This window comes from Metopolophium dirhodum, chromosome 9 (genome assembly GCF_019925205.1).
Source record: "Metopolophium dirhodum isolate CAU chromosome 9, ASM1992520v1, whole genome shotgun sequence".
Taxonomy (NCBI): Eukaryota; Metazoa; Arthropoda; class Insecta; order Hemiptera; family Aphididae; genus Metopolophium; species Metopolophium dirhodum.
Genome location: NC_083568.1, coordinates 20,527,990 through 20,816,347, shown reverse-complemented (window position 1 = coordinate 20,816,347; position 288,358 = coordinate 20,527,990). Strand labels below are relative to the sequence as shown.

Sequence of the window (288,358 nt, the reverse complement as noted above, 5' to 3'; positions counted from 1 at the left end):
TCTGAACTTTCGTATGACCAACTTAGTGTGGTGTCTGGTTTTAGTGTTTGTGGATTATTAACTTTATGGGGCTTTGGTGTTAATGAAAACCATTTTCCATTTTTTTGGAAAGCGGGTGGCAGATATTCATTGCAATCAATCTGTGTTCCGTAAGTTTGAAGTATGTGTGATTTTGGGGTCATGAATTGTGTTCTATTGTTATACAGTACTGGTAATTCGTTGAAGCATGAGGTTTGTATAGATATCTCTACATTAACAGGCTTACATTTTTGGAGATATATGATTTCCCCGTTTTTTATAGCAATATATCCGGGTCCTTCTCCTATGGTGTATGCGAATTCGGAAAGGCTATATGAAGCGAGGGTGAGTTTCTGTAAGAGGAGCTGTCTTTCAAAATTACATTGTTTTTTTATGAGGTCTTCGTAAAGCTTGGTCATTGTTCTTTTTATCGTGTATTCTAGGTATACAAATTTTGTGTTGATATAAGATAGTAGGTCAGTATTAAAAGGTTGAATTTGTTTGGGAGTGAAACTGTTTGCGTAAATTGGGTGGGATATAATTAGTAATTGATTGTTTTCAGTCTGAATGACCGGGATATTGCACGCGAATGTCATAGATACTTTTTTTAGCGCAAAAGCTATGTAGGTTGTCTCTACAACGTATGTTTCAATCTTATAATTGTTATGGGTTTCGGCTGTGACAATAGAGGCTGGTCCGTCATATAATACGTCGTATTCTGATATACTACAGTCTTGTCTTTCGTTTGTCCATATTATTTCCCCCTTGTATTGGTCAAGCCCATAAGAATCTGATAACTTTAATCTAGACCCTGTCGGTAAAATTAGAATATTTTCTTTGGTGTTTGCCATGGCTGTGCCCTCAGATAGATGAATGTTATATTTAGCCTGTACTATTACATTGTTCCATGTACCCCTGGCATTTGTAAATGTTGTTCCTATACAGTTGCCATTTTTGTCTAAAGATCCACCACTTGTGTGTGATGTAATGAAAGTTTCATTTATATGTAGGCCTGATATTATACCTCCCAACGGGGTTTGATATATTAGTTTGTGGTGTACTTCTTCGCATCGAGCGTGTCCTAATTCAATTATTTCGGAATAAAATCCCCCTTCTACCATTTGTGCGTCTTCGAATGTGGAGCATCTTGTTATTAAGTAATCTATGGAAATGAGACATGATTTGTATTGTTGTGAATGTATTTCAATTTTCTGCAATAATTTTATTTTAGGTATTGATTGTATCTCTGTGGGTTTTGGATTTTCGCAAAAGTCTACGTTTATGCTATTAAATGCACTTATGTTGACTTGTGGACCTCCGCAGTCGTAAGCTATGAATGTTTGTGTGGGATTAAATTTTAGGATAAGAATAAATGTGAATATTAATTTTGTATTAACTGACTGCATCTTTGTGAAATTGTTGTGTGCGTTTATTATTATTTATTTTTTTTTTTTTTAGGGTAATATTTAATTATATATTTGTTTATTAATTATTTATGTATGTTTTAGTTATGGGTGATTTGGTGTTTTGGTTTGGTCTCTGAAACAATATATTGTTAGTGTGTGTTTGTAATATTTAGGTACCTGTATAATAAAACATAATATGAAACAATATATGATAAATAAATTATATTAAAATATATAGTGTATTACATATTATAGAAAAAAAATTTTTTTTTTTTTGAGTAATAGTGGGTTTACCTATTATGGCTGGGATATTTTTATATGTATGGTTTTATTTACTGAATTTGTAATTTAAGTTATGTGATACATAATAATAATAAATAATGTGCATACAAATGTAATAATGCACTAGTCTTAAATTTAAATTAATAGTGTATTTTCCATTATTTTTGTGTAAGTATTAATATTCAATTCATATTGTTAGAAATTATTGTGGTGCGTGTTATATAAATAATTTGGTTTGGTTGATATATTTTTTATATGTTATATTGACATCTCTTACCTTTTTATGCATTTTATGATATTTAATAGGTTGTTTGTGTTTATTTTATTGTTGTAATAATTTAAAAGAAAGAGAGAGGAAATAAAAACAAAAGTATATGTATATATTTATATTTTGACGGGCTGAGCCCATTGTGTTTTAAGTTAATTATATTGGTATTTAAAGAGTTAAAATCGAGAATGCCTTAATTTAGTCCCTTCTGTAGTATGGTTTTAACCTCCGTACATGTATAGTGTCGACGGTTTCTTTGTTGTTTAATGTCATTTTTATTTTATAATTTAAATCGTTAATTTTGTCTATTATTTTGAATGGTCCTCTGTACATGGGTCCTAGTTTGGGAGACTTTCCCACTTCGAGGAATGGAAAACTAATCATAACTAAGTCATTAATGTTATAGTTTATTGCTGTATGTGTTTTATCATGGTATTTTTTTTGAATTATTTGAGCTTTATGAATTTGCTGTGGTATCTTGTTTCTTATTTTGTTTAGTTCTATTAGTGATTGTTTTAAATAATATGGTACGTTTTCGGGAATGATTTTGTTATCTATGGGAAATATTGGTTCAAAACCGTGCATTAGGTAAAACGGGCTAAACTTGGTGGTAGTTTGGGGTGTGGCATTGTATGCTAGTGTTATGTATGGCAGGAAATATGACCATTTTGTTTGATCATTATTTGTTAAGTAGTTTTTTAAAGAGCCTGTTAGTACACCATTAATTTTTTCAACTAGCCCCTGTGTCTGCGGTGAATAACTCGTTGACAAAGTTTGTTTTATTCCTAAATTTGAACATATATCAGTGATTAATTTATTTCTGAAATGAGTGCCTCGGTCGGACGAAAAGTTTCTAAAACAGCCCCAATGTGATACTATTTCTATTAAAAATTTGGCAGTTGCTTCGGCCGTGGCCGATTCAACTGCCTTGGTAAATATGTATTTTGTGGTGTTGCATGCGGCTACTAGAACATATCGTTTTTTGTTGCTTGATACTAGGGGGCCTAAGTAATCAAATGTTATCCTATCTAATGGTCTCCCTGTCGTTATTGGTATTGGATGTAATAAGCCTATTGGTTTACCGCTCATTTTTTTATTGATTTGACATTCATCACAAGATTTAATAAAATTAGTGGTGTCTTTGTGTAACGAAGGCCAATAATATTTGTTTTGAATTTTATGAATAGTGCGTGATATGCCTGTGTGTCCACCTGTCGGTGAATCGTGATAGGATTTTAATATTTCATGAATCAATGTTTTTGGTATTACAAGAATTGGGTTATAACTTTTCGGTGGTGTGTATCTTTTATAATACAATATTTCATTTTGTAATGTAAATTGTCTAGATTTTCTTCTTATGTTGGTGGGTACCTCCATATTTGATAGTGCTTTTATTATGTCATTACAAAATTGGTCATTTTTTTGTTGTGTTTTAATATCGTGTAAGCTAGTCAATGCATCGTTGTCGTCATTAATGATATTCATAATTTGAATATTGTTAATTGCATTTCTTGATAGCGAGTCAGCGACTTTGTTTTCTTTACCTTTTATGTATTTAATATCGAAATCGAAGTCCAATAATTTTAATGTTAGCCTAGCTATCCTAGCGGAAGGTATTTTTAGGTTGTTATAATATTGTAAGCTTATGTTGTCACAAAATACAGTAAATTTACGTCCCCACAAGTATTCTCGAAAATATTGGACACCAAAACATAAACCAAGTAACTCGAGGGTTGTGGAGGAATAAGTCTTTTCTGAATCTAATAACTTTCTAGATGCATATCCTACAGGGCGTAATGTGTTTATGTCATCGGATTGTTCAATACATGCTCCTAATCCTAATATAGACGCGTCTATTGTTAAATATACGTGTTTATCATCGTTAAAATGTAATAAGAGGGGCTTCGAAGTTAAGCATTTTTTTAGTTTATTGAACGTTTCTTCGTGTTCGTCAAGCCAGATTATTTTATTTTTACCAACTTTTATTAATTCGGTGAGTGGGTGTGCAATTTTAGCAAATTCTTTAATATGTTTCCTATAGTATGAGCACATGCCGATAAATGATCTGACGTCTTTTATTGTTTTTGGTCTATTAAATTCAGTGATTGCTATTGTATTTCTGTTTAACGGTCGAATACCAATTGTTGATATTTCATGTCCTAATAATTCGATTTTATCGTAGAAAAAATTACATTTTTTTGTTTTCAATGAAAAATTAGTTTTGTCAATGATTTCAAATGCTACGCGTAGGTTGATTATCGCCTGATCAAAATTACTGCCATAGGATACTAAATCATCAATGTAAATTATAATAGATTTGTATAAAATATGTGAAAATGATTTATTTAATTCTCTCTGGAATATAGCACTACTATTTTTGAAGCCTTGCGGAAGTCTCGTAAATGTTAATAATCCTAATACAGAAGTGAATGCAAGTTTGAACTGGTCTTTTTCTTCAACAGAAATTTGAAAATAACCACTATTTAAATCTAAGGAACTGAAATATTTTGATCCTTCTAAAGCTCTGAATAAATCTGCGGTCCGAGGTAGTGGATATTGATCGCATTCTACTCTATCATTAAGTTCTTTGTAGGATACTACTAAACGATATGAGCCTATCTCTTTCTTCTTTACAAGGAAGGCTGGGGCGGCAAATTTTGAAACTACTGGTTTTACGATGTTTGCTTTTAAAAGTTTGTCAATTTGGCTTACTAGTTCTTGACGCTGTTGTGGTGATACTCTATGGGGTGCATTAAACTTTGGTTCTTTATACATCGGCTTCATTTTGATCTCGCAAGGTTTAATATTAGCGGCTTTTATATTGGAGGTATCTGTAGTAAAAACGTGATTATATTCAGTTAATAGTTGAATAACTTGGTTGTGTTGTGTTATACTTAATTTCGGAGAAATAGAAAAGGGTGTGCCCTCAGAATCTGTTAAAAAATGTTTTGTATTTGAGTTTATATAGTTTACATTTTCGACTTTAGGGATGTTAGTTTCTTCGACTTTTCTGTTGTTAACCCTTTCAATGGATTCGCATACCGGTGATTTGTGTGTGTGTGTGTTAAAGGGTTCTGTTATTTCTTTATTTATTTTTGTATAATTATGAGTTGGAACTATTTGTATTTTATTTATATTATTCATTGCATTTTTACTATCGTTTCTTATTTGTTTATATTTTATATTGCTTTTTAGTGAAATGAGTGTCGGCATTTCTTGTATGTGAATTATATTTTTAGGAATTTTGTTGGATTTTGTTGTTGTCAAAGTGCCTGGTATCCAATGAGTATTTTTACTAACGTTATATAGCATTATGGGTGACCTATTGCCGTAACCATATATTATACCCGTATTATTGTCGTCATTATATATGTAAGTATCATGGTCGTAATAATGTGCTATCGCGGCTAATTCCTCGTCTGACCACCAATAATTTGGTAATTCGTTTAGACCTAATAATTGTAATATCTCTAATATTGAAGTTATTTTATTGATTTTATGGTCATTTAAAGCATTGCAGACGGCGTATATCCCACAGTTCCCATCACTGAGTACGTTTTCCCCTGGTTTGAAATTAGAAAATATATTATAGGCTTGATCGTTGTACTTGGGTTGTGTGACGTTTATTTTTGTTTTGTTTTTATTGTTACTATTGTCGAGAAAATTATGAATATTATTTATTATATCAGAATGTTCTTTTGATTTCCAATTTTGTGATATGCTTTTCTCATTTTTATGGTATATATGTATTTCGATGTTAGTGTTTTGAAACTCTGAATATAGTAATTGTTTTACAACGGACCAATTTAGTTTGTCTAGCCCCGATGCTAGTGTGGGCATTGCAATTTTTGAAATATTTAGCTTTGTGGCTTCAATTTTTAGGTTGTGAATTGAAGATTTTAGGTCTTCATATTTAGGCTTGTGATAGTGTAATACTTTTGTTATTAAATGAAATATAGTTTTATGATTGCTGTTTATAGGTATGGTGTTTCCCACATTTATCTTTTGTAACGCAAGTTGTGGTCTGGTGTCACCGTATACTTTGCATATTAAATTTGCTATACCCTTATTCATTTTGAGGTCTGTAGATATACAGTGTGCTATAGCGAAGTTATCTGGGCAATTAAATATGCTACCTTTTACTTCAATAATATTATCGGTATTATTTATACAGTTTATCGCGCTTATGTAGTTAATTTTTAGCTGAATGTTTAAATTATTATTTAGAATAATATTATTGTCTTTAAAATCGATTAAGGCATTGTTTTTTATTAAAAAATTATTTCCTAGTATTATTGCGCTAGACAGATTTTTGACAACGTAGGTTTCTACATCGAAGTTGCATTTGTTAATTTTGATTTTGATTTTTGTTAAACCTGCCACGCATAGTGGTTTATTATCTGGTCCTGATAGGTGTATAGTGCTTGGCGTTATTGTATATTCTAAGGGTAATAATTCTTGTCGAATACAACATATGTTTGCCCCCGTGTCAACTGTTATTGGTAAAGTGATATTATTGAATTCAGCTTCGATGTAAAGGGCATCGGGTGAACAATTAATTTTATTTATTTGTTGATACGAGGATGCTGTAATTGAAGGTGAACAATTATCAGCCATGTTTAACCTTGCATTTAGTTTTTTGACTTGTTAATGTATAGATTACAATTGTTAGCGGTATGCCCGAATTTATTACAAATTTGACACATTGATGGGCGTGGTTTATTTCTAAAAAAACATTTATCTTCTGAGTGATTAGTTTTGGAGCAGATTGAGCATTGTTTTTTTTGAATGTTAAAATCATTATAATTATATGGTGAATAGTTTATTTGTGACGTATTGTTTATCGGATTTGATGGGTGATATGATTGGTTATATGGTGTTGGATTCGTGTTCCAATATGGTGTATTGTTATATAATGTATTATATGTTTGAGGTTCTTGTGTACGCCATTGTTGATTGTTAAGTTTGTTTTGATTTTGTTTATTGTTGAGTGTGTGTGAATTGTTTTGCTCTAAGTTATTTTGGTGTTGTTTATTTTGTTCGTTGTTTATAAGTTGGCCACACATCGTTTTTAAGTTATTTAATTCTTCACGTAATTTATCTATTTCATTATCTTTTGTAGTTTTATTTGTGTTAATTTGTTGGAGTTTAGATTTTATTATTTCTGTTTCGAAATCAAGTGAGGTTTTAGGAGTGTCACCTGTTATCATAAATTCGACCATTTCATATTTCCGCACGTTACTTTTTAATTCTGTTAAATTTTCATTTCCCATTATTCCTATGTATCGTGCTATGGAGGGTTTTAAGCCTTTCATTATATTGCGGACCATTTCCTCTTGTGACATTTTACTATCAATGCGCCTACATAATGATTCAGCATCGTTAATGTAAGATACCGTGTGTTCGTCTGGGAGCTGTTTACGTTTTTCTAACATTAGTCGGAGCATATCGGTCTGTGCTATTGGTTCGAATTCTAGCCTAAATTTTTTTTCTAGATCAGCCCATTTTAGGTCTTCACCACTATCTATTATGTTATCATAAAAAGTAAGGGCAGAACCTTCCAAAAATACAGGGATATATTGAGTTTTTTCGGCTTCAGTCCAACCATTTATGATGGCAGCTCTTTCATATTTTTTTATAAAAGTGTCAATATTTTCAGAAATCGAACCTGTGAAATTGCTTGGTTTGAAATATGGTTTTTTATTGTCAGGCATGTTGTGTTTTATTATATTATCGTTAGATTTGTCAATTGGTTCCGAGATAAATGTTATATTAGTTATTTGTGTATCGAAATCGTCTGAAATGGCTTCCCCCTTTAAGTATTTTTGTAGTCTAGCTTTTAGTTCTGGAACCAAACCAGTTGTTATTAGGTGTCTTCTAGATAATTCAATAATTAATTTTTCTTTATTACATTTATTTATCCAACTTGTTGAGATAGCGGTAAAATCGATATCTGGGAATTTAAAATTATCCTGGTGGGTTTGGTCGGATTTTTGCATATGTGAGATTTATTATTAAATATATTAGAAGAATAATATAAAAATACAAAAATTTTATTTATGGAGAGTTTTTTCCTAGACTAGAAAAGCCAATTGGATTTTATTTAATATACTGATATAAAAATGTGATCAATAGTTATTTGTATTAGTGTTGATTGATTATGATTTGTTTTCTTATGATGAATTATATCTGTATATATATACTAAATAATTATGTTATTTTTGTTAATTTCTTTTAAGGTTAAATTAATAAAATCTCGTAGTAAGTGTTTGTATGATAATGCATGTATAATATATAATTATAATGTTTTTGATTTGATAAAGTAATTGTGAATTGTTATACAACTATATATTCGAGCTAGGTATACTTTTTTATTTCGTGATTAAATTAGTTAATTAGATTATTCATAAAAGAATTAATTTTTTTAGTTGATTTTGTGAATAATATATCAGTCTATTAAATAATTAATAAAAAAAAAAAAAGGAAATTTAGTTTGTTGTTTTTTTTTTTTTTTTTATTGTAATAAAATAACGACACCTAATGTATATTGTGTATAGTATTATATGTAAAATAAAAAAAAAATAACATATATTTATTCTTTTTAAATATATATTTTTTATTGAATTTTAATTTTAAGTTATTAAATAATTGAATTTTGTTTTATCTAAAATAAATGAGTCTTACTTTTTATAAATAAATTAAAATAGGTATTTACTCTAAAAATTGAATAAAATAAATTATTATTATTATACTATATTATATTATAAATAAAATATTACTTTAAATTTAACATAATAATCTTATGAATATATTTATTTATTTTTTTTTTTGGTAGATTATATTATTATGTTTTATTATTAAATAAATAAATTTTTTTAAGCTTAAAACTTTTTATTTTAATTTTAATTATTATTGTTTTACTAGATTTTATTTATTTATTTATTAAATTTTTTTTTTTTTAATATATTTTTTGTAGGTATTGGTAATTTATTATTTTTTTTTTATTACTTCTTAAAATGAATAGTAAAAATATTGTAATCTTATATAGCTGATATAATGTTGCAAAATGTATTTGATCAATTCTCAGTTTATTTATCTGAATAAACTGAACTTGTGTTGGGCGCCACTTTGTAATAACGTAAAATTAGATAAAATATAAATAAATTATGGATATAAATATAAATACGACTCCTGCCGATAGTTATATTAAAATAGTAAAAGTTAGAATTGTAAAATTACGCTATTACCTTCCTCCAGGTGTTCGGAGGGCTCTCGAGATCGTGTATTCGAGAATTATATCAAATACACCGTACAATATGATTTTATGAAAAAAAGCACATAGAACGTACTGACTGCAATCTACATAAAATATTATATCATATGCCTTACCTGATTCGCAGTTGTTCGTAGACAATATTGTAAGAGTTTTAGGTTTTAGATAAAATAAAGTACTACTTCAAATACACAAATTGAATTAACGAACGCACTGATTATTGCTTGCATAAGAAGTCCAGTTGTCGCTCGTTGAAATCGGTTTCTTTGGTACTTGAGAGGTTGTTACTTGGTGGCTGGTGCTCATGCACTGGTTTAAGGGACGAACGCGAGGATGCTGACCAGAGAGTGGAGGGTGGCTTTGTCACTAACTTATTGTGGGCCTGGGAACTAGATTATTCTTTGGCGTCAGCATAAAATAAGGTCACACACATCCTACGTAATATTGTTATGAGTGCGTGTCGAATTATTAGTTGTCGTTGTCAATGGTTTTATTTGATGCGACCGATTTCTACAAGCGACAGTCTGGCCGTTGTTTATTATTCTGTAAAATTTTAGTTTATTATAAGGGTGTGTGAGCATATCATTACATATTCATAGGTGTTTTTACAATAAAACCACTCAGTAACCCATATCCTTGGAACGCGGAAAGTATGTTTTATAAGAAAACCACAGAAAATTACGATCGTCAAGTGCTGAGCCCGTAAGAAGTAGCAGCGTTCGATACTAGGTGTTCATACCACCACACCGCGTGCGATAACGGCAGTACCGCACCATGGTCAAAACAAGTTTTTATCGCAGCCGAGCGCCCGTCATAGTTTATAAATAACCAGATAAGAAAATGATTATTATTTAATTTGGTTCGATTTTATATTTTATATTCGTATCCGAATTCTATACAAATAAAATCTATACTTTTGTTCTTCAAGTAATACGGTTAATTGAAGCGGTTTACAGCAAAATAACCAATTATAAAAAAAGTAACGGAGAATTTTTTTAACAATCGTAATATATCTGACTTTTGATATCGTATTCCAATCGTCCAATATCGCATAGCAAATTAACGATTTATTTTAACTTTTTATCAATTAATTATTCAACTGATTAATAAAAATATAAAAATCGAACTTCTTGCGATTGTTATAAATGTTCTTTTCTACAACTTTCATAATAGGTATTTTTACTGTAAATCGCTTCAATAGGCCGTATTACTTGAATTACGAAACCATGTTTTTATGCCATATTTTGTTCGCTAGGGCGCCCTACTTATTCGTATCCGAATTTTATAAAAATAAAAACTATACTATTTTTCTTCAAGTCATACGGCATTGAAGCGGTTTACAGCAAAATAACCTATTATAAAAGTCATTCGTTTTTTAATTACAACAAAATAAGAAAATCGTTACATGACAAATCGAGTGAATATCAAATGTTGTAAAAATATGAATTTCAAACGCTCATAAAAATTTAATTTGAATTTCTTGTAGTCATTTTTTTTTTTTTGGATAAAGGTAGAAAATCTTATGAGGAATCTTGTAATACATTTTCAAATCTTAGATTTAAAAAGCAAATTTTTTATGAATTTCTAACTCAAAATTATTTGCAAATTTTCGTCATTTTTACGTATTTTGTCAATATTTGAACTTAAAATGCTTAAAAAAAAAAATTGTCAGTGGATTTTAAATTTATTTCATCTGCCTTTGAAACAATAACCTAGGAGCCTTCTATTACATTTAGAAGCTTTTTTAACCAACAAATAAAATGTTATTAATATTTATAGAAAAAAAAACTAAAAAAAATTGAAAACTGACTATTTCCGTGAACAGTAATCAAAAAGAGGAAAAATATTTTCAAAATTTTATGGTGTATAGAAAATGAAAATATCATCATTCAGTGAAATTTTCATGTATCCACAGTAATTAGTTTTAGAATAACAACAAAATAACAAAATCACTACATAAGAAATCGAGTGAATATCCATAGTGTTAAAATGTGTTTCCATCACCTTTTCCCAGATTTATCACAGTTTACATCACCCTTTTTCCCAGTTCATCACCTTTACCAGTTTCAATCACCTTCTTCAAGTTTCCATCACCTATTTTCCATTTCTTCACCTATTTCCAGTTTCCATCACCTTTTTCCAGGTCATCACCTTTTTTTGAAATTTTCAATCACCTTTTTTCCAGTTCATCACCTTTTCCAGTTCATCACCTTTTTTCCATCACCCTTTTTTCCAGGTCATCACCTTTTTTTGTAATTTGCAATCACCTTTTTCCAGTTCATTAACTTTTCCAGTTTCCGTCACCTTTTTTGTAATTTTCCATCACCTTTTCCAGTTCATCACCTTTTTTCCATCGCCCTTTTTTCCAGTTCATCAACTTTTCCAGTTTCCATCACCTATTTTCCAGTTCATCACCTTTACCAGTTTCAATCACTTTTTTTCAAGTTTCCATCACCTATTTTCCAGTTTCCATCACCTATTTTCCAGTTCTTCACCTTTTTTTATAATTTGCAATCACCTTTTTTCCAGTTCATCAACTTTTCCAGTTTCCGTCACCTTTTTTTGTAATTTTCAATCACCTTTTTTCCAGTTTCCATCACTATTTTTTCCAGTTCATCACCTTTTCCAGTTTCAATCACCTTTTTCCAGTTTCCATCCCCTATTTTCCAGTTCATCACTTTTTCCAGTTTCTATCACCTTTTTCCAGATTTATCACGGTTTCCATCACCTTTTTACCAGTTCATCACCTTTTCCAGTTTCCGTCACCTTTTTTTGTAATTTTCAATCACATTTTTTCCAGTTTCCATCACCTTTTTCCAGGTCATCACCTTTTTTTGAAATTATCAATCACCTTTTTTCCAGTTTATCACCTTTTCCAGTTTCTATCACCTATTTTCCAGTTCATCACCTTTTCCAGTTTCAATCACCTTTTTCCAGTTTCCATCCCCTATTTTCCAGTTCATCATTTTTTCCAGTTTCTATCACCTTTTTCCAGATTTATCACGGTTTCCATCACCTTTTTACCAGTTCATCACCTTTTCCAGTTTCCGTCACCTTTTTTGTAATTTTCAATCACATTTTTTCCAGTTTCCATCACCTTTTTTCCAGGTCATCACCTTTTTTTGAAATTATCAATCACCTTTTTTCCAGTTTATCACCTTTTCCAGTTGCTATCACCTATTTTCCAGTTCATCACCTTTTCCAGTTTCCATCACTATTTTTTCCAGTTCATCACCTTTTCCAGTTTCAATCACCTTTTTCCAGTTTCCATCCCCTATTTTCCAGTTCATCATTTTTTCCAGTTTCTATCACCTTTTTCCAGATTTATCACGGTTTCCATCACCTTTTTACCAGTTCATCACCTTTTCCAGTTTCCGTCACCTTATTTTGTAATTTTAAATCACCTTTTTCAGTTCATCACCTTTTCCAGTTTCCATCATCTATTTTCCAGTTCATCACCTTTAGGTAGCTACACGACGTTTTGACGCTATCGAGCGTAAACTGTCCGCGAATCCAGTATTAAAATCGTTGTATGTTAATTTTATGTCCGAATATATCGCATTAGGACACATGTCTGTGGTGACTTCTCCGGGGCGATATATAATCCCCCACTATGACGTTTACCGTCCAGAAGTCGATCCGAATAAAATTCTAGTAGTATTCGACGCGTCTGCGCGATGTTTTCGTGGACCGTCGTTAAATGAGTGTTTGTGGTCCAGCCCAAAATTACAACAGGATAATGACATATTGTGGATGTCCTAACTCGTTTCTGCGCTCACAAATATACGTTTACGACGGACAACTGTAAAATGTACCGACAAATTTTAATTTTGCCGGAATATAGAAAATTCCAACATGAGTTGTGACGCGTGTCGCCGCATGATGAATTACGTGAATATGAATTGCACACCGTAACGTATGGTGTGAATTGTTTCTCGTATCTCGCCTTATGCGTTCTGCAGACTATCGCGTCGACCGATTGTGACGGTTTAGATTCTGTACGTAACGCGCTCGAGTACCAGACGTATGTCGACGACATTTGTGACGGTGCTAACACGATTTCCGAAGTGTTAAAACTCCAGTCTGATTTGGTTTCGGTTTTGAGTAAGTCAGGATTAGAGTTAAAAAAATGGGTCTCGAACACGCCGGCCGTGTTGCAAGCTATTCCGGACGCCGATCGCGTGTGCGCGCCGATGCCGTTTGGTGATGAAGACGGATACGGCACTAAGGTGTTGGGTCTGGCATGGCATCCCGACCATGGTTATTTTTGTTGCGCGTTAAATCTCGAACCGTCGCCCGTCTTCACAAAGCGCGGTATTTTATCGCTTGTTGCTCGAATTTTCGACCATTTAGGTCTTTTTGGTCCCGTAGTGTTTCTGGCGAAATCTATCATGCAGCGGACGTCGCGACCGCGACACGGTGTCGCCTGGGACGACCCGCTGCCGGACGATATTCACGCGGACTGGACCGCATTTGTTTCCGAGTTGCCGTCGTTATTAGATGTCCGCGTAGCGCGACATATTAACGGCCGCCAAGGCGCTCCCTGTTATTTATTAGGATTTTGCGATGCGTCCCAGGTCGGGTATGCAGCTGTTGTATACGTTCGGATGATAAATGTCGAGGTGTATACGCGATGAGATACGGTTTTCACGGAATGAGCCATCAGGTTAGGTTCCAGAACTCTCTTTTTTATCCTACTTACGTGATATCATAAATAAATGCCAAGTAAATTTAATTAAAGTACTTACACTTATTTTGTTCCAATAATTTATTTACTTGACGAGAAATTATTTTGAGTAGAAATGTCCATTATAATATTTTACATTATAGTGAACTTCTAATGTCTTTTGTTTATTTTATTCATATTATTTCGTGTGTTGTGTCATATAAAGTACCTATATAATTCCTCGCCAAGTAAATAAATAATTGAAACAAAATAAGTGTACTTTAATTCAATTTACTTAGCATTTATTTATTTAAACTATGTTAAGCTTTACCGTAATAGTTTGATGTGGTTAAAATAATACCCTTTTAACATGTTCACTCGGACTCACGATTTAATCATTACAACCTATGTAGTATAAACTAAATTAAAGTAATATGAATCATTTAGATTCATAGAAGGTTATTGTTAACATATGTTTTTGGATTAACAATTTTAGAGAGTTATTTTGAACTCCTTGGCCACTGATTTCAACTATCAGTCTGTTGACACTGTAATATCGGTGATTATACCTCCTAAATTGCTATGTGTATACACATTCGTTTTGTGGAAGATGGTATGTTTGATTTAGGTATTTTGGTTTTGATTTGATTTTAAATAGATACATTTTGTTGATTTGATTTGGACGTATTAACGTCCAACAATAGGTAGTGGCGTTATCTGTCAAACAAAATATAATTTAAAAGTACAACAGTGGCAATATATATTTTTGTTTATTATAGGGTTGCTACTAGCTACTTGCAAAAAATAAAACAGTTATATGATTGAACATAATTTTACACCAGTATTTTATATTTGATCAAAACCATCAAAATGACTGTTTTAAAAATGTTTAAAGTCATAATAACGTAGTTATTTATTTTTAAAAAGAAAATTATTACCTAAGTTTACGTATTAGGTGGTTAGGCAATAGACGGTATTACCCAGTAAATGTGCAATGTTATGATTAATGTGTTAAAAATCAAAGTTAAACATAAATTATTTTTTTTTTAAGTTTTGAACATCATTACACCGGGTATTAACTTACTACACAAAGTTTGATTCGTATGAGTGATGGAATTTTGTACGGGCAACGAAATGCATCTTCTATATCATATATATTATAAATGTATAATATACACTTACATACGTACCTCGAGGGGTCTATAGCTTACCTGATAATATACTGCTCACATATCACAAGTAAGTCTCACGGGCAATGTTGAGCCTGGTTGTGTTGCCTAAAATATAACAAAATCGAACGCGCACTGGCTCACTGACTGGTCAACGTAGAGCCTAAAAATGATAGCTATTGAGGCTTGCAATTTCACGGTACCACCAAGTAAGTTTTTATTTTAAAGTGGTGCATGCTCAAGTATTTTGAGATTCAATATGATCGATAAAAAAATTTAAGTTTTGAACGCCATTACGCTGAATATTAAATAACCCATTGAACAAAGTTTGAATCATATAGAGTTGGCATTTTTAACGGGCAACGAAGTGCACGGGATCAACTAGTTACCAGCTATTATATAAATATATGTTGTTTTTAATTTTCAGATAATAATTTATCACAAACTCAAAGTATTTTTTCAACTCTTCAAAAAATGGATTTTGACAGTAAGTACTTCCTTTAGTTTTTATATAGTAATTCACAACTTTGTTTTTAAAATGATTAGTTTTGAGAAGGATTTTTCACAGGTGAAACTTGTTACCGGTATGGCGGTATAGTAACAAATAACTTTAAGGCTATGAAGACATTAGGAAAAATATTCTGTGTATCACTACTAGTCAACCTTCTTCACATATCACATTTATTGTTCTTATTTGTTCAATACATTTGTAGGATTTTAGGACTGATTTGCAGTTGGCTACCGTATGAGAAGTCGATATTTTCACAGAAAAAACAAGTAAGTACTAAGTAGTAACCACAGTTGAAGCTGTCTTATCAGTTATCAATAAAATACCTAGTTATGTATAATAATGTATTAATATACGATACCTGATAAATACGACACAATATTGTAATATTTACTATTTTGAGATATACCTAAGTACTATTGACGGGAGATCTCATGGGAGCGTAAAACCTTGCAGCATGTGAGGCACCTGCCTCCCCTGCTTCCACCGTGCAGCGCACGCTTATGTACAATGAAGGTACATAGCCAATAATTTAGAAAACAAATTAACCATCATCATAAATTTATAACGTATTGATTTACATTTCTTTTAAAAAAACAAATATAAAATATATTAGGTATAAATTATAATATGTACAAATAAATAAATTTACATATTATTAGATATAAACAATGTTAAAAAATTTTCGTATACAATCGAAAAATAAACATTAACGTTACTATCAGCTGTACAGTTACCATACTTCACTGACAAATCGTAAATTTTTTTTTATAGATTTTCATATTTATTATTTTAAAATTAGGTAACTGAGTTAATACAAAATGGAGAGTTCATCTAGCTGTATTAGCCGACTTTGCCATGGAAAATGTTTTACAATATTTTTTAAAATTGTATTTTATTTGACAGTTTTCACCTTTGGTATATTAATATATCATTAAGCAATATTCCGTGAGCAGGAGTTACAGCTTGCTCTGTAATGTGTTCTTTAAATTGAAAAAAAAAACCGTTCAGTAGTTTCCGAGATTATCCCGGACATCAAAAATGCACTTAGTTTTATATTTAAAAAGATATTTGTTCGGTATTAATTTCGATGTTATCACATAATATTCACTGAATAATATTTCTATCTAAATATCATTATATGTTTTTGCGCACTGTAGGTACCATAGCCCATAATATTGTATTTGAATACCTTCATTATTTCCGTCCGAAATTCATCGATACTCGTTGCAACGATAATCAGTAAGATTGTTAGTTTATTAAAAAGTATGTTATTTAACGATATATTAATTTATATTTTCTCATTAGCTGTGCCAATTTTGTGAACGATCGGATTATATAATGACCAAAAGGCAAATATCATTGAATATTTTTATTTCAATAGCAATGTAGGATTTTTTTATATCGCTAGATGATATATGGTTATTTTTGTTGAGTTTAAAAAAAAAAATTCAACAATTAATAATTATATATTTTATCGTAAAATTAATATGATCAAACTAATGAGTGTTAGAAAAGTCTTTCTATGCTATAAATTATAATTTAAGATGTTGTCCTAGTTTCTATGCTTTATACTTTAAAAGCTAAACGCTCGTTGATGGAAAAATAGGTAGGTACTTTTACTAGGTTACCTTTTAGTATTGGTATCCAAAACTCACCAAGTTTGTAATAATGAAAAAACATTATAACGATTGAGTGTTTGATTCTATTTGAAGAACTCCGTGATTTCTTGCAAAGTTTTGTTTTCGGTTTCTGGTAGAAAAAAAAAAAAATATATACAACCAAATAAACCAACAATACCAACTATAGTAAATAAATTATAAAATTCCACTAATATTGACAATTCCGGGTAATATTTTGTCATGAAAAAAGTAATGATAAAACAGACACCCGTGCAAACACTGCATAAAATATTTCTACTCCTGAAATCAAAACAAAAAATTATTTTCATGATTGATTACAATAAACTATTTAAGACGAAAACTATTAGATATAATAATTAATAATTAACTTAAAATGTATTTACCATTTTGAATAAAAACTTTTATCATTTTGAGTAGGTATTATACAAAATGATTATCAAATAAAATACATGGGGTATTTCTTTTAATAATACATTATTAATGATTTATTTTTGGAGGTTACAGTTGGTTCGGTTGGAACGTAGGTTTCTTATATGAGGCAAGAATTAGTAGTGTAACGGATGACTCCTACGCATCATATCAAATAATAAAGCTTAGATAGTTAACAGACAGATATAATAAATTGAAAGGGATAAGAAATAATGTTATATATGTATATGTATATCAATAGTGATATATAAATTGCCAAATACCCAAATACACGACTAAGATGACGAAGGGGGTCAACTGTAAATAGCGTTATTGTAAACCGACAATCACGTTAATTCATGAGTAATATTTGAAAGGACCACATCATATTATATGCGAATCATCAATCATATATAAAACAATGGGAATTGGGTATATATATACAACGTACATAAATATAGATATATTTATGTACACGACGCATAAATAGAAACAGGTAAGTAGTATCTAATAAATGATTGACAACCATGGACACAGTGATAGGACTCTTTGCACAACTAAGCGTGCAGGATATAGATAGCACTCTGTGAGCAATACGGATAAGTCGATAGGCAAGGGGGACCACAAGCATCTTCACGACACTCAGCACCAGAATTATAATATTTGGACTTATAATAATTTTCACCAGAGTACATCTTAAATAAACGTCTTTTACAACTCAACCAGTTTTATTATTTCAATCAAAAAGAAGAAATCCTTTCTCCACGGTCTTGCTACCTGCAACCCGGTAAACCACACAATCAACCCGATTATCAGTTTACCACACTGGCGCAGTCTAGTACGGCTCTTCAGACGAGTTAGAGGCGAGTCGAGCAGTCAAGGCGGCGGAATTCAACTTCAGAGGTTCAGTTGCGGCGCAGCGGCTCGATTCAAGTCTACCGACTCCAGGGAGGCAGCTTTCAAGTCACTGTCAAGGATTGATCACCCTTGTCGACTCCGAAGATAACGAGCATTCAGACAGGCAAGCAGACCAAGTAACATACGAAGAATGAATCAAGCTTTACGTGCAGGAGTAATGCGAGTTGAGATATTATACATATATAACATTATTTCTTATCCCTTTCAATTTATTATATCTGTCTGTTAACTATCTAAGCTTTATTATTTGATATGATGCGTAGGAGTCATCCGTTACACTACTAATTCTTGCCTCATATAAGAAACCTACGTTCCAACCGAACCAACTGTAACCTCTACACAAACCCAATGACCCATGTGGATAAGAGCAAAAAAAACATGTTAACTCAAAAACTAAATTTTGATTTAGATACATTTAAATGTTCGAAAAAATCATCTGCTTAACACATTTCAGTAAAAAAAACTCCTTAAATGGTCCCTATAAAAAAACTAAATATAAAGGTATTTGAAAATATAGTATTTTACTTAGAACCTTGAAAAATCAGAATTTGAATACTCATAGTGAATCACTTAGTATATTTCAATAATTGTCAATAAATTCAATACAAGTGAAAAAAAAATTGATTATTTGAATAGTTCATTAATGATCTAAAAATTTAGATTTTAAGAATTAAAATATTTGATTGACCCATTTATAGTAACAATAACAGTTTTTATAAACTACTTAGTAATTTTCAATTATTTTTCAAAATATTAAAAATGTATGAAAACAATTTGAACAATCTCTTACATTTTGTTTTGCTGAACTGTGTTTATATGCATGTATCACAATAAAATACATAAGTTTATTTTTTAATATAATTTTAACTTACTTTGCAGGAAATATTTCGGTGACAAGAGTCCATGAAACTGGCGTTATTCCAACTGATGAAATTAAAATAGTAATAAGAAAAAGTACCAGTACTGTCCAAGATTTTAATGGTTCTGCATTTTTCCAATAAACACCGATTAGTCCGATAGCTATATAGCAAACGGAGCAAATCGATAACGTAAACAAAGTGAGAAATCGTTTGCCTAGTGAACGTATTAGAAAAACTGCCATTAAACTTCCTACTATAGAAAGAGCCATCGAGAAGGACTGAAAATAAAATTAAATGCATTAAAAAAACGGTACAAAATATTTAAATAACGTTTTCGAGTAAAAGTGTGATGTAGGCATCTAAAAAACCAAAACCTACTCGGCTAAATAACTTACTATTGTCCATTCGACGTTCACGGGTGCGCCAAATTCTTTAAGTATTGATACTAAATATGGTAATAATGGTAAACCAGACAATAAATTCATGAACAAAAAATATATCGTCATCAAACGAAAAGCTCTTATGACTTCAGGCTCGAAAAGATGTTTCCAAGCATTTGTATTTTCTTTTTGATCTATAAAATTGTGACGACATGTTGAGCTTGCTGTACAATAAAATAGAACAAAATAAATCGCGTAACGGAAAATTAGTGATATTACTCGGTTCGTCATTGTTCGAGGGCGAGTTGTATCTGACCATTTCTTGAAATTCATTTTCACATTTTTCGTACGAAACTTTTCCTCTCAACCGGCTGAGGTTTCGGTGTGCTTTTGAATGTTTTCCCTTGGCCAATAACCACATCGGAGAATCTGGTGTCTAAAACATATCATGATTTTTGGTTGATTATTATTGAGCCGTCGACAATACCGATTTCATACCTGATTACCGTTAATAATATTGCAATGGTCATAATTGGAAACACCGTGGTCAATAGCACTGTCTGTCTCCATTGCATGGTAATACTGTACACCATAGTCAAAATTATGGATCCACCATAGTAAAATACGTTTAGTGCCGAAGTCAAAGCGCCTCTAAGTTTTGGTTCGCATACTTCACCGGCGTACGCGAGACTCGGGGCGTTGGAAAACCCTAAAGTTAACGCCATCAGGATTGAGCTGGCGTACAGTATTTTTACGTTTTCGGCGAAGTACAATATGACCTGTGCTATTATGCTCGGTATGTTTGTCAGTATCATACACTTCTTGTGGCCAAATCGGTCCAGTAAAAGCAAAGATAGAATATTTCCCACGGGTGTGAACAAATATAACAGACTGGCTGAAATGTCATTAAATATTTTATGACTCAACAATGCATATAAAACTTAAACAGGTGATGGCTGAATAGGTACTTGTACAATTTTAATTATATTTAAACAAGGCAATTAAAAATATTTGAATAAAAAAATTTTTAAATATATTTCCAAATATTTATTTTGATGCGATTATAAAAATTGTTGTTAGAATTGAATTGTTGTACACTAATACAATTACAAAACCACATGACAGCTACATAATGAATGGCCAATTTCATGGGAACAAACTGGAGTATGTTGACTGATTATAATAACAACTATTATCACTATATAACACCAGTTATACCATTACAATTGTATTTCAAATACTGTTATAATTACTTACTGACTCATGAAAGTTCAAAGGGGTTAAATAATAAAAAAAATTAATGAAGATAAAGCTAAAAAAAATACTCATAGAATTTTGGTATACAATTTTATACTTTGATTTTTTTTTATTATTAATATATTATATATTTTATAGATACTATCTCACTAAATATGTGGCTTGAATGTATTTAAATTATTTTTTATAAACTGACCACAATTGTATTTTATTTAAAACAAAGTAGCCAGTAGTTATACCGTCCATACAGCTGAGTTGTTTTGTTGAATAGCTATTAGAGTGTTGATATTGATATACTTACCGAACCAAGATGCTTCTTCGCTTGTTATACTCAAAGATTCGTTTACGTCTTTGGATGCGTTATTCTCTAAGGCCCCAATAACTACGGTGGATATCATGACTTGTGCACCGAGTTGGAGTTGCAAGAACCATACTCCTGATATTGCCCAACACTGTTTAGAAATGTATATATTGATTCGTTGTATAAATTACCGCACTTAAATAAACACATGATATTATATTATTCATATTATATCATTATATTGACTATAATTCATTTTAAATCATTCATCATTGTAATTGGTGCGATATTTGGATTTATCTATTGGTTTATAATAAATAACTTACCTGAGCTAAAGTCGATTTTATGCCATATTGATAATGGTTATTTTCATTCATATTGATGGATTGTATCGTTTTATGTCTTCTATAAATTAAAAATAATAAATACTAAAATCAATATTCTAGTTTAATTTAAATATGCCATAATGAGCTAATATTTTGAATGCTTACTTAATAGACTATACAAAAGACTACGGTGTTCAATTTAACGTACTTTGTTAATTCCTTCTCAATTAACGATTTTAAATAAATATATAAAACTAGATTTTGTAAAAATAGCAATTTATAAGTAACAACAGAATTATTCGAATTTCTTATTTTTGGAATAGAAAATGTCCATTCACATGTTGTATAATTTGTTGATTGTTAAAACAAAAATGTATTTATCTATAGATATTTAAAATGTATCTAGTATTTCAGTGTGTCGATATTATTTTTCCGATTTCGTTTTAATTTTTTTTTTAATCTTACATACGAGACACAATTACATATCGATGTCTTATTTTGAATAAATTCACTAACTTATAACAAAGTTTTATATTATATATAAAATAATATTGGTTTGCTAGAAATATATTATATAAATTATCGTTTTTATAAGAAAATTCACAATTCATGAGTTTATTAATTTTGAAATAGTGTGGTTTGCTGTTTGAATAATAAAAAAATATTATACAATTACTAAAAAAAATAATACCTATCTAAAAAAAAAATTGTTTTGTTAATTTAAAAATATAAAATATCACACGTCAGTGTTAAAAATACAAGAAATATTAGATTTTTGCATTATATATTAAGTTTGACTGCAGTTATTTATATATGTTATATTTTTTAACTTCGTTGAAATGTATTGCAATTATTTTTAATATTTTGCTTATGTCTGCGAATAGTTAACAATAATAAAACAATTTTGTTTCTCGTCCGCATGTCTTGTTGAAATTAATATATTCAATTTAATTATTAATTATTTCTAAATAATAAGAATAGGTAATAATATAGAAAATACCAATGAAAAAACAATATTTTCTAAAAAACTCACCAAATTTTAACTAAGATGTTTAATTGAATCAGTTTATGCGATTATCACTCAACGTACACTGAATTAAACACGTCTATAATAATATCGTTTATTGCACGTACCTAATTAATATTGCGGCCATCTAAGTGCTTCATACTATCTTTTATCGTAATCTTTTAAGCAACACGTTGGTAAATAATGTTTAGTATACAAACTCCTCCGTCACAATCAAATTCATTTTTGCCGCCAATCTACTTAACCAAATATTATATCTTTACTGTTTATATGTTCATAACTGTCGCAATCGTTGACCATTTATCCATATTTATGTAATCTACATATTATATTATAAAAATAAATAAAACAATATTATGTAAAACTATCCCCATGGCCACTATAGTCTAGGTTAAATATGTTTATAAAAATTTAAAAAAAATTATAGGTACTATTATACCTACTTTCAATTATATATTTTCATTAAATTAAAAAAAAATGAACAAACATAAAATACGTTATATTGGTTATAATATGGCATTACACCGGTGTACCTCAGTTTTAGATGTTAAAAACACACTCAAAAGTCTCAAGAAATGTATTGATATAACTTTTATTGCAATCGGTTATAAATATATTATTTTTGGTTTTACAATGAAGTTGTATGTTTAGTTTCTTTCTGTGAACACTTTTTCGGGTAGATGCCTGCATAATAGGTGCGTAGTACTATTTATCGAATTTGTTATTACTTTGAGGAAGTCGTTTTTGATTTTATCCATTGTTTTTTCAAACATTGAAAAAGACTAAAAAGAACTATTAAAGAATTTAAAAATCGACAAACATGATTAAAGTAGTCGATATTGTATGAATGTGATAGTTTAATCGAAACGTTAATTGTAACACTTTCTACTTAATACGTCTTATACATCAATTTTTATCATACATTTCATAAATATATATATATATATATACGATCATTACAACAATAAAATCTTGTAGTTATAGAATTATGATGAATAAATGTTAATTTTTTGCGATTAAATTGTTTAATACTTTTTTTATAGACCTAGTTAGGAGAGCTACAATAATTGAAGTAGTAAAAGCAATAATAAGCAATAAAATATTAATTATCTTATAAGTTATTAACTCCTTATACAATAGGAATATTATATTTATATTATTTTTTTTATATTTATATTATATTTCAACGAGCGACAACTGGACTCTTTAATATGCGAGCAATAACCAGTGCGTTCTTTAATTCAATTTGTGTATTTGAAGTATTACTGTGTTTTATCTAAAACCTAAAACTCCTACAATATTATCTACAAACAACTGCGAATCAGGTAAGGCATATAATATAATATTTTATGTTGATTGCAGTTAATACATTCTATGTGCTTTTTTTCCATAAAATTATATTGTACGGTGTATTTGATCTAATTCTCGAATACACGATCTCGAGAGCCCTCCGAACACCTGGAGGAAGGTAATAGCGTAATTTTTATTATTTTAATATAACTATCGACAGGAGTCGCCGTATATTTATCTTATTACTACGTTATTACAATATTAATTATCTTATAAGTTATTAACTACTTATACAATAGTAATATATGATATACATACATATAAATTCACTATTTACATATAGGTATTAAACAAAATTTTACATTATCAGTCAGCACAGGGATAGCATTGTTCTAATTTTCTATATAGACTATGATTTTTAATTTAAATTTGTTTTTAAAATAGCAATTAATAAAAAAAATACAATGGGGCCTTTTGTCAGAGAAATATTCAATAGGAACAACTAATACGTATAAAAATGAAATTACGATGTCATTTTTTTAATCTATAATAATGGACAGTAATTATTATTATTACTACAATCTTATTTGCACACTATATACCATTCAACTGTTTTTTAGATGCAACTTAAATACTTATATTATATTCAAATAATATTATTAGGTACTTTATTATTAGGTGTGCATATATATTTAATACTATAGCTGATCCCGATATCCCGTGCACTTCGTTGCCCGTTAAATGTACTAACTCTATATGACTCAAACTTTATTAAATTCGTTATTTAATATTCGGTGTATGGTGTTCAAAATTAATATTAACTTTTCCGTTGCCCAGAATAAAAATTCTGATTCGCAGCAGTATATTATCAGGTAGGCAATGTACCTGCGGTAGATTGCGGACACCTTGCTGTTTGCACGTAAGTGTATGATTTAACTCTAAAGTATAAAAGTTATACCAAATTTGTCATGTTCTACCCATGATGGATTAATATAATCAATTAATACAAAATCCTAACCTAACCATACTAAAATCAGATTAATACAAAAAACCAAATTTAATCATTTTTAAATTAGCCTATCTTCTTCCCAGATATCTAATCTACACATACAATTATATATATATTTATAAATATTGACAAAAACTAATAATACAAAACAACAAACATGCCCATAACCAATAGCAAGCAGTATACAATACACTATTATTATTTTAATCTGCAACTAAATTTTTTATTATTTAGTTTCTTTTTTTCTGGACAGATGACGCCACTATTGTTGCTTTTTGATGATATTTCCTACTTTTCCGGTTAAGTTTCCTAAAATTTTATTACATAAGAACCTTCCTCCTGACAAATACGAACATAACAAAAAAAGAATTAGCAAAATTGGTCCAGCCGTTCACGCGTGATGCGATCACCAAAGGAATATACGTTGTTGTTTTTGGCCATGTCGCCAGGTGTGCACTTAAGAGGCCATAACTCTGGAACCACTTATTGTACAGCGTAGAAACTTCACAGAAACTATCTACATATCCATATTAATATTCCCTGAAAATTTTATCAAAATCGGTTTGGTGGATCTTGAGTTATAAAATGTATTCAACATGTACACTTTTTTTTATATATATATAGATACGCAAATAGCCAAATACGTGGTGTAGCTCAAAGTTTAGGTCATTCTTCTTGGTAAAAACTAAGTAGGTATACGATGATTTAAATCGGGAATTACATCGTGCACCTACATTACTGTATTGTGACTTAAATTAAACGATTTATTTAATTTGCATTTATAATTTTGTAGTAGCTGGTTGTTGTTATATAATCAAAGTTGATTAATTTATCATAAAACAATCATTATTTCAAAAAGTATTAATGTTTTTGAAAATATTTTCTTACATAGTCTCAAGTTGTCAATAAAACAACGTTTTTATTAAAAAATCATATTTTTAAATATTTTTTATTCTTATATATTTTTTAAGTTTTTTACTTTTTTGAATGAAAACTTAGTTTTAATTTCATATTCCAAAAGTTATAAGGATAAAAAATATTTAAAAATATAACGTTTTAATAAAAACGTTGTTTTTTTAACAACTTGAGACTATGTAAGAAAATATTTTCAAAAACATTAATACTTTTTGAAATAATGAGTGTTTCGTGATAAAAGAATCACCTTGTATTATAATATAATGTATTGCGGTGTACCTACAAACAACAACACTCTAAATACTATGCTATCGATATACATACATAATGATAAAATGTATAATACCAAATAAAAAAAAACACTAATGCATTATTTTTGAAAAGTATTAACATAGGATTATTATATAATCGTGATCGGAGTATTAAACTACAAAAACAGTACTAACTATGAGATATAATATTATGTTTATACAGTCATGTATAGTCGTATAGATAAACACAAAGCTTAACACTAATGAACATTGACCGATAAAACATATTTTTTTAGTTGTTAATCCTTTTAAAATAACTATAATACCATAACAAAACATTTAACGTTATAATTTGAGAGGTGGTTGCAAGTATAGATACTTTTTCCGCAACCTAAGGAATTTAATAAGTAATATTTTTATATTAATGTCCGGAATTTAGTTTTGCGCTGTGGGTCTCCGTACCATTTGATTATAATAATATTAATATAATTATGAGCAACTAATAATGTGTGCAGTGTCTTGCGATATCGGCAATCCCCTATTAATAGAAAAATGTGTTCGTATGTCTACATTTTAAAACTAAATTCTCGCATTGATGAATAATTATTAATTATATAATTTTTCGTTCAATTAACATTGCACATTCGTGTAGGTACTATAAAACCCTTTTAAATAAATTGTAAATTTGTTTTAATATTATTTTGGGGCTTACATTGACTTTATAATATTCAAATAAATACTGTTTGACACGGTCAATTTGCTAATTGAATACATAAGATGTATACATTTTTATTCCCAAAACCGCGATGTATAAAATACGCAAGCCTTGCTAACAATCAAAATGCCGTCACCGTATTACCACTCTTAGGTCGGGGAATACTAATACATTTATATTATTTAACTTTATAAAATATAAGTGTTACTCTGTTACACATACAACAAACTAACGTTCTTATGACCCATGAAATTCAACAATTATTATTATTTTTATTAATATTTTACGTATATGTACACTATTCTCTATACCAAATGCTTTGCCTCCACCAGTGACGTGTTTTTGAACTATTTTTACTTAAGGAGCGAAAATTTGAACTTACTAAATTTATGTTCTCATAAACACAATGTACTTTGTTCAGTGCCTTATTTAATATTCGGTGTATGATGTTCTAGATTAGATTCATCTTAACTTTTCTGTTGGCCGGAATAAAAATTCTTATTCACAGCAGTATATTATCAGGTAGGCAATCTACCGGCGGTAGTTAGCGGACCCCGTGCTGTTTGTACGTAAGTGTATGATTTAACTCTAAAGTATCAAAGTTATATCAAGTTTGTTGTTTTTACTTAATCCCTCCTACGGTGGATTAACCACCGATACGTCATATAATATCAAAACATGGCGTACAAAAAAATTAAATGCATTGAATGAATACCACTGATTTCACGTCAACCATAAATTATTATTAAAATAGCTTTAAAACCCATGGCAACCATTTATAAACAAACATTTCTACCGTAAATCTCTAAATCACCGTTTGAGCCCATCCCCTGGTTGGACCTAGGGGGATGATTTGAGAATCTAAACCATGCTAGGCGTCACCCAAACGCATACAAAAAATTCATTCAAATCGGTCCGGCCGTTCTCGAGTTTTAGCGAGACTAACGACCAGCAATTAATTTATATATATATAGATTATGTTGTAAGTAAACGGATATCATCTGTTACAATAATATTATCAAATATTATATAACATAACACACAATTTTATTCAAGTAAATTTACAGATACAATAAACATTTTACATAATATACAATTTACATTTTAAATAATATACATTTATCACTGGCAAACCATTGACATCGCTGTTTTCCGACGGTTTCAGTATATTTGACTGGATATCGTCGACAGCCGGTACCATCAAGTCGGGCGTGGATTTCCAAGCGATTTCTGTAAGTGCTTCGGTCGCGGAATTTGTCAATAAGTCCATATTAGGTAAAGTAAGTTATAGATCTCTTGTTTACTGGAAAACCATTGACATCGCTGTTTTCCGACGGTTTCAGTATAATATTTGACTGGATATCTTCGACAACCGGTACCATCAAGTCGGGCGTGGATTTCCAGCCGACTTCTATAGGTGCTTCGGCCGCGGAATTTGTCAATAAGTCCATATTAGATAAAATCATAGATCTCTTGTCCACTGGCAAACAATTGACATCGCTGTTATCGTCGACAGCCTTTTGCATCGTTTCAGTCTTGGACAGCAACTTCATATCTGACGACTTCTTGTCTTGATCGGCAATACTTAACATATTGATATTTGATGATGTACGTGGAATAAATCCAGCGCGGCGGTAGTGGCGCGAAGCTAAGTAAAAAAAAATAGCGGAGTAGCCACTAACGTATAATAACAGGACACCGAGTTTTAAGTGACTTTTAACATTGAAAAATCGTCCTAATTTATGTCAATTCTTTGCCAAGCTCTACAGGGCAAACGGCTGAATATATAAAGGTAGTATGAGGTATCAATCGATCAGAAATATTGTGCAGGTGGGAATAGAGGAATTCGCTAGCAGATTGGTTAGATAGCTTGTAAGTTATAAGCAAAAATGTTCAAGTACTTTTAAGACCATTTTGCGTACAGAACAGTGGTGATGGGGATAAGTGGTGGGTCGAGGAACGAAAATATCGTATATATCCCCCGACCCGCCGCTTATCCATTCCCACTACTCTCATCGCGGCGGCGGCAGCGACGATGTACTAAGACAACACACGAACGATATTATTACTCTATGGTGACAACTGACAATATTGCAAAAACAAACCATTTCGTGACTTGTACTCGATTGTTCGCGACGTGTTTATACTTTTATTATTATTTCCTTCTATATTACTATTAGGAGGCCAGCGGTTATTAAAGATTATTATTATTAAATTATTATTATTATTATTATTATAGAATACCAGATAATTAACACATCAACATTAAAAATAGTTGATATCACACCAAAAACACTTCGTTATAACTCCGTGTAAAAAAAAAGCTAAGTTAAAAAAAAAAAATGTAGCAATGATTAAATCTTTAAAAGACGTGATATAATATGGAAATTAAGTAAAATGCCATTTTATAATATTACAAATATAGGTACCTATGATGACAAATAAGATCAATTGTAATGTTAAATACTTAGTCAACATATTGTTGATACATTATTAATTACTGTAAATACTGTAGTGGTTACTTAATTGTATTTATTTAAGTATACTTCTACGTCCTGCCAAAAAGTTAAACATAATATGTTAACTAAGTATTTAACATTACAATTGATCTTATTTGTCATCATAGGTATTTGTAATATTATAAAATGGCATTTTACTTAATTTCCATATTATATCACGTCTTTTAACAATTTAATCATTACTACGTTTTAGATTCTGAGCGAAGCGATGAATGTATTGATTTTACAATGATGTGTGTTTTTTTTTTATTTTTTTTTTTTATTTTTGTGTCTGTCATCACCTTTTAGGACAGTAAAAGTGCTTGGATTTTCTTCAATAGTAACTTTTCTGATAGGAAAGTGAATCTAGTTGGTACTTTGGGGGGTCAAAAGTAAAAATTTCCCAGTAGTTTTCACAAGCGACGTGAAAAACAAAAGAAAAATTAAGGAAAAACGGGAATTTTTACGCAAAATCTGTTTTTTTGGTTTTTGGTTTTTGGTGTAACTCTAAAACAAATGACCGTAGGGACATGCAATTTTGACTGAATGTTTATATTAGCATTTCCTATACACCATAAAATGTTGAAAATATTTTGACTCTTTTTGAGCTGTTTACGGACATTGTCAGTTTTCAATTTTTTTAGTTTTTTTTTCTATAAATATCAATAAATTTTTATTTGTTGGGTAAAAAAGCGTGAAAATTTAATATAAGGTTCCTGATATATCGTTCTAATAGCAGTTGAAAAATATTAAAAATACATAGGCACAATTTTTTTTTATAAGCATTAAAGTTCAAATTTTGACAACATTTATCAAATTTATAATTTATTAATTATTTTGTGGTTAAAAATTTATAAAATGTTTAACTTTTATGGCTAAGGATTGAAAATTTAAAACAAGGCTCCACGTAAATAGGTTATATATAAATTACTTTATTCACAATAATATCATCAAATATACTTGGTAAAATCATAGGCTGACTGACCGTTTTCGCTCAGAATTGTTTTTCTTATACAATGATATTATATCATTGAATTCAAATTTAACACCATCCATTACTGTGACCCACTTGTAACCTACTGTACAGCAGAGCGACATCCACTTATCCACCTTTTTTTTTTTTAACTTAGCTTTTTTTTTCACGGAGTTATAACGAAGTGTTTTTGGTGTGATATATTATACGAAAATTCGATTTTAACTTTTATACCGTAGGTATTACCAATTATTCGTGATTTTCGTAACAAATGAATAAGTGATTAGTGTGACACAGACACGAATTAGAGATATTCCAAACACTTAATATGCACTTGGCAACAAGATGTTTGTTATTTTTGTAAATCTGAAGGTATCTAAATTTTTTAATATATGTTATACGGTACAACAATTATTTATTAAATTCTTATTTTTTAGCTATACCGCTCAAAGTATAAACCTAAAAGTTATTTTGTTATTTAGGTGGGGGGGGGGGGGGGTAAGGTATGGATGAGTTGGATTGGAATTGGTTGAATATGGATTTCCGCCTATGCGACCTGCTTATTTCGCGAAAGTAATTATTACATTCTATGTCATACGATTTTCGAGTAGGTAGGTATTATCGGGGAGTAGCGTCGTCGAGACGGGCTCGTGGACAATTTCGTAAACATGTTTTCCTCCCGAAGGCCGGTGGTGGTTTGTACGGGAATATAGGACTCTGATCGAAGCTCGGATTAATATCTCTAGATGAGGGGGGTTGGACCAGGTAACCGAACTTGGTTGTGGGCAATCAAAGAATACAGTCCTGCGATCCTCTTTGCGTTTGAAAGTTATAGTATTGGCCACGCATAGCTTTAAAATCACTCACTGTAGTTAAGAAAAAACAATACTATCATAATTTATATCGCCATTGGTTAATTTTATACATACTCGTATATTATCAAAAATATTATTCTCACATAATTTAAACCAAATTCTAAAAATGTATACGCATTTATGTGTCTGCTGGCTTAATTAATGTTGACTAAAATATAGTCGTATAATGATATCAAATAACAACGATAAGTACAAATATCACTATTGACTGAGACGTGTAGCTGGATGAGGGGAGGGGAGGGGTGTTTTCCATCCACCCATAGTTGTATTTAAATATTATGTTAAATTGAAACACCTCTTTTTAAAAATCCCCGTTACGTGCCTGATTATTGTCGCAATATTGATCTCGCCGTCGATAATACCCATCGTCGCATCTTCCGAGGAAAAAAATACAGTAAGTATTGATCTTCTAAAAACGGACATTTTAATCGAAAATTTGATTCCCCCGTAATCTTGGCCTGCTAGTAAGTTTGTTTTCATATTATTTTCATACTTTATCATATTATAAATTTAATTTTTAGTATTATAATAAATACTGATTACCATGGACAATCTGCTAATTGGCTGACGTAGATTCATATTATATTTTTATTTCCAAAAGCGGAATGTATAAAATACGCGAGCTTATATATTATATACAACGATTTGATTTGATGTTTATCATGACGTATATCGGCGATACACTTTTATATAACAATACAAAAATACATAATTAAACCCAAATAAGGTGAGCAAGTGGGTGTCGCTCTGCTGTACAGTAGGTTACAAGTGGGTCACTGTAATGGATGATGTTAAATTTGAATCCAATGATATAGTATCGTTATATACGAAAAACGATTTTAAGCGGAGACGGTCAGTCAGCCTATGATATATAACTAATAATATATTTAATGATATTATTTTGAATAAAGTAATTTATTTTCCTATTTACGTGGTACCTTGTTCAAATTTTCAATTCTTAGCTATAAAAGTTGAACATTTTATTTTCATTTGGTTGGCCAACTTTTATTATAATTAAAAAAAAAAAAAATATTACTCATTTGTGCGTCTCCCGAGCAATTCATGGTTCTGAAAAATTTGTTGACTGGAAGCAAGTTGCCATCTTCATCTTCAACTTCAACTCTGATTCCGTAATTGCGAACTGGGTTCCCGTGCCAAAACTCTACTGCGTTATGAATATTCCATTCTGTCCATTCCTCTCTGTAATATGGCACCACGCGGCTGTCCAATAGCTTACATTTTACTGTTAAGTTATGAATTTCGTTAGTTTAAAAGTAAATAAAAAAAAAACTCATTCAAATTCTTTACTTTCCCTCTCAATTGATTTGGTGTACAATTGTACATGTAAATTGATCACGAATCTGTCTCTTGTCCATTTTTATCGGTACTACACCGGCTGTAGACAAATTAGTCTTGGACTTGTTCGTAGATTCTACAAACAATGTCGATTCACTTGTTTGAGGATCATCAAACTATCGAACAATAAATTTAAAAAATCATACACTACGTTTTAAAATAATAATAATAATACAATTTATATGTACATACATCATTCGTTTGCGAATAATCAGACACGAGTTGTTTGTACAGCCTGAGTCTAGCCATATTTACGTTTACTTTGATACCCTTAGACGACTTGGGTAAACTAATGTTAAACATTAAGTTCATGGAATTCGTTTTGTTAGTGTGCTTAGATAAGATGTCACCTGAGCGTAATTAAAATCACAAAATAATAAATATAATATCAGTTATCTCACGCGTTATACTGTGATGGTTTGTGGTAGTTTTGGTACTAAATTATAAATTGCACATATACATTTGACTTACAAGTAGGATAAAAGCTTTGCGATTTTTCTGTCAACGTGTCGGAGGGACAAAACGGTAAGTTATTCATGTTTTTGTAAAATATTCTTATGGCATCTCTTGGTTGAATAGGTATTACTGGACTCGGGTCCGTTTTTATCACTAGGCTCGGTGGGAGGTAATTCCTACCCAAAAAGTTTAACAACTTTTTCTGAATGGTTTGAATTCTGAGAGTTCTGTTTCTACAATAACAATGCAAAACACGTATTAAACAGTGTTTGGATTTGTGCTATCAATAAAATAACAGCAACATTAACAACATCAACGAAAATGATAGCATACAGATATCTAATGACCATAATAACAATAATGGTACAATAAATAGGTACAGTTCATCACAATAAACACAAAATATAAGGTTTGAGGAAAAATATATAATCAGAAACACACCCACACTTACGAAGCCGACGAATCAACATACCTGACCTCGGGATCTTCAGACTCGGGGCTGCGAATAAACAAATATCATTGGAGTATATTAGTACGTTAAATCGTGTGCGCGCGTAATCGTCAAACATTGCCTGTGAGGTGTACACTGCAGTACTTGTACATTGTAAACAACATTTTGTAATTTAGAAAGCGTCGGGGTCCCATTAAAAAATAAAAATAAAATTCTCTAAGACGGTTTTTCATTGAACAACTTCAATCCATCGATTTACAATAATTGTATGTGTAATAGACTTAGTACACAAAATATTATAATAATATACTTTAAGAGTTTCAAGTACCCACGAATAATGTTATAAAATTATATTCGTATGGGAATTTGTAATTTTTTTATACATTTATTTTAGTTATCTTTAAAATGTTTGATTCAAATGTAATCGTACAGAATATTATAAGATTACTGGTGAAATCGTTAATTTTTATAAACAGTTATTATTGAATTGCCTTCCATAATATGTTCTGTATGTTTAAATAAGTTTAATAATGATAATAATGTATACAACATTATTGTGTAAAGGACTAGATTTAATTTTGAGCATATTTATAAAACAAAGATACCTAATACATAGGGTTAACGTTTTAAATTTCTATACAAATAAAAATAAAAATTTCTGTTTTACACATAATATTAATTCTATAATTCATATTTCTATAAAGCTTAACAGTTACAGTTTTCTATTTAAAGTGCACGTTAAAAATTATTCATTTAATTTTATTTTTAGGAGCTGAAAATATGATATTCTGGTAGCTTTTTTTCGAATTTAAATCAAAATAATTACATGTTCTTGGTAAAATTATACTATTTCAAAAGAATTATTGTTATGTTTGTTAGCCTGAGATTGATATGAGTACATAACCATGAATCAGTTTTGTTGACTGTCCAACGTATATTCATGTATATATTATATTATGTGCATTTCCATTTTAAACATTTTTTTTTTATTACTTCTATCGAATTAAGATCATGTTTTTTTCACAAGATTGTCTGTCCACGCTCGGAGTGGTGTCGCTCTAAATTTAGTGTGTCTGAAGTACACATATATTACGGGCCCAAAACGCAAAACGCAAAACGAAAACTAAATCGTGTAAATTCCACGCCTCGACAGTTTTTTGAAACCGATGCATGTAAATGGTTTTTTTTATTTGTGAACAAATTTATCAATAGTCTGCAAAAAAACGAAAACTAGTCTAAAAAATCAATGTATTTAAAATGATGATAACCCAAAAAATTAAGTGAGCGGTTTTTAATTTTTGCAAACTAATTTGCTTAAAAAAATTGTCCGTGAAAATCGAAAATAAGTTCACAGAATTACCCAGAAAATCTGTAAAATTTTTTTTTTTTTTTTATTGTGACAAATGCCTCGGCAACTATGGGCTATTGGCTACAAAAAAATATTACATAGTATTTATATTAATAATAGATAAGTTACATTAAATAAGGTAGGTACATTATACTTATAATATATATTAAATTTCTTTATGAAGTTCGCTGTATCCCTTAGGAATTTGAGAACGTTGGTTGTATCGATGTTGAGATTTTCAGCGAGATGGTGAGTTAGATTGAATTTTTGACGTTGTAATTCGTACTTTCTGCAGTCGATGAGGATGTGTTTAACTGTCATGGGATCGTTGCAAGTCGGGCACATGGGTGGGTCTTCTTTCTTCATTAGGAAGGCGTGGGTTAATCTAAATCTGCAAAATTATGTATATAAGAAAATTAAAAAAAATTAAAAAGTACATACAGGCAAATTACATACAATGCACCTGACGTAAAATAACACAATATTTTAAACAAACGTAGCCAATCACCGTATATGAAGTTTGATTCTGTCAAAATTATAGTTACAGAACACCCGACACCGATAATACTTTAATAAATATAATAAATTACTATAATAATAAAACTGAACGACACAAACGTGTGTACACACATGGAATATGGATCGTGACAATATTCATAAATCATAATGTTCTGTTCAGAGAATACGAAACGGTCGGAAAACCACGGATAAGGTGTTTTTACGAAATCAAATTGACTGAACTATACCTATCTATATAGGTCCGGGGCCTGGCGTGAGACTACCAAAATATGGAAATTTGAAGTCAACTTATAAAAAAATACAATATTATGGATCGTTGATTACTGACTAAAAAATATTTAAACCAGGTACGTGAACCTTAAAAAAAACCTCAAGTCTCCAAAGCCCCGGCTCAATGCACTCCCTTGCACCAACGCTGCATAGAACACTATACGGCTTGTGGCTAACTTCTAACTATATTAAAATATATACGGTATGTAGGAAATATAAATCTTGACTTAACCGTGCTGCAATAACCATGTAGGTAACTGCATTAATAACGATATTAACGTATGATCAAATATTAAATAGGTACCTCGGATTGTGTACCACGTACGCTAACCACGCGTATTAAAACTGCCCCCCGTGCAACCTGTCTTATATAATTTATATATACGTAATTATACCAAAATAGATGCGTTATAATATTACTTTTATCTGTGCGACATTTCGTCGCTGTAATTTTCCGACATCACTGTGGCTCGTTCAAACGTGGTGGCTGGTGACAACGAGTCCTGTGGATCGTCTGCCGACGGCATGTCCCCCATCATCATGTCCCGATCATTGTCGGAGGCAGTTTCTGTTTTGGTTCCAGTCAGTCCAGTTTCAATGGCCTGTAGGTTTTGTTCGGACTTTTTAAGCAGCTGATTTTTTAGAATACAGACGAGCGCTGAATTCGGATCTGTGAGTTGGCGTATCGGGACCATCAAGACCGAGGGATCGGGTGACAATTCCGTGGACTCTTCTATTTCCGGTTCCCCGGAGTCGTTGACGGGCCAGGACTGCACGGCGACTGTAACCGCCCATAGTAAGACAATGGCTACCAGTAACCGTGGCTTCAGCATCATCATGATGACGGATATGAAGATCGTCTTCGACGTGCTATACGACGGCGGTGCAGGTTATAATATTAATATGTCTTCGGACGGTAAAAAATATTATATTGAAATATCACTAAAATTTTCTACTCCAACAGCAATGTGCACATCATGTGTGGGTGAAATGGTGAAATAGAAGAAGAAATAGGGATGGTGTGAGAGACAGGGGGAGGGAGATCGAGAGAGTGAATGATAGAGAATGGTGTTCCGTGAAAGATCGTCAATTTATTGCTTACGAAAAATTCGTGCTGCGGAGTCTCGAGGGCGCTTAGTGCTCGGGGTGAACGAAGCTAAGTATCGAAGACGTGATAGAAACGTAACTAAAAAATGCGAAAAAAAAACACAAACACGAGTGTTTTGTCGTAGTGGTTATTGTGCCGCTGTCCGTGTGACCGTGTAGTTTTGGCGATTACGTGCGTTGTTCTGGCACTTAATTTCGTTCTAGTGTTTCACGTCGTCGTCTTTGTCATCGTCGTCGTCGGTAGAATACGGGTGAGTGTATTGCATGGATTGTGTACTACGCGAGCCCGTGATTGGTGTAATGGCGTGTGTATGTAAAAACCATGTGTTTAGTATATATTATATAAATATTGTTTATACATAGCGCCGCCGTCCCTGCCACCGTCACACCTCCACCCATGGATTCTGTGACGCGCGTCTGTACGTATGCATTATTTATGTTTATAAATGGTTGCATTTTGTCAGATGACTTAAAAGCATTCATCAAATTGTCACATTTATGGCCTTAAATAAAGAAATTATATATATAAAGAAATATGAGAATTGGATGTATTTTTGTAACGTATATACTCAAAAAGCACTGGGCCGATTCTGTGGAAATTTTAAATTGTTCTTAGAGATATCAGACAAGTTTAGACAGTAGTTTAAACTACATTCGTAAATTACCTAAATATACTAAGAGCTATTATAATATCTGAGCTGAGGTACACTAAAACCAAGATACGCCCACCTATATTGCGCATTTGCGTTATAAATATGTTATATAAAATCCAAATACCACTCACTTACTCACTCACTCATCACTATATCTAAAAAAGGTGGGTAAGTGGATGTCGCTCTGCTGTACAGTAGGTTACAAGTGGATCACTCTAATGAATGGTGTTAAATTTGAATTCAATGATCTAATATCATTGTATGAGAAAAACGATTCTGAGCGAAAACGGTCAGTCAGCCTATGATATTACCAAGTATATTTGATGATATTATTGTGAATAAAGTAATTTATATATAACCTATTTACGTGGAGCCTTGTTTTCAATTCTCAATCCTTAGCCATAAAAGTTAAACATTTTATACATTTTTAACTACAAAATAATTAATAAATATTTTATTTTTTGATAAATGTTGTCAACATTTGAACTTTAAATGCTTATATACAAAATTGTGCCTATGTATTTTTAATATTTTTCAACTGCTATTAGAAAGATATATCAGGAGCCTTATATTACATTTTCACGCTGTTTTACCCAACAAATAACATTTTATTGATATTTATAGAAAAAAAAACTAAAAAATTGAAAACTGACAATGTCCGTAAACAGTTCAAAAAGAGTCAAAATATTTTCAACATTTTATGGTGTATAGAAAATGCTAATATAAACATTCAGTGAAATTTTCAAGTATCTACAGTCATTCGTTTTTAATTACAATAAAATAAGATAATTGTTACATGAGAAATCAAGTGAATATCAAATGTTGTAAAAATATAAATTTCAGACGTTCATAAAAATTTAATTTAAGTTTCTTGTAGATATTTTTTTTTTTGATAAAGGTAGACAAACTTATGAGTAATCTTATATTACATTTTCAAATCTTAGATTTAAAAAGAAAAATTTTTATGAATTCTGAACTCAAAATAATTTGCTATTTTTCGTGATTTTTCCGTATTTTGTCAAAATTTGAACTTTAAATGCTTATAAATAAAAACTGTGACTAAGAATTTTTAATTTTTTTATCTGCCTTTGAAACAATAACCTAATAGCCATCTATTAAATTTTCAAGCTTTTTTACCCAACAAATAAAATTTTATTGATATTAAAAGAAAAAAAAAACTAAAAAAAATGGAAACCGAAAATGTCCGTAAACAGCTTTAAATAAGTCAAAATATTTGGAAAATGTTATGGTGTATAGAAAATGCTAATATTCAGTCAAAATGTCATGTACCTACGGTTATTTGTTTTAGAGTTGCACCAAAAACCAAGATCGATTTTCTCAAAAACAGATTTTGCGTAAAAATTCTTGTTTTTCCTTAATTTTTCTTTTGTTTTTCGTGTCGCTTTTGAAAACTACTGGGAACCCCCCGAAGTACCAACTAGATTCACTTTTCTATCAGAAAAGTTACTGTTGAAGAAAATCCAAGCACTTTTACTGTCCAAAAAGGTGATGACAGACACACACAAAAAAAAAAAACACACATCATTGTAAAATCAATACATTCATCGCTTCGCTCAGAATCTAAAATCAAATCATTGGTACGGGAAACACTAGGCAGGGCAGCTAGTATTATAATATATATATATTCATGTCATCGGTTTTGATAAAAAAAAATATATAAATCTGAAATTGTTATTAACATTGCGTATATTTATACTTAAATAATATTATCAATAAAGTAATATATGCTATAATAATGTATTTAACAATATAAAATAGTCGTGCTTAACAAAATATAATGAGACTTACGTCGATACAATTTTCATAACAATAATAAAATATAGTATATACGAGTTAGTTAAATATATGCATACTATTATGTAGGTATTATAATATAAAACATCACATGAACTGATATAAAAAAAATGTACGTACAAAAATTACAATGATAAATAATTATTTTTAGTCTTTTAATCCTTCGTCGGGCATTAGTAAACCTGGAAAATACAAAATAGCGTTTTTGGTATTTATTTTGTTAGTTATTGCCTCTACACCACCGTCATATGATTGAAAATAATTATCGCCCCCCCCCCCCCCCCAAATGTACCTATATTAGGTATTTACTTTTATTTGAAAGTTTTGCTATAATTTTTAAACAGAAGTGGATGGTGTTGGGGAGAAATATTTTATACGGCATATAGTGTATTATTGGAGGGGGGCCGGGGGAGAGTAAAACAAACGAACATCATTTTTTATTCGTTTAGCTCAAATGGCATACCGTTTATATAGGTACCTAATATTATATAATTATACTTACTAGCAATTGCTGCCGTTAAAAAACAAGTGACCGTGCCGCCAAGAAATGCCCTAAAGACATTTTTGGTTATTGCCGATCGCTGTGTCGGGCACAAAGTCGTCAGCGTGGCAATCATCGAGCCAATCGATCCGGGATTGGCGAAACTGCATAAGGCGAAAGTGGCGACGATCTCCGACTTGCGCTGAAAATCAAACATGCGTGAAAACTAATCGATTAACGCAGTTGACGTAGTCATGGTTAGGGGACTGAGAGGGCATTCCTTCCGAAATTTCAGGAAAATTAAAAACAATGTTTTCAGTGTTCCGTGAACGCGTATTACACATGACGTAACCAATACAACAAATAATATTATAAGCCCTACAAAGCAAATTCGTGGCTACGATTAATACTTTATTTTTCCCGATTGTTTTGAAAAGTACTTACGAGGGATTTTGAACTTTTTACCTCCCTCAGTACCAAGTACAACCGATTCGCTACCAGAAACGCCTCTCAATGATGATTTTTAAAGGCTCCAAAAGTAAAATAGATATAATAAAGACCAATGTACAGCTATACCTACGAATGTAATTAAAAATGAAAAAAGGATTTCATCGATGTGGTCGTAACTCGTAAGCCACGTCGATTAGTCGAAAATCAAACAAATTATTAAAATATTAAATAAAAATTAATATCATATACGGCAGCGCTATCTAGTGACAAATAGGATTTGCCACGCAAAAAATTTTTACGATTCTGTTCGGAATGTAGCACGTACTAGAGGGTTCTGCCATTACCGTTTCCGAACCCGTTCACTGAAACCATCAAGGCTACCTAGCTTAGTTCAAAATTCAACACGACCTGACAAACAACAGCGAACCCGTACCAAAAGGCCCGGCCTGTGACCACGATGTAGATAATAATAATATGTAAGTATTATCTACATGGTGCCTGTGATTAAAAAAAATCTCTGTTGGCTTCAGCATAAAAAATCGAAACATTAATCCGAAAAAACGAACATATTGTCGTATCGAAATTAAATACATATAATGTATGTACCCGCCAAAACGCGAAAAAAAAGGCACCTTATTTTTGGTATTGCAATTATTAACAAATTGGTTGTTGGAGTGGCGACAGGTGGGTCATGGGTGGGTGCGAGTATAGGTGGTAACTGATAATCAAAAATGTAAATATCAGATAATTTGTGCATGGAAACATTTTTAAACATTATCTCGTTATTGTATTAGGTAAGTAACTAATTATTATTCTTTATCATTTAAATATATTATAATGCCATAATGGTAATTGCTGCAGTCTAAGTTATTCACTTGATCAATAGATACTCACTTGAACTTAACATATAACTTATCTCAATTTTTTAAAACTGGTTGAAATAATAAGATAAAAAATTCACAAAATGTATTTGACTTGTTTTTGATTTTTTTTCTAACTGTTATTATCATACAGATTATCAATTGAAAAACCAGATTTCACATTATTTTGTATTTCCTTAGACAGGAGCTTAGTACCCGATTAATTTATTCGGGTTTCGGGTGTTCAAACACCAGCATAAAAAATTTAAGCTGTCTGTTAATAACCGTTATAATTTGGGTTAATATTGGTTAATATTGGTGCAAAGCTCAGCTTATAGGGTGATATGAGACTTAAGACGTTCAACTGCAGTACATGCTTATTATTTTAGTTTGGGTGAAAATCGAATTTATATTATGTACTTACCTATAATGATCAATGATAGTTATAACATTTTAAAAACTAGAAAAATTCAATGGCTTGGTCGTTTTTTGTTTATATTATAGTCTACACTTAAACCAGAGTAATCACCAATAATAATAACCTATACACAATATATATGGTGTGTTCCAAGTGTTCCAACTGCATGTCCAGGACTCAAGTTTAAGGGATTATAATTTATTTATCTACAAAAATATATAGGTAAACTGGTGTTTGCCATATTTTGGTAGAACATTGGTAAACAAATAAAATAATATACATTTATACTGTTATAGCCTGTAATAAGATAATAGAAATATATTATTTAACAACACAACAATGAAGGTTCTAGTGTTAAAATAATTATGTCAATTGATTTTTTAAGTCTTTAAAAATACGGAGGCATGGTAACTATATAGACACACTATAGCTTTCCACCCACCAATTTTAACAGTCTGACAACACTAGTAGTTGCAGTGTTTTAATTTATTGGTGCCAAAATGTTTGCGGACATTTTAAAATCAGTACCAAGCCACAAAATACTCGAAATAGCTGTAGTATAATATACCTGTTGTAGGCTGTAGAAGATATAAATAGACGATGAGATTTAAAATGTAAACGACTCTGAATGATATTTTTAGACTGAATAAAAAATGCATTATGAAATTTGTATAGATAGGTATAGAAATAATTACCAACTTCCGTGATTTGTTATTATATCATGATTTAACGATCAGGACTATTATAGTTTGTATCCTGTAGCAATTGTGGCTGTAATTTCAAATTTGTACAAACCAAAACATTTTGAGATGTACAAATTATTATTTCTAATTTCTTATAAATACATTATACCTAATATAATATAACTGCCAGGTCACTCAAAAATGTCCCATGGACATCTTATACACAGAAAAGAACCTGTAATGTGCCAAACCTGCGGAGAACCTCTTCAAAGCCCTTAGCCCAATCAAGACAACACCAACAAAATCATCACATTTCTAAAACTTATTGATATGTACAACTTAATCTAAGGAAACTATTGTATTATTTACACCAAACTAGTTTTTTTTTTTTGCAAGCTAGCGTTTTAGAAAAATTTGATGCGAATGTCCATCCAGCACCCCTTCCCCTAATTACGTGCCCGGGAAGAGCGTATGATGATTACAATGATGTATGTAAAATAGTAAAATACAATGAATGACACTCACGTTAAGCTTGCCTTCTTTGATTAGATCGCCCATTTGTTTGTACGCCACAAATTCGTTGATCGTCATTTTCAGGCCGATCAATTTGCCAACCGCTTCGCACTCGCTAGGATCGACTCCCAACAGCCAAGTAACGGGTATCAGCATTTTGCCCAGTACGTACTGCGGACGGATAATCGATCGATTAATAATATAAATCGCAATTTATTCGTTAAGAAAATAATAAAGGCAATAATATAGTTGTAATTTTTTTTTTTGCGAACCTCGAATGATAGGTCTTCTAGCCCGACCAAATTTCCCAACCACGATATTATCGCGTTGATGAACGCCACGAACGACACGAACGCCACTATGTTGGCGACAATCGCTCCAATTATTTTCAATCCAAACTGGGCCCCTTTACAAGCCGCGTCCATTACGTTACCCTCGTCGTTAGTCCTATAACATTGTACAACATTATTAACATGGTGATAATAATAACATAATAAACATATACTATTATAATGATATGATATTAATATATAAGTATGCGGCCCATAGGCTTAGAATGATAGGGGGGTGGAGGGCTTTAGCCCACCATCCCATGTAGGTACACTTTTTTTAGTTACATATTTAGAATATAGTTTGTTGAGTACCAGAAACTTAATAGGCCATATAACCCCCCTATATAAACTCATCACGCCTATGATGCGGCCGCAGTAGCGGATTTAACGGTCGTTTAGCCGGTAAATGCCGACGGTGCACCTCTCCTAGTATAGTATAGTAACCTAAGTAGTATATAGTTCATTTTTTTTAAATTTTTACTACAAAAAAGTAAACCTTAAAATTAGCCTCCTAGAATTTGTATAGCCCCCTAAACACTAATGATTTCACTACTATATTTTAAAAGCATCATAAGAGTATCAAGTATAAACCTGACTTACTACCTGCCCCCCCCCCCTAAATTTCAAACACTATTTACGCCTGTGAATCAAGTGATGTAAATTTGCAGAGAATGCGTTCCTTTACTTGTGGGTGGATTTTAGTTATGTCTCTCCAATAAAATATATGATTCACCTTCATCGCCACACGTAAAACGTACACTTACTTTTTAGTACATATCTGATCCACGCTGTTCATTGATTTTTCAGTTTCTGGAAAAATCAGTTTGGAGAAACTTAGCGCAGTTGGAGCTGACATGACCGATGCGGTAATTAGGTAGGCCGGATCAATGCCAAACGACGTGTACGCCGCGAAAACAGTTCCTAATTATTAAAGAATACAATCAATGTCAATGTATATTATTAGCAAACATATCGTATACTCATCATTGACCCACCACCGAGCCGTATACAGTTTTTTATCACCCCGTCACAAAGTAACTTTACGTCAACAGTCTTTAAGCTAAAATTCGAATATTAACGTTATCGACTTATTTTAAGATATTGTTAATAAGTGATTTTAATGAGTATTTCAAACAATATATTTTAATACCGACACTCAATTCTTACAACAAAAACATATCGTTAAAACAAATAAAACTGTTGAATTTAAGGATCTTTAGGAAAACGTTTAATTTTTTTGTATTTATTTACGCTTAATTATGAAGTATTCACTATGCTACTAATAATTATAAAAAATATATTATAATTATTATTTGCTTTTATTTGAACGTTATGTAACGGTATATAAAATACATTATAATAGGTACAACGGTGGGTGGCGGGGTGATACATTTTATACTTCACGGTGGCGATGCGATAACAAACAAGTACCAAACACACTTTGATAAGACGTTAAAACTTGAATAAATATTAAAAAGTTAAAACTATTGATCAAAGCTGTTATTTCATAATGTTATGATTTCTACTTTTTTTTGTAGGTAGATACAATAATTTGTATTACACCAATATTTATAATTATGTTCAGATTAATCATACCTGCTACTGTTGAAAATCCTCCCATCATAACGGCATGGATTTCTGATTCTGTTAGATCAGGTAAATACGGTTTAATGATAATAGGCGCTTCCGACTATATAATAAAAGAAAAGTATAGTTTGTTATATTACAATATTGATGTACCTACAATAATGTTCACATCGATTATGGCTTGACGGTATAATATTATTATGTACATCGATAGGTATGTACCCAAAATATTTCATTTCCAATATTATTATCGACATTTGATTGAAATAATGCCAATATTTGTTCTCGTATAAAAATAGTTATCGTGTATAGTATGCTTATTACAATATATTAATATAATATTAATAAATATAAATATAATATTTGAAACGAAAGGATTTTTATTTAATTCAGTATTATTCGAGTTGTCTTGAGAATTAAATAAATAAAAAAATAAAATGTATTGTAAAATACAATCTTAAACAGCACGTGGGAAAAAATTATCCTTAGCATTTTTAAGCGTCCGTATATAAATTTACCAAATTTTGTTTAATATCCGTTACTTTAGGAATTAAATATAAATAGTTCTTATACGATAACGGATAAGCGATGACGATTTTTCCCAACTAAATTTGAAAGACGCTGTATATTAATTGACACGTGAAAAACAAAGGTGATATTATTTACATTATTCGTAAAATTATTTGTATAGATATTACTATTTAATAGATAAATAGGTAAACATCAAAGGAAATTTAATGCACGTGATCCATTTTATTGTCGAACAAAATAATCTGACAAGTTATGAAGTGTCCATAAAGGACGTCACATAAAAAGTAAAATCCATGTGTAATGTAATGATTTGCGTAGTTAAGTTGTAAAAATGTTTAGTGTAATATATAAATAATCTTTTTTTTTAAGTTAATAAAACAAATAACAATAGTTCACATTTTACTATTTTAGAAAATGTAGTATTATACTATTTATTTAGCTATTAATCCATTGGTATTGATTTAATTTAAATGTGTCATTCATTAATAGTTTTTTATCTTACAAACACAACATGACGATAACATTTAAATGATCATTACTATTTTTATTCAAACAATTTATAATATATTAAAAAAGAAAATCAAAGTAGATAATGGATGATACGAATTTTAAATTTAATTAGATAAAATGCATTATTCTATTATACGCTTATATTAAATCTTACTATAAAAAATAAATATTTTTTTCTATGAAGCGTTGTCATTACTTAAACCTACATATTATTTTGTATTTTACATCTTTAGTATAAATAGTAGAGGCACAACCTATTATTTTGAGTCCCCTCCTCCTCCCATTAATTGTGTTATTATTTTATATTATCCATTTAAATACTATAACATACGTTTTAAAGATTATTTATTAACAGACTTTGTAAAATAAAAAGTTAGAATTTTTTGTTTATTAAATAGGTACCATGATGCGTATTATTTATAGTTTATATTAACCAACTAACTGGTTTTTTAAATTATAAAATATAATATGTAAATATTCTTCTCGAATTTCTAAATAGATAAACACATATTATACGACTCTTTTATCAGAATCAGCTTAATAAACTACACAGAGTTGTTAATATATAAATATTTTTTTAGATTCTGAACGGAGCGACGCATGTATTTTATTTTAAAAACAAAATATTGATATCCTTTCTTCAGATTTCTGTACAATATTTTAATTTTTAAAACGTATAGGCTTTAATATATTAAAAATAATTTATGTATAGAGCCATACGTTTACAGTTTCTCGTATCGGAGAAATTCACTTACCATGCCTAAGAACACGCTGGCACAGGTGTTGACTGATTCGGCTGCTGTCGTTCCCAGTAATTTTTGCAAGCACCATCCTAATTTTATGACTATTGTCTGTATGATCCCATAGTAAAATAGTATTTCAATAACAAAACACATAAAGAATAACACCGAAAGCACCTGTAAAAAATTTAAAATGTCATGTCATTATATAGTTATTACTATTATAATCGTGTCAACAGAGTCGTATACAAGGGAGGGGGGAGGGGCTTTTTATTACCTTAATAAAAATTTTGAGAGGGTGGGGGGATTTTCCTATTTTCCCCTCCCATTTTTTCTCCTATTTAGATATGTCGTTTTTTTTTTTTGATCCCCCCCCCCCCCTTTCAGAAATCATCGTGTCAAATAACCACAGTCTTACATGTCGAGTAAAATAGGTATATTATAGTTAAAATGCCAAACTCGTTGAACAATAATAGGTACATAATATAATGAAAATAACAAGTACTGGAGATTGTCATGTGAAAATAATGTCTCAAAAATCAGGACTAAAAACGCATGACCGGTCAAATTACCTTTGGAAAAATATCGCCGAAAATATATTTCCGGTAAAAATATATCCAGTATACATTATAATATTGCTCCTACAAAATATCTATTGAATAAGAATAATAATATATTATATCACAGTTGTCATTAGACAATATTTTAAAAATATTAGGAATTTAAATAATTGTTTACTTCAATACTTCATTAGATTATGAACGGTTAGTTGCAACTTAAATGGTTTTATTTATTTATTGATTTTATAACTTAATTATTTCCTACTCCTGAGAGAAATATTTTTCAGGAGAAATTTTGTCCTAGAACCAAAAAAAGACCACTGCATTATTTAAAAAAAAAATTTTAGTCGAAATTATTATCAACATATTATTATCTGTACATTTTATAGAGGTATATAGGTACGTAAAACATTATCATCATCTGTTCACAAAGTACAAAATGAGTTTATAGAAACTAAATCTTATATTAAAATTCATAGAGCACAAACAATTAACTAACTCTTGAAGGCGCGTCGACTCGTCAACGATATGTACAGATGAATGAGGTTATAGTACTCCAATAATTAATTTAAGCACAAAATATTGGAAAGTTAATGGTGATACCTACTTACCAACCACATGTCCACATTTAATTCACAGTATATAAATAAATCAAATGGTATGTAAAGAATAATGGTTGATCTTTGAAATTTAATTTCCACTTTCAACCAAAATTTAATTTCCACTCGGCTATAAATGCAAGTACATGCAAAATAATATCCTAAGCTTCAAGGACGAAAATAAGTATTATCATAAAGAAACTCGTTTAGAAACGAAAACTGAGTATGTATATAAGTACTATAATACTGTGTTCCACTAAAATAATTTTGCATGGTATTATTGAAACAATATTTGTTAAAATATTTATATTTTATTATAATTAATTCAGTGGTAGGCAGATATAATATGATTTGATTTTTTACAAAATTGAAAATATTTCCTTTTGAAATACCACGTAGGTATATACCTAACTATTTTACTACCATGACGAGACTTAAAAATGTTTAACAGATTAAGGAAAATGACTAAAATTAAAATATTGTCATTTTATATTCATGTTTCTGTATAGCCAAAATATTATAATGGTATAGTATATGCATAAGAATATCATACACACTAAGAAAAATACGAGATGTAATAATTTTATATGAAGGCGACGTGGCCTTCGATCATAAATAAATAAATAATATAAAATATATTAATATGATTAATGATTTTCATGGTGGCATTTTACACGATTGATCAATTATAATATTGTAACAACTATCATGAACGGTCGAAAATATTATATTACCATAAATATAATACTAAACGGCTTAATGGCAACATAATACGTCGTATAATATATCAACAATACTAACCTTAAACGCGAATACACCATAATTGTCGATTAGCTCATTGCCGTACGTCACCTTAGCTCCAACGTACGCAAAAGAGAAAAACTTTTCGGCCAACTCTCCGACTGCCTGGACTATTGACCGGCCGACCTGCCATCGGATGGTCAACATTCCTATGGTTATCTGCGTGGCTAGACCGGACGCGACCGTGGTCCAATTCACGTGACCGCGGTGCTTGGAAAATATGAACCCGACAAGAACGAACACGCCAAGTCCGGCCAACGGCACCAGCCTGTGCCGGTTATTTTGTGTGTCGAAGAAAATGAATAAAACAAACGACCCCAAGAAAGTGCACAGCACTCCGATTCTATATGGGGAAGAAATATGATATACAACACGTTAATTAGTTCATATTATTTGTAATAGGTAGGTAACTATGATAAGTTATCAATATATGACTACTAATGAGAACGAGAAAATACAACAAATCGTCGGGAAGTAATGGTTACTCAATGGCTACTCAATGGTTACCCCCCCCTGAAGGAATGGTTACTCAAAAAACAAAAATGTCGGGAATGCAATTAGTTCTATAAGGGTTTGGGAAATCATTATATTATATTATATATTATGTTGTTTACACGTTGAGTGCCATGAAACCCAAAATTGGGTCTCCCCAAACTTTGTCCTCGCCGTCACGGGTTTTTTTTTCATAGAGTTACTAAAATACAGTTTTAACAATTTGAACAAATATTGATTTAAAAAAAAAACGAATTATCATATTTGCAAACTTGTAACACCTACTGAAAGTGGCAACACTGTAGATTTTAAATCGGACGAGAAAATACTGATTTATTGACACCCAGAAAGGGGTTTCGGCTGAAAATTATTTTAGTGAGAACAAAAAATGGAGAACCAACTTTTGGTAATTTGTTGAGACTCAGGATTGGGTCTCACGGTGGTTAGCCATATTTCGTGAAAAACACCGTGTCGCTCTATGTGTTAATTATTATGATATAGGTGTTATAAAATATAATATAGTTTGTATTTTTATACAATCCGTTTGTCGGTACCGAGTCATAATTATCCGTGTTTAAAACGCACATGGCGTTGATTAAATTCAAAAACTTTTAATAAAAACCGAATTATTCTGATGCTGCTGGGAACTTGCCTTGCTTCGATATGCAGAATGTGGCCTACTACTGTTGAATATTATCAGCCTCAGTATACAGAACTATAGACGAACTATAGACTATACTTTAATTCGATGGATATTATGGTGCATATCAGTTCGAGACTATTTGACTATTAGACGGACCACATGACAAGTTAGTAAAATATTATAACTATCTACGGAGTATTTTAATTCAGCAATAAAAATACAATTATCAATCATTATTCATTTTAGTAAAAGTTTTTAAAACGTAAATACTTAGGTAACATAACAAATATTATATAAGTGTGACATTATATAAATACACACTCATAATAATATAACTAAATAGTTACTTAATATACCTACGTATGGAAAAAAAAGTAATTTCCATAATGTATTCAATTATATGTCATTTATAGGTTAACCAGTGCGATTCACTTTAATTATGAATAAGTAATTAGATATTTACTATAAATGTGGTTTTTAATCATTCAATTTTCTTCGAGTAATTTTTCTATTCCTGAATATGAATATGTATATTATTTTAAAATCAACAATAATGTAAGTGTCATCTTACTTTAACTCTATATAGATAGTGCGTTTAGGGAAACGATTGACGATGAGTTCTAAAAAATATTATCAAGACTAGATATTCAATGAATAGACAAAACTATTTAAAACCTTTAGCATACCACTAATTTTTTTAAACAGTTTAAGCAGAAAATTATAAAAAAAAAGCAATTAAACCATTATATATAATTCAGTTGGACTCTACAATAATAATGTCAATTATATGATGAAAAAAAATGAACTAAAATGTTTATCTTTATCAGTTCGGTTAAACATTAAACGCTTGGGTCCATTAAAAAAATGCATATTATAATACGAGCTGGTTTCCGTATACGTTTTTTAACTGTGGTGATATACCGCGTGTATATTGCAGTTCTATTTTTTAAGTCACGTTAAAAACTGTATTTACATTTATATCTACGTCTATGTGAAGTTTACACAACGATATTGAACAATTTTCGTCGCTTATTTGTATAATTTTCACGTGCACATTAGTTACTATTTTCAAACAGCCAAGTTTACCGCACAGCAATAAATTCGACCGTGGCCGATTCGACAATAAATTGAGTAATTGTATACTATGTACATTGTACATACAGCCATACAGGTACAGTGTGTCTAAAGTCAAAGACAACACTTGATACTTTTGTACAATGACCTTGTTTTTGAATTAGGTTGTTTAACGATGTCCCGGGTCACTGCAGTAATAGAACGGGTTACCTACTCATTTAGGAAAAATACTTATTTTTTTGGTAAGTTGCAATCGACGTCTTTGGTTTAATTATTTTAGGTTGTATTAATTATGTTTAGTTATATTAAATATTTCATAACATAAATATTAAAAAAATATCAACTAACTATATTAGGACAATTCGCTATAGACAAACACTCAATTGAAATCTGCGGGAATATATATACGCTTCGAAATAGGTATAATTGATGACAACAGTAATTAACATAATAAACACATTACATCGATAAACCGTAAAAAATTATAATAAAAACTATATAATAATAATTAAGTATTTATAGTATTACTTGAAATGCTCGAGTGGCAATACTTTCACGAGTTTCCGGGCAGGTATCAATGTGAACATGCATTTTACTGGCAGCACACCATAATAACAGGTGGCCAAGACGATCAGTAGGCCCAGTCCGTTTTTCCAACCGATGTCTTTTACGTCTGCAATACGCGAATATGACGAAAATTATAAAACTGTATCATTATTGTAATAAAATTATACTCATGTATATAATGTAACATTTTTAGCATGCTCACCCCCATTTCTCTCCTTATAACAGTACATTTCAACAAATTCTGATCTTAAGAAATGTATCTAAAGACCATATTTTCAAAAATCTGATATTTTTTGTACCACGTAATGAGTGTCCTGTAATGAGTATTCGCGCGATACAAACTACTATTTTTCAACCCCTCTTTTTACTGCAAATTATTCAGTGATTTTCTTGAAAATGTTGATGTATCTAAGTCAAAATTCTAATGGATAGTTTCTGAGTTATTAAAATGTTTATACCTACTAAGGATAATAATACTTCCTGGGTAAAAAAAATACTTGCTGAATAATTAAAAGTGAAAAAAAGGAGTTTGAAAAACAGAAGTTTGTACTGTCACGGGATCATCCTTAAGTGGTAAATAAATCTCAAGTATTCAAAAAAATGGCATAAGTGTATTTAAAAATTTAAAAAATCAAAATTTGAATTATTGCATAATTTAAGCATAAAAATAGGGTGAGCATACTTAAAAAATCACCCCGTATATGCAGCGGCGCCGAAATCTAAAAAAAATATAATTTCAAATACACATATATTTGACGTATAGAGAGAACTATCAAACAAATATCAAGCAGATTCACATACGACATAGTAGGCCACAACTACCACCAATCCTATTACTTCAGCTTTTGTCTTAACAACACCTATTCATGGGGATCGGCGCCACTGATAATGTTATGTGATTACTGATTAGGCTTGGGAACTCACTGCTTAAATACCAATGGTGTATGGCAGCTAATATATAAGCTAAGACCACAGCGTGGCACAGACATTTCACCGCTAATTGTTTGTTGTTGCTGATCAACAACCGTGGGAAACGCCAATTCGTGGTTTTTTCAAATCCTTCTATGCACGTCTTCGGATGACTACCCTATAATATAATAATAACATGTAAATATTATATATGAATTATAAAAATTACAGCTCGAGTACCTAAATAATTTTTTTGTATAATATCAATATTAAACATGGTGAATATTGGAAAAAAATCGATATTATTTACTGTGCCACGTGGACGACAAAAATGAAACAAAATTCTAATAGTATTGTCAAAAACGTTTGTATAAATACAATGATTAAAGGACCTTACGATTCCTTCGACATACCTACCTATAATATTATCGTGTTCTGTAATAATAATTAATAAACGCGTTTTTATTGCTGTTCATTCGGAAATTCAACCAATCCATATGGTACCTAATATCAATTATAATAATATATTCAAAGCACGATAGGTACCTATACACAAATTATAATATTATAATATCATGTCAACATCGATACCACACAGTCGACGAAGTTTACTCGTCGGCTTGTGTATATTTGTGACATTCGTCAAAATGATAAAAAATAAATGAAACAATAATAATATTATGGATTAGCATAATATTTTTTCTCGTGTGCAATATTTCTTGTATTTTTATCTTCTAATTAAAGTCGTACTTAAACTGTTTATTGTATAATGTGTAGTAAATCAATAGGTTACATATAATTTTATTAGTCGGCAAACACGAGCATATAGACGTGGATTGAGGAATTACGAAGACACGTTACGTATATGACTACACGTATTGTTAGAGGTTGTTTTTATGTTGTTCCAATCACGAATGACAAAATTAACACCATACAGTACGAATATGATCACCTATAGGTATGTAATCTACGTGCAGATTTTTTTTCTAGAATCTAATTTAGAATTACAAATAAATTGTTTCACACATACGTGAGTTTCGAAAGAGATGGTGGTACAGTCTTGGTTGTTTTCGTCTACATTTGTTTTATTATCTGTATTCGTCGCCATTTCCATGATAAAACTGCAGAACAGGTGGTACTATAACAGCAAAAACAAAAAACGAATATTATTCGTATACAGTTGTTGTACCTAAGTAAATATTAATTATATTATATTATTATGTAAATAACAGCATATCGAAAAATGTAATAAGAATGGTGTTCACATCATTAATGTTTCAACAGTGATCACACTGTGTCGGTATCAGTGTACATTTTAAACATATAGAGTTATATTCAAATTCTGCGTTAAAAAAGTTGGTGGGGATTTCATAAAATGTAATCCCCGCCGAATTGTACACCAGTTTTGTGACGTGAAATTTTGATTGACCATATGTAACTCCAATGTTATTCATACTGACTACCGAGTAATGTGTATATATACAATATAGGAACACGCGTGTTCTACCGATTTTAGCTAACACAATACATTTTGAAAAGTTCTGTGATTGTGCGTGATTTAATCAATTCTATATAACTCGTCTAACAATTATTATACACATATATAAAACTAACGGGCGCTGAATAAGTATATCATAGTTTTTAAGCAATCAATTGTCTGTAATTTAAAATCATTAATCGGTGAAATAAAGTCTTCGAAATGATTTATTCTCATTGTAAGATGCTAAAATGTTTCTTTTTTAATTTTCAATAATTATGATAACTAGATATTTTTTTTCTAACAAATTTTTTTTAACCGATTTTTTCCAACGCTTTGTTAACATTATAGAAACGAATAAAATGTAAAAATTACCTGATTCCCACTAGATATAAATATAAATTAATGTACTTAATAATATAATTATATATATATATTATACTAATTAATGATTACTTTATTAACACACATTTATGATTCATAAATTTTCTTCAATCTGGAAAATATCGAGTAGCGTGCTACATTTTTTTAATATTATTACTACAGTAAAAATAATAATTTTAGTTTAATAATTAAAATATGAACTTGTTTCAATAAACATAAACACAGTTTTAATATAATATAATATTTTCATAATCATAGTATAATACCGTATTAGCATTTAGCAGTATAATTGTGTCATCCGTTTAATATAATTCTCCTTAATTATGTAAATTACGTTTACTATATACCATTTATGCAATATTTTAATAAGCTGAAATAATTAGAATAACTGAATTAAGTGCATAATCTGCACCAATGATTCAATAGAAATAAAATTGATTAATGACATTAATAATGTATTATACTTACAATTTATTAATACAGTTTAACTTAATAAACTTCGCATCGATGCATCAGTATTGTGTGAAAGTCGTAGGAAAACAATTACATCGCGAACGAATTGTAATTTTCAATTATCTAAAGTCAATGAATCAAAAAAATACAGTTTACACGTTGAACTGTAATAAATAAATATTATTATTATTATAGTTTACATTTGGTTCGTATTTTGTCTATATACAAATTAACAACATCATGTGAAAATGTCGAAGAACCACATACGGTTTTTTTATACTAAGTATGATACTCCCGTCTCCCATAATAGACACCTACCGCTATCAGAAAGTATGTTCTCTGCTACTTGCAAGGATTGTACAATAGTTACGAAATTTAATTTTATTAGTCTTATCCTATTGATCGCCTCTCCACGTGACTGCGTTCTATCTATCTTAACATTTCATCATATAATCATAATGAAAGTAATTTACACTAACTGTATGACTGGGACTGACGCTATCATATGGTGTGTACCTATATCAATTTACAATTGACAACCCGAAGAGTTACCTTAGAATTGATTTTCTAAATATATATTATAAATACCTTACATATGTATTATAAATATTTTTTTTGTGTTAAGGCTTCGACAACTGAGTTAATTAGTCTGTTATTGTGTGGGATGTTACGGTTGGTTTGAACATGTGTGACAAGGATTTGTCACTAAAACCTCGGTGGTCACCCATCCGGGAACTAGTGACACCGGCTGGTGCGAACACTCAGCACACGTTTGTGACTGAAGTTAAACACCTTACCACACAGGACAACATATATTTATTATTTCTATTTTCTGTAATTTTACTCGTAAATATAATACTTTCACACCAGTTGACAGTAATCGGTAATTAATTTTACATTCTTCAGCTAGCACATAGCTGTATAATATGAATAATTTAAAACAAATACCTAATAATATTTCAATTTTGATGTTACCGTGAACGAAGTATCCATCTATTTTCTATAATAAATACTACATTTCTATGTATCAGCAATCAATTATACAATCATAAGAGAGAGTTTTTATTTCTAAAAGGTATGTCATACTGATATGTAAGTGCTCCTATTGAATAAACGAAGGTATTAGACGATTTACTAAACTACAAGTCAACAGTACGATACACGAATGACAAAATTCTGGATTAAAAAGAAAAGTTAAATCAACACTGCGAATAAACTAAGAATTGGACGCACTAGAATAAAGAGTGATTTTTTGATGGCAAAATAAGATTCACTAATATATACTATGTGGAACCTGGGCAGTGGAGTAAAACTTACTGTCTGACGGAATGTCACATATGTACCTAAACAGAACAAATTGGACAGTTAATGTAAAATACTTATTTTGGTTTTTATTAAATAACTAAAAAGAAAATGTTCAATCTGTAATAAAAAAACAAAAAAAAGCAACAGTGTAAATCTGTGTGTGGGAATTACAATATGGTTGTACGACGTGATAGAAGTGATTGACATTAATTCAGCTTGAAATGTAAAATATCTATAGTACTCTGGATGCAGCTCAGGAACCGGATCCCCAAAAAACTGAAACATTTAAATATTCTCAAAAAAAAAATCAAAAGTTAACTGTAAGACATATTAATCTATAGAAGACAATTTAAAAAAATTATGATATAATAGGAAATAAAAACAATTTCGGTCACTTATAAGGCTCAGAAAATTAGATCGTTTATTCTTCAGACCGCCAACATTCATCTGGTGAATAAAGTTGAAGTAATAATAGTTGTATTTTTTTTTTTTATATACAATTATTAATAATATGATATTTTATGCTCCTATACCCTTAAATATTATCAAATGTATCTCTATCTCGGTTATGGTAGAACAGTTTAATAAAGGAACACGTATACATGTGGTAATATGTATGAATAATGAATACAGCGATTAACGAACACATGAGTGTTTATATTTTCTTTTTTTTTTATTGATGGGATAGGTATCTAATACGAAATATTTGAATCGAAAAGATTACCAAGAATGTAACAGATACCAATGTTTGTTTTTTCACAACAAATTATTAATACGATTAATGATATGTAAAAGCATAGTATTAACTTGAAAACTAATTTGAGATTATAAGCTATAAATATATAATACAATTATTGCTCAATACAAGGAAAATAAATCTAATTTAGTGTTTAATTATTAATTAGGCATTGAATATATTTCGCAGCTGTTGTACAACGTAAGGTACAGCCAAATGTAATAAAATATTTTAGAGCATAATAATTGTATAGTGTAGTATTGCCAGACACAAGTTAAATGAAATTTAATATCATAATATGCCAATATGCGTAGCATGTAGGTATATACATTACAATAAAATATGATAGGTATTAGACAAAGAAATGAGAACATATATTTTGAAATGTTCTTAGTATATGTAATACGCTATCATAGAAATTTGTTTGAATATGATTGGGGATATTATATAGGTGTCATTGTGTCAATGTGTCATACATACACTCATACCTACTGGAAAGTGATAATAGAAAAAGATTATAAAATTATCGTGATGATATCGCGAAAACATGACGTTGATTTCCTATAAAATTGTAATGTTTGTTTTCAAAAATATTTGAATTAAACGTGACTATAGTGAGTTTTTAGAAAATTTTAAAATATATTCACAATATTATACTGTTATGTTTTTTGTCAATACAATTGTATTACAATTTGATTACAGTATTCTGTCCAATATATATTATTATGAACATAGTACTCACTGTAATAACTATATTCATATTTCAAATATAAATATGTTAATTATTAATATTTGTAAAATGGCCGATAATATCGTTATACATATTTACTAAACAGACAAAAGTTACAAAAAATTCAAATCATAAAACATAATATTATGGTAATTTAAACCTATAGTTATCGAACAAATAGCTAGTACCTACGTATCTATCACATAAAATTATCATAAAAATAAACGAGTATACCAATTACCAAACATTGAAATAATTAAAACCGAAAGAAAAGGGCCCTAATTCCTAGCACAATAGTTATGCACTTGCGCTAAATACTGATTACATTATTATTATTATTATTATAGTATAATAAACGGTTTTCACAAGTATTGTAATTCGTAGTCGTGTAGAAGCGTTGAAACTACTATCGATAATATTTCCAACGATTCTTAGTAAAAGTATGAAGAAAATTTCCTATAATTTGTATAATATTATAATACTATTGTGCTATAGTGACATACTATTAAAACGAAATAATATTGTGTTGTATACCTATACTATTACACGAGACAACCTTGGAGAGTAAAAAACACAAACAAACAGACGAAGTACGCTTGTACGTACATCACATGGTTCATTTTATATAATATCACATGTCAATTATTACAAGTATTATACTTTATATACCACCTATAAATTGTGTGTCTAATATAAGAGGTAAATCGTAGAGTACAAATAAAAAGCTGTGTAAGTACCTACTTTGCACGTGTGGGAAACGATCGTTTCGATCAACTCTGCGAAAATAGGAGTAAGTAATAATTAGTCTCACATATGCAGTGGTGGACTGAACTTAAATTTGAAATCACAAATTTTCATAATTAAGTAGGTACTGACCACCCCACCCCCTCCCAATTTTTACTTGTACCAAAGTTATGATGTGAATAAAATGTGGCCGAAGAGCCAAGAGGTCGGGCCTCAGCATGAAATTCTACGCCACAGTCAAGGGGTGGCACCAGGTGCGTAAAAATTGAGCCCTGCTTCAGTCCGCTGGTCGCATGGGATGACTGTAGATGATAATAATATTATTAAACTTTCGATCGGGTGACAATATAATATATTATATATCCATATAGGTCAAACTATACACATTGTCAAATAAATTATACTATTTTGTCGCACTTACGGCGATCGTTAAAAACAATAACATAATGTTATAATGAAATATAATATGGTATAGGCATGCTGCGTTGGTCAGTCATAATATTATTTAATTTTGCTTTGCTTTTGGATTCTTAATGGTTTTATAAAACGATGTATTTAACAATATTTGCTTTCCTCCGAAAACGCCTTACAGGTACGCCACTGGTGCGTAGGTATCTGCGTTATAATACGACCACTAAAAATTGAAAAACGACCACTGGACGGAGAATGGTGTGAAAACTGCTTGTGACGTACACAGAACCACGAGGGGCCGGAAAAACCCGAAAACCGGCCAACGTGAGGCTATTGCAAAGATAATACCTATTTATTATACTAAGTATGTTATAATAGCTGACAGGTAAATATAATAATATTATTATGATTGTATGTAACCTATCTATAAGAAATTAAATACTATGCGTGTTGCGTGCGCACGAGGAACGTTATAGAAATAATATTTTATCTGCGTACCTATACTCATGTAAACGCGGTAATTATTTTTATATACCCACAATAATTATAATCACGTGGTTTCATCGGTATTTTATATTTTTTTTAATAGCAAATTTTCTTTGTAAGGCTCGTCGTTTTCATCGTAGGTACTACTATTATACATCATAATAACATTATAAACACTGAATTACTGCACATTTACACGGCAACTGCGGGCAAGTGAGTATAGTTAATAGTAACTACTCGAATTTATACTCCAAATGAGAAATATCAACACAAAACATAGGTGTATGCATATAATATTATAATATAAGTACCATAGAATCATACCATTATTTTGTATTTAAAATTTTTTAATTATTTGTACACAGGGTTATTATCTATTAATGCGTGGAATACAAAATTTCAGTCAATTTTTGTACTTGTGAAGAATTGTTTTGTTAGTTTGAAGTCAGTTACCTATGTAGCTACGTAAAACTACGTTTTTACAACAAAAAAACTTATTTTTGAACCAATAGTCTCGAATTAATAACAATATTGGTAACTACGAAAAAAATTAATTTTGTGACAAAAGTCTATTGAAATAAATCTTGTAAATAATAGAACTTTTATTACTTTAAAGTTTTATTGCTATTTAATCATGCTTTAAAGTTTAGTTTTTTAAAAGTCACAAAAAAATTCACAGTGTATTATGGATGAAACAGTTTGTTTTTACTTTTACCTATAATGTAAATAGGTACATAAAAATATCATATTACGTGAGTAATTGTATCTAAAATGCATGTTTATCCTATGTATAAGATAACATTATCAACTTATCTAATGCACAAATTTAGTAGTTATTGCTTTTACTTAGTCGAAAACTCGAAAACAATATTGATGTAACACGTTCAATTAAATAATGGTATAATAATGGTTTATTCGGCAATAAAAACTTAAAAAAACTATATGCCAAAAAATGATATTACCTATGTATGGATGTATTTAATAATTACCAAATGAATATTTCTTCTCCTAAAACTTAGGTGAGCATTTCCACTTTTTATTGACTATAAATAATTTTAATTAAAAATATGTACGTATCTCGAGTTATTTTTCATTTTGTCGTGTTCCGCGTAAGACCAGTTTTTAAAATTTTTATTTATATATAGATTAAAACAAAAAATTGAATACCTATCTACCTAATATCTAATGTTAAAATAACTCTGTGAAACTTTGACATTTCCACATGATAGTGTTGTTAATAATTTTGATGATATGATTGTGAATATCTTAAAGTGTTACCTTAGTTATTATCGGATATACGTGCAGGTCATCGGTTATTATGATAGTAAAATAGCTGCTGCAGTTAACGCCGAACAAAAACAGTTAAAAAAAAATTTAAACGAACTTTATAATATTTAAAACTGTCGCTTCGATTAACCGGTCGTCGACACACACGGACTCATGATATATATCTGTGTGACTAGGTACTCGCGCTGTGTAACAGTCGGTACTTAAGTGAGCATATTGTGCACTGTTCTTCGAACATTGCACTCAAGGACTAACGCATCTACATACATTACTATGTAGCTACTTGTTAACTGTGAAAGTGTATTGCATACACGGCGATTACGACCAATAAAACTGCGCTATTCGTTTACAGTAATAATAATTATATTGAAATATATAAAAAAAAAAATTTTAAAAACATATACACACATAATATTATGCGATATATCTATATCTATTATCTATATATATATAAATAAAACAAAGTACAGCGATTATTTACAATACGTCAAAGGGTACATTGTTGTTAGGAAGCATTATTATAATATTATATATAATATGTCTTAATACGTGGTCACGTCGTTACGAAAACTACCTAATATTATAATATATTCTAAATAAGAAAAAAATAAAAAAAACTTAAATATTAATAAATTAATAAATTAATAGTAAATATATTAGGTATGTTGTCGATAGAGGTATGCCGCGAATTATTATATATATACTATCCGGATGTCATATAGACATCGCGGCGCACTAGATGAGATGAACAATAATAATATTATTATAATGCGCACTAACAATCATAATAACTCGTAATTTGTGGTACCTATATCCGTGCACACTCAGGTGAATAATATTATTATAAACACATAATTCGTAAAAAAGAAGAAAAAAAACAGAAAAATACGCACGCCCAAAACGGTCGTACGAAATAATAAATTAATATTTTAACAAAATGTAATAAATTACTAAAACTCGAATAAAATAATATGTAGGAAATAGGTATACCGTCCTAACGAATAGTGTGTACGATCGAGGCACGAATTAACAACAATTCCGACCACGGTGCGGGTACTGTAAATAATATATTGTAATTATTATATTGTATTTTTGAGAAAAAAAAATTGATAGGTGATTTTTTTATTTCACCGATGATTGCGCGGCGTTTGCATTTAAAATGGATTAAATAGGTAGGGTGTTGATGTAGAACGGCTACAGTCTAACACACATCTGATATTTTAGATTGATCGTCGCTAATTATAAAAACTATAGGAACATTTTACATAGTGTTAGTACAATAAACATTAAATTAATTAATAGTAATAATAATAATAATAATAATATAAATTAAAGTTATATACTAAATCTATCATCGACGCACTATACGTTTACATACGTTATTATATAATATTCTATCCCTCCACCTAAACAGTATAATAATTTAATATGTAACATGAAAAAAAACTACAATTGGGTTTGAAGTGTACACATGTCAATTGAAAAGAAATCTGAGCGTGTGTGTATATGTATGTCTCTTCGGACCTAAGTCGAAACACACACGGCTCGAAGACGTGTTACTTATACTTGTGAAGTTGTGATCTCCCGGCGGTTTTATCAATGTTTTGTTATATTAATTAAATTGTTTGCACACGTTGAAAAAGTGGCATCGCATGTAGCATATTATATTACTGTGTTTAATGTTTATAATTTATATTATATTATATTATATTATACATGTATACAGGGTGAATTTTTCAATCGTAAACCGGGCAATGTGTTATCTGGCTATTGCAGAGTAGTATACGGATTTGTTAATTTACTTTTAAACAAACAAATAGTAATAAAGTAAAATAATTATGCCTATAATAAAACACAAGATTAAATTAACAAAATAAAATAGTGAAAATCGTGAAAATCGCTTAAATTATACGCATATGGGAGAAGATTTAAGTTAGAGTTAAATAATTTTTTTTGTTCGTGTGGATAAAGTTTATCCAAGCAATCCACCCATTTATTTGTGACAACGAGCCAAAATAAGATGTTTTAGAACCACCCTGTGCACATGTATAATTATATTCAAATATATTGTATTAAGATTTGACGTGTCCGCGTTTGTTCGTCACACGACACCGCCCCCCGTTAGTCCGGGGTCTCGGTGGTCGTCGACTTGTGCTGCACGTTCCACTGGATTATGCTTTGCGGAATGATCTGGTCGCGGAGCTCGTGTCCGTCCTTGGACAGGCCTCCGGGTACGGTGTCGTTGTTCCGGTGCTGGCTACCGTGCCGAATCCGGTGCTGAAACTCGGCGACCATGTATTCCTGCCCTTGCGACAAGTTGAACGACGAACCAGCGCCTCTGCCGCCCACCTGTTCGAGCGTGCTCTTTGCGTACTGGTAAAGCATGGCGTTGTTCGCCTCCGAGTCTGGTACCTCGACCGTGGTAACGTCCATTATCGGATACATGTGCATGTTGAAGCTGAGCGCGAGCACGTCGTCCACGTTGGTGTTACTGTTGTTGCCCGTGGTGGTCGGGTTGCGGACCAGTACGCCGTAACTGTTTTGCACCGCCTCCATCAGAAACCCGGGCATCGGCTTTGGGGTCACTGTAACATTTCGGAACACAGTCATATTATTAGATGCATTATATAGATAAGACGCGCATAGTGTGCACGCGAGTATCGAATAACATTACGGCTGTGAACCGTGTTGAACAACACAATGGTTCGCTTTCTTAGTCAAATTTTGCTGTTCCTTTGAATATATAATTTTTATATAACTTAAATAAACAACCTAAAAATCAATATGATAGAAATGGTGTTTCTTTTTTTGTAAAAATTTAGAGATATTCAAACTATAACTACACCCAAGGTACTCCTCGGGATAATAAACGTATAATATTATTTTATTTCAAATAACAAAAGTTGACTAAGAAAATTAGTTTGGTCCTTGGAAATACATATTATGTAATATATATATATATATAAACACCAATATTTTTTTTGTATCAGAACGTAAAATATAAAACCAATATTATTAACTATCTATTTTTTTAGTTTGCTAATTATTTAATAAAATAAATAAATATTACTCATTTGTGCGTCTCCCGAACAATTCATGGGTCTAAAAAATTGGGCGACTGGAAGCAAGTTTCCATCTTCGTCTTCAACTTCAATACTGATTCCGTAATTCCGAACTGGGTTCCTGTGCCAAGCTTTTGCTGCACTACGAATGTTCCATTCTGTCCATTTCTCGCTGAAATATGGCACCATACGGCTGTCCAATAACTTCCTTTTTACTGCTAAGTAATGAATTTCGTTAGTTAAAAGTAAATTAAAAAATACACTCATTCATATGCATTACCTCTCTTCCTCTTAAGTGATCTAGTGTTCAAGTAAATCGATACGCGAATCTGTCTCTCGTCCATTATTATCGGTACTACACTAGCTGTAGTCAAATTGGATTGCTTCATAGTTTCTACAAATAATGCTGGCTGACATGATTGAGAATCATCGGTCTATTGATTAATACATTAAACAAATTAATAATTATACACCATATTTTTAAATAATAATAATCAAATTTATCTGTACATACCTCATTACTCGATTGCGAATAACAAGATACAAATTGTTTGTAAAGCCTGAGTCTAGCCGTATTTATGTTTACTGTGATACCTTTAGACGACTTGGGTAAACTAATATTAAACATTAAATTCATCGATTCTTTTGTGTTCCAGACATCTTCATTTGTGTGCTTAGGCAAGTCACCTGTGCGTAATTAAAATCACAAAACATTATATCACACGTTATACTGTGATTATTTATGGTACTAAATTACAAATTGTACAGACAAATTTAACTTACAAGTAGAATAAAAGCTTTGCGTTTTTTCTGTAAATGTGTCGGATGGATAAGACGAAATCGGACCCGTTTTTGTCACTGGAATCGACGGGAGTATTGGTTTCCTCCCCGTTAAGTTTATCATCTGACGTTGAATGTCTTTAATTCTTTGTTGTCTGGCTCTACAACAACCAAGCAAAACACGAATTAAACAGTGTTTGGTTATGTGCAATCGATAAAACAACAACAACAACAACAACAACAACAACAACAACAACCACAATAACATCAACGAAACAATAGCATACAGCTAACTTATTAGGTATTAATAACAATAATAACAGTAATGGTACACTAGCTACGGTTGACAACAGTTAACACAAAACTTAAGGTTAGATGAGAAATACAATCACAAACACACGCACACTTACGACGTCGATGATTCAACATACTGGACCTCGGGATCTTCAGACTCGGGGCTGTGAATAAACAAATTTCATTGGTGGATGAGCAATTAAATTAAAAATAAATGCAAGTGCTGTGTGGACGCGGGATGAAGTATATACTTTTTGATTATATTATAATAATATCCAACCCAAAATATTTTCACCGTGTTTTTACGATACGACGCGAAAAATTATTAATGGCCCCGAGTAGATATAAATCGGATAATATGAAATATAAATGGTTACGTTTTAAGCTCCGTCTGGGAAACCAAGGCCGGAGACCATGTAGACAGTTCCCATTAAACGAGATCGTCGCGCAATTACCGGCTACAAGAGAACAAGTCAGATTTATTGTAAATGCACCTCTTTACTTGCGTGTACTTTAGATTTTAGATTTTTTTATTTTTATTTTTATTTTTTGTCTCGATTTATTAACCAGGTCACAAACGAAACCAAAAACGAAAAATAAAAACCGAAACCAACTAAACCTGTAATCGTTTAAAAAACGCCCGAGCAGACGCATTAAAATCTGTCTGGAAATGCAGTCGTCAAGTGCATTTCCCCCTAAATTTCGGTTTAAAATAAATAAAAACATAATGGTCCAGACGAATAAATTAAGGAGCCGAGACGAAAAAAAAATTAAACCGTACACACGCGTAATCGTCAAACATTACCTGTACCTACGGTGTACTACACTGCAGCACGTGTACCCAACATAATTTTGTAATTTAAAGAGCGTCAGGGTCTCATTAAAAAATAAAATAAAAATAAATTTTGCTTAAGACGGATTTTTATTTAACAACTTCAATCCATCAGTCTACATTTATATGTAACAGTTTTTTTTTTTCGTGTAAAGTGGAACATTTTTTACCTCGCACCTACTGTTTATGAATTTAAATTATCTGTATTCTTATAATAATTTGTGTAGAGTATATTCTACATGACACATATATTATAGATATATAAGTACTATAATAATACCTTTTCTTCCCTTCTATATAATAATTACTATACAGTTTTTTTTTGTTTTGGATAACTAGGAAATTTGAATATTTTCTGACATCTTATGATTTTGAAATCGGTATATTAGATATTCCATTAGATTGTGTTGCAACGGAAGTCGATTTTGGGTATCAACCAGACATACAATTATTTATGAATAATGCACAAACTTAAAAACAACAACATTGCTGATCCGGATGTTTTAGAATTTAGGTAGAATTAATTTACAAGTTTCCATTTAAATTACAATTACGTAATCCATTTTATTTTGGTTGATATTTATAACATTTGTGTATGAGAGTAACACCTATTTGTTGATATTTCATCTTTCAGAAAACTAGAATTGTTGTACCTATAAGATTAACAATAAAGATTAAAAAGGTATTTCTTAAAACAAAATTGCATAAATCTTTTATTAAGAATTATTATATAGCTATATAAAAAAAATGAATAATTTTGGTATTATAAAACATTTTTAAAAGTACCTACTAAATATAAGAATTAGTTATTATAATTCTCTTCTCTATTATATAAGAATATTATATGTTTTTATGGAAACTAATAAACTATATATGTAATTATAAGTTAATTCGTGAGTAATTAACTAATAAATTACATGATATGATTTTGAAGCACAATTTATTGTTTCATATAGTAAAATAACAAGACAAGTACGTTCTGAACATATATTGGTACAATATATTATTGTGTTATATATATTATTTCATTTTATCAATCGTACAATTATTGTATTATTTGATAAATTGTATTGTAATAAATTAATAAGTAACTTATATTAATAGATGTTCTTATGTTTATAAAATTAAATATTTTAAATTGTCACATATTTTAAAATTAAATTATACTGATATTATGACATTTGTTTATAAAATCAAATTTTATTAACAATCTTTAACCACATTTTTATTGTAATTATCTTTAAAATGTTTTGTTTCAAACGTAATTGTATAGAATAAATATAATTAGTGGTCAACTTGTTTATATTTTTAGTAACGAATATTATTGAATTGGCTGCTATTATATGTTTTTTGTGTTTAATAATGATAATAATACATATTATAACATTATTATCTACCAACATATATTTGTGACTAGATTAATTTTTGAGCATATATATAAAATAAATATTAATGTAAAATAGACATGGAATAATTAACTGCTTAAGTTTCTATACATAAACTTTTTACATTTTGAAATTTGGAATTCTATTTTACACATAATATTTCTACATTTGATATTTTTACAATATTTACCAGTTACAGTTTTCTATCTATAGTGCATATTATTAAATTATATTATTTCAATTTTATTTTTACGAATTAAGTAAAATTACGTTAATTTAAAAGAAAATTAATATAATTTTTATTTGCCTTGGAGTAATATAAGTACACACAATCGTGAATCATTTTTGTTGACTGTCCAACGTTTATTTACGTATAATATATTATATTATGCGCATTTCCCTCACATTTTTTTTCTCCTATCGAACTACTAAACTCTTGTTTTTTCACAAGATTGTCTGGTCACGCCCAGAGAGGTTTTGCTCTAAATTTAGTATGTCAGATGTACACATGGGCCCACGTATGATACAACTCGGCGTGTTGGTGGCGAACCGAATACTAAATCGTGTGAATTCCACGGTTCGTTAAAGTTTTTTAAACGGTCGCAAGCACAATGTTTTAAACGAACGTAACCCGTCACCGTAGATGAAGTTTGATTCCGTCGAGATGACAGGCGAAATGAAACTCTTTCCAACCTAGGGTGATGCCGGTGACGGTACATTGGTAATACGCCAATAAACGTATTAACTATAATAATAAAATGTAAGCACATAAACACGCACGCGTACACAAGTGGGATATGGGTCGTGAAAATAGTCATAATATTCTATTCATAGAATACGAAATGTAGTATAGGCCGGACGATCATGAATAAGACGTTTCGCGGAATTAAATTTCTAATAAAACAGGTCCAGGGGCCGGTGTGCGACCACCAAGATATAGGAGGCCTCTTATAAAATAATTCAATACTATCGATCGTCGATACGTTCTGCCCAAAAAAAAACCTTGAGTGCCCCGGTACATTGCCCACCCCCGCTTAATCCAGCACTACGGGTAACTATAATACTAGGTGTATACCATATAAATCTTGTCGTAACTGGCACGCTGCAATAACCATATAACCACAGCAACGTCGGTATCAAAGTGCAAACCCAACATAATATTATAGTAAGTACCTATACGGTGCGAAACTTCCATATAACGAACTTATTCATTTAAAGACGTTTTCTGTTTAATGAAATAATTTTGGGAACCAAACCAAATTCGGTTTAATTGTGTTTAACGAATTTCTCTATACCTAATACAAATTATTTTCCTGTGAGACATCGTAACATTGTCTACCACGTGCGGTAACCACAGGTGTGAAAACTGCCCCTTGTGTAACCGGATTTATATATATATATATATATATATACGTAATCAAACCAAAAAAGATGTGTTATAATATTACCTTTCTCTGTCCGTCATCACTGTGGCTCGATCAAACATGGTAGTTGGTGACGACGAGTCCTGTGGATCGTCTGCCGACGGCATGTCCCCCATCATCATGTCCTGATCATTGTCGGAGGCGGTTTCTGTTTTGGTTCCAGTCAGTCCAGTTTCAATGGCCTGTAGGTTTTGTTCGGACATTTTAAGCAGCTGATTTTTTAGAATACGGGCGAGCGCTGAATTCGGATCTGTGAGCTGGCGTATCGGGACCATCACGACCGAGGGATCGGGTGACAATTCCGCGGACTCTTCCATTTCCGGTTCCCCGGAGTCGGTGGCGGGCCGGGACTGCACGGCGACTGTAACGGCCCACAGTAAGACAATGGCTACCAGTAACCGTGGCTTGAGCGTCATCATGATGACGGATATGACGATCGTCTTCGACGTGCTATACGACGGCGGTTATAATATATTATAATAATATTATGTCGTCGGACGATAACAAATATTATATCGAAATATCGCTATAAAATATACTACTCCAACAGCAGTGTGGATGAGATGGCGAGATGGAGGAAGAATTAGTTAGAGTGAGTGGTGTTTGAGGGCACCGTCAATTTGTTGATTGCGAACAATTCGTGCGGCGGAGTCTCGAGTGCGCCTATAGGGCTCGGGGTGGCTCAACGCACGCCGGTAAACGAAAACGCGATAGAACCGTAACAAAAAAAAATGCGAAAAAAAACACAAACACGAATGTTTTATCGTAGTGGCTATTGTGTCGCAGTCCGTGTGGCTTAGGCGATTGCACGCGTTGTTCTGGCACTTGACGTCGATCTGGCGCTTCGCGTCGTCGTTGTCGTTCGAAGACGCGTGAGTGTTGCTGCTGGGTTGTGTACCCCGTGAGCGCGAGAGCATTGGCGTGCGTGTGTAAAAATCGTGTGTTTAGTGTTTACATTTATACACCGCGCCGCCGCCCCCGCCGCCGTCGCACCACCACCCTTGGACCCGGCGGCGCGCGTCTGTACGTCGCGTATGTACCTACGTGCAGCGCCGCGCTTCCTTCTTCTTTTTTACGTCTCCTGTTTCTTCTTCTCCTCTTTTTCTTCTTGTTTTTTTTTCCTTCTCCTCCTCTTATTCGTCTTCCTTTTCTTCCATACCACTTCCATATATAATACCGATATTGCGTCTTTCTCTTTCCTCCTATATGCCGATATGCCGCCACCTATATTTTACAAATGCTATTATTATTATTATTATCCTAACCATCAATGATTCATGATGGTCATTGTTATACATTTTAACATTGTTTAGTCTAGGTAGACTCTATTTCAATCATTCGCCGAAGCGTGCGAGGAACTTTTGGTACAATAATGTCCATTTATATAGAACAGGTATTTTTTTGACAATATTTCATCTGTATTGTTTACAAGACAGAGTAGCTCGTTTATTTTGCAGGTAATATATTATTATACGGCATGGTAAGGAACTAACTCATTATTAAAGCAAAAAATGGGGTGTGTATGCTTGGTGAATCATTCTGTATAATATTATATATGAAATATCTATTGGCATTTATGTTGGTCGAACATTAGTAAAATACAATATAATATTTTGTCTGTATTTTAATATTAATTTATTAAATTGAAATCATGTAAATTATCATTTAAGATCAACTTTCAAATAAAAGTAAACGACCCCCGAAAAGTTTTTTTTTAAATATTGCATTAATTGAAATTATAACAACCTTTAAGAACCAAAAAAACCTACTTAAAAATATCAGTTTCGTGTTAGCCCTACACACGCTAAGATATCTTGTTCAAACTCCAAACTCCAGATATTATACAAATCGTGTACACCGAAAGTCAACGGTCACAATAGGCTGCAGGTGCTACACCGCCAACTGCAGTGCACAATATTATAGGACGTACCTACACGTTAAATAAAATATAAAAATGTAATAATATGTACAGGTACAATTAGGTAAGTGCGACGATAGTCGGTATTATATTTTCATAATAATATAATATAATATTGTCTTATCGTATTCTCGCGCCGCCAATGGACTTAATTAGTGTGGATGTTTTTCGATACTTAACCGAAAGCGGGGACAATACGACTCCGTGTCTCCAGTGTATTATCGCACCGACCGCGTCCCACTCACCCACCCGTCCAATGATGCGGTAGTAGACCACATGCCGCCACTGTCGTGCTCTAATCGAGTCAGCGGTTTCGAGATGGTGGCGAAAAAAATTTCCCCCGATTATTCGACCAGACACCAGGATACCGGACGACGAGACACCAGACACGCGAGGAGGACGATAATGTATTGTAATAATATTGTTATTATTATTATTATTATTATTATTGGCGAGACATAATTTATATTATTATAATGTATAATGTGTATCGCGTATTGTCACGCGAAAACAACAATATACGCACGTCGGCAAAAGGATGTAGAGCGGGTGTAGAGTTTCGTCTTCTTCAATTCGGTTTCAATGAAATACCGGTCACGGCGCGTTAAATAATAACACGTATACCATGTATAGGTAGTCTACAACTACAACTGGAGTTTAAACCATATTATTATTACTATTATTATTGTTAAATGTGCGCACTCCGTCTGAAATTCATCATACAGAAATAACGATATTTTTAGTATTCGTGGACATTCTTGAAGTTGTTATATTATATTTTGTATTTCGTTTTACTGCTCGCTGCCTCGGTGGATATCGTAAAATATATAATATTATAAAACCATACAATATATTTCACAACCATCGATAAATTTAACATTACATACGAGTTATGGCTACTAACTGCACATAAAAACACTTAAGTTGCTAATCCGACGGTCAATAATATAGCTATAACTTATAAGCCTATAACTATTGAATTTATGTAAATAATACAATAATTAAAGTAACATAAAAAAAATTAAAGGTACCTATAAATGTTATAATAAATTCGATTTAGTTCTAATATAATTTAAATAAATAATTGATAAATAATCAATTGCCTATTATAGGTATGTAGAAAAGTCACACTAGTTTATTACATTTACACACTCTTGCATAGTTGAACAAAATATTATAAACATCCAATTATCGACATACGCACGTATATACCCTAAAAATAAAACAATTACATACTATCACTATAATTACTATCACTATTATGATTGAAATTTAAAGCAATATTTTAATTTTGAATTGTGATTAAAATAATGTTTTAGATATAAAAACAAATTAGACTATCAGTAAAATACCATCGAATTACAATAAATATTCAAATTACATCTATAATCTTTAATATTGCAATAAATATTAAAAATATATGAAGAAAATCAATTTCTTATTATTCAAGTTCTTCCATAGTTGAATTTGAATAGTAACTAGATTTTATTATTTTATTTTTAATATTTATGGATCTGATAAATATAATATTCTCAATACGCTGATATGTCAAAAAATCGTATTAGTTATAAATATCTAAACGTTTATTTTATGTACAAGTAACAAATTAAATAAATGTAGGTAATAACATTAAAGAAAAATTAATAAATTATAATATGAATATATTATATTAAATAATTATTAGATTTCATGCTAAACTTGCTACAATTTATGAACTATGATATATAGATAAATTATTTTTTAATCCAATTGATGTGCTAATATATGTTATATTTTTAATAATTATTATATTGATTAATTAAATATGCATTAAAATGTATATTTTAAATGTTTTGAGTTTTAATTTGTAATTGTTACTTACCTAGATAATTTTAATATAACACAAAAATATTGTATTCGTAGATAGACGATTATAAAATCACTTTTTATGCTTTCGAGAAATCACCCACAACAAAAATTACAGAAAATAATATTAAGAAAACATAATATTGATTTGTCTAAATATTGTCTCTAAATAATTTAATATTTATATCTATAAGTCGAATATTAACTTAAATAATAATAAAATATAAAACCGATATGTCAAGCCCACAAAAATGTTATGCACTATAATTTTTGCAATAGGTGATTTTACTCTAAGATTACTCAAAAGTCATAGACAAAAAAAATGTTTTTCCATGAACGCGTTTTATCTATGTTGTGCGTGGGTTTGAGAGATAAAACTGCGCTGACATCATCTTAAGCAGGTATGTAGTTTATATTTATAATGGGATTTAGACATTTTTTTACTACTATATGACTAAATGAGTGATGATAGTATACCTACTACAGATTATAATATCAATAAATTTTTATTTGTTGGGTAAAAAAGCGTGAAAATTTAATATAAGACTCCTGATATATCGTTCTAATAGCAGTTGAAAAATATTAAAAATACATAGGCACAATTTTTTTTATATCAATTTAAAGTTCAAATTTTGACAACATTTAACAAATTTATAATTTATTAATTATTTTGTAGTTAAAAATGTATAAAATGTTTAACTTTTATGGCTAAGGATTGAAAATTTAAAACAAGGCTCCACGTAAATAGGCTATATATAAATTACTTTATTCACAATAATATCATCAACTATACTTGATAATATCATAGGCTAACTGACCGTTATCGCTCAGAATCGTTTTTCTTATACATTGATATTATATCATTGAATTCAAATTTAATACCATCAATTACAGTGACTCACTTGTAACCTACTGTACAGCAGAGCGACATCCACTAACCCACCTTTTTTTAAATTTATTTTTTACTTTTTTTTGTGTCTGCGTAAACGATAAGTAATCGAAATTATGCTTCGATTTTCAACTTCAGTACTTTTTAAGGTGGGAAAGTGAATCTAGTTGGTGCATTGGGAAGTTCGAAATTTGAAATTCCCAGTAGTTTTCAAAAACGCCCGGAACACAAATTAAAAAATTATAAAAAACGGGAATTTTAGACAAGTTTTACGCAAAATCGGTTTTTGACAAAATCTATTTTGTTTTTGGTGTAACTCTAAAACAAATGACCACAGGGCACAGATACATGCAATTTTCACCGAATGTTTATATTAGCATTTTCTATACACCATAAAATATTTATTTTGAGCTATTTATAGGCATATGACAATTTTGATTTTTATAAGTTTTTTTTATATAAATGTCGATAAAAAAGATTTCGATTGATCAAGAAAATTGAAAATGTTATACAAGGTTTCTCATAAGTTGTTGTTAGTGTAAGTTAAAAAAAAAAGTTGTGCGCAAATCCATAATTTTTTATGACTTTATGAGTAGTTAGAATTCTGAAGGTAGAATTTTGACATGATTCGTAAAAACCACACAAATTTGAAAATTATTTTGATTTAGAAACTCATAATTATTTTTAATTATATATCTAACATTTAAGAATGTAAGTTTGATGAGTAAGATAAGTTTGTGTACTTTTATCAAAACAAAATAATGCATACTGGAAACTGGAAAGTCAAATTAAATTTTTAAGAGCTTTGAAGTTTGATATTCATTCGATTTCTCATGGAACGAGTTTCTTATTTGTTGTAATTCAAAAACAAAAAACCGTAGGTACTTAAAATTTACACCATAAATAGTTATTTTATAATTTTCTATTTTTGATAACATTTTCAAAATACTTTGACTCGTTTTGAGCTGTTTGCAGACATTTAAAATAATTTTTTTGTTCTATAAATGTCAATAACATTTTATTCATTGGGTCAAAAAGCTTGAAAATGTAGTACATAATGGCACCTCATACATTGTGGCAATAATAACAGTTTAAAAATTTTAAAAATACAGGCCCGATTTGTTTTATAAACATTTTAGGTTCAAATGTTGACAACGTTTGCAAATTATTTCGTAATTAAAAATGTATAAAATATTAAATTTTTTAAAATTACAATAACAAGTTTTGATCACATGTAAATAAATGAAGTGAATAACATACGATGGGAAACCATTTTAGTAATTATTCCCCCCAACCGCTTAAAATAATACATATGGCCCATATGTATAGATCTCTAATCTCTAATTCTTTATTATAGGTCAGGACATCAGATCTAATCTAGACGTCACCGATGGTTATCAAGAATTGAGTGGAAGGATAATCAATCATCGGATTTTGATGATATGGGTTAAATTTGAAAAAAAATTAAATGTATAATATGATTTGGTTACTAGAGTTAGAATTGGTATGTCTAAGTCATTGTGGTGGTTATTATTCGTATATGTAAACCAAAGAACAGAGACGATTTGATGAAGGCCTGCGTCTTTTAGGTTGGAAGGTTTTGCAGGTTAAACTAAAATTAAATTAAATCTTTGGAGGACGGAGTGGCCGTCGCCGGTTCGAACCTCGGTCTCGGGCGGCATTTTTCTTCGGGCAGTTACGGTGTCTGGAGAGCAGAGGCAGATCACCTACGGATGACCACTTGAAAATTCTGCCAAACTAAAACGCACGTGTTTACAAAACCTACAGTACCCTCCCCCGCAGTTAAAAACCACCCAATGGCCTAAGATGTTGCGGGTTAATTAATGAAAAAAAAAATTAAAGCTTAGTTTCTTGAATTTTCTCACTTCTCGGTAATAAAGGATCCTATATAGTGTTATATTTGTGTTTCGAATAAACAATTATTTTTAGGTATAAGTTATAAGTATACATCGATTCAGGTAAAAAGGTGCTGCTTCGAACTACATCTGCAAGACAAACATATTATGTTTTTAAAATCATTTTATCTATCGGTTATTTTTTAGACTGCGGTTAATTTCCATATTAAATATATTTTATTTTCATATTCAACGTTTACGTAACGCGTTATAAAAAATGTAAAGAACTTTTACATCAGCCTACACGACGACGTGCAGGCGTGAATTCCAGAACAATTACATATACACACGCCGGTGGAAATAAATAAATAATTTTAACATAACAATTCGACTGAGCATTTGACCGGACACGACGTGTACCGTCGTCTTCGTCGTCGGTTTCGCATATTTTGACGTGTGCATCGATTTGGCGTCGGAAATAACTCTCGCGCACCGAAAAACACTCACGGGACAATGACGTCATCGCGGGAGATTTGAATGAATTCAGTGTCGACTTTGTGTGGCGAACACGACCGTGTCGTGTACTATAATATACTATAATGGCACAATATTATTATAGATACACTCGTTTTTATGCTAATGAACCCGCGCTCGGGTTTTTATGAATGAAATTTTTTTTACCGTAGGTATACAACTATTCAGTATCCGATAAGATAAAAAATATATTATACGGTCGTCGGTCGGCCGGTTAGGGAATATTATCATTATGAACGAGTGTGGAAATTTTGAATAGTTCAGGAGCGGTCCGTGAATAATAACTATTTATTATATAGTAATATAACAGCGTATTGCCGGTGTGCACGGGCGTTTGTACACTAGACCCGATTATGGGTATAGGTGATTTCATGTGTCATTACAATAATATCGAACATTATGTAGTGCGTATAATGTAATATTATTATGGTTACCGCGATAACGCGTGGCGTGAATTTAATTTGAATAAATATAATATTTATTATTTTCGTCTATACTCGCCGCTGCGATTACTCGACCCGCGCGACGCACGACGTAGGCACCGACCTATTCCGTAAGACCTGGGCATATTATTGAACGTAAATGCATAATAATAAATGTATATCTATAGGTATGACATAAAATAATAGTGCGATATCGCGTATACCATTGAGGAGGAGTGCGCGGGAATAGTAGAAAACGACGGGAAGGGAAAAAAAAACGAAAACCGATTGTGATCGGACGGAAATCCACACGCATTACGCGCGACATGATATTATATATTATATTATTATTATTATTATTGTAATATTATTATAGTTACGTGAACTATGGCTCGCTGCCGACGCCGCCGCGTTGTTTTATTTTTGAAGCCGGAAACGACGTCTATGACGATATTCGCGCGCGCGTTACGTCTATTATTTAAAAATGCCGGAGCACATTATAATAATATTATTTGTATTTTTTCTCGTTTCGACCTAGTCTCGGGCGCGGGACCAACCTTGAGTGTTTCCGCCGTCAATGAGCGTGTGCGTCTACCTACCTACCTACCCACCTACCCATATAATACTCGTAACGTACGCACATATCATATACAACGTGTCACGCGAAGAAGTGACCGGCCGGCGTCATATTATCAATTATGATAATATGGTAAACCTCAAGTTGTGTAAAAAAAACCCCTTTGAAGGGTAGGAGGTATTCCTTTTTAATTTTTTTAGTTATGGGCAGTTCGACTTTTTTTTAAACAGACCGCCGAACCTACCGAGCACATTTGCTGATGTATCTTCAAAGCTATTTTACTTTTCTATCTTTCTATCTTTATTAAATAAAAAAAAGTAGAATTATGAAGAACAATCAATAAAAATAAAACAGTGGTAAATACTGCGTTATTTGGAGTTATAAACGATTTCCTCTTAAAAATGCTAACTTTCGTCAACTTTTTTTTTACATTTTTAATAAATATAATTTGTACATTTTCGGTTAGTTGCACAATAATATAGTTAGACCTCCTCCCCCCTTTTAAAGGGGTTTTTTTCCCGTAACTTCAGGTATAATAGTATCATATTATGACGCCGGCCGGTCACTTCTTCACGGGGCACAATATTGTGTGTATTCATTATCGTATGTTATAGCGGTGGTATGCGCGGCACGCCGCCGCCGACTACACACATATAGGTAGGTAATAGGTACCTACGCGATGTGTGTTATAAAATAAAATACAATGAAGATGCGAAGTGTGCGAATATAATAATTTATTGTATTTTTTTTTTCTTCTGCTTTCTGTGAATGGAGGGCGGAAAAACGTGAAAAAAAAAAACGATAACGATAGAATATAATATTATAAATGAAAGGGATCACAACAACAACGTTTACTAAACGGGCGTCGTGTGACAGCCGACCGGGACAGCGCCGCCGCCGGCGGGTTTGCGCCGCGCGCATTAGGTATTATTGTATTATATTTTTATACGCGTTATTAAATTATTATTATATTATACACCGCGGGGAGGTGCCGGACGAGATGAAAACGTATTTCTCCGAAGGTGGTCGCCGCCACCGCCACCACCCTCGCCCCGCGATGCCACCGCGCAGCCACGACCGCCGACACGATGTCTTGTTATTAATTATTATTTCGGCGCATCTGATGTTGCTCCGGCGGCGGTGCAGTGGCGTCTGCAGCCTGCAGGTACACGCAGGTTTCCGAGAATTTTCGAATTCTCGGTAACGGCACCGCGAATATACGCATACCGCACACGGCCGTTTTATTCATTGTGGGCACACGTTTTCACACAATGTGCGGGCGCCAAAATTAAAAAAGGTTTTTTGGGTAAAAATGGAAACCTACTACATAAATATTGTACCGATGACGAATTATTGTTATCTCCGTCTCGTCTGTATGTCTCTCACTCTTTCTCCGTCCCTCCCTCACTAAATCTCTCTCACACACTCTCGCTCTCTGTCTGTCTGTCTGTCTGTCTGTCTGGCGGGCGCTATTATAACGACAATACTACGCGGCGGCGGCGGCGGCGGCGTGCCGGTCTGCACAATAATAATAATAATAATAATATTATTATAACCGTTTGGAATTTTCGGGGTGTTCGCGAATAACACGTCTGTCGTCGGTCGGTCGGCGTATCTCAACCGCGGCGCAGACCGATCGGATTTATATTCGTACGCACACACAAATACATTTGATGATAAATGTGTTATAATGTGCATGTTCGCTGCGCTCGTGCGCGTGCGCGTGTACAACAATACGAGTATTCTACAAGCATATAATAATACGTATATAATAATAAATAATAATATATATATATATATTATGTGTGTAAACGGAGTAAACGGCACACGTGGTGTGATGTGCGTATCCGACGTGTAAACGCGGTACGAAAATAAAAAGGCGAAAAATACCATTTAATCGTCTAGACGGCGGAGGATCGCGCATATACATGTTATTATTATTATAATGGGATGCGTGTTGAGATGCAGCGCGCGTGACAATGGATCGTCCTTCTCTCCGACGCTCATCATCGATGCAGCCTCTCCCTCTGGACGCGCCGACCAGGGGGACATCCGTACGACGTGTCCGCGCGCGCGTTTCGATTTATTTTTCCGCGAAAAAACCATAATAAATAACAAATAACAATAATATGATATTATTATCCCCCACGGTGGTCGCTGTCCGGTTTCGGCATCCGCAGACCTTCCCACGGAACACGAGCGGCACCGTTCAAAAATATCTTTTTGAGACATCATTTTTTCCGCCTCTTTACAGCCCCTCGTAGCCTAACGTCCGTGCGATGCTTTGGTTTTTTCTTCTTTTTTCGTTCCGCCGCCACGACTCCCTGAAACGTTATTTTTACCCGACCGATTTCGTGTTATACAGGGACGACGTTTTCTTTTCCTCTATAGGCCCCCCGCCCGCGCGGACCGCCACCCGATTGGTTTCCGGCCGTTTCTCAGATAAAATACGCGTCGAAAATAAAGAAGACGCGCGGCAGATTTCGAGATAAAGCTGTCGTCAATCGCCGACGCCGAGCTCATGGAACGATTGAAAAAACATCCTACTCACGGTGAAAAATATAAATTGACACGGCGTGACGTACACACACACACACCTAGACCTATACGAGATGTTATATGGAATATAACAACAACGATGATGACTGATTATAATATTTATGTTTATATAGTAGAATTCCGTAAAGCACCATATTACTACGACTAGCTGCGCCGTCCGAAGAGTCGTATTAAATATTTCTATTTTCTACATTAGTACTTGATATAACATTATATCATTATGATATCCATGATATTATACTTTAAATCGGGTTCCCATGACTGGTTTACTTGACAGTTATTGTTGTTTGCCACTTGTGAATATACTTGTTACGTCGACACGTCGTAAGAATAGCGTACTTGTGTTCGATTATTCGTCACTTGACCGTTTGCTGGAAACTTTTCACCGACGAGGAAACGCACGAATATAAATTGGTGTACGTCCTGTCAATGGCACGATATGTATAGGAACACTTAAAATATATTAATATAACTTGTTGAAAACTGAAAATTAAGCTACTTGTCAAATGTTTGTAAGCATCTTTCAATATTAAATTTATATCGTACCTATACTATAGTGCGTGTATTACGTACACTATAGTTGTAGATTAATGAACCTAACTTTTCATCTGACATTGGATTTATTTAATAACCTCGGTATTATAATATCCTAAATCAATAATATTGTGAATGATTATATAATATTATTATACTTATTCATTATTTATTAAATTTTATCTAACCTATATATAATTTAATTGACATTACTACTACGGAGGTAACAGAATAAATTTACCTTTAAGTTTATACGATGATAATAACATTATTTAGATATTACCTATATGGTATCAAAATACTTTCATTTTTTACTCTGTTAGACACTGTTATATTTAAAGCAAATAAATTGTTTTCAAACACCTGAATATTTAATTTATAATGAACTGGAATAATCTATTTAAATATCCCAAAAGAACAAATTTATAGACTATAGGCACACGATCAAATACATCGAATAAGGTTACATTCATTTGACTTCCTGTTTTTGCTAAAAAAATATTATTTAAATAGTTCACAAAGAATAGTTATATTTAGGTGGTCGAAGTATGATATTTCCACGATTTCGACGAATTTTAAATAATACTTACCGTAAATAGGTGAAAAATAATAATGCATACAAAGTATTTCTAAATATTTGGTATACGGTTAAAAATATATAAACTTAACTCAATAATAGGTTATAGTAGATAATTCAAAATATAAATAATGCTTAAATTTAATTATTCAAACTAGCAAACAACGAAATTAATTGTCAGACATTTGTCATATCTAGAGAATATTTTTTATCAATCTCATTCCATATTTTTGGTAAACAGACAATTGATCCAGTCATAGTTTTATACACGGATAAGGTATTTATTTACGGACAGTATTTTTTAAAAACCATCGGAGAAAACAATAAAAAAAAAAATTAAGAAAAATTTGGAATTTATACGCAAAACGATATGGTTTTTTAGTGTAACTTAAAAACGAATAACCGTAGGTACCTACACATTAAAATTTTTCACTAAATGTTAATATTAGCTCCTGTACTTACATAATAACACTTTTAAAATATTTTGACTATTTTTGAACTATTGATATATAGACACTTGAAATTATCGTTTTTTTTAATTGTTGATAAAAAGTTTCTCATAAGTTGTTCATATACCACTTAAAAAATATTACAGATACAATATATGCACAATTGACAAAATTCGTCAAAATCACGTTTAAATGTGCAGATCGTTTTATAGTTATCAAGTTAGGAAAACCTACTCTGCGAGTGTGCCAAGTTCCCAGTTTCTAAACGCATTAATTTAAAACAACCAAATAAACTATAATTCCATATTAGACAATTCAAAAATAATTTATTATTGTTGTAAGCTAATAACCTTAATTATCGATGATGTAAAAAAAAAATTTTTTTTTTGATTGCTTTTAATACATTTTGGTACTAATTTTTTCATATTAGCTACGATTGGTATGAATTTAAATTAAATGCCCATATTTTGATATTTTTTAATAATGGTTAGTACGAATTTATTTTGAATATATCCGTGGTTATAACATCTTAATACAAACAATCGAAACTAAGTACTAACTTATGAATGGACAGACGGAAAACATCCGGGATATAAAGTGTTCTAAATGTATGTTTAGAAATCTAAAATGTATAAAATTCTAATTTTTTATAGTTGAGGATAGAAATTTAAAAACAAGGTTTCTCATAACTAGTCCATGCTATAACCAAAAAATCATATTATAGTATTATCCTTACAGGTTTTTTTTTAGCTTAAGTTCGGACGATATTAGATATTTAAACTAAGAATGACAATTTTAGTTATTATGTTGTTGTAATTTAAAAATACGTTTCGAAGGTTCTTAAAACTTTTTAAGTTTATTATTATATTTTAATATTGTATACATACAATATGGCAGTCACAAATTAAATGTTTTCGTCAAAAACTAATTTAACCTACTGTATAGTTAGTGTATTACTAAATACTATTTCTAAAATAAATTAATTTAATAGCTAATTGCTATATTGTTATGAATATATCATATATTTATATATTATATACCTACTTTTGTTATACTTATATTATTATTGCAATTATTATCTTATATAATATTATTTATGTGTGTTATTTGTATTAATTATTGAAATTGTATATTATATCGTGTTTTAAACTATCGTATAGGGCTCAGCTCGTTAATAAATAAATAAATAAATATAGGTAATACTAAAACTAGGTAAAATAAAATAAAAATGTTTTTCGTATGATTTATCATTGAATTAAAATTTAACACATCCATTACAGTGACGCACTCGACGACATCTACTCTTCAGCAGGGCGGTACACACTCTTATCCACCTTTTTTTGTTATTATTATTTTTATTATTTTCAATTAAGTCAATATAAACTAAAAATGGAGTAATGCTATAAAATATGATAAAATAGAATAGCTAGACTTTAAAATGATTAATTGATCCGAAATATAGTGAAATAAGTAAAACTAAATGATTGACCCTATCAATCGTATGTAAATAATAATATAATATTATGGATTCCTATACTATAATTATAAGTGGGTACTACTTATTATGTTGTAGGTTCGTGATCATTAGTGATTGTGAATTTGAGCATTTAATGTTTTTCGTTGTTTCCTCTGCGTATATTCCCTTTTCTTGTGAAATAATATTATTATGTCGATATTTTTATTCGTAAACGATAATTATTTGGTAAATTACTTGTTTATATAGGTTATAGCTGCGTTACAAAGGACTAAACATGGAAAATATACATCGGTACGAAACATCATATATTTATTGCATTGCCATTGCGGAGTTTATATATCTTGATCTTCGCTGTTAATTTTTTATGAATTTAAAGAAAGATCATGGACACGAATATCGATTCATTGGAAATTGAACAAAACAATTAATATGAAATGATTACCAAGCCGTCTGAGATATATTTATGTTAAGAATAAATATTTTATTTTCTAATTATTATGTCATCAGCTTCAGTTACAAGGCTAATTACAAGACTTGTAATTGCTGTTTATCACAATTTAAAGATTACGATTTTCATTTCAGGTAGATAACAGATAATACACATTTAAAAAAGTTACAGAAAAATAATATTGTTTACCTAATAAATTACTGTGTACTTTGACGTATCTATGGAGCGACACGTATTACGAAATTTAAATACAAATTATACGCAGGTTGTATAATACGCACATCAAATATAAACGAAGTTATTGGAATCCGATATACGTACATTTATTTACGAGTATGTAGTGTGCACTAGAGTATATATAAATATAATACAGATTATAGAGTACCTACAGCTGACTACAAAATATACAGTCACCTGGTGGGTTTAACAACGGATTTATTTCAATTTACCGTGTTAAAAAAATATATATTTATAATACAATAGGTATCATTATAAATAAATAATAAAATATCCTTAGAAACAAAAACTGATAGACAGTCTCAAAATTGTTTTTCATCTTATACAATGATTCATCATTAAATAAAAATTAAATTAAATCATTACAGCAGTGATCTACTTGAGTGACGAAGTATACACTCGATACCTATCTATACACCGGAGTATTTATCTGGCATTTTTTTTTTAATGTCGAGCAGTACAATTTAGTTTTAACTTCATTTGTTTGGCACTTAATTTCATTTGTTTTTTTTTTATATCATATAAAAAATTGTTTTTAACATTGTAATCTTGTGAAATTTTTATTTATTTCTGTAATTAACACAAAATTACAATACCATTTACGCACAACAACACCAAACTGTTACTGCGTGTAGTGTGTAGTAAGTACTAGGTTATGGTAAGGTACAAATGTATAATATTAGTTTTTACAATAGAGAAGTAGTAAGTAAAAAACATTTAATGGGTTCTGTTATCTTAATTGCTTTTGATTAATCTTATTAATATCGTATGGTATGGCATGCAAGCGTTACAAACTAGACACAGATATAATATATATGTATATCTGATGATTAATCTGAAAAACCCTGTCCAACATTTTACGTAATAACAGACATAATTGGAATATTGAAGTTTAGCTCACATACTAATACCAAGTCAGATATTGACTACAATATTATAATAATAGTGCATTTTGAATAATTTAAATTTAAAATTTTTTTAAAAAGTAGAAATTACTTACAGCAATAGATATTTGATATTGTAATATATGTATTAATTAGTATGATTGTAATTTTTGTATACTTATTAAGAGAATAGTTGAAGAAATTAAGAAGAACGAAGATTTAAAATATACCAAAGTCCTACAATCAATATACGCCGGGGAACCAAAATAATATGTTCTATGCCCAATAATTATTACTCGTGGGGGGGGGGGACCAATTAACATGTTGTCCTATAATCTTGCTTTGGGCTCATTTTTTAGACAACACTTTCTGCAGTATTCTACGCGCGCCGTAATACCTTAAATTGTATTTTTACTATAACATTGTATTTTTCCAGCAGTTCCAGCAGTTCCATCATAATATTATACATTATTAATAATATGGTTCGAAAAATTTCAAATCGTGTATAATATTATATTAGTATCTACGGGATGTAAACATAATATTATGTACTATATAATATTGGTACCTTGGTATTATTATTGTATGAGATTAAATCACGCGGGTGCGCACGTTGCAGCTATTAAATTAATTCCGTCTTACGGACAACTTACAGCGCGTTGTGCGTACAATATTATAATGTTTACGCTGACGATATCAATTTTCTATGAATAAGTTTAGTTTCTAGTCTAGATCTTTTGAGCGACGTTATGCGAATTTTTTTTTTTCAATACAGACAATGCGGCATTGTTGGTCTAATATGCTTCTTTGTTATTTTGCTTTTGCATCATAAGTGGGGCCGTATCAAAGATGATTAAACAATAAATATCATAATATAACATTATTGAGATAAATGCGTAGTAATCAGTGTACATTTTGGCATGCACAAACAGACGGCATTCACGGCGCCATGGCAGATGACGAATGTTTGCGTGCACCGAAGATCGGACGAAAACCTTGCCCACGCTGCGCCATAGGTATAATAGTTGTAGTTAGTACCTACCTATACTAATGTCGATGACGATAACGGCGGTGTACTATGTAGACGACAAGACGTGTACCGGATGGTATACCTGAAAAAAAAAGGGGTTGAAAATATCGAGCAATAAATAACAAAACGATATTATTTTTGTCCAACAACCACCGTGTGTTGTACCGTATGCGTATCGAGATCGATTAATTAAATTCATAATACAATATTATTATGTTATCGGTTTAACGATAATGTCACTCGAATTCTATATTATTTAAGTAATGAACTTAATTGGTATGAATAGAGTCAATAGAACCGAAAAAGTGTTAATTGTCATTTCGAGATCGAACAGTGCGGCGTGTCCTGTATATGCGGATGAAGGGAACTATTGTTGTAAAATATTATTATACATTCGACACGTAGACACAAAAGTTTGGCGCGGATCATTTCGCTTAGGTGGCGTCGGGGTCGGTCTTAAAAATATATATTTTACACCGTGGTCGGTTCTGAGAAATCGGAACGGACGTTCCACATCGTGGGAATGAAGATGATGACGGTGACGACGACCCTCATCATCAGCTATTATTATTATTATAATTATTATTGTCGTCGTCGTCGTATGTCGATCATTGTGCCGACTTCGATTGTCCACCCCCTGCGGGGTACTACGCTTCATACGGATACCCACGAACCGTCGGATGGCGCAATAACCAATAACGATTACAGTGCATTTTTCCAACGGTTCTGCGTAGTTCCGATAGCTCATTATTGTCGTGTCTTGTTGACATAATATCGTTCGGTCGGTGGCGTAGTGGCCTGCACGCCGAGAGGGGTTCGGGTTCTGTTGCCCACCATTCACCACGATGGTCGTGTTTTTGTTATTTTTCTTCAATAAAATATAGGTACATAAGCCTAAAATATTAGTATTATAATATTATAGTATAATCACATTGGTCTATACGCGAAAGGTGTCATCATAAAAAATATCGCAATACCTAAACATTGTTTGAGGACGATGTTGGCATCTGCATCAGACGAAATTCCTATGGCCCAAGGATATATTTTATTATTTTCTACCGAATAATATTCACATAATATGACGTATTAATTAAACCTAACCTCATTTGTTTGATTTTGAATATTTTAATCACGATTAAATAATATACATTTTTCTTAATATAGGTACCTACTTGGATTTATTACATAATATCATATAAAGGACATGAAATAATATGTTAGTTTTAGATTTTTAAACATAATAGTCTAGAACACCTTATATCCGAGTTGTGTCCATCCGTTAGTTGTCAGTTCATAGTAACGATTAATTGTATAAAGAATGTATAAGTGTATAACCATAGATCTTTTCAAAGTAAATTCGTACTAGCCATTATTAAAAAATATCAAAATATTGGTATTCAGTTTATATTCGTACCTAGTAGCTAATATTAAAAAATAGATACCAAATAAGTACCAAAATGAATAAAAGGTTATAAAATAATTATTTTTTTTTTATAGGTATAACTTCAACAACCAAGGTTATTAGCTATATATTATAATAGATATGTAAATTTATACTAGCCAATATTAAAAAATAGGCACTAAAATATAAAAGTTACCAAATAATTATTTATAAATTCTATATATTATCGAACTATAGGTTATTGCATAATAATAAGAATAATAACAATAACCGGGAATTCAGCACGTTCGCAAGAGTGAGCATTACTAACTTGTTTACTTTTTAGTTTTTATAGGTAAGTGGCACACAATCAATTCAATTTGAAGTATATTTAATTAATATTTTATTGTGAGGTTTTTTACACATTTATTTCCAGTTCAAGTAAATTATAAAAAAATACATTAACAAATACACTATAGACGACACTGCAGTTTAGTAAAACTATTTTATGATATTCTATATAGATATAAAGCTTTTTGTATTTTGATACATGATATATTGTTATGTATATTACCAATCTGTACTTGAGCCTAGTAGGCGTTACTTTAAAATAAATAAATAATAATGCACTAATTTGAACTTAAAATTACAGAGCCGGTACCTACCAATAATATTAATTATCGATGCAATTGTGTATATTTTTATTTTTATCCATTACCAATCTACCCAGAAACAATTTGTAGTAAAATTTTAATAATGCGAACATCTGAAGAAGTGTATAACCTTTTAAGAAATGTGCTTTTATTACTTATAAGTCAAGTTAAAGTTTTTTATACATATAATTATTTTACTTGCACGAAGTAATTACTAAATACCGCATAATATATATTTTAGATGCAGCCCGTCGGACGGTGTGATTTTTTTTTATTACGTCACGCGTATTATACTTATATTTAAATACGTAAGTTATAATTGTACCGCATCATTTTTTGGACCACCAAAATATTATTCTCTTTTGAAGTAGGTATACCTACTATACATTTTGTAGTCAATAACAAATATAACTTTTTAAAGAAATTTCTCTGGTGGTGTATACATTTCTTTTTTCTGAATGAGAATCACCATTTTTACTGTAAATTGTTACTTATATAAAGTTATTATTATAATTTTGACGCGTATATATCACAATTAGGGGCTGAAAAAAGATTTGATGTGGCTCGGTGGTTGGCCGTAGTCACTAATGTAGGCTGCGGTCAAAGCGTTTCCAGCTATATAAAAGTTATTAAATATTTTACAAGAAAAAAAAAATAACAATATTATACGTGAGTTGTCGTTTGAAGTTATGCACTTGCGTCTTAGACTCACTTAAACAACTTCGTGTCGTTATACCTATTATATAATATATTTACATATATACATGTGTTACCTATATACCTAACTATATTATTAGTTCATATATGCACTAACCACCACTGGTTCGTCGATTTTCAGTGAACTGTTTGGGAGCAATATCAGTGCAAATGTGTAGTGTGGTAGAAAAAAGCTATAACAAGATGCATACTATATTAGTATTATTTATAAACTTGAAATAACGAAATAACATGTTATTTAGGTGCCTTTTATATTATAGTTTAAAACAAAATAAATTTAAAAAAAAAGTATTATTTAGTTTAGGTTACCATATAGGTAGTTTATAACTGCATCAACTTCAGCCCAGTTACCTAACTCGTAAACAACCCCGCACATGACTCTCAGTGTACATGAATAGATTTTGTATAATAATAATAAAATTAATTACAGAAAATACAAAAAATATATTATAAGGTCAGTGGATTTCTGGGTCCCTGTATATTCTTCACACCCACCTTTCTATTGCAGGCCACCCATTCGTCATGCCACTGATAATATATATATACAACATGCATATTATATACTTGGACTCATTGTGCGTATTTATATTTTATAATTGTATAGTATTTTGTGCATTCATATACATATACATATTTTTATTTTTAAAACCGGGTCACTATAATATTATTTAATATGCATCGTATTTAAACTTGTATGCATTTATTTGTACGTTTCAGTGAATATATCGTCAAGAATTTTCAATCTTGGACTATAATATGACGTAAATTGATAAACTGCAGTCGCTCGTCCAAGTATTTGCGTTATTTTAATTTTAATTAGTCCAAAAGTGTTGTGCCAAATTGTCACGTAAATTATACATAATACTTATTTTAAACGAATTTAGTTGTTTTCTGTTTATAGGACCACGCGTGTAGCGGATATGCGTCATCAGATGTTACAGATATTTCCATTTCAATGAAAATGCATTTGTATGCACTTTGAAAGTTTGGGTACCTACTTTAAATTTAAATAAACTTTTCACTATCAATAATCTATTGATTTTATTTCTTACAAGTTAAAATTAATAATGCATACATTATATACTTACTGAAAAATAGTTTCTGTTATGTTGCAATTATTATAATAGAATATAATATGGTGTAAATATATGTTTCCTAATTAATGTCAACACGTTTTTTTTAATCATTTAAAAATGTATTATTAGGTAAATAATATGTACAGTGTATTATGTATATATTGTAGATACTATTATTGTACTTTTACAGTTTTACCTATGGTCTAAAATGTTGTTAAATCTAAATTATTAATAAATGTGCTTATACGTTAGCTATGAAATTACAATTTGCTTGTAATCAAGAAGAATCAATAAGTGGACATGAATACACTGACAAGTTATGGGTTTGGAAGTTCCGGATCTAGGAAATTTGACACCCAGGGCTAATAAAAATGCAGCACCCTTACGTAGGTGGTGGTACGGGGTGTGTCGATGTCAACACAAAACAAAATGTTTAAATACAAATCAAAAAGTATATTTTTGTTGAAACCATTGTTTTCATATACACCGTGTGTACCTACGTGAAAATTGGGTACCTACACTCAAAAGCTCACTTACCAACCTTACTCAGTACTCTATAAATATTTTAGAATTCTATTAGCGGGAGATGGATGATCCAATAGTCTAGTTTCATGTTCCGCAACAGAATTAAAAAATATGTTTGGAGGACACACATGGTTTAGTACAGAATATGTGAATACTAAACTTGAACTAATTATATGCACATATTAGGTACTCGAAAGTATTTGAAAGAATTGTTATAAAAATATAAAATATATAAATATTATTTATAATTTTTCCCAACAAGATTTTTTGGAATATAATATTATGTAAAAAATCTGACAATACAATGACCACGAATGAATTAATATAGGTACATTGTCAAGTTTTCATGAATATTATTTCCTCGATAATAATTATAATAGGATAAACCAAATGTATTTCTGTGCTAATAGTAATGAGTTTTCGGTAAGTGTTTATGTTTTTTACTTAAAGCTCAATGTTTGCTCAATTACTACCTGAACATTTCAAAAATTAGTAATGACCTTTTTATAATATCAACTCAAGAGTTCAGTACAAAATGTTTTAAATATCCCAACTTTGAATAAATTTATTAAATTTAAATAAAAATGTATAATTTAATTTGACTGGTGTTAAAATTGATTACCATTGGTTTCTGTATTTAAAAATAAATTGAGGTGTTTTAATTCAAAACAAATCTTTTACATTTTTCTAATTTTTCAGGACAGCTCTTTTTTTTGTTTCCCTAATTTTTAATATTATGTGATTTACCATTGCAAATAGGTAAAACAATGATAAATCAATTTCTGATATCGAACATTTTCTTCTTAAAATGTCTACATGTAATCTTCTGCACTGTATTTTTAAGTTGAAAAAAAGTGATTTTGGACAAAATGTTCCTTTTCTAGGAATACGCCACTTTATGAATAAATCAATTTATATCCATCATAATCCTTGAATTTTCCTGACAAAAATCAAGTGCCAACGTTGACACCGGCCATGGGCGCTCAGTTACTGAGTTACTCGTGTCACCTACGAGTTGACATCTGAATTCGACGTGTTAAATAACGAATGACCGTGTAATGGCTAATAGGTACCTATTATAATTTTTTGGAAGTACGTACAATTTATACATATTTTATGTCAATGACTTTTTATTTTTCATAAACTTAAGAGCGCCTTAACGCCCTTATACCAACAACGTTCGGGGCAAGGATACCCACTTTGCCCCTCCCCTCTAGATTCGGCACTGTGGTTTAGAATTTGCCGTTCAATTATGATGGGTATAATAAATTGGTTGTTTTCGTATTTATGGCTTTAATATAGTGTGCGTAATAATATTGATTGAATATTTTTCCAGTGTACATTTTTTAATTTAAGTTTAATTAACATAACTTGATTAAAAAATATGTAGGTACATGTCGAAAGTATTTTTTTTCAAGCCATTAGTACAAACTACAATTACAATAATTAGACGGCGCGTGGGAATAAAAGCGTAAATACTCTTAAGTTCTAAGCCACTACCATTGATTATAGATACTACTGATACTAGTATTAATAATAAAATAGTAATGCCACTACTTTTCAGGAAACGAAAAAACCTTCTCATAGATAGCGCAACAATCAAAAAAGGCCAAAATTGAATTATTCCCGTTTACCCATGCACCGTCCAATTAAATTTATTATGTAGGTACCTGGTACCTATTGGCTTTTTCTATTCGCTTGAAAAAAAACCAAACAAAAAAGTGAAGGTAAAATGAATAATAATGTATGCAATTGACGTTTTTTGTTTTCATAGGTAAAATTTTAAAAACTTTTTTTTTTTGTTTACATTTATTTATAGTATTACATATATGAGATTTCGTCTCGAGATTTAAGACCATATTTATCTATAGGTAGTATATATCTACCCATCAGCGTATATATACCGACGAGGCAATTGGGGAGTGTGTCCCGGAGATTTGTTGTTTTTTCAAAAATATATAATATAGAACGAGGACTTTTTTTTAATCTCCAAATCGTTAAAATAGTTACAGACTGCAAAAAAATCGAATCTTATTGTTATGTCGTTATTACAATAGTAAAAACACCACTCATAGAATGCTGCTGTGCAAGCGGTTAATGTTATGCTAGGAGCGATCTAAAACAATGATTTTTGACTCCAGCGCGTAATGTAAATTCGTGTGCGTCTGATGCAGCACCGGGTGCCCTCGCGCGTACATAAATTTTTAAATGAACTCTGCGGGCAGACACTATTATATAATAATGGTTTTAGATAAGCACTAGACAAAACGACATCGACATAATATGCATTATATTAAACCGGAACAACAAATCACTGTGTTCTGTGTGTATCAACAATATTGTATAATAATCCAACGTTGCATTGGCGTACGACGCGTTGCGTCAGTGACGGCCGCATAATCGGCATAGTCTAGAGTCTAGACAATGCGATTTAGAGCACCGGCCGATGGGCGACGGATAGACTATTGTTACTCTAATTGGAAAATAGTATACGATATACATATATACATATTATATGTCATGTGTAATTTTTTTTTTTATTTTTTCGTCCAGATGCATACGAATAATAAGTCTACCGGATGAAATGCGAGACGACGACGCAGACGCAGCGGACAATCGTATCGATCGATATATTATATTGAATACGTCGTAGAAAAAAATATAATAATATTAATATTTAAAAAAACAATATCACCGAGCTAGACGACCAAGTGGAAAAAAATAAATAAAAACACGAATATTATTATGCTACGAAATAGGCGCTGAGATATTTTGCCCATTGACATCTAGACAACCTTGTCTGTTTACTTTCCATGACACTATTAATATTTCAGTACAATAGTTTTTCTAGTCAGTACGGAACGCAGCAAATCTAATATATACATAATATGCATTCCACCACCGCCGTCTGTATATTTTTTTATTTCTGATTGTCAGCAAGATCAAAACAATAAACAAATGATTATGAGAACTTTAAATATTATACGCATTCAAATGCATGCACTATACCTACCTACCTACCTACCTACCTATCTACCTATCTACCTATAATGATTGTCGTGGCATTATTTTTCACCCGAGCTCTCGAGATCCACAAAGCGTCGTCGTCGTAGACTCGTACTAGAAGAATAATTATTATTGATTACCACCGGTCTTATGAAATTGTTCCATCTGCGTCAGGATCGAGATATGAATCGAAACTTGCGAAACTTCTGCTTCACGTGTGCATTTTAAATTATTTGTCTATAAATTATTCAAAAAGTATAATATATTATAATATTATCATCTATAATACAATACCGCGAATGTAGATAAGTGTGGCACGTTTGTTTTACAAGCAAACCGTCTATATGATATTTTTCTTTGTGATACATTTTAATTATAATTTATTATATGGAATATAGTCATATTAACGGTATTATGTAGGACGTACATGTACACAATAATGTTCACAGTTATACGAAACAGCTTATTAACTAATATGAATGTTTAAGATAGATAGGTATACTTATTGGTTTTGCAATGTTGAATTTAAAATGAAAATAAAAAATATTCTATCTCGTGATGATTTTTGTAATACTCTCAAAAAATTGAATATCATTAACGCACCACTTCCTGTAGGTGCCGAAGTGATCGAAACTAGCCCCTAGACGGGTACCTCACCTCCGTGGCACAGCAGCTATCTTGTATCATAATTTATGCTTGCAAAGAATATTATTATTATTGGGTAGGTACACATATTGATTAAATATTTTTTATAATATCTATACGAGGAGGTACCTATATAACAAATGTTTTGTTGGTACAAAACTGAAATATAAAACGAATCTCTTACCAATTAATTTGAAAATATAAATTGCGTTCAAATTGAGTGACATCCCGAGAGATTATACTATATTTTATGGTGATAACTTGTCCAACAAGATATTATAGCGCCTTCAGAGAAATAATAATCGTACCTAATATTATTAACTTTACTATACTATGGATATACTTCAGTTTATTTCTTGAAATTCGTTTAATATTTATAATCTTGAACTGACTTCAACTAAAAGTGTTTTCGTATGAAGTTTTGTTACTTTCCAATTAATATTTTATATCCACCACGAGACCGTGCATGACAGCTGTACATGATTAAGAGGAAAACAAGTATATAAGTGTACGTTTATGAGTGAGTATATATTGTTATTTTTGTAAACATCAAAGGGCTATAAATATTTCTTTCGACTAATACGCCCAAAGTATAAGACTCAGAGAAGTAGTAAATATTATTTTATTTAGCGTTATTTTTAATGAAACGATAAGATCAATTTTATTTTTACTCTAAATAAGGTTTTTTTATAAATAGCATTATACCAAAAAAAAAAATAATACTATTTTATGAGTAGTATATAGGTGGTCGTTATTATATTCTGTAACAACAACGTGAGTGGTGAGCAAAAAGAATAGGTCATTTTTTAATACAAATAAATATGCCGAGGCAGCGAGATCAAAAATTGGATAAATGGTGAGACAAATCATTATATGGTTACGAAATGCATATTGCATTTTATAACCTTATCGGAGATATAACTGCATTACACAGTGTGCGAGTATACTTTGCCTTGCACAATACGTCTTAAATAATCAAAGTGTTAAGGACATAAATACGTTTGTTTTTAAAAGTATTGAACAAAAAATAGAAATAAATGTAAATAATATATTATAAGTCTGGATATTTATGAATACGTTCATAGAATATAAATTTATGCGTACATGGACGTGTGTCTATACTGTATAGTACTTATTAACACAAACACAATATTATATGTCATAAACATTATACAGGGTGATTAACCAACTATGCTCACCCTATTGTCTTTCAATGGTGTAGTTGTTCAAAATCTGATTTTTTGGAATTTTTAAATATACTTAAAGACCATATTATTTTAAAATTATTGAGATTATTTGGTAGGTACCTACTACCTAAGCAGTGTTCTGTTCTTCAATTGACAGCGCCGTTAGACTGAATATTATATTTGGCTGATAATTTTTCTAAAAATGTTGACGTATCAAAATAAATATTCGTATGAGAAGTTTTTGAGTTATTTAACTTTATGTACTAAGGATAATAGATCCAAGATAATGGGATTAGAAGATATTGGGGGCTATATGGTGATTTAAAAATTTTAATAATTAATAATAATCTATCAGTATATTTTATAATTTGTAAAAAATAGTACAAGTATAATACATACTATATATCCAATATATTACATATACATATTAAACATGTTTAAGTATTATTATTAGCATTAGCATAAGATGTAAACATATTAATAACTGAGAAAATGCTTCTTCAAATTTTAAATAAGGTACAAAAACATTTTCAAAAAAATTATCTCCAAAATAATTTAGAGTAAAAAAGGGGGTTCTTGTTTAGAAAAACAGACTTTGTATCGCCATTGGACACTTCTAAGGTCGGTAGTACATAAAAATCAAAAGTATTTGAAACAAGGGTATTTAAGTGTATTTAAAAATTCCAAAAATCAGAATTTGAAAAAGTTGGTTATTAAAAGTAAAAATGGGGCGGCATGCTTGATGAATCAATTACGTGAAACATTTACGTGTCAATTAAAATATCACTGTCACTCTTCACATACGGGTACATTATGATCTGTTTTGAGCTTATATAAGTCACTCAGATTATTTAAAGTACAGATAATTACTAAATGTTAGGTCATCATAAATTACCTAATTTATTAATCATTCATAACTTACTATAACGTCATGACATATTGAGATAATAAACGTTCTCGATTAAAATTAAACGAGATACGAGAACCTACCTACCTACTTATAATTGTATATGCATACCTATTATAATTAAGTAAAAGAAAAACACAACCTAATTAGGCTTATGAAGTATGCACTCACAAATAATTATGACAATAAGTATACAATTACGCAAAAGTCAATAGGTAATAGTTTATATTCCCAAAACAAAAATTAATCTATAATAGATTATTACTTTAGTAGACTATAGATCATTGTGCGTGCTTTTAAACCTTGAAGTTTTTTACATAAAAAATATAATATGAATAATAATTTGATAACACTTAATACGGAATTTTTAATACGGAAAACAATCCAAAGATAATGAAATTATGTTTTTAATTTCTGGTAGGTATACACAATTTTATCTTATTATAATTTATACTTTGGGTACCTATAGAATAATTAAAATTCCATTTATATTTACGAATATTTTTTATTTTTAATATACAGAGTGTAACAGGCAGCCTGATAGAAATGATGCTACTTAAACGTATGGCAAAAATGGTAAAAATGATATGGTTAATAAATAATTTAAGAAATAAACACATGTCAAGAAATTCCCAAGAATAATATTTATCAAATTTATAATTTAATAATTATTTTGTAATTAAAAATTTATAAAATGTTCAACTTTTATAGCTAAAGATTGAAAATTGAAAACAAGGCTTCACGTAAATAGGTTATAATATATAAATTACTTTGTTCACAATAATATCATCAAATATACTTAGTAATATCATACATTTTCGCTCAGAATCGTTTTTCTTTTTAACACCATCCACTACAGTAACCCACTTGTAACCTACTGTACAGCAGAGCGACATCCACTTATCCACCTTTTTTATTTTCAGTATTAAAAAATAAAATTAATGTGAAAGTGGCTATAAATTATATATTAAAATACAAATCTTTTAAAACATCTGTTAGAACAAAAGTTATTTCATCTGTCAGGTCTTCCAGTTACACACTCTGTATACAATCTGTAATGCTTTATTTAAAATAAAAATAGGAACAGGTAGGTACATAAACATGACATGAGTTACATGAGAAAATAAGTACCTAACCCAGCGGTTACGTTTAATAATATATTGACGAATATAAAGTACAAAAAATATGCAAATATACATTAGGTACACTTGCAAAGTATACTATATATAGTTTCAGGTTCATGATTACTTTTTCACAGTGCACGAGATGTGCCGAAGGCACAATTAAAAAAAAAAATCTGGATTCAGCTACTTACAACAATCGTTTGATTGGTATCGATTGTAACAGAAATAAAATACACGTCTTGCTAAATTACAATATATATATATTTATATATAAGACGTTAATAATATGAAATATTAACTTAATTATTAACTATAGTATCAGCATTTTTGATTAAAATTCATTTAAAACACATACAGGCAAAATTTAAGAGACTTTTGAATCACAGACGTTGTGAAACAAGATGACCACAGTCGATCACCATTTTTTTTATCGGATCATACCGAATAAAATTGAAAATATTTCCCGACAACATTTTAATATTCATTTTTCGTTTTTTTTTCGTGAAAAACGCTGAGGTTGATTAAAATCGAGACAGACTTAAAATTTGCATCCGGTGTCCCAGATGTCCTTGGTCGATTAGTGTGATCGGGTTTCTTGAACCAAAAATCTAAAATTCATTATAATAAAAAACAATTCCCTCTGATCAAAGTTAGACTAATTATTCATGTTTATAGATATTCATTTTTAAAACTTTTTAATGGTTATCTGCATATTTATAAATTATAATGTACATGAATAATTACATTTATATTATATGGTACAGTTTATTCTTCCAATACCGACAAATTTTTATACATTATAATAGTTAAATTGTTATAATGAAATTTAATGACTTTTATATTAAAAACAATAAAAAAATATGCATTTAAACCTGTTTTATAATTAACATAATATCATAGCAGTTGAGGGCTAAACGTTTCGATTAAGACGGCGCTAATATAATATACATTAATAAACACTAAGCCCCCACTAGTAGGGAGGTGGAAATGAAAAACTTGAACCACAATTGTCTCCAAGTAAAGGTAACGCAGTATTATAGTACGGAATACCTACCTTTAACTGTTATAAGCTGAAGTCCAAAATTAAAATCATGGGCGATTTTCGTACTAAATTCAAAAATATCGTAAGGTGGTGAAGTTGTCTTCGCAGCTCCTAAGACTGTGTAGAACTACTATTTTTATCAACATAAACAATATATTAAATTTTAATTAAAACTGAAATTATTTTAAACTTTATTATACAATAGATAATGTTACCTATAACGATACATCACGTGGCCGTTTAAAACAAGTCATTATAGCCGATAGTTCTTATAAGCAAAAAGTAATAAAAAAAAAAAACTGTTGAATTACACGATAATATATTTTCTATATTATATCTACATGTATGTATTTACAATTATATCACATCATCAAATTATAGGTACTTACATATTTTTAAAGATACAAAAAAATATAATGCGTTGTTGTTTCGATTATTACCCATGTCATATTAGAATTTTACAAATTTGTCTGTACGTCATTATTACAGTATCGTGTCGTAATAACCATGTCATTTAAATAGCCTATTAATGTAAGTCAATTTCGCTGGGACGTTCGACGTCAAGTCGTTACTACCAATATGTCATTATAAACGATGTCGTTATAGGTGATATCTACGGTCAGGTTTTCTACAAAAAAATCTTATTTACCTGCACCATTTTGATACACACAGATCAATTGTTGGTAACTTTTAATAGATATAAAATAAATTGTTGAACATGACAAAGACTTCGGTAATCATAGATTCGTTTTTTTTTTTTTGGCTGATTTAGAACATTGCTAAATGTCTGCCATAATTGATGGTGTATCATCGTTCATCGATTATTACCACGTTTATCACGGCCCGAGGAGGCTTTATAGATGACCAGGTTAAACACTGTAAATGTAGACTAAATTTGAGACTAACTATAATTTGTTATATTACAAAAATGTTTAGAAAAAATAATGTAAATTATTTACTCAGGTAAAACCCTAACCGAACTAAGACCCTACGTACGCCGGTACATAGTACATTTCATATACCTACTTAATATTAGATAAAGCGTAGAACATTGTTTTTGAAAGAGTAAATTATATTTAATGACATTTTGTTTTCTTTTAATCCAATTAATCAAAATATTGTACTAAATATGTTAGGTTCTGAGTGGAGCAAGGAAACTACTATACGTTGTTCAATATAACCGAGTTTCGTTACCATGTTTACATCGGGCAGCAATAATAGCATTATGTCATACAGAATTTGTCTGGTTACAATAGGTAGTAGTAATTGAAAAAAAAATTAAGGACTATTACAGTGATTTAGGTACCTATGTCATATTATAATAAACCATACTTATTATTTAATATATTTTATATACGTATAAACTATAAGTGTATAGTATGTAACCATTGTAACCTAAAGATAGTCGTAGTAAAAATTACCATATTTTAAACAAATCTTGATCAATTTTGAGTAAATCTAGGTTAAAAAATGCAATGAATATTATTATTTTTGTTTATAATATTTAAAATAATTATGTACCATATCTATAATACAGTTGATGCTAACTGACCATCGTAAATTTGTATGCATCAAGATGTACACCCACCTAGTGGATAGGAAGAACATTGGATATAAGAAAACCTCATGAATTGCTGGAGATTAATGAAGTAGAATGTACATTAGTGGAAAATTTTAACGCAATCGGTAACCTGCACACCGAATCACGGCCATCTGTAATTTACCAATTGTAAGTATACTTATTTCAGTGCCATTTTAATAATTTTAAGAATTAATAATTTTAGTCTTGTATTATATTATAATTTATTATTAATTTTTTTTTTTTTATATAGCAATATTATAGTATTGAATTATAAACAAAACAATTTAAACAACTTATTTGATGCAACTCAGTTTTGAGTATTTAATAAGGATACCTGTCTTAGATGGACATTTTTTATTCGCAGTGTTTTGTTTACGACGGGTTTCCTGTATAGTTTCCTGTACAAACATATAGGTACAACGTAATATATTCTTGGGATATTCTCGGGTAAGAGAAATCACAATTGAATATATAAGTTCAGATTATAGGTAGATAATAATATGTGTAGGTACATCATCTGTACAGTATTCAGTTAACTTTGAATAATACCACTAAATTTCCATAAAAAAAAATGTCGCTCCGCAGTACTATAGCATACAGTAAAAGACAGTAACAGACTATTTGTATGCATTGTGTATAAATGTAAATATAAATGATTGTATATTATCATATACAATCATCATGAGTGTAATAATGTATAGTAATATAAAATATTAAAATAAATATAAATATATAATATCATTATAACACTTATACAATGTTATCAAGTACAGAGTGATTCACTACAAACATGTTCCACCCCAGTTTTCCTTTAAATTTAGTTAGGTAGGTAGTATTTGACCAATATACCAGCCTACAAAAATCCTGCAGTGGTTTCAGTTGGTATTCTATCATAATATATCAAAATTGAATAAATATAATATACCATATTATAAGTCTTATATACTTTTTACTTTATTATTTTAACTGACCAAGTTACTTTAAACGATATCAAACTTGGTACAGCCAAACAATTATTACATATAATAATTTTCCACTATTAACTATAGTTAAAGGCCATCAATCTTTGTAATCAATATCATTGTATATATTATATTTATGTATGATACAATTTTTGTTTGTAATTCAAAAAATTTATAAATAATATTATTATAATATAATATGACTTTCCTTATATAAGATGATCATACAGCAATGTAAATGATCTAAAACAGTGTTTCTCAACCTTTATACTGTGGCGACACCCTTTTTGAATTTTAATTTCTTAGCGACCCCCTGCATATATTTCTTTTATATACACGCATAGAGTATAGATTTTTATTAATAATCAATAGTAAAAGTACTGTACATTGTTCACAATATAAAATACATATAATATTATAATTATTTTTAATTAAAAAAACGTATTAAACGTTGAATTTTAATTCATACGCGACCCTAAATAATAAGTTGACGACCCCAAGATTGAGAAACACTGATCTAAAACACAAAGGTACATAATATTATGCACCTTCATTTATGAACCATTGAAGTTCAAAATTTGACAAAATTGGATATTTTAACGAAAAATTACTATATTTTTCGAACGATTTAACTTATAGTTATTTTGTTATACCTATGTAATTCAATAAAAATTAATTGAAGCAACTAGCTGGAACTTGTAACTTTTCACCACTACTACGTATATCATTATTTTATATTATAGTCAATGAAGCTTTCAAAATATATAGACTAACTTTAAACAATGTTTATACCTTTCTGCTATATGATGTTATACGTCGGTATTGGCTTATAAGTTAATAAAAATAATATATGAAATATTATTATAAAAATTTAATAATTTGCTTAACATATCTATTATAGAATCGTATTACTAATATGAAAATAAATTATATTATTTCCTTAGAAATAGACGTCATCGACATAATTTTTCTGATCAGAATCGATTTTCATATTTAATATGGTTTAATATTAAATTCAAAACATCAATAAATTCAACAAATACCATAAACCAGAGTGAGTTCACCGTATTTTTTTAATGACTGTGTATAATATTTTCATTCATAGATACAATTTAGGATAACCTATATCTTACCTATATATTTATTATAATAAATTCTAAATCGATTTATTATTTTTACATTTACCCACGGGTGGGTGACGTATTATTTAACTACATATAATTTATTGTAATTTAATGTTCAGTACCTTTTATAGGAAGTGAATATAGGACACAGATGCATTCATACTCATAACTAATATAATATCTATGTTCAAATATCACAACTTCCCGTCTCTATCTATTTTATTTATGAAGTCCATATTTAAGAACAAATGACCTACCTAACAACGAATACGACTATACGACTACGACTTACTGCTAGACATGATTTATTTTGAACATAACCGTACGATCTGTAAAAATTAAACGAAGAATAAAATTACGAAAATATATTTTAACGGCGTCACAATTTGCCCAAGTAATATATTTTATCATTAGTGTGCGAACTTCTTTGCCATAAGAAATTTTTTCGTTTTTTTTAACCCACATGTTCACAATCATTAAAATTACGAAAACTGCAGTTATTGAGACTCGTATAACTATTAGTAAATTATAATATTGTCAATAATTGTCTTCTATAAATTCTACGACCGGAAAATGTATAATACAAGGTATATCATAAATTAAATTTTTATTACTTCGCTTCACGTAGAGATACGTAGCAAAATAACAGTAGGAGTACCATAAATATTATATAATATAGACTCACAATAATCATTAATTTTTGCCTTTACGCACAATTACGATTAATTATAGAATAATTGGCTTGTCGTAAACGGGCCGTTGAAACGCGAACAGAAATTCGACCGCGAAATCGAACATAATATAATGTTTGCACTTTAAGGGAAATTCAAATTGGGAAAATGTAAGACAAAAAACGGAAATAAATTTTAAGAATGTAATTAAGTGGTTAAATACCAAAAAACTGTCTTTGAATTTTAACAAAACTATGTTTATGGTCTTTTCAATACAAAATATTTTACCACCTTTCGAAGAATTTTCTTTTCATGAATGTTTAAATGCATCAACTTGTAACTGCCCAAAAATCAATATTGTGAATAGAATAAAATATTTAGGATTAATATTCGACTGTAACCTCAAATGGAACTTACATATAAATAGCTTGTTAGTAAAATTGCGATATTTAATGTTTAAATTTCATAAATTAAAATATTTAATTTCCTCGCATACTATGAGGATAGTTTATCTTTCTTTATACCAATCTATATTACAATATGGCATGGTAATTTGGGGTGGTGCATCTAAAAATGTTCTACAACCATTAAGGGTACAACAAAACAGTATAGTTCGTATATGTTTGAGAAAGGAGGATCTCATTGGGTCTTCCTTTTCAAACTATAAAGAGTTTAATGTGCTTCCGATCGAATTACTGTACAAAAAAACTGCTATAATGTTTGTTTATAAAAAATCTAGTTTTTTCTTTATCAATCAGAATAACAAGCCAATAGGGGAAGATAGATTATTTAATATTAAAATGTTATTCACAAATACAAGTTTTGGTCAAAAATTTATTAATTATCTGGGTCCTGTTATATTTAACTCTCTGTCGATTGATACAAAAAAAAATATTTTTAACGATTCAATTAACATTAAAAAATATGTAAACGATGTTATATTTAGTCAACTAAGTCTTTGTTTATCTTAAGTACAGTATTTATATAGAGTATTTTTGTTTGTTTATATTACAATATTTGTTATTATTTTTTTTTTTTTTTAAATTATTTTTTTTTGTTATGTATTTTGAATTAAATTACTAGAAAATGATGTTTATTGTTACTCCCTGCACCACCACAAGCTTAGCTTAAAGGTGTAGGTAATTTTTTTTTTTTTATTATTTCTAAATACTTCGTATAATTTGTGTTTTTCAAATAATAAAAAAAAAATCTTTCAATTCAAAAAAAAATTCAAGGGGTTTTTATTTTACTAGGTTTAAAATTAAAATCGACTCTAATTTTCAATACTATAAATGTTTTTCTTTTGTTGTTGTCAATGACTTGTAACCGCAATAACTGCGTTAAATTCACAATTACGAGTGGTTTAAACATTAAAGCATATGCACTAAAATATACCTTATATTTTATTATATCTTGGTTCATAGTTTGAAATCATAAAAACAAATTGTGATGCAATATTTATTTATATTTTATTTATATTTTATTTTGAATGACCGAAATAATATTTAATCGCACAGTACCATTTTAAATTAAATATTGACCCTAAATTGCCTACACGGAGCGCCGTCTTAAATAATTAAATCTTTCATGGCACATGACGTGTGTTAAATTGGATAATTAAATTGAAAAAAAAACTGTAACATAGAATAACATTTTTGAAAACCATTTATACATAGGATTCAGGTAGTGAATATAAAATGTAGTAATCTTCTATATAAATAAAAATGAATGTCACTTTTTTCCGCACTCGTAATCTTGATAACTACCCTTCAGATTTACTTGAAATTCAACATATATACTCAGCCGGATCTGGGAAAGGTCAGTATCTATTCTCATTAGATGCAAGATATATATATTTTAATATTTTTTTTATATTATTCTTAATATCTTATAATCTTAATATCTCCCATAAAATAGATGATATAATTGGTTGATTAAATTTAATATTTATTTATTTATCAACAAAACGGGCTGAGCCCAATAATTATACATAATATGATAATACTAATTAAATTTTAACTATGATAACAATAATAAAATAGTGACAATTACTAATTTACTTAATTAAAAACATGAACAACATAATAAAAGATACAACAAATACTATAGAAATGATGGATCCACTATTTGCCATACGCATCATTCTAAAGATTGGCTGGTTCTCAGAATAGTTGGTGTTGCATTTTGGAATTAAAAATGGATACATTTTACGGACAGAAGAGCAGGGAAGTTTAAAGTTAATCATGGAAAGTAAGACAGGAGTATGAATACAGCCATCAATTAGTAGGCGGAAAAATTTCAGGTTAGCAACTTTTCTTCTATAAACTAATGATGATAAACCAAGTTTATTTAAAATTGGGTTATAATCATGAGGTGGATGGTCGATACTTAAAATAAATGCTGCATATTTTAGGAATTTATGTTGTACTCTTTCAATTTGATCCGTACCACAATAAGTGGAAGGATCCCATACAATAGCACCATATTCCAAAATATTAATCTGATGATAGTATATAATATGCAGAATAATAATAAATATACGGAAATACGTATTAACTGTTGGAACGGTCTTTCTTACGGAAGAATGAAAAATTATTCGTAATGATCGCAAGAAATTGATATTGATAAGTGGTTTACTATGTGACACAGACACGAATTGTAGATTTTTCAAACACTCGTGTGCATGGCAACGAGATTTTCGTTGTTTTTTCAAATCTGAAAGTATCTAGATTTTTTAACATAGTATATGGGTACGATAATTATTTATTAAAATGTTATGAGTTATACTGATCAAGAATACAAAACTAAAAGTTAATTTATAGTTTAAATAAAATGTATGAAAATTAATTTATCTTGAAATGTATAGTAAATATTATAGCTGTTAAAACCTATAGCTATTGGATTTTCGTTAAAATTAAATTATAATAGGTATATTAATTTATTATTCACTTCTATATTATTATTGAACAAATAGATCTGAGGCGGAGCTCATACGACTATGTTTATATTGTTGTTCAAATCAAAGGATGTAAAATAAATATTTTTTATAGGTTACTAACCATTTTCGATTTCTACTGCCCTATTAATTATTATACTAATAATTAAATAATGTAATAGTTATAATTATTGATGATTTGACACATACCAAGTAGCTACCTTTTATTTATCAATTCCCAGTGTATAATGACTAGTGACTACTAAATACTAATATTCAATAGTGTTTAAATGTGTTTTTAAGTAAATATTGGTGTTTATTAAATAATGTACTTAAAATGATTCAGCATTCAAAATTGGTGTAAATTTTAATAAATATAGTTTAGCACGATTATTAGTGCAATCAAAATCACATACCTAAGTGAAAAATCATGTTCTGTCCATTAATAACTATAGATACCTAGGTATATTATCATACAATATACATTGTAATAACAAGTAAAAACACTTAATTTGACACATTTATTGTTTAATGAATAATGTTATAATATTACATCATACCTGTATATATGTATTGAAAATTTAAATAGGTCATATTATTATCCGCGTATGATAAGATTGAACATTAAATATGAAAAATATTTTATCTCTTGGAATATTGGTTTCCCATTCACTATTAATTATCGTGTTAATAAGAATTATTGAAAACTATTTAACATTTTAATTATTAAACGCTCATGATGTAACTACTTGTACATCCGTTTAAACTAAATACGTATATTTGATACACATTTATTCATATTCTGTTTTTGTTTTAACATAAAATATAAAATGTTTGCCTATATAAGGTATTTTATCATTATGACTGTTTCAATTACATTGCAATTAATTTAAGTTTAAACTATACTATGGATTAATTATTAAATTATTTTTCATCATTAAGGGATAATCACCTCATAAACGCATTTATAAAAAAATTGGTGTCGCTCTGCTGTACAGCAGGTTACAAGTGGGTCACTGCAAGGCTGGCGTTACACATTATGGGGCCCCATTCAAAATAATATAAAATAATATTTTGTTGAATTATACCTACCTACCAGTCCATAAATCATAATATTATAATATATTTATGAAATGTTTTAAAACTGAGATTGAGCCGTAATTGTGGATAATATATTATGTTTTATGTTTAAAATGCATCACCTGAACATTTTCAAAGGGATAATAATATTTGTAAATTTCCTATCTATAGAGACATAGAGTGACTGACCGTAACTTTTGGAAAAAGTTTACTCTAACTCAAAAAAGCGTCCATAGAAAAAAAAAATACTAATACACATCATTGTAAAACCAATAAATCTGATCCTCCGCTACACTCAGAATCTAAAAATGAATAAAGAGATTTAAGAGCGGCTTTGTAAAAGACCCCTATGATTATTAGTGCTATAGTAGATTATTAACTTACTTTATTAAAATGGACTGAAACTTAATCATCATGCGCAAGCTTATGATTTCATATTAGTTTAGCTTTAGACTGTTAAGACTTTAAGTAAATAATTCAGTACCTAATTACGATTGAAATTGTTTATCCTCTTCAATGTATCGTAAATATTAAATATTGTTAAATATGTTTGAGATATTTTAAAGTTTTTAAGAAATATAAAATAACATTTTAAATAAAGGTTAGATTACACATATAACCATGCGGATGTCACAGAACTAATATTATTCCTATATTAATAATTAATTAATATAGTTATGTATGTAATATATATTATTATAGATAATCTATAATAGATTTATCAAATAATATCAGAAAACGAGATAAGATAATATATAAACATTAAAATAATATTTTGGACTACGGTAGGTATTATTTACACTATTAAATAATACAAAATTGTTCTCAAAACTAAAAAAATATTAAAAAAGGCGAACAAGTGGTAGCCACTTTGCTGAACAGTAGTTGTCGAGCATGTCGTTGTAATCAATGTGTTATATTTGAATTCAATTTTAAATAATTGTACTTTTACAAAAAACGATTCTGAGTGGAGACGTTGTGTCAGCCTAGCATACTTGTATAAATAATCAAATTGAATAACAGTTAAAACAATATTATAAATAAACATGGAAAATATCTCATGGATATAAAAAGTGTGACTTTTTGGTGAACTTTTTCTTTTGTTTAAGGTAAAAAAAGTTATTGGAAACCTTCTATTAAAATGTCTAATCTTATTTATGAAAAATAAATTGTATGAATTTCTAACTGAAAAATAATTTAAAAAATTTAAAAAAATTTCTTATGTATTTAAATATCTCAAAAAGATGTTAACATGTATGGAGAATGGTTATTTTAACATTTGGTGAAAATTTCAAGTGCCTAGGGTTATTCGTTTTTGAATAACAACAAAAAATCAAAAAATAATAGATGAAACTTCGTTAAAAATTTTAAATTCAAACGCTCATAAACAATTAATGTTACCATAAGTGGTTCTTACAGAAATTAAAATTTTTAAAATATTGAAAATAGAATGCAACACATTTTTTTGTGAGCTAGTGTTTGAAGTTCAAATGTAGACAACATTTTTGGAAAAATCCACGATTACATGCTATGCACATACATTTGTGTTTATGCGTACCTACACAAAATATAATAACACCATTCTACGCGACCTACCTATAATTCATAGGAAACGTTCTATGAATTTCGAGTAAAGTTAACTAAACAAATATTTTAATTAATATTAGTTATATATTTTCTTCTAATTTACGAAAGTAGACATGTCTTTATTTTATTAAAAATGGAATTGCGACGAGTTAAAATTAAATTAAATCAAATATATTTATTTGTATACCTGATACCAGAATAAATTATAGACATTTATAGTAATATCAATATTATTATTATTATTTTTAAATTCGCAATAGGTACTCGAAAAGTCGAAACGGTAACACGTTATATTATAGGAATTATTTTTCAAAAGTATTCAAAATTATTTTGTAATATTTTATTATTATTAATAACGAAATATTACGTAACGCGTTACAAACAAAGTAAAGTTTTTATAGCAACGCGTTACTTTCGTTACATTTCTACCCAATATATTGTTTATTAATATAATAATCATTAATATGGCTTGCGCCATGCAGTCCTAAAACTGTTAATGCAAAATACATTATACAAACAAAATCGTATGGCCCTAAATTGCCTACACAATACGCCGTTCGATAAGTACCTATAACAAGTACCTAACAACTACCATATACATAAATAATATTTTGATGGTGCGCAGGTAAAGTGGAGTAAGACGTAAGTCAAATCCTATAAGAAAAATCAAAATAATTTCTATTACATATTATGTACAACTATACCATCCCGCTAAATTTGTTTCGAACAGAATAATGATTTTTTTTTTATCCAAACCGTTTGAAGTATACATTTTTATTTCAAATAATTTACACAAGATATTCGTCAAACACACCATGGATTTAATATTTGCACTCGTCCACACCCACACGTCATGTACACAATTTAAGCCACGATAAAACCACTCTAGTTTGGAGTGTATATAATGCCGGTTACACTATAATAATATACTAAGTAAGCACTCGGGTATTATCGTTTCATTTTGCATACACATGTATATAGTATACAACATACATAATACCTATAATATAGTATATATAATACTATATACGTTACGAATTTACATATGCGTCGGAATACCTATATGGCATTTAACTATTTAAGTGTCACGCCGTTATTATATCGCAAATGTGTGTATATAGGTATACGTCATATATTCTGTACATGTTTACACTTTGTACTTTTGTGGTGTATATTATATGAAAAAAATTTCAGTTTATTCTGTTGTTGGGCACGTGGTAAACAATTGCGATAAAACGTATACAGCATACTATTTGTACGTATATTATGATATTATATGATTGCATAAAATCGGATTCACGTGCGAAGGCTGTTGCTGAAACGTGTAGTGAAGCACTGTACGCCGTATTTAAGTTGATCCCTGTGTACACAAAAAACTGTATAAATCCGTATCACACTTCATTGATTTCTATATTTATAACATACATATATATATATATATACATTATAACTGCTATTTTACATCTCTGTCCTTTTACTTACTGTTTTTACTAAAAAAGTATTTTAAATTTATAAGTTATCCAATCACATTTTATTTTTATTTTTATCAAGTGGACAACAATTTGAAAAAAAGTTAGAGTACCTACATTTTGAAATTTGCGATTTTCGTAATTCGCCGTAACTGTCAGAACTACACATGTCTTGTTAGTATACGATTTGAAAAAAATACAAAATATGCAAGAACATTTATGTGAGAAATATGACTTATCGTTGAAATATTTAAAAATGTTTAATATAAAATGTAGGTTTGTCGATTTGTTAAAAATTGTATGACACATACTGAACTGTAATCGACTTTTCAAAATTCAGACTTCATAAAAATATTTATTTAAATAAAAATCCGTTTCTTATACTAATAGGTAGGTATGTTTTACTTGGTTAATATGTTTTTATAATATGCGTAGACATCATTTACGACTCATAGAATAACAACATGGCGTTGAACAAATAAAATAACTATATTCACAAGTCACAACAACAATTAAAATACCAAATGGTTGTTGGTTTTCTGTTTTAAATTCAAGCGATTCGTCATGTTAAAATAATTTAATAAACATATAACTAATTTATACATATCCAGCTAGTTTACCGACTAGTAAAATCATACCTGATATTAGTATAGATTTTACGAACCTACGCATTAGGAAAATCAGTAACGATTGACGAGTGAATCAAAAATATAAACAAAACGATATTATAATTAATTTCAAACATTACGGTGTAAACGTATGTACACTGTACACCTATAATACTACCTATTTTACAGTTTATTTATTTTAATTTTATTGTTTGAGCAATATATTGTAGGTATCGCGTGTTGAACATATTAAGTCATAATATAAACGCGTTTTGTATAATAATCATAATAAACAGTATGCTTGATAGTTGATGCTTATAAGGCGAAGTCGTGAAGGTAACCCGCGTAGTTTAATGCCTCGACTGTTGGTTATCATTTGTCTTGTTGACCAACAATATTATTATTATTATACTCTCATGTCGTCTCATCGAATGCACGATATTGCGAATCGTACGTTACGTGTTTGTATAATACCTAATGAATAATACATATTAATGTAATGCGTATCTATATTATTATAAAATTTATTTTGATATACCTAGGTATTCCGACCAATGGACGAGAAGAAAAAAATGAATCGTCGTGGTGGGGGAAACTATACCCCACGGCCTTAGATTATACTTCAATATACACGTCCTACAACAGGTCAACGACTAACGATCGTTAAATACCTACCTAATAGTATATCAATTATCAATATAAATCATAATATCAACAACGATGGGCGGTGGCGCGCGAGCTTCTTTTCCGCGTTCTCACGAAAACAGAGAAATTGCATTCGCGGATGCCGTAACGTTGATTAAATATACGTATATTTAATCATTGGCCGTTACAAAAAGTAAATAAGCAAATAAAAAAATTGCATGGTCATGTGTAATTCTACACATAAGTACATAACATAATAACATAAATCATAATATTATTATACATTAAATAAAAATACCCAATGCATCGAAGCGCCCGTTGTGCATTGTGCAACACGTTTTGAGATAGCGTCGCGCGTTGCCGTTATCACGCGATGCTGTCGCGGTCGCAGTGCAATGGGTGAATTGGTCGGATGGAGGTTACCGAGCGCACAGGTCGTAACCGTTACCACGGCGGTTGTCGATGGTGCGCGGTATAGACCGCGGCCGACCATTCAGGGTACCTATGGCTGGCCTACCGCTGCTAACGCAAACGGCTCTTATCATTTATTACTTTTTTCTTTTCAAAAATTTAATAATATTATTATTGTGCACTATATAGCAGGTACTATTACCATTATTATTATTCGTTATTATTTATTGAGATTTATGTAAATCTTCACTCAGTCAGCCCCGTGTAACGACGACTACGAATCGACTTCGTCAAAGTACGTACTAAATGAGCAACTTTACATCGCTTCGTCTTGTCGAACCAATGCGTTGATTAAATAACGTATTAAATAACTGACGAACCGGGTTTTCAGAGTAGGTTGTGACCATGTTCAGGCGTTGTTGATGTGCTTAGTTTGGATGCTGCTACGATATTGTCTCTGCCATAATTGTTTGTCCGGTGGCTGTCCGTCGACTGAGATTCACGCGATAGGTTTTGTTTGAATCAGAGACAGCGACCGTCATGGACTGGAAGGAAGTCATACGCCAACAACTGGAGAGCAGAAACTCCAGGGAGACAGCCAGCTTTCAAAATCTAATCACTTTCTGTGAGTATACCCAATTCTGACTTGATTCCATTACAATTATTACTTATAATTTGGTTATGTTTTTTTAAATTTTCAGATAACAAAATTTATGACAGTTCACTACTGTTGCGAGCACAAAACATTCAGCTAGAATCCCAAATCATACGCGGTAATACTGGTAGTGATTATGTGTACTCTGAAAAAATATCGGCTTTAGAACAAAAATTGCTTCTGCAACAAGAAGAATTGACCGAATTACATCGTAGACGTGGGGAAAATGCTCAAATGATTATAGATTTAAATGCAAAATTACAATTGACCGAGCAAACTCTTACCAGTAAAAACAACAGGTCTGTGATTGTGTACAAATTATTCAATACTTGAATATTAACTGATTGTTGAATTATTTGTCTGTTATTATTTCTTAAATTAATAAATTCTTAGAATAATATGATGACGCTATAGTAGTAATAAAACTATATTTACACAATCTTGTTAACTGAATCATAGTAATTTTGTTACTAATGTAACATAAAAAAAGTTGGTTAATATTATATTCTATTTTATTATGTCTAGTTTTTTTTTATATACTAATATAGCAGTAATGTAAACAATAATATTTGCTATTATGTATGCAAAAAAAAAAAATTATTTTATAAGTTACAACATTTTTTTTTAGAACATATTAAAATGTATGTTATTTTAATTTAAGTGCCATAAAATACCTATACTTTTTACACTTTGGTATAAAGTACATTATACTTTAACCTTAACAATGAGCAACTCAATAATTTTTTATAAATGCAAAAACAAGTTAGGTAGTTAAATGTATTTAAAAATTAATTCCATAATCAAATATTAGTTTAAAGTGCTTATTATTGTGGTATAATAACTAATTGTTATTATTAGTGGATGGATATACTGTATGACTGTTAATAATTTATTGTAAGAAGCATTTTTCTAATTATATAATTTTTTTATTTAAGTATAAACAATATGATATAAATGTTCTCATTATGTATAATCATTTAAGTACTTATAATTGAATTCCATATTTTATTTTTGTTAATATAATTCTTCATTTGTCTGTAAATAGGTACTTAGTTCAAAAAAATATTTTTTTTTGTTTATTTGACTATTTCATTTTAAATAAAAGCACACTTATACTGAAAACTCAATTTGAGTCATAATTGATAAGTAGTATATTAAGTCATTTTTAAATAAATTAAGCATTTTTAAAAATATTTTAAGTCTAGTTTTGCAAATTCTTGTACAACTTAACATTTGTCTACTCTATGTACTACTTGATATGATCTTATATTTTAAATAATAATGTATATTTATAAAATAAGTTAGAATTCAGATCTCTAGTAATTTATAAACTGAAACAAGTAGAGATATTTATTCTTCAAAATTGTATACGTAGTATATTATAATATACAGTTGTATTGATAATTTGTGAATGTTTTTATGTTTAGTTGGTATTTTTTTTAAGGTTCTATTAAATTGTGTACTTTACATCTTAGCTAAAATTATACCTTTTAAAATATTTTGATATTTTTTGTTAATATTATAATACTTATTATATTACTTAAGTAATATTATATTTTATTTTTAACTTTTTCAAAAATATTTCTATTAAGGATATAGTCAACTAATATTTTGTTAAATATGCAGTATGTTTAATAGAGTAGCTGAGTTAAATCAAAATATAATGTGATAAATTATTTTTTTGAAATTAATTTTCCATCAGAAATTCTTTTAATATGTGCTGTTAAGCAACCAAGTTAAATATCAGGAAATTGAAATAATGTTTTGATGAATAATATACAAATAATTTATATTGCCTTAAATATGCAAATTATATTTTTATTTCTACTTTTATTTTATGTAGCTTATTAAGCATGCTGTAAGGATTAGAATAAAACACTAATATAAGAACCATACTTAATTATTTTAAAATAATTGTAAGGTAAATAATTAAATAATATTATAGTTTTAATTAAAATTGTAAATTTTAATTAGTGATTAAAAATACATAGTTATAAACTAAGATGATAGGTATTTATAAATATTTTATGAATTCAATTCTCAACATCATGTTCGTCCATAATTTATTTTTGATGTATCAAATTTTAACAATGTGTTTTTATTGAATGTAGTAATATTTTAATTTTAAAATATCATTCTACTTCATCAATTATAACTCATTTAAAAATTAATGACCCACCTTCAGTACGCTGGTTCAAACTTGGACGCCCGCACGATCTTCTAAATTAATAAGAATTTATCATTATTTTCATACACGATTAATGTATTATATCTTCTAGATCACTGTTAATGTTACTGTAGTCATTTTGTAATTATTATTATAGAGATAGTCTCTATTTATTTTCTTTATATACATTTATATTTATTGTTTCTAACGTTAAAATTGTTATTTTATGTATTTAACAATAAGTTCAGATGGTTAAGTCAGGAAAACTTAAATAATAAAAATAAAAAACAAAAAATAAGAATTTGTTTTAATATTTACGTATTTTTGCTAAGTTTTGAACAATATAGTCTAAATGATTAATACTTTTATGAATAGCATACGATATTATGTGTATGAGTAATAACTATTAATTACAATTATTATGGCACAATTATTGTTACTATAAGTGTATACTAGAAAAATATTTTTATGAAAAAAATGGGTTGCTTTATTGTACTCTTTATTGTTTTATAATTTAAACTATTAAACAATTTTATGACATTTTATGATTGCAGTTTGAATGAAAATGTTAAGTTAGTTGCTAGTTTACGAGCCGAAATATCTCTATATCAGAAAAATAACTCGGAGCTAAAACAGTTAAATCAAGTTCTCAAAGATGAGCACCAAGCACTACAGTTGGCTTTTACTAAACTTGAAGAAAAATTACGGACTTTACAAGTAACCGTTTTGTTATTATTTATTATATTATAGTTATTAATACATTTTTTTATGCTATACCTAGTAATTATTATTTAAACTCAAAGGCAAACTACTAAAATCCTTTAACATTTTTTTTGTTATTATTTATTATATTATAGTTATTAATACATTTTTTTATGCTATACCTAGTAATTATTATTTAAACTCAAAAGCAAACTACTAAAATCCTTTAACATTTTTTTTTTATTTATATAGAGCTTACAAATGTTGGCAATATTATAATAAGCACATTTGAGTTTTATATTCATAAATCGTAGGTCATAATTGATAAGAGTTATATTTTTTTGCTAATACTACCTGAACCTAATTTAAACAAATTTATTAAAAACCATTAGATACCTACTTTTACAAACATAAATTCATTATCAAAATAAATAATACTATAATATAGTTTAAATTAGGCACCTAATTAAATTTTTTCAAATGAGATTTATATAATTCAAATTCATTGAGAATGCATGTAGAAAGCACAACAGTTTATAATACTTAATACTTCTTATCTAATTATAAGAATGAATTGTGATCCAGGAGCTGAAGGCATCTGTTTCTTTCTAACATATAATATAAAATAATGAACAAATAAGGCTGTTGAGAAATATTGGAACTTCTTTATAACTGCTATTCCCTAGTCACCCTCCCAAAACTCTACCTATGAATAAAAAAATAACCACAGTAACAATTTACATTTTTGTTCAATAATGTGTTAATAATTAGTTATATGAGCAAGTTCTATTTATATATTAGAAATTTCATAGTTGTAAAATATTTAAATGGTAGTTCAAATGATTATTATAGTTGCATGTTTTAGTATTAGCAGGGAATATGTACAAGAACACATGTATCTATGTTGTAGTTTCTATGTTCTCTCTGTATAATAATACGTACAACTCTTAAAAAACTATTTGATCATAAATTAGGAAATATGACATAAAGTGTTACATTTTTATGTGAAAATAGACTTTATTGCAGTTACTCAATTGCAGTTATATTACAACATAATACTTGGTATTTTTTATTCAAAATTTGTATTTGATTTCAACTTAAGAAAACAAGCATAAAGATGACCCTGACAAAATGTGTTAGATCGTCATACTACGTCATTTCAAATGAATAAATCTAAATATTATCCAAAATAAATGTGTTAAGGAAATCATTCAGCCTATTTTTAACTTAAAATAAACAAACATACATTTGATTCACAAATACTGCGTGTTGAATGACATAATAAAGTACCTACGGCAAATTAAAATGTTTAAATATCATATCTATGATTAACAACTACCTACCTATATGGTTTCAATATATAATATTATTTCTTCTAAATTCAAAATATTATTTTAGAATACAGTATTTTTTATAAAACTGTTCGTTAATAATTTTATCGATTATTATTATATATTACAATATTTGTATATTATAACCCGTCAATGATTATGTCTTATCGTTAATCATTCTCGCGTGTCATCTTCAAATTAATGTATAATTTTTATAATAGATCACATTTTCATATTATCGTAATATAGGTACCTATATTTTTGTATACATATACAGGGCTAGGCATTATAAATTATAGTAATGCAATGTATAATATGCACGCATTAATTCAGTTGATATATAGAATAGATACATAAAACTACGCGGTAGGTAGGTATTTTATGTAATGAGTAATAGTTTTAGTCTATGGCATCGGGAACTATATTACTTAAAGACGTACATTATCACATCGCTTACTGTATTTTTTCATTTTTTGTTTTTTTTCTGTTCAAAACGATGTTTTAAATAAAACAATTTTAAAAATACAGCTGAAAACTAAAAATACAGTTTACAAAAGAAAAACACAATTTTACATGGATTTTACACTATTTTAAACAATTAACAAAACGTTTCAAACTAATGTTTAAAACAAGGCTTTTAAAACATTGCGTTTTAAATATAACGACCCTGCAGTGTATTTACAATGCATATTATATATTATATATTATGGTTAATTGTAATTTGTATGAACACGAAGGAATAACTCAGTAGTAACACTTGTGTTGTGATTTTTTTTTTTAAATATTTTTTATGCTAAGAGTTTAGATCAGTTTCTCTTTTGCCTTCTTGAAGGATTTCTTGGTATATTTTCGTAGTCAATGGCTAAGATAGTAAGATCAGTGGATTTGTAAGATGGACACAAAAAATTAAGACAACTTTACTGTCGGTTTTGATTGATTATGTTTTACTTAATGATTTGATAATGAGATGTTTCCAATGTTGATTTTATCATTATGTTATCTATTAAATATTGATATGTATTAATGTGTAGTAAGTCATCAAATTAATCTATTGTTATGTTGTTACACATTTTAAATTGTTTTTTTTTTAAATAATAATAACACACAAAATATTTGAGGAATGAATGCATACAAATTCTATTTTTCCATATAGATCAATGAGTGAAAACGTTTTTGATTCTATCTTATCCTTCACATTTTACATACTCGCTATTTTATTGTTGTCTATAAGGTAACAATTTTTTTTATGATAAATTTTATATCATAATTTAATTTTAATTTTTATGTTCATCTTTATTTTCTCTCATTGAGTCATTCACGTAATTTGAAATTTAATTTCAAATATATTTCATAATAGTATAATACCATGTTTTTCAATTGATTGTTTATCTGTTTTTTCGTTTATAATAACAACCTATTTCACTTGAGAATATAATTATAATTGATATTAACTATTTTTTAATTTATGAAGTTGACTTGCTTTGTACCTACTACCTGGTATTAATGATTAATGCTCAAAACAATGGGGTTTTGTTGTGTTATATTAAAGTATTTTCACAATATTAATTTAAAGTTATATTTATACATTCTTTACAAAATACGATCCTTTACTATGTTATTTTATAAATTAATTTATTCTTAAACACGATGATAGTACTTTTATAATATTGTACCTAGTCATCGACTGTTGAGATAATATTAATTTAAAGGTATGCACGTTCGTATTATTAATTTAAACTCGCATAAAAAAAAACATTGGGTTGTAAATTGTACCAGTGGCCGTTGGAATACTTAAGAATGATTTTGAGTTTATAAATAGATTATATTTTCTTTAAACATACAATATTCTGTGAAAATTATATTAAAATGTACCTGCACCCTTATAAATGGTTAAACATACAAATATACAACACAAGTATCTTAATAACAAAATATGGTTGTTCAAACAATATCTATAAGAGGACATCACACCCGCAAGTGTTGTCTTCTTCTTACACACGTACGACATAGACAAAACGCGTTTACGCAGTCTTAGTAAAACTCGCTCAATTTTGGTTTTAAAGTAAAAATACCAATTATAAACCTTGTCACAATTCAAATTTTAATAGGTATTTTTTTACTTTAAAACCAAAATTGAGTAAGTTCTACTAAGACTGCGTAAACGCGTTTGTCTATGTCGTACGTGTGTAAGAAGGAGACAACACATACGGGTGTGACGTCCTCTTAACTCTTTTGCCTTAAACATTATATGTTATTAGATAATATTATCGTAGTTTATCGATTTATTATTTAAAGCATATGGTATTACCTTATTCTCCTAATACTGTGCATTGCTCATAAAGCTAATTTTTATTGTACTATTCCTTATAGATTATCGAGTTTCAGAGTTTGATTACAAAATGTCAGAATATATTAAATTTAATTATTTCACTATGTACATAGTTGGGAACCGGAGTTAATGTACATAGTTATTCTATTATATACATACCATATTATAGTATGATATACTACACGTATAATAATTAGTTTATGATATGAACTTGCATATTTAGTAAATATATTAACTCTAGTTAATATAATTATTATATTTTATAAAAATCAAACATGTATTATAATTGTTCCACTTACTCACCATTTTGTTAAAGGTAAACTTCTATAATTATTATTTAGGTACTTATATATGATTTAATTAAATATAATATACGTACCTACGTGACAATATTATCTCATTACTCATAATTAATTTAGTAATTACTAATTATAGTAATTATACATATTATGATTATAATGTCACCGCTACCATTTAATTTAGATTTATATCAATTGAATTAAAATATATTTCCAACTAAATTTTTTATTTAATTAATTAATATGCATGTACAATGTATACATTTTATTAAGTAATAAGTAGTTTTAAAATAATATTTAAATAAGATATCCGAGTTCTTACAAAAAAAATATACAAAATACTCAACTATTTAACAGAAAATGCAATGTATAGGCACCTATCTAAATATTGTTATACTTTTATAACTTTTTTGTTATGATTTAAATAAATATATAATTTATATTGCAGTATACAATTCAAAATAATTGACCATTTAATTTTTAACTTTATGGTTAAGATAGTAAAATTGAATTTTTTTAAAATTTAAATCTTACATTATTTACGACCCAAGAATAGGCATATTAAATAAGTACATATACAATGAATATATATATATGTATCTATACTACTGTTAATGCATTAAAATTATAAATATAAATGGAAATAATATAGTTTACGCATAATATGGTTGAATGAAATTAATTTATGTGAAATATTGTTTTATAATATCTGTTAGTGTTTTTTAAATAATGTTATTGTAAAACTATAAAAAAAATTCTGTTTTATCCATGATGTTGGGTTTATATAAAAATACCTATCTACCTATATTTATTTGGTTGAAGTGTAACTCCTGTTCATTCCTTGCCCCATTGTTATGAACGATTATTTTTTTCAATAATTTTAAAATTGTGAATATACCGGCGGGACGGATACATAATACAACAACTTGTTCTCATTATTATATTATATTATTATTTGGATCTTCAGATATTACCTGTATCGCCGTATTGGCTATTTTAATCAAGCAATATTTGTTTTGTAATATTATGGTTAGGTAAGTGTGTTTATAGTTGTTGTTAATGAATAGTTCAATGCTTCAATGCTTCCCCTAACTCGTGAGTCCGAAGAATATTTCTACCACATCAATTTCACTTATTGTAAAAATTAAAATTAAATAAATAAAAATAAAAAAAAATAAAAAATATACTCTGTAATGCCAATTAAAGACCTAAACCGTGGCGCTTTGAGACGGGTCTATTTATAATATTGCATGAGAATATGCCCCCACTGGCGTGCCAGTCAGTTGACACACGCGCTGCACAATCACAAAATGTTCGCTAAGCTAACGCGTCGTCGATTTTCATTACAGGATGAAAACAGAGAACTCGTGGTCAGGTTAATGACTTATAAATCTAAGGACGCCGAGAAGTTGAATGAGGAAAACGACCATCTAGTCAGGTAACAATTAGCACGCGGTGCATTTAATGTTTGCACCGGGTACCTAAATTAATTAATTGGATGCAGATGCATTATTATGTTTGTGTGCACAATGATAAAACTGCATTAACGTGCATGCCGTAGTATGTCTATTGATACAATAGTCTATTACTCTATTACAATAAATTATGCTTTCATATTTTTAGAATTCGGACTGCAGCATGCCAAAATATTAACTTGTAATTAATTTGATTGAAGGAAGGACACATCCTTTTAATATTAGAACATGTTATTAAATAGGTACTCAGCGAAAATAATATACGTATAATGTATTAAGACACGGTTGTAATTTTTTTAATTATTCTAATTCGATGTACCTTATAAAAAAAAAAAAAAAACGTTTAATTGTCTTTAAATAGATTACGACAAAGTGTTATTTATATAAATTACAAGGTTCTTTCAAAATCAATTGTGCTTTTTTTTCTTCTGAAAATGTTAAAGTTTGATTGTAATATTTTCATAGAATACAAAAATATGTATTGAGTGTTTTTAACTGAAACCATCAAAAGATAAACTTTTTCTGTAAGACGTTATAAATGGTAATTATAAAGGTAGGTAATTTAATAGGTATTAAAATAAGAGTATATGTTTTCATATGTTTACCTTTAGTTCATTAAATTAGACTTAGATTAGATTAATATATGATTAGTAAATGATACATATTAATGCTAATATTATGTTTTTTAAAATTTGCTAAATATAAAGGTATAATACAAAGGTTTCATTATATTATGTTTTATCAGTTTTATATTATAGTGTATAGTTTTAAATTATTTAACTTTAATTTAAGTTGTGTTTTTGATTCCAAGCAATGTGTGGTACTAATATTTTTTACGATGGGTTTTTTTGTGCTTTATAAAATAATAATTTAATAGATTCGAATGGCTTACATGTTTATTTATTTAAGCAGGTAAATAGATTTAAAATACATTTTCAACTTTTTTGTAGTAACTATGTGAAACTAGTTAAACAAAAACAAATTTATATGCTTGTTTTAATTAAAAAAAAAAATCGAAACATTTTGGATTAAGTTTTTTATTTAAGTATAAAATATTAGGTCATATCAATGCATATATATATTAATTCCTAAAATATCTATTACATTTAAGTATAGTTTAATTTATGAAATTAATAATTTTGGTTTGATGGTTGTTAATAACTAATAATGTATTCCATAGGTGTCTACAAAAATTCCTTTTGACTAGGTAAACATTTTAGATTTGATGAATGTATTGGTTTTCCAATGATGTGTGTTTTCGTTGTGTCTATCATCACTTTTTGGAGCAGAAAGTTGCTTTAATTCTAATTATGAAGTTTTGGTAGAAAATTAGATGAGATTGGTACTTTGTTTGGGAGGTGTCAAAATTTCAAATATTAAAAGTACAAAATAATCGGGAAAAATTTAAATAATCACGGAAATCAGGAATATTTACGACAAATCAAATTTCGAAATAATCAATTTTTTAATAAATAACTATAGAGACTTTATATTTTCAACCATTGTAAACTTATAAACTATTTGATAATTTAAATATTTACATAAGCATTTTCAATACACAATATGTTTTTTCGCTTTGTGTGCGATTATTAGGTATAGACATTTCGAATTTTCAATGTCTGTACACTGTAAAAAAATGTGTAAAAAATTGTTATGGATATTTTAAGTTATTATTTTGCGGAAATTAGATATTTAAACGTATATATTACCGTTGTAATACATTAAATATTGATCGACGAGACTTCAAACTTTTCGCCAATACATATTACATATACTATTATTTTCTATTCACAATCAAATGTTGAAAGTAAGTAGACCGATTTTCACCTATTTTTACTATTCCCACAATCCTACAACTACTAATCGACCATTCAATTAATATTTATTGTACTTAATATAAATTAACTATAAAATATATTTAAAAATAAAGGTTGACATACATGTCTTTGCTAAGAATCATTTTTCAATTGCAATGTTTGTACTAAAAATTAAGTACTTATATTTAACATATATTCCAGTGATGTACTCAATGACAAATGACACTTGAAAACTACTATACAGCAGAGCTACTTTTACGGTTTTTAAATTAAATTTTTATAGTAGATGAACAATTTTAGAGTACTTAATATATTTATTATAGACATTAGAAAATCGTTTTTGTCTTTAATATGAATTATCATTGCTTTAAAATATTAATATTATTTTTATTTTTATTTTTCATAGTAAATTAAGTGAGTTGTTATTAGTAACAAACATCGAGTCCATAACCTGTTAGTAATTTGGTTTATACCTACCTGAATACAAATATCACAATCTAATTTTATATATTTTGTATTAGTTGTTTGGAAGTGTGTTAGGTATTATCTTATAATAATATTTGTCGACCTTTCATAGCACCTTTTGTAGTACCTAAAGGTTATTTAATTTTTATTGATTTAATATTGTACCATTTATTATATTATAATTAATACTCAATAATCATTATTGTTTTACAAAAGTTTAAATATATCTATTGTTATTTTATTTTATAGAGCACGAAATGCCATTATGCAAAATGAACTTAAAGAAGCAGCAAACGATATGCGTGGTGTAACTGCAGAATGTTTGACAACTGCTGTAAGCAATAGTATTGGACCGATTATGGCATCTCCATGTGCCATGCCCAGCAAAGCTACCATTCGATTTGTAAGTATTTCAAAATTTGTAATCTCACATTATTGTACGATTTGAATTTTAAATAGAATGCTTATTGAATACTTATGTATTTTAATACGCCAAATTAAATTTTTTGTTTTATAATGATTTTTGAATCAGTACTCGTGAATACTAAATCCATAACTAATAATAATATGTTTTTAATTACCTGCAATAGTTATAAGTATAATTTTGTGTACTTACATTAGTTTATTTCATTTGTTATTTTAATGATTTTTGTTTTTTTTTTTAAATGAACTGGTTTTTATTAATAAAGTGTGTGCTTAAAATTTTGTTTAGGACGCTCATGATGGCGTTGTAAGTGCTGTAAAATGGAGTCCAGTGGATCGAATGGTAGCAACTGGAGGAGAAGACCGTAAAGTGAAACTGTGGGATGTGTCTAAAGGTATATAATAAATAGTTAAATATTTTGTTATACATTTTAAAATCTTATAACTAATCAATTTTTTTGAACTGTGTATTTAGGTGTTGCTGAGTGCAAAGGGATGTTGATCGGTAGTAATGCAGGTGTTATGTCAGTTGAGTTTGACAGCACAGGTGGACAAATAGTGGCAGCATCTAATGATTTGGCATCGCGTGTTTGGACAGTAAATGATCAACGACTTAGGGTGAGTAAATATGATTAAGTACATTATTTAGTTAACAAGAGATCACCAAAAAATAAAATAAAACAGCATAATAATGTTTGTTCAATTTTTTTAAATTTAATTTTACATTATTTTTAATTACCATACAAATATTACTTAAAACTACTATCAATAAATATTATAATTATAATTAATAATTAGAAGACTATATTAGACTATATTATATAATATTTATATATAAATATATATATTATTTTAATAATGTTTTAAGTAAAAAAATAATCTTAATTTATAAATGAGTAGTTACATCTCAAAAGTACTACTTATGTGTAGTACTTAATATTAGTACTCATCTCTGACTTAATATTCCCTTTTCTTGGTTAATTATCACTATGGTTATTGGTTAATTTATTCATATATGGTAAAAATATGAAAGATGAATTATAAATATAAGCTATTGAATACATTTTATGCCACAAGATAGGGAAAGTTGTCATAATTTAGCTTTGAGAAACGTAGACAAGACTCCAACAATTTTGAGTTTTATATAAATTTTGTTTGAATGATTTCAAACTTACATATGTTCATCGTAGGAAAAATCGTCTACGTTTCAGCCCAATAAATACTTACATATTAATTAATTCTAAAATAAATTAAATTTGTTGGCTAAACTGTATTATTGATTTTTAAGTAAAATCTTCGAATAATATATAAATGTATAGAATTGCGAACTTATAGTATTCTGAATACTATAATGATAAACGGTTGTAGTATATTGTTTTATAATCATTCAATTGGATAATTAGAATTGGAAATGTTGCTAGAAAAAATTCAAATAATTCTATTTATTATTATTTGTTTATAATAAAAATTGTAATTATTAGTAGGTACCTACCTAATTAAAATATTGAGATAATTTGAATTCATTAATTAGGTAGATTAAAACCTATTTTTTTTTATTAAAATTCAATTTTTGTTAGGTATATTATTTCAATATTTTTTTTGAAACATTCCTAACTTTAATTTCAAAAAAAATTGTATTGGATAATCGTTAAGAATTATGATATTTATATATATTATTTTACATTCATAAAATAATTTCTAGTAATAAGACTTTAATTCATTACCTATATATCTCTTACAAATGATCGAAAAATTAACTTTAATTTTTTTTTTTTTTTGATTACAATTATAATCAGATAAAAACGTTTAAACTTAAAGTCGAACAGCCTAGCCTATTATATAAATTAACGGTCTTTTAAATAATAAAGATTTCTTTTTATTTATCCGACCGTTAAGGCTATTTGAGCGCGATGTCACTTTTAAAAGATTGTTTATCAATATGATTAACAAATTCGTAATTTGTATAATTGTATCTAGCTAATTTAGGTTAAAAAATCTGTCATGGCAATCTATCTCATTGTGGATCATTTAAAGTCGATCACTTAGTATCGTTTTGCGTACCCCGTATCGTACAGCTTGCACATGCTGTCCGTCCGTCCCACCGGTATGCTCATACTCACGGACAGTCCATCCTGTTGATGGTACTTGTCGACGTGTCTCTTTTTGTTCCAAACATACGCCCACGCTATTAGCACGGCAACTTGGACGGCCAGAAACACTAGGCACGATATTATAACACCGAACAAATTAACGCATAAACTATCGATGTTGTAGTCGTGGTGCTTTATGCTGAAAGCCGTCGTGTCTGTGGGATTCATTTCCGGCGATGCCTGTTGTGCGCCGAATCCGAATTTGTCGGTGATTTGAATGCTCTGCACGAGTAGCATGTCGTCTCTAGCGTCTGATGTACTCTTGGTCGACCTTCGCCGCCTCCTCTTGCCGAACGAGTGTACGGATCTGAGTTCTCCCGAAGCGTCTTCTTGGTCACACTGAACGGGTTCGCAGGTGGGCATACAAGGAGTGACCAGGGCTCTGAATTGGACCACTTCGGATGACGGGAATTTAAACGCATCGAAGTATGATAAGAGAATCTGAAAAAAATTAAATCGATTAAGCGACTGTTTTGTAAACTCGATTTGACGTAGAAGCCCCCACTTCATCATATTATTATGTATATTACATATTATTTAAACATCAAATATTATTTATTAAATGTGGACCGAAAGTCTTACCTTTCCACTTCCTGAGTCCGATGATTTATAAAGTGGGCCCATGATAAAGTGGTCGGTCGGACATCCATCAGCGTCAATCAGCACAATTTCACTGGAATCCACACCATCCATAGCTACCAGTTCTCTGACGAATATTTCGTACGGGCTATTCGAGTCCAATATTTCGAATCGAAGTGCCAGCGGATCTCCCACTTCGGCCGAAGGCTTAACATCAGCTCCTTGTCGGTCTGTAATCTTCATAGCGACGTTCGGTGAGTCCACAATAACTTCCTCCGTCATGGCTGGTTTCAAATCGCCCTGTATACCCAGATCTACCTCGTTTGAAACTGTTTTGTTGGTCAAGTCGTATTGGCACGTGATGGCCACACCAAGATCGGAACTGGTGATTATGGTGTCGTGGTGTTGGATAATTACGTCATTCATGTATCTACCTAGGCCTTGTTGTTTTACGTTACATTCTACGTCGTCGTAAGCCATTTCGAGTTCGAAGTCCAAACTTCCGCGTACATCTTGAACACAAGAGTTTGGATTTCCTTTCGCATATATCTTGCCATTGAATAATTTGCTGGTCTTAATCCTAGCTACCATGTCTCCTGAACGGCACTCAATGCTTATATTGTAACAAGAGTTGAGCTCATAAGTGGAAGCTTCTGGAACTTCTAAGTAGGGGTCCTGAAAAATTTTAAATTGCATTATTGTATTAGATTACGAACAAATTAGTATTCTTTACGCCCGCAGATTTAAAATGACGTGTACATAATATATAATACATAATACATAATATAATATATAATGTAAAATGTCGTTGACCTGCATGCGGGTGGACGAGTTTTTTCAAATATTTTAAACGATTTAAAAAGTACTGTTAACTTATCTCGTTGTTGCTATAGAACTTCAAACAATTGACTTAAATATTGTTTAAGTAAAAGGTGTGTTTTAATTAAATTAAGTATACCTACTATATGTACTCTATAAAAAAAATCGAAGTGAAAACAATTGTGTTTAAAATGACGGGAAGTTAAATACGTATAATTATGTTTACCAAGATAAATTATGATTAAGATAAAATATTATTATATTTCTGATATTATAATTAACGTAACCTAACAAATAATAATGTCGCATGCGTTAACTGCATCCTCTATTTTCTGGAAACCATTAACTGTCTGGACATATCATACCTAATCAAAATATTAGAATGTTCTATCAAAAACCGCGAAATTGGAGTCAGTTGGCTGTGACTTTTTTGTAATTCCGATGTTATGGGCTAAATCCGTTTTGAATGAAAGTACTTATTTCCACTGCTCATAATCCATATACAACGTTCAAGGTTAATATAATATAGAGAAATCGTTGAAAAATGAAAATACTGTGATTCATCATCCGTCGGCTTGGTACTTAACGGCGGACACCTTTAGAAAAGGATAATATTTTAGAATTCTTTTCGGAAAATAGTAATATCAAAAATAAACGTTCGTGTCATAATTTTCATCGGCATACCGATTCTAATCAACCGAAAACTGGGTCGACATGTATAGAAGTCCCCCACAACACCGACATCCCGGGGATAACGTACCGTGGCGTTAGTTTGTTATTATTACAATTATTATTAGTATTATTGTGTGTACGATGTATTTGTGTGTGGAAGGATTCCGTTTTTGGCACCACTCGAATGTGGGTTACAACAACTGAACGTGTTTGGGAAAGGATACGGCACACAGTAACACGCACACAAATAATAATAAAAAAAAAAATATATTTATGTGTTTTCTCATTATTGAAGTTCACTCAACAATCGAATCTTATTTTTCATTTTCATAGAGTACCTATTTTGTACACGGATGTAAGAATAATTTTTCTGCGATATTACTTCTTTCGTATACGGAAAATCAGACGTTTAAGAAATACGATACATTCGATATCCAGACAGAGGTCGTTAGAGTATAACAGCTCGAGAATCAAGATACAGTACAACAACATCATATTCTATGTATTTAAATATTTTATTATTAAATATGGATTCGACAGAAGTAACTTTTATGAAAAATGTCCTTTGCAACGATCGGGATCTGGCGTTAATATTATTACCTATATGATAGTAATAATCGTGTGGCCAACGGAAATTATTTGCGTTATGAAGCGCAAAATTATGCCTTAATAGTACAACGCATTAACCATAAACATGATTTAGGTATATAATATTGTATTTTATATCATTCATAATAATCGTCGATCGTCACCTGTATGTCTGCCAACGTGGCCCTGGAATGATGGCTGAGACGGCACACGAGCTCGCCGGTATCGCCGTAATCGTACGAGTGACACCTGTACGGTGAGTTGAGGCACAGTTCCCGACAGTCTTCCAGAGAACCCACGTCCTGGTACACGGAATCGACGGTCTTCAGTATTCGGCCTGGGAACTTTTTGAACTCGCACAGCTTGACCGGCTCGTCCACGCAGTTGTTTTCCAAGTAGTCAATGCCAGCAGCTGGTTCGAACGCCCCCTGGCCGGCCACCGTGAGCCTGTCCATGTCAGACATATCGCATTCCGCCGTACCGTTGTTGTAGTTTGCCGATCTATAGTACATAATAATGTTCATGACTAAATATTTTATCAAATTTGATGATATATTAATATATAATGTATGAATCAGTGTCTGTGTGTGTGTATATAGAGTGGGGAGAATTTTCGCTCATTGAAGCAATTGATTTCACTCTTATGTGACAAAAAAGTTACAACTATAGGACAAACTTCGATTTTATTTTAAAAGCTATGATATTATAATGAGAAATAACACTACCGTATTGGGTAACTTAGGCACCTATAATCTAAATAATATTACTGTCGAATTTACTATACTGCAGGTTTAGTAAGTACAGTTCGTTACCTATTATTATTATTTTATTTTGATAGGTACAAAAACAATATTTATACACTGTATACTCGATACAAAAAACAGGAACACTGAATAATGAGTTATTTGAAAAAAAATCACGACCCCGCTCCTTAGTATAAATCATAATAAGAAACATCGAATAAAAAAAAAAAAACATCATTGGTTTTCTCATTTAGGTGAGGACTATGCCCACGTTATGGTAAACATAGCTTGTCAGTCAGACTCTGGAAACTAAACGTGATTTTCGCTTCAAATATCAACAGCTGTCAGGCCCGTTTTCGTATTGACGTTAAAATTTATATATATTATATGTTTCAAATGTAGATATAATATTATATATTTTAATTTATAATACATAAATGAATGATCAGTGGCCTGCAGTGCTACCGTCCCCTGTATCTAACCGGCTGGTGATTAGTGGAAAACACGATTGCATACACGATACAAATTATACACTGCGGTGCGGCACCTGTCGTTTCGGCTGACGTTTATACTAACAATTTCGACTTAATTAAGAGTGGTATGATGTATAGTGTATACCTAATATTATGGCTATGACATTAACGCTGCGTATATATACCTATACCGCGTTTCAAATTATCCCATAAGAGCAACGGACATTTCGTTTAGCCATTGATCGTTTATTTTTTCTGTTACGTCTTTTTTTATATGTGTCATAAATATATTTTATTGAGCCATCGCAATCTATTGCAGCGTGTGTATGTCAGTGGTTCGTTATCTGACGGTGGCAACGGTCCATTTTTTGTTTGTTGCAACTACTTGGACGGTTGCCAAACTAGGAGTGTGCCTATATTAAAACGTAGTGGCGTATGCTTATCATTCGTATACTATAATGTAATAACGATATGTTTCTAATTATGTGATGACTTTGCAGAATACAATTATATACGTATGTATAATGTATATATTATAATATGTATATTCACACGTATTATTATATAATTAATATTTCGAATATAGATATTTTATCATTCAGTATGATTTGATTCCGTAAATAGAATTGCAGGCGTATTAAAACATTATGCGATTGGTTTAGCCGTCCGTAAACCAGTTGACCTGTGTCCGTCGAAATGATGGTTCGTGTATACTGGTAGGAGCCATAGGGACTTATTAAATTAAACGCGCACACTTTTGGATGGATTTAAAAAATAAAAAATGTATTACTTTTTTTCGTCAATCGGGCTAGTCTTAGTTTTGTTTTTACATATTTTATAAATCTGCATTTTAAATTTTAAAACGACGGAAATTATTTTTTGTGACAGCTACCTAATTGGTCTGGGATATGACGAATAAAATGTACAATGCATAATTCACGAAGTCTTGGGACATTGAGCAAGGACACTATAAATGTCAAAAATATTTCTGAGAAATAGTTTAAAAAAGGAGTAGGTAGGTAATAGTAAATAAATTATTAAGTATAATGAAAATCATCTTTAGTAGTGAATCACATGCCATGTATACACAAGTAATTGGCTTCCACATAATAACGTCGTTGGTTGTAACGGTTAAATAATAACCCTATATACGTTTTTGTTACGCGGAACTCCTATAAAAATATCATTGAAGAGTCTGCCATTCATTGAAGTATTCCGACACCTCGGCGGCCACGGAGTGATCGTAACAACGAATTTACGGTGAAAATTTGTGTTGTCGTTAATTTACAGGCGAATCGTACACCTACACCTATCTACGGTTTACCTATGTACACACGGATGCAGTGATGTTAAACGTAAACGACGAACATTCCGGTCGAATCGGAACTGCGCTGGACTTTTGTGTCGTGTATATCTAACTTATGCGCGTATTATATACGTCATCTTTAAATAATAATAAAGATAGAAGAAGACATTCCGAAAATTCCGGTTTACAGTAAAATCGAATTTTCGCAAAACACTAAAAATGTCAGAGGATATTACAATAATATAATAATATTATTATACTGCAGCACGATATTAAAATGTGCGCCAGTAGGGCAGCAGAGGCAGCTGGCTGCAGCAGTAGGTGAACAAGCTCCGACGACCACGCCGATGACGACTAACCGGTTTCTGGTAACCTTCGTCGTGTCGCCCCGAGAGAACCGTCGACGCGAACCGCTCCGTTCCGTGCAAATCTGCCGTTGTGCGTTTCGCCCGCAGTCCCGGCGCTTAGTAGGCCGATAAACTCATTAATATAATAAATATTATACACCGAACACGACGACGACAAATCGGTTGTAGCGAAACACCATCACACACGCGGAAAATGACGCAATACACGTGTAATATAATATAATATTATTATGAGAATAGGAATCGAATACTCAGAAACGTATTATAATAATATAAAACGATGCGATGTGATATTATTATTTATTTGAATTTTCTATTGGATTTGTCATGCGGACGTCCCGGCGAGTCAATGACACGTTTTAATTTCCATTATCCGCACGGACTGTTGCTGGATGGGACGCGGTTCTTTCCCTCCCGATGATCCGATTCAGATACGTAGGTTTATATATATCTACTATTATTATTATCATAAATAATATCATGAGAATACCACACGCTACATAGGTAAATCGTAAATGTATAAAATATGTACGCGCGACATCAACTACGATAATAATAATAATAATAATAATAATAATAATCCGTCTTCATTTTCATACGTTATTCGGTCAGAGACACGTTTTTTTTTATTCACACTTACAACATTATACACCTATATGTTCGTATAACAATATGTCCGTGAATATTATATACATATATTACAGTGATCGTCGTCGTACTCGTACATATAATAGTCGAAACGTATAGGTGTATTGGAATGTTTCCAACGCGCATTATTCCCGTTTTACACGTTTTCGTTACATTTTTTTTTTTATTCCCAGTGGATTGCAAATTCAGCACGGTGATAATAATAATTAAATAAAATCGTGCACTTTGGAAATCGACCGGGTTAATGTGACACGATCGATGAGTGGATTGGGGGATGGGTGGTGGTACACACGACACACTTGCGCATATTATATCGATCTGATGGAATGTCAATTATTACCTTTTCGGATAAACGTCGTGTACGCGTTCATATATGTGTAGGTGGGTGAACGGACTGTTATAATATGGTCATATACGCTGTGTATAAATTATTATACAATACAGTTATTATAATAGTTATGATAATGTTATTAGTTTTTCGTGTAAAATGTATAAGTACATACGTACACGTTGTTTGTTTTTTTTATCTCACATACACTTACGGAATTGTTATTATAGGACCGTTAAAATAATAATATAAATATTTTAAAATTTGTAACACGTGACTAATCCTATCACTTTTATATTTTTACGTGCAAAACGATTCGATTCAAAACTATTGTTGAATGTGTGTGGAGATGTGCTCGTGAAAAAAAAACGATATTCGTTGGCCCGTGATTTTGGTGTAAGCTCTATAATTTATTTACCTCCTCTATCATTGATTTGGATACCGTTAAAGAATCATTTGCGTGCGAGGCGCTTAAGTGTTGTTTTCAATGTTCATTGTTTGTCGATCGTGATCGCGGGAAAAAATCTGATCCCGTCCGTGTATTAAGCGAACCGAGTTAACGGTCACCTATTGACGAACTCTTTAAAGCTCAATTCATATAAAAACGTGTTTTTCGTACGACGATAAAGCTAATTGCGGAGATTCTATAGTTATATTGTGCGTAGTAGTGCCGTGGTTGTCTTTAATTTTTCTTTTAATTCGTTTTTATTAATTAATTCCCCTTTAATTTTAAGCCATTTGTAAAACCTTCAGTAGCAGATTACTTTTCTCATAAATTTTTTGATAAATTAATTTTTTTTTTTAGTCTTACAATTATATTTTTAAGAAAATAATATTTAAAAATATTTTCTTCTGATTAAGAACACCATTTTTGGTGCTCCAATCATATTTAATATGTAAGATTGTTTTCGAGGTTTACCACGTGTTCCATGTATTATTAAACTGATATTATAGCAAAGTATACAAGGCCACAGTAGTTTATTAGAGCATAATATTATATCTGATTGTACTTACCGACAAGAAAATTCTCTTTCGCCTAGACACAGCTCCAAGCAGTCCTGCCTCGACGTTGCGGCTAGCTTTTTCTTGCCAAACCCTTTGAGCTTGTAACCCTGCACCCGGTCGAAACACCAGGCTCGTTCACATGGCTTTATACCCAAACATGTCTTTTGTGCGTATATTGTAAACACCGGAAACTGTGACTTGCTTAACGCTCCTATAAAAAAAAAGTATAAATGAGTAAATAAGAAAATCGTGCGCGTTAAATATAATAATATGGGTACTGTGTATATATAGTTTGTCGCCGTGCGTATCTGAACGCGCATCTCCGGGGATCATAAACGTGACGCGTATTTTAATGTAAAATATCGGTTGTTTGGAAAATCCTGCGTGGTATCTACCCATTATTACAATATTATGTGTATAATAATATAGTTACGAGGAACGGTGTATTGAATAATTGTATTGTGGTTTGCGGATTAGCGGAGAAAACTCCACAGAGCACTTACAGGGCTTAGATTTATTCTATATGCGGTACTATACAATTATATATTTAACATAATATAATATGCTGCGGTATCGTTTTTACGGTGTCTCATAATTTTAGCGTTTATTTGTCTCTAATTGATTTAAATAATACAATGAGTATTATGATCGCGCGGCGTTTTAGATAGGCTATTCAGGTACACCACTGTCCCGGGTCAATTTTTTTCGATAGGTATATAATTATTATAAATTATGATATTTGTTCGTGAAATTCTATTATAGAATTAATTATGATACTTGCGAAAATCCTGATTCACCCTGAAGCTATGACCTAAGCCTGGACCCGAAACTTAATTTGTACCCAGGTTAGTCTAGGTTACCATAGCTAAAACTTGGATTAATTTTTGTATTAAGCGTAAATAATAATATGAGATGTCACTACACACGATCCCTCACTCGTTTGTCGATGAAAACAATTGAACCGTTCGTCGTTTTCGTTGATCTGTGGGATGGGCGGGGAGGCACCGTTTATCGCGTGGTTAATCGTCTGCGCCCGAGGCACACCGCGGCGGCGTTTAGGTAATAATCAATGATTGGGCTAAGGACACGTACAATTGATAAAGAAAATCCGCGCCTGAATACACTGAGGCGTGTATAAATATATGTATATATATATTATATAATAATAATAATAACAACAAAATATCGTGATAATAATAATAATAATCGCTTCGGTTTAAACCGTGTCCGAACATGACCGTCGGCCGATTATCGCGTTATCCCGTTTTTCGCGCATCTCGCGGTCGTCGACATCCGACAAAAATAACGAAATATTATCGACGAAGTGAAAAAAAACCCCTTGGCGGCCAACGTCATAAATTGTTTGTTCCGCGAAAATGCATAAACGGCCGAATACACCGCTCCGCCCACTGTTGCAGTTACTCTTTGGTCGCGCATTTATCATCATCTAATTCGCTAAAAATCCAATCTGTTTACATTTTTCGTTGCCCAACTATTGCTTTTTGTACGCGAATACCTATTATATATAATGCGCTTAATGTACTTTTACAGCTATTATATATTATACTCCGAATTTACAAAAATATTACTATTAATATTAATAACTAAGTTAATTATTAACACGGTCTTACAAATTTCGCGTGAACAAAATGGTGAAAATTATTTATACATTTATTAGAAAACGGGACAAGTCCAATCCAAATTTTGAATAGTAATAATCTTAAAACCTTTTTTATCACACACAATTTTGAAGACCCTGTAAATCATTTCTCTAGGAGGTTGCTGTATCGTAATGTAGCTGTCTGGTCAAATTCGAATTCGAACGTTCATGTGAAATTCACAATAACTGAACTGTTCGTGATGTCAAGAATAATGTATAGAATAAACGCGCTTTGTTTACCCGCAGGTTTGGTATCTACTATATAAAATATTTGTATGTTTTTGTATAAGTATTTTAATATAGTTAGGTATTCGTCGTACCGCGATCATGAATGCGATTTGTACGATGGAAATTGAGTCGTTTTCCGTGACGCTCGATATCGGAGAAACGCGTGTACCACTCGTAACGCCAATTTGGTTTATTTAAATCACGACCGGCGATCGTCTCGCCACGCCACTTCGTCGTTGTGAGTTCGCGTTGGAGAACCGTTTAACGGCTGGGCGAGGACGCGGAAATATTATATAAAATATGTATTATACGTCTAACCGCCCATATAGTGTATAGGTAAGTATTCGTATAATATATGACCCGACAGTCGATAACCAGGTTATAGTCGTATACCTATATTATATATTATATATACAGCTTTCTGATGTTTACAGAGACTGGGCGTTTAGCGAGTGTGCAATATTAGAATTGATTATTAGAACCGATAGAGGTCGACCTCCGCTGAGAAAACGCGCATAATATAATAGGCATATGCATTTGTATATTTTGTATATAAAGCTCGAGGGGTTAAGACGACTTTGGCGCATCACGACGACACGGCACTATCTACCCATGTACAGTATGTATAATATGTACATATATATGTGGCGCGCGTTCGTGCTACCGACCTATAACCGGATAGAAGCAGCGTCGACACTCCCACGATATCTACGCCCGCGCACCTTTTATCCTCCCTCCTACCCACCCCATGGTCATGCCAACTCACAAGATATCATCCCAGACACGCACCGTGCAGTATTCGCGCGTATTCCATGTATATATATATATATGCATCATGTGTGTGATATCGTGTTGTTATTATTATATGCGTGTAATTATCGTCTACGCGCATATATATTATTATTAGCCTAATGTAATAATATAATATTATACAGGCCGATTCTCTTAACACGGAACACCCATCGTTCCGGTAAAACTTTTCGAGTGTGTTCTCTACATGGGCTCGTAACACTCGCTATATTATAATATACTAAAATACTAGGTTTCTCCCTTGCGGCCTTACAGAACAATTTAATTTTTGTAATCGTGACGATTTTTTAGGGTTTTTTTTTCAACGACGACGGACCCGTTATTTTAATTTCGTATGTTGGAGCTTTATTTTTCTTACCTATATTATAAATAAGGAATATTGAACTAAAATTGTATTTTTCTTAAGTTATGACTTGACATATAGCTGTATTCAAATTGTTATAGTTTCATATATTATTATACTAACTTTATAGGTATAGATACAATATCTAAAACTGTAAATGTTCAACGTACCTACTTATTAATTATTTATATCAATTATATTTATGTAAACATCGATATATTCTGAATCGGGATATAAAATGAAACATTTATTAATCGTCGATAAAAATTATTATATTATTAATATTATCTGCACACAAAACGATGTATCACATTATATATTATTATATGTTTCCCTAAACCGTCCATCATGTGAATATTATCTTACCTGGATATGCGTCGGCGTTCGATGAGAACATCACACACAGACCAGTCTCGTAGTTGACCGATTCACATGTGTCGTTCGCGTGGCATGCCTCCAGGCAGTCGGTCAACATCAGCGTTCCGGGTATGCTGTCCAGCAAGTCATCGGGCGCCGTGAACACGTACCCCGTAACCAACTCGAACCCCGTCATGTCGGCCTCGCAGTCTTGCAAAGAAGTGGCTGACGCCATCGTCAGCATCATGAAACACGCGTACAGCGCGCTCATGCTAGCCTTGTCTGAAATGAAAAGGAAAAAAAAAATTTTAGAAAAAGATGATTTTGTAAAAACTAAAATCGGCAGCAACGGAGTTACCCATTAAACCACGATAACCGCCAGCGGCCCACACACGTCGGTATATTAAAAACCCATCCTGGTATAATAATAATAGTATACCTATCTATCACGCGCCGTGTATGCGGGTGGAGAGAAAAAATTTCTCGAACGCAAATTGGTGCCGCACGAAAAAATGATACACGAGCGCAAGCTTAAGCCGTGTCTACTTATATATTATTATAAAATATGATAATAATATAATATATTATAATATGCATTTCGTTTTTTCTGCGCGTGTGACCAGAGCGAGAGCATTTATGACATGTTTGCATATTTACTATGCAGCTGCACGCCGCACTGCACCTGTTCGATCTACGTATTATTATAATAATATATATAAATAAATATGGATTTTAGAGAAAGACCGAAAATTGCTGAGTGATGTATGAATGTTATAACCAGTAAAACTAAAACCCCTGCGACCCTTATATCGTCGTCTCGTTAATCTTGTTTACACACTGCTGTAGTGGAATGGCAAAATAATATTATAACAAAATGTCAGAAAACAACGGTGTTATATCCATAATAATGTTACTGTTTCTGTCATTTCAATATTAAATTGAATTCACTGGGATCCCCGTAATAGGGTCTTTAAAAATATTTTACCTTTAAATTTGATTATAAGTCAAATTATTCTACTTGATAATTATAACAAATTTGTAAATTATTCGTTAGTTATAGGTGGAGACAACTGCACATAGGGTCCTCTTAAGAGGTTACGGACAGGATACGGACAGACGATTTTAACTCCATTTTTAGACAAAAAAATATAATATTAGTAATCAGCATTTCATACCTATTATAATATATAGAATTTTAACAGACAAATTAACCATATAAAAGACAAAGACTTTTAAAAAGCTGCAATGTTTGTGATGTGACTTTGCTCTTTACTCTCATCCATGAAGATGTCCCTGACCGCACTGGCTATATGGTTGGAACCTGCAGCTTATTATTTTTAGCGGGTATGTATGGTATACCTAATAATTTATATCAAGTCCTATGATTATTTTGTCGATTTGCAGCAGTACATATTATAGTGGTACTGCAGCAGTGGGCGTTTTGGCTCTAGGAAATCGCTTTCCGCGATCGTTGCTGATCGCCGTGAACTCATTTTCGTCGCGTGTCCACCTTGGCGTGTCGCTTCTTGCGCGAAAATCGCCGTTTTAGCGTGATGTATATACTTGGTCATCGCGCTATCGTCGGTAACCGTCGACGTAACTCGTGCGGATCGACTTATCTCTCTCTCTCACTCCGTCGTCTTAGTACACACATACTAATAATAATAATAATAATAAGACGGGTATTCGTGGTATACGGACACGCGGGTTTAGGTTGTACATACCATGCTCATTATGATATTATATACCTGCAGCCGTCGTCCGAAGAAACGGTCGATTAACACGTGTGCGCCTCTGTCGCTTACGCCCTTCGACCGTGCACCGGTGCATAACTCTATATCGTAAGGTAATCGTTGCGGTTGGACCATATGACACATATTTTGTACACACATATTATATACGAATATAATAAATAAATATATGCGAATAACGGGGATTTCGTACAATAATAACAATAATGTACTGAGAATGCCTCGTTGTGTTCAACGGCCCGTTTTAATATACTCGCGTCAACGTTAATACAAACACCCAACACACTGGCTGAACGACGAATATGATATTATCTGCACACAAAACGATGTATTACATTATATATTATTATATGGTTCCGTCCACGAAAAACTGCAATTATATTACTGCAGTTACCTGCGGGAATTGACTTCCGCCGATCGACTGTCTTAATAATAATAATTATTAGGACTCCTGCACTAAAAACGCATGAATAAGTATGCATTTATAATAAAACAAAAAAAAATTTCTAATTTAAATTTTTATGAAATAATATGAGCTAATAACTCCAAAAATCTACTATATGCCAAAAATACCAAATCACCCAAAATATGATAGATATATGCACTATTCAACTTTATATTTTTATTACTATTATTATATGAAATAGTTTTGTACCTCACTTAGTACTTTTTCCAATTTATATCAAAAAATTCATGCAAATGCATGAACTTATCGTCCTGAATTCATAATAATACCCTGTGTGTGTGTGTGTGTGTGTGTGTGTGTGTGTGTGTGTGTGTGTGTGGATATGAAATCCGGCGTATTCGTTTTACCGTTAATAAAACACGAAGAAAAAAATATTGTAATAACACGAAATAAATAGCGTACGACTTCTTAACGTCCAATACATCAGCTGCAGTTGCCGTATAATCGAAGAGAGGTTTTTAATGATTTTTTTTGTTGTTTCGCGTTACCGGAGTTTAAAAAAAACGCGTTATTTAATTTTACCGACGGCGTCCTCGTATATATAACTTTTTATTACATACATCATCATTATTATTATTATACTATCGTATAATAATAATATAATATATTATATTATTATAGTATAAAGATTACGTGGAGACGTGAAGTAAATATGGTGAAAAAATTATTAAAAATAACCGAATTCTATTGTAATTTAAAATTTTCTGCAGGTATAATAGAAAAATCGCGCGCAGTAAAAATATTACTGACTATACCTACCTACTTTTTCTGTTTTAATTTATATTTAATATCATTAGGTAATTGCATATCGGAGATCTATAAGTAAAAATATATACACTCGCGACTCGCGTCATAAATACATTTCTTAGGTTTACAGTAGGTATTTAAATGTTAGTAAATGTTAAAAAAAAAAAAAAAAACATAATTATCTAGGAACACAAATAAATTATAATTTTAGCGATATCTGCAGTATAATAATCTATGGTTTGGCACCTTTGACGATACGTCAAGATCCTTTCAATAAAAACGATTCAGCTCTTAAAGATATAATGGTTATCAGTTATTTTTGATGACATGAGCATAAGCAACTGCTGTTAATCGTGTATTTCGATTTCAAGTATTCAAATTATATGCAATACGTTCCTAATCAGCATTCCCCATATTATTTCTATTTTTTTAACTGTGTGGTGATTTTTTTCTCAAACGTTATATACATATTATATACATATTACATACCTAATAATTTTGTACTGATTTTTTTTTTTTAATTCGGACTTTTATCCGAGAGTACAATATTATATTAGCACGGTACAACGGTGCTTTTGTGTGACATATATTATGCTCATTACGTTCGTTGAAAAACAACTGCTGGTTAATACGCATGTGGTATGGGGGAAGGGAGGATGTTTAGAAACGCGGTAAAAAGATGATAAAAAAAAATTAAACTAATTTAAACTAAATTTAACCGTTTATATGAATTCGTAGACATTAGTGTATAATTTGTAATAGTTTATGGTTTAATATATTATTATGTTAGTAAATGCGTTTTAGTTCGGTTCGAGATATTGTAATATTACAGTTGTTCGCGGTCCACCAAGTACCGGGTCTACCGGGGTAATCCGGCGAGATTGATTACATTTTTGTATTTTTGGTACATGATGTATTATTATTTATTATATTGCACTAGAGTCTAGAATGTTACGGTACTGCAGATAATCGCTCGTCTTGATAAGTATACGTATATATATACTATTCTAGAATACACATTAATGGACAGTCGACGCATATTTAAAGAATGTTTTTACGAAATTTATTTTAATTTTTATCTTTCTTCCCATTTTATAGAGTTGTTCTACTAACACGGACACCGAATTATACATCTTCCACCGATCGATTTGCTAAATTTTTTCGATGACTTTTCCGGACAGTTTCATATAATAATGCAAGAAATTCTATTCGAATATCGAACCGTTTGACGTGGGATCGTGTTAACGTTATGGTAGGACTAAAACTAAATAATCCGTTTGTTATACGATTCGGGGGGACGGAGTGGCCGAGCGGACTAAGGCGTCGCAGCCGACCCGAGTTCGATACCTCGGCCGCAGGCGGCATTTTTCTTCGGGCAAGTTACGGTGTCCGGAGAACAAGTGGCGCCATCCCCCCACCCGGACCATGGCAGAAACCTACGGGTGCCCCATTTGAAATTCTGCCAAAACACAACACACACGTGTACCAACCTACCCAATTTAAAAACCTACAGTGCCCTCCCCACACCCAATGGCCTGTTGCCGTGGGTTACCCAATTAAAAAAAAAAAAAAAATAATAAAATAAAATTCGTTTTTTATTATAATTTACAATTTTATATTCTATTATATGAATGCATACGACAGTTTAATATTGGGCGATCTAGAGTTTTTAATCACAAAACGAACTGAATGCACTGCAACAGCCACGGATACTCGTTTTTAGCAAGATCTGTATAAGTACTTAGTTTTTCCGCGCCGATTTTTATTCGCCCACCGGACTCACCATAAATATTAAATTATTAGTAATTTCCACTTCGGGAGTGCACGTCTACATATATATATATTATTTATACCATAAACGATCTATCTATAACGAGAACGCGGCATAATATTATGTTATAAAGTAATATATTTATACCGCGTAACGGCGAGTTTGCGCCGGAGGCGTACGCCACGTCTGCAACAGTGTATTTATAATATTATTATCGTGCGTGTGTACCTACACGAAACCAGTTTTTCGTTGGATTTTTTCTATTCCGAATTTGTTTTTTATTTCATACATACTATATACCTATATAATATTATATTCCGATTTTAATGAGACGCGCACTTCTCGCGGACGGCGGCGACCCGGTCGTGTCCAACACGGCCCACTATAAAATATACACCATAGGTGGATACCATGCGACCGCTGCGGGTTGGCGGAAACGGATGCGATTCGGGAGTCAGCGGCGGCGGTGGTGGTGTGCCGTACGGCCGTTCCTGACCTACATTGTGCTGCAGTATACGGACCCGCTGCATAGGACGATTGTTAATCGAATGATGTGTTTCTGTGCCTGAAGTAAAGCGTAATAATTGAAAAAAAAATAATAATAATAAAAACGTGAAGCAATCCGTTGCTCTTCTCGTCGCAGCGCAAATAATAATGGACGGGATAAAAAAAATATATTTATAAAAACCGTCCGCCTTCGACACGTATATTGTGTCCCGGCCGATATATATATATATATATATTATATATTATATGTAATAACAAAAATGCAATTAAATAAATCGTCGTCGTGGTCATTCTCTGTCTTCGCGCGCGATGTGTTTTCGTGCGCACCCTTCGCCGTTGTATTATTATTATTGTTGTTGACTTTTTATATAATATAATGTATTTTCTATACGTTTTTTTCGGAATTTTATTTAAGATCTCAGATGGTCGGCCCGCTTTCCTATAATTATATATTCTAGGAGGATGCCATTGTTGCGGACCGAGACGTTCGTGCATTATATTATATTATATCTCCGCGACCGCGATCGCTGCAACAATATAATATATTATAATAATAATGAGATGATCTCGCTTCGGTCGAGGAGACGGGCGCGAATTGTGTCCAGGGAAACGGCGTTTTTCGTTTTTTTACTGTGAAGACGCACGACGTCGCTGTTGTGTTATGACAAAAGTATGTATATTGTATGTAATATGATAATATGATATATATATTATGTTTATACGTTTCCATATCGTTATTGACGCGTCCGAATATCGTACAATTATTGTTGAATTTCATCGAAACGTTTCGTCGTGTCGATATTGGTCATCTATTTTGTCCTTGCAAGATGATGTCGTAGGTATATGTAAACACTGTATTGCTAAGTAGGTTTTCTGCGTATTAATTTTTTTCTTCCTGTATTCGTAATACACTGCTCGTGAAATTTTTAATAGGTACACGTGTATTTCCGTTGTACGAGAGGCGCGGAGCGTACAAGACATTGCAGGAATCAGATACGTACCCACTCTTGTAGTATCATCAATCTTCAGTAGGTACATTGAGTACACAAATTGTTGCGGATCGTTGATAGTGTTTAATGTTCATCGACAATTTGTTTGCATCAATTATAGACATAGACGACACGAATAAACCTATGGTAATGACTAATGGATTTGGCGGACACCCGACTTGCTCGTCCGTTATTATTTGGCAAAAAGTCGTTTTGATAAAATATTCTATTATAATATTGTATTATATTCACATCGACGGTGATAATTATTTTATGACGGTTCTCCCGTGACCGTGCGCTCGGCGTTCGTGGGAAACGCGCATTACTCGGATTACACCTAATAATAACTGTGAAATAGTTATAATAATAATTAATAACAAACGGCTAGCCGTCGACCGGTTAATTCACCCGAAAGCGACAGAATTTTGAAGTTGAACTGTGGCATGCGCGGATATTTATTCTATTCGTTTATGCGTGTGCACAACATTATAACTTACAGATTCAATGATCATTATGAAGAAAAAAATCATATACTGACGAAAACAATACGATGGCCGCCAATAATAATAAAAATAATAATAGTGTGTTTTCTGACCGGAAATATTTCGTTTTTCCACAACCCAATCAAAACGGCATTCCATTAAAGAAGGGAGATTTCTCTGGTGCACTAGTACGTGTTCGATTCGTTCCGAGAAGAGAAACAAAAACGGTGCGGAAACAAAAACGGGCGCGCGAAAAATAAATAAGAAATGCTTCTTTTTACATTATTACCGGGCAACAAAAGAAAAATTGGCGCGCGATGAACACAATGAGTCGTCGCCATCGTAAGTGTAAAAAAAACAAAACGTACATACTCTTGAACTTCTGCAACACGCACGTCGTGTGCTGCACAGGTATAGATAAGCATAATAAAATAATATTAAAAGAATAAACTATAATATTAATATGTAGATGCGTTGTGCATCTGACGACAGTTTATTATAATAACGTGTGTCGCTGGAAAATGTCGACACGTGTGCCGAAAAAAACTTTTTCTACTGCCTGCCTGTTGAAATTAATTTTCTAAGCTTCCGATTTCCTAATGTCACATCGTCCTATAATACCTTATATGTCACGTCATCGGAAATTATTAGACGTAATATGATATTTGATGCTGCGTCCCTGTAATTCATATGCAGCGGATGCTGCAGTTTTGTTGTCGGATCGAAAAAATCTATATAGAAAATGTCAATAATTTATGGTAATACAATAAATTATGATCTCGAGCTGATTTCGTCGTATAACTGCTCAGTGATTATTATTTAGAGTATAATGTACTATTTATACCCGTCATAATCTCCATTATCTTAACGCTCGGTTAACTACAACTATTGTCGCCGTGTAGTGTTGAATGTTGAATGTACATTATTGTACAGGGTAAAAATGATCTATCGGATTTTTTTAAACAATTTTTTGTTTTATTATATTTAAAGTTTTTAGTTTTAGAGTGGTAAATGACGCATAAAATAAAATAATAATATTTGATATGTATAGTTTATGGTACTTATAAAATATAGTAAAACTTCCATTATAACGTACTTCCATTTAACGAAATATTTTTGAGAACCAAACTAAATGTATTCAATTCTTTTTAACAAATTTTCTATAATACGATTTTTTTTATGGACGTTGCACTGTATTTTCTATAAAATGATATCTATATTGGTTGCACGAATAACATCTATAATCGATAGTAAATTTCGTTCCATAATTGCTCCAGTATTTAAGCTGTAATTGATTCCGTGGTTGATGATAACATACATTATATAACGATACATATCTCAAAAATAAGTATTCAATGAATAATTTTGAATAATTCTGTATACATTACTCAGATACCCCTGTCGTCCGCCAATGGGCCTATAAATTATAACAATTTATACCCGTTTCTTGTTTAACACGCATTGGCGAAAATTGATTGAGACTTAGATCCCCAAAAATATCCCCTAAATCAAGTCATCTTCAAATACTTATCTAAGTAATAATATTTTTCATGCAATTTTGAAATAATACTCAATAACAATATTTAAAATTATGTTTTAGTGGTTCAGTATTTCTGATAGGTGAAATAGCAACACAGGTGATAGGCATTACCTATTGTTTTTTTTGTAGAAAATGTGGCTAGGTAATATTTTACCATATGTGTTTGTCTGCTATTATCTTTGCTTTTAAATAGATTTATAGATCTACAATTGAATGTAAATTAAACACTTTATCTTAAAATTTTTTTTTATATTTGTATTGTGACGACTATAATAGTTGGTGTGAGGGGATTTATTAAGACCTAAAGAGTTTGGGGTATTGGCGCCTATGAATTAACATGGTGTGTTTAGGTACCTACCATAACAACAATCATAAATATTACATATTACATATTATTATAATATCGACCTAGAATATCTGTATTTTCGCATTAAATCTTAAAATATGGTTCGTCCGCTGTGACTGTTCTTGTACATTCGGTGTATAAAATCGCGCGATCGCGACCGGAAAACACGGATCGCGGCGGACATGACGTCGCACAAAATATGGGTCATTATTGCTTTATTATTACCTTTTTGTTATTATTATTATGTATATTTTCGACGTCTGTGAAGGAGGCTCGCAGCGGCAATGTCAGCGGGCGCGTCGTGCTCCGGCGCGGTCGTGACAGCGGCGGCGCGCGCACAACGTCCTATTGTACACGCCAACGGCAAACAATGACGACGACGATGATATTATCGTACAGCCTTTCCAAACTAGACGTCTCACTATAATATATCGTATTATTGTATACTTTGGCGGTGGCGGTTCAGTGATGATGTCGGGCAGACGACCGCCGTCGCCGCCGTAGCAGCTGAATAGATTCGTCGTCTTTGACCGCTCGGGTAGGTATAAAAATAGTAAAGTACACACAACACACACTCGGACTGTCGTACACGACGGCTGGTCGCAAAACGGCATCGGTCGTCGTCGTGAGAGATTGGAGTAGATTCCGTGGCAGCGTCCCGGCGTCCATCGTGAACGATATCGATTTGGCGGATTAATCGGGGGAAATTTCAAATATCGCAGATCGCAGATGAATCAAATTTATAGGTATACCCAAGTAGTTATAATATGTAACACATTATCGAATCTATACGTACTATTCACGGAAAACGAATCGCCTCTTGCACTTGTGATGTGGCGCTCATTTCGTCAATTGTTGTAATAATATAATATACCGTTACAGCAACACTATGATGTCCTATATTATATTGTCACCTATATATATATATATCCGTAAAACATACATACAGAGTTTGAAGGAGTTCGAGGAGGGATGAGGGGGAGCGTAAGGGGACAGAACTTCAATGCAATTATTATTTATCTTTTGAAAGCGCCCCTACATTATATGGGACGTTTTGTTTTACGATTTTTTTTTAAATTTAAATTATTCTTGTTATTTTTACTCTGCTAAATTGTATTCAATAATGAAATATCGTTTAAATTTAATGCGATGAATTATAGGTAGGTAAGACTTACCTATTATTATCATAAATACTGCTATTAAATAAAGACAATAAACATTATTACTCGTATATTGTAATAATTTTTTGATGATTTATGTTTAAGGGTACGTAGGGCTTCGCCTCCACTTTGCAAGCGTTGTGTTCAATAATTTAAAGATACGTTGTGTTCTTTTAAGCCCAGAAGTCCCTCTTCTTTTATGATGATTTCCAATATATACGAGCACTGCACAACGTATGAATATGAACATATTATATGCAACATGCACACAATGCACCGCGGTGACGCGTATAATACAAATAACGTGTAACCTGTTATTATGATAATACAATATTGTCTTTGGCCGAATATCGTCGTTACCGCAGATGTGTGTGTGTGATGATCCGACGCGTCGGCGATTCACGGCGGCGTATCGACCTACCGTCGACGATCTACAGTTATGCGCTCTCTGCTCCTCCTCCATACGCTCCTCCAGCAGGCCGATCGGTCGATACGTGACGATATGTACGAAACGTTTTTCACGTGTGTGTGTGTATGAGTGTGTGTGTGTGTGTGTGTGTGTGTGCGCGCGCGCGCGTAAAAACGTCCAACATCTTCGTCGTACAGAAAACGGGGGAAAAAAATTACACAGATCGATAAAAAGAAAGAAAAGAATAAGGAAAGAAAGACAGAAAAAAACCGCTGCGTGTCATACATAGGTATATAATATGTGTGTGTGTGTATTTTGTTGATCTTCTCAAAGGTTTCGACTGTGAGAACCGTATATACCACCACTGTTGTAGGTATATATAATATATATACATACCACTATTACCACTATATTACCACTATGAATACACTGTTACAACAATACCGTCTCTGCTGCGCGGGTACATGTATTATACCATCTATATGTCTCGACTTCAAAGGGAGATGTAATATATTGCATCGTTAAACGTTTTCTGTGTGGGCAAACGGCGGGTCTCGTCATCGGCCGCCCACGGTAATTCGCACGGTGCGCGAGGAGCACGCTCACAGGCAGGCCATGCCACTATGCATTATAATGTACTGAATATATGTATTATGTGTATATATTATGGTAATATATTACGGCTCGTCGTAACAGTATAATATAATACATATAATCTAATATACACATTGTATTTACCCGTAAAATACTGTCAATAATGTAAACACACGCGGAGAAGTACATTTTATGTATATATTTGGTAGGTTTATACGCCTTGTATGCGGAAAGACGACGATCCGCAGCCGCGTGTTCGCGGTTTTCGTAATTTTTTTTCTTTATTCGCGTCTGTATAATCATCACTCAATATCTTATACGTCATGTATAACACGCGCGTATCATATTATCTATGTGCGATTGTAGGTATACCATCATAATATAATATGTGTACGGAGGCTGTTTTTTTCCGCGATCGAACACCACACACAAACCGGTCGCGTATACATAAATAATGCGATATAAACTGCGGATGATGCAACCGGTTTTTCGTGTACGGTTTGCTCCAAATCGCGATTATCTGTAACCGTCGGTAATACGCCTATCCTGCACTGCAACTGCACTATCGTATTCGTAATAATAATAATAATATTAATAATATATTATTGTGTGTCGTAAAACGTTACGATCGTATCGTATGCGCGTGTCTGTATCTATTATATTATACGTATGTGTATACGAAATTCGGTTAATCGCCCGTGAGAAACGCACAACGATATTGTACGCGATACTACCATCGAGCCGTGTTATAACAATCATAATAATAATAATATATAATTGAACGGCGGCGGAGTGTTCGCGACGAAAGGAATTCTCGACTAGGTTCTGTCCGATTCACACATACACATATAAGTATACACGTGTGTGCGCGCGCGCGTCCACTACCGACCGTACTGCATATGCACCGTTATTATATTATATACTCTCGCGGTCCGACCTTCCGAGGACTTCGTTATTTCCCGTATTCACAACAGATGGTTTTCCTGTTTATTTTTCCCGTATATGTATATATCGTCCGTCTATTATTATTATTATTATTGTCATTATATATTATTCCTTCCCTTACCCCCCCTGCACAGTCATATGTCACAGTGTTCGACGACGAGTTGCAGCCATGTAGCGAGATAGCGGTGGCGGTTATCTCCCCCCGCGATGGTTCCGAGGACGCGTACCTATTGATTATTATTAAAATATATACGCTACCGAACCGACACGATATTTTTCGGTAGGTACCTCCTATATACCAGTTTTCAAATACACTATTTTAAAAACAATCTAAAACCATTTATCCTGTTCTCGTATCATCATATCGCGGTTGTTCCGATCCACTATCAGAAATCGGCCCGCACGATAATCTTAAACAGATTAAGCGGTGCGCACACACTCGTTGAGTCTTTGAGTCTTATTGTGTCTGTATATAACGGTGGGAGGGGAGGGAGGCTGCCTAGGCCAAATCCTTATCCAGTTTACGTATTATCGTAGTACGTATAATGTGTACGGACCTGTTAGATAAATGCCATCATGTGAACCTATCTGCGGCGCGTACACGAGTTAAACTCGTGTATTAAACTGCGCGTGTAAGCGCGAGATAATTATAGGTGTAATGGATTATTATTATTTAATTTATTACGAAACGCGTATACATAGATATATATATTTATGTATAGAACATGAACGTACTACTAAAATATATTATAGTTATTATCATAATATCGCGAGAAACGGACGACCGAGAACGTCGGCAACGGTCAAATTGAATGTACCGAACGTACGTAATACGGTAATCAATATACTATTAGTATCATCAAGGTACTAATATATATTATACGATGCATGGACTGGTTCTCATCGTGCAGATGCGCGTGTATAAAATAATACGTACGATGGCACCGCGACAATTACCTATCCGAAACCGGTGTGTTCACTGTTCACAGTAAAATAATTATAATATCTTAATGATTTTTTCTGCCAAAAACACTTACCAATTCAGTAGTCTGTGGGAAGTTATTACGAATCTTAGTGGTGAACTGGATGAAATACATCTACATGTATCGTTGAGTCGAAAACGGACAAAAATGTGGCATTAATTTACTAGACGAAAATTTGGTGCGCACCGTGCACATTTCAATCAACTTATAGTGTATTATAAATTATATTAATGGAGTTTGCGGAAGAAATCGTGGACAGCAGAAAAACAAATTATACATTGGTACATATTAATATATTAAAATATATTATTATGTCAATGGAATAATGCTCTAATAAAATATATAATTTCGTTGTTTGAGCAAGTTTGCAAGTTCTATGCCGCCCCAGCCCACCACGCCGCCGCCGCCGCCGCAGTATATTGCACCTGTAGTAGTGCACACGCCGAGGTGTTAATATGACGTTGATTAATAGTTGCGACTGAGTCTCCGACAAACGATCGTCGTCAGCCGGTATACACACATATACACACCCACGGTAATGATGATAGTAATAATAATAATAATAATAATGTATACGCTAATTATTGTTTACCGATCATTAATCATAGCGCGTGAAACCGAGTAGGTACCTATAGTATAGTGGCTATATATTGTGAGTGTAGCACGAGTTGTCGACGAGTACCTTCCTATATAAATGTATATTATACCCATGCCTACCCCTGCGTGTGATGTCGTGTTTACGGATCTCACTCGGAAATACGATCGTAATATATAGTTGCAAGATGATTACGGTCTATGTATCGCTGGTTTGATTTTGATCGGTGGAGGGTGGAATACAATCTGCACGAGGTGGTTTTGTAACGAGTCCAATAATAATATGATGAATAGCGCATCCGTGACGTAAAAACAACAGTAGTATGTGCAAATCGTAGTATTATCATCTGTTCGGTCGTAGGTATTATATTCGCATGATGTATGGAATAGTGAGTGGAATAAAAAATTAAAACCATAGTGCGGCCGAGTGAATTTGTGCGGTGTGCTCGCGTAGTTCTAAAACGTTTGCGTATATATTAATAAACATAATAATGGTATTGGAAAGATTAAATTAATTCAACGTCAACCGAGATTCTTTCTACCCTACCGTTAAAAATGCCTATATAATACATGTATATTAAGTATACGTATAGCCGTATAGGTACTAGGTATATCATTCCTTTATTTAGGTGAGCGTGCGTACGATAAAATATTATGTACTGCTGTTTTTAAAAAAAAATCTTCTCGGGGTACCCTTTAACTACCAAAACTTAAAGTGTATAACCTATAAAGTATATAATATATAGGTATACTACAATAAATTAATTTTACATAAAAATAAATGTTCGACAAACATAAAAACTGATCGAGTATGGCAGTATTCATATTATTATTATACGACATTATTAGTTTGTTTATTACATACGCATCGTATAGTGCAGTGTTATATATTATTAATTACGATGGTCGACCAGTCAATCTCAGTTGCTATAGGAAATAAATTGGTATTATACCACTAGGTACCTACAAGTGCAGCTCGTATGTTCACCGTTATCACGCGATGATCGTTATACTGTTTTTTTTTTAATTTTCTTACCACTGAAACGTTTTGGAAATGTCGTTATTTAACGCCATAACGGAGTTGCGTACGCGCGAGCGCAAGTGCACATCATAATAATATATATGTATATATTATTATTATTCACGACATAGCTAGCCACGCGACCGCGGTCGTCGATTGACTGTGGGTCAATACGGAATTGGGTATTGTTTGACGCACTAGCCGTACGGTAAATCGTAAATGTAAAAAAAAAAAATTGAAAAAAATAAAATAAAGTCTTAAAGAACGAAATTCAATTTCCATACCACCGCACATTGCGCGCTCGTACACACACATATTATAACGTGATGCAGAGTCGAAATAAATTGCCAGCACGTGCATCGGAGGAGACACGGCGAATATATCGTTATTATATCGAGCAGCGTCGAAGACAATTATTAACGTCGCCGTCATTTTTTTTTTCATTCTTATTTTTTTTCCCCGCAAAAACATTCACAAAGAGCAACGGGACTCGCGGACAGCGCGGAATTCATTCCACCTATATACGTGTATATATAATAATAATATATTATACAGAGTGCGCGGCGGCGGAGTGGAGACTCTGGATGGCCAAATTAGTATCACGTATATAAGTAGGTACCTACTACCTATACTACGCGGCCGGTGGTGCGTAAACATTTTTAATTGTCGGTCCGTTATGTGCGGGCACTTTTGCACTCTGTATAATAATATATAACTGTGGTATCGTAGATTCCATCCGTACGTGTAGGCATTATTACGTCGTGCAGTGCAATATTCAAGTGTTATTATATGCGTAAGTGTTAAGCTATAGCTTTTGGGGAAAATAAAGAAAAGAAATGGAACATTTCTCCGTACGAAACGAGACGAGTGCCGCGTATACTAAATTATATTATGCGAACGATCGTTAATGTACGAAATGGTAATAGCGTGCGCGTATAATATTTTACCGTCTATTAATAAGTCATCACGGCCGTTGTATCGGTACGTTTGGATAGCCTAGCGTTGAAGTCACCGGGTACTCTTCGCGCTGACGACGGACGTCCGCTAAGATCGACCGTGAGACCAATGCGGGGTCCGCTGATGAACATTTAACAGACTCACATGATTTTTCTCACGCGAGTCCGACCTCTCGTCTGCGTATAGGCATATACTAGGTATATATTATAGTATTTAGGCGTTTGGATTTATCATCGGTGTTTTAGAAATTGAATCTGTGGCCATAATTGAAAACGTCCATTATACACTATAGCCGCGTGCGTTCAAAGTGACCGACCGATGTTCGTATGTTTTGTGTGCGTACGGGATACCTTTCGAAAACAATTGACGAAGAAGTAATTGGTGAAATGATTACCGCAGGGAAGAAATCGAACGTTTACACTCCCTCGTCGATTTCCGCCATGCAGTCTATATCGATTTTTCTTCCATTTCACGCGGCGACTGGTCACGCCATAATAATATATATAATATAATCACATACCTAATTATAATATTATAAAGGTACAGCACAAATCTCGGCTGGCGTAGCATGCGAGTTTCCCGTCGTCAACACACATATAACTGCCATATAATAATAATAATGGATACGTGCACGCGACCAGGATGAAAACGAAAATCGGCGGCGGTGACGGAGGACGAGTATATTTTCTGCCCGAATCTACATAGTAAAATAAGAATTATATTCCACAGCGAATTCCACGGTTTTGTTTTCGATCGGCCGACCATGGGTCATTATATATTACAAGATAATATCATCTCTGCAGGAAACCGGGGTCCGAACGTTCGCGAATCGTACCAAAACAGTTTACATCCGCGTTTCGTCGTATGCACCGCATAACGCGTATCTATATATAACGGATACAACTATTTTATGGACCGTGCAAAAATAAATGAATATACCAAAGACATATAAGATTGCTTATTATAGCTGATATATATATTTATACATGATTTTCCTCTTATAGAAAAGTATAAACGTATAAAATACACATATATATGTGGAAAAGGCGGCCTCCGCGTGAACATAAGATAATTATTTTCTTGTTTATTTCCTCATACGAATCATTATTAACACTGTACGAATTTTAACATTATGGCATGATCAGTGTACATCTTCTTAGTTGTTACTGTGGTGTCGAGGCCAAAACTTGCATGAGTTCGTGGTAAAATTAATATCGATATTACCAGTATTATAATATTAATATCCTGCGATTTCAACGGTACAATTAAATCAATAGTGCGGAGGTGCTAGTAGGTATAGTCTTCGGTGTTCTCTATAAGCACATTGTGCTATACACACTATGTATTATAAATTAGCATTAATAATTATAATATTATATATTATGCAAACCACTGTATCAATTTGGTACGTGAAGGCCGGTTCAAGGAATTTTCCGCCCGGTGAAAAATTAATATTCGCCGCCTCTTAAGTATACTGTGTATCATTATAACATAATATTATATAAATTTAATGTATATTTATGTGGGCATGCAAACGTCTGGAGGACAATGGCCGGTGCACCTTCTTTAATAACTTCAATTTTAATCAAAAAATCATCGTTTAGACCATGCAAACAATAATGTCGTATTTATAGGTATTATTATGTTTATTATATTTTGCAATAAAATGAGAACACCTGTTCCAATGCCTTGTACTATGTATTTCATTTTTGTTTTGTTCTGGTAAGGGTGGCGCGTTTTATTATACAAGTGCTTAGTGAATCTAGTCAGATCACTTGATCGATGGAATAGATTTTATTTTATCTCATATACAAATATATTAAGTATATACATTAAGTACCTACGAGGATAGTTAATGCAATTATTATGGGTACATCATTTATATACCATCAGCGTAATTTTTTTTTAAGAAAACCGGGAAACGGGTCTCCTCTATTTATTGATAACATAAATATTTTATCACCGAAGATTTCCGGCGAAATCGTTTTTATTTTTCGCAACATACATATCGAAGTTTTTATAGCTTAGTAGAGGCGTGTGTGTGATGCCCCAATACCCAATGGATCACTCTCATCATCGTACCCCGCGGTCGTAGGTCAGTCACGCGATCACTGTTATTATTATTATTTATAACTATCGTCATTATTATTGTTTAATCATGTATTATTTCGGAAAGCGACGTGCACGTACAGTCAAGTGGACGAGAGTGACCGTGTGAGAATCGGATCAGTTGACGACCACGACTAGCCTCGTTGACACACATATTATCTGCGTGCGTTTGGCCTTGACGACGATCTGTTTGCCATTACATTTTTTTTTTTCGTTATTATTACTATCATCGGAGTATTATTGTTGTTATTATTATATTTCGGACGGACGTGCAGTCGTCATGTGATACATTCGTTAATGGAACGTAATGACACTCATTATACGTCGTACCGCCGATCTCGTTCAATTGTCTCCATCGGGTCTTCCTCGACCATATATTTTTATTATATCATGTAGACGTATCAATTACAAACCGGCTCCAATTCTCCGGTCTACTCGGTTTTTTTGTTGATTTTTTTCGAATGGGTTCAGTCAAAAAGTTACTCGTTGACGTGTCCGCCGTTTCGCATCGCGATATCGTAACGTTTGTGAATAGCATAACTTATTAGCACAGTGTTACCGCAAATTGTGATTTGTGATCACCAATAAAGATTATAAGGTATATTAAGGTACCTATGTGATTTTTGGTCACGTTTTGTGTGTCATCAAATTCGAAAAAAAATCTAACAACCAATTAACGATTATAACTAAAATTTCCTCTTTAAATGCGTCGTGATCAATGGAAATTGAATATCCCAACTTAAACATCATTAAACATTTCAATGTATTATTAACCTTGTAGTGGCTTATAAATTAATAGTAGAAATATTTTCATGATCCGTTCAAATAAAACTGTTTACTGACCCATTATTTTTATAGACCAAGCTAGGAGAATTTATAGTCCCTTAGAAGCCATCACCTATATGGTGCACTTATACCTAAACTTGCCGTACAAGTTCACAATATTATATTATTTTTTTTAATAGTTAAGTTATATATTATTTAGTATAGTTATACGACCGTTTACTTGCAAATCGTATTATGACTATAACGGTAGACCTAGCCGCGTATTTTAATCGTCGTCAATAGTTATTGGTTTATATGTGCGCGTGCATAATATTGTACCTACACTGTGACGTCGGCGTGTCGTTATAAGTATATTATATTATGCGCAGTACCTACCAACGTGTAATAATAATTATATTAGATATTATATTTATAGGAGCGTATAAATACGTAAAATACAACGATGGACTTAAACTGTGTTTATAGTTATTTTGACGTGATCCGGTAACTGGTTTTTTTAGCGTATGAGACAAATAATATTATCGAGATGAAAACATTAAACCAACGTAGGGCGTACCTGCCTCAGGTCTGTCGTTGTTACATAGACAATAAACCCAATTTGTAACGACATTAACCCCCTCATAATATTTTACTATAGAATTTAAGCGTATCCCGTTTAGTTTTGGTGGACTATTTAAAGCAATTTAGTAGGTAGCTGGTAGGTGTACACTTTGTAGTTATATGATTTAATTATAATTGGTTAATGATAAATTCAAAATTAAATGTGATGAACGAATAAAAATATAATGTTATTAAAGGTAAAATAATAAGGTAAATTGTCGTTTCATTTTTTATACAAGTTAAACACAAATTCAAAACCATAGTTACACGTTACAAGATACACTTTAATAATGTTCTATAGTAATGTTTATGTTGAATATCGCCATTTTTCATTACTATAATTTCATTAATAAATTCCTTAAATCACTATCCAAGAAAACAAACGCTAGTGTTAATTGTATGCAGTCACAAAACGACAATTATATAATTAAGGTGAAGTCAAGTTGGCAAAAAAAAAGTCAATGGTTAGAGAAATAGTTCTAACATTTCAGTGGCTATATATTGACCCATTATTCTTATTTTATTAACTACTGAACGGTAGGCATATCATGTTTATAATTTCTAATATTATGGATATGTATGATTATGGGAGAGGGTTCAAACACTCTTCCGCTTCTGCGACATTTCGGTGCCTTGTTAAATCAGTGATAACACTATACAAATTACATTTATTTAATTATTGTTAATAGCTATCAATATTATTTTCCCGTGTACGTACTGTAATAATATCATACCTCGACCGTGAATGATTTGTAGCTAGGTACTCACGCGAGTACAACGATCATTACTGACGGCGATAAAGTCTAACGATTTATCCCCGCGAAAACGTCGCCCACCGCCATCCCGGTGTACCTACTTTTATGTGTATTATATATGCACACCGCTCAGTAGTGAAACTCGACTCCCGTTATCGGGAAGAGACGAGTAAAAATAATAATAATTGATAATGAATATTCATGTCGTTTTATTTTCACATGTATTACCTGTACCTGTATACATATATTGTGTCTTATAATGCGCTTATTCACCATCGCTGTAATAATATGACTATAATATAATAATAATATGTACGCGCGGGCAATTAAACAACGTTACGCGAGGCGTTTTAAACGTCTATTATTATTATGACATCGCCGACGGATTACGGTTTGAAAAAAATCTCGAAGACCGTCGAACCTATCTATAAATAATATGTTATTATATCCGCGAGAAACACATAGATTTATTATAATTCTTCGGTGTGTATGTGTTTATGTATGTGATGTGTATATTATAGGTAATACAAATTATAATGCCTATATAGTATATAATGTGCGATTTGTGCGTTGTCTTGTGGTTAAAACCAGTCCCGCGTGTCGGATAAACGCACACACATACGCATATATATATATACAATATATATCCTGTAAGGCTGGCCATTTTATATTATGCATTTTTTTTGTTTTGTATTTTAGATTAATGCCTTGCAAAAAATCAGTCTGAAACAAAACGGTATTAGCCAGGGGGAAATTAAGTGAGCGAACATATTTTCTCGGTATAACGGCGCGGTCGTTCGGCACATGACGTATAACTAATGCCACGCGAAAAAAAACTCATGAGGATTATAATCAAAACATAAACACTGTGATGAATTGATCAGTCGGCGGAAGAATAAATCCGCGCCCGACACCGATGATACACCTGCAGGTTATTATTTTCGTAACCACCAAATATATTTATATATATATTATTTAAATATAATTTAGACGATGCATTTAAGAGTATACGATCGATATAGAGGCGCGTTGTCGCTTTCGCCGGGCGTGAAGTCTTCTAGGAAACGAGCCCGCGTGAAAAAATCGCGTGATTTTCACCGTCTTCTTCATTCGCCGGCTGCGATACAATTATAATCACGTTATTTTTTTTATCTCATCCTATAGCCGCTATATAGGTGCCGTATATTATAGGTAGTATGCGTATTATTACGTACCTATACCTGTATAGTGTATATATAATTATACATTTTATTGTAATATTCATTATGCTGCAAATTATATTGTGGTGCAGTGCTGCAGCAGTTCGTTTATCGGCCGTCGTTGTACGTCGGCTTAATTATTATCCATACACTGATCCATATTTATACGTGTGTGTGTGTGTGTGTGTGTGTGTGTATACCTACAGTAATGATAATTTATCGTCCGAAATTCCGCCTCTGAAATCTATACCGCGCGTGAGTCGTCCGAGGTAGCCCACGACGGTCGAAGCTGAAAACGCTCGCCGATATCACTGCTATTATACTTATATTATAGAATTGCCACACGTTTTTGAACCCGAGTGTTACACCGCACGTCTCGTCGCATACCTCCCATATACGACGAGCATATCGCAGACGGACCGACGGACGGGTCACGTATATTATTATGACGTGTTCGATTGTTATCCGCGACGCGCGCGCAGACTGCAGCTGCACCGGCATTAGCGACGCCCGTGTATCGTGTGTGCATAATATTATATTATTCCATATTATTATTCTAGGTATATATCATTATGCTGTTGTATATGCGATGGCCGTCCTCGTCAAAGCGGTCAGTTCGAGTATAGGCTTTTTTTCTCTATACGTATGCCGAACTCCGCCGCCGCCGCCGCCGCGAGAGGCCGAAATACGGAAACTAAATTTGACGCGGACTATATAATTATTGACACACGAATAGCGTTACCTAGCGTATATACTTATAGGTTTTTTGAGTATTTATAACGCCGTGCTGCCGTGTATAATACGAAATTTCGGACGATGCTCGTATACGTTTGTGCGTATTATACAACGGATACGGCCGATACGTCTATATATATCATATTTTCGACAACGCTGCACTGCTGCAGTGGTACATACATACATGTGCAGCTCTAAATTTTAATATACCTACGTATAGTGTTTAACGTGTGATTTGAACAATATAGTATTACGGCGTGTACCTATCTTTCTTAGATTCCGAGTTAAGCAAGGACCCGTTGACAATCGGGGTTACTTTACGAAAAGGTTGTCAAAACTATATATTATAAAGGTCAAAAGTCGAGCAGTATACGTACTTTGAAGTATTAATTTTATGATTTTATCAGTACATGAGCGCGAGGAAAAATTACAGAATATCGAAGCAACTGCTGCAGTTCTTAACCAAGCTTAGAATAGTTTTTATTAATTCAATATCACTCTAAATATCCTTTACCGAGGTTAGTAAACTAAACTAGTGTCATCAACACCAGTTCTCATCTGTACGGCTTTATTTTTTTTTTCGAAACATAATATTTGTCGCTGTTGTTTTTGCAAAAATAACATATATATATATATATATATTCAATGTGACGACGGAATTATCTTGGAGTAGAGAGATCGAGAAATATTGTTGTTATTATGCTACGTGTATATATTAACCGTTTCTGTAATAATATATTGACCGATCGAAAACCGCAAAATAGCGCGTATAGATGATGTAGCAGTGAAATAGAGAATTGCAAATTCGCAAACCGACATAAAAAAAATGTGTTCTTAAAGACCGAGGTCAAACACCTGACAACAAATTCTTACCCATTTGAAGCGGCGGAAGTCTTCGTGATAAGACGGTGCTTCCGTGTAGGCGGTGTGGTTGGCGCGGCGGACTGGACCGCTTGGCGGCTGGATGCAAAAACGGCGCACAACAAAAACGATCAAAGTACGAATTTCGGTATAATTTAATTTAATAATTTTTGTCCGCAAAAAACTGCACTCGCGTGAATGTGGTGTGCACGGCAAAAAGGAGACGACGGCGGAGAAATGTGAACAATTTTAAAAAACTGTCGGATAAAATGTTATAGTTGAGTTTCGTCGGAAATATAAAATATAGGAAATGATATATTTTATACGGTGTGCAAATGTACGAAAGAAAATATCAGACCTTGGCCTTCGCCAGTCCACTGGCAACGGACTATTGAAGAACCGATCGGAGACACCGTTGGCCGGCGGTCCATCCGGAGCCCCGGTGCCCCCTTCCACGCGACCGCGGTGGCCACTTCCGACGGCTGTGGTGGCGGCGGCGGCGCTGTGACGTCACGCTGCGAGAAACGCTTCCGCGTGGAACGGAGTGGTATGGCAGCAGCAATCGCCGACGACTTCTTCTTTCCCCGCCACCACTGCGTCCTATATACACATCATAGGCGACGGCACACGACACGACAACCGTCTCCCATAGTTTAATACTCTAATAATGTATAAAATATCATATCTATCTTTTCTTTTCCAACCACCGTAAAGGCATAATATTTTATTAAAACGACCCCGACGGGCTATCGGATATACGATTCACGTACATAAAATATATTGTAACATATAATAACAATACTTTATACACATAAATCCTATACATTTCATATATATGATATACCCGTTTTCAGCGTTGCTGTGTAGTAAAAGTCCGACGAACTGTCTCCGGGCTTGGTGTTAAGACTATATATGATCACATAGTATATATTGTACTAAATCGTAGGGCTTCAGTGATTTGAGACGTTGGAATTATCTCCTTTGTATAATCGTCTTTCTTTATTATTTATTAGGTATTAAAAGAGCTGGCCGTTGTAAAATGCATGTAATTTACAAATTACAATAATCATAATAATATATGTTTACAATTTTATTTAACAAAGGATTATAAAAAATATTTAAAATGTAGATCAAAATATTGTACACAATAGAGTATGATTGATAAAAATGTATTTAATATAATATAATAATATGAATTTTAGCTATAGAAAATTGATAATTTGTGCATGTCTATTCCTGCTTTATTTAAGATGTTTGTTACAGTCATTATATAGGTTATAGGAAGTACATAGTACATACAGTTTCGTATTGGGAAAATTCTTAAATGATAATATATATTACATTATAATATGTTAAGCAGTCGTCCCGTGCCTACTTGGCATAATATGTTTCAAACGGCTCATTAGAAATTAACGTGCAGTTAGGTGTAATTGTGTAAGCGTGTCCAGTTCTGTCCCTGCATGTAATTGTGATAACTTACAGGCGTCGATTAACTAATCGCATTTATACATTTTTAATAATACAAAATTACAACAGCGCTTATGTTCGTGTGAGACAATGTTAATAACGGCAGTGCCCGACGACGACCACGAAGTTTACACGGTACGATGAGACTATATACTGCAGTGATCCGATCTTCTGCCGGCTGTGTGCGATGACATCGACGACTTAGTTTTCTGCATTATAAAACTTAGGTCCCGTCGACTTGTACACGGAGACGCTGTTTCGTTGTAAATGTAACTATCGCAAGGACAAGGCAGACGACAAAGACGACGACGGAGACAATATAATGTTAGGTTAGGTTATGTAATGTATACTATAAAGTATAATATATATGTACTTACACGATTATATTGTGTACGCAGTCTCGTCTGTCGCCTCCTCTATTTGTATTATTTGTAAGGTGTGTGTAGGATGTATGTGAGTGTGTTCTAGTCGAGACCGACTCCGAGCCCGTCAGCAGTCAAAATAAACGAAAACGTGAATGAGCGGCGGCAGCGCCGCGCGACTGGATGCCTGCCCAGAGGTCGTGACCAAAACGGATGATCCCATAGTCGGAGCCCGCCTTAATATATATTCCGATTTACATCTTTTTCACGTGTACCTACCTACTAAGATAATATTATGATATTATAATATTACGATAATATTATTATTATTATGTCTGCGACGGCTGAGTATGCGATTGCAGTTGCGCAATAAGCTCCACGCCGTTCGGTGCAAAGTATGCACCGGTGAGTGAATTTTTTTTCGTTCATTTTTTAAAAATTAAAACACGATTTGTCTTACGCGTCTTACACCACCGCACGTATAATATAACATATACCAATTTTCTACTCTTAATATTTTGAACGCATAGACGTATTTAAGGTGGGTGGTCGCTCCGAATGGCACTTTTTGTTAGGGCATAATATTTGCATTTTTAGTTATTAGAATCATATTAATTAGTTATATTAATACATTTTAACTATTATTTAACCTTTGTTGTGGTTTTATTATGATTATTGGTATTCTATCTTATTTTATAACAATGAGGAATTACATTTTATTAGCGTACTGGCTATACTATACTCGTACATAATACTTATAAAGTTTTTTTTTTTAGAAGATTGAATTAAATTATATTTAAGAGGACGTGATACCCGCATGTGATGTTTCCGTCTTACAATAATTGCTTAACGTAGCAAATTGTACGCTCAGCAGAACACGTGTAACTCCGTTAATTTAAATATTAGAGTGAATTGACCCCGATTATATTAAATCTTAAGGTAAGATTTTTACCTAGGTAACCTCATGGGTATTTTATTATATTTTAATTTTAAAGTGAGTTATGAGTATTTTAAGATGTACAAACAATTTACAATTTTAAAATACTCATAACTCGCATTAAAATTAAAATAAAATAAAAGCCCATGAGTTTGCCCAGATAATAATCTTACCTTTAGATTTAATAAGAGGTGATTTCACTCTAATTTTTAAACTAACGGAGCTACACGTGTTATGCCTAGCGTAAAATGTATTATGTCACGCACTTGTAAGACGGAGACTTGATAATTTCTGTATACATTTTAAGGAGTTATATATGTCTATATTATATTGATTACAATAGCATGGTGACATTTAGAAAAAAAAGGTTAATCTTTCTATGTCGTAACTGTTTTTTCTATACAACGATATGTAATAGAACATATAAATATTACAATCAAAATTAGTTTTTTTACAGTACAAAGTTACGTTTTAAAGGAAGGGCAAAAAAATTAGCACCCGGGTGCGAAAATTCTAAATAAGTCTCTGTTCGTTTTCAGAGATGCGAGCACGCGTTTTTTCTCTCCATATCTCCAAGGCGGTCTGACATTGAGTTTTTGACTTTGAAGAATTTTACGGCGGCGTGCGATTGCATTTCTTGCGTAGGAAGTTGTTACATTTTAAACCTCGCCCAGAGATTTTGCTCATGCACACACACACACATATATATATAGATAGATACTGTATATACCTTGATATATCGCCGCCACCGCTGCGTTGTATTGTTCTACAACAATGCGCAGGTGTTTTGCTTTGTGCTGATATTAAGTTTTCGGAACCATAAAGGAACTTCCTATATAAACGACCGACAACATCAAGGATATCGATCGGATCTCGTCAAGATCTACGCCAGTTGTCTACGTAGTTTTACAGTGGTTTGTCATTTTAGACGTTCTCGATGGAAATCAATTTGACGTAAACATTTTTTTCATATGCCTATAGATAGTGCAGTTGAATGGAGTTTCAAAATAATATACATTGCTCGACTGAGTGGGTGTAATGTCTTCTGATGAATTATTTTAGTTGTAAAAAAACAAGTAGCTTACTAAAAATCAATGCATGGCTGTAATAATTTCGCTGTCTTACTGCGGTAAGTTGTAACATTATATCCAATTTACGAAAATAATCATCGAACGAAATTATCTTAAAGGTACCTATTATACTATATGGGTACTGTTCGTTTATGAAATAGTTTTCTGTCAAAAATCTTATACATATCGTGTCTTTAAGTCAACTATTTCCTTCATATATATATTCAATATATTATAGTCAATATAGCTGATCATTATTTTATAACGATAATAATAATCAATTATTTTCGTTAAGAACTATAATTATTTTTAAAAAAAGAGGCGGATACTATAGCAGGTACCTACGTTTAGAGATCGCGTGTTACAAAAAAAAAAAAATGGAATTTATTCATAATTTGGATATGCGTGTATTTTTTTTTTTAAGAAGAAGAAGATCAAGAAGAAGAAAGGATTGAAAATACCAAAAACCTGAAATTTGAATACTTATTAGTTATTACTATCGATGATTGCTTTTAAAAACAGAAAGTGGGCATAATTATGATTATTAATAACTGTATATTATTATACTCGTGGGTACAGAATAGATTATCGAGGGTAGGTACCTACTAACCTACCTATAGTGTACACGTATAACAATTATGGCATCTATACAAGTATACAACATAGTGTATAATGACGGGGCAATCTAAATTAACTTTTAAAGCAGTTTAAAATTTAAACGATTGGGGTGTAAACGCTTACATCAACATGATTGTCCGTAAAACATTGAAAGTAATAGAACATTACGAACAACTACAACTTACCTACAATAGTATCTATATACAGCTACTATACACCACCTGCAAGTACACGTTATTTATTCGTATACATACAATAATATAATATAATAGTATATACCACTATGCCAGGTTAGGTTAGGTTTGCTCCACAATCAACATTGGATTTCCGCGTATTTTTATATTGTTTCGTGTCAAGTGGAGCGTCCTCAATGTGATTGCGGATCGGAGGGGTCAACTGTTATTATTATTTTTTTATTCCCCCCCGAAAATGGTATTACTTATATAGGTCTGTCGTGATTTTCGGACGATGTATACACATAATATATAACACGAATAACGCGGCCGCGGTGTCATTACACGAGTGGGATATTTGTTTTGTTTTCCTCGAGTTGACCAACATTCGGCTCGCGGGCGGCGATATTATACTCCGCTTGCAGCTGCGGAATTTTCGGGCGCATCAATATGAAGTAGGCAAATAATCCCAAACGAATTAGAACAAAAACGTGTATCATGCACTTAAACGCACGAAAAACACCGTTCCGCCTGCACATCCACTGCGGCGTGTGATCGGGCACAAAAGAGCTGCGGCCACTATATTACATAGTACATAATAATATAACATATTATACGCGTAGGCACACATACACACACACACACACACACACACACACACACATATATATTGGTACTCGCTTCCCGGACGTACCTATATATAACATGCACGGGTCGAAGTCCGTTATACTCATATAATGTACCTATCAGCGACACAGGCGCATTGTCTTAAAGGGCTTTCGAGTATGTCTCTACGCATGTGATATATGTATATATTTATCGCGTGGCGCACATATATACATACTATATATTATTATACATGTATACTGTCAGCGAGTATTGTAATTATTGTTGTTTCGACACATTTTAATTGTAAATCGGAATTTAATATATATGTACACGCCACACATATATATTAGACGCATGTGTCGTGCACCGTTAACCGATTGTGTACTTAAACGAGTATGTGTGTGTGTGATGTGTCCGCCGAAGAAACACTTAACGTAAATCGTGTTGCCCACCCCCGTTCGTCGTATACCTCAAAATACACAGCGTTTATATGGCGTATTCAATTGAGAGCTCGCGCGACCGACACACAACCGTCTCGGTATAGGTTTATGTAATAATATAATATATGATCCATAAGCAAACACTGCGTCAGTGCGATATATCTACATCTATATAATACATGTGTAGTCCTCTTAAAGATAATTCGCAGTGACGACTGCAGTGTATTAAATATACAGAGATCATTTTGAAGTAAGACGTTCAAGCCCATCACAACGGCGGCTGGTTTTTTATGCACACGACTTTTCGTTTTCCCAGCAGCAGTTTAAATTAATTAAAACCGTGATAAAATGTCTTATCTTATTGCCTTATTTGTCGTTCGATACACTATATAATATGTGTTATATAGAAAATAACGCATTGTGGATGTATCACACACTTGTTGATATTTAAGTTTAGCGAATGTAATATAGATGTACGTAATATCGTCGATAACCTAATCATCCAACCTCTACCACAGTATTTACTATCGATGTTCTTAATCACGCATAATTTATTGAGCATGATGGCAAAGTGTTGTTCAGTATATTATATATAGATAATTGTTTGATACTATTTCAAAAAGTCAAAAAATTACATGGTATAGAAAATCACTAGACCTAGACTCATTAGTTATTTCACTAGGATTCACTGAAAAAAGAAAATATATCTTCATGGCCTTGACGTGTGGACTTAGCGTTCCAGTTTTTGACTATTTGATTTACGAAAAATGAAAAAAAGTTCGACAAGCATCGCGAGAGGCGAAAGGTTAGCGATCGATCACACGTCACCAAAATCGGACTGACTCATCATTTCTATCACATATATACATTCGACATATTATTTATCATATATAATCGTATTCGTGATGACCATGTGACAACAAGTATATGTATGGTATATTATACTTATATAGTTTTGTATAATATAATATTATTTACGTGTGCTACTCATCTTGTATGCTACCTACCGCATAGCCGTTAGTGAAATGTGTGCTATCAACTAACAAATTATCTACCGTAACTTATAATATTTATTCTAACAAGACCAAGATCAATATTTGTATTTTTGGTTTTTACAACGCAATTAATTATTGGATGTTAAAATAAATATCATCTGCAGAATACGACCTTATTTTCTAATCTAGTTAGGTTTAGAACTATCGACATATACTATTATAGGACTAATCGATATTGTAGAAGAGAGTTTTATATTTAAATATAATAAAACGGATAACTGAACCAAATGAACGGGTGCATAGTATTCAAACATTTAATATATTTATGGATTTATGCATAGTTAAGTAAGTGTCACATTAGACATGTTAAACTATGCCTCATGTGACACATCGATTGGCTATAGGTATGCATATGGACATTAATTTTTTTGGATATAGTAGAGATATGCAGTGGCAAAAATACGAGACGAAACAAATATGTTAGATTTCCTACTGCTTGACAAATGGTGGCTGTCAGTTATTAAATCATCAAAATAAAAGAATTTGTTGGAGGACGTTTTCTGGAACGGCTTATAAAAACACTATAACATACTTAAGCAAACATAAATTACAATACAATTCGACAACAACGAATATAGATACTATCAGCAATAAAAAAGTACGTTAATTACCTAAAGTCCTAAAACATTCGATTTATATTGATAGCATACATGACATTTCGATTAGCTCACAAGTCAAGTATACCTCTGTACGCCTACCTATAATATGTAGTTACGTACACTGTAGCGGACTTTGAACTGATTTGTTCTTCTTCATATAATAATAAAATAATAATAATAATGATACTCGTGCTGACAATAACGTTTCATACATGATATTATTGTGTTTCTCGTGTTTTACACCCTCCGACACGTGACCGACCCTGTCCTTCGGTGTGTATATATATATAATAATAATAAACTTTCCCGTCGACGGCTGCCGCGACATGCATTTTATATTATATGATGATAATATGCGCCGTAAGTCGCGATTAATAATTTTCACGACCGACCCGGTTTTCAGTAGTTGTATTATACGACCGGCGAGCGTCCGCGACCCGCTGCTGCACAAACCCTGCCGTCGCTCCCCGGGCACGTCTGCGTGGCGGCGGCACGTCCGTCGTGGCGTTTGATATTTAATTTTTTTTTCCGTTTTCCCGCGATCCGTCGACAAAAGTCGCATCGACACGCGCGGGACTATTCCTTCGTCGTATACGCACGGGGAACAACACGCGTTCCCGCGGCGGCCACGGGAGAATAATATAATATATGTATACCCGATAATGTAATGTATATAAGAATCCGCCGCACGAACGGGCTAGAGAGCATATTATAATATGGGCTGCGGCGGGCACAGCAGCTCGTATTCACGTACATTTTACAAGCACATATACCAGCTATCGTGTATATATGCGTATTTATATTTTATTGACAAGGAAATCGTTTGTGTACAAGTACGGTGTGTGAGTGCGTGTAACGACGACGATATGTCCGCGAGGCCTATGGGATCTAGGACGTGCTTAATAATCCGTTCGTATGGTAATTACGTTCGTACACACACACACACACACACACTCGCTGCGTACACTACTGACCCATAATATTGTACACACGGTGTACCGACCGTATTACAGATAATATTATAATATTATATTATGTGTAATACATGTATTATTATCATCGTATGCATATAATATATTATTTATCAATATGTATATATATATATAGGTATTATATCCGATGTGCGGTAAAGAATGCGTCGTCGCGGGTGCGCGCCGCACAATGAGATCCTATTACGTATTCGCGTTCGGGTTTAGGCGCGGGAACAACCGCGGTCGGGTTACCGGTGGCTGCAAGGTATTAATATGACGATATAAAATCGCCGATTTTCGTATGCCGTATATACGCGGCATGCGTCTTACGCGGATAATTATATACATTTTATCCCTCGCCAATTAGCGTACATGATGTAATATTGTAATGTAATTTAATATATTATTATAATATCGCATTTCGCGACGCCGCGCACCGGTAAACCGACGACCGATTGTGTTCGCGACAAAAATACGACGCGTTTACAGCTACGTATACAGATCATGATGGCAGGCGGTGACTTTAACGTTCTTATATATACAATAACATACCCCATGAAACGGCGATAAAATCTCCACGTCCACCTCCCGCCGCCCTCCCTCGAATGTCGTCTCAACGCGGACTTTTCCAGCCCTTTTTTTCTACGCCGCTCGCGCGAACGCGCCATATGGCTCGTCGAAGACTCTACCGTATTATTGTATAGATATCATATTATTATTATTTTTATTATTGTTGTTGTTGTCATTGTCTCCGCCGCGAATAGCGGACGCAAACGTTCGATAATGGTCGCGGTCACTATATTATTGTTATCGTCGTCGTCATCGCGGTATAGTCTTTCGCGCTCGGTCGGACGCCTCGTGTATAGGGTTTTATGTACCCGTACACCGTATGACCATAGGATGTACGATGTATGTATATACTTTCAGCGATCTATCGCGTTTCGCACGACAACGGCTGTAGCAAAATCGCGATCGCCGACGGGGGACGATATAAATATATTATCCATACGCGCCGCGTTTTTAGTTTTTACCGCAACAAATAACTGCAGAAACGGTTCTGTCGCATGGTTGTAGCTTCGGTACTTATATACACAGCATCAGACGCCGCTCGAATGCGTCCCGTAATCGAAATTGTATAAATACATTTTTAAAAATATAGATATGGCCATAAAGCGCAGCGTTTGCTGTTTTATTAGTCATACATTTTATGTCTAGATAAGATAACTTTTCACTTCGCGGCTCACACAGACGTAAGCAACACCCTTCGTACGTCATTCGTAGAGTTTACACTGAATCATGTCCTTCGTCCCTCACACACGGACAATTTTTCAGTACGTTGTGAAGATGAACTCTCCCTATTTTTCATTACTTAAAACTGGGTGACGCGCATATATGGCAGTATTTTATATTCGTCTACTTTATACTACTTACTGATATTTGATATTCCTCACTCAGACAATAAAGTTTTTGCTACCTTCGCTTTGACCGATACTGATTATTGAGATGATCTCATCCATATACCGCCTGCCTAATTTGAGCCTCGGGTTTGCTTCCAACTTCAAACCCAAAAAGTCGGTTAATTATTTAGAGGATTTAAATAATCCAGTATGGCTCTAAATAATTCAGAAGTATATTATATCTATAATAAAGCGAGAGACGAACCGCGTAGTTATAGTCAAGATTTCGAAAGCTGAATGTAGTCAGTTAATTATATATTTGTTCAATATAAAGCATGTCTTCATCGAATAGTAAGAACGTGATCAGTATTGACACGAATAGGGAATTTCAACTCCTCTCGGTTCTCCTCCTCTCGACGTACCACTACGGATAATGCAAAGTGAATCGGGATGAACTTGGACCTTATACCTACGTCTTAAACATTAAATAAAACAGGGTCGGAGATTCCAAATACTGCACGCACGCACGTCACATGGGCCGACGAACGTTCCGGCTCCCGCGGGGGGTAAATACTCACGTATTATATTTGATACTGTGTATACAGGCCGGACATGATAAACTATTTATACACTCGTATATAAGGTGCTTATATATAGGTGTCTTCGGTGCACGAAACCGTTTTTAATAGCGCACCGTTTAATTTTCACAGAAACGATTATATTGTATAATTCATATTATATGCGCGCGCGTCGCCCCTGGCTTGTGGCATAATATATATAATATATATATTGTATAGTACATACAAACGACTGTTTATGTACTTATCTACATATTTTATAAAGTGACGATGATTATTTTACTCTGTGTATGTGTGTGTGTATGTTTGTATACTACGCTCGGCCGAGACGAGTTGCACTCCGTGTGATAATTCGTGAGTATTTATACAAAAGTCTCTGGCAATTATCGCGTCCGGTGCTAATTCAATATTATGCGCAATACGTCCCGTTATGATATCCTACAGTTTACATTACGTAGTATATGTCCGTACAGGTCAGGGGGGAGAGGGGGATCGCGCGCCACAGTCGGGGCGGCATTTTCTGTTTTTAAAATTTCGAAAAACCTCTCTGTTGCAGAAGGAGGCGTGTTGCTCGCGCACGGTGTGACACGCGACCTGCACTTTGCACGGGAGGGGGACACACGTTTAAAATATTATAATTTATAAGAGGCGATACGTACGGTATTAATATAATAGCGCGATATTATTTCATAGCTGGTTGAATAAACAATATTATACAGGCACTCGTGAAGATGATGCGGCGGCGGCGGCGGCGGCGGTTGAGTCGTGTCGTGTTTATTCGTATACGGTTTTTAGTCTCCTCGGTGCACTGCTCATCGTCGGAGACACCGAGAAACGGTCCGAAAATCGGTCGGAATTGGGTCAGTACACTTTGACAACAACAACAATAACGACTAAGACGACGACGACGAAAAAGGGAAAAAATAGCGGTCAGCTCGCCGAACAATGACCGGAAGAAGACACACTCGGCCGGCAGCGGCGGCGGACGCGTATTCGTTGTTAACGCGCGCCCGACAGACACGAGCTCTACATATATATAAATACACGCGGTCCGCACTATCCGTCGACCACCCCGCCCCACACCGCGGATACGACTCTCGCCACTGATTTATCGGTTTGTTGGTCGCAATTATTAAACGGTAATACGTACGAACGTACATAAATATACATCGCAGCTAAGTGTAATTTTTATTTTTGTTTTTTTTTTTATACAATACAGTCATTGCCTGCTGCAGCGCTTGCCGCGACGTGTACTCTCCGCTGTTCTCGGCGAAACGAAAAAAAAAAATGCCGTTCGCTTATAGGTATGAACTATAGGTACACACATGTATTTATATGTATACGAATAGCAATAATAATATGTCCTCGCGTCGCGTTGAACGACACACGAGCAAATATCTGTTACGTCAATCTCAAAACGTAAATTATTTGCGTGTCTTCATTTTCAAAAGGTATTGTACGCATGCATACGTGGGTCATGCGTTTTTATAATATTTTATAATTGTACGACGTCGCGGGTGAAATCTATCGGTGATTATTTTGAATATTTTTCTGGGTAATAATATTCGATTTTGTATTCTACCGCGTTCACTTATTAACGATACGTTGGTGATTTTTAGTACCTAATCGTTATGGCTGTACATGCGATGTGGTTTTGGAATAACTTGTCGAAAACTTGACTCATTTCGCACAAATTATTTCCACCCCATCCCATTGCAGGAGGGAGGAATACCTCAACGAAGCATGTACATTTGACCTTCTTCATCAAGTCCGTATGGCCGTATACATAATGAAGAACAATTTTTAAATTTCCATAAAAACGTGTATTATTATAAAATGATCAGTTTTTTCTTAAAAATTCGACGCAAAATTTTAAGGGCAGATAGAATTGTGATCACGTTTGAGTAAAATTTTTATTATGTATAGAATGTAAAAATATTGTCAACCGTTCAGTTTGCTCCGGACTTTATAGCAGATATAATACGTATATTTTCTCATTTTTGTTGGACTATAGTAAGTGATGACATTGGATTTTGAATTTTTGATGGTGAATCATTATTTCACAGTGCGTATTCGTATTATGTATCTATATAATCTGTAATAGTTATGGTAATTGAACATATCTGACTCAATATAATTAACTATATTTTCTATAATATTCAAACACTTCATTTGATTTTGATAACAAAGCATCGCTGGAGTTTGATTTGTACCTAATTTTTACTACGCGATTCGCGCCATAATAAGTTCACTAGGAATCTGTACGGAACGTTTACGTGTTGGGATATTATAATATTATTATAAAATTATAAAATCCCTCTTAGATTTGTTTCTAAAATTAAATTGAACATTGCCGTCTGTGCGCTTATCTCTACATATCACGGGATAACGTCAATGCGCTATAGGTTCGGTTACAAACAGTACGGTTTTTTTTTTTTTTTTTTTTATTAGTGCCACAATTCCCGAGCCCTGGAGCGAATAACGTATTTCACATCACGATCGGGTATTTAAATAATTATACAACTCTTATTATTATATTATATTATAATACCCAAGTAGAACAACACTATTAATACGTGCACTTACATATTATATTATATGTATTAAGTACTTCGGCGTTTGGTGCGAAACGCTTTTATAATATAATAAATATATATATATATGAGTATACGACGCTTAACAGTGCTAACCCGACAGTCGTACACAGCAATATATATAACTTAAACGCACGCGGGTTGTCCGGGTGATAATTTAATTTCGACATGTGTCTTAGTGCGATAAACACTGGACGTGTGCGTGTATCTGCGGACACGGCAGCAGTAGCACACACACACTCACACGTCATGGTAAATATATATATATTATATTATATTCATGCTTCATGGGTTCGTTTAATGCCATTATTATCGTCTCGTGCAGTAGGTATATAAATGTGCGTATATTTATGTACATTCTATAGGTATGGATACGACTGTTGAACGACGCGATCCGTTATACTTTTGCGTGCGTATTTTCGTTGAACTATTGAATGGAATTATCTGTTATGTTTTAAAAAATCGATATAATAATAATATGCCTGTGCTGAGTGTGCAGTGCGGCGCTGCCCCGTCGACGTCGGACGTGCCGATTCCATATAGGCGAACGCGATATATGGGTGTAAGCACTAAGCTGTAGTTGTATAGGAAGTGCTAAAATAATTTATTTTACACGGACCCGCAGGAGTTTGCCCTCACAATACCTCACATATTCTTACGCAAGTACCTATACACGCATTTCATTAAAACACAAATGATTTTACTGTGTTATTAAAAACAGATACATAATTATTGTATTGCACATACCAACGATTTTATAACCACGTAAAACAATTCTATACAACATTAACTTTTCGATTTGATAACGCAGGTAATGTAAATATTTTTATGTTTTTAAACTGTGCATTTAACCCAATAAAACAGATTTTTAATTAAAACTTTGATCCAAACCAGACCAGGAGCAGTGCTCATTTAAAACCTACTGTTGCGCCTATAAGTTACCAAATACCAATTGAATAATTATTATTAACAATATTAAATACTATACTATTACTTTAAATTAGATGTATGTGTTTTGTTAGAGAACTATACAGTAGCCATGATAAATAGTTGAAAGAATAACGCACCATTACATCACCACATAGGTACCCATCGGTAGTTCACAAAAGATAATAGAACCTATTCATAATAAGTGAATTACGCATACCTAGGTTACCCGCAAGTCAAACAAAATAAAAATTGTATTCAGATTCGTATCCCATAATGCTGCAACACGTTCTCGGTTCGTAGCTGGAAAACTAGAAAAGTGAAAAAGTCGTCATTGTCATCAGAGCTCTGATATTGTTGTCAACAATACATATAAGTAAAGCCGCGCACAGCATTTGATATCCGTCGTACGAAAGGTATCATCATTTTACTGGGTATTTATATATAATAATAATCTAGACAGTTGTACACGTATAATATTTTGTATTTATAACATTCCGCGATGCAGCAGAGGATACCGCCGGAACGCTAAATTTCTATATTAATTATATATCGGCAAGGACTGTTTGTTTTGTAACCATACCATGGCTATTATATCTACCTACATAATAATATACGATCGAATACGCGCGTATATAATAGAGACGTATTTGTATTTTAGAAGGAGGAAAAAATTAATAAGTCCTAACGACGCGGATAATAATAATAAAAAACGGCTGCGGTAAGAATGAAGAATCATTAACTCGGTCGACGCGGACGAGTCGATAATTGATAATAATAATAATAATAATAATACACAGCTATGGTACAGTGGGTGGGGTGAGGTAGGGGAGGTAACGAAAAAAAATATGAAAAAACGTATCACGACGGTGTTGTTTGTAACATATCGTTTCGAGCGGGAGGAAGACTCGCGCGCTCATTAACGGTATTTATTATATATTATTATGTATATAATATTCACGCATACGTATATGATATTAAAGCTTGGAATATTTATTCGTCGACCATGCGTCGCGGCGATTAGTGCGACGGAGAAAAAGTATTTTTATTTAAATTGACAGCTAGCGTTAAATTCGCGCGATATTATTCATCGGCGGGGCACTTGGGCAATACACTGCACACGTATGTCGTATATGCCCATTACACATATTATTATATTATTATTATTATTATTATTACTGTATATTATAGGCATTTCGTTCGGCGGAGGCTCGAGGTCTGCGTGCAGACGTGAGCTCGGGGCGCGGGTTAACGGACTCATCGGAAACGGAACGGGCGCGCTTATGATATTATTTACGCGTACCTGTATGTTTGTTTTTGTGTGAGTGTGTATGTATGTATGTATGAGTGTGTATGTGGATGTAAATGTGTGTGTGTGTGTGTGTGCTGGGTACACATCTACAGTATGTGCCGAGGACAGTGAAACAGCAACAATTCGAAAACCGTATATAAAGGTGTATACCTACGTAATATTATGATTATTATTGTTGTTGTTGTTGTCTCGTTGTTATCATCATTTCCGATGAATCGAATATTATTATAATATGTATATACAGAAATCGGTAAAAAAAATAATCGAGAAACAAAAAAATCTTCATGCGTCCGACGCGAATATGGCGTACCTACCGTATTCTTGTCTATGCCTACCACCTCCGCGTAATATCATACGAGTATAGTATTGTATGTATATATAGTTTGGGTTTAACAATAATTATACTATAATATTATTATAATGGTCAAAAAAATAATATTCTCCGCTCACCACGCCCATTCGTCAGTCTATATATTACATTTTTAGATTTATTTATACATATTATACGTATATATTGTAGGTATCTATGTATATATTAGTACACTCGTGTATACTGTATAATATATTATAATATGTTTGTGTGCGCGTGTACACGGTATTGACTTGCCGTGACTGTATGTATTGTTGTCGGTTTTCTTTTCGAGTCATTCCAGAAAATTAAAATCGAATTTCCTTCGATTATCACTGCAACGTTTTTTTTTTCCATTTTCATTCGATTTTCATAATATATCCTATACCATATCATTATATTTGTGGAATGGCCGCAAGTTTAATTTATCTTCCTGTGTTTTTTTCTCCTTCTTTTGTCCCTATGTATATAATCTCTACTGCTGTTGCAGTCGATTTTTGTTTGTTTAATTTTTTTCGTGTTTTGTTGATTTCCTATATAGGTACATAATAAAAAACCGATGGCCCGCACCTCTGGTTTTTTTCTCATCCTCTCGGACATTGTGGATTAGTTAGCTAATGCATATTTCACTGCAGCGTCATCCCAGGTTTTTGTTTTCCTCTTCGTTTATCCTTGTCGTCGTCTCTATCATCCTCTCTCTGCCTCTCTCTGTCTCTTTCCACGGTTCCGATATCAGTGTAAACTTAAAGCAGCAAATCTCGCAGCACTCGTCAGAATGCTTGTAAAAAATTTACTATAGCCGCTTATTACCGACATGCAGTTTGGTGGAAACGGAGAGGGACGCAAAGCACGTATATATAGGTAAAAATTAAATTAAAACATACCTGATGAAGTTTGGCGTAGTAGTATTTGGTCCTCGTTTTTTCGTCCCCCCACCCTGTAGAATTGGTGTAGACCGGCAAAGTGCCGTTCTTGAGATTAAGTCGGTGTCGAGATATTCAATAAATATATATCATATTATTCTAAATATGTGTCATTATATTATAGCTACAGCGGTGAATTTTTTTTTTCGCGATTGTTCCGTTTTTGCCACGAAATTCGCGTCTCATTGTTTGAATGCGCTCGTTGACATTGTTACGAGATTTAGACGAGAATTTTCGAATGTCGCCCTAGCTGCAGCCAGTTCGTTATTCGCTAGCTAGGTTTTGATATTAATTAAAGTGTCTGTAATTTTTTTGTTTCGGATTTTTTTCCTAGTTTCCACCAACGCCGGAAAAACTCGTGGCATAAATAATAGGTATAATATTATTATATCCTCATGCTATAGCTGCAGTATAAAACGTATAGTGGGCATAACCTCTCCGTCGTTTTCGATGACCTGTAATTCGATTTTCTATCGTCCTTAAGATGTTCACTCAGCCGCGGTTTTGCGAGCATTTATTATATATATTATATTATCGCCCGCGCGCGTTTCTGTTTTCGAGTCATGGTCATTAAAATGTTTGTGCATTATTGTGACGGCGGCGGATGTGATGCTGCAGCGTGGCGGCAATACGTTTGTAGCTAATCCTCACTCTTCATCCGTCACAATATATCAGCGTCAGTTTTGCTCCGTCTAAACATGCGTATAATATATGGTACGCACAACTATTTGTAAATATGTGTCATCGTATAGGCCATTTGGAAAATTGGTCTTTTTGGTAACCTGCACGGTGTGGAGTTTGTTCAACTCTTTCCACTCGCGTATATATGGTACTTATATAACGCTGCTATTAGTATAATATGTTGACGAAAAAAGTCTAAATTTAAGTTAATAATGAAAATATCACGATAAAACTTGAAAGTTACTTATACTAACTTGATGTTGAATAACTGCGTAGCTGGTATATAGATGTTTAGGGTGAGTGTAGGTACCCACAGTATTAAAATGAAACAACAAAGTTTTGTGCGGATTCTGCGTTAAGAATAAAAACCATATAAACTAGTTCAGCGACGAGACTGTATAGCGAAGGACAGAGCGGAAAGCTTCTAAGAAAAATAAGAATGTTATAAACTATTCCTTATACCTATTAGATATATATAAATATTTTAGAGTTACAACGGGCGTAACTATAAAGAAGATCCTGTAATTGCAATTATTGTAGACTTATGCAATGTATCATGACAATGTTATAGTATTATGTAGTTGGCTATCCGAACAAATCGAAGGGCTTATTTATACACATAAAAGCCGCTTTTATATAAACGTTGCGATGTCGGGTGGAACGGGATTCGATGCCTCAGAATTACTACTGCTGCTGCTGCTGCTGCTGCAGGATGAATGCAATTGTTCCTCCGACCTGTAGATTATAACTACGCGGGGAAATAGACTTCTCTCGCTACGACTATATTACATTATATTATATATTATACGCTCCAATGGTTAATTTGTAAGACATTGTGTAAATCGTAGAATGATAATAATATTATGTATGTATTATATATGGTTATTGAATAACGACGTTAAAAGTGGATTTTAATTATTCCTTCATTGAATCGTCTCGACGGGGCCGGTTTACGAGCACATCGCCGTCGTCGTCTTCAGCCGGCTTACATTTTATATAGAGGTACACGACGTTTTATATTGTCTTCTACGAGTTGTATACGATATTATATATTCTTGAACAGTGTTTTGCGTATACTACATTATACTATGTGGTGCGTTCGATTGCTATATATATATATATTAAAATCATGTTTATCATGTCATATCGTATTAATTAATATTTGTAGGTTATAAATTATATCTAAACGTACTTTAATTAATGCAAAACTGTATACTGTGTATCGTCGGAATTTCTAACGCTTTTTATCGAGCATTTACAGCCGCTGATATTACGACGGTTTTATCGCCCGCGCTATTGACTTCGCGTATATTATATAGTTTATTATTCGCTACTATTAATCATACGAAATAACTATAACTTTGAAACAAGTCTTTATACTATTCTGCACACACACTCACAATTATTTAAACCTCTGAGCGTGACGATTTTAAAGTTATTCGAACGTAGAAGTATATATACGGTTCGAATAAAATATAAATAATATATATATATATATATATATATATATATGTAAATTGTATTGGGGGGGGGGGGAGTGGGGGTGTAGCTTATCACGTCGCGAGGCTATAAAAGTTTTCCCATACAGTGTCTCTGCCGTTGACAAGCTCGTGTTGTAGACGCTTGCGTTTATAATCGCATTGCAAAACTTTTCCCGGGCCTGGCCGATTCTAGCGCGAACGTGCGGTATAATAAACGCACGACTAAAACAATGTTATGCATAAACTCGCGACGGGTTGATGACGATTGGAGTTTAATTAAAAATACAATTCAGACTGTAAATATATACTTGTATATATTATATTATGTGGGTTGTATATTAATATGTACCTACCTATATATTATTTATACATGTACCATATGAGCGACGCGATCGACGGATCTTCGCCGCCGTCGCAATAATTTTACTTACAAGATTAATTATTCGTGTACGAGATAAAATACACATATATAATATGTATCATGCGCGTTGTATATAAGACGCGTTTCGCCGGCGGTGATTTTTTTCCCCTATTTTTTTTTCGCGTCGTCGTGTCGGCCAACGGTTCCTCGGCGCGGGTCGTGGTCGTCACCGCTTTATAACAATATACGTATAATATATATACTATATTTATATATATATATATAATATACCTATATATACGGGTATACGCCGCAAGTCGAAATCGCGTGTCCTACTTGTGTGCGCACGTCCCAAATGCCGCCACTGCAGCCTCCTCCACAGCCGCCGCCGCCGCATTGTTGTGTTGTAATTACCGTTTATATATTTTATATACACTCGATGGTTGTCGTAGTCGTCGCCGGTATGGAACCTCCGTCGTATATAATATACCGTCACGACCGTGACCCTTTGCCGCCGCCGAAGAGTGTGTGTAGTATTACGCGCGTGTATGTAGGTTTTCTCAAAACGAAAGAATGGTAAAACTAAATAAATAAAGGCAGTCGTCGTGCTAGAAACTCTTCCGGGGGCAGACCCCTCAACCACCCCCCAGTATTATCATTCGTGTATATGTGCGCCTATTTATGCGTATAATATATATCTATTATAATAAATACGCGTCTGCCCTCGTGTGAGTATGCGCGCATGTGGTTGTGTGTGTGTGTCCCAGCTATACATATTCTCTATAAATTATTTGGTCTCCGTATTGTATGTAACGTCCAATGTACATGCGATTGAACGCATATATAATAATAATAATAATAATAATAATAGCATATTCGTACATAATGCATATATTATATTTTATACATATACCTAGAAACGGGATAGCTGCAGTACACATGCGGAGACTTAAACGAATCTCAGCTCGACGATCGCTTGCGTGGAATACGACGAGTATAAAGTGAGGGTGCATCACTGCAGTTACTCTGATATGTGGTCGTTTTCAGACCATCTCGCCTAGGTACCGAATTCACTTATCGAAACGCATCTCGCTGCAGGAGGACGGAGGTTCATAAAACGTTTTCATTATGTCCAGAGTGCTCGAAGAAATCCGATCGCAAAAATGTCCGTGCTTTGGTATGCGTGTAAGCATGAAAAAAAAATCACAATTTAAGTTTCTCGCCGTCATCCATACGGATTTATATGTATATAATTATCGTGTCCGGACGCGACTCTCGGTTATCCTATATATATATATTCTCGCGCATTAGTCCTGCCATATACGCGTATAGAAACTGCACGCGCCCGCGGTGCGGTGTGTCTTAAGACCAGTGAGGTATAAATTATTGTTATTATTAATACCTATAGGTTTGTTTCTATTTTTTTTTTTCGTCCGTATAAATATTCTGTAACAGCGTGCGTGATGTACATTGTTGCGTTGTCGTTTCTGGCCGCCTTTCGTATTAGCTATATATGATGTAGGTACACCGCGCGTTTATCATATACGTACCTATATGTACTATATGTATGATGTACCTACCGATGATACACGACGTATATTATTATTATTATTTATATTCTTTCCGTTGTTTTTTTTTTTCATCCCGTATAATAATACCCCCTCCCACACGCGAGAACCGCGAAAGAAACGCCGTGATGTGGTACAGATACACGCCGCGGTGTACACATTACAGGTATATATACCGTCTATTCTGTGTAATATATAAAAGAAAAAAAATCGATTTCCACCGGCGACGGCACCGGAGAGCTGTCATCACCATATTTGATCTAAACGGCGGCGCGTGTAAACTCATGTGGGAACTGTGCAGCAGCAGCAGCAGCAGCACCGCACAACTACGACGACCATAAACACGCCTTTAATTGCGCTTACGTGTTTAATGCGTTCCGATCTGATATTGAGCGAGCGCGCGCGAGCGTATATTGCAGCTAGAGAGGATATGAGCCTAGCGGAGAAGAAGAAAAAAAAATAATATATAATAAACGTCGCGTACCTATGTATAAGAGTCGGCCGGGAATGAAAAAAAAACCCACATAATACCGTATAGTGCTGCGTTTTAGCGAACGACGACTATTATATTCGTACACACGACGACGATAGAGGCCGTGTCGTCGTCGTCGTCGTCGTCGTCTCCGTATGGTATTTATGCGAATTTTCGATATCGTCCGAGTTCGTGCTCCCGTATAAAATAATATATCTTCAGCCTGCTGCACATGTGCACAGCGCGTATGAGTAATCGCGAAACGAGCGAGAAACGGTACTTAAAGATCGGTGGCGGCGGCGGCGGCGATGTGCTGTACTTACTTTAATCTCTCGCATATTATAATATTATGGCCGGAGCAGACACTTGCACGGCACCTTTGGCCGCGGCGCAAATGTATAATGTATAATAATAATAATAATAATATATGTATAGGTACGGTCATCTGCGACGTGCGTATTATAATATAGTCGCGTACGATATAGGAAACCAGCAGCAGCAGCAGTAAGATAGAAACGGGCTGCAGGAAAGGAGGATGGAGATTCATGACCACCGGCGGCGGCGTCGTCGTCGACGAATATAATATATAATATTATTATACAAATATGGTAGTGGTATATTGGTCGCCCGGTATAAACCATATATATATATAGAGAGAGATATGCGTACGTGGCGTGTGTAGGTACTTTACCCTTTCGCGCCTCCTCCACGTGTACTCCGGTCGTGTGTTGTACCTATCTATATGCATACAATATATATAATATAAAACGTACCTACGTGTAATGTACCGCGTGTTATTATTACCTATCTCGGTCTGGGGTTTTTCGCCCAGTTTTTATTCGTCGCGATCGTATAAATTATGCAAATCGATTACCGCCCAGGCCCCTCGAGCCATCCGAACGCGCACGACCGGTCAACCCCTTGGCGAAGTGGTTGCAGCGTGCACTTACATTTGCGTACCTGCATACCTACAGCTACTATATGTAGGCCTATATACTCTAGTGCAGGTCGACCTGGAGAAGAAAATAAATAGTCTCTAAAGAGAGGCGTCTGTGACAAAAACAATCGCCTATTCTGCCACATAAACCCATTGGTTTTCGAGTCTGCCGCACTCTAAATACTTATTATAAAATGTATGTTTAATAGTGAGCGATTTGTCACAAATTATATTAATAAACTATACATATAATATGTATTAGCTTCTGTGTATGCGTGGAACTCCCGGTGGCGGCCCCTAAGTGAACCTTCTTCCTTTTTCATATCCCGATTGAGGCTCGTACAAATCCGAGATAGGATTCACCATTTTTGGTGGTTTATAAATTATAATATTTAAACTATATAGACATGCCGATCGCGTCTTACATATTTTCATGTAGTATTTGTTGCATATTCACCACAAGCGATAACAACGTATTCGTATATGACTTAGACACTCTTTTCCAGGCGAAAAACGACAACATTTTGTCCAAATTCCAATCGAAAAACTTAATAGCAAAGAAATATATTAGGTTTAATTTTGAATTCATGAAAATATTGGTAAGGTATTATAAAATTATTTTGTACAATTTATGCCTTAGTTTTATATATATTTGGACTATATAGACATATTAGTATAGGTATATTATGTTATTAATTGTAAATCTTTTACACTTTGCTCCATAAAAATGCATTTTAAAACTTTCTAAAATTACTGACCATTCAATTTTTATATTATATCGCTGTAATTCATTATCTATAATAACTAAACTGAATAATATTTATAAATTTATGTTTTGTGTAATGGTTACAATTAAGCGACATTACCTATATTTTATTTATACGTTATTCATTGAACCGATTCGGTTGCATTCTGAATAGGTACTTGTGTTCGGGTTGCCATCGGGCATCTGTCCGGTACACGGTGTCGCATGTACTAGCGCATCCATATATAAATGTCGGCGTTTTTACACACGCACACACATATATATTATTTATGCATGCCTATAGGTTTTTATTATTGTTGTTGTATATCGTAATGTTGTAGTCACTCTGCCGAGCGGGTTTGAGAAAATTGAATATTTTTGAAGAAAAAAAAATCACATTTCATGGTTATTTTAAACTCCGCCACCGAGCTGCCGCGGTCGCTTCTACCGTACGTATATATATATATCTAGGTATACCTATCTATAGGTCTGGTCATATCGCAGCAGCAGCAGCAGCAGCTACCTGCGATGATTGGCCGTGACGGTCAGGCGCGCGTTTTTAACAGTAAATGTATAATTTGATTTGTCCGTGAACACCACACCGCGATAGTGCAATAGATGCACGCGTTTCGGGCAGAGAAGAATCCTATCCGCAGTCCGTACACAATATAACTTCGCTTTGCTCGCACTGCATCGTCGACGTGAGAAACGCGCGCAAAGCGAGCACTCCGTATAGTATAATATAATGTATAATGTATAATAGTCGGACGGCATAATAATAATATTGTGCCACTCGGCGACCACCGCGGGAAGTCGCCCATATCGGGATATTTACCGCGAGCGCGCGCGATTTAATATAATATACATCACGACGACGACGACGACGACGACGAATGGATATATTTTATGCGCGCCACATTGAATTATATACACAACGCATACACATATATAATATTATGTATACGATATACTGTACGGTACTGCACTTATTTCAGATATATGTATATAATACGTGTGCAAACGGAGTTTACCTACGTCGTCGTCGTCGTAGTCATATAGTTTTGACATCGCGGACATGTTCGGTCGCGTACCTATATATACTCGCGTGGTCCAATAATCCGGTAAACATACGTAACTCAAACTATATATTATATATTACGCAGGCACTTTATTATACCGCCTATATGCCTCAAAGTACTATAGTACGGTAGATCAATGAGTGGCCATTGATAAAATCAACACGCGCGTTGCACAGTTAACTGTGCGTATCTAGATACCAAAATATGATGAACAGAAGAGCTGTAGCGAGATAGTATAGACACGTGGCAGTCGATCGCGTGGCGAAAACAGAGTTATACAAATAATGACGACGAATACCCTCAAACGATGTAAGTGCATCTTCCCGGTAAGCATACAGAAAAACCGATACTTAACGTTTCCACATCGTTTCGACGTTTAAAGCATATAGATACCGCGAGTATATAGTAAACGACAGTAGCGCATTATACTTCCAACACTTCAACCAATCGTTTACGTCAACGGAATAGTCTTACGAATGAGATTACAGAACCACGACGTATTTTTATGTTATATTTTTTATGTATGGTCAACTTTACATCCCAAACTACATAATAATAATAGCACTAATGTGCTTTATTGGAATAGTGGACCGACATTTTGCGAAGGACCGACAGTGGCACTCCACTCACATCATCCAAACTTAAAATACTGATAACTAGGTAATTATAATAACTAATCGTCTGAATTTTGATTTTTATTTTCCGATATAATGTTCTGCTTTGAGATAAGGATTTCAAAGTTTTTTTTTTCATAAACATTAATAGTTCCCGTATTACAATCGTTAAACCGCTGAATTCGGCCGGTAAAACCCGGTGGGTTAAGCGTAACCGCGAAGTTTAAACTATGATTGTAAAACGGGCCCTAAAAGTTTTTAAATAACAAGTGTCTATTCTAATTTTTTAAAGTGTTAATAAAAGAGTCATCCGGTGGGTATATATAAATGTACCAGGCAGCTCTTTTCTCACTGTGCGATTAAGTGATGATCGAACGTGGATCTATTTTTATTTGAAAACGTACACAGAAAGTATCTTGTAAAAAAAATATTTACTTTTTATATTATTATTATGATTATAATAGACATATTACTTAGTATTTATTCACGCAAGATTTGGCTCAATAACCGAGTGATGGGTACGTCGAACCCATGAAATCTATTCAACAGTTTCGAAGGATTTTCTAATTGGTCAACGTCGAGTTGATTTCCGATAAAACCGTTTTACACGAACCAAATTATTATGGTAGTGTACAGTAAAATTACCAATGGTTTCTTCAATACTTTTTTCCCCCTTTCCTTTTTCTTTTTCAAACATAATTTTCACCTGACCCCCCCCCCCCCCCCCTGAAAACTTACATGAATGTACCTTCAGTTTAAAGCCTTCGTGATGGCAATTTTTATTTCATTACCATCATATTATCTGTTTTATTTTGCTATAAAATTAACAAATTAAAATGTAAATACTACCAATCGACATCGGTGATGTGCCTATTGTACCCGCCTATTCGAGTTATTAGAAAAGTCAACCTAAAATGAATGACGTCTGTTATAGGATAATTGTGAAATAACTCTTTGACGGAGATTATATTAGAATATAATATAGGTACATTACAAATGTATAAAATATTAAATAATGAGGAGAAAAAAAGGATAAAATTGCGAACATCGTTGGTATTGTTCTGGAGGTACATAAATCAGCTCGTGGTCCATAGCAGCAGACAGTAGTCCCGCAGAGACTTGGCGGAACTAAATAGTATTCGGCGGCCACTCTTAATACACACTGCCGCAGTGTTTAAGGTATATGGATGGTCGGAAATGGTATAAATTACTTTTGTAAAATGTTAGTTAACAGGTAACTCTGCCAATCATTGTATAGGTATAATATATGGATATCCGCCAAAAAAAAAATCATCAGATGTAGGCCCCGCTTCGAGGACCTGCCTGTCTGCTTGTACATATTATTATATTTTAATATTCATAGTCCATACAGGCGATAATATCTGATTCGGCCGGCAATATGCAAATCGTTACTGTACTCTTATATACGGTTTACCACGCGACATTACACTTGTTAAGTTTTATCGTAATACGTCGATTACAATAGTAGTCCACGATGGTCTCGCCAAACTATATATTTTCATTACAGGTTTACATTTTTTTTTTTTTGTTTTTGTTTTTGTTTATATCATTTCACGACTGTCAGTTTATAATACGTTCATTTTGCTGCATGGCTGAAAATCGCTAACATGTTGTATAGTTATACAATAGATTGTACGCTGCAGTAGAAATCGTTTATATAACGACGTTCATCAAGGGATCTGGGATAATATATTCATAATAATTGATAGTCTTATGGCAACAGTGGTTTAAAGAAAAAGTTATCACAAAACAATAGGTAGGTTAAGGCTTTACACCTATACCTATATTTTATTAATATCCGATATAGTTTTACACTGATTGTTTAATATATTATATATTGTCTTAGGAATCTTAAAATGTATTCGTGTTATAAACCGTCGATAATATGACCCCCTAACTTACGTGCAAGTCTCGTTATAGACAAAATATGTATCTGAATTCATCAAAACTAAACGCCATTACATTCGTGCGGTCAACAACAGATAAAAATTAGCATATTATATAACACGAGACCGAGACCATACTGTGTCATTAAACCCGGAACGTCATTACTTCCGAAGTCGTTATAAAAGATTTATAACTGAATGGTACCTACCATGGTATTAACTCTATATTTATATTATTAGGTATATGTATTATACATAATACAAACATTTTCATTAAGCACTTAAATTAAGAATGATACCTATAAATTAAACTAATTTCGTAACGGTTTAACAAATTAAAAGCAACAGGATGATGTTTGAGTGTTATTTAAATAAGTTAAGTGAAATATCTAACAGTTGAGTCATAGTGATATCATATATTTTCTCGTAATCTACAAAAAAGCAAAATGTTATAATGATGTTTTAACATTTTTTGTTATCTGGAAATTGTTTGGAATACTACATACCTATTAGGCTATAATAGGAGGTACCCATTAAATTTTTTTTTTTTTATCAAAATGCTCTTCGTAATATCATATTTTATAAATTCAAGATTTTATATTATTTTGTATTCGTATTGTGTAAAAATATAATGTTTTTTAAAAACTATTTTGCAATTTAAAATTATTTAGTTATCATCGTAAACAGCAATAATTAGAGGTACATAATAATATATAGGTACCTACTCAATCGCATAAATCTGTCATTAAATAATTTTTTTTAACTATTTTTAATGATTAAATCCTCGATAGGTATCTCGTTCTGTACCTATAGTCGTGTCCGTATCTGCTTTACCTTAATCGGTTTTTTTTTTTTTGTCACCACAGTCACGACAATAGTATTCAATATTATTATATATAGTAGGTATTTAATATTGTGATTACTATATTCTTATAATTCCCGTAATTGTTGTTTTCAGTATTTTTATAGACCTTCAAACTTCAATCATCATTTGTCAGTGAGCCTTTATTCTTTGCAAATTGTGTAATTTTTATCGCTTATTGCACAACGATTAATAAGGTCTATAGGTAGTACTTATTTCAAATAATATTCTTACGCTTTTTACGCGCTATAAATTATTCACGTATTTCTGGTTACGATTAATGAGAAAAATCATGTCTTATTCTGGAAGTAACAATAATTCGACGGTATCGAGAAACCGCCGGCGAAAGGCGAAGGTTCGATACGATAGCTCAATGATTAAAACTCTCTCGGATATCCTGCAATAATGTCCGCGGAGACGGCGGAAGAAGAAAGACAGGGAAAAAAAATTCTAGAAAATTTCCTAGAAGCTTATAGTATCATGCAGATATTCTAGTACTGTTGTTGTTGATTGCCGGATCGGTCATTGCGGTTTAATTGTTTATCAAACCGACGGCCGAGTAACAATGCATACAACTCGTAGTTATTATAGTCTTGACGACAACGAAACGAAAATAATACACAGAAAACCGCAGTGCGTATAATACCTATGCTGCACGTGCATGCTGTACACCGGGAACCATGCAAGTATAATATATTGTGTGTGTGTGTGTGTGTGTGCGTGTGTGCGTGATTGACGTGTCTACCTATAGGGTTTTCGTCTGTCGAAAGGTATAAAATTTGAAGGCATTTAACGTAGAATTTTGTTTTCTTTTGTTGAAAACGGTACGCCAACGATGTGGAACAATCGTAAAAAGTAACACGCGCGTCACATGCCTATATGTATATATAGGTACACTTACATTTATATACGTCCGTCCCATTTTACTGTTTATTGTATATATATATCATACACCTATATAGCCATCCGTATTTCGCTATATATACGCATTGAAAACGCGTGGAAAAAAAAATATCGCGTTCATTGCGAACGCGGTGAAATGCTCATATGATATTATATTATATAGAAGAAGATATTACTATATATTTATTGTATACATTTTACACAAAGGTCGCGTGTGTTTCTGTGTGAGTGTGTGATTGAAAATTTCGCGCCTGACATTTAATTAGAGGCACGCAATAGAGTTTCGTTTTTTAAAATGATTTTTTTTTTTTTTTCATTAACCTTGTTTCGAAAATAAAACAAACGAGCCAACGTGATAACAATATTATGAATTTCAATATATACTGCTGCAGTCGAAGTGCTGAGACGTAAATCATTTATGGTTTCACTGAAGCTATATTGCCTATTAATTGCGCATAGAGACTGGAATTATTATGTGCATTTCCGTGTTCATTTAAGTACCTACTCCTTAACAATAGTTTATTATACATACACAATCGTGTCGGCATTTAAAATCAAACTGTACGATACGAAACACCAATTTTTTTGCAGGCTCGTTTTGTCTTTAGCGCATCATTAAACCTAGTCAGTTAGTCCGTTATTCATTCATGATTCTTAAATCTTAATAATTTATAATAAGAATGCCGCGGCGATGTAAACCATATTATTCGATGCGTCAAAAGTGTCTTTGAAATTGCAGTATACAAATCTTGTACTACGATCATTGGTATAATGTCTGTTACAACGTTATAAATCGATTTGATAATTATTTTTAATTATGAAATCGGCGTAGTACAATAAATGCAACCAGATTACATATATAAAAAAAATATTGTTGATTGGATTAGAACACAAATATAATAATGTTTATTAATTGTTATTTTTTATTGTTGCGCATACTTTGCTATTTTTGGCTTGGGCATTTGCACCATATCACGTTTTTAGTACACACGCATAACTCTGGTGCCTATATACGCAATGAGAAACGGATTTACGAGCTGTTGCGCTGCACATATCGTGGTTATAATAGTTATAATAAATGACACAATGTTGTGTCGGCTGAAAAGTCGCGGTCGCGTTGGATTCGAGCCAGAAGACCGTACAATAATAGAGTCGATTTTTCGTAGGCGTCCGCGTGTGTGTTCGACAAAGGTCCGAGATGATATTATTATTATTATTATCTTTATTATTTCAACCCGGTGCGTATAATATGTTATATAATATACTATTGTATGTAATACGTAACTACAGTCGATTATCGATAACTGTAATGTTTTTCTTGTCCCTGGCCTCTGGGAGTAATTGTAAGTCGTGTTTGGGGTATACATAACTCGAAAAATACTCAAGTCGAATTTATTTTTATTCCCCTCGAGATTCGAGTTATCGAGACTACTGCGTTTTAGTGCCTATATTGATTATGGTTACCAGGTATAAACTTCACGTAGTACTGTACACGATAGTGTGTTTCCCGCGGACTTGGTAATATTGCCAAATATTTCAGCTGAATGACATTTGATTGCATTTTCGAGGAAGATAGCGAAAGTTTTAAATACTTCGCACATTCTGGGATAATTTTTAAAACTTTTACCCTGTCAGCGTTTACATGCGCTCAATGACACTTATTAAAATTATATGATTATTATTATTTTTTTTTTAATAACGACATATTATAATATTATTATTACCGAAATGTGTTCCAGTTATTACCATGTATTGTTTTCCGAAAACCGTATGGTGTACGGATATCACATAGAGTATATCCATTGCAGTTTGTAGCGTACATTAAAGCCACCCCCGTCGCAATAACAATAACACTCGGAATATGTATTTCGTTTTATTTTCAAGTCGCGCTGCAGCCGAGTACTCATATGACATTGTTGGGTACCCGCGGTATACTAGTTGTATATTATTATTGTTGTATTCGTTTTGTATATTATAGTTCGTGACAGTATTCGCACACATAAATATAACATATATTTATATTGGATGAGAAAGGAAACGTTGCATCGGTGCGGAGATATGTATAGGAATGTCGAGCGGAACAATAGTATATATATATATATATACGCGGGTATGTCGTCGAAGTACAGCCGGCATGTGTGTGTATATTATTGTAGGCACATCGTGTATAGTGATATAAATTACACGATACATAATAATTAAGAAACGCGAGAAAAACGGAAAGACAAAATTGTGTCAAACTCGCGACGGATGAGAATTACAGTGAAAACGCGAGAAAAAACTATACGTACGAGGAGGAGCAGTGTACAACAATATTATTATTACACATACACATATATAGACGTCTGCGACGGGTACGAGTGGCAAATTACTTTTTTCCCAACACAGATGTATATATATATATATATATATATATTATAATATCACTAGGATGCGACGACAGTAGTGTATAATATAGTACGTACCTACGCGTATAATTATAATTGACGTGAAACTACATATCGCGTATAGTATACACATAATAATATTAGGTACACTGCACGTTTATATTATTATTATTGTGTTCATCGTGCATTTCGATGGTCGCTCGCGAATATCGAAGAACAATAATGTACATGAACATTTTTTAATAGTTTTTCGCGTCTTCGTCGTCGTCGGGAATTCGCCGTCACTAATATTATTATTATCATCATCATCGCCGTTTGTCACCTGCATATTTGTTGCAACGCGTCATCGGCAAGACGATATAGACTCGACGTCGTCGTCGTCATCGATTCAACGGAGTGGTGGAATAATTAATTTATTATAATATAATCGTTTTATTTTTTTTTTTTTTTTTTCGATTTATCGGTGACTCGACCACGACCATCGATCACGGCTACCGTCATATTATTACATGTAGCGAGTGGGTATAAACGAAAATAACGTCGAACCGGAAAACGAAGTACCCATTTACCTATATACGGTGTATATTTTATTGTCTTGTCGATAAAAATGAAAAAAAAAAAACAAAATAAGCGTATTCAATATGATATTTATCTATTAACAGGTTTTAATTTTATTACGTAGTTATAAGTATATATAGAATCCTTTGAATAATATATTATATTATTGAGTAGGTTACTGGACATCGTAGAGTATATTATATATATTATAACGGAATCAGCCAACGATTATTCTATTGTTCGTTTTGACAAAAAAAAAATTGTGTATAATCGGTTTTTAACTATTTTTGGGGGTTTAATTAAGAGAGCACTAAATATTGTAATGGTGCAGTCTTATAACGCTTATAGTGTGTATAACTGTATAGTGTACCTACGTGTCGTTTGAAAAAGAACGGTCTATATCAATTAATGTTTATCTCGTTTAATTGCCATTATTTTTTTTCGCGTAACAGCCTATAATTTATATATTTTTGTAATGCGTATGCGCTTACGCCGCGCAGGCCCATATAGATACCGTTATTGGAATCGGCGGTGGACCACCGATCGAAACTTTCGAATCCATAGACATGGTTATAAAAATTCAAAATTGTAACCGTATACACCCCTAGCTGCACCTATATACCACGCGGTTCGTCTGCTACTTTTAACTGTGAACCGCAACATAAAAAACGATTATCCCAATGGAAACCCTCGGTTTCAGCCGATCTCAGAACCGTGTACGAATCTCGCGCGTCAGGTGCACATGCGCACAATAATTATAATATACCTCCACTACGAGCTATATGGGTAAACGCGTATGATATTTGGTGTGTTCGCTCCCGTGACCTTTTTACACGGCGGGTGCGGGCGAGCGTGTGCTCGACGACGCGTCGCGTTGATGGCGGCCATCCAAGAGGCCGAAATCGTAGAGTCTTCGTCGTCTTTGACGGTCGGCGGTATACCTAATTACGTTTCCGAAACACGCGCGCGGTGGCGGCCTCGTCAACGACCTTAACGACGAGCGCGCGCGCGAGAGAGTTTGCGGCTAATGGACCACCGCCACGACGATGACCGCGACTACCGGGTATTTACCAACACCGGTCCCGAGTCTGAGACGCCCGCGGCGCGAGACGACTCTTTTTTCCGTGTACACATGCTTACCTATGGCTGCACTACGAAATCGCTGGACGTGTCGATATTTATAAACGAAAATCCGTCCGAACCTGCGGCTGTGCGTGGTGGGATTGCCGACCTGGCAGACAACCGATCGCACGCCAAACGTTGTATAATATATAGACGATTCGACGGCTCGCGTTCAAATTTCGAAAAGACGCGACTTGCGTCACTGGAATTGGCTTTTCAGCCGGTATACCTGAGTATTATATAGGCGAATGTGCTCCATATCAATCATCGCAGAGCTGCGTTTTTTTTGTCCATTGCGTTTCTCGTCCCGTACGGCCACTGCCGCCGCTGGACGTTCTACACATTGTTATAGTATCGGTATTTATACCGTTTTCGTTGGAAGGAAAAAAAAACGAAATCGAACGAAAAAAACGACCGGACCTCGGATATTGCAACTGGACGGCGGTCGCGCGCACAACGGGAGGCGAGAAAACAATTAAAACCATTTTGTCGATTATTACGTTTTCCGCGGGAGTAATATTGTCTGGGAGCGCCGCGGTGCAGGGGTACGTGCCCGAGATCTTATCAACGAACGGCATTCGGTGTCTTTATGAAAAAAAAAATATCGTAATTAAAAACGAAAAATACCTAGAACTGCTCGGCAGTGTTGTATAGTATTATATACGTGTTGTAGGCAACGCGCCGTTATATAATTGACCGACAGAATGAGATGTAACTTTTTTCTCGACAACAGTCAATGGAGACTTTAACGCCTTTTTTTAAATTATTTTTTTTTTGGCATCTCGTCCACTGCGCCACACTATCCGTGTACACATGCACGGCCAACGTTCACGCAGGGGATAAGTCCTGAGGTTTGTCGCAGCGTATTAGCTAAATACACGCTAAATTATATATTACGCGAAGGCTCTGAGATCTACGACAACTAGTTGGAAGAATCGTTCCCCGAAAATATTCATGAAACTTATTAGCTCCAAATGTGTACGTGCACTGCGCCAGCAGCAATCATTAAACAATTTTGAAATTCTTTTATTTCAAAATGTAGCACGCAATTGGCATGAATTCGCACGACTAAATTTATAATTCGCACGGTATTATATTATCAAAACTTTACGTCTACGTGACTTTTTTGGTTTTGGGTTACAAAAACAGTGCAGATTGCGTAAAGTTATCTTATCGGTTTCATCACACGAACAATACGCATCATGACGTTGTAAAGTGGAATTTAAATTTTGTTTATTCGACGTGGATTTTTTCAATGGACATTTCGACGGTGTGTAATTATATATACCGGCTTATTACGCAGCTATACCGAGCGTTTCGATTCTCGGAGACTCAATCAGCTTACCAGTCGTCCTCTCGTTCGTCGCATCAAACGGCGAGTGGCGGTAAATACCTCATCGATCGCGCTCGCGCCACCGGAATGCTGTTCAGCCATCTTCAGCTATAAGAATACCGGCAAAAAATAAAAACGTTAGGTACATCGCGGTACTGCTGGCGTGTAAATGTACATATATATTGTATATAAAAAAAAATAATAATAATAAAAATGGCAATAAAACGTGGACGAACAAATACGCGAACAACTCCTCTCCGTGCGCACGCGCATCGTATTTTTTTTTCATCCCGAGTTGATTTTCATGCGTCCTCCGGGCGATCGATGCGATCGATGATCGATCGTTCGGCTCGCGGCCATTACCTATAACAATTTGTTCGTGTCACCGTCGCGCGCGTCGTCGTCGGACAAGACGCATAAGAAGAAATTATTATATATTTTATTAGGTGTATATATATATACAAGACACACACACGTGGGTATCTATATACGTCTTTATACCGTTGACGATAAAAAATGTGACGATAAACAAGGATTATACTAAAATAATCGTCGTCGTCGCTGTTCCTTTTCGTTTCTCAATTTCTTAATTTTTTTTTCATACCATGCCAGACGTCCGCTGTATTAAACATTATACTCCCTCGTCGCGGCTTGCGGGTGTATGAATAATAATAATAGGCAACAGCTGATAATAACGTTTGTTATATTTTCCTGTTTTGACGACACCGCCGCCGTTTCTCCGCGGACATTCGAAGTCTGAACACATGCGTACGCACGAATAGTACATATATACCTAACCTGTATATATATATTGGCGGGTTATTCGTATTATTGCGGTTTGTCGGTCGAAAGTGAAAAAATCGATGGTCGCAAATCGTAATATAATATAACACATATATATGTACTAGATAGCTGGTACATGTACACATATATGCTGCACCGTCTAGCGCATCGCACAGGTTGCTGTGCACTTTCCACTGAATAATATAATAATAATATAATAGTAGATACCTATAATAATATTTTTTCGTTCGCGTCCAACACTACTATAGAATAATACAATCTCGCGCTGCGTGGCGTGCCGTCTTCTCGTTTTCGTATTATTATTGTCGTCGTGGCCGTGGTGCGCTTATCGTCTTTAAATTTTTATCATCTCGGACGTGGAAATTGTTTTGTTTTCGCACGCTCTAAGACAAAAATAAAGTGCCTACCTATATATAACCTGAACCGCAGCACGATCGTCCTGTGCCGACGGCCTGCCATTGTGCATGGTATACCGTTATACCGCGCCGCCCGCTATATACCTAGGTATATATACTGCTGCTGCGACGATAACCGCCGCCCATTATTTTATTTGCTTTTTATTGCGTTTAAGTGTTATTAAATTTCCACGCGATAATCGTACGCGCGGCTTGGGTTTACCTGCAGGACCGCGGTACATCCAGGTTATCGTTGTTATTTTTTGTTATTTTATTTTTATTATATATGATACGCACCTCTTGCGACTGCTATCGGTCGACATAATCTCTCGGATTCGTGTGCGCTATCCGATTATGCGATCATCGGCGCGCCGGCCGTGGTCGTTGGTTTCGGCCGAAGGGTGTAGAAATTAAAAACGAAATCATCGAAGAAACCCTCGCGGTCTGTAATATATCATTAGACGTGCAGTATTCATTCGTGAGGTGTATAAGTACCTATAACTGCAATGGCCTATACGATAACATATCATTATACCATGTACCAGCTACATCTATTTATACTATATAATATATTATTATGCCGCGTTGCACAATCACTAAACGCATTCATTGATCATTAACAGTGCGCCGCTAATGGTCCCTCAAACATGATTTAGTGACCCACGCACGTCTTTTACGGAATCCGCCAATAACACTATCGTATAATATTAATTCCGGCTTAAAATTAACTCAAAATTTTCGTTTATTTTTTTTCGGCATTCTGTATATCGCTAACAATTAAATAAATACATTTACTATATATTGTTGTAATCGTTACCGTTGCAGGGCTAACCTATCTTATTCGATAGGTATACCGCAGGTTCGATAGGCACCGTATATTATAGTATATAGTACACGTCGTATACATACTCAAACTATAATCGTACGTAATACATATATTGGAATTGAATTAGTTCAATGTCTGGTTTACGTGCATTCGATTGTACATACATAACATATAATATTGCACAGGCCGTAGTTTCAAGACCATTCAAATACAGTCGTAGGTATGCGTGCACGTGAATTATGCGATGAAAACGTTCCGGTTTTCTCTTAGTCTACATGTGGAAGAAAAACGAAATCTAACACAGCAGCAACAATAATAACACAACACACCCGTGTATATATATATTCTCAACATAATAATATATTATATTATCGATATGTGTTATTGTTCGTCACACTTATTAGCATACGACTTTTCAATTATACATTATTCACCGCGTACACAATCCTTTCGTTGTGCACTGGTTGTGTGCAAACAAAAATGTATTTTCTACGGGTCACCCCCATACTACGGCGTGCACTATATATTATTACAAACACCTATATCTGCATGTGTATATATAATATATAAACACGAATACAGACGTCGCCGCCGCGTACTACTATACATTGTCGGACGTCGATATAATAATATATAACTATACACAGTCAGTTTGTCCGTGTGTATATATATATTTATCGCGCCCGAGGCCATGCCGTGATATACATTTGCGTACACGCTCATTAGTGTGAGTACATAGATTTCGATTTTCATTGGACGTAAAAAAAAAAAAAAAACAATAAGCGACGTGACACCGTGTGTGTGTGTGTGTGTGTGTATAATATTATTATAACGACAATCGCCTCGACAGCAGTTGCAGTCGGGCGGCAGCCAGCGGGGTCGGCGCCTGCTTCCATGATATATTATTATTACTTATATTATTTATGCACTGTCTTCGCCGTTGTTATAATATTATAAGTGTACCAATACACGTCAGGTAATATACCGAGTGATCCCTTTAGTCGACAGTAAATATACCCTCTCGTACCCGGAGCGGTATCGACGATTTTTAAATTAATATTTAATTTTTTCTTTCAAGTAACAACATTTTTTACTCCCAACGTATTTTATTTTATTCAATTTTTAATTCTTTTGATTCGTAGCGCGTACATTAATTCAATTTGAATTACATACATGTTTCGAAAAACTGACTTCGAACGTATAGGTAGGTACTCGTTGTTCGTTTGTCTTGAGTATTTTAAGTTTTGACGAGTAGGTAGTGATCAAACGTTTTGTGAAGCACCTGACCGTGCCACACCACTCCTCCGCTCATCTAACCTTTGAATATAGATATTATAATAACTAATTAATCGTTCAAAGTTTTATTTAAAAAATATAATTTTTCAGAAATAATATTCTGCTTCAGGTCGTGAAATTAAAAATGTGTGCCGTCAAAAAAGTACGAGTCCTAAAATATTGGATACGAATAGCGCAAAAAAATATAAATTTTTTTTCAAAAATGTTGTTTTGAAGGTTCTGCGCCGCGGTCTGACCGAATACCAGCGTTATTGCCACACGTGTACAAAATTACCCAATTACACTTTATTACATAATTTACGGGTAACGAATAATGTACGTATATAATATTATAATGGTAAGGCAAAAAACAAATCATTCCGACGGTTGAAATTATTTTTCAGCTTCGCTGCGCTGTAGGTATACCGTGAAAAAAAAAATATCAAAACGAAACTTATAATAATATATATTATTATTACTTTACCACGCGGCTATCGTGATAACTGCAGTCGAAGATTTGTGCGCGCACGCGTAAACTGCTAATCCCGATTCGTTAATTACACACACACATACCTTAACCTAGGTGGCACCTATATATACCTTCGTATTTAGGCTGCCCGAGAACGATAAAATAGCTTTTTGACATGTCATATCATATGTTATTATATTAATAACATGTGCACTTAAATATTGTGTTCGGCGAGTCGTTGTTCTGTTATATTTTCTGCTTTATAATATAGTTTATAGTTTATGTTTTCCTAGACAGGATGATACCTACCAGTTTCCGATGAAATATAATTTGGGAACGCGTGCAATGCTTTGAAATTTTTTTAAATATTCGCGAGAACCAATTCATTTGTCGAAAAAACAATAATTTTTGTTGTACGACTTTTTATGAAATGCAAATATTTACCATATATTACCTACCTACATAATAATATAATATAATATAATGATATTATTATATACCTATAATAAGTTATAGATGACACTATAACTATTATTATTTGTATTCAGTTAACTAGCTAATACTTTACCGTAATATCTAGGTAACTGGTAAAGGTACTCTGCATTTTGTTTTTTTTAATCCGATCATTATTTGTATTCTAATTAAGTTATTTATGTTAATTATGATATGCAATTATAAGTTATTTTTGTTATGTACCTATATTCACACACGATGTTATTACATTTTTGCGCTCTTACATAGTTTAAAATTTTTAGCGGAAACAATTACCATAATATGTGTAATTTATTCTGGGAACTGGATATTTTGCGGAAAAGGGCAGCGCGACCATCAGCTATAGCTAATATTTAATATCATATTAAATTTATTCTCGCCATTACGCATTCATATATTTGTGCCTCTTCGATCCTGAAATGATAAAACGGTCTCCAATCGTTGGCACGCTAATTTTTTGTTCGTTTTCCGCGTGCTCGGCCGTCTGACTGAATTTTTGCTTAGAAATAAAAAAAAAAACCGTCGTCGAAAAAACTACTACTCATTGTTCCATTTGCTCGGTGCGGTATTTATATTATTATACGTATGTAGGTAAGTTATAATATGTGTACTCGAGTGTGTTGACTGCTGCAGTGCGTGTGTGTGTGTGTGTGTCTACTTCTCATGCAGCCGCCGTGTAAACGACTGTTGCGGGTAAAGAATATAATATATATAGTATCATACTATTACTATAGTGCTTGTATTATGCGTATACCCACCATGGCGCGGAGACTTTGAATATTATATATACCTTGGCGTAGATTTCGAGGATAAAGAGTTAACCGTATGTACGCGCATATTGTATATCCAACGACGACGTCAGAATATAACGAGCGGTGACTGAACATAATATTCTGACGGGGGCAAAAAAAAAAATAAATAATAATAATAAATAAAAAGTAGGTAGGTGCCGAGTGTGTGCCATATGTGACGGCGGCGGCGGCTTGTGTGTCTGGGGCCGTAAAATATATCAAATAGCGAACTGTTCCGCGCGCGGGAAAAACGGATATCTGCCGCGGAAATCGTGCGCTGCGCTTTACATAGATCTCCCGGAGGGCTGGTATATAATATTAGGTATAATATTACGGAAAACGTTTATCCAAATCCAAGTAGTAGTAGCCGACACGAAGCACTCAAACCGGCGGAAGATGATATTTTCAGATAATGAAGAAATCCTTATTTCGCTTTTACTCGATTTATCTACACATATGAGTATGAGAACTTCACCGACCAATAACTCCGTGCATCTCAATTTCCGATGATGTCTGAAATGTTGACATATTATACTCACACTGATAAGAATCTTTGAAAAAAAGTCACTAGGTAGTCAGACGAACGACTGATCCGCAAAATTATCCTGACTTGCCAAACTGTCCAATATACAAGTGTACAACCTGGTAGCAGTAAAACATGCAGCCGCATGTCGGTGTTTGGCGCATATATTATAACGTTATGTGCGTGCCATCGGGACTTCCACGAAGTCGGGTCTTTGCAATATTATATAATAATAAACTTTTCGTCCGGACGGCCGATGGCGATTACGAACCTATAACCGTACCGCAGAATGTCGTTTATATAGCAACGATCTATACGCGCGATGGATACTTATAATAATAATACACTGAAACTTCCATATCATAACCAACTTTTTTTCGACGACATTTTCTGTTTGACGAAACATTTATGAGAATCAAACCTAATTGGAACCAAATTGTTTTAATTCTTTGTAGTTTCTCTATACAATACGAATTTCTTTGGCGCCCACGAGACCTTGTGACGTGGAAGATGCTCTGTCGAGATAAGCGCGTATTTGGTCACCGTGCATCGTGTTCATCGTCGGAGATCCAAATCCCGAGTCTGGATTTTCGTTTCGTAATCGCGTAGTTTTTATTTCGTCGGCTTGTATGATTACGAAATCCAGAACGAAAACAAGAGGCGGCTGCGGTCGTCCAGTTGATTGATAATACGCGCCGCGCAGACCCTCCGCTCGTCAGTCTAATATAATATATATATGTAGAAGTGCAGTATGCCAAATATGGAGTAAATAATAATAATAAGAATGGTATATTATCCTCCAGGTACCGCCGAAAGTTATTTTTGTTCTGTTGCCCGAAGCTATGAGTTCACAGTGGTAATATTGTAGTATACGTAGTACTTTATTGCAGATCGGAGCTGTGTTTGTTTTCTTTAACAGGACCGACGGCGGCGGCAGAGTCCGGTGCGCTCTTTGACCCCCCCCCCCCCCCCTGAAGCCGTCGTCGTTCCATCACACCCGTCGTTGACCGACGCTGCCGATCTCATCCATCATCTGTGGCGGCGGCGGAAGAGGAACGACGTCAGCCTCGTCGTATATATATAATGTATATATATATTAGGAGGAACTACTCTTCCCCGCATAATAATATAATAATATATTGTATTATGTCCGGCGGCGGCGCCCGACCGCAGAACGCCTTAAAACCACGACCGTCGTCGGAAGTCCGCGAATCGCGCAATTACGTGTCCTAATGACGTGATTCCGTCTAATTATAGCCCACACGTCACACACACACACACACACACACACACACACGCACGCGCGCGCGCATTGCAGAGATGTCAGCTTCAGAGTGCAGCTCCGTGATCGACCGTGATGTGCTCGACAACGACCTTGAACGAGCGTAGGGGCGAGATGGCGAAGAGCAGAATAAAATATGATAGTCCGCCGCTACTGAGATCCCTCTCTCTCGGACTCTCTCACTCGGATGCCCTCGTCGGTAATGATCGTCGTACAGGACCGTATAACATAATCATCATCATCATAATTATAATTTATAATAATATTATTCATAATATTATTGCGATTCACTTGCATGCAGCCGGGCGACGCACTCGGTTGAATCTTTTTCGACGGTCCCCGCGGGCGGTGCGAAGGTCGTGGTCCATTTCCCGCCGATCTACATAATATTATTATTATTATTATTATATCGATATACCGGTTTTCGTGTCCGTCGTCGTCTTGTGTTTACGGTTCGTCTTGCTCTTCGCTGCCGTATCCGCGGGTGCAGCGTTGCACGGGGGTCGTCTAATTTATTTAGGTATTATAATATTATTGTAGTGCATGTGTGCGATTGATATATAATACGACGACTGTTGCCGCTAATACCCATACCTATATACCCAGTCTATATGTGCCCGAGTCATAATATGCGTTCGTAAACCTACCGACTCCCGACGTCGTGTACTCGCATGCCTGAGCGATGGTTATTATGTAGAACGATTAAAGTAAAAATAAAAATAATAATCTTCGCCGTCGTCACTTTATAAAATGCGTACACATGGTACAAACGTCGTGATGGGATTAAGCTCGGCCCTCCATATACCTCTATACCAGCCGTACCACGGACGTCATGTCAAATCGCTCGTTTCGACGACGGCGAATGTGCAGCGGTCGCGTATTATAGATGTTAATCCGCCGCCGCCTCCGCCGCCCTGCCATAGAATATAAGGTGTACTATTTATGTACTCGTGTTCATACGTACAGCAGGCTCGTATACGTGTATATAGTTATATGTGAGAATATGTACACACATGTGTACATGAATATTCGTATACAATAATAATATAATCGCATTCCTCGGCCACCGCGCGTAAGACCCGCGCCGAGCAGGATGCAACGATGTAGGTCTCCGCGTGTCCGCAAGTGATTGATTTCGCCCCGTTCTCATATACGTCAAATGCGTGTACCTAAGTAGGTAGGCAGGTAGGTAGGTAGGTACATGTGTGACGACGACGACGACGACGACGAGACGTGGCACGACGGTTTATGGATGATAAACGCATTGCGATAACGACAACAACTGTCGGGAAATTATGTCCGCTGTCGCGATGAATTATTACATATTATACGTTATATCTACTCGTAGCGATATATTATCTTGCGTCCCGGCGGTTGTTCCGCGACTCCGACAAAAAGACCGCTTTTCGAGATTCGCTACGTTCATACAATAATATCGTGTCTGCAGCAGCGTTTGCGTGGGTCCTAAGCGGCTAAACGCATTTACAGCACTTTAATAATAGGAGTAATGGTCGTGGTGTCGCCCAGTCAAACCGCCGAGGTTCGTCGCAGACGGTGGTTTGCGTTTTTATCGCACGACAATCGCATGTGCATTCATAGCGCCCGAACTGCAGCAGATCTTGATTTGAGGAAACATATTTTGTCTTGTCGAGCTAATCGACTGCTGCGGGTACACCGAAATTGGTTTTTTTTTCAAAACGGTTCACACGTTTTCCAGATGGTCGGGCCGATTCCGGTTTTATAAAGTGTACCATAATATGTATTTTCAAATATTATTATTGATATTGTTCTATATTTGATTTGGTTTTCGGCCGGTAAAGCTGTTCCAGTACTACGTAATGATAGTATATAATATTATTGCAACATTATAATATACTTATATATGCAGCTATTTGCGCATTACAACAGCTATAGAAGTATACGTTTTCTCGAAGCTGCGGGAGAGATGCAGGATTTCTAAAACGACTTATGCATGTCTAGACAGCGTCGTTACTGAACGAATCGTGTCAAAAGTGGCATCCGCGCCATCGTACTATGATAACGTAACACGTATAGGGTATTTGCAGTTCGCGAAATCTATAAACATTTTTTTCGGCTCACTGCGAACGCGTCGGAATCGACCGACGAGACGCGCATGCGCGTTTAATTCATATTTATAATATACGCTTGCATTATCCATAGGCACGCGAATAAGAAGAGACTTCTCGCGGGCGGGTGGCACAGTATTGTAAGCCCAGTCGCATTGTGCGTGTCTGAGCTGCGCGCGCGTCGCACAGTTGTCCAGACAATTACCCGGAGAACGCATTAAGGGCACGCTGCGGATGAGATTATCCCAGAAACCGTTTCTAGTGTCGAATGCGATTATTTGTATACACACCATACTATATATATGTTTAGGTACGTGTATTATATATAGGTCCACCAAACTCGCGCGCGTGCAGTGCACTGCACCGGGTTTTCACAATAGACGCGCGCGAGCGTTGGCCCGTCCGATTAATCCTTTCTCGCCGCGGCCGACAATGACGACGATGACGATAATTATTATTATTATTATTATTATTATTTTTGTTATTATTATTATTATTATCGTGTCCGTCTGCGGTTGACGCGCAGGAGACGTTTCGTCTGCGCAAAGAATAATACTCGCGACTATGGAGAGTGGAGGACTATAATATATATGCTACTCGAGCACGCGCGCGGTCGCGTCGTGTGTCCTAATATAATATAATATATAACATAATAATAATTGTCTCTAGGTCGCGCGATGGCATCAAATTTTCCGATTCGTGGATTTTTGTGCACTCGCCGACAGCATTGAAAATAATATATATATATAATAATTTAATTCCCCTTGAATTACGGTTTTCCGATAGATACCCATAGTGTCACGAATTGTTCTTATACAATGGTAATTATACATTTTTAGAAGATTCTATGAGTGGATGAAAGGATGTACCCAATACGCCCATCAATCAGAATGAAAGGAAATCATTTCACATTTGTCTTGGGGTGTGACATGTCACTTGGATGCATTTATCGATTTTACTATACACTTGTGTATTTTTTGATTTTTTTTTTTAATTTGGGTGCCTGTAGACACTTTTTTAGTAGGAAAATGCTCTGATTTATTATCATCTTTGAGTAAGGTTACTAGTTGTATGTACTATATCTAGGAGTTAGTACTTTTGGGAGGGAAAAGTTCAAAATTCTCATTACTTTTTAAATCAATTGGGGGAAATATAAAGAAAATAATACGAATATTTGTTAAAATGTATATAATATTATTAAAATACTTGTTTTGTTACCTTGAAGATATTCCTCAACTACTATCGCTACGATTTTGTTTTTCCATCATTCGAAATACACCGTTTCGGCATTCGGCAGTATACATAATATAATTTCAGGATTTGGATGTTAGACGTATATTATTATTTTTACTATCATAGTATCCTCGTCATAATATATGATTACTATAGTTGTAATAATATTATTATATATTATAGTCTCATGCGACCGCTTGGGCCTGCAGACGACCGCAAGACAATAATATATTGCAAGTTCACATGATACGATGATATGATGATATATGCAATCAAATAATTATTTAAAGGTATATTATGCGTCGCGTCAAATCGCATTTCTGCGGTCGGCCGTGTATGTTATTTATATTATACCACGATATAAGTACTTTGATACTTTTGAAATAAGTAAACTTCTGGTATACGCGTATATACATTTTACCGATACCGTTTACTCGCGGTAAAATCCCAAATATTAATAAAATTCCATGGAATGATTTCAGCGATAAGACGATCTCTCATCGAATACTTGCCTCGAAGGCCTTATAGGGATGTTGACAATTTCTCTCCCGGGACCATATATTTCGAAGTTATGACACTACAGTACAGTTTGTCGTTTGAATGTCCAAAGTTGTTTAATGGATTCGAAGAAAAACCACTTCGTCCCACAAAAAAGTTAATACTTTTTCCGCAATAATGGGTGAATATTACACTTTTACCGTTAAAATAATCAGTGCCTCGTAAACATTTTTTTATCACGCGAGTTTCCCAGGTCTGTAAATTAACGTTGTAGGTACCCGCCTGAACAAATACGGTTTCGGAAACGTTCGTATTCGGACCAAATTTCTTTGGCATACATACATAGATACATATATATATATATATATTGTGTAATAATATAACACGTTTATGGTATATACCGGCTGCTGCTGGAGTACCCATATAAGTACCTACAACGGGCGCGTGGGCTTGGCGTCGGCGAAATTGTTTATATAAAAGCATTAAAAATAAGATATCAATTTTGATAACGATAATTGCGCTTGTCGTTAGCCGACTTATATCATGTATTAGATTATATTTTCGACAACTGCCTATATTCACGTCGTATTATGTGTAGGTATTACACATAAATATAAAATCTCGTTACGCACACACATATAAAATATATGTACTATAGATAGGCGTATTATTATGTAGTGCACATCCGAATAGGATCGTCCGCCCGCAATATGAACTTTCGACGGTGGGCTTGCGCTAATAACCGAGTGAATTACACTGTTCCTCAAAACCATCTAATCGGACGGGATGGTCTTTGTGTACGAAGTGATATTTGAACTATACGCCATTTAGCGCCATTTTTGTTTTTGGCAATATATCACCGTGACTTGCGCGTAATACGCATAATATACTGTATATATTATTAATACCCATTAAGAACAGTGTTAAGGAATTCACTTTACTTTTACCCCTGTGCTAATATTATTATAGACAAATAGATGAATTACGTTATAGCAGTGCCGTACCCAGGATTTGTTTTCGGGGGGGGCTTTAACATACTTAACTTTATAGGAAAAAATTTAAAACATATAATATATACACATAGTTTTTAATGTATTATGCATTCATTATTAAATTGTCACAATTTAAAATCTAAACGCCTTTCCTTTTTAGACGCAAACATATTTAAAATAGCATCTGTGTCAATTTGTATGTCTCTGTGGATATTCATAAGAGCTAATCCGTTTAATCTTGCCTCACCGGTAGAGTTTCTTAAATAGGTCTTGATTCTTTTTAAAGAAGAAAAACTTCTTTCAACCGATGCCGTTGATACAGGCAAAATAGCAAGAAGTTTTAATAAAATATTTATATGTGGGAATAAATCTTCGGGGCATTTTGATAATGTGTCTAATGCATTTTTTGGTAAATTATTTTCTTCATTAGACCATTTTTGCTTCCAAAATTCAAATTCATTTTTTAATAAGTCCATGTGAATGTTTTGGTTATTAGATCTTAAATCTTCTTCATAAAAATCAATAGCTGGCTGTATATCACTAAATGATAAATTACCAATTTTGCTTGGTAATAAAGAAGATAAAGAAATAAAAATATTAGAGTTCATTTTAAAACGTTCATTAAATGATGCTAAAATATCATCTAAATATGGATAATATAATGATTGTCTGTAGTAAGAGACATGGTCATTATTGAGTATGGCATAATTTTCTCGATGTTTTTGAGTCCCGACTACTCTTGGTATGGTTGGTGATGTACCAACTTCTTTTGCGATTTCACAAGCACGATGAAATATAGAAAAAAAAGTTTCTTCCGTCCGTAAATCTTGTAATTTTTGAATTGTCAATTCTACAGATTCTATTGCAATGGATAAATCAATATTTTCTGTTTGAAGATATTTTGAAATAAAATAAGTTATTCCAAGGACCTTTTCCAAAATACAGATAGTTATAATAAAATTAAAATTACACATAGATTTATGTAATGGAAAAACTGCTTTATCATGTTCTATTGACATAAGTTCTTCCAATGCACTAATTATTTCAATAAAACCTTCAACCAAAATTAAAATTGACTCGTGTCGTTCTACCCATCTAGTCTCGCAAAATTTTTTCAACCCAGAAAAGGATTTAGATTCTAATTTTTTCCGTAGTACAGTTGACCGTTTAGCTGATGCACGAAAACATGCACTTACTTCCTGTACAACACCCAGAGCATTTCTCACTTGTTGCACTTTTGATGCATCGTTAAGACATAAGTTTAAACAATGAGCAAAACAGTGCGTGTATAGTGCTTTTGGAAATTGTTTCATTATAACTGCTTGAACTCCTCTAAATGCAGACCTCATGTTTGCTGCACCGTCATACCCTTGCCCTCGAGCATTTTTTAAATTTAGTCCTAAAGATGTCAAAGTACTTATAATAGTGTTGGCCAATTCAGATCCTACAGTACTATGGACAGGAACAAATTGTAGAAAATCTTCTCTTATTATATATGTATTATCTTTTTCAAAATTTGAACTTTTTTCTAAGTATCGTATACATAATGAAAACTGTTCAACATGGCTTATATCTGTTGTCTCATCAGCTAATATTGTAAACCGTATAGCGCGGTAACGCGAGCGGAGTGAGTAAGACGTGGTGATAAGACTACCGCGTCACCACAACCATAATATACTAAAAGGTCGTCAACATTATTACTATGACATGAACGATAATATGATATTGTTCTGTGATATGAACCCATTACGCATAACGCATTACTAAAAAAATATTTTTCCTGAGATTTCGGGGGGGGCTTAAGCCCAAAAGCCCACCCCCTGGATACGGCACTGTGTTATAGGTCGGTCTGATAATAAATTATGCACCTCGCGTGGGGTACTTCATATCAGCGTATAATCGTATTTTCTCCAACTGCTGCACACACCACGAGCTCAGGACCGACGATTTAATGGACCCGGAATCGTTTGTCCAATCTCTCAATCTCCAGGATCCAGTTACGTCTCCGTCGAATTCATTGTCGCCGACAGTCTAAAAAAACAAGATATTTATAGACCATCGCTCTTATCTGATCGTATGATATTGAGAAGGTGGTTTCTATAACTGCATATTTTCATAATAATATGTGTATATATTTTATAAACGGTGTATTATAATACTATTGTGTATAATCCATTTGTGTACATACATATCAGTCTCCAAATGTCCATATTTCAGGACACCGCTGCCGAGGGTAATTCTAAATAATAATAAACAATATTATATGGGATGGGCGTGGGTCGCATAGATGTTTATAATATAATAATGTCCGAAAACAATAACGACTGCAAAACGCTGTTTGCGCGCTTTCCTTCGAATGTTATTTCAATTGCTTTCGTCCACAAAACTATACATTATTATACGCACGGGGTATTAGGCGTGTACTTACTGTACTAAAAACGTTGAAAAAAAATTCATATTAAAATCGCATTAGGGTCGCCTCCTCCGCACCGGCACATTCCTATTGTAACGGTACCTATATAATAATAATATAAAATATATATTATATATCGCCGCCCCGGAGTCGTTTCGGACTTGAAGTGTTATTATATTATTATACCAGCGCGCGTGTTTTATATATATATATATATATGCGTGGTCGCTAAATTATTGTTTTATAACCACCGCGGTATCCGATTACCACATATCTGGTATACACACATGCGCTGCATGTGCGTTAACCGGTTGCAAGGAGATACTCCGCTGCACGAAATCACGGCATCGACGTGCAAGTTTCTGTTCGGCGGATAGACTTCCGAGAGGGTACGCCTAGCTGCTATAAAACGTGTATATGATATCCCCGACGGACGGTACCCGAAATATGCGTGCTTTGGCGTCCAACGGTACATAATATTGTATATATAGGTCAACGAGTTGTGCGTTGGAGGTAAACTGGTAATCTCTAGGTAATCCGGCAGCAGTGCGATATAATAATATATAGTCCGAAACGTCCTGTAATCCGACACGCTTTTTAAAATACGAAAATATATTACATATACACACAATAGACTATACATGCCGGTGGTTTGTTGGACGTGCCATGTTTGCACGCATTACAATGTTAAGAATGTTGTTATGATATGATTTAGATAGTGACGGAGTAAAAACGGGCAAAAGTCGTCTTTTAAAAATCTGAAAATTGCCATCGTGATGATGTGTAGACTTAAATGTCTGATAAACGGCGGTAGACCTCACACGTTCACAATATTGTTGGTGGTTAACGTGTACATCATGTCATGCATTTGAATGTCGATAACTCGAATTTTTTTCTCGCCCCTTGAAGTGTTTTTAAGCTGTGTTTGATGTAAAATACATGAGTCGAATTTATTTTTATTCTCCTTGAGTTATCAATACTCGACTGTATTATACGATATCATATTATTCTCGCGTAAAATGTTTGTTATGAAAAGCGCATTCGATGGCTGCCCCCCCCCCCCCCTTTTTATGATGTTAGGTGAATTGTAATTTGTAAATATATGTATAAAGAATATAATATTATATAGGTACAGTCGGATCTCGACAACTCGAATCTCGAAGGGAATGTAAATAAATTCTACTTGTCTATTTGTCGAGTTAAACAGGTACCGCGTACCTCAAACACAACTTAAAAACCCTTCTAAGTTCGAGTGACCGACACTTGACCGATATTGGGTGAATCGATTTCCATCGTACATCGCAGGAACAATGATATACAATAATTACCTCCGTCTTAATCGAATCGCATTCAAAGGCGTTTGTCTCTCTTTTTCTCTCTCTGTATATATAAATGTGTGTGTATATAATATATTATTTTCTTTTCATTATAAACAGGTTGGCGTACTTATGTAGGTGCGCGAATACACGTGCTCGTGCACTCGTCGTCGTCGGCGTCGCGTCGTCGTCGATCGTATTTAATATACAATACGATGACGGTTGGTCGACATAGCCGTCGCCGTCTCTCTGGACGAATGATAATGCATAAAACGTGCGTTTTATATTTTAATGCGGTCAATAATAATAATATAATTATTTCTCGACGCGATAAAAAAAAAATAATAATAAAAAACAAAACACAACGAGTACCTACCTATCTCGATTTACGCGTCATGTAATGAGATCGCCTACAGAGCTGTTGGTCAGTTCGATTTAATTATATTTCAGAACATGCATGTACGCGCCGATGACTTATACATATTATACATTCTAACCGTTTGCAATGTATAATTATAACTTTATAAGTAATTATGTATAATAATATGTTTTCAAACGGCGAAATCGAACATCGCCAGTATAGCGACGATGAGCTTATTTTTCCTCTTCTACATATTATAATTGTATAATGTGACAAATCGTTATATATAATATTAATACATACAGTCGAGTCTTGATAACTGAAATCTCGGGGAGAATAAAAATAAATTCTAACTTCAAACCGCTTCGATGGGGAAGAGAAAAATATTCGAGCTTCTGTATACGATGTATAGGCATTCCTAACCTATATAGGTACTATGCATTGGCGTAATGGCGTATTCAAACCGATTTGTGTGACGTAGTGTCTCGAAGGAGGGTTGTGGAGACTAATCTTTTTTGCAGTCGACAGTACAATGATATTTTACAGGTCTACGCGTTGTACAAACAATGTTTGAACTCTGAGCGTCATCTCTATACTATCAAATATATTATAAGTTATACCGATTACGCCTCACGTTTGCGATTTGTGAAACTATACGACCGATTTCTTCAATCAGCGATATAATATTATTGGAGATTGATTGTTTTATATTACTTATTATATTATGATCATCGAGAAAATCAATTAAAAAATGACCTGATGCGTCCTTAACGACTTGTCGGATGGGTGTGGTACGTACGACATACATTTAAAAGCGCTGTTGTGTCCGAAAAACGATCCCGAACAATTGTTCGGTCTATATTATACCTACCTCAAAAACACGAAAAATGATTTATAATGATCTTTTTGAAATGTACAAAAAAAAACCTGTAGTCTGAGTATCTTATACACAATAACAAGGTTTTTTTTCCGACAAGAGTTCTTCAGACCGTCTAAATTACCACTTAGATGTTGTAACGTATAGGTAGGTATAGGTATAGTTATGATAGAATTAAATTTCGCCACGAATTACACGCGTGTTTGTTTTGGCCCGAAAATTACAGTATTTCATAAATTCGCACAGCACATTACCAAAAATTACACATATAAATACAACGTTTTGTTTTGGGTCAAATTCGGTGCAAATCATCTGCGCCGGATCCGCCGTCTTAATTATAACGCAAAAAAAAGCAGTTTTTCGTGATGTGTATATACAGGGTGCTTAAAAGTTGTACCTATATAACCTAACCTAACGGTGCACCATTTTTGTTTCGTGCAGTACGAGTATACCGCTGTAATATATATATATATACACTCACTCTCTGCAGGATATCTTATTTTAATACTCGCGGCGATGTCTCACTCAAAACGTTCATTGTCACGAATCCTATCATCTACCTGTATTATGATCAGGTCATCTCAGGTTTTAACCGCAAAAACGATAGTTTTTTATTATAATGTTTCGTCGGTAAACTGAATTCAAAATGCTACGAAATTCGCGACGATGGTTTCGTGGCTCGCTGTACGACATTAGTGTACGTATTATAGTGTTATTATTACCGCACTATGTTGGTTATGATTTTTCAAAAATCGCGCACCTTCAAAATTATTATTGATCTGTATTATCAAATGCGTTATCGACGGCGACTAAACTTATCGATGAGACCGCACCCTGTATCGCAGGTTCTGCCTATATATCATTATACGTTCGTGTCGCTGCGTTTGTCGCCGTGCGCAAACTTACCTATATATGTATACACACAGACAATGGTCACAATGTACATCGATACTACACACGCTGTATACCGTGATGTATACAAGTATACGGAGCGGAGGTAAATGGATAAATTGGCAGTAAAAAAATATACACAACACGCGTCCTCGTACAGGTATATATTATATACATATATAAGTACCTACATGTACAAACACACATATAATATATATATGTATATACAATATCGAGCTTAATGCCGCAGGAGAGTCGCGTGAGAACGGCGACGACGGAGTTCGCGAGCGATACCGATCTCATTATTATTAGTTTTTCTTCTTTTTGTCGATCGATCGTTAATTAAAAAATTTCCCGTAACCACATGCGCGAAATAATACGCGTAAAAAAAAAACCCATAGGTACCCGTGCGATAAATATCCGTTTTTTTTCTTATTCTCCTTTTCTTTTAGTCCGTCTTTGAGCGTGCACGTGCACACACACACACACATACACATAGCGATTCGCCGCCGTTGCAAAGTCAGACTTTTTCACCGGTCACGCCCAAATCTATATATATATATATATTAATACGTACAATGACCTAGTCTTGTTTATTGTATTAGGTATGTCTAGAAGTCACAAACGGTTTTTATTTTGCAAAAATATCGAACGTCAAACTAGTTTTTATAAATGGATCATAACAGTGCGAGACATAAACGCCGACAGGTGTATAATATTAGTATTTATTGTATGGCGTATCGGCTGGTGCGGGTGTGAAGTTCAAATCTAAGACAAAACGACAATATCCTTCGCCGTTGTCACTGACATCATAAGTTTTGAAAAATATGCAATTACATTATATTTTATATTTCAAATTCTATCTATACGAGAACGCATAGATTATCGACAATGTAAAAAGGCGTTGGGAAAACTACAAATAGAAAGAACTATCTAAATATATTATCATATTTATTGTATTCCGTTTATCGGCGGCGTTCGTTTTACGAAAAATACCATAGTAAATTTAACGTACCTACCGCCACGCCCTGTTTTATTTCACTGGCAGCCCGATACCGTATTCTCATTATATTTATCACTATAATGTGATTAATAAATCATTTTTTTTTTTGTTTTTCAAAATAAATGGCCGACAAGTTTATGTGTGAGCTGCGAGCGATCCAAGTAAATCACAGCATTTAATAATTGTGGAAGGTATAATAATTGTATTTAGTATATTATTCTAAATATTATTCTGAATATAATAATTATCAATATATCCTATTTTATGACTATTTATTAAGTGTAGCAAAAGTCGTCTAGATGGGTAGAAGTTAACTAACGGGTACAACGCGTCAGACTTGTTTAAAAATCAGGTTGAGCTTAAGCAGTCAAAATAGCAAATATCAAATAATAGAAATACCCTTTTCAAAAAATGATACAGTTATTTCTACTGTATTATGTACTTTTATGATATTATTTTTGTAACTTTTCGATTGAAATAATTCATATTATGTACCAGGTACTGATGAGGTACATCGCTGAAATTTTTTTGAAGTAAAACAATTTTAGCTGTGAATTTTGTTTAATGACCATCTACGTATTGTATTAAGAGTAATTTTATATTTTCGTTAAAGCAGTAGTAAAGACGATAAAGAGTTTTAACATTTTGAACGCAAAAAGTCTATTTTCTTTATTGTATTATAACATTGTCGGACCCTCCCGAAATTCGATTTCGGTTACGGTGTTGTCCCCCGCGAATAAAATAGGTACTTATACTTTAATCTTTTTAATCCCACTCTCTATTGAAACGTAGACCAATAATTTTGTGACGCCTTCGTTGTACCTATATTCTATACCGCGGTATAATAATAAGACCGCGGTGTTATAATATGCATATTATTATAGTGTTTCCGAAAACATATTTATAGCGCTCGTACACGTCATATATTATGCCTTAACAGTCGGAAGTATGTTGACCGCTCGCACATTATATTATAATCGCATTACGATCGTGAACGACCACGATGTGAACTATTTAGTATTATATTACCGAGCGTCGTAACGTGGTTATTACGGGCAATAAAATACATAAAACAAAGAATATATATATTATATTCCTACTGCATATTATGTGTATATACATATTGTAATACCTATACACATATTGTTCGCGTTTACGACCGTATATTTGTACGTATGTAATGTAGGTAGGTACGTGTATACGCACCAGTTTTCGTATTTTTATTGTCTTATCGAAAATTGAAAATTTCCATGGGAAATAATTTGCCGTAAACGAGATCACTGCGATTTACACACGCACTCATTATGCATATAATATTCGTTTTGCGTTATTATATATTATGTTCTGATATTGTATGCGGTTTTCGGCAGTGGTGAGGTTATTATTATATATAATGTGCAGCGTCGTCTGAAACACTCCGAAATACATTATTCATTATGCATGATGTATCTGAAATTCTGAAACAGAAAATGGTAAAATGTAACCATAGTTAACCCGCGATGTAATAACTTTTGTACTTGTAAGATTTTTTTAAAAATTATTTTCATTTATAGTTTACAAATTTTTGAGTATTATACAATACAATAAGTAAATTAATTGAAGCGAGAAAATAACGAGACGAGGTTCACGTGATAGTCAGAGAAGATTCATTGATATCTCACTCTATATGATAATGTCAGATTATAACATAGGGGACATACCTAAAGATAATAATAACATTTCAGTAAGTCATCTATTTTATGTATAGGAATCTAAGTTAAAGTTTAGTTTTTTATTTTTAATTAGTTTAAAATGTTTCTGGACCATTTACTTTTCAGTCGACGGGTTGTATGTTGGAGCCAGCCAGCTGGTATAAAAGAGGATACATTTGAAATGAGAGAATTTGAATGGTGATGTGGTTTATGATAAGGGGTTGTCATTATAGTGGAAGAGGGGAGAGGGTTTGATTACTGACATATACCATGGAACATTATTGGTTATTGTTCTGAGGGATATTGACTGGAAAGATTGTTTATTTTTTATATTTGAGTTTTTGAATGCTTCCTATAAATTGGACGAGTATAGATTGGGCTAGATAGTAGAACTCAATTGAAGGGTTTGAAGTCGAAGTTGAAAAGACCAGCCAAAAGGTTCAAGCTCTCCTTCGATATAATACAACTATAAGAAATTTTTCTAGAGACCGGGTAATAGTTCGAGGTATCGACTATTTCGAGTCAAAAAAAAGTTCGAATTAATCAAGTTTGACTGTATTATCTGAATTTAAACAACATTTTTAAGAATAAAATTCGTTACGTATTATAGTTGAACACATCTGTCAGTTCTGTCAGTTTATTACACCGTGCAGTAGACATGATATGTATCGACGACGAACGGCATCCTGCATTTGCGATTATAATATTGTCGCCGTTCTGGTAGCCAATGGTGGGTCACTGCTGCAGCGTGTGTTACATACTTTCATGTTATTATTATATATTTTCCTATAGAAGCTGGGTGACGGCGCTTCGATCGGCTATTACAACCCTGCAATTATATACCGCAGCAGCAATAGTGCGACGAACGCGCTGAAGGTATATAATATATTTATATACCATTATATACTGTTTATTATATTATGTATATATATACATTTAGTGTGCAATGCTGTTGAACAATAATAAAATGCCTAAAAAACGACCGCGACGTCGCGCGTCGCGTACTCGCGTGGTCGTCGTCAGATATTAATAATGTATTATTGAAAAAAAACCACGATATAATATTATTATTGTATATTATTATAATAATATATATATATATATATATATATATATAGGTGCCTAAATCGATTTCGCCCATTGTCCGTTTGGAGACATCGGATCCGCGCACACGCCACTCTCTCGCACACACACATACCCACACAGAGCAATTTCGTACATATTATATTATTATAACGTGCGCGCATAATATGCCGAGACGTGGCGCACACTCTTCGTCGCAAATATAGGTATATATTATTATGTATATGCAGTACATATAATATAATATTATCGTCAACACTTGCCGTCGCCGCCGCCGCCCATATTATATTATTGTTCCGATTATTTTTACATGCGATTTTTTCTTTCGTTTTCTCCATCCATTACCTTTTGATATGCGCACATGTATAATAATATTATACATGTATAGGCGTACTACTGTATATAGACGTGTGCGAATCGCCGACACCACGTCGGAGACCGACGGTGCAGAAGAAGAAGAAGAAAAAGACACTCCGATCGGTTTTTGTCACGCGCGCGTTCCAACACGCGCGTCCTCCGCGGACGACGACTGTTCGATATATCATATTATATTGATATCTATTATATTGGTCGCATGCTACATGCTGCAGCAATAAGTGATTTTCGGTTTTTTCGCGCCATCCGTTTTTATACGGTTCATTTTTTCCTTCACGTTTTACATCTCATCGTCGCAACGTTCAAATGTTTCAACAGCTACGCGTATATAATATTTATATTGGTTGGTCAAAGGTACGCTGATGCAGATATATACGATAGGTATACATTAGGTATAAGACATGAGTATCATGTAGATAATAAATGCTCTAGCCACTGCAGTTTGAAATGTGTAGAAAGATCGTATATACGCAGTGAGCGGTAACTGCGGTATGATGGCGAAATAATGCAGTGGATCGATCGTTACGCGAGAATGCACGGGTCCGAAAAGACTTTAACGCCCGAAGACACGCGCGCTGCAGTCATCGGAACCGCGCATAGTTGCGAGTATAACCGCGTTGCTAATTATTATTATATCGACGAAACACTATTCGTATTCCGCGAGTATGTACATAACAATATAATGTATATAAACGATGACAGTATAGAGAGTTTCGTCACACTACGCATATATGAGTTCCAAGTCGGAGTTATACGCACGTGAATTCAGTATAAACGAAAATCGATATTTGAGATAATCAAAATAGTTTACTAATAATATTATAATTCGTGTCCACCGCACCGAATGTACAGCTCATGAGACGAGCTAATTTCTTATGCGTTATTATAATATAATATATTATATGTAATTGTGCCGACGCCATCGTATACAATTATATGACGTATATATATATATATATATATATACACACACATGTGCATTGTATTTATTTATATATATATTATAGTTACTACGAATTACGATGTCGGCCACATTATTCCCATTGTATAAAACATTATGAAATTATATACCACAATGTATAACGAGCCACTAAATTCCGACCAATTATTTTGTATTTAACAAGTTCAGCTATGTATATGTGTATTATATAGTGTATGATACAGTGATATATATATATATAGTGTCCACGCGTCTTCTATACTCTACTCTATACCGTTTTTTCGATGTGATCTGTATATATATTATTTTTAAGTGGTGAAATGTATTTGAGCAACGCACACGATTGCACGTCATTTGCGAGCGTATATTATATATGTTTTACAGGTTCATTTATTTATTATATTTATTTGTTGGTACTTCAGCCGCCAAAACTCGTATATATTGTGATATATTTATAATATAGAAACGGCGTGGTTATTACATTATAAATATTATCTCTTATTTTTAAACATATTGTACAATATACAATTATTACTATATCAGCTTCGCGCGTGCGCATGTGTGTGTAACCTCGGGGTCAAAATAAACCCATAAAATGAATATATACTGACGCATATTATTGCTGTACCATATACCTACTTAAATAATATAATCGCAAATACCGCTCGGGGACTCGAATATAATATGCCGCCACTCGTGCATGTGCCGTCTCGACCGAGGAATTAGCAAAACTAAGAATAAAAACTCGAATGAAGTCGCGCCCGGACAAAAAATATTATGTGTGACGATCAGATAAATCAACGGCGAGCTTCGTCGTCTCGCCAGTTATTTCTCGACATTATTTCCCGTTTACGCCGCCGCGATATTTGCATTATTGGAACGGAGATTTAACGTGCGGGCGTGCAGTGTCCGGCCATATAATATATTATAATAAACGAACCTCGTATATAATATATTATAATATATTATTATGTTCTATATTATGCATTAAGGTGCGAGATAGTGTGCTCGGCGACGGTATATATTATAACGTACTATATTATAATGAACGACGGCGATTTGTTAAAATTTTTCTCTTCCCAACGCGTATATTAATAATAATAATATGCGTTTACCGCACGAGACGCGACCGAAGTGTACAATATATATTATTATTATATGAGTACGCGACACATTCGAGTATAGGTATAGTTTACTATATATATAGGTAGTTATAATAAATGTCGCACGATTATGTATAAAGTATATAATATCGCTTGTTTTTAACCGATCGGGCGGTGCGCGTAAATTGCATCGCATATAATATAATATGTACAATATTTATCATCAATATTCTGCAAATATTTACGCTCTACAATATAGATGCATATATATATATAGTCGTTAATAGTTATGTACGGAGCGGTTGCAATCGTCATATATATTAATATTTAGATGCGCGATCGGGTGATACCTATACGCGGTGTTAATATGCGCCATAACGAGTATAGGTATATCGAATGATAAATCGATCGATATTTTTCGCCGATCGTTTATCACTAGACGATCGATTCACACACACACACACACACGCATAACAAAAGTGTTGATCAGCTGTCGGACGGTGCGATGACTCGCCTAAAAAATAGTATATTATAATATTATTATCGGATATTGCAGCACGCACGTATATGTATAATGATAATAATATATTACATTGCCGTGCGTGCGTCGTCGATCGAATTCGCGGTCAGTTCAAAGGTCCTTTACACACATTCACCTATCGCCGTATACTATATGCATTGAACGTATTATACTATCGTGCTCTTGTCGTCCGATTTATATATTGTTATTATTATTATAAACACCTGACACTGCCAATTATTGTGCCCGTCGCCCGACGACGATGATTTGGCAATAATACAATATATAATATCGACGCTCGTACAATGATGGGTTTTCTATATTATATTAAACGGTAGCGTCATATATATATATATAATATATTATAATTGTTGTTGCAGCATACGTGCGGCAGGTCCACCGTAATAATAATAGGTAGTTATTATTAATATTTAATAATGGACTTGAAGTCCAAGTCGTCTCGATCGGTCCAAATGCCAGTTGTATATATACGCGCCTTAAATATATATATAATTCATATATACCTACCTGTATTGTATTATTATATTATGTTATAGACGTGAATATTTTCCGCTGCGACCCCGTACTGCGGTGGACGACGGAATCTCGTCAATGATCTCTGAAACGGTTTTTTTTCTAAAAATATTTTCTACGCCCGACGGCGGCCCAGAGCACGTGCAACGCAGCTATTAAAATGTATTATAATATAATATTATATATATTGTATTATTATAATATCATCACATAATAATATATCGTTACAGTTATCGGGTGATCGGAAGCGCGGGAGGCATGTGATCTATATGTATATATTATAATATAACCGTATTCGGCGTTTGCGCGTTAAACTCGCGGGCTCGCGAGTGAAAATGGATATTATAATACAATTATTATTGTACCATATAATATTATACCTACCTATTACCATAATATAAATATAGAAAACCGCGCGTTTATCGATGTGTTGTATAGGTACCGCGCAGGTATAGAACACCACGATGTCGCCTCACGTTTGCCCGCAGTAAAATCGCGGCGATGGAGGTATATTATACATATTTTATACGCCTGCCGATAGAGAGAGGGAGAGACGACATTTTCGATAGAAGTAAAAATCTATACGTTGCCCGTCATAGATATTATATTGTATCCGTACGTTTTGTATAATATAAATACTTGCTGGAATATTGAAAACTATATATTAATATAACGCGTAGGTACCCATGATACTTAATTGTAGACGTCGGTCAGGTCTCTCACACACACACACACACACACACACACACACACACACACACACACACACACACACACCCGCGCGTGGTCGATTATTGTCCGTTATTCGGCAAAAATCGCAAACGCATTCACGAATCGTATACACAGCTGGCATGTCCTGTAATAATACGTAAAAGCGCATACCTATATACATATTATTATGTCGTCGTCGTAATTTTCCAGAAACGCATTAAACGAATCGTAAAAAAAATCCCATTTCCAAAACTTTAGTCGTTTTGTTGCTGATTAACGACGAAACGTCCTCCGCGGGCGTATAGGTATATTTAAATACGGGTAAACAAATATATACACTCAAAACAAATACGCGTGTAACTACGCATCATTGCTGTATATATTATTATTATACTGCACGTGCATCATTTGATATCTGTGTTGAACGGACTTGTACAATAATTTTTCGTTGCTCGTAAAAGCTACTTATTAGTTATTAGTGTGTGCGGATGTGCAGTGTGTATAATATATTATATAGTCCCATGTGGATATAATAACGCGCGTACACGATATATTTTAATAAAAAAAAGACATAAAAAACGTGTCATGTGTACCGCCGCCGATACGACGACATCGAGATTGTTCCCACTTTTATATTATTATATTATCGTGAACACATCATGACGACGGGCTTTGGACTTAAAATATATAATAATAATATATATTTTATACAGTGTGCACGGGTATATATTATGTACCGCAAAACCGGGTGAATATAGAAACGGTGGGGTAAATAGAAACAAAATCAGTGTTTTTGCTCAAAGTCGAGTTTTCATTTTATCAATATTTTTTATTCACATTATCGATTGTCAACTAGTGCGGTTTCCAAATAATCAAGGATTATTATTTTATTGTTCCTCCGTGATAGCCAAACATTAATAAGAAAAAAGTGAATTCGTTGAATAAACATATACACGTTTCTTTTGGTGTCCATTTTCCAGATATCAAAAATTGAGCGTTTAAAAAAAAACTATATAAAATAATCTGTTAATAATACAAATATTTTGACTGAACATCTGTTAAAGTACTCGAAAAGACCAGTATTTCGATGTATTTGATCATCTATAAAGCGCAAATAGAAAAGTTTGTATGATACCTACTTCAAAGTTCATAAGTGTTTTTATTCACCCGGTTTTATACGGTACGCACTGCAGTCGAGTGCACCTCCACAATATTATACACCATGCCTGTACGTATATAACATAATAATAACAATAATAATCGGTCACGAAATTAGGTCTTCTACTCTGCCCACATGACGAGATAGCAGTCGATCGACTTTGATGGGCCGCGATCCCGAGACCGTTCTAATACTACCTACACATGACACGCGTGTACATATTTTATATATTTTTTGTGTGGCGTGCGTCTTATATTGTATTATTATTATTATTATTATTGTGATTTGTGATTATCATTATTGGCTGTCGCGGCGTTAATATAATAATAATAATAATGACAAACGCACTCCTGTTTCGACACGCGTCACGTCGAGTGTCTTCAGCGGCGGCGCGCAGACATGCCGTGATGTGTATATGAGGTAAAAAAAAAATTCTAAAATTGCTTTCAGACAGTGTGACAACGAGTGGAGGATTTGTAGCCGTGCAGCGTGGTTTCCACACTCTAAATTCGCAATAATTTACGACTTTTCACTTTTGCAACGAGTATTCTACATTGTAGTGCAGAATATTATAGACAATACGCCGTGTAGACTGCTACTATGAAACGAACATATTCGACCGATTTTGATTTCCTGCACGCGAAATTCGCAATTTCCTAATTATTATTTTCGTAACGCGTAGGTATTTTACATTATAGTATGGAATATAGATAATATACATCGTGTACAGACTGCTGTAGAGGTACCCTAAGCAATGAACGATATTTTACTCTTTTCGTCGTGACTTTTATAATATATATAATATTATGATTAGGTACTCAATCGTAATCGTCGTATGATTTTAGATTCTCAGCGCATGTTTTGTCCGGGGACCACTTTTCAACCAGAATATAAGACGCTTATTTGCCCATTCGATTATTTATTTATTTATTCATTTATTTATCATTCATTTATGCGTGTACCTACCCATTTTCTAGTAGCGAATTTTATCGTATCAGTACTACCTATAATTATTGAGAAACGATTTTTCAATTTATGGTTGTGTTTTTTTGTCTATAATCGCGTAAGGAAAATTATTGAAACATGGCGCGAAAACGGTTAAAACGTGATTTTGTTCGATTTTAATTTTGTTATTTCTTTACCCACGTTATTCCGAAAATAATAAAATTAATGATTCTGAAATTCTGAAATAACCCTTCAACGAATATGTATAGTAGTTAGTTGTATACCATACCACACGTATTGACGGTGATACAATTTTTTATTTTTAAAATTTTTGGCTATTTATTGAAATTTTAGATTTCGAGGGTATTATGTACAATAAATCATATTTATTATTTCTACGTTTACGATATTATATAATCATTGTATACCATATTATATATTTATATATTACACAAAAACTCTGCTGAGAATAGTTTTGTTGAATTCATTATAATTTACATCCGCATTACAATTATCTACCTCAATGACTATATTGACTTCGAGGTAGGTACACTTGAAATCTATTATACAGCAAAGTCAGAGCCAGTTCTTGGGTTATTTTTTTTCTGTAGATATTTATTTACAGATTCATATATTATAATAATATTATACTATGCATACCTATTTATGCCTATACATACTTGTTGCAGTTGCAGTATGCAATATGCATGTGCATCGTACATGCATAATATATAGCTATATTATGTATTATATTATAATATGTAGGTACATCGTTATAGCTTTATTATATATCATTTTACGCGTTATAAATTGTTCTATATGTGTATAGCGTCATTATCATCCAAGATTCGATTTCTATATCCACCACCGGTCTACAATCATAAAAGTATAATATATTATACTATACGAGTAAATTGTCCAGTATTATCCACTGTACCGTATATATAGGTATACACGTACCTAATATAATATGGCTATTACTTTATTAGTCTTTGACGATAAAACAATATTATATATTTGAAAAAAAAATACACAGCCGTTGATACGAATATAATATGAATATCGAACGGTATAAAACATATGACGAGGTGCAGCGGCACCAGCACTTATAGAGGAATAAAAAATTACGCTTGTCGCCGGCCCGTCCAGGTGTTCTAATTTTCTCGCCCACGCCGCCGCCGCGTTTCATTTGCTCCCGTACATACCTATATATATATGTATTATATATTTATGTACCTACATATATTATATCGGTATTGCAATAATGTGAGTACTTGTGCGACGACAATATCCGTACCGTCTACCTGCGCAGTTATGTATAGGGTTGGTTTATTCGTACTCGGATCGTTATTATATTTCATATTTTATCGGTCGGTTTTTGCCCACATTTCTCGTTGGACATAAACTCTTGAAGTAGTCATATATAATAATATATTATAATACTATGATGTATACACTTAGAGCGAACATATAACGCGTAGTACGACGACGGTTCGGCTGTGTTTTACGATCGTAAAATATGTATTCGGACGTCGTGTGTACAAAAACCCGATTGTGGCCGTACGTCAGCGAACCACCCACTGCATTTTTCCATTATTATTATTATTATTATATTAATAACTCAACCGCGGGCCTACGGTGTTCATGATAATAATAATAATAATAATAATATAATATCGCATATTTCGTGCGATCATCATCATGCAGCGAGTGTCCCACGACTACGGATATGTGCAAATAAAAGTGTATAAAAGTGACGTGCGGTCAGTTTCTGAAAAAATCCAAAGTGCTCAGCGGCGGAAATTTATTGCAGGCCTGTACGTACGTTGTGTAGTATACTTGATTGTACAAACTTCTGATTTGAAATGTTGTGTTGGTGCAAACTTATATTTTTGTGTCGCGAGAAAATTGTGGAAAATCATATTATTGATCGTATATATAATATATACACCTACATGTAACTGTTCTATTTTCTGTAGCCGAGATCATCGAACAAAAAGTTACGGATACTAGATAATAATATTATGAAATTGAACTTTCATAAAAGTGGTGAATATCTATTGTATGTAGAGGCCGACAATATGGTTGTAATATAAAATGGTATAAACCGTGGTTGAAAACATATCTCGGAACGACCGCGATGAAATAGATGCGCGCCCTGCGGATTTCGCTCGATAACATTATTATTTTTTTTTTTTTAACATCAGCCGATGTGTTGTTGCATCCGCACAACTGCATATAATTAGTATGCACTGCACTCCTCTCCTGCGTTGCACCGACCGATTGCTGACACCGTTTGTTAATATTATTAATTATCCGGTGCGTCCGAGCGCTGAACTTATTCGCAGACATATATACATAATAAATAAATTATAATATTATTATTATACAAACGGTCTCTGATAATTATTATTGTCGGGCGTTCGATTTGCTAACGATGCTCGTATTACCATTGATTATAAATAGTACCTATTCGTGTAATGTATAATCAATGGTTTTACGCAATACGTAATATATATGTATTGTATGTATCATTATGTTCGTGTTATACGCATTGCACACTTAACAGAATCGTATACGGCCGAGCAAATAAATTCCACGTGACTTTCACGATTTTCGTTTACAAATCATCATTATTATTATTATTATTATATTATTATACGTTACCGTGTCTATGCCATATGTTAAATACTGTTATTATAAATATATTATGTTGTGCGCGCCGAACACCGTATGTTCATAACCAACCGCCCGAACCTATTACCTACCTACCGCGGTATATTATGATATATAACCGTGGTATATAATTTGTCGCGTTTAAATAATACTTCGTATTGTGTCGTACATAAATTACGCGTATAATATTATATATAGTGTATGGGGTTTCTCGTTGATTAATTTATGAGCCCGGGAATTAGCTCTGTGCGGCGGGTACGAATTTAAACATTTTATTTTTTTATTTTTTACTATATATACGTCGCATATATTATTATATTGTATATTTCCCCGATGCTTGTGCGACTTCCGAAAGTATGTTAATACATAATAAAACGTTACTATACTCCATTATAATAATGTCGTAGCTACCTGACTGACGTGTTTGTTATCGGTTCCGGCAGACGGGATTAATATATTATTATTATTATTATTATTGTTATAATATAATGAAATAAAATGTCCATATAAAAAACTGTCCGACTGAACATCTTGTAATTATGCACGCGCCATAATAGTGTTCCGAAAACACGGTTTGTCACTCGATCGCATACATGCGATAATTGCAGACGTATACCTATATAATAATATTATATACTATGGGTATATTAATAATTCAAATGTTTTTATTTTATTACGTTTGACCTTTCAAACGAGTTCTATTTTTATGATTTCTCTCTTATAAAAAAAAAAAAAAAATAAATACATAAAAATAAAACGCATACAAAATACTACATTAAGTCTAGTTTGGTTCATATATGTTATACACACACACACACATATATATGCATATTAATCGGCCAAGGAAAGAGTCCGCGCCCTGAAAAATATCGTTGTGCATGCGGCTGACCATACTTCAGGTAGGTATTATGTTATATATTATACACCGTATATGATCGCTTACCGTAGGTATACCTAAGTATACACCTGTATTGTAAATCGTAATACGTAAAATGTTTAAATTTAAACTCGTCTCGCGTGGATTTCTCGTGCAAATTAAAATATTAATCAGATCATCGTCGTTTCCGCGTCTACGAGCTACGCGTATAATATAAAACGTACACCCGTTTATTACCGCAAGTCCTACATATTATTATTAAATAATTATCACCGCACGCATTATTTCACATTCCTATATATTTTAATAGACGAGCCTATAATAATATAATATACGCACCGCGTAGATGAAGCGATAAAAAGATTTTTTTTTTTTTGCTCCGTTTTACACGGTATACCTACCTATATGGGTAGGCATATAATATTATCTCTGGGTTAAGGTTGCCTAGGTACCTATATTATATATACCTTCTCGATGTATAGACGACCGCTGCAGATCGTGTATAATGGTTTGTGTTTACTCCGAGAACATGTGTTTACAATCTGTGAGCCGTCATCTCTGCGGCTGCTCGTAACCGTCGCACAATCGACGCAATTGGTCCTAAATACGGTAAGATCGAGGCGTCACTCGGGGACTTGTGTGTGTGTGTTTGACTTCGAAGACGGAAATAATAAAATTGTATGTATTTTCATTAACCATTAGTAGGACGTATATCGTACGACTCCGGAGCACAACGATTATAATAATAATATGTAAAACGTTTTTTTTTTGTTTTTTCGGTCAATTGTAATTCGTAATGCAATAATATTGTTCGACTAGCGGAATCCGGTGTAGTGGTGTGCCCGGGCTTTATTTAATAAGTGTACACCCACCTGCACAATGTCCCGTTTTTAAGGTTTCAATTATTAATTCGTTTTCCCGCGCACACGAATATATATTCGCCGCCCGTTTACGAGACGCGCCCGTGATCCGCGGGCTATATAATAACCGAAAATCGTCATGCGAACTTGTGTAGTTATTTTTTCATTTTTTATGACCATTAGGTGTATTACAAACGCGTATACAATAACACAGCTATCTGCAGCAACACATATCATGTATCGTATAATATGTAATGTAATAAATTAAGCTCGTATACGTCGTATCGTATACTTAAAGTCAGATTGGCGTATTTTCAAATATTTCGTGGATAACCAACCTTATGTGGATGTGAGAAAAAAGTTGGGTTGAAATAAAAATGGGTTTTATATAAAGATACCATCTATAATAACTTGTAGTCGTGTTACTATAAATGTATCATGCATATAAATTATGTAATTCGATATAATATGCGATGTCTATAACATAATGTAGGTTCGTAATTTTATTTTATATTTTTCATAATCAAAAATTGTATATAATATGATGGTTTTTTTTTTTTAAAAAATTTCCATTTATCGACGGATAAGCATAATTCACATTGATTGTTATGTGAAACCTAACCCATTAACTAGTTTAAATCGGTCAAATATCACATCAGGACTTTGAATGTAAAATAGCATTTAGAAGTAGTCATAAATTGCGGAATCGAAAATAATACAAGTCCAAGGGATGGATACAATATAGTTTCTCTCTCCCCCCCCCCTTCGTCTGCGATGAATACCCGTACATAGCCGATAGTCGGCCAACCCGCTGTGCGTATATGTATGGACACTAATATAATACCTAATAAGTGTTATGTACCGCGGCGAGCGTGATAATAATATATCGAAATAATGATTTGCGAATTATTCAGCAGTGTAAATCCGTGACACTGACGAGGAAATTATAATATAATCATTGCAAACGAAATTATATTATGTACGGTATAGTGGTATATCTACCGGCCATAGAGTGTTGGGAAAAAAAAATTCAATATATTAATATTGTATATCTATACTACGCGTATTACCTATGCATGATATATGGGCCGATCGAATATTAAAATGTAATAATAAATATATTTGGACGACGTGTCTGTCACTCGTATTACACACACAAACACACACACGCACACACACACACACACACATACATTTAGGTTCTGCGGGATGAGTATTCGCATCCGCATAATATATTACATTTGACACGCAGTTTGTATTAATCTTCGATTTGCTCCAGTTTTGACGACACCGCGACCTACTGCATTTGCACCACTCGTATATACCGCTCTACCTATTTGTATGTGTGTATGTGAGTGTATAATTTATGTACAATGCCATGCACGTGGAAGATTTGATATATAAATACAGGGTGGTTCATCGAGTATGCTTTACCCCTATTTGTATCTATTAAACAATACATTTATTCGAATCCTGATGATTTTTGGAAATCTCAAGTAGGTAGATATATTATACATAAGGACTATATTTTTGAACTGTCAGATGTTGTATACCGTTCAAGGAGTGCTCTGTGATGGCACCAACTTATCTTATTTAAATTTTTAATCACAATTTTCCTCGGTAAATTGATGATCGGACGACGGTTTTGAAAAATTTGACGTACCTTTACCCAAATCAAAATTTGAAGGACTAAAGTTATTTAATTTTGTGCATTACCTAATGGTAAGTCCATTGTTTAGGAGACATGTATGCGTGGCCTCCGATGTTTTGAAATCGTTATTAGATACGTAATAAATATTAATCTATCAATATCTTATAATTTGTAAACAATATTATCCTAATAAATGGGTAGGCACTATGTAGATTCAATATCAGGTACTTACATGTATTTTATAGTATAATCTTAAAACGATTTTAGGTATAGTACCTATAGTATTTAAGGACTATATAAAATATTATCCTTATTATATAGATTCAAATAACTCGGAAACTGCTCGTTGGATATGTGTCCGATTTAGATAATATGTACAAAATATTATCACACAAATTAAATTAAAATACCGCTTTTAACATTTTACAGTAAAAACCAATTTCGAAATAATAATAATAATTTGTATCGTCTTGGAGGGGGGCATGATTGCAGTGAATCACCCTGTATATGATATGGGTATGACGTATGTTCATGATGTGTCACACGACACGCATTACATCGGTGGCGTTTAACGCGCGCTGCAGCTTCCGCCGACCCACTTTTTCGCACCCATTCGTTAAAAGAGCGCGCCGGTCACCCGCTGAGCTTTCGCGTGCATGGTGTCCTCTTCCGTTGGCGCCGACCTGCGACGCGTGCAGTGTATTGAGTATATATACAGTGCGTATATAATAAAATAATAGGTAATAATAATAATATAATGCCAATGTGTGTACCGAGTATATATGTATGTATAGTTATGTTTCCCATTGACGACGAAATAAATACACATTATTATTATTATTATTATTATGTTACCTAGGTATGTATAGTTTTGTCGCGCGTGTATTATATTGTGTCGGCCGTGCGCAGACGTCTGCAAGTACGTCGTTATTATATTATGTTCATTGTGCGGTTATTCTTTTTAGCTCTAATTAAAAATAAAAATTGAAGAAGACAAATATAAATGAATTGGAATAAAAATAATCGACGTTCCCGTGACGATTTCGATTTCTACAATATAAATTTAATAATATATAAATGTATATACAGCATATTACACCCAAGTACCTAGCTATATTATGTGGGTCCGCACGCTAGAGACACGCAGCGTTCGAGTATCTTTACCAGAAATCCGCGGCCACCGTCGTAGGTAACCGATTTTATTATTCTCAAAAAATGGTTATTAGCCTTCATAATAATAATATTATGCACTCTTAAACAATATTATTGTTGGCAATTCATTTTTAAAACGATATTTAACTTTCGAAAAAAATGACCATGATTTTAGACCTAACTCGGAAATTGTTGTCATTGTCGTTGGTATACAGTATACGATACAATATTAATTAATAATATACATTGATCCTCCACCCACCTCGGTCTGTTTAAAGCTATAATGTATTTTGCTCGAAAACCGATTTCGTTTATATTTCTGTCCAGTGAGAAAACATACCACGAAGAAAATCGATTCTTAAATGTTTCAGTCATTAGATAAGATTGACATCGTACAATCGTCACTCGCGCATCTTACACGTCGGTCATATGGTGTGTATTGCACATATTTACTATTATTTCTAGTACGCGTTAAATATATAAAACTATACTTAATGGAAATCAAAATGAAATCGAAAATAATGTGTAATGACTAGATAATAATATAGGTAGATGATTTGCAATATTTAGTTAAAGTATATTATAGTATAATAATTAGAATTTATTTATATTTATTTATTTATAGCATGTAGTTAATATACTATAACTATGCAAGAAGAAGTACATATTTAAAAAAAATGGATTATTGGGACGCAACTATAGGTTATACAAAAGAAAAGATATACCGGGACAAAAGTAGGTTATGACCTGTTTTTGACCTTTTTGATCAGGACACAATTTACCTTTTAAATAGATTCTGGGAAGCAATAGAAGTAAGCACCGGTAAACAAGGCTCTGAAGCTCTGTATCGTTAAAAACCCTCGTAAAATTAGCAACTCTCCCATGATAATAATTAACTAATTTATATTTATTTGTTAGGGTCAGGTTAGGTTGTATGCGCACCTGTGTCGTGATGCTATATAATATAATATAAGGTAAGACTTATATACGTGTTGGAAATTTTTTTCGTATTTTTTTTTTCGCAAATACTCGCGCTCACTTAGACATCACACACATACACACATTTGTTTAAGCACCTATTTTTACTGTGTGAAAATACTTAATAACAATAATATTATATTCGAACGACTCTAACGTGTTGGCGTCCCGTTTTATATCCGCTAATTGTTATTGTAAATTTAAAACAGACTCAGGCGCGCTTCCTGCAGTGGTTGCAGTGGCTATATAGTGGCACGTATGTATAATATATATCACAGGTACTTATGTGTACGATTCGTGTGTGCTTATCATAGCATTGTGTATATAATACCATGTACATGAGTAAATAATACATAATATCATGATGATATATATATATATATTATATATATATATATCATGATGATATATATATATATATTATATATATATATGAGCAGAGATTATGGAAAATTGTATACATATATTATACTCGACGCATAAACGTAATATAACATATTGTATGCATGTGTGTGTGTGTACACGATGTGTTCCTTTTTTTCTGTATCTCCACTAACCGTCAAAGTCGGTATGCGTGTCATCGGGACTCGTTGACGTTATTATTATATGCACGCCGATATACGCGTATTACAATAATAATATAATATATAATATTATATACACGACGCATTACACTGCTTGTTTATATTGGATTTCCGTTGACGGATCTGAGAGGCGTACCTATAATGTATTTATATTATTCGTTTGTACAAATTATTTATCCGGTACATAGAGTCGTATACAATAATATATAATAATATATGTTTTATACCGGGAACGAGTACTTATTCGTGTGTGTAATATGTAAGTGTTTCGATCGTTATTATTGTCAAAAAAATATATTACATGTAATAAAATAATATATGAGTACCAGATAATATGTATATATATATAAACGCGTCGTATATGAAATACCTATGCTTGTATATATATATATATACATTATTGTATATTTCATTGTGTTTTCTAATTTTTTAATGTCGTGTTCCTCCGATTAGAAAGCTAAAAAAAACGGTTATTATACATCTAAACGAGTAATACGCACATCGATTCGCCTGAATATTATGTTATTTTATACATACAAACACTTTAAATCGGTCAGTTTTTGTGTCTTTCAAAAGAAACCATGTTTTTACATACCTATAAATTATAGGTGTTTAGTTTGAATGGGTCACGACGCTGAGTCGACAACCTACAGTGGCCGACAGGATATTATATTGAATAAATAAAAAACAAATGCTTCAAATCTTCGACACTTAACATTTAAGTCAACATTTCTTAAAGTCCCGCTTACCTAATAATATATTAATATGCCTTTAAATATTTAAAAATAATTTTTAATTTAAAAAACACTTAAATAAAAAAATATGATTTTATTTTGAAAACATAAACAGAAAAATATGTCATCCTGTATTTATTACATAATATCATATACATGGTACTCGACAGTCGACATGTTATAATTAATTAGTTTTTTATATTAAAATAATATCATATAATAATAATAATAATATGTAGGTACATTGTACGTCGTAGGTACATTCTTAATACATTTCCTATTTAAATTATTATTATTATTATTATTATCGCTCATATATACTAATTTGCTTTACCTATACAGCTGGGGACATTATTTCGTTTTTTCATATTATTTTTTTCATCTATTTTAACACGTCTAATACTATCATTGCGACGACTCATCGTGTTTTATGACTAAAAATAATCCAGATAATATTCATTGTTCCCGTCATAAAAGCATTCCTGACAAATATTGTCCTGAATTATAAACAATTATTGTTAGAGACGAAAATGTTTCTGAAAACACATACATGTGATGATAATACGCGTTGCGAATAAATATTGTGTTATTTTCTAGTGAAACGGAAGCGTAGGTGGTTTGATATTTTCGTCTTAACGTCAATGTCGATATCATTCATCTTTACAAACTTTACAGTCGTGTACTTTTATCATTTATAACACTATATAGTATATTATTATATATTATTTATACCGTACCGATCAGAGAGTAATCGTAATATTTCACACGCCGAATGCTTATACCCACACAGTTTTAGTCAAAGTGCATAATATACGTTATATAAGTAAAAATAAGGCTGCGGATCTGGCTCAACTAGAACAATTTCGTACCCCATATTGTACTGACATAATATGATCGGGCAAAAACTTTGAACTATCCTTAGACTCGATATAACAAAAAATAAACATGGCATGTCAAAACTATCGGGATTGTATCCATCCCATACCATCCGACAAATTAAAAAGAATTTTTAAACAAACGTAAAAATCGCCCGTCCCTCAATTTAGAACAAGAAGCAAGAATCGGACACTCTTACTTAACCCAGTCATACCTCATATGTATAAAGATCCATCACATGTATGCAATCAATGTCTGGTAAATTTAAACGATTTATTATATCATTCAAGAATGCCCGGATTAAAAAAAATCAAACGAAATATCTTATCTATATCAGTTAACTTACAAGGAGCCCTAAATGAAAACAACTGCACAAAATCTTTAAATTTCTTACCAAAATTAAAATTTAATTTTCACTAAGTATACCTATTATAATAATAGCCTAGTTCCCGAAGCCTTAATAATTAAAACAAAAAAAAACTTATATAGTGTGGGCTTGTAGGTGTAGTCGCAGTAAGCGATAATTGATTAACAATAAATATTTATTAAAATAATTCGTATATTATAATTTATGATAAAAAAATGTTTTAACGACAATTTTAATATTAAAATTGATAAATAATTGGTATTGTTAACAACTTAATTACCGTCTCGTGATATTTTATATGAACATAATTTCATATAGATACTATAGGTGGGTACACATTATGTGATCCTAAAATCGTTTTTATTTTACATTCTAACGGGATTTTTAGGTTACGGTTATTTAAGTTGTGACATTGGACGTAATAATATCATTATCATTATCTTTGACATAAATGTTTTATTTTAAGCAAAACGTCAATCAACCATAAATGTGTGTATGTACACATCACGAATATCGATTTCGCTCGATATAATTTAAAAACGTACCCAATATACACGATGAGGCACACGATATTACAATTTATTCATTATGCTTCAGTCAACGAAACCTAACGACATAAAAATAACATAATATACCAAGGTATAATATTATGTGCGAATTGCCGCGGGGAAAAAATCAGCGCAATTTCGGTTCAAATAACTCTGTATGTTTGTATTAATAATATGTCCCACTGCCACTGTGTGAAACATTTTATATCCATGCGAATGTCGTGTCGCGGGTTGATTGAGTTTAATACGGTTATTTTTCGTATTTATTTATTTATTGAGTTTTATTATTTTTTTAAACTACACCCGTTTTTACTGTGTTATTATCATATAATTATATAATAATATTATTTGCTCACGAATCTAATTCATGGTTTACCCACTCCACGTGTAATAAAGTCTGCTGCAGAATAAACGTTATTATTCGTTCGTCCGTCTAATGCAATCGCCCGCTGTTATTGATTCCGATATTGAAAACGAAATGTCAGAATAAACGAGCTGTGCACGGTGAACTATTATAATTTAATATTATAATAGAATACTATACCTATTATACGATGTGCGTATAAAGGTGTACCTACTCGTTGCTCGCGAATAATATCCGTCACCTAGTCGGCCGTAAACGTTGAAAATTAACATTCCGATTGAGGTAACACACATAATAGTATAATAATATAATGCTCGTAATTATTATGGTCGTATAATATTATTACGGTAATATACTAATAAAATAATCTCGATAAAAAATTAATAATCGTCCAGCGTGCGACGTCCAGCGCCCATTGTTTATTATGTCGCACAGGTCTGTAGAACGTTTTGATCACTCGTAAGTCGTAACCTATGTATAGTATTACTATATGATAATTGATTACCTACTTCAATATAACATGTCACACTATACGATAATGTGTAACAATCAATTTGGAAACGATTTAATTACTGTTTGCATATTTTTATAGGTACCTACCTATTATTAATTATATCGTAATAATATTATATGTTTGTTTATCAGTCATTCAGTCCTATTACTGGTATAATGACCGCCGCTTATTAACTTTTTGAACACCGTGTACAAATATGTCCTGTATACCACGTCGTACATCGATATCGAATATTTTATCGAACTAAAATAAAATGCATATAATATATATGCATACATTACAAACATAATTTCCATATATCTTAATAGGTGGATAGGTATATTGTTATGATAATTATTATTAAAAAAAAATGTCAAACAGCCGCACTTTGTGTGGGGTTGTGGTGGTTAAAAGCTGTAACAGTTGAGATGGATATTTATTCTATAGTTTCACTGGAATCACCGTGACTCGACAGTTGTTTTGGGCTAACGCTTTTAACGGCGCGTAATTAAAATGGTCTCGAGCTTCTCTCTCACTTTCCCTCTCTCTCATAGTATTACAGCATATATAAATATATATATATAATAGTGAATAACACAATTACACCAGAGCTGTAGTATTCCGAGCACAAGCGTTTATACGAATGCCTTCAACGTTTGTTTTCATATTATTATTAAACTCGTGAAATCGTGAGACGAATCTATAATATCTGTATACAGAATGCGTGGGCAGCTGGATACGGTTACAATAGTAATTAAGATCATTAATTTACGTGATTGAGAAAGTGCTTGTACTGTTATGTTATTGATATAGTATTGTAAACACCTAAGATGTTGGCTTTAGTTTTAGATTCCGAGCGAACCGTTAGGCACATAATATATAACACTATGATCGGAATTTTTATTTTATGATATTCTTATTTAATTTACTCTCTGTGGTTACTTTTCGAGCATCCAGACATTTCGAGTACTTGCGTACTATTAAACTAGCCTATTCTTATGAGTTGTCCTACGCATGTGCCTATATTGAAGGAAGCTTTGCGTTCTATATTCGAAATTAAATCAACATATTATATTATAATTATTATTCCCTGTATACACGAAATAAACAATAACATAGAACTATACTGCCGCCAAATCGTTCTTCGAATGCGGTGGCTTATCATTATGATGGAACGTACCTAAAATAATGATAATAATACCCCTCAGCTGTCCTGCGCCGAGGCGAACGAAGCGCGACGACATCCTGATAGCCGGTCCTGCATCCTGCCGGGCGTCCGACCGCCTCCGACGGCGGCAGGAGATGACGACCGTTCGAGAGTCTTGCCCGCGGTTCCTGTAAGTCTGTACACCTTAGGACCTAGGTGTATGTATAATACACGAATCTATATCGCATAATAATAATATTATATCTGATCGCGGTCGGATATTTTGTCCGTACAATGCGGTTGCCGCGAAGACCGGGTTCCGATTATCTGGAGACGGACGGCCGGAAGTCTCTCCCCGCGATGTCGGCCTCTTTTGTCGATCATTGTATACCTGCAGGATATGCGCCTACCGGTATTATAGGTGTACCGGTGTACGCGCAAATATTTTCGTCTCGCGGTCCAAACAAATCCCGCAAAAAAAAAATCACGTCCGCACAATATAATATTATAATAATATTATACAGGTCCTACGCGCGTGATGTTTTACGCGGTGGCGGATATTGTAATGACCGGTTCGACGAAGATCCGTTAAGACGATTTTCCCGTAATCTCGCATAATACGCGTCCAATACGCGTAAAAAAAAAATAATAATGATACGCGCACGTTATAAAAAATATATATACATATATAAAAAAAAAAATGTATAATATTATCGGTATTATAAGCGCGTCTGTTTACGATCGACGGCCGCGACGGTCGCCCACGCGCGTTTTTTTCGGGCGAGACGTGTGCTGTACACGTATTGCATATTATCATCATATTTGTTTGTTCGGTCGTATAATACACGACTGGCATCGTGCGTACCGGCCATTTTCGCGCGTGAAAACCGATCGTTATAATATATATTATGCTGTACGCGGAAACTGTATAAATATGGATATAATATATATATATATACCTTTATCGATACGGGATATTTAATAATATATATAACAGCCTATATGTGCACTGTACGCTGCAGTTTATATCCACCAGCTAATACTACGTGACTTTTGTCGTACCACGTGTGTGTATATAAATACGTATTATATATATATAATATAATATGCGATATTATAATAATAAAATATATATTGTGAGCGCATAGTAAAAAAAAAAAGAAATAACAACAGGTGTGTGTGTGTGTGTGTGTTCGTGCGGTATAAAAGGATACCGCAGCATGGACCCCGCGAGATCTTACGTAATAATACTCAATAACAATAATAATGTACAGTGTAAGTACCGTTATTGTCTATACCATTCTCGGAAGACTGCAGCATCAGTAATATCGCTCATCCTGCCGCCGTCGCCGCCACCGGAGATAACGCTAAGACACCGCCACCGCGTATCCGTAGAAATGCATAGGTATATTATATTATGCGCGTGATGATACAGTCGCGCGTTGTTATATATTTATATTATTATCGTTATTGTCATTTGTACGTATATCATATGGAGGTGGTATTGCGGCCGGGCATAGTAAATTATAATATTATATTTACGCGTGAAAAAAAAAAAACGAAAAATTATATAGGTATATAGGTACCTCAAAAACACTGGGATTCGCTCGCCCAAGCCGTCGTCACACACAACTTAATACACCGCCGCCGTGTACCGTACATCATATATTATACATACCAAATTTAAATAATATTATTGCTACAATACACATAACGTTTTGGCGAGAATACGGTTTTTCGCGGGCTTTTCAATATACCGCGCTCAACACGAGCTGTGCGACGGTTGTGGTCAAGACGTGTCCGGTGACAGTACAAACGCAGACTATAGAGACACCGCACTTAAAGCAACAGGTATATAGTGTATACATAGTCGAGTCGTGATAACTCGAGCCTCGATAACTTAGATTTTTTTCCTTGAATTGTTTTTAAGTTGTGTTTGAGGAGTATATAACTTGAGAAATACATATTATTTTTATTCCCCTTGAGATTTGGTAGCTCAAACATGCATTTCGTATCGACTCCCGAAAATCGAATATTTTTTTGTTTGGATATATTTAGGAGTACCATTGGTCACAGATAATAAAATAGCTTGTATTACCTTATTATGATTGGGTTTAATTTTACACCGATAAGTATTTTATATTTGATCAAAACAACCGCTCTAATAACTGTGTTAAAAATCAGTGCATTTACCATTTAACAGTGTCTAATGGAAGGGGTAAATCCACAGGTATTTAACGGGCAACATCGTGCAGTATCAACTAGTATATTATGTATATAAATCATAATAGTTACGTGTTTATGCGGAGGTGGCGAGTCAGCTTACATATCGTTCATAGTATTAAACTCAGGTACTATCCGCCACGATTAACTATTCCATATCAGATAACCGTGGTACTCCCTAACTACTGTAGCGTGGTCGGGATACCGAATTACTATAATATGTTATAGTTGGATGGGGATTCAAATAGACAGAACAAATAGGGATGAAATCCACGCAGGGAAGAAATCATGAGTTTGATCTGAACCATTACGTTCAAGGTGCAGTTCATCAAGACACGTTTGGTACATAAAACTTAAATATTATTGATAAACCTACGTTTTCAATGCGTACTGCTTTACAGCAAATATAGAAGGATGGTTGCGATAATAACTGCAGAGATCGCTCGCGGTGGTGGCAAATATGCCGAACTAACATCTGCAGCAGCCGTGCGTGTAATAATAATATAAAACATAATAATTCGAATGAGCTATAAAAATTGTCAAGTATGTAAATTTTATTATGGTGAATTCTAAAGGTAGTGTGTTTTTATTGTGCATAACTTATATGCATATTGAGTGTTACGAACGTTTCACCATATGAAATCGCATCGCAAACACAATATCAATCGTTGGACGACCTTTGATGATAACGGTGTCCAGAAATTTCGAAGCATTGATCGATCTTTGAAGTATAACTGTCACAAGACATGGGGAATTTGCCAGACAAAAAAATATCACAATATAGTTCATAAATGACCAGAGAAAACACTCCAATGAGCGGCTCTTACAGAGTTCATAATATTATAATATAAACACGTCAAACATAATAATATTATCATCACCTACTGTCCTACATGATAATATACACCCAGGCCAGAGAAGGACGTTCAAAGCTCCCGGAATCATTTACCGAATTTCTCAATCAAGACCTCCCATTGACGAGCTATATCTTCTCCACCGCTAATAATTCGTAGTCGCTGCCTGCAATAATTTACGCACTGCTGCAAACTATTTATTTTACAGCGTCTCCCGAACGATCGTTAAGTCTCGGTTCGTAACGCATATATAATATATTTTATGTGCATATACATTTTGGTTAACGGTGTATTATGTACGCGTAATCCATATAAATAAACAACTGTGAATCACTCTCCCGATGGCCACTTCTGATACAATATAGTGTCGGAAAAACTGAAAAAAAATATTATTGTAATACATTTATACAACAGTATGCACGTTATGATGTGCGCGCGCATCGGCACATCATGTACACGCGTCCCTCTAAATATTTCCGCGTGTTCCGACGGCCTCGTAAAGGTCATTGCGCCGCGTATATATTATATTCGTCTGTGGGTTTGTGTGTGTTTGTGTACGTTTGTGTGTGCGAAGATCGTCAGCGGAAAACCTGTGAGAAAATCGTCGGTAGTTATACGTAGATAAGTATATATGTACGTTATATTCGTGTGGTTTTTACGCGAAAACAAAACACTTTACGCACACAATCGCCGTGAAAGTCCTGTACGCCGCACGTCAATATTTGATTTTTTTTTTGTTACGAAAATTCGCACTCTGATACGATTTATAAATGTAAAATATTATGATGTATTCCATGCCGAGTCGGTTTGTCGCAGTCCACCGAACAACCGTACGTAAACGTTTGCTTGAAAAAATCCGTCGTTCATTCGTATACACATGATTACGATACACGTATAACGATACACGTATAACATCGTACATTTAACATTATTATATACAGCGTTTAACCACCTACCATAATAGTCCGTAACCATAGACTACCGGCGACGACTTGAAGTATAATAATAATATAAAGTACTTATACGTGTTCCCCCGCCGAAGAAAATATGTTTGAAAATATTTATTCAGATATTTTATACGTTATTATAATGATTGTGTGAATTTTGTTTGACAGATTTTTAGCATTAATTGTTCGACACTATATTATTATTCGAGTATGAAAATAATAATATACCTACTAATGAATACTGCCGAAACAGTGTCCCCTGCAATACCCTTTAATAAAATATGTAAACTGCAATTTACTTTACGCCAAACAAATTCATACAAATGGTGAACAAGATATTGGAATAAAAACCGTCAACAATTTTCTCGTCGGGGATGGGAGGCACGAACGTGCAAATGAGATATGTCTGGCTTGTTAAATGTTAATTATGTAACTGTTCGCACAACGATTTCGAACTTTCGCGAGACGGGGTATGAAGTCCATACGTTTATATTCGATAAAATCATAACTGTTATAACCTTAATAACAATATATAATACATTATAGCAACGTGATATTTATATTATATTATCATAACTATTATTGCGAGCTTGACTGTTTTCTATTTTCCAATGTCAATTTGTAAAAGTATCGTGTGATATAAATAACGCACTTCAACTGCGGTGGACGTGTTTTTTTTTACCTCCCAGTCAATAATTTTCTTTTTAATAATTATTTTTATTAGAAAACTGCGATTAGTATAATACACACATTGTGAACTTGTACAGGTGTTTATTATTGTATATCGGTTTAGAATAAAAAATTCGCACTTGTGTTTCTCGTATAGATCTGAGATAGCTGCGGCTTGCAGGTAACCAGTTAATACGTGTTTTCAATAAATATAATGTCTATAGTATAATATGCTACGCAAGAATTTTAATATCCAAAGTTGAAATTTAAATTTTAAGTAACAATAACATACGTATATATGACACATATAAATGATACGACTGGCACGAGGCGGAGTATAGTGTACCTACTTATACTTTATATTACATTATATTTCACTTATTAAGTGGGTATTGTATAATAATAATTATTATATTACCTACCTGTGTGATATTTACAATACATAATGTTATGTGTATACACGTGTAAAAAGATATTCGATTTAATTACGGTCTCGTCGTCGTTTACCCGGTTTGTAATTAATATTTCACGGAGTTCGCGTCGCTAAACATCACATAGGTACGTCATGTACTTTCTATACTTACATACTTTTATTCGACGTAATCGCGTACATACCGTCTGCGGAATCACAACTGCGGACAGCATAGGTATAAGGTGAAAACAATAATGAAAAACTACCCATCTGTTAAATAAATTATTATTTTTTCATTCAATTCAGGTTTATCTCGACTTTTCGTGCGAGTAAATAGGTGTGATAACTTAACCTGATCAAATATATTATGTCTCGTGCGATATCAACTATCGCCGCAATCAGCACCTTGCACGTGACTTTAAAGGTACACGCTTTAGCAATATATACATCCTCCGAGTAAAGGTCAAATGTTCAAAAAATCACTGTTTTCTATACCGTAAGTAACAAAACAACACGTGAGTGCTGTCTCAAACATTCGAAAAAATATTTTATAGCCATTTATATGCCGCGGTTACATGTTAACATTGGTGCGTATGGTCGTAGGGAGTTAATAATCATATTTTGGTCATATACACTTTAAAGAGTTTGAACGAGATGAGTGGCCCGAGATCACCAGTTGAAAGCAGTAAAGTTGCACTAAACCTATTACTATAACAATAACTAAACTATACTAAACCTATTATAACTCATAACCCAAAAGGCGTACCCATATTAAATCGTACTATGTTAATTTTCAAACTTTAGAACATTATACAGAAAAGTTGGAATTTTAAATTCGTTTCCTCTTTTTACCGTGCACGTTTGGTTGTAAACTTAGGCGTGTACCTATGTAATGTATGCATAAAACAACAATATTATAATGAACGAACCGAATATTATCATACTTATGTTGTGACTTGTGTCGTTAATGTATATATATATATAGGTAATGCACGTTCATAAAGTGCATACACGTACCTACATATTATTAATATATATATGTTGGCCAGCGTATTGTCGTATTGTATTTCGAATAATACTAATAAGTAATAAGTATACATATTATTATTATTATATTATAGGTATGTATATCTGAAACTAGTCGCACGCCGACTTCCGGGTGGATAAAAGCGATTTTTTTCTATTTTTTTTTTTTCACCGACCTATTGTATATCGTGCAGCAGTCGCTGCTCGGTAATGAAGTTTTCTTTTTTATAAATATAACATAATTAACACGGCGCATTATTGTCCCGTACGGCACATGGCCCCGTGGCCCATAAATCTACGCGTAGGTATATGCATCATAATATAATATAATATGCTCCTCTGGAACGCGCCATAACCGTCGGTACTGCGACCGGTGGAAAATAATAACAATATTTATTTATTTAAACATAATATAAATTATATACAAATATACTTATATACCTATTTAAAATATATGTGAGATTAACATTGCAATTGACGTAAGGTGCCTTTTTTTTAAAGGTGAACATTATTACGTATAAATAGTAACAGAAAAATCAACTTTGAACCGTAGTATTTGAACTCTCCATGTCTTAATCCACCGCGGGGAAACTCGGCACGAAACATTGGACAACGGCGTGTTAGAGGGGAAAATTTGGAGAGGTTAATCCGGCTACTATAAGTGGATAGAATTGACCCCGAGACCCCCCCGGTAGAACCTGAAACCCGGTAGCTGAGCCGTTCCGATATCATGAGTCAAACACTCAGAGTCGACAACATATTATTATGTTTTATACGTCATATCGTGCGGACGATGGTATAGGTAGTTGTACACTGTCCGCGTTATCGTATTTTATAGTTAACGCGAGCCAAAACATTATAATATTATTTATTTATATAATGTGGTATTGCTGCGTCGGCTGACCCTTTGCGGGGGCGAACTGTTTTTTCATCAAGTTTTGAAACAATATCCGCATAGGTTATGGGTCCGTGTATATATTATATAAAACATAATACGAACGCCCCCTCACACTTTTGAAAAATGTGCAGACAGACAGACATCGAGCTCGTATGTAATATTATGCAACGTGGCGACGGACAAAATTACACACGGGACTTCAGCAGCTGCTGCAGTGGAGATAAAACTCGACCATATTAAATATCGGCTGCGCAAAGTACCTACAACATCGCATTATGTATTTATATATATCTGCATGACGACCGTAATAATAACGATTCATTATTGAATGTGTACCCGATTTAATTCCATCTGTCCTCTGCGAAAGCCACCTCCTCTGCATCACACACACACATACACAAGTTCATGGCGTGTGAGAGAGGTACTTTGGAAACAACTGTTATTTGGTTTCGCGTATAAACATATTATGTACATGTATACATTTATAATATAGATAGATGTGTATCGGTATCATAATATATACGATTTTTTTTTCTGACCCTATCGTCTGTGGTAAAAACTCGTTTTGCGCGAGAACCTTTTCTTTCTCGACTTATGATATTATAGCATATTATAGTGATTTTAATTTTTAACGAATGAAAATTCCGTAAAAAAAAAAAAATAATAATAACAACAAACCAGTTCGATCTGAAAATCTCGTTTTTTCTTCCGATGCTCGAAAGCGCTTTGGTTCGTTTCAATCAAAAACGCGTATATACCTACCTATAACGTTATAATTTTTTTGTCGTAATAAGCAGGCCGAAACATTATTACTCGGTATCAAACCGTCGTCGGGTCTACATAAATAAATATTGAATGTATATGTTGGTATAATGGTATATAATACCTGTACAGTGTACATATAATAAGCATGCTTATGCATACAGTAAAAATATAACAATATTATATATATATATATATGTGCGTCGGAAATACGCCTCCACCGCGTCCGTTTTTCCGTGATGGAAATAATAATATAATTAATTACGTTATAATATGTATCGTAATCGTGGCGAATCGTGTCGGCGGAGAATCTCATATTAGACATATATTTTATGCGTATACGCGAAACGAACAAATTATAAATTAATATAGTTGTACGTATATATAGGTACGCGCATACGTATTTAGATCATATTATAAATAATATAAAATATATTATTATGTTATATATTTTACCCTAATATTCGCATCACACGCAGATGTATAGTATTTTATAGTGCATGAAGACAATAACAACAGTGCATTGTACACGCACACGCGTTTACTTTGCATATCATTATATAAATGTCATGTTCAAAAATTTCGGAAATAGATCGGCCATCCGCATTATTAACATAATATAATATCTTCAAGAGTAAATACGGCGAATTTGTGCCCCACATATTATGTGGGTATGGAATTAATAATAATTTCTAAAACACAATATGGTTTAGGAAATCATTATTCCGACCACGTTCGTATCAAACTTTCAAATATATATTGCAATATTATAATAAACTGATGTTGATATGTACGGGGTTTTTTTGTCAATGTGAAGGACTTTAAGCATTTTTACTTATATATAATAAATAATAATATGTTTAACTGATTTCATATTTTCTGTAAGTTTTTTAATTAACCAACTGCAATATTTTCCATAAGAAATAATAGGTAGGTATATCTAAATAATATCGTTTGTGGTTATCGCGTGTCATATATTACACAACAATTCGATATAGAAAAATATTTCGGGATTTTAATAAGTAATTTTTGAAAATGTTTTAATTTGGACCATGCCTTGAGTATATTTTTTGACTGCTAACCTGACGTGTCGAAAGCATCGGAAAACTATTAGATAAAACATTTTCTATAAAACAATTAATTTGTTAACAAATCCTAATTATATATTATTATGGTAATAAAACGATAAAAGTTTATTATCACGAAGGGTTTTTTTTTAACAAAAATGTGTTAATGTTATGCTCGTGAATTTGATTACAATAAAAGATTATTCGCATCATGGCGTATCATAATATGTCCAAAATATATCCAACGTGTATTTTTGAAATTTAAATTTTTAAATTACACTTACGGGATCGCATCATGAGCTCCTCTTATAGTTTTTTGAATGTTATGATTTATTAATGCTTTCACATTTTTTAATAACAATGCAACATTAGATTGCGACAAGGTGAGTGAAGCGCAACGATATTGCACAATATCTAGTCTACGCATCTTGACCGCATATACTTTTTAATTGTGGGGTGGGTGAAGCGACCAAAATCTCAAATTTAATTCGTTAAAAAAAAATTCCGGTTTTTACACGTTTCAGATTTTTTTGTGAATGCAATTCGTGCGATTGTATCGTATAGTATAATTATAGTATAATTATTATTATTGTTATTTTATATAAAAATGTTCGTCGCTAAAGCTATATAATATAGGTACATATTTTTGTTGCTTTATAAAGGATAATGGTAAAATAACAGTTTTCAAGCCCAAGGACAGAAAAGCGGGAAATACATATTTTTATATTAACTGTTAATTAGTTCGCAGTTATTTAATCGCTCTAAACCATCGTCGCCGACGTGTATTTCGTTTATTTTTATAACGCAATAATTAAAACTCGTTTTTTTCAACACGTAAAATATGATATAATAATCGTGGTAAAAAATCCCAGGCCACGTGTACAGGCTTTTTTACCTTTGTATACACTACCTTGGTTGGTGAACACCTAACTACATATTATATAGCTGAGATTCTCTCTCACTCGGTTATTGTCACCATGCCCAACGTGGTTATCCATGTCCGCATATGATCTCCTTCTTTCCATCTGACAAATACTCGTTTACGTAGGTCATTTAACCGCAAGCTTAAATAAAACGGAGGTATTATTACAGAAATACAGAATACAGTGGATCCTCGATGACTCGAATTTTTTTTCCACTTGAAGTGGTTATTTAAATGGTGTTTGAGGTATATAATTATAACTCGATAAATACATTAGTCGAATTTATTTCTATTCCCCTTGAGATTCGTTAGTTATCGAGACTCGCCTGTATTACATAATATAAGTATATAATTGCATGGTAACTATATTATATAGGTAATAAGTATTATAGTATAAATATGTTCTATTTCGGTAAACGATTATGTATTCTAGTGATTTAAATATAAATGTTAAATGTAAGAGTTAATTTTTAGACCATGGGTAAAAAAAATATAATATTTTGGTGGAAGACGATCGAGTAGTTTACTTTGTGAATCACATTTTAAGTACGTTGCAATTTTGTGTACCTGCTGCTAAGAAGTTTGGTAGACAAATGGCCGTTTGTGTAAGTTGAGAATTCATGAAAATTTTTCTTTTTAAATCTAAGATTTGAAAATTTAATACAAGATTATCCATAAGTTTTTCTTCCTTTATCAAAAAAAAAAAATTGTCTTTAAGAGAGTAAAATTAAATTTTTATGAGCGTTTGAAGTTCATATTCTTACAACATTTGATATTCACTCGATTTCTTAAGTGATTTTCTTATTTTGTTATAACTAAAAAAGTATGACTGTAGATACTTGAAAATTTCACTGAATGTTTATATTAGCATTTTCTATACACGATAAAATTTTGAAAATAATTTGACTCTTTTTGAGCTGTTTACGGACATTGTCAGTTTTCAGTTTTTTTTAGTTTTTTTTCCTATAATTATCAATAAAATTTTATTTGTTGGGTAAAAAAACCTGAAAATGTAATGCAAGGCTCCTGATATATTGTTACAATAGCAGTTGAAAAATATTAAAAATACACATGCACAATTTTTTTTTATAACCATTTAAAGTTTAAATGTCGGCAAAATTTTTCAAATTTAATAAATATTTTGTAATTAAAAATTTATAAAATGTTCAACTTTTATAGCTAAGGATTGAAAATTAAAAACAAGGCTCACGTAAATAGGTTATATATAAATGACTTTGTTCACAATAATATCATCAAATATACGTAGTAATATCATACGTTTTCGCTCAGAATCGTTTTTCTTATACAATGATATTATATCATTGAATTCAAATTTAACACAATCCATTACAGTGATCCATTTGTAATCTACTGTACAGCAGAGCGACACCCACTTACCCACCTTGTTTTAAAGTTTTTTTTTCTCTTTTGAATGCAACAAACATTTTTACTTTCATGTTCCGAGGCAGAATATTGTTTATTATTCGGAGTATTTCAATCAATATTCAATGAAACATAAGATAAGTAGTTTAATTACCATTATTATAGGAATTTAAAATTTCGATGAGTGGAATATTATCCATATTACCTATAATTTGTTAGGTAATAAACTAGTTAACAGAAATTTAATTTTTATTGATCGGAAATCGAAGTACTCCACATAATATCCCGTTTTAGCTTTTCCATTACTTTTAAAGTATAATAATAATGAATTCTATAATAAATAAATAATAGTATAGTAAATACGTATATCATGATTCAATGAGTCTATAATGGTTGTAAAATCCGCATGTACTTACCTATACACAATGATATAGGCACATAAGCATGCATAATAAGTACATACCTACTATATGCGAGTCTTTAGATTTCAAAAACATTTCATGAAAAGCCTCCCAAGTGCGTTCGGTCGAATATTTAATATTAAAATATATTTACCTCTCTTATAAACTTATAACCGACTACAACTGTTGTAAAAGTGCGTAGTACGAATTGTAAAAATCAATCCTCTCAATACCCAAACGTTTCCTAAGCCTCCAAACGATTTCAATACTACATAATACAGAATATTATGCGTGTAGCGGCTATTATAATATTCACTGGCTACTCGCTACCTTTTTCATGTTTCTATAACTCTGTATAATATGTTATGTCGCGTGTTCGTACGACCATAAACGATATATTTTTTTTTTATTATTATTTTTATTATTTGTCGAACGTCAGTCGGTTCGGTCGCGTACCAATGGATACGTTCTTATATGTTAAAAATATAAAAATTCTGTTAAAACGTACCCACTTATAATTGTGGCCGTTTTTTGTTACGCCGCCGACGCACGTGCGTAATATATAGGTACGCGTTTAATTATATATATATATATATATACAGTATTTTTATGTATGACGAACGAGCTATTTATTGTTTAATAACACCTTCGGGAAATGTGCGGAATCTTAGCAACTCGAAAAACGCGTTTTAAAAAGAACAAAAAAAAAAAGAAGAAGAAGAAGCTGAATGCAGAAGAACATCAATGCGTCGTTCTTCGAATCGACCATAAAATATAATGCGTACATGGTTATGAAAATTAATAGCGCGTTGACATCGGTATACGGTGTGAAAAAACACGATTGCCGGTTGTTTTGCTTTTTTTTATTTTAGTCAAGTCTAAAACAAATGGGGTGGTATCAGACATTTCTGTTGATGCTGTCTCGTATGGAGATAGGTAACCTACATGACCAAATATTTTCGATGTACCTACCTATTTAAAATTTAAATGGGTTCATTCGTAATTTGCTGCACGGTGAATACACCGCTTACACGAGGACTTAATAATATCCTTAAAATCATTACACTTACCTTAATCCATACCATCCATACTCATATAAAATAATGAACACAAATATTTATTTTAGATTCTGAGCAAAGCGAAAGAACGTACTGAAATAATGTGAGTTTTTTACCTGTCTGCCATCATATTCTGGTGTACTAAGAATCATCAGATTTTCAACTACTTCAACATATTTTCTGATAGGAAAGTGAATCTAGTTGGTGCTTTTGAGAATGAAACATTTCCAGTATTTTTTTAAAGTTTTGGGAAAACAAAAAAAAATTAAGGAAAAATGGGATTTTTTACGCAAAATTGATTTTATTTTTATAGTTTAACTCAATAACTAACAACCGTAGATACTTTAAATGTTCACCAATTATTTGTATGATCATTTTATATGCACGATAACATTTAAAAATATTTTGACTCATTATTTCTAATATTTAATTTAATCTATAATTTATAGTCATGAGAATTTTTTGATTATTTAAAGTTTTTTTTTTCAACTATTAAATATGATTATTTATTAATTATTCAAGTATGCTAGGCTGACACGTCGTATCCGCTCAGAATCGTTTTTCGTATACAAAGACACACTCGATAACTCTTGTACACTGTACAGTAGAGTTATAGTCTACTGTAGACCCACTTTTCCATCTATTTACATTAACTATTGATTATTTATTCATCAATTTGACGCAGCACGCTTTGTTGTGGGGTCATTAGGGCTACGTGCCTGTATAATAAATACACAACGTATTCGTACCCAAACATCCTTTGATGTTCGTCAAAATACCGTCGAAGTTTGGATCGGTATTACCACAGATCAAATTATACAGTAACAATAGACTGCCTGCACACCACAGTTATACATTACATGTAATAAACTCTCTTTATGTGCACCAAAATGCGCATATCATACGTGTCTCTGACTCTAAGCGAACCGTATACGATACAATATAGCAACGATACAATCGTTACTGATGTTATATAACGATGTTACAATACTGTAAAACACTCCTCATTCAAACACAGTTTAATATTATACTAAAGCCTCCTCGGAATGGCGTCCGTTTTTACTTCCCGTTTCATAGAAATACAATAAATTCTAATTTTTTCAATAACGGTTGTAGTTAGTTGCCTATACTATTTTGACGAGCCTGGTGAGCAATTATCGAGAAAACCCGGTTGTTGCGAGCATAATAATATCGTCTATGATACCTATATGGTTGCAGTATTGTGAGTCAGCAGTAGTCGCTTCGGACGTGCCCCACCCCGTGAATTCTACCGGGAGGTTCTACTATAAATCCGCGGTCCTTCGTAAACACGGTAACCTCGACTAACCTAACCGCCGTCCGCGCGAGTCCATGTAGAGTATGAATGTGGTGCAGTTCTACGACATTTCGGCGAAAAGCATTGCCAGTTTTCATAGGATAATAACGTACCGGCTCGTGGAGGTAGGATCGGGCACAGCAGTCATCTATAACTATTAATCTCGGGTTCCTTGTAGAAATATCGACAGTATTGCATATTTTCCCCTCTACTATATGAGATTATTTTTAATTTTTTGTATACTAGGTAAATGGCTTCAACAACAGCGGTTAGGTTAGCCCGAATTCTAACTAACTAACTAAAAAAAAAAGATAATCACATGTTTTACAATTATGCAATTACTGTTATTAAACAGTTTATGTACAGCGGTATTTCGCAGGTTTTTGATTAGATTATTCGTGTGGAAAACTGAACAGATTGCTCCTGTGCGGTTATATTCGTCGAGGGCGTAATATTTTAATAAGGGATGGTTATTGAAGATCTTGTGGACTTCGGAATATTCGGAGGCAGTCGATCACTATATGCCTGCTATATCATTTAATGTTTAATATTATAATTTGTTTTATTTGCGTATGGTGAGTATTTGTGTGTGTGTAAACCCATGGTAAAATATTTGTACACTATAATATGAATTCTTAGCGTTATAATACATTATCTTCACATTCGTATTATATTCACATATCGCGCGTTCTAGATCTGCTACGGCTTGCACTATTGTGGCCAACAGTGGTATAATTGGGTAGGTCGGCGGGCGCGAATTCCACTAGGTGAATAGACAAAAGGGACTTGAAGATATATATATCGCGTTTAAGACATCATATAGACAGAGGTATATACACCTGAAGTAGTTATTGTAAATGTATAGCCTGTGTTGCTGCGATCGAGTTCTGCACGTGGCTTTTTATTTTATACCAACGACTTGTCGGTGTTAAAACGATATCCGGTGTCCTACTCTGTAGTTCTAAGTAGTTCTCGGTTCGGTGGTGGTAGGATTCATATTATTATAAATCGCCTACGTCGTATGTAATATATGCGCCGACCGTGCGAATATCGTTTGGTGCAGCAACCGAAATCGTCCCATTAGGTATTCCGATTTTCACATCCATTCGTGCGGCAGGGGGCGGGCGATCGGTTAGCCGCCGGATCGAATCGTATGCCTATAATTATAAACAATATTATTGTTTTGCAATAATGAGTAAGACGACTATTGTGGCGTGCGGCGAGGAGACCGCAGACGAGTCTGTTTACTGACCCGCGCAAGACGTCCGTCTCGTCTTCGGTCTGAACACGGTGTATAATATTTACTACTTACTACTACTACCACTTTTGCTACTACTACTACTATTATTATTATTACTCTACAACTAGTGCTGTTGCTGCTGCTACACAGCCACTTGGCGGCTTATAAATATTCATCTTGGCCATATTATATAATGATATGGCGTATAATATATCTATATAATATTCTATACATGTATATTATTGTGTTTATGCGATACGCGTAGGGCACCGCGATGTCGCACGAATTCAATATATTATATAAATCGGCTCTCCGTATATATTTTAATGGCGACGATCCGATCGCCGAGAGATTTATTGCCACTTTTCGGAGCGGACACGCGGATATACACTGCCGCAACGGCCACCCGGTGTAGGCGGCGACGACGACGTGACGTTATGGTAAAAACAGTTATTATGTACTGAACGTATTATTATATATTGGCAAAAGTATTGAGCCTACGGTTGTGTACAAGATTAAAAACGATAGTGACATGACGGTTTTCTATAAATTTCATTTTTTTAACGCGACATGTATAATTAGATCATAACGCTATATAGGTATTAGAGTTTAAAACAGTATAATAATAATTTTTTTTTTTTTTTATTGATCTTAAGCTTCGGCAACTATGACCATTAGCTGTAGTGGTTTGTTTGTGGGTTGTTAGTGTCGGTAGGGGAAGGAACACGTGTGTGTTGGGTTTTGGCAGAATTTTTGATTGGGCACCCGTAGCCCGTAGGTATCTGCCATGCCCGGGTGGGGGATGGCGGCACTTGTTCTCCGGACACCGTGACTTGCACGGAGAAATAATAATAATTATATTATATTATACGATGTACATTTACTAACGAATCGTAATTGCGCGCAGTGTATGTAATAATATATTTGTATATCAATATAATGTCACTATATTATTCATAATACATTACAATTACCTGTATTGGCCATTACAATAATAATAAAATACTGTTATAATAATGTGCGCATGTCTACTGCAGCGATTGTCCAGCCAGATTCGTTCTTATACGTACATGCTCGCACACATATCATGTATAGGTTGTAGGTACATAAAACTTAGTTGGATATACATATCTACCCACCTCTAGCATAAACTTTAAAAGTGCCAATGGAAATTAATAATAATTCAGCTATTATAAGTAAATAAATAATCTGCAGTTCTGAAACGATTGACATAGGTATGTCTATTTTTTTTTTATTTAGTATTTATAGCTGATGAACAACAATTTTTTGTGAATTACAAAAATATTATTATGGCTCGGTAACAGTAGGTATCCATGTATTATATTATGACGTTCATAAAAATATTTCCAAAATTAATTTATGAAAACATACCTAAATAAATAAGAAATACATTTTGAGGTGGAAAACACGGTGGAGAGATATTATACTATGGGTAACCTGTTGTACACTTGTGCGATTTTCAGTTGTGGTACGTACTAATGATCCTGAAGCGAATGTGTACGGTGCTTGTAAGCTTATATTGGTTTAAAATTAATTATATATTATAGTCTACGTTCAACACTATATTTATTATTTTTTTTCTTGAGGGGAGGAGCATTTGGGTATTGTTATCACTGTATTACCTATGCATAATGTACATTGTACATACACAAAATCTATAGGTAATAACCGAGTTGGTACAAAAAAAATAGTAAATAATATTTACTAGTATATTATACTCTTTTCACAAAACACACACGGCACCACATAGGTACGTATTATTTACGCGTGTCTCGTTTCTCCGTGAGCGGTTACTCCATAATTTTCGCAATAACTGCAGTTACAATGCCTTAAGACTGATACTTATTTTTAATTTTTTTTTTCGTTTGTATTGTTGTTTTGTTTGAACATATTAAACGGTTTAGGATTTTGTACCTCTATCGTTTCGAAGGAAACATCGATTTTTAATTTACTTATATACTTACAAAATAGTTTGTCTCATATTTAGCCATATAGGTGACCTATACGATATACATATTTATTATTATACTATATAGGTATAAACTACTTTTGTATTGTTGTGGCTTCTTCGAACACCCGTATCATAAAAATAAAATATTGTTTATAAAAAAAATTCAAATTAACGCACCATAAAGTCTACTGTTCTATTATTATTCAAAATGTAAAACTTTTTTATGCTTCTGAAAATGTTTTTTCGTTCTTTTGCTAGTAAATTTTCGGTGTTCGTTATAGCAATAATAATATAATAGTGGATGGAAAAATATAAGTGACGAGCACATTACAAATTAAAAAAATATAGGTAGGTACCTACCTATATATTACTATTCACCCATATTTTTTTTCTATACGCACATACATATTTTACATATTCGATTATAATTTCTAGTAAAATCACCGTGATTACAAACGGTTTTTAATTTAAAATATTCATATCGCAGGCAGGTACACGATACACGTATATTAATAACATTTTTTTCATTCCTTTACGGCGGCGTCCAAATGAAAAAAAAAACGAGCTGTAAGAATATAAATATATATAATGTAGGTATACTCAATTCGACTGTCTTAGATACTGATACATAGGTACCTATATATTATACATTGATGTTTCTCAGTCAATTTTTTGTTTCAAATTAATAATATCGTAGTACCTATTTAATTGTACCGTGTAAACAATCGTATGTCCTGTTCCTTTAACGGACACCCACGTCGTATACGAATAGTTGTATGGATTGTACCTAGTACTTAGTATTTTAGAAGTTTGACACTGTGCACGTGTTCTCGGGTTTTTGAATATAATATAATATTATTATAGTTGTGATGATGGCGTGGGGTATATGTGTATGATGTGCTATTTTTCAACCGTTTCGTAAATATCGTTAGTATAAATCGTTAATAATCAAAAATGTCCTCGTTTTCGTTGCGATAGGTAAACAAGTATTTCACAATTAAAATATATTTAATTTAAACGTATTTTTTTTTTTTTTTTATAACGGAGAGCATAGTTTGCCGGACTACTCTCGACGTGTTCCTAATCTCAGCGCGGAATGGGACGCGCACACCCCCTGGGATGCAGTTTTTCCGGTTATATACGCGTTTTTATACAATTTCGAAAAAATATTATAACGAGCGTCGGCAGTCGTTATGGTTATAATATTATATCAGCGGTACAAAACGCGTATGATATTATTATAACGAATGCGCGGTGTGTCACACACGATAGGTGCATCACGTCTTGTGCGGATCAGGTTTGACGTCGGACCCGAGATGGGTGGAAAAAATACAATATTATTCATATAGACACAATCGCGCCCAGCACTCCTTCGTGAGTATTATATTATAACCATTGATTACGGATAGTATAATCGATGTTGGAACTAATAAACACCACACTATAGCTACAGTTATTCGTGCGGTATATTCATTCGCATTTCGCGCCGAAATCATACGACCAATCCCAGTCTCGTGTGCGATAGCGTTCAAGACGTATTTGACGAAGACGAACAATTTTCCTTGACGGTCGGAAATTGGTTGACGCGCGAAACACTTTTTCTTTATAAAAATGTTAGGTATCGATCTTTATGGCGTCGAGTTTTCTCTGATAAAAATGTTCTTCTGAAAACGATACGGTGAAAGTGACGTCCGCGGCAGACGTACGACAGTTGTAATAATATTATTAAACAGACGGCGTGCGTTATTGTATGTCCTCCGCGGCCGTCGTCTGTAACAGCTGTCGTCGTGTCTAATCGCGTACCTATATTATAGCTATGGTGTACAATTTATATAAAAACATTAGAAACTCTGCAGTGAATCACGACAAATTTTTTCCCGGCGCGGGTACGCTCCAAGATAAACTGCCGGATATCATTTCATATATCGTGCACGCATTCCATCGATAATATTATTATTGTATAGAAATCTCTGCGGTATCGCGTGTGACATATACATATACCGCGTATATTGGGCCAAGAAACTTTGGTCGAGATACGTCCGTTGTACGGGCCCATATACGGTTCGACTATATGAGACTACATTATGGTTACACGATCAGTTATAAGACGACGACAGCAAAATCTATAAAAATGTATTATTTATTGTGGTGTTGATATTATTATATCATCTTAAAAAAAAAATAAACTATACTTGCAATTATTCCAAACCGGGAAAATTCAAAATAACACATGACCTGAAGCGGATGGGCTTTTATTTTCTGGGCGAGACTATCTGTGGGTAGTGTAAACCAACTGCGGAAATTATCATCACAGACGATTATTGTAATCGAAATTTCGTCGACCGTAAAACGCAAAACGTACCTATATATAAATGACAACGGTATACTCCCATGTATAACACAGTCGAACCCATCGCTAACTCGATTTGTTTCTTGGTTTCCTTGAAGTGTTTTTAAGTTGTGTTTGAGGTATATAACTCGAAAAATACATAAGTCGAATTAATTTATATTCCCCTCGAGTTGTCGACTATAATAATATTATATAGGTCCATATAGCTGCATCGCACCGCCGCTTACCAACAGTTTACCTACCTATAGAGGGATAGCTGGTATGTGTATTCGTTTTATACATTGAAAGTGTGAAATAATGTTTCATGTATCGAATTTCAGACATCTTTGAATACTCTCAACCAATTATATCGGTTACACGTGCAGTCATTTCAAATGCTAACCGGGTAATATACAAATATTATAATACATACGGCGACGGCATAATCCACAAAAAGTATTCTTTATTGAGATGTCGGTATATTGTCTTACATAAAAGTCTGTACGGTTCCTGAAACCCGCGGGGAAAATGCATATACCGCAAATGCGATTGGATGCGTTCGGGTTTTTGTTTTCCGCCAGCAGACTCTGTGGGTAAGCAACTGCAGAAATCATCGTCGCAGGCGATTATTGTAATATTGAAATTCCGTCAAACGTAAAACGCAAAACACACATGTACAAAAAAAAAAACAATAAAATCGATGATCACTCCTATAGTATAGGTATAATATAATAATATAACATATTAAATCAGTGCATGTAGAGTTGCATCGCTGCAGCGAAATAACTCGCGCTCGCCGCCACCGCCGCGGTCGATTCACATACAACAATGCAGCTGGTACCTGTATGAGTATAAGCATATATTATATTATATAAAGAGCGGAAAAATGTATCGAATTTCAGACATTTTCCACTCTCGGCCGTTTGTCCGCGCATTTGCATTGAATATAAAACCGAAATCGCGTCTGACGCGTAATCGTTTGACAATAATTATACTGCCGCCGCCGTAGTATTGCTCGGCATTTGCGCAATGTCGGTGCGACGTACAGAGAGGAAAGTATTTACAATCGATTAATATCTCATCTGTGGAAACAGTGGCGGCGTCGTATGGGAATAATAATAATAATAATGACGAAATGGATAAAAAAAAAAAATACAAAAACAAAACAAAAGTAATCCGACGAGCGTCGTATATTATATTATTATGGTGAAACTTGCGCGTTTTAGATGCGTATTATTTCCGTATAAATGCGATATATACTTACAGAATGGTATGGATGTATAACCATTCTAAATGTTAATACCAACGGAGATTTTCATAAGATAATATAATAATATGCCCACGGTCGTCTCGGCGAGCTGTTGCGACGCGACGGCAGCAGATGAGTGAGTGCGTGTGGGTTTTTTTCGTATACATATTATATATATAGTACGTGTTTGAGGCGAATTCGAAGTATCCGAGGAATTCATCAATCATTATGTATTTTATTATTGTTATATATAAGGCGGCGGCGGCGATCGAGGCGGACGGACTGCGCAAATACTATTTATATACGCTCATCGTGCTTGTACAATAATACAATATATATAATATTATATATTTTACACCGCGTTCCAGCGGAAGTCGCCGCAGCATTAAAAGGCGGCTTCTGCTGCAGTCCACTGCACTCTCCATTGAGTGCATATAAAAAATAAAACTGCGGGCTCGAGTATTATACGTCTTGTGCTGCACTATTCCGTCAGATCAATTCCGTGAGGATGCGAGCAGCGTGCCGCGGAGACCGCGCTGTATACTTTACATACGCATGTGTTCCTGCGAACTTGAACTTTCACGAAGACTATACCTACGGCGTATATTTTCCTCGCCCATATTACTTGTAATACGGCCAAGTACTTAATATAGGTGTATAGGCGAGTATATACATACGCCGCTAACAATACTTTGCACCCTTAGCCGCTACCTAATGCTATTTTCATATGATCCAGCGTATGTTTTAAGCTCTCGTATCGGCGACGATGTGATGGATATAATTCGTGCACACACCGAGCACACGTTATTGTAATATTATTATTGCGTTTCGAATCGGTACGATCACGATCAGACCGTATGGTATAGCCGGTATATGGGTAACATAAACCGCGGGAGGTCGCGTGTGGCAACTACTGGGTTTGTGCAGTATAATTATAGTGGATCGCAGGGCGTCGGTGTTAATTTTATGAAACGACACATTTGACATCGTTATTTACAATTATTGGTAATATGCCTACACCAATAACGCCTACACATTACAATAACAGTATATAGGTATACATCGCACTTGCACATGGTGTCGTATAATGTGCGTTATGCATTACAATAAACATATCAAAATAATATTGTTGTGTTCGTAGCACGTGCACGTATGAAAATCTTCATCATCATCTTGATGGGTATATATGTCCCAAAAATACAATTTCTTATTATAAATTCCGATCGCATTGTTTGGTGATTTATATTACCGTTTCGTTAAACCTATTTACTCCTTACTAGTTATTTGATTGCAATTTAGAAAAAATCAAGTTATTAAAGCTCACTCTGCAGTGAACGAACTACAAGACCCGGTTTTTAAACGTATATTTCAAATTAAATGACCCGATAAACTGTTTCCCTCCCCAATATGACCCATCCCTATAGGCGTATAATATGGTTCGCGTAATCCCGCTTCGAGCGCAAATAAAACACGTGTTCTTATATAAATGTTCATCGGAATGACTTGTTGCGAAAAAAAAAAAAAATTGGTTTTTTTATATTATGTGTATAAGTACGTGTGCAGTATATTATATCGTTTCGAGCGGCCGTTCGTGACCAGCGGCCGTCGCTTCGATCGGGCGTCATAAATTTGTCGCGGGGCGCGCGCGCGATTAATCGCCTCGACTAATGAAAATATGTGATCGCGGGGGAGGCGTTTGCGGAATAAAACACGACTATAGGACGGCATAATTTATTTGTATTATATTATATGTTTATATATATATATATATATACCGGTGCAGCGGAGACGCCGTGTCGTTTATTGTACCTACATAATAATATGCGAGCAATAGTATATAATATGAGCTACATTATGCTATTATATTATCACTATATGGTGGACTGTGGCGAGAAAAAATATATATATTGTAATAACGCGAGTGTAACATATACGTATAGGTACGTGCAGCGGTGGTGCAGGCGGAACTGCCAACACAAGTTCAGCGACCAGTCGTGAGAAAAGTCACTATCCGTACCTTTGTGTGTGTGTGTGTGTGTATGTGTGTGTACATATATTATGCTCGTATTCCGATTTGATTATATCGTAATAGAATGTGTGTGCGACGTATTAGCCGTCATTATTGTTATTACCATGATGATATCATCTTATTTTATATTCGGCATCCGCCGAAAAACGTATAAATTGCAGGTGCGCGCGGACGACCGCAGCTGCAGCGACTGGGAGATTCGCCGGAAACTCTCATCGAATCTCGCGCTGGACAGACCGCAACATTCGTACGGTAAACCTAATACCTGTGTTTAATGGTACGCGATTAATGTGTGCACAGAAACAATACGAACCGTATGTTTGGAATCCGTCACGTTCGCAAGACGCAGTTATTCGCGACCCTCCGACGCCCCTGCGCGCGCACACTGCAACAGTATAATACCATATTTACCGTAGGGCTTTACGCCTTTTATTCTATCCGATCGACCACCGAATGCCACTGAATATATAGATCACCTACGTGGAGATCTAAGGCGGACCGTCGCATCGCACGCCTAAAATCATCGTACACTGTTAGGATGACGACAAAGTGTCAGTGCTTCGCGCGTTGATATCACTTTCTTTCCGAGAACGAACACGTAATTTAGTCGTTTTTCACGTGTGAACGATTGCGTTAAACGCCTACAAAATTGTCAAATTATTCTTTCCGATGCCATTTCCCGACCTATCCACACTCACCCGCCCGAAACAACTTCATGCCTAGTAATTTAGATGACGGACTATCGTCCGCCCGAATAGCGGTAAATATGTTATGTTCGTTGTGTTACACAATATAATATTATATTGTACTATAATGTATTATAGCTGTAGAATCAACGGCGGCGTTGGCAATAATTTGAGTTTTCGTTTAAAATGAAAATGTTAAACCGCTATATAGGTAAGCGTATTGCGTATAATCGATTTATGGTCGAACGGATCGCCACCGAATTTTTGTACCCTGCATAATATAGCCTATAGGTATATAAATAATGAGTATACCCGTGCGTACATCACCATAGCGTCGGTTTTAATTATTTTCCATATGTACTGACGACGATGACGGCTATGATGATGACTGATGATTATTGTTTTTGGTATGCTCGAATTCGAATATTATTTCTCTTCTGGCTATCTGTTATTGGAATCTGGATGACCGACTATATACGTTCGTTTCGTGAGTTCTATCATTATAATTACGCGCACAACCCGCGACGACAAACGATATTATTCGCACTATTCCCGTACAGGTAAATATAGTTTTTTCCACGACGCGCGTGTTTTCGACTCAGTTCGCAATTACATTTTTGTCTATATAATATTAATATTTTACAATAAGCCGCAGGCTCTATAATCCTATGTATACGTTTGCAGTGTTCGTCTCGGGCGAAGCGTTCTACAGGTGCCGCGAGTATACGATGCGTAAAAAATGTAAATAAATAAACACGAAACGGGTTTTTTCGACCTGGGAACACGACGACGACGACGACGCTGCATACGGTTCATTATGGGACGACGAAAAATATAATAGAAATGCCTCGCGCAAACGGAAATTTACGGCGTCGGCGCGGTGTGTATAACTATACATGTTGCACACGCGACAATTATATACACAAACGCGGAACCATGGGACTTGTAGTGTAATATATATTATATAGGTACCTACATAGGTAACGAGTACGTAAATCGTGTGTGCGTCGCAATAATATAATATGGTGTATCCGCGTATAAGTCGCCGCCTGCAACTGCAGCAGAAGAATGCGCCCAGGAAATACGATAGTCGTCACCCCCCCCCCCCCCCCCCCGCGTGCGCAGACACGTATAGGTACCTATATAAACATATTATAAACATATACGTCCTTTTCCCGTTTTAGCCGCGGTCTTATCGAGCCGCCTTTGGTCTGTCCTCGCGGATTAGCGTCCATATAAATATATATATATATAGTCAGCTATAACCGCTGCAGCAGATGCATATTATAATATATATAAATAGGCACCTAATATACATCATCCGCGCTAGTGTCAACCACGCACAAGCGCGTGTACGGCCTAACCGCGACTTCAATATCATATAAAATGCGACCGTTCCGGAAGTACAAAGGCGACGCCGCCGCTGTAGCGTATAGTTCGATGTCTGTACGCGATTATAATATTATTATTATTTCTAGTCGTACCTATAGGTACACGCGCGAATATAATATGATATAGTATAATAATGTATATAATATACATATGCATACATGTATATGGGCAATCGGACGTTATTACAACGCGTGTATCGCTCATGTACATATATACGCTGCAGAGATCCGACACCAAACTGACACAACGAGGTCTCCATCGGATGTTCATATATATAATATATATACGCATATTATTATATATTATATTGTATACACACATCATCATCATCATATATATGCGTACCTACACTCATCGCGGCGTCGGCTGCAATCGCTCTTGTACTTACATGTACCGTTTTGTTTCGATTGAATATAATATTATATGTACATGCGCACGTCGGTTGTCGTATACGCATTTGTATATAATGTATATATAGGTATACGTTTTAATTAATTCCTTCGCCTTTCATGTGTCCGCCCGTCGTAATGGATTTCCGCGGGTTTGAGACGGGTATCGCAAAAGTTCATCGGACGTCGCACTCGAATCCGCAACGAGTTTTCGCCGCGGTGCAACATATTATATATAGGTACTGCTATAGTATTTAATAGGTATAAACCTATATAACATATAAAATATACCAACAGCATGTATAACTGATAGCGTTATATTATATATTATTATGTGCAGCGTTGTGGTATACACTCGCTCGCGCTTGATCATCTTTGACTATGCGTGCAGATCTTCAGGTTTCATTTGCGCCCGTATGATACTAAATTAAAACATATGTATTATATGCAGTAATAGTAAATCATAATATAATATTATTATTTAATATGTATACCTTCCTATAGCTATTACCGCTGTAATTGCGTTCTGCATCTGCGGGACGATCGATGCCGAGTCGATTCCGCGGAGACTTAAACGCCGGCTGCGCCGAGCACTGCGGTGATAACATTATATTATGGGTACGTGCGATGCGTTTATATATTATAATATTATTATTATGTTGCGGATACATTATAAACTATAATATATATTATGCGGTAAAGGTACAATAATGTACTTTGTATTATTTTATAATTTATTATCTCCGAGTGAAATATGACCTAAACGTTTGTGACTAGTAGCTGCGCAGCTGCCGCAATGTGGTATATTTATGATATTATATCTAAAGCCGCATAAAATATAGTGCTGTATATTATTGTATCCGAGAGATTCGATTATTTAAAACACTGCCGTTGTCCTAGAAATTTGTAACCATATACCATGTTGTATATGGTTTATAAATACTGCACGTTGCACTGTCCACTGCAGACAGTTCGCGGTAAATGCCAATACTGCGCAGCGCTGCAGTCATTAAATAGGCGTGCCTGAAATTAACTGTGTCTATATCTTACATAGCATAATGTACAATATTGCGGTGCCTACACAAACATTATATATTATTATATACACAGTCGAGCCGATGATTATATATACAGCTGTGTTGGCGTGTGTACCTTATATACCTACCCGCCGTATATGGGGTTTAGTTCTAACAATTTTTTTTTTTCAAAACCGTTCAAAGATATTACATATATTATATTTTTTTGTGTTAACGGGCAAACCGCCTCTTTGCGGACGATGTCCGTTTCCTATCGTTTATATGTATATATATTTATAAGTATACCTAATAAGTATTACGCCGTATATTGTATTACATTGTAAACATTGTGCATGCGGATATAATTATATTATGTGAGTATTGTACCTATAATATATTATATCCTATGTATAAAATACATAAAACGTGATTTGGGGCCGTTCCTTTATAACATATACCTAAGCGTATAATAGGTAGGTATAATCTGCAGTGCAAACTTTCGACGTAACTACTTTATGCTCTTTTTTCATACGCATTGAATGTAATATCATAATTATTAAGATATTTTTAAAAAAAATTGCATTCTGAGATGTTAAATATATAGTTTTAATGTCGAAAAAAATTATAAAAATTTTAATAACCTATATATTATACATAAACAATATTAAAGTCATCTTTAATACAGTTATCCGTAATATATGTCCGTAAGTTTATAATTTAAAGAATGAGTGGGTGAAAGTATTAAGTGTCATATAGTACCTATGCATACACATTTACAGAAATAAACATTAAATTGGTTAAGCCATTATTTTCAGAGATACACAGTCGATAAAAGCGATATCATTATATTGGATATGTGGGTATATATAGCTGGTACATGCGTATATTATTACCAGTTAACATTAAACATATAGGTAAATCTGTTCGTGTTGATTACACCAAAAACTTTAATAAAACGTCGCTTATTAATACTCTTTTGCAACCATTCAGTTATGCATATTTAGTGAGTGATGTGTTACCTCAAGTGCATTTAACAAGGTAATTATTTTACAGAGTACACTAAATATCTCGAAAAGTGTTAGATTTTTTATCGATATTGTAATATGGTAAATTTTGACATTTTATTTATTCCTTCGTATAGGTATTATACTACAAAATAATCATTCTGCTCATTGTAACTTGTCTTAGACAGAATACATTTATCAATATACTAATATTATATTATGTGTAGGCATACTTATTAGTTATATATTTCTGCAGTTCTTTTCCAGTGCGCATTATACTTACTTATGGCTGGTGTAGACCTATGCGTACTAATTATACAGGTACGATATGTATATACTGATACCACTCTACTATATTTACATGATACTATTATTTTTTATTTATTTATTTTTACTTCAGCATAATACAATAAAAATAATAATAATATTAAGAACTGATACGTAAACCAACAGAGCTAAGCTCTTATCTGGTATATACGGAGTTCCTATGTATAAGTACAATATTTATATGTAGGTAGTAATAATATTATATAAAATTATTATAGGTATATAGGTAAATATAATATATATTATATTTATATAATTATACATTTCTCATGTAAATACAGAAAAGCGAACATCATTCATGGGTCACTGACGACGATTTACAACCGGCCCCAAAACGAGTTTCGGGTCAGACGCGACAAAAAGCTGATAATGGCTTATATCAGTGGGTATAATGGACTCGTAACGGACGCAACGCGCACGACCCGGTCCTTACAATATTATATTTGAACATTTTATAATAGTCGGCGTGCCCTTTCCGCGACCCGACCACCCAAGCCCGTAAAAACAATTGCGGCAATCAATAATAATTACTGTTTTATGTGCAAATAATTGTTCGTTTAATTAAAAAAGGTGAACATTTTATAATTTTAAAAAATACCGACACATTAAAATAGTTTTAAATAGGTATTACGTTCAAGTTATTAGTTGAAGTTATTATAAAATAACATTATTCATTTTTAAATATAGATATAGGTACTAATACATTATAATATAATATAATATAATACGATGTATTATAACATTTTTTTCAATATGATAATATGCATACAGAATTTTTTCTTCTCTTAAAAAATACGATTTTAAGGCAGCAAATAATTATTATTTAATTATTTCATCTACTGCGCAGAAGGCAGGGGGAAAAATTATCCAGTCTTGTTTATTTTATCCAAATATAATATGCGTGCATTTGATTTCTCAAAAGTACAATATATGATTACACGGGGTGCAGTGGAATGCGTGTGGATCTTCGATGTAACACGTCGGTTTTTAGATTTCCTTTCTCATAATAATTTTTTTATATTATTTATTATATCTTATAATACGCATAGTGCGCATAATATAATATCATATGGGCGTAAAACCATTTAGAAGATTGTATCCGATTTGTCGTGCAACTTCAAACCGCTGTGTGCTTATTTCAATAACGATTGTTACGCGTTATACTACTATACCGCGGTATAGGTCGTATAATCGTTTTGCTGCGGTATAATTTCCATTCGCGTGTCGCCGTACGCTTTTTTTCACATAAACCGATCCGGAATTCATTTCACCCGTTGAACGCGAACGAAATAATTGTATATAATATTATCAAAACACATATTATTATGACGACGACACTCATTCCAACCGAAGGAGGACTAGTCATGTTATAGTTTTACAGTTTCACGCCGGTGCCTATATATAACAATGTAGGTAGATAGGTAGATACATACTATTGTACCAGTATTGATTCATTTAACATATAAGCTAAGAGTATGTACTCTATATTCATTATTTCACAAGCAGTTCGTGTTTTGGAAAATGTTATTTAAGTCGTAACAAAACAAAATTTTTTAAAAAAAATTGTATTTCTATCGTTGTCATATATTAAGTTCTTACTTTTTTAAATGATAACGCATACATTTTTTTAGTTCGTATTCCGAGTCTTATTCGGAGTACCTATATAGGTACCTTTTTTTACAAATAAAGATCATATTATTTCGGACGAATAGTGAATTTAGGTATAGTCGTATAGGTAGTTATACGAATTGAAAGTTTAGATTACTATAGCGTAGTAGTACCTAAACCAAAATGTATATGGCACTGGAAAAAAGTAAACAATTTAAAAAATTATAATATTAAGAATATTATTTTGTTTTTCAAAATGTTGCATTAGAACGTCAAAATTATATAGAAAAAAAAATGTTCAAAAACGTTAATAGTTTTTGAATCAATGATAGTGTCGTTCGATAAAACAATCACTCGGTATACTTCTGTATTAATATATAATCGCTATAATATTTATCGTCTACGTTTTTTAGCCGGCGATCATGACGTGCAGTATTAATCGGCGGATACCTAGTAGCTATTTACGGTACAGTGCTATACTATAATTTATTGTTTGAAACTTTGCAGTGCCGATATCGAAATAATATTTTAATTATTGCGTGTGCATTATACGGTCCGCTGCGGTCGTAGGCTGGCTGCGATGCCCAATAACAACCACGTGCAGACATAAGCACCCAATAAAACTACTTACGAGGACCGTATAATAACGCGATATGCAGACGCGTGTGCCGAGGTCCGGTCAAGCCATTACAATTTGGTAGGTCACGTTATACTATCATTATGTGTCGCATAAATAACAAACGCGTTGAACCCGCGGCGAGCTGTATAGTTACGGCTGTGCACGGGCTGCAGTGTTGTAGGTCGTAAAAATATATTATAAGGTCGAAAATATTTCCGCTCATGGTTGGAGGTATTAATATTATATATACGAACCGTTCGCGCCTGCAGTCGGATACGTTTTATTTCGTTGCAATTTTTTTTTCCATCCTTTAGTTTGTTCTTTTCTTCATCATGGCCCCGCATAATTAACGTTCACGCGAAAACAAATGTTACGACGATATAATTATATTACGTATTATGGATAGGTAAGCTATATTATATGGATGCGCACTGTATAAGAGTACGCTCTTGCAGTGTGATTCACAGAGCAGTTCGCCCCCACTGTTTCATTTAACGATAGTGAATTTATTTAAATTCTTATTTCTGGAATTTTCAAATATATATATATATATATAGGTACTTAAATGTCATATTTTAAAATTCTTGAGATTTTTTTTTGAAAATGCTGATGTACCTACCTGATACCTAATAATATAAAATTCAAACAACTTGTTTCTCATTTATTAAAATATATTTTATACTAAGGATTATATTAATAGTCCTTAAAAATGGTTTTATATAAATATGAATTATGTGTGCCTAATAACGGATCTAGTAATATTAATAATACTTAACTTGGACTATCTTATAAATTACACAACATATATATATATGTTTATAGATGAACATTTATTACCTATAAACATTTTCAAATTTCTATAGCCCCGAAATCGTCCATGGGCATATTATTATCTTTGGTACATCTAATTAAATAACTCAAAACCTATTCGTTCAAAATTTGATTTCAATACGTCAAAGTTTTCAGATAAATTATCCACTAAATAATTTACAATGAAATGGCGGGTTCTCGTTTGAAAAACAGAAGCTAGTATCTCTACGTTACTCTCTCCGTAACTATAGAACAAAAAAATCTCAAGAACTTGAAATATGGTGTTTAAGTATATGTATTTAAAAATTTCAAAAATCAGAATTTGAATGGATTCATTATTCAATGAAACGACGGGGGTGAGTATGTTCTGTGAATCACACTGTATGTACAACAGATTCGTAATGCATCACCGCTGAAAACTCAGCAAAAGTATGACGCTAGTACGGTCTAATATATACCGACGCATATAATATTAATTTCTAACGTATTGCTATCATCGTCGTTTATTACTCTGAAAAATAATTTCTGTATAAACTTCGAATACGTGCGATCTGCCCCAGATGTATTCGGTTTCGGCGCAGTAGTGTACAATAATAATAATAATTATGTACATCACCGTGACCCAGTTTACGCGTTAGACATAATATCCGACTGAATTTCCACCGTCGGAACCGGGAAAGTTAAATATGTAATAATAATAATATAATATTGTACAATATAATATTATGGTTAGTGTAACAAGTATACTATACGTGAAATGTGTATATTATAATACTATATATGCATATACATCTGTCGGATTATTATGAATACGAATACGCGTATATGCACGCTGCACATTTCATGTTAATATATGGCACATAAATATTATTACATCGTATATTATATTATTATTATTATTATTATTATTAAACACATTGACGTACTTACTGTAAATTGTAATATTATATCGAATTACAAACGTGCCGGTACGTGCGTGTTAACCGATCCGATTATAATATATATTATACATACACACACACACACACAGGTCGTTATTTATAATAATATATAAATGTTTATAAGTACACTTGTAGATTTACATCATAATAGGAAATGTAAATGAATATGTTATAATAGTTCACGATCGCCTAAAATATATGCGCGCGTTTAATGTAAAAGCGACGGACTCGCAGCCGCCTTGAGGGCCTTTGCAGCACGATCGATTTTTGTGTGTATAGTAATAATAATATAATATTATATTTGTGTTTTGATTTGGTTCGCTCGAGGTGACGCGCCAAATATCAAAAGGCAAAACGAGCAAAACGAGTACCTATAAGAACAGTCGTTAATCGAAGCCAACATGATCATCAACTTCGACCATCGGCACGTACGACCACTGAAATACTCAGATTATTTTATAATACTCACTCATCTCATCGCGTTTGTCTCCGTCAACAACTATTATTATTTTTTTTTTTTAATTATTTTTTTCTAAATAATAATATACTACCTTGGTAAACATCATCGGTATTAAATTAGAGAGCCACGACACTATATTAGAATGTTTGGTAGACAAAAAAATATCCCGTTTCCACACAGAGAGACAGCCGCCGATAATTACATTACAGTGCTTATCATTTATGTAAATAATTTTTAAATTGCATTTCTAATTTCCATTAAACATTCTAACATAACTGAAGTGTACATAATAGTGGTCGGAAGAGCAGACGTACACGGGTATAGGTACAAAAATGGTGAGGCACTCGGTATGTATAATAGATACATAAATGGGTGTGCGGAGTGTGTGTGTGCGTATCGTCGGTTGAGACTTACAGCAGGGTAGTTCTATTAGCGTGCGTCCATATGGTGCATAATAATATATAATAATAACGACGTAGGTATACTACTGCATCAGTTATATTAACTGCGTCGGCATTTTCCGCCAGACTTATCGCATCGCCGTCGTATATTATTATTATTATTATTATAATAAATGGAAATTAATTCCATTCATCGGCCGACGATGGTATAAATACGCGTAGACGCACACAAACATGACGATTGCGCTCACGAACGGCAGGTACCTATTTATATATATATATATATATATATATATACACAAACGCACGCTGAGACGACGACGTGTATGAGCACACACACACACCCGAGTGGGTTATGATTGGTATATGAATATAATAATGTATTTTTAAAAAAAAATTTTAAATTATTCACATTGTAGGTACGCATATTGTCGTCGTCGGTAGGTATACCTATTATAATATAATATATAATATATGCATATTATCTAAAGTTGCGACCGTCGGCGGGGGGGGGGACGTATATAGGTAATAATATATTACCTCAATACAGTTAGTCCGACGACAAAACGTGTGTATACGATCCTACACACACATATTACGTATACATATATTATATACTTGTAATTTTAATAGGTATAATATTATACAACCATGATAGGTTGCAGTACAGTCGCGAAAGACGTATGTGACCACTGCGGTTGACGGTGTTTACGCTATTTTTCCGCGTACCGTACTCGCGGTAACAACTATTTAGGTACCTAATACCTGTACATTGGTTACAGGTATCGTTCAGTTTTTTGATATCGCACAAATAGTGATTTTTGTTTCCTGTCAGAGAACACGACTGAATGTCTCTTGTCTTTATAACCTAATATATCAAGATAACTTCAGTTGGGTCAGATCGGGGATGGTGGGGAGAGGGGGTCGAGGGTTCGAGTACCCTCGTTGATTCTGTCGCCAGTGGCGTGGACATGATTTCTGAGAGGGGGAGGTAAAAGAAAAGAGAATGACATATAAATGGTAGGGGAAAATTGTAAAATCCCCACCCTCTCAAAACTTTTTACATAAGTAGTAAAATATTTAGCAATAAAGAACAATGAGTATGATTTGAATTGATTCAAAATTCACATAAGTGTTTGAATTTGGAAAATTTGATCCACTCCAAAGCCAACGAGAGGGGATCCGATCGCCACTTACTCCCTTGTATACGCCACTGGCTGCCACTCAGTCGATCGTCGTACAATCACTTTCGGGGTGCTTTTCTGTGGTAAAACCCCACGAATTGACCGGTTTCAGATCGGGGTGTACGATAAAACTATACGGTAACGTTAAAAATGAGTGGAGAACAAAGTCGGAAATACTGCATTCCATTAAACACTCACAAACAATAATATATCAATACTTTAAATAGGATCGTCCGTGGTCTCCGCTACAGTACTGCGACTGCTGGCACAACTCATAATATAAGTACTCCGGTTTTACATGTCATGCCATGACGGTTATGTTAAATATTATTTAGGTACATTTCTCCGGTCTGAGCTTCGTTGGCCTGACCTACTCTTGGTACTACTTATTTTGCTTAAAATATCTAAGTCTCACTAAACTACCTGTATAATATGCGTGTACAGAGCGATATAGTTCGCACAGCCTTATTTATTTATTATCGTTATTATTATTATTTTAGTTCTCGTGACGTTATAATAATACGGTGTGTGTATTGTCGTTGTTTCAGCACACGCTGACCGGACACTGCGCCAAAGTGATGGCTGCCAAGTTCATGGGCGAGCCCAACAAAGTGGTGACCGGCAGCCACGACCGCACGCTGAAGATATACGATCTACGCATCAGGGCATGTGAGTGTATGATATTGTTATATTTATGTATACGCATACTCATCGCGAGTTGGTCGTGCGACGATTAGTAAGCCAAGTCAATATAATAATATATATTGTACGAGATTGTACATAATATTATATATATATATATTATAACGTTCAGGCGTTGTGTAGTTGGTGGCGGTCCAATAAACGACGTCGATATATAATATATTTGTGCCGATATAGCCGACTCTGCAGTAAATAGTATCCTATAATTTATTATGTGTATTATTAAGTATTTAATATACAGGGTGATTGTTTTGTCGTAAATCAGACAGCATAATATATCGCAAAAGATGTAACCAGCTGTCAACCATTTAATTTTTTTTATCATTATTTAAAGAACCTATTATTTTAAATTTGTCTACGATTAATCCAGAATATTTGTTCTATAATTATATAATAAAAATAAAAAAACTGTGCTTTCTAAGATATTATTCCAATCGGAAAGAATCACCCTATACGCGTGTATGTGTGTGAACTGTGCAGGTTATACGAGATATCGTCACCACTAACGTCGCTGTTGTTGTTGTTGTTGTTGTTGTTTTTATTATATTACGTACTAAACTTTTTCCGTTACAATTGTGTAATGAGTTATTGAATAAAAATAATAATATTATGTTATGTAGGCGTCGAGACCAAGTTTGCCATGTCCAGTTGCAACGACCTGGTCACATCGGAGACCGTCGGCACGACCATTATGAGCGGTCATTTTGACAAGAGGATACGGTTCTGGGATACGAGGACCGAGAAGCCGCATACGGAGATCGAGGTCCAAGGACGGGTCACGTCTTTGGACTTGTCCAGAGGTAAGTGTATAATCTATAGGTACATAAAAAATACATTTATACATAATATATATATATTGCCATAGAGTTTCGGTATTAGATTCTAATAATGTGTTATTATATATCATACGATATATCTGAAAAAAGGTACGCCCACGCCACCATTTCGGGCAAACGCTCGTGCAGTGCGTCCGGGAACTGCGATAGATCTTATAAGGGCTGGTTTGCTATAACCACCGTTAACGTCTCTGAGGAAATAATACACTGGCCACCCCGTTAGGTATCGGTAAAACGCCTGAAGCCACTTGGGCGCTAAAGAGTCAAAGTCCTCAAACATTCGCAACATAGGTATATTATAAGGACGGCAGACGTATTCTGCAAAAAATACCGTTAGTTTTACACCACGAACTCAACGTACAGTATATTGTGTTTAGTCTCAACAATGTTTTGACGGAAATATATATATTTACTTTGACTTGGATACGAGATATAAGATCATAACCATCGTATACGAAGAGCCTGCTAACCTATAAAACATTTCGGGATCGATATATTACCGCGAATGCGTTTAAATATCAAAATATGACAAGTGGCTCGTGATTATAATATAGGTATTTCCACGGCGTGTTAGCAATAATACCTATACGAATAGAACCAGGTTTTAATTTAATATATGATACAATTGGAAGGGGGAGGGGGGGGGTATATTCAAACATCCGTCGTGGAGTCATGCGGTCATATTAATATTAAAAAATTATGAAATGCGTTTTAACTATCATTTTAACCAATTATATATTAAACAATAATGAAAATTAGCATATAATATTATATTTTTGGATTATACGCCCGAGGGAAGGGGTTGTTTAACACTCAAAATACCATCTCTGTTTATGCGCCTACATTGGACCACACGTATATATTATTACTCATATATATATATATGAATTCGCACGGTCAGATGTCATCGCTTAATATCGACTCGCACGATTTTGTCTGTTCATAACGCTACGTATAGCAAGACAAACCTATATACTATGGTGCGATGAGGTGCGCACCTAATATAAAATATAATATCGATCTCGATCGATCGCGATATTTTGCTCGCACGCGGTTTATCCGGAAATTTCATCTGCAGCACGCCGGGAAGGTGCGACTCGCTATAAATAAATATAATAATATATATTATACAGTCGACGCGCACAAACTATTCCATCAGCTGCAGTATATATATATACCTGTATATTGTATATAGCGTCCGAGTCATTAAAATCTGCCGAGATGAATTTATCGATTTATCGCCCACCCAACCGGTGGCAGTTGTATAATATATAATAATATATATGTTGCATGGTGGTTAACCATGTGTCTGCGCGTTTATAATAAAGCGTGCTTAGTCTGCAGGGGCGCAGCTTCAGGTTTCCTGCAATTTATAATATTATGATATGCGTATAATAATAATGTATGCGTTTAGGGGTGCAGCGGAGAGATTTTATAAGCTGAAGACATGACTCTTTCCTGCACGGGCAGCGATTTCTGACCAGGATATCGCATATTGATACGCTGCGCAACATCGTAAAATTTATCGCTCCGTCATCGGTATATAAGCTATATGATTTTCAAACCATTTACTCATAAACGACACGACCTTATAATATTATACGAGATATAATATATTGGTACATATTAAATCGGTACTATACGTATATTCAACACATGGTTTTTCTCTGGGGAAATTTCTAACGGAACTTTATGTACTGTAGGACTGCCGACCCAATGCTACGGGAAAAAGTATGATCCCCAGAAGACACCCCGCGCAACTCTGCATTATCGGTCGGCGCCCCAAAAAGTTGGATTTATTGTATAAACATGTGTCGCAGATAGTATTAAAGCATATACACATCGTGTGTTCACAAAACAAAGGTACACTCTATAACTCAATTACTTGTATTATTCAGTGCCTATAGATATTTTTGAATACTGTTCGAGTGCCAGGAGACTATAAACTATTGGATCATCAATTCCTACGAGTTACAATTTTTGGATACTTTTGTATTTTTCACATGTGCAACGACTTTACTTTTTCTGCATCGTACCCCGTTTTCGCGTTCACACGGCATATACAAATGGCGTATAATATAGCAAAACCATAAGCATTTTTCATCCGCGGAATATATAGTATTATATACAGTCGTCAGTTTGGCGCCGGCATCGCCAACGGCATCTTAATATTATTATAATTGCTCTTCGATTTCGCGCACCGTAACGTCATTATTGCAGTATAATATGTATTCGGTTTTTTTTTTTTTTACCGGATTCCGTTCAAAACTCGTTCGGTGCATTTTTTTTTTTTTATTAGATGATTTCGTCGATAATATCATATCCTGCAAGCCCGAGTTGTGTACTAAACAGTTACGATCCTGCACTAATGTACTGTTATGCATACCTGCTACTATATGCTCATATTATTATAATGTACGCTAACATGCGCGTAATACACCGATCTGATAACACGTTGGCTTTATGCATTATGTTTGTCTCGTATTGATATTATAAAGCACCGTGGTGTGTCAATTAGCATACGCATATACGTGCGTAAATTCAAAACTGCATTTGCAGTATATATAGAAAACCGACTGCGACATGTATACCTAGGTATACATATATCGTGAAATCTGCAGCAGGCATACGTATAATATTATAATAACAACACGGCAGCCGAAGTTTCGATCGAGTTGCAGAGATTGCCCTGTTAACATGCGCTTACGAAATTAGAACATTCGAATACTGCGCAGTGTGTCCGCAATAAATTGTCTGTTTATTATGTCCTGATAAATCGTATACAAATGTAATAGCTATCTTCTATACGCATCAAAACATTTTGAGGATAGGTACACACTATGATATTATGTCGTGTTGTGTCAACAATTATCAGTTATCCGTTATGTGTAATGACACATTGTGCAGGTCAAATAATATCAGGTTGATAATGCATTTTGGCTTTAGTAAACATCGCCCAGTTGCTGTTCCGTTGAACACGACTAGACAAATTGTCTATCTACCCTTTTTTTTTTTTTATTTTGAACTTGAGCCCGGAGACTATAGCTATTAGCTATTGTAGGGATTATGGACTGAATGGTTGGTAGGGTTGGTACGGTTATAGGTTGTTACGGTAGGTAAGCATCAGGTGAATGCGTGGCGAGGTTTTTGCTACTGCGAACCCGGGTGGTCACCCATCCGGGAACTAGTAGCAGCGGACGTTACTTACTCTCAGTCACATTGCGTGACTGACAAGCGGCCAACGCGCCGCGCCAAGCCACTGCCTATTTATTATATTCTGATAAATCGTATACAGATCTATCTTCTACATTTTACTATATTTTGAGAAAACATATTATATTCTATCGTCGTGTAATATCAAAAATTATCAGTTATCCGTTTAATATCATGATAATAATACACAAGTTGTGGTCAAATAATTATCAGGTTAATAATGCATTATTCAGCTGAAGTTAGCATCGGCCAGTTGCTATTTCGTTGAACACAACAACACTGCTATATCGTTAAAATTAACTGACCGACAAACAAATTACAGACAACTTCGATTTACATCATTGTACACAACATTTATGATATGTATATTACAAGACTAATGCTCATAATGTGCAACTATTGTTAATAGTATATAATCATCGCACCGTAATTCCACGTTATTATAAAATTAATACCGCGATAATACATTGCAGAATACATTGGCCTCATTCTCAACCTCGTTACAAGTAGAGTAAGAAATTATTATGAATTAGGTGTACCTACCTGTGGCTGTGCAAAAATTTTAACATATTATTAATATTACTCATTCATAATATTATGCAGTAGGTAGGTAATAACCGAAAAGTGGATTATAATTTAATTTTGCGTTTGCTCACCTATTATCGCTTGTGGTTAGTCAGAAAATATAATATTAATCCAACAATAAATTTATAAAGTAAAATTAATTGGCATAATATAAAATATGTTATTATTGGGCACTTTTATAATATTTTTCCTCCATATAAAATATTAAGTATAATTTATTACAAAATGATTGCAAATTAATGTAAATTTCTTTGGATTGACTTTATAATTTTTTTTTTGTAGTTTAATAGTATTTGTACTTACGTTTAAATATGTATTGAACTTACTTTAATGACTAAAATTATTCTGAAAATATTTCGCAGAGAAAAATAATTGAAAAAAAAGTGATGACACACATTGAACAATTATTATTTTCTTCTTATGATGAACGCATCTCATCATCGAGGAAAAAATTATTGGAAAGTTACAGTTTCCATAAAATAATATTCAAACGCCATCGGCCTTAATATAAATTCATTTATTCGGTATAGGATATGAAAATGCAACGCTTTATAAATATTATGTAGGGACCTATATATAATATGTATCATGTATACAATACACATCACAAACGGTACATTTTACGGACACATAAAACAGAACAATTTATTATACATTTATGTACCTACATAATATTACGTTATAGATAATAACTTGAGCTTTAGATAATTATTCATTATAAAAACAATTGGCTTATTATACAGAGTGTATAATGATAATATATATAAGAGCAAATTACATGTCGTCCATGTATGTATATATTATCTACATAATCTCCTATGTGTGTAGGATAATAATATAATATATTTTATGCTCGTACAGAAATAAGCTCTCGGAAGTAATTGATCAATTATTTAAATATAAAATACTCGCCGTACCAATTTCAGTATAATATAATATTGTGGTGTTATATTATAGAGGAAAAGCCGCGGCATTTTTTTTTTTTACTATTTAAACGCATATAATAATATAATCGACTTTAATTAATACGTCGGAACGGTATACGCGAATGTATATGCATGAATGTGTGTTTCTATATATATATACAGATATATATGCACGGTGGTACACGTTTTTGCGTCTAGTTTACATATATATATATATAAAGTAATAATAATAAATCGTAGCATTGTTGTCTGACCCGCAAACTATAATAATAATAATAATAATAACAATAATAATATAAAAGATCTTCGAATATAATATGTAACGCGCGCGCGCGATGACTATCAATCATTCGAGTTTCATTATTAGTTGTATTATTATTATTATTATTTTTTTAATAATCAAACTAGTTCTCCGGTGTGTGCAGTTTTTGCTACTCGCGTACATTAAAATCTGTACAGGGTGATTTTTTATGCATACTCGGCCCGTTTTCAACGTTTAAATTATGAATGTATGTTCGAATATTTTGATTTTTGGAATTTTTAAGTATATTGAAAGATGATATTTTCTAATACTTAGTTTTTTTACAAAGTTAATTAGTATCCTGTGACGATACAAACATTGTTTATTCAAGTGAATACCTTTATGTCTTAAAGGGACTGGAAGTGGTGATTTTCTGTCTTTATCTAACACACGTGGGACATAGGAATTTAAACGTGTTTTCATTCGGTCGTGCCGATTGAACTAGTGAAACGATAAGAATTCTAAATACAGATTTTAATTTGTCGTCATGTCTACATGAGAACGACTTTCTCAAATTTTTGATTTTATCCCCCCAAATCTTAAAAAACATGACTTATAGGTGCTCATATGAAAAACCAGAGTTGGAATCGTCCCACAACGCACATAAGGTATAACAATTCCAAAAGTAAGAATTTGAATTAATGCATAATTTAAATACAATATAAGAATAGGGTGAGCGAGCTTTAAAAATAACCACTCTGTACACTTATATCATAATATTATAAAATATTATTTACTTGATAATAATAATAATTGTTATTATTATCAAGGCTGGGCAAGTTAATGATTTTTATTAACTCAGTTAAGTTAAGTTAATATGCACCAATAACAAAAAGTTAAAAGTTAATTTAATTATAAGTTAACTCAGTTATGTTAAAAGTTAATACACACTTTTTATTAAGTTAAAAAAAGTGAATTTGTTTTTTACAACGCTAGCGTACCTATTTTTTTAAAGCCCAAACTAAATTATAGATTATAGGGTTTATACTTTATACAGTATTTCCATATAAGTTAGATTAGAATAATATAAACAATTCACGGTAAACATTTTTTGTCATGAAAACAAAATAGACTGAAATAGTGAAATGTAATAAAATTAAAAACAAAATAAATCAAGTTAACTTACTTCTTAAAATGAAAAACGAATTCGTTAATTTTACGTTAGTTAAAAAATAAATTAAGTTAACAGTCGAGTAATGAAAGTCTAAAAGTAACTTGTTAAGTTATAGAGTTAAAATTAAATTGACTTTTAACTTAACTTTTTAACTCGTTAATGCCCAGCCGTAATTATTGTTATAATTATAACATTATCCGAATGCATCGAAATCAAAAAAAAACGAATGCTATTCGCATGTAATATAATATACCATTGCCGTCGCGGGGCGTGCTGCATCATCGGGGGGTCGGCCGCGATGCACACAGGTAGTTGGTAAAACGTCGCCGCACTCGGATATCGGCGAATTCTCACTCCGTTACGCCGCACGTGCGTTTAATAATTTATCGGCGACACGTCAGCGGCGTTTGTCTCACACCGAACTGACCTCAATATTATTATACATTTATGTGCACAACGCATTATATAGGTGTATATAGTGTGCTCGCTTGTATATTATCTGTGACTTCGTTACAGCCGCAGCCAAAGGTGGGTACATGCGCACGCGTCTCTATATCATCGGGGTGCTGCTGTTGCAGCGCTTTGTATCGAACGAGTGTTATTGCAACATAACATTATGTTCCTACCTATATACCATGTGATAGTATGTTATTGTATGGTGGGCGGAATTCGCTTCGTGCGAATTATTCGAAAGGACAACAATAATAGCGATAGTGATAATATGGGTACGAAAATCCGAAACCCGTCTTACCAGATCCGCCGCGGTGAAAATCGTGATTTCTGATGATATTATAAAAAAAAAAAAAAAAATCATATTATTTTTATTCGCCTTATTAATGACTTAGTGTATATCTGTCCAGGTATATGTAAGGTAGGTATGTATATGATACCTATCATATAGGTATATGCGTATATTATGCGACCAGTCAAGTATAGGTACGCATTTTCTTATTGGACTACCACACTATTAATTTAATACGCACGTTTTAACTACTATATTTTATGTGCATGATGATTATAATAGCTGCTGGTAGCCAGTCTCGTAGCCGATCGCTGCTGCAGAACCATAATACGATAATAAACGGCGGCGCGTCCTAGTGGTATAAACTTACTTCCAGTCGAAATACCAAAACTCAAAAACATTGCAGCGATAGCCGAATAAATGGCTAAATAACACAAACGATTAAAAAAATTAACGACCGCGCGATTTAGTCGGTCATATAGATGTATAACTGTATACAAGATATTTCCTACGAAACGTATTAAAAATTAATAGTTAGTACATTAGAGAGTTGTCCGCTTTGGATATACGTAATATTTTAACTGTACTGAAAATTAAATTTCACTAAACGAATACCTGATTTAAGTATATTTCTCTATTTACACCGTAACCATGTTTGGTATTTTGTGACGCGGGAAAACAGGGTCCATAGAAAAAGTAAAGATGTAGCGCATGCGCAATAAACGAGATTTAAAAAATTGTTATTTATAGGAATCTATGATCCAATTGTATCATGTGCCGCAAACAGAATTCAAAAATATGTATAGGGTACTGAGTAATATAAGCAACAGAGTCATAGAGTTTTTCATGTTTTTGCGGACGCACACTGTATAGGTATAGTGTGCATATACAGTCTACACGCTCATCTATGTTTCTATAATATATATTTAGGAATGCTGTTTAAAAAAAACGCGAATCGATTATATTATAATATATTATGTTTGAATTTCCAGCTACATGTTCCGTTACAGCCCCCGCACAAATTAACTAAAAAAATGAGACATTAATAGGCGGCTATAATGTCTTACGAGGTACGATAATCCTTCCTTTTTACATTTTGAAATTGTTATTGTTTTTCTTGTTTTTTTTTTTGTCCATACGTTCATTTTTAAGTTTATTCTGTACCTACGCTTTCTGCAGACGCCGGTGATAGAATCCATCGATGTAATAAATACTTACTTATTTAAATGAAATATATTTCGGTATTCTTATCGTCTGCAGCTAAGCAAGATCTGCGTTCGCCGATCGTTTAGTTAACGTACATCTACATAATATGATATTGTCAGCTAATTCTATTCGACCGTATGTCATTAGATTATTATATCGGCGGTGGCTTATGCAGTAAAACATGCATGAACCACGTACCTAGGATAAACATGCGTGGTATTACGAAGTATAGCTGCAAGGTGTTGCCCGGGAAAAGTCGAGGCGCAAAGTCCACCGTAATTACGACTGATCCCCGATGAAAAGCGGATTGTCAATGAACACAATTTCATAATCCCGTAACGCGTTCGGATCGAATGGAAACAACAAAATCCGAGCCTTGTAGTGAGGAGACCACGGTAGTGGTACTCGGGCGCATACTATTTATTTATTTTTTTAACCTCAAGTTATGTTTGAACGGGTAGACGCGACAGTTTACCGTTGCTCGGTTAGGTTTTATAATTCCCGCTCTCCCGCCCGCGCGCTAGCGTTTTGGAAAATTATAATCTCGTTAATAGTTTAATAACGAACAGTATCGACCATATTGATCTGGCAACCACAACAAAAAAGTCCATCCCGTGGATATTATAATGACGAGGTTCGACGTATTATACCCGTACGGTGATTTATCGCGACGTGTCCATTGCCGTTGGCTTGAACGCGAGTTATCTATGTAGGCATGGCAATATATTATTATTATGTAAAGGTAATACAAATATGTCAGAGACTAGACCCGACTGAAAAGTAGATATTATTATGAATACAATATAATTTAATTATTATTACCGCAGCGTATTTCACTCATAAATATTAAATAGATTATTATAAATAACGACACGACACGACCTATATTATCGCATAATAATCCTGACAGCGATAAATTCACGAAATTCTCCGAGTTATTTTTTCAATCATCGTGAATTTTGAGAAACCCGTTTTACCCAGCTTCGTGCATAATATTATAATGTAAGTATACGGTTATGCATTATTATCCGGCGAAAAAAAAAGACCGTATTTGATTCACATATCTCGATGTAAAATAACATATCAGATGCAAAATAGGCCTTCGTCAATATTTCCATCAAAACCGATCGCTAAGTTTGTAGAACGATGTACATTTTTACATTTTTACATAATATTTTAAGTTGGCTATAACCCATTTGGCTCAAGTTTTACAAATAGGTTAATTCTCCCGAACGGCTCTCGTTTTTGACAACGCAATTTCCTTCCTTATTCAAACGGACTTAGAACTTTACCAAAAGAGTGGTGGTTAAAAATTTATTTATTTTTTAAATTTTATATGTAAAGCAAATTATAAAGTATTTTTGTTGCCGAATACCGGAACGTTTGGGAACCAACAATCAATGAAAAGGAGCCGTTTGGGTTGTACCGTAAATGTTTACACAAAACTTAGAAGTTTCGAAAATTCCTCCCCTTTTATGACTATGTTACGCGTTAAAGGTGGGTTCCCACTACATACGTGTACGTTTACGTGCATATATTGACCGGATACGTTCGCTATGAACGGTCTCACAAACGTTTCCCATCGGTTAACATGGGTTACATCGGTTAGGAATTTAGGATTGGTAACATATTAGTTACCTCATATATTCTTATGTTATCAATATTGTTATTAATATATAGCCGTGCAGTATACGTGAAAAGTTGAACTGAATCCAATTTCATGGTATCATGGTCAAACTTGTGGTAAGAACGTATAACACTCGGGTGTACCAAAAGCTTACCATGTATAACAACCAATCACAGAAAAATATTTTTATGCACGTACACGTATCTAGTGGAAACCCACCTTAACACAGCACTCGATACAACATTATTATTCACCGGTAACTCATAATGTCATGTCTATAGTACACTGTTAACTAGACCAACTCATATGCCCCCATCGCCCCCCTCCTGGATCAATACTTGCACCATCCGTGGTTCGTATAATATACAAAGATATTCGAAAATCACATGGTGCTCAGTTGCATCACCGTGCTTTTGCAAAGTCTCATAATAGTGCACCTTTGCAGCTGATCCGCGTTATTAATTATTTTTTATACCTGTCCTCGAACCGCGACCGCTGCAGCCCCGCTGTGTGAGCTTTTTATAATACAGTCATCGTTGCGTCTCGGTGGTCTACTTATTATAAATTATTACATATCTAAACGGATGTGTGTGTTTTTTTCTAGGGACATGTGCGTGTAGGCATTTATACTGCAGATAGGTAGACATTATATTATACTCGCCATCGCGCACGACTATTTAATATAACAAGCGGCGGCGGCGGCGGCACATACGCATAATCATATGACACTCTCGTTAGGGCGCGAACGCGCATAATAACCTATGCTGTACTACGACATATGCGTATACGGAAAGCCATTTCATTATATTATAATAATATTATATTATATGTACCTACGTGTAGAATGCTGCAGCCACAACTGCACCGGTGCCGCCCGGCGACACGACTACCGCGGAGGTTAGACCTTTTAGCGCGGTTTTATGTATGTAAAACGAAAATGCATATGGAAAATCGCGCTGCACCGTCGGCTGCAGCAGCTGCAGTGTTGTAGGCAGTATATTATTATTATATATATACGCGATGTAGTTATCGTGTCGGCCGGATCTGCGGATGATATGCAGCGAATATTTTACCCATATATCGATTTGTATGTATGTATGTAGTTTAGCTATGAATAGGTACACAATGTACGCGTGCGCGCGAAAAGAAAACGTTAGGTCAGTATTATAATAATAAATAGGTACGAATAGCGTAGCTAGTGATTCACGCCGTACCTACGGGGTCGGCGTTAAAAAATATATCGTACGCACAATAATAATATGATTCGTGTCGCCGCCCATAATAGACTATAAAAAAAAAATAAACGAATACCGCACAGAAGACCATCGAAGTACACGTCTATGTGATATATAACGATATTTATACAATATATTCGAGGATTACACACGGGTATATATATATATATATTATATTATAATATCACATTATATTCGTCGTTAAAGTGTACCTTCACAGTTTACATATAAGTCTTATACTAAACATTGCTGCACTGCAGACAGCTCCAATACTCTCCGCGACGACGCGTGTCGTTAATATATACATATAAATGGTGCTATGTGTACTCGCGATTGTTTTATTTATTTATTTCATTTTTTTACGACGTGTCTTGTACCCGACGTTTTAACGCCCGAACGCCCGCCATGATCATCTAATAAACATACATCATAATAATAATATATCCTTTCAACCCCCGTACCCTGCGCCCACAAAATAATTGACTCGATCGCCCCGGGGTCCACTCCACTCGTTCGTCCGTGCGCATATAAAAACGTACCTTCGCGTTATGTTAATAATTATTATCAATAATATCGTCGTCTTTACTACTCCGCCGCGTTACGCGTTTACGACTCCCGCGTCATCCGGCCGTGTGAAAATCGTAAAAAATTGACGATCGATTCGGTTTAATACAATCATAATATACTATATATCTACCTGCGGAGCGTCGCGTAAATACACTTAAAAATGTGCCTGGACATCGCAGCGATATTGCAAGATTTTGGCCCCACGTGATCACTGTGCTGTATTATACGTACATATTGTATAACACCTATTATGTATCATGGTATACGTGTATTATATTATACTATACGGTAATAACGAACAGTCGGCCCCCGGACAATAAATCGATCCCCGGTAAAAAAAAACGCCTGTTCAATTTGCCCGCGTCGTAATTTTATTCGCGAATGATTGGTCTCCATTTTTTTTAACCCAGATTACCTACGTGTCGTCTAAGATTGAAATATAATCCATAAAATACACGTGATGCATTTTAAAAGTTGATTACAAAATATTTTTGAAGCAAAGAAATGTAATTTTTCAGAAGGTGTAACATAAGTATGAAGTTTTAATAATAAATTTAAATAAAAATAGTTTAAGAGTTTGTACTTATACTACATATATATAAACAAACTATTGTTGAAGCATAAAGAAGTATGTAATACTGAAGAATATTGGAGTGTGTATAGACGTCTTAGAAGCACGTCGCCCATGTTTCAGAACAATAATATACATAACATGGATTAATCCATTTTGGTATGTAATATATGTATTGATTGAGATAATTAATTACCTTATTACCCATAAAGTGTATATAGGTAGTCGATGGAGAATCTACAACTTATGATGTTTTTTTTTTTTTAAAATTATGTTTATAAAGTACATTTCAAAACAGTTTGCTGAAAATATTTTAATAACCGATCATAATTATTTATATAATATCTTATCCTAGGTACTTAAAAATACGCTTCAACTGCAGATTAAATTTGAATCATTGTGTTTTTTTAATGATTCTTTTTGATAGCACTATATACATTTAATTTATTCTGTGCGATGGTGCAGCTGGTATAACTTAGTTACAATTTTTTTTGTATGTATTATATTATATTGCTGCGAAATAATAATCAATATTACTGCTGCTTTGTTCAAAATATGCTCTAAAACTGTTATGCAAAAATGACCGTACACATAATTATTATTATAACTCACGTCGTGTATATATATCACATAATATTCGTGTTCAACGCGGTTATTACTACGCGGATGTTTTAATTAGCGAAACGTTAAAAGCCGCGAGTTCACATCGGTGCACTATAATTATTATCGCGACGATTCATACGGCTGTGGTGCTTAAGTGTGCGAGTTTTTGTCTCGATTTTCCATTACGACGAAATCGACGTCGGAAAAACGTCATTTTTAATGAACACCATTTTTATTATAATAATTACAATCTTACAATCGTCGCCGTGTAACCACTTTATACACACCTGGCTTATACGTGATATTATATTATATTATTATGCGTCCGCAACACTGTTAAAACGAGAGTACACCTATTATCAGCTAATGTTTATAGATGGAAACTGCGTATACGACGCACGTATCACGTTGTTTACGATTTAATAGTCATTATTATATTATACTCGTCCTGCAGCAGTTATAATTACGAATCGTAAACATCGGTGTGCGAGTGATTTCTCACAGGATTTTCTTCAGTTTATTATACAATGTTAATAATAATAATAATTATAAAAACACGGTCTGCTGCAGTGGTAAAACAATAATATATTCCAGTCGCCCATCACTGCTGCGGGTCGGTCGCTTATATTACACAATCCTATAGACGAATCGAATTTGGACAAAAACATAACTGTACTCGCGCCTAGTGCTGGTAATAATAATAATATTATAACAGTTTGTCTCACACGCCCACGCGAGGTTTCATCTGCTGTACAATACCGCGAGTGTTTCCGAGAATTGACGTCTCGAGAGAGATCGCTCATCGTCGCACTGCAAAATAATAATAATAATATGGTATTCACGTCGATTTCAGTGACCACGCGTAATATGCGTTTCCGCCAAGAACGTATAATATTAAAATATATAATAATAATATTAAAATATAATAATAATAATATTATTATTATTATTATGGATAGATTACACGCTCACTGTCCCGGAAGAATATGCCGAGGAGCCTGTCGGTCGGATGAACCGCATTTTTCACGTATGATGCATAATCCACTGCAGACGGAAATATTTTTTAAATAATTGTACGCATATTATATAGGACGGCGAACTACGCACGACCCAGTCAGAACGACACGTCATGTGACATATAATAATATTATAATGTCTGCAGCGCCTAAAACAAGTTTTGGCGACCAGCTCTGTCCCCCGTCGCTTATAATATTATAATATATTATTGTATTTTATTGTTGTACTCCGCCGAAACGGAACAAAATATACGCTTACACCCAATATTATACATTTTATGCGATCCGCAGTGGCGCTGGTGAAGATGACTCGACTGTTATTATAGGCAAGCAGTGTCGATGGCACTCTCTCGAGCGTATGAAATTCCGCGTTTCCGACCGACTCGAAGCATTATTTTTATAGACAGTGGTTTATCACGTGATTCACAAGAGATATTAATGGGTGGTTCTCCTGTGGTGTTTAAAAAGGTAGTCTGAGCAATTTTTAAAGGTTATTTGACCACTAACAACAACTTATGAATTCACCATTTGGATAGCAGTGATAAATGTTTTTTGGGTAAGAGGTGTAAAAGTATTAAATGTGAGTCAAGGAATACAAAGATCAAGTCTCTGCTGATTATAGTCATAGGTACGCATATTGTACGTAATATGCGCAATAATAACACTTATAAATTATAATATGTCCGTACGGTGCTGATCCCGAACGGTTTATTCTTATAATTTATTGTATATAATACACATCGTATTATACTGTTCAATTCATCAAACATGATCATTCCTATTTTGTCTTTAATAACGAATGTATTAAAATTTGGTTTATAGGAATAATTCCCAAGTACCGATAATTAATGTCTAAGGAACAGATTTCCAAGTATATATTTCTATTTCTATATAGAATTGTATAGGATATTATGTTCTTTGGCTCGATACAAACTTCCTTTTTACAAACGAAAACCATATCTAAACATTTTTTCTGCGCAAATTGTTAAACAGCTGAAGGTATTTATGCAAAATTTGATACATATAAATTGAAATTTAAGCAAGTGGTTTTAACGAGTTGTTAAACTGTATAATATGTGCTGAGGATAATGTTGATTTTCCAATCATACCATAGCCGATAGCTAACACATATAATATTTAAACTGCTTTTATCATGGAATATTATCCTCTTAGAATATATGCATGCAATTTAATAGTTCAGAAACTACATCGTTCCAATTGCTTAAACGGCGTAAGAAATGTAAGTCGTATTTGAATTTATGGTACCATAGGTACATAATATATTATTATAAATACCGAAAATCAGAATTTGAATAAATTCATTACGTCCTATTAAAGGAAAAATGGGAGCGAGCGTGACTGCAGGTTGAACATACCTATTGAAGTATACTTTTTTTTTCTCTGTGAAAACCTGTCTGCGGGGATATTATAATAATAATATACCGTCTAAAAACGGCTTATGCGATCTTTTCGATTGTCTAATGGCTGCGTGTTGTGTTATTATTTTATTACGCGCGTAAGGTGCAGGTCAATAAAAACATACCTCTATACAGGGTGTAACAGAAGGTCCTGAAAAACAAAAATATAAAATTGATACTGGTTAAACGTATGAGAAAAATTATGAAAACTATATGGATAGTAAAAAAAATCAAGAAAATATAATAATATACTTGTGCCAAGAAATTTCCAAAAACATTATTTTGAAAAATGTTATTACGTTTCAAATGATTTACTCCAATACAATATTGATAATTTAAAAAGTAAACTGCTTGACTTAAATAAAACACGTATTGACCACGAAAGTTCGTCTAAAAATTAGATTTATAAATCGGCTATTTTGAAGTTTTCTAAAAAAATAAACAAATAACGTTATAATCTTACTTGTAGCGCGAGCGCGAGCGTCTGTATAAATTATACAATATATCATATATGTATATAAAAATTTTTTTAAATATTGATTGGGACGAACGTTATTTCACTCGTCAGGTATTTCTGCTCCACCCTGTATGTACCAGCTATAATAATCATAATGCATGCAACTCGCGATAGCCAAACTCGCGATCGTTTAACCCAAATCGGATACCATACACGTAGTCGAAACAACCCCCCCCCGAGTGCACATGATCCGCTGCATCGTGAAACAAATGCGACGTGTTATCGATGATTGTAATAATAATATGCAATAAATAATAATACGTTTCGAGCATATACACACTGAAGTTACACCACGGCGTTTTGCGATCGCGTTAGATTTTAATTGCATGGACCGCATACCCGTTTGTCGATGAGAGGTATGTATAATATTCGGCGTGAACAATATAATATATTATAATTATTATTATTTAGTTCGGTGCACATATCGTAGTCGTATAAATGTATAATAATATATAATATTATTATTATCGCAGTGCCTATATTATAGCGCCCACCGCCGCTGGCGAGTCGTGTAGTCTATCTATCGACGATCGACGGTAATATATTAATAATATAAAAATATAATATTTACTATTGATAATAATAATAATTGCAATACTAATAACAATTCGACCGGTGTACGCGGTCTGTGGGTTTAGCGGGCGGCTTCGGCAATGGACCTTGGCGGCAGGGGAGGCGGTCCCGTGTGTACATTGGCGTTTATGCGAATAACGCGATATTATTATTATTATTATCATAACTATTATTTGCACAAGTCGTCGACGAACAATATATAATTATATCGATTACGGTTGTGTTTCAGATTGTAATTACCTATTGAGCTGTGTCCGGGACGACACCCTGCGGCTGGTTGATCTCAGGACGAACAAAATAATCAACACATTCGAGCAAGTCATATTTATTTAATTTTTAGTTCTCCTCACTGCTGTAGTTATTATTATTATTATTATTATTATTGTTGCCTTTGTCATTATTATTATTATCATCGTTATTATTAACTCGAATCCATTTGCCGAGGAGGAGATCGGAAAGCTAAATTATACGGTAGTCGCGCGAATAAAAATAATTATCGTAACGAGATAAAACCGTTTTATACGAATATATATATATATACAAACTATATAATATGTATATAGGTATAGTTACTATGCGTAGCATATATACATTCGCTGGAGCAATCAAAGTTGTTGTATATATATATAGGTATGTACGTAAGTACACTCCTACAGATAAGGTTTATTATTATTTTTATATAAATATATATATACACATTTTTTTAGCACGCTCTCGGTAACGTTTAGTTAGATCTTTTTGTGTTTTGAAACTTTATTCCCTACAGCGTTTGCACAATGGTTGGTTGGTTGGCTTCGCGCCTCACATTTTCGAGTGCAATTTCATTCCCCCTTTGTTGCAATTTTTTTCACTCTCTGTTAACTTTCCGCGATATAATTCAGACGTTTTTAATTTATTTTACGTTCGCCTTTTTTTTCTTTTTTTTTTCAAAAGTTTTTCCAATCTCTTAGATTTAAACCATGAGTATTGAACAAATAGCCAATGCGAGTAGTAAAATTAAATTCAAAAGCTTTCTATTTAATTAGGGGGTGGGGGGGGTGGGAATGAAGTAACTCAAAGAGACCCGAGGTTTTCGTTTTAAAAATTGTCTTTTGTTATTTTCGTGGAATTTTTCTTTTTGTGAATAATAAAACAAATATAAAACAAACAGAATGCAAGTACAAAATAGATAGATATATATATTTTTGACGCTGGCACCTGCTATATATTTTTGCACACATACTTATAGTAGACGCAGCAAAATGTCCATACAATTTTATGTTCCGTTATTATAATAATAGTTATTCTTTTAAACGTCAACTGCATGTATGTGTATGTTGAACGAGCACATGATATTCTTACAATAAGCTCATGGTTTTATATGGACGTTTACCAAAAAGCAAAAAACCGTTACGCGTGTAGACTGTGTATAGACATGAAATCAAATCATGTGAAATTACTGGACGTGCGGTTAATATAATTATTTAATTTCAAACCATTAACTTATACATACCGCGTATTATGGTATACAGAACGCGGTTATATTATAGTTTATTTTACCAGACTTCCCGAAAATAAATTTTTTTTTAACAAATACTGCAGGGGGGTTATTTTTTTTAAATTGTGGTTCAACAATCATATGCGGAACAAGTTGAACGATTTAAACGGATATTAGCGTTTTTATGATAATTGATTTCGATTAAATGTATTTATATTAAACATGATATTTACTACAGGTAGGTACTTGTCTTTATAGGTGTACCTATATACCTGTTATTATTGTCCATTACTTTTATAGTTATAGTCATTTTGGACGATTCGAATTTAAAACGCAAAATAATAATACATCTAAATTCATTTTCAACAATAAATTACGTCGATGACGTATACGGTTTCAATAGTATAATATTGTAATCGAGAGATAATAATTTAACACCTTTTATCACCAGTTTTTGGAAATTGCTGTTCGATCGTAAAACCATATTATTATTATAATCACATTATCCCACACACGTCATAGACCACCTAAGACTCAGACGGTAGAACCGGAGGTATCCCAGTTTTACGACTAAACGATTGTTAATATATTTCAATCAACTTAGTATGTACTGTTAACAATTTTTATATTTTAAGAATGTGCTTAGGCATATTATCGTATATGACGGTTGTTTAAAAGGTTTTCAGTTCGTTTCATATTTCCCGACGTTCTGTTTTGCGTTACGTTATCGTCTACATTTGATAATTTAAACAAATTATAATAGTACATATAGGTACATTAAGTGTAATATATCATATAGTTCTATATAAACCATATAAACACAGAGCATTCAAGAATTTTGTGAACGGTCATTAGACATAACTAGACATACCTAATACTGTGTTACACTAAATAAATAATTCCGTCAATAACGTAAAATGTGTATTCTTACGTTGTTGTTCTTCGCCGTATGTCTAAACAGGGCTGACGGATTCAAAGTGGGTTGTGATTGGACGAGAGCTGTGTTCAATTTGGAATATGATCACGTGGCCGTGGGATCCTCTGAAGGATCTGTGTTCATATGGGCTGTCGCGAATCCGGAAAAACCACTTGTAGTATTGAAGAACGAACACAGGTACATTAATATTTACATATTATTATATTATATACGTTATACAGCGAAACCTTTAAATTCCGGTTAAGCTCGGTCACTGAAATTTTGTCCGCTATTCGGAGGTGTCCACTATTCAGAGGGTTCAAATAGTAGAAGTTTTTAGTTTGTTTCCAAATAAAACGTTCGCTATTTAGAGGTTCCGTTTGGAAAGGTTTCACTGTAGTACATGAGCTGTATAATACCTATATAATATTATTGTTAGTATACGTAAATCATTATACAAATTATTATTATTACATAGTGGTTAAAATATCAATGGTGGCGTGACTTCAATACATTTCTATTCAGAAGCGTAATTTTAACATATTGCTCGACACGATTTTTGGTGGGTAGGTAAACTAATAAGTTGATATAAGGTGCCAATAGCCGGCAGTAGGTTCTAACTCACTACAAAAAATCTGTTTGTTTCCAATAAGGTCTGCGATACGGGGAACGACAAACTTGCGATAAAAATGTCATCTTTAACTTACAGTTATCCATGAGAAAATATTGATCGAATCTCATTTTACCGCTAGACCTCTTTTAATAGTATTATGCATAATTATTAACAATAGTTTGAAAAAAAATTGTTTTTAACAATTATTATTGTATATATTTATTTGTCTTTTTGATAAATATGATGTAGGCGCCTATTTTATATGCTTGCTTGAACTCAACGGCCTCAACTCACGATCGCAAATCCTTTTTAAAAAAATCTGCTCGTATACAGGTCACGCCACTATAGATTTTCATTACGTCGTTATCCGTACACCTATCAAACACATTAATAATTAAAGAATTGCGAAATAATTTTAAAAAAAAAATTTGTTGTTCTTATCATCACACAGCGCCCCGGTGACGGCAGTGTCTTGGCATCAGTTCACCAACCACGTGGCCAGCGTGGACCGATCCAGGAGAGCAGTGGTCTGGGCAGACGTTTGACGCACGCCGGTGGTTTGTTTTTTCTTATTGCTGTTCACAGTTTACTGCTGCAACGTATTTTCCTTATTTTTTTTCTTAAAAATATATTTACCATTTAAACAAATTAAAGAAAAAAAAAATTGATATATGTATATTTTTTATTCTATGCATAAATATTATAATATTTGTTGTCGTGCGTGTGCTTGTGTGTACAATATCTATATATATGTGTGTGTGTGTGCATATTATATATAGATATTATTATTTTTAGACTCATTCGATGATGATGTGAGATTATTTTATATGTTTCATATATTATATATGTGTTTTGAATAATAAAATGTTCCAATTCACGTGGTTCTTCTTGGCATATCGTCCAGATTTTCTCAACCATACACTATAACACGCCACTGCATAACGATATTATTTTGAACATTTCTACATCGATTTGTAGGAATATTCAAATCCAGAAAACAGTGCATATACCCGCGTTGCATATTATTGTAAAACAAGACAAAGTAACAATGTTAAAAGTTTAATAATTTATAAACTCTTTGGAGTGGGTACCTACCTACTTTAGTACTTAGCAATATAATCTAAAAAATGAACAGACAGTAGTTTATGTTCGCGTAACACTTATATTTTTAAGCTTCTGATTCGTTTTCTCCAGTGTCCACAGTAGCGTTGGTAAGATAAAGAAAAACCATATACCTATTGAAAATTGTATTTAAAGTTTAATTACTAATTAAGACTTCAATAGTAATGAATGATAAACGTTTTAACCTTCATCTCAGTATTTTTAATAAAATAAAAAAATATTCCAGAATAAATAAAAAATAATCTTGTGGTACAGAAAAACATAATTCAATATTCTGCATTCATTTATATTTCAATTTCTGAGTTTTTAAAATTTGTTTAAATTTTTTTTAATTAACTATCTATAATATAATTGCATCTCATCAAGTAAATCACGCATTCATCAATTTTTATCATCGCGTTTCGTGTTTTCCAATTTTTAATATCATTTGCTTTAATTGTATTGTTTTTTCCCTTATAACTGATCATAAAAAATATTTTATATTATGTTCTTTGGAATTCGCAGCATCCCTGTTGTCAATCAACTCGTCAAACTAGCATTTTTCCATAATTTGTCTTGCATAATTATAACTACGCATATTTATACATTTTTATGTGTCTCAACATAGTTTTTCGTATATTATTATAATTAGAGCTAGAGATGTAATGCACTAAAAAAACAAAACTGATATTTAAATTCATAATGAGGCACCTATAAAATTCACTTAAATTTGTTTGTTTAAAATGATTTTTCAACAAAAAAATATTTTTACTTGGTTAAAAAAAACAAATTGCAAGGAAAATATTACATTAACGACATGCTTTTAATCTGAAAATAATAATCACGTCTCACACAAAAATCATCCAAAATCGATTTTATAGTTACAATTTTCTAGACACATTACTGAACGGAGAATATTAAAGTGATTCTAAATAGGTATACGTTGACGCCGCAACTTGGCATATTGACTTTTATTTTTTACGTAGTACATTTACTATTGTCCGATTAATAAAATCATAAAGAATGTTAAAAAAAAAATCATAATCTGATTTGAGCGTTACCAGCATTTACCCTAAAAACCATAAATGCTAAAAATAAAGAAAAATAACTTTAAAATCAATAATTTATATAAAATGTAAAACAATGACTTCTTAGTATCGATCAAAAACACATGAATAGCGTGTTGTATGCAAACGAGTATGTAACGAGGGCAACGTGATGAAACACAACTTCGAAAAACTATGCAAAGTGTAGCGAAATCCTAGGCCATTATAATAATAAATATCAGTACCCACCTTCTAGTGGACAAAAGTGTACACCGCTTGTCTAAAACAGTAAAAACATTAATTTTGGTCAAATACGGTTTGTGCATCACAACTGTAATATTATGTGATACAATATTATTATAGATGACCCACCGTATTTTTTTCCTCTATTTGTACCCGTCGCGCTATCTGTGAACCCGTCACACGCGGAACCAGCTTGACGATTCAACACAGATGGCGAACTGCGTTTGTAGTCCGAAGAAAATTTCCTCGGTGTCTGCACAGCATAATTTTCAATTTATTTCATCATGGTTACGTGACTATGAGCGTTGTCCACAGGAAAATTAAATATAGTACACAAGTACGTTTTCGAATATCAATAATATGAACTGTTTACCGCTCCGTTTCTAACGCGGGCGCTGTCGATGGTACACGTTTTGAAACCGATGAAACCTAGACGGATGCGTATTCGATCTGATCGAATTCGTCCACAATACGCTGAACATTACCTAATACACTGCGATCGTAATTTACTATGGGACAGGTATTATATTTACTAATTTACTATATAGTACCTACTATATTATTATAGTAGGTACGCGGGTATTTACGATTGTCTCGTGTTGTGTTTGATATATTGCTGTATTACTTCATATTATGTGTTATTGTATACTTTTAGTAATTGTATTATACTCTCATAATATAATATAATCTCATTTTATTTATAAACTGCGATGATCGAATTCGGTACAATAGTATTAACACCGCGTCCGTAATGTCACGGTTATACCTATTATGTGGACAACGTCGCATAAAAATAACTGTCAATTACATCAACCTTGCTGTTACCCAAAAAATCAATACTATATTGTGCTAAATTATTGTTTTACGATACTCATAATATCTACAGCGTATAATTTATTGTATCGCATAATTCTATGTACATGACAATATTACTGTAGTGCTATAATAAATAAGAAAAA

The 288,358-nt window shown here is 33.0% G+C and overlaps 6 protein-coding genes and 1 pseudogene across 15 annotated transcripts; 1 reads left to right on the top strand and 6 right to left on the bottom strand.

Annotated features, from left to right (window-relative positions):
* Positions 1–16,189: 16,189 nt before the first annotated feature.
* LOC132952768 (facilitated trehalose transporter Tret1-like) lies at positions 16,190–22,837 on the bottom strand. Of its 4 annotated transcripts, none has more exons than XM_061025187.1 (8): positions 22,717–22,837; positions 21,684–21,762; positions 21,358–21,508; positions 20,306–20,694; positions 20,079–20,235; positions 19,815–20,023; positions 19,432–19,697; positions 16,190–17,512 (listed from the first exon to the last, which is right to left on the bottom strand). In XM_061025187.1, the coding sequence occupies exons 2-8, from the start codon at positions 21,732–21,734 to the stop codon at positions 17,296–17,298; spliced, it is 1,440 nt and encodes a 479-aa protein (XP_060881170.1). In that variant the 5' UTR covers positions 21,735–21,762; positions 22,717–22,837; the 3' UTR covers positions 16,190–17,295. The 4 variants fall into 4 exon arrangements, with proteins under 4 accessions (XP_060881170.1, XP_060881173.1, XP_060881171.1 ...); XM_061025190.1 differs by having other exon boundaries at positions 21,358–21,552; positions 22,717–22,784; XM_061025188.1 differs by lacking the exon at positions 22,717–22,837 and adding an exon at positions 21,849–22,124.
* Positions 22,838–28,019: 5,182 nt separating this feature from the next.
* Positions 28,020–37,042, bottom strand: LOC132952258 (uncharacterized; annotated as a pseudogene).
* Positions 37,043–39,085: 2,043 nt separating this feature from the next.
* LOC132951966 (sodium/nucleoside cotransporter 2-like) lies at positions 39,086–60,220 on the bottom strand. 3 transcript variants are annotated; one of them, XM_061024053.1, is made up of 14 exons: positions 59,966–60,220; positions 55,752–55,856; positions 54,291–54,398; positions 52,992–53,099; positions 51,977–52,139; positions 51,014–51,158; positions 48,277–48,619; positions 46,332–46,493; positions 44,545–44,638; positions 43,713–43,869; positions 42,889–43,063; positions 42,629–42,787; positions 39,714–39,894; positions 39,086–39,393 (listed from the first exon to the last, which is right to left on the bottom strand). In XM_061024053.1, exons 4-14 carry the CDS (start codon positions 53,073–53,075, stop codon positions 39,359–39,361), a joined length of 1,698 nt encoding a protein of 565 aa, XP_060880036.1. In that variant the 5' UTR covers positions 53,076–53,099; positions 54,291–54,398; positions 55,752–55,856; positions 59,966–60,220; the 3' UTR covers positions 39,086–39,358. The 3 variants fall into 3 exon arrangements, with proteins under 3 accessions (XP_060880036.1, XP_060880034.1, XP_060880035.1); XM_061024051.1 differs by lacking the exon at positions 55,752–55,856 and having other exon boundaries at positions 54,291–54,439; XM_061024052.1 differs by lacking the exon at positions 55,752–55,856.
* Positions 60,221–60,324: 104 nt separating this feature from the next.
* Positions 60,325–68,909, bottom strand: LOC132951968 (uncharacterized). 3 transcript variants are annotated; one of them, XM_061024054.1, is made up of 7 exons: positions 67,776–68,909; positions 64,227–64,274; positions 63,820–63,977; positions 63,551–63,723; positions 63,317–63,470; positions 63,045–63,254; positions 60,325–62,559 (listed from the first exon to the last, which is right to left on the bottom strand). In XM_061024054.1, exons 1-7 carry the CDS (start codon positions 68,168–68,170, stop codon positions 62,096–62,098), a joined length of 1,602 nt encoding a protein of 533 aa, XP_060880037.1. In that variant the 5' UTR covers positions 68,171–68,909; the 3' UTR covers positions 60,325–62,095. The 3 variants fall into 3 exon arrangements, with proteins under 3 accessions (XP_060880037.1, XP_060880038.1, XP_060880039.1); XM_061024055.1 differs by having other exon boundaries at positions 63,045–63,251; positions 67,776–68,906; XM_061024056.1 differs by lacking the exon at positions 64,227–64,274 and having other exon boundaries at positions 67,776–68,908.
* Positions 68,910–109,427: 40,518 nt separating this feature from the next.
* On the top strand, positions 109,428–285,886 carry LOC132952946 (autophagy-related protein 16-1). 2 transcript variants are annotated; one of them, XM_061025472.1, is made up of 13 exons: positions 109,428–109,619; positions 109,721–109,949; positions 110,026–110,278; positions 112,701–112,863; positions 118,157–118,245; positions 120,814–120,967; positions 121,277–121,382; positions 121,463–121,605; positions 264,800–264,920; positions 265,574–265,753; positions 282,233–282,317; positions 284,442–284,594; positions 285,461–285,886. In XM_061025472.1, the coding sequence occupies exons 2-13, from the start codon at positions 109,865–109,867 to the stop codon at positions 285,552–285,554; spliced, it is 1,626 nt and encodes a 541-aa protein (XP_060881455.1). In that variant the 5' UTR covers positions 109,428–109,619; positions 109,721–109,864; the 3' UTR covers positions 285,555–285,886. The 2 variants fall into 2 exon arrangements, with proteins under 2 accessions (XP_060881455.1, XP_060881454.1); XM_061025471.1 differs by having other exon boundaries at positions 109,429–109,619; positions 109,716–109,949.
* LOC132952945 (uncharacterized) lies at positions 121,680–156,770 on the bottom strand. 2 transcript variants are annotated; one of them, XR_009665540.1, is made up of 7 exons: positions 156,384–156,770; positions 134,074–134,346; positions 130,676–130,877; positions 125,960–126,296; positions 123,720–124,391; positions 122,531–123,578; positions 121,680–122,475 (listed from the first exon to the last, which is right to left on the bottom strand). XR_009665540.1 is itself a non-coding variant. In XM_061025470.1 (6 exons), the coding sequence occupies exons 1-6, from the start codon at positions 156,385–156,387 to the stop codon at positions 123,030–123,032; spliced, it is 2,037 nt and encodes a 678-aa protein (XP_060881453.1). In that variant the 5' UTR covers positions 156,388–156,770; the 3' UTR covers positions 121,680–123,029. The 2 variants fall into 2 exon arrangements, 1 of the variants encoding a protein (XP_060881453.1); XM_061025470.1 differs by having other exon boundaries at positions 121,680–123,578.
* LOC132952231 (52 kDa repressor of the inhibitor of the protein kinase-like) lies at positions 201,506–203,012 on the bottom strand. Its single transcript, XM_061024455.1, has one exon. The coding sequence runs from the start codon at positions 202,776–202,778 to the stop codon at positions 201,555–201,557; it is 1,224 nt and encodes a 407-aa protein (XP_060880438.1). The 5' UTR covers positions 202,779–203,012; the 3' UTR covers positions 201,506–201,554.
* Positions 285,887–288,358: the final 2,472 nt, after the last annotated feature.

Coding starts and splice junctions, on each gene's coding strand:
- LOC132952768 (XM_061025187.1), bottom strand. CDS start 21,734: ATGAATGAAAATAACCATTATCAATATGGCATAAAATCGACTTTAGCT. Junction 20,695..21,357: donor CGAAGAAGCATCTTGGTTCG/GTAAGTATATCA, acceptor ATGACATTTCAG/CCAGTCTGTTATATTTGTTC. Junction 20,236..20,305: donor CCATTGCAATATTATTAACG/GTAATCAGGTAT, acceptor GATATGTTTTAG/ACACCAGATTCTCCGATGTG.
- LOC132951966 (XM_061024053.1), bottom strand. CDS start 53,075: ATGGAAATGGCGACGAATACAGATAATAAAACAAATGTAGACGAAAAC. Junction 52,140..52,991: donor CCATCTCTTTCGAAACTCAC/GTATGTGTGAAA, acceptor ATTATATTATAG/GGTAGTCATCCGAAGACGTG. Junction 39,895..42,628: donor TCAAAGAAGGCAAGCTTAAC/GTGAGTGTCATT, acceptor TTTGATTTTCAG/CGCAAGTCGGAGATCGTCGC.
- LOC132951968 (XM_061024054.1), bottom strand. CDS start 68,170: ATGATGACGCTCAAGCCACGGTTACTGGTAGCCATTGTCTTACTGTGG. Junction 63,978..64,226: donor TATGTTGAATCATCGACGTC/GTAAGTGTGCGT, acceptor TGGTTGTTGTAG/AGCCAGACAACAAAGAATTA. Junction 63,471..63,550: donor ATTCGCAATCGAGTAATGAG/GTATGTACAGAT, acceptor ATTAATCAATAG/ACCGATGATTCTCAATCATG.
- LOC132952946 (XM_061025472.1), top strand. CDS start 109,865: ATGGACTGGAAGGAAGTCATACGCCAACAACTGGAGAGCAGAAACTCC. Junction 264,921..265,573: donor CGATCTACGCATCAGGGCAT/GTGAGTGTATGA, acceptor TATGTTATGTAG/GCGTCGAGACCAAGTTTGCC. Junction 282,318..284,441: donor AAAATAATCAACACATTCGA/GCAAGTCATATT, acceptor ATGTCTAAACAG/GGCTGACGGATTCAAAGTGG.
- LOC132952945 (XM_061025470.1), bottom strand. Junction 126,297..130,675: donor GAAAGAGAATTTTCTTGTCG/GTAAGTACAATC, acceptor TATGTACTATAG/ATCGGCAAACTACAACAACG. Junction 123,579..123,719: donor CGGACTCAGGAAGTGGAAAG/GTAAGACTTTCG, acceptor AATTTTTTTCAG/ATTCTCTTATCATACTTCGA.
- LOC132952231 (XM_061024455.1), bottom strand. CDS start 202,778: ATGAGGTCTGCATTTAGAGGAGTTCAAGCAGTTATAATGAAACAATTT.